We start from the raw sequence: 249,507 nt of genomic DNA, 5'->3' as shown, positions 1-249,507 counted from the left end.
TTGGTAGCCAGGTTCCCTTGCCCTCATGGAGAAGCAGCATGGCATAGTGGTTAGAGCCTTCTGGGAGACAGAAGGTCACGGGTGCTAATCCCGCCCCTGCCACTTGTCTGCTGTGTGACCTTGGGCGAGTCACTTAACTTCTCTGGGCCTCAGTCACCTCATCCGTAAAATAGGGATTGAGACTGTGAGCCCCACGTGGGACAGGGACTATGCCCAAACTGACTGGCTTGTATCTACCCCAGAGCTTAGTACAGTGCCTGGCACATAGTAAGCACTTGGCAAATACCATTACTGTTATTATTATTATTATTGTTAATATTATTAAGGAGGTGACAATCTAAAAGTAGTAGACATGATCCCAAGGAGTTTTACAATTTATAATTTACAATTTCTTACCCCTCCAAAGCGACTTTGGCACCATCCTACCTCCCCCATCCCCTCTTTCCCTTTCTTCGAAGGCCATATCATCCACCTCTACTGCCCAATCCCGATTCTAATAACAGTCATCTACGCCGACCCCCCCCCGCCCCCCGCCCACCTCCAACTTGTTGAACCACTGCGATCCCCTTCTTACATTCCCCCTCTCTCTTTCTCTATTCCTACATTGATCCTCGGGGACTTCAATATCCAACACAGGTGTTCCTGATGACCCTTCCGCTGCCCGCTTTCTGTCACTCAACTCCACTCACCTCCTGCTCCACTCCAGCTCACCCACTCAAAACCTTGGACACATGCTGGATCTCATCATCTCTCATCACTATGCCATCTCTACCCTCACCGACTCTGAAATCCCTCTATCCGACCACAACCTCCTCACCTGCCTTCTCTCCCACACACCTCCTCCCCGCAAATCTGGACTGTTCCCCCACAGAGACCGTTAATCTTTTGACCCCATCCAATTTTCTCAAGTCATCATGCCCATTTAAGACTCCATTTCCAAACTACCTCCCCTTAATGATCAAATTAATTCCTTCGACACCACCCTCTCTACTGAACTCAACTCACTCGCTCCCCTATCCCTTCGTGGGTCTTCTACCACTAACAGATAGCTCTGGATCACCTCCACAGTCTGCTTCCTTTACTCCTACGGAGTGCTGCTGGCAGAAATCTTAGCTAATTTATCAGGCTGATTTATTTTGTTAATGAGATGTACATCACCTTGATTCTATTTATTTGCTATTGTTTCAATGAGATGTTCATCCCTTTGATTCTATTTCTTGCTATTGTTTTTGTCTGTCCATCTCCCCCGATTAGACTGTAAACCCGTCATAGGGCAGGGACTGTCTCTATCTGTTACCGTTTTGTACATTCCAAGCACTTAGTACAGTGCTCTGCACATAGAAAGTGCTCAATGAATACTATTGAATGAATGAATGAATGAAGTTTATCCTTGAGTGTTCTAACTCAGCCATCCCGGTTCTCCTACTTGCCCTGCTCTGTGCCTCAATTACCTCATCTTTAAAATGGGGATTGGGACTGTGAGCCCCATGTGGGAAAGGGACTTTGTCCAGCCCAATGTGCTTCTTTCCACCCCAGCGCTTAGTACAGTGCCTGGCACATAGTAAGCGCTTAACAAATACCATAATTATAGCAAAACTATTTCTCCATCCTTTTTGACACCTATGCCCGTTGCCCTCACCAGTTGTTCCAGACATTCAACTCCTGTCACAAACACCCCCCGTACCTCCCCGCCTCCCCCCGTCTCTTGCCGCCAGTGACCTGGCAACCTACTTTGCTGAGAAAATTGACACTATCAGGCCTGATCTCCCTAAAATCCCCCCCTTCCTCTTCAGTCCCTCCTCCTGCCACTTCTTCAACTCTCCCATTTTCCCCAGCAGTATCTCAAGAAATCTCCTGCCTTCTCTCAAAATCCATCCCTTCGCACCTTATCAAAACACCCGCCCTAGCCCTCCTTACCTCCCTGACCACCCCATTCAACCGTTCACTCTACAGTGGCTTCTTCCCTACTGCCTTTAAACCTAAGAGAAACAGCGTGGCTTAGTGAAAAGAGCACGGGCTTGGGAGGTGGAGGTCATGGGTTCTAATCCCGCCTTTTCCACTGATCGGCCATGTGACTTTGGGCAAGTCACTTGACTGCTCTGTGCCTCAGTTCCCTCGTCTGTAAAATGGGGATTAAGACTGTGAGCTCCGCGTGGGACAATCTGATTACCTTGTATCTATAGCAGCGATAAGAACAGTGCTTGCCACATAGTAAGCGCTTAACAAATGCCATGGTCATCATCGTTATTATTATTAAACATGCCCACGTCTCCCCTACCCTAAAAAAATCCTCCCTTGACCCCAGACCTCACTCCAGTTATCATCCCATCTCCCTCTTACCACTCCTCTCCAGACTCCTTGAGTGAGTTGTCTACACCCTCTGTCTCAAGTTCCTCTCCCCCAATTCTCTCCTTGACCCCCTCCTATCTGGCTTCCGTCCACTTCACTCCACAGAAACTGTCCTCTCAAAGGTCAAAAATGATCTCCGTTTTGCAGTATCCAATGGCCTTTACTGCATCCTAATCCTCCTCGACCTCTCAGCTGCCTTCAGACACTCTCAACCCCCTTCTTCTCCTGGAAACGTTATCCAACCTTGGCTTCACTGACACTGTCCTCTCCTGGCTCTCCTCCTCTCTCTTTGGCCGCTCATAAATAACTATGGCAATTGTTAAAAACTTACCATGTGCTAGGCACTGTACAGAGCTCCTATCTTTCCACCCAAACTCTGACTCTCCCATCACTGTAGACAGCACCACCATCCTTCCCATATCACAAGCCTGTAACTTTGGCTCTCTCCTTGACTCCTCTCTCTCATTCAGCCCAGATATTCGATCCGTTACCAAATCCTGTCAGTCCCACCCTCACAACATCGCTAAAATCTGCCCTTTCCTCTTCATTAAAATTGCTACCACTTTAATACAATCACTCATCCTATCCCGCCTAGATTACTGCACCAGCCTGGTCGCTGACCTCCCACCTCCTGGCTCTCCCCACTCCAGTCCATACTTCACGCCTGCTGCCCGGATCATCTTTTTACAAAAACATTCAGGACGAGGCACCCCCCTCCTCAAAAATTTCCAGTGGTTGCCTGTCTACCTCCGTAACAACCGAAACCTCCTCACCACTGGCTTTAAAGCACGCTGTCATCTCGCCCCCTCCTACCTCACCTCGCTTCTCTCCTACAATCTAGCCCACATACTTCGCTTCTCTGGTGCTAACCTCACCTTGCCTCCATCTCGCCTGTCTCACCGCCAACCCCTGGCCCACATCCTGCCTCTGGGTTGGAACGCCCTCCCTCCTCAAATCCGACAGACAATTACTCTCCCCTCACCTTCAAAGCCTTATTGAAGGCACAGTTCCTCCAAGAGGCCTTCCGAGACTAAGCCCCACTTTTCCTCATCTTCCACTCCCTTCTGTGTTGTCCTAACTTGTGCCCTTTGTTCTTTCTCCCCCTCCACGCCCTACAGCACTTATGTATATATATGTAATTTTATTTATTTGTATTGATGTCTGTCTCCTCCCTGCCACTTCCTCCCCGCCCCAAACGCCACCCCCAACCCCCCACCCCACCCCAAGACTGTGAGCTCATTGTGGGCAGGGCTTGTCCCTGTTTATATTATATTGTTCTTTCCCAAGTGTTTTGTACAGTCCTCTGCACACAGGAAACGCTTAATAAATATGACTGACTGATTGAATGAATACTAAGCACTAGGGTAGATACACAGTAATTGGGTTGGACACAGGCCCTGTCCCACAAAGGGCTCACAGTCTGACTCCCTATTTTCCAGATGGGGGTGACTGCGACACTGAGAAGTGAAGTGACTTGCCCAAGGTCGCACAGCAGACAAGTGGCAGAGCGGAGATTAGAACCCAGGTCCTTCTGACTCCCAGGCCATGGAGCTCTATCCATTAACCCATGCTGCTTCTCAATCTCAGTTTCTTTCGCGGGCTCCTCCTCTGCCTCCCATCCTCTAACTGAACCCTCAAGGTTCCGTTCTGGGTCCACTTCTATTCTCATTCATTCAATCAATCATATTTATTGAATGCTTACTTTGTGCAGAGCACTGTATTAAACGCTTGGGAGACTACAATACAACAAAAACAGGCACATTCCTTGACCACAGCGAGTTTCCAGACTTGGGAGGGGGGAACCAACATTAATATAAATAAATAAATTACAGATACCTACATAAGTGCCGTAGGGCTGGGAAGGGGGAAGAACAAAGAGAGAAGAGGAAAGGGGCTTAATCAGGGAAGCCCTCTTGGAAGAGATGTGCTTTCTATAAGGCTTTGAATGGGAGGAGAGTAATTGTCGGATTTGAGGAGGGAGGGTGTTCTAGGCCAGAGGTGGGACACGGGCAATGGATTGGCGGCAAGACAGGCGAGATCGAGGCACAGTGTTATCGAGGTTAGCGTTAGAGGAGCAAAATGTGCGGGCTGGGTTCTCCATCTACCCCCACTGCCTTGGAGAACTCATTCGCTCCCATGGCTTCAACTACCACCTCTATGCGGATGATTCCCAAATCTACATCTCCAGCCCTGATCTCTCTCCCTCTCTGTAGTCTCACATTTCCTCCTGCCTTCAAGGTATCTCCACTTGGATGTCCAGCCGACACCTCAAATTTAACAGGTCCAAAGCAGAACTCCTTATCTTCCCACCCAAACTGGGTCATCCCTCTGATTTTCCCGTCACTGTAGCCGGCACCAACATCCTTTCTGTCCCACAAGCCCATAACCTTGGCGTTATCCTTGCCTCATCAACCCACATATTCAATTTATCACTAAATTCTGCCGGTTCAACCTTCACAGCCGCTAAAATCCACCCTTTCCTCTCCATTCAAATGGCTACCATGTTAATCCCAGCACCTATCCTATCCCGCCTTGATTATTGTACCAGCCTCCTTGCTGACCTCCCTACCTTCTGCCTCTCCCCACTCCAGTCCATACTTCACTCTCCTGCCCGGATCATTTGTCTATAAAAACGTTCAGTTCACGCTTGCCCACTCCTCCAGTGGTTGCTCACCCACCTCTGCATCAAACAGAAACCCCTTACCGCCGGCTTTAAAGAACTCAATCACCGTAATCCCTCCTATCTCACCTCACTGCTCTCCTACTACAACCCAGCCCGCACACTTCGCTCCTCTAATGCCAACCTACTCACTGAACCTCGACCTCGTCTATCTCGCTGCCTACCTCTTGCCCACATCCTGCCTCTGGCCTGGAACGCCCTCCCTCTTTATGCCTGACAGACAATTTCTCTTCCCCACTTCAAAGCCTCATTAAAGGCATATCTCCTCCAAGGGGCCTTCCCTGAGTAAGCCCTCATTTCCTCTTTTCCCATTCCCTTCTGCATCACCCTGATCTGCCCCCTTTTATTTACCCCTCAGTCCCACAGCACTTTTGTTACCCATCTGTAATCCATTCCTTTTTTTCAACATCTGTCTCCCCTTCCAGACTGTGAGCTCATTGCGGGCAGGAAATGTGTCTATCAACTCGGTTGTTCTGTACCCTCTGAACATTTAGTACGGTGCTCAGCACACAGTAAGCTCTGCTTGATAAATACAATTGATTGATTGTGCAGGGAAATACACTAAAATAAATTACAGATGAGAGAAAGAAGGAAAAGGGGATCTGTTGATGAGCTAGTGTCTAAGTAATAGGTTATGTCGGATATATACGTAAGTGCTATGAGAGATTGTGAGTACTTAAATCCTTAGATGGCTGTCAAGTGCTCATGTGCAATTGGGGGGATATGAGCTGAGGCAATTAGAAATTAATGCGAGAAGATATCCTGGAGGAGGTGTGAAGTAGGAAGGGCTTTGACAATGGGGAGAACTCTCCATGACCCCTCAATCCCAGCCCTCCAGTCAGTCCATCCCTGTCCCCTTCCTCACCCTCTCTCCAATCTCTCCCCACTCTCTGTGCCATCCCAACCTCCGCCCCCACCCCATCCCTAATGGCTGCACAAAGTCCACCTTCACCAACTCTGAGATCCCTCTCTCTGAGCACAGCCTTCTCATTTGCCTCCTCTCTCACTCTCCTTCTCCCCGGAAATCTGTACTACTCTCCCACTGAGACCTCTGCTCTTTCGACCCCATCCGTCTCTCTCAGTGCATCACACCCCACCTAGCCTCCCTACCCATTCTACCTGCTCTTGATGACCAAAGAGATTCTCTCAACTCTACCCTCTGTACTCAACTCTACTCACTCGCTCCCCCATCACTTCATCGCTCTCGCACCACTAACCCACAGCCCTGGATCACCTTAACTGCCCGCTTCCTTCATGCTTATGCTCGAGCCGCTGAACGCTGCTGGCGGAAATCTAAACACCGGCCTGACCTTGCGACTCTAAGTTTGTCCTTTCTTGCCTTAACCCTGCCCTCTCCGCTGCCCAGCAAAATTATTTCTCTTCCCTTATCGACACCCATGCTCATCACCCTCATCAATTGTTCCGGACATTTAACTCCCTCCTCAGGCCCTCTGTTCCTCCCCCTCCCCCATCCCTCACCCGCAACAATCTGGCCACCTTATTTCACTAGGAAAATTAACACCATCAGATCTGAGCTCCCCAAAATCACCCCTCCCCCTCCTCCATCCCCTCTCCTCTCCAACCCCTCTTCTACTTTCCCAACCTTCCCAGCAATATCTTCAGAGGAGATCTCCTCCTTCCTCTCAAGCACCACCTCCTCTTCATGCGCTTCAGACCCCATTCCCTCCCACCGTATAAAAACTCTCCCCTCTTCCCTCCTCCCCTCCTTAACTTCCATCTTTGACCGCTCACTCTCCAACGGCTTCTTCCCCTCTGCCTTCAAACATGCTCAAGTCTCCCCCAACCTAGAAAAACCCTCCCTTGACCCCACAGACCCCTCCAATTATCGCCCCATCTCCCTCCTACCCTTCCTTTCCAAACTCCTGGAGCGAGTCATCTATCATTGCTGCCTTGAATTCGTCTCCTCCAACTCTCTCCTGGACCTCCTCCAATCTGGCTTCAGTCCCCTCCACTCTTCTGAAACAGCCCTCTCAAAGGTCACCAGTGACCTCCTTCTTGCCAAATTCAATGGCTCCTACTCTATCCCAATCCACCTCGACCTCGGTGGCCTCTGACGCTGTCGACCATCCCCTTCTCTTCAACATGTTATCCTACCTCGGCTTCACTGACTCTGTCCTCTCCTGGTTCTCCTCTTATCTCTCTGGCCGTTCATTCCCGGTCTCCTTAGCGGGCTCCTCCTTCCCCTCCCATCCCCTAACTGTAGGGGTTCCTCAAAGGTCAGTTCTTGGTCCCCTTCTATTCTCCAGCTACACTCACTCCCTTGGTGAACTCATTCGCTCCCAAGGCTTCAACTCTCATCTCTACGTGGATGATACTCAAATTCGTATCTCCTCCCATGTTCTCTCTCCCTCCCTCCAGGCTCGCATTTCCTCCTGCCTTCAGGACATCTCCACTTGGATATCCTCCTGCCACCCAAAATGCAACATGTCCAAAACTGAGCTCCTTATCTTCCCTCCCAAGCCCTGTCCTCTCCCTGACTTTTCTGTCACTGTAGACGGCACTACCATCCTTCCCATCTCACAAGCCCGCAACCTTGGTGTCATCCTTGACTCCGCTCTCTCATTCAACCCTTACGTCCAATCCGTCACCAAAACCTGCTGGCCTCAGCTTTATAACATTGCCAAGATCGGCCCTTTCCTCTCCATTCTAGCTGCTACCATCTTAGTACAATTACTTATCCTATGCCGACTGGATTACTGCATCAGCATCTTTTTTGATCTCCCAACCTCCTGTCTCTCCCCACTTCAGTCCGATCTTCACTCTGCTGCCCGGATCATCTTTCTACAGAAACGTTCTGGGCATGTCACCCCCCTCCTCAAAAATCTCCAGTGGTTGCCCATCAACCTCCACAACAAGCAAAAGCTCATCACTATTGGCTTCAAAGCTCTCCATCACCTTGCCCCCTCCTATCTCACCTCTCTTTTCTCCTTCTACATCCCAGCCCACACACTCTGCTCCTCTGGTGCTAACCTTCTCAGTGTGCCTCGTTCTCACCTGTCTCACCATTGACTCCTGGCCCACGTCCTTCCTCTGGTTTGGAATGCCCCTCACTCCTCAAATCCGCCAATCACACTTCCCACCTTCTAAGCCCTACTGAAGGTTCACCTCCTCCTCACCTTCCCAGACCAAGGTCCCCTTTTCCTCTGCTCTCCCATCGCCCCAACTCTCTCCTTTTGCTCTACCACCGCCCCAACCACTCTACAGCACTTGTGTTTACATGTACATATCTATAATCCTATTTATTTATATTAATGCTTGTTTACTTGTTTTGATGTGTATATGTATCTCTAATTCTACTTATTTATATTGATGCTATTGATGCCTGTTTACTTCTTTTGATGTCTGTCCTCCCCCTTCTAGACTGTGAGTCCATTGTGGGCAGGGATTGTCTCTCTTTGTTGCTGCATTGTACTTTCCAAGCGCTTAGTACAGTACTCTGCACACAGTAAGCACTCAAGAAATCTGATTGAATGAATACATGAATGAAACCTTGTTATCCTGTCCCATCACCACCCCTCAGCCCCCTCCCCCAGCTCCGGTCCCCATCAACTCATTCCAATCCAGCCCCTTCCTACCCCTTTTGCCGTCCCCTTCCCCAATCCCCTCTGCAGAGTCTCAGCAATTGCTACCCTTAGAGCTCCCACTCTATCATAATAAAGCTTCCCTTCATCCTTATCCTGTTCCTGACCCAATTACTGCTACTCCTCACCATCACAGAAACCTGGCTCTGCCCAGATGACATGGTCTCCCCTGCTGCTCTCTCTAGAGAGGACCTCATCTTCACCCACTCCCCAACCTCACTTTCACACCATTCTATCTCCCACATCCCTCTCTTTCCCTTCCCTCGAAGCCCATGTCGTTCACCTCTACCACCCAGTCCAGATACTAGTCACCGTCATCTGCCAACTCCCAGGCCCCACCTCCAACCTGATGAACCATTGTGATCCCTTTCTCACATCCCTTCTCTCTTTCTCCTTCCCTACATTAATCCCTGGGGACTTCAATATCCACATAGATATTCCTGACGACCCTTCCGCTACCCGCTTTCTATCATTACTCAACTCCACTGACCTCCTACTCCACTCCAGCTCTCCCGCTTACTAACTTGGACACACACTTGGCCTCATCATCTCTAGGCACCATATAATCTCTACTCTCACCGATTCTGAAGCCCTCTATCTGACCACATCCTCCTCTCCTGCCTTCTCTCCCACACACCTCCCCACAAACCTGTGCTGTTCCCCGAAAGAGACCTCAGATCTTCTGACCCCATCCAATTTTCTCAGCTCATCATGCCCCATTTAGTCTCCAGACCCAAACTACCCTCCCTTGATGACCAAATTGATGCCCTCAACACCACCTTCTCTACTGAACTAAGTGCACTTACTCCCCTATCCCTCCGAGGGTCTTCTACCACTTATCTGCAGCTCTGGATCACCTCCCCAGTCTGTGGAATAGTGGGATAAGGTAGTAATAATAATGTTGGTATTTATTAAGCGCTTACTATGTGCCGAGCACTGTTCTAAGCGCTGGGGTAGACACAGGGGAATCAGGTTGTCCCACGTGGGGCTCACAGTCTTAATCCCCATTTTACAGATGAGGGAACTGAGGCACCGAGAAGTTAAGTGACTTGCCCACAGTCACACAGCCGACAAGTGGCAGAGCTGGGATTCGAACTCATGAGCCCTGACTCCAAAGCCCGTGCTCTTTCCACTGAGCCACGCTGCTTCTCCAGGAACAGTCTGTTTCCTTCGTTCTTCTGTATGAGCCACAGGGCACTGCTGGTGGAAATCTAGATATCAGGTCGACTTCATTCACGTCGAGTTCATCCTTGTGTGCTTTAACTCTGCCCTCTCCTCTGCCCAGTCAAAGTATTTCTCTGGTCTTATTGACACCCATGCCCATTGCCCTCACCAGTTGTTCCAGACATCTAACTCCCTCGTCAAACCCCCTGCCCCACAACCTCCCCCATCCCTTGCCCCTAAATGGCCTGGCTACTTACTATATTAGAAGAACTGAAACTGAAACTGAAATCAGGTGGGATCTTAAAATCTCCCTTACTCTTCTCCAGTCCCTCCTTCCTCCTGTCCCTTCTTCAACTCTCCCATCCTTCTCAGCAGTTATCTCATGAGCTCTCCTTCCTTCTCTCAAAATCCACGCCCTCCACCTGAACATCTGACCCCATCCCTTCACACCTTATCGAAACACTTGTCCTTTCCCTTCTTCCCTCCCTGATCATCATCTTTAATTGTTCACTCTCCAATGGCTTCTTCCCCACTGCTTTCAAACATGCCCATGTCTCCTCTATCTTAAAAAACCCTCCCTTGACACCATGGCTCCCTCCAGTTATTGCTCTATCTCCCTCCTACCATTCCTCTCCAAACTCCTGGAGCAAGTTGTCTACACCTGCTGTCTCATTCGATCGTATTTATTGAGCGCTTACTGTGTGCACAGCGCTGTACTAAGCGCACGGGGGAGTACAATATAACAATAACAATATAACACATTTCCTGTCCACAATGAGCTCAAATTCTTCTCCTCCAGTTCTCTCCATTAGCCCCTCCTATCTGGCTTCTATCCTCTTCACTCGAAATAAACCACTTTTTCAAAGGTCACAGATGATCTCCTTCTTGCCAAATCCAATGGCCTCTGCTCCATCCTAATCCTCCTCCACCTCTCAGCTGCCTTCGAGACTGTTAACCACCCCCTTCTCCTGGAGACATTATCCAACCTCTGCTTCACTGACAGTCCACTCCTTTTGAGAGAAGGCAGGAACTCTCCTCTTGAGATACTGCTGAGAATGGGAGAGTTAAAGAAGGGGCAGGGTTTATGGGTTTATTTTTCACTTGATAAAAACCTTCCTCCAATAAAAAATGATGAAATTATCATCTGGCTGAAGGAAGATTCCAGGATTCTTTACTCCTTTCTCTTTACTCTTTACTCCTTTCCCTTCCTCCACATTCCTCCCCTGCCTCTTCTCCTCCATCATCATTATCGTATCGTATTTGTGGAGCGCTTTCAATGCAAAGCACTATAGAAAGGTTGAGGGAATCTACTATGAAAAGTCATTGCCATAAGCAGTGTTATCAAGGGTCAGACCAGTGGTCCACCCAACTGATATTCTGCCTCCTGTACTTGAAATAAGATGTTAGAAGGAATTGTATGATAATTACTTTTCTAATAATGATAGTAGTAATCATAATAATAATCACCGTGATAAGCACTTACTGTGTGCCAAGCACTCTCTAAGGTCACCAGTGTGATCTTCTCCTAATCCTCTTCGACTTTTCAGCTGCTTCCGACACTGTGGACCACCCCCTTCTCCTGCAAACATTATCTGATTTTGACTTCACTGACACTTTCCTCTCCTGGTTCTCCTTCTACCTCTCTGGTTGCTTCTTTTCAGGCTCTATCACAGGCTCCTCCACTGCCCCCCTCCCTCTAACTGTGGGAGTCCCTCAGAGTTCAGTTCTGGGTCCCCTTCCATTCTCCATTGACACCCACTTCCTTGGAGAACTCATTCACTCCCAAGGCTTTAATTACCATCTCTACTTAAACTGTGAGTCCCATGTGGGACAGGGACTGTGTCCAACCTGATTAACTTGTATCTACCCCAGTGCTTAGAAACTGCTTGCCACACAGTAATTGCTTAATAAATGTCATTATTATTATTATCATTGTCATTATTTGGATGATTCCCAAATCTACCTCTCCTGACTTCTCCGTTTCTCTGCAGTCTCACATTTCTTCCTGCCTTCAGGCCATCTCTACTTGAACTTCTCACTGACACCACAAAATTAACAATTTAACATGTACAAAACTCCCAGCCAAATCCTGTCCTCCCCGCCCCTCCCATCACCATAGACAGCACCTCCATCCTCCCTGCCTTGCAAGCTTGAACCTTGGCATTATCCTTAACTCATCTCTCTCATTCAACCTGCGTGTTCAATCTGTCACAGAATCCTTTTGTTTTAACCTTCATAACATCGTTAAAATCCATCCTTTCCTCTCCATTCAAGCTGCTACCTCATTAATCCAAGTATTTACCCTAATCCCACCTTGATTACTGCATCAGCCTCCTTGTTCTCCTCCCTGACTCTTGTCTCTACCTGCAGGAGGAGGACGAGGAGGAGGCTGTGCCATTTCTAGAGGTTGATAGACTTGGTAGAATGCCCAGACAACCTCGGAAGTCAACAACTCATTTGTCATAAAAATCGCACCCCTGTCATAGCACTTCTCTCCATACTCCAGGCAATACTTCACTCTGCTGTCCAGATCATTTTTCTAAAAAAAGTTCAGTCTATGTTTCCCCACTTTTCAAGAACCTCCAGTGGCTGCCCATCCACCTCCGCATCAAACAGAAACTTCTTACCAATGGCTTTAAAGTACTCAATCACCTTGCCCCCTTCTATTTTACCTTGCTGATTTCCTACTCCAACCCAGCCCACACACTCTATTCCTCTAATGCCAACCTACTCACTCTACCTTGATCTCATCTATTTCACCAAGGACCCCTCATCCATCTTCTGCTTCTGGCTTGGAACTCTCCTCCTTCTTCATGTGTGACAGACTTTACTCTCCCCAGATTTGGAGCTCAGTAAATATAACAGATGGATTGAATCCTTCCCCTATTCTCAATAGTATTTTTTGAGCACTTAGTATGTGCAGAGCTCTATACTAAGTGCTTGGAATGTATAATTCAGCAACAGATAGAGACAATCCCTGCCCTTGATATTCACGCCACCCTCAGTCCTACAGAACTCACGTACATCTTGTCTTGTCTCATGCTGTCGAGTCGTCCCCCACTCCTAGCGACTCCAAAGACACATCACTCCCAGAGTGTCCCACTTCCAACTGCCATCTTTCTAGTAGTGTATCTACAGAGTTTTCTTAGTAAAAATACAAAAGCGGTTTACCATTGCCTCCTTCTGCAAAGTAAACTCGGGTCTCTGCCTTCAACTCTCTCCCTTGCCTCTGCTGCCCACAGGTGAGTTTTGACTTGTAGCAGATGGCCTTCCACTCGCTAGCCACTGGCCAGGCTAGGAATGGAAAGGGGAGGCCTCTGCTCGACTCTCCCCCCCGTAGACGAGACTGGTAGAGTACCGGAAACTCTCCAGGTGAGATCCTGAGTGGGGACTTATGTACAAACCTGTGATTTACTTTAATGTCTGTCTCTCCCTCTAGATTGTAAGCTCTTAGTGGGCAGGGGACATGTCTACCAACTCTTTTGTGTGGTACTCTTTCCCAAGTGCTTAATGCGGGAATCTGCACGCAGTAAGTGCTCGATAAATTTTCATTCATTCGTTCAATCGTATTTATTATTATTTATTAAGTGCTTACTGTACTTACTGAGTTCTTTCCGTGTGCAGAGCACTGTACTAAGCACTCGGCAGAGTGCAATACAACCATAAACAGGCAAATTCCCTGCCCACAACAAGCTTACAAGTCTTTAGAGGGAGAGATAGACATCAATACAAATAAATAAATGACAGATATGTACATAAGTGCTGTGGGACCCTGGAGGGAAAGGGAAGAACAAAGGGAGCAAGTCAGGGTGACACAGAAGGGAGTGGGAGGGAGTTTGAGAAGGGAGGGCGTTCCAGCCCAGAGGCAGGATGTGGTCAAGGGGTCAGCGGTGAGATATGTGAGATGGAGGCACAGAGAGAAGGTTAACATTGGAGGCGATAGAAGAGTAGAGAGTAGAAGCGTGTGGGTTCGGTTGTAGAAGGAGAGTAGTGAAGGTTAGCATTAGAGGCGCTAGAAGCGTGTGGGTTCGGTTGAAGAAGGAGAGTAGTGAGGTGAGATCGGAAGGGGCAAGGTGGTGGAGTGCTTAAAAACCAATGGTGAGGAGTTTTTGTTTGACGTAGAGGTGGAAGGGCAACCACTGGAGTTTTTTGAGGAGTGGGGTGACAAGTCCCCAACGTTTTTATAGAAAAATGATCTGAGCAGCAGAGTGAAGTGTGGACTGGAGTGGGGAGAGACAGGGGGCAGGGAAATCAGCAAGGAGGCTGATGCGGTAATCCGGGGGGTATTAATTGAGTACTGTAGTGAGTATGGGCTGGGGTAGATAGAAGATAATCAAGTCAGATACAGCTCCTTGCCCACATGAGGCTCACAGTCTAAACTGGAGATAGGCAGAAAACCTCATAGTTAGGGAAGGTCGGCTAATGAGAGCTGGTGAGAGGTCTAGTTTGCTGATGGATATTATTATTATATAATTATACTTATTAATAATAATAATAATGATACTTGTTAAGTGGTTACTATGTGCCAAGCATAGAACCTGTCCCACATGGGGTTCACACTCTTAATCCCCATTTTACAGATGAGGTAAAGAAGTTAATTCATTCACTCATGCATTCAATCGTATTTATTAAGCGCTTAATAAAGTGCTTGGCTGGAATGCCCTCTCTCCTCACATCCGCCAAACTAGCTCACTTCAAAGCCCTACTGAGAGCTCACCTCCTCCAGGAGGCTTTCCCAGACTGAGCCCTCCCTTTTCCTCTGCTCCTCCTCCCCTCCCCATCGCCCCTCCTCCCTTCCTCTCCTCTACCTCCCTCCCCACCCCACAGCACTTGTGTATATTTGTACATATTTATTATTCTATTTATTTTATTAATGATGTGTATATATCTATAATTTTATTTATTTTGATGTGAGGTGTGCAGAGCACTGTACTAAGCTTGGGAAAGTACAATACAGCAATAAAGAGTGATAATCCCTGCCCACAAGAAGCTCACAATCTGGAGAAAATTAAGTGACTTGCCCAAAGTCACCTAGCAGACACATGGCGAACCTGGGATTAGAACCCAGGTCTTTCTAATGACCAGGCTGGACTTGGATGTGATCTGCTTAATAATTATAATTACGGTATTTGTTAAGCGCTTACTATGTGCCTAGCGCTGTTCTAAGCGCTGGGCTAGATACAGGGTAATTAGATTGTCCCACATGGGACACATTTTTTAATCCCCATTTTTACAGATGAGGTAACTGAGGCCCAGAGAAGTTAAGCGACTTGCCCAAGATCACACAGCAGACAAGTGGCAGAGCCGGGATTAGAACCGCAACCTCTGACTCCCAACCCCGGGCTCTTTCCACGAAGCCACGCTGCTTCTCATGTTGACTAATGAAGGTTGAAGCAGCGCGCCCTAGTGCTAGAGCAACGTGGCCTAGTGGAGGGAGCCCCGGCCTGGGAGTCAGAAGGTCACGAGAAGTCACTTCATTTCTGTGAGCCTCAGTTGCCTCATCTGTATTATCTCTATCTAGAAAACACTCTGGGCATGTCACTCCCCTCCTCAAAAATCTCCAGTGGTTGCCTATCAACCTTCCCATGAAGCAAAACTCCTCACTCCTGGCTTCAAAGCTGTCCATCCATCCCCTGGCCCCCTCCTCCCTCACCTCCTTTCCCTCCTTCTCCAGCCCAGCCCGCACACTCCGCTCCTCTGCCACTGCTCACCTCCTCACCGGGCCTCCTTCTCGCCTGTCCCGCCGTCCACCCCTGGTCCACATCCCACCGCTGACCTGGAATGCCCGCCCTCCTCACGTCTGCCCAACTTGCTCACTTAGCCCCTTCAAAGCCCTCCTGAGAGCTCACCTCCTCCAGGAGGCCTTCCCAGACCGAGCCCCCCTTTTCCTCTGCTCCTCCTCCCCTCCCCATCGCCCCAACTCCCTCCCTCTGCTCTACCGCCCTCCCCGCCCCACAGCACTGGTGTATATTTGTACACATTTATTATTCTATTTATTTTATTAATGATGTGTCTATATTCTATAATTTTATTTATTTATTTTGATGGTATTGATGCCTACTTGTTTTGTTTTGTCGTCTGACAGAGGGGGACCCTTCTAGACTGTGAGCCTGTTGTTGGGCAGGGATTGTCTCTGTTGCCAAATTGAACTTTCCAAGAAGTTGGTACAGTGCTCTGCACACAGTAAGCGCTCAATAAAATGTAACTGAAGTAATGAATGAATGAATCTGTAAAATGGGGATTGAGACTGTGAACCCCATGTGGGACAGGGAATATGTCCAACCTGATTTGCTTGTATCCACCCCAGTGCTTAGTAGAGTGCCTGGCACATAGTAAGCGCTTAACAAATACCATCATTATTATTACCCTTTGGAGCACAGGTCTGGGACTCAGAAGGTCCTGGGTCTGCCACCTGTCCTCTGTGTGACCTTGGGCAAGTCACTTCACTTCTCTGTGCCTCAGTGACCTCATCTGTAAAATGGAGATTAATAAAAACAGTGAGCCCCACATGGGACATGGGTTGCCTCCAACCTGATCAGCTTGTTTCTACCCCAGTGCTTATTAATAATAATAATAATGATGATGATGGCATTTAAGTGCTTACTATGTGCCAGGCACTCTTCTAAGCACTGGGGCGGGGGAGGGGATACAAGGTAATCAGGTTATCCCACCAGGGGCTCACAGTCTTCATCACCATTTTATTCATTCATTCAAAAGTATTTACTAAGCGCTTACTCTGTGCAGAGCACTGTACTAAGTGCTGGGAATGTACAATTCGGCAACAGATAGAGACAATCCCTGCCCAATAATGGGCTCACAGTTTTACAGATGAGGTCACTGAGGCCCAGAAGAGGGAAGTGACTTGCCTAAAGCCACACAGCTGACAAGTGGCCGGGTCGGGATTAGAACCCGAGACCTCTGCCTCCCCACCCCGGGCTCTTTCTACCGCTGAACAAACAGCACAGCTATCGCTATTATTATTACGTGGCTCGGCCCGGGCTGGGGAGTCAGAGGTCGTGGGTTCGAATCCCAGCTCCGCCGCTTGTCAGCTGGGTGACTCTGGGCAAGCCACTTCACTTTTCCGGGCCTGTTCCCTCATCTGGAAAATGGGGCTGAATAATAATAACGTGGGTATTTGTTAAGCGCTTACTACGCGCAGAGTACTGTTCTAAGTTCTTCATCCCCATTTTCCAGATGAGGTCACCGAGGCCCAGAGAAGTGAAGTGACTTGCCCACAGTCACCCAGCCGACAAGGGGCAGAGCCGGGATTCGAACCTATGACCTCTGACTCCCAAGCCCGGGCTCTTTCATTCATTCAATAGTATTTATTGAGCGCTTACTATGTGCCGAGCACTGTACTAAGCGCTTGGGATGAACAAGTCGGCAACAGATAGAGACAGTCCCTGCTCTTTCCACGGAGTCACGCTGGAGAAGACTTGTCTAAGACTGGGAGCCTCCCGTGGGCCAACTTGATGACCTTGTTTCTCCCCCCAGCGCTTAGAACAGTGCTCGGCACATAGTAAGCGCTTCACAAATCCCACATTATTGTTTTTTTTTTATTGGAGAGGACGGGCAGAAGGCCAGGCAGAGAGGGGAGTGGCCCGAGGACTGCAGAGGCCGGGGAGGTTCTACAGGCCCCGCCCCGGATACGTGGCTGCCGGGGAAGGGAGGACAAGGAGGAGGGGAGGTGGAGGCAGGGGAAGGGCGAACTCCATTTCCCAGAAATTCCCAGTCCCGTCGTCGCTTCCGTTGTGCTGGAGGCCGCCGGGGCGGCGGCGCAGGCTGGCTGCGGTCGGACCTCAAACCGGGCGGAGAGCGGGGGCCCAGCCGAATGATAATGATGGTATTTCTTAAGCGCTTACTGTGTGCCAAGCACTGTCCTAAGCGCCCGGGGAGGTAGGGGGTGATCAGGTTGTCCCATGCGGGGGAATCACACTTTTAATCCCCAGGTTCCGGATGAGGAGGCCCAGATGTGAAGTGGCTGGGCCAAGATCGCACAGCTTCCCCTCTTCCAAGCCCTCCTGAGAGCTCACCTCCTCCAAGAGGCCTTCCCAGACTGAGCTCCCCCCTCTCCCTCAGCGCTGTGCTTATCTGTATATATTATTTATTACCCTAGTTATTTCGTTAATGAGGTGTATATCTCCGTGATTCTGTTTATCTTGATGATGTCTTGTTTTGTTTTTCTTTGCTGTGTTGTCTCCCCCGTTTAGACTGTGAGCCCGTTATGGGGCGGGGATTGTCTCTATCGGTTGCCGAATTGTACATTCCAAGCGCTTAGTCCAGTGTAAGCACTATGTGTATAGTGAGCGCTCAATAAATACTAGTGAATGGATGAATGAGCGGGGATTAGAACCCAGGTCCCCTGCCTCCCAAGCCCGGGCTCTTGCCACTGAGCCACGCTGCTTCTCGGGGTTAATGTTAACCCTTCCCTCCCGTAACAGCCAGAAGGACCGTCCCCTGGTGGGGTGGGGGCCGGGTGGCAGGATGACCCCAAATGACCCCCCGGAATTGCCCTCCTTCCCGACCCTCTTCCTCCCTCCGCAGATGTCGAGCGTGGAAGGGCCCCTGGGCCTGGGGGACGGAGACCTGCTGGACTTCTTGCTGGAGGAGGGCGGCCTGGAACCGTTCTCCGGGGACGGACCGGCCCCACGGCAGGACTGGAGCCCGCTGGACCCGGAGGTGAGGAAGGGGCCGGGCCTCGGCGTGCGGCTGAAGGAGACCTTGCCCGGCCCCGGGGCGGGTGCAACCGGTCCTGTCACTTTGCAGATCCTGAGTGACCAGGACGTGGAGGATTTCCTAAATTTGTTGCTGGGTTCCCCTGGGATTCCTTCCCACGTGAGCAGTGACAGCAGCTCCTCCGGCCCCACTTCCGGCAGTGGGAGGGCCTCCCCTACCCCTCTCCAGGGTCCGGGCAGCGTCCAGAGTGAACACAACTACTCCTTGAACGTGGGGCTACTAGCCCTGGAGGAGGGCAGCCCAGCGGCACTGGAGCCGGGTGAGGGCAGCCCCAGCCCGGGGCCCGCTGTGGATGACGTCTCCATCGATCTAGGTGAGCGTTTCAGGGTGAGACTGGAGGAGGAAGCTGAATCTGAGCTTCCCTTTCCCCATCGCCCCGTTCCCAATTCCCACAGGCGCGTGGGGCATTCCCGAAGGGTCAGGAGACGATGGGCTGAATCCGGGGCTCAGGGTGTCTCTGCTTGTGGAGGAGACTCCGCCGCAGGTAGGGCCCACCGTAGACTTCCCCCCGTTCCCAACCTCCTTGCCCTTTACCCCTGCAGTCCTGTTAGGGAATGGTGGTGGGATGGGCTGGGGGATGGGGATGCTTGTGTAGGAAGGGGCTGCTTCATCCCGTAACCATCCCAGATGGCTTTAGTAGACTCCCGGGTCTGGTCAGTGTCTCCTTCGTTGGAATTGGCAGAGAGGTCCTCCCGGCCAGGCTCGGATGGAGAGATCTGTTTTGCCTTTTTCCCCACTCCAAATCCCTCCCCTAACAGCCTGCCTCTCCCCGACTAATTCTGACCGAAGAGGAAAAACGGCTCCTGGAGAAGGAGGGGCTGACCCTGCCCGAGACTCTTCCCCTCACCAAGGTAAAACCCATTTTGCCCTCTCATACCGTTAAAGGAAGTCTCAGTGGGGATGGAAATGTCAGGAGGGGGAGAGAACATACTACTCAAACTCCCTGGGTCTAGATAACTGGAGAAGCAGAATGGCCTAAGGGATAGAGCACGGGCCTGGGAGTCTGAAGTCTGAGTTTGGGTTCTAATCCCAGCTCTGCCACTTCTCTGCTGCGTGTCCTTGGGAAAGTCACTTTGCTTTTCTGGGCTTCAGTTATCCTTAAAATGGGGATTAAGACTGTGAGCCCCATTGGGACAGGGACTTTGTCCAACCTGATTTACTTGTATCCATCCCAGGGCCGAGGGCAGTGCCTGGCACACAGTAAGCACCTAATAAATACCACAGTTATTATTAGATACCACCTCAACTCACCAGAACCACATGGAACATGGGGTATCCCTGTGATGCCCACAGTTGCAGTTTGAGAAATGGCTTCTGGAAAAAGAGGGCCTTGGCAGGGTGGGCTCTTGGGGGCAATGTGCCTGACCCATTATTGTCCCCCACCCCCCCAGATGGAAGAGCGGGCCCTGAAACACGTGCGGCGGAAGATTCGAAATAAACATTCAGCTCAGGAGAGCCGGAGGAAGAAGAGGGTGTACGTTGGAGGGTTGGAGAGTAGGTAAGGGGGAGCGGTCAGGGGGCTGGAGTGTGGGCTTTACAGGAACTCAAGAATGGGTACCCGAACCCTTTCTTCTCCTGCTCTCTGTATCCCTAATCTTCATTTTCCTGCCCTGGTAGGGTCTCGGTGTGCACAGCCCAGAACCAGGAACTGCAGAAGAAGGTCCAAATGCTCGAGAAACAGAACTTGTGAGTGATGCCACACAATCCCCTCTCCCCACCACCCCATTCTAAGAGCTTGCTCCTGAGGCCACTTCTGCAGCAAGCCTGTTCCTCTCCCACCTGGTACGGAGGCTCCCTAGACTCTGAACCAGAACTGAGGGTAAGGAAGTGGAAAGGTAACCTGTGCCCCGAGGGGCCAGGCTGACTCTGCTATCTCCGGGCTGTTAAGAAAAAAAAAAAAAAAAAAGTGGTATCTGTTAAGCGCTTACTATGTGCAAAGCACTGTTCAAAGTGCTGGGGGATACAAGGTGATCAGGTTGTCCCATGTGGGGCTCACAGTTTTCATCCCCATTTTACAGATGAGGTAACTGAGGCCCAGAGAAGTGAAGTGACTTGCCCAAAGTCACGCAGCTGGCAAGTGGTGGCGCCGGGATTAGAACCCACAACCTCTGACTCCCAAGCCCGGGCTCCTTCCACTGAGCCACGCTGCTTAAGGGTGGGAGGTTGTCTCCTGCTGTGTATCTTGCCCCCTCTCCCCTCCCCAGCTCCAGGCGGGGGCTCAGGCTACTCCTCCCTCTTCTTCCCTCTCAGGTCCCTGTTGGAACAGCTGAGGAAACTTCAAGCTCTGGTGACTCAGACGTCAACCAAAACCAGCAGTACCAGCACCTGTGTCCTGGTGAGCCGGGGTGTTCAATCCTCTCCTTACCTCCTCTCGGTCTCAAAACTGGAACCTCCTCCTGGACCGGGGTGGGGAGAGATGGGGCTGGCTATCAGCGTCCTCCTCTCTGTTATAAGGCCTGGACAGGGTGTCGCTGAGCCATTTTACCTCTTTTTTCCCTCCCCAGGTCCTCCTCTTCTCCTTCTGCCTCGTTCTCTTTCCCACCATCTACCCCCTGGGGACTGGAGTGCAGCAACAGGACTTCCGAGGAGGTGAGACCCGGTTTGGGTGCTGGCCGCCGGGGAAGCGCGGAGGCAGAGATCGACGACCGACGGTTAAAATGCCCGTCTCTGTCTTCGCAGTGTTATCGCGTCGGCTGCGCACGGTCCCGCCCGAGCCGGTCTCTCCTCAGGATGCCTCCGTGTCCCACCTGGATCCGCCAGCTCAGGAAAAAGAGGCAGTGTTCTTGGAGCGCATGTTAAATCGCTCAAGTGGCGAGCGTCCTGGGCCGATCGTGGACGACTCTCCCTCCGCCTCCCCCGGCAATTCATCCTCTGACCCTCCTGGCGGGGGTGTGGAGCAGAGAACCCCTCTGCCGCCCTGCCCCTCCCCTGGCGGGAACCCCTCCCGTCCTTCCTCCCCCGTAGGGGGGACCAAAGAGATGGCCTGGGCCGCTGTGGCAACTGCTGCCCCAAGCATCGTTCTGCAGACTTGGCACTCTGATGAGATGTGAGGAGTCTCGGAGGGCTGGTCTTCCTCCCTCCACCATTGGTAAACAGCATGAGCTGTCACCCTAAATCCCACTTATCCTTAACCGAGCATGTCCCCACCCTTCCCCATTCTTTTTAGATGGGGACACCCACCGGATTCATGGATTATTTTTCCCCTCCCATCCCCACCCCATCTTGCAATTCCTGGAAAATAAAAGGGAAAGTGTCTTAGCCTGGACCTTTCTCTTCTTTCCCAGTTGTCCCATCGGCACCCGGCCTGGTCCGGGCCGAGGGCTGGCGTCTGAGTCTGTTGGGGGCCAGAAAGGGGTGGAGAGCGCCCCTCCGCCTCCCCCCCACCGGGCGCGTGCGCGTGCACCCGACCCCCACCCCGACCTTGAGGCCTGGCAACTGATGAGAGGAAGGGGCTTTAAACCTGACCGTAGGCTCCTGTGTGGGTGAGGCATCTTGTTTATTCTGAACAGGCCCAGCTGTGGCTTCTTACCATCTCTGCATGATTTCCCATGAACAGTTGAAAATGGCAGTCCCAACACCAAACTTGCTGGGTTGGGGGGAGGCGGGGGGTGGGGAGGGTGGAGGAGGTAGGGCTCCAGCCCTCAAGATGGGGCTCCCACTTCCCTTCCCCGCCCCAAAGGGAGCGGGAAGAGAGCCCCCGCCACCAGCCTGGCATGACCCCTCACTGTCCCTGACCTTAGCCAGGCCAGTAGAGGGCTTGGGAGATATCATTCTATCCCAGAAGGTGCTTTCCACTGACTTTCCCCACCCCAGAAGACTCTTCTTTAACCAGGAACCCGACCCAGCCAACTGAGGATTCTTGGTGGTGGGGACCGAAGGGGGAGGAGGACCGTTGAGTTCAGTGATTGTTCTTGCCGTGGCTCAGGGTTGCAGGGGGAGGATCGTAGCAGGCTTTCAGTGCCAGCCCCCACGAACCCCAGCTAAAGGACCCGGAAGTAGAGGTGAGTTGAACCCACGGGGCTCCGGCCCCGGTCACGCCTCCTGGTCCATTGACAGTACAGGGTCCCGTCTGACAGCGAGCGTCGGGCCAGGCCCCTGGTCCTGACTCTGCTCTAGGGCAAGCTGCATTGCCCAGATGCTGAGGGGTCGCATGTAGGCAAGAGAACGGAAAACGCGGGTCCGGCAATAAGCCTCGGGGGTCTGGAAGGCCAGGCCCAGCCTTTCCCACACTGTGCGATAGCAGCCCTCTGCCGTCCGGAAACCCTCCTGGACCAGGCCCTAGGGAGAGGGGAGCAAAAATAGAGGGGAGTGCTGGGGAGGGTCTCGACTTCAGGTCAGAGGAGGGAGGAGTCGTGGAGGTGGAGCTTGGATTACCTCCTGGATCATGGTGGCCGCCAGGCCATAGACGACGCCCACCCAGACCTCATCGGACTGGACGCTGGAGGTGTCGGGGATGCCGTCTGGTCGCATCCCGTTCACAGCTCCCATGGACCCTCCGGCGAAGCCCAACACGTTCTGCTCAAATATGGTCTGCAGGGCGTGGTGCACGTGGAGAGTGGGGAAGACCTGCACCCGGAGAGAGGGAGAGGGGGCCCATGAGGCCAGATTCAAATAGATCCTGCACTTGGAGGAGCCGGTCATACTTGACTTACAAGACGAGCTGAACGTCCTACATTCTCCGCGGCCTCCCTCCCCTCCATCATTCCTCCCTCACCTCTGTATCCCCTTCCCCCAGTCCGCAAGCTCTCAGGAACCACTGGCCGGCACACTGGTCGGACATGATGCTGTGGGCGTGTGGCTGCGAGCTGCTGTCGTAGTTATAGTAGCGGCCTGGGTGGGAGGTGATTGGGAGGGAGGGTGGGTCAGAGAGGATGACCCCCTCGTTCCAGAGGGCACCTTGCCCCCAAACCTCCCTTTGAACCTCTGCTGCTCCCCGCCTCCCCCCGTGAGGCTTTCCCCTTTCACCATTCCACAGGAGCCTCTCGAAGGCCTCACGTCCACGACTCAGGATGGACGAGAATTTCTCCCTGACGGCTCCGGCCCCTTGCAGAGCAGCCATACGGACCATCACAGCTACGGCTGCCAGCCAGAGTCCTCCACAGTATGCGCTGATCAAGAAGAGGGGAACGAGGGTCACAGAGAACTCCCTTCTGCCCCGACCCTCCCTATGACTTGGCTACCCCTCTCCCTTAGCCTCCCCTCTTCACCCCCCCAGTACCTGGGCCCTGTGGTGACCCAGCCATCGTAGGTCTGGTCGGCGTAGCCCCCGTTCTCAATAAGCCCATCCTGGTCCTTGTCGAACTTCAGCTCTGATTCCATTACGGCCTGCGGGGGGGAAAGGGAGGAGCCAGGGGCAGTGGAGGGGTGTGGGTGGGGTGGGGTCCTTAGAGATGTAAGACCCAGGAGGGAGAAAGATACTCCATTTCCTCAATTCTCTCATCTTCCCCAGGACCCAGGAACCAGTGGTTGGACCCATAGGGTCCCAGGTGGTAGTTTCTGGCTGGGAGGGGATGACAGGAACGCCCTGATCTGACATGGGGGAGGCAGGCAAGGGTTCCGGACACCAGAGAAACCACCAGGTAGGCCGTGCCCCTTCTAGGCACTTTCCACCTCTATCTGTTAAGCCTACTCGGACAGCAGCGTAGAGAGAAATGACAGCATCAGTGAAATTCTATCCTCCCCACCCAAACCACGAATAGATAGATTTGGGCCGGGAGGGGTGGGGGTGGGGTGCAGGGGGGAGGGGAAGGAAGCAGAGCCTCAAGTTGGCAAGGGCTCTGTCACTGCCCCACACCCGCCTTCTGGACCAGAAGCCTCTAATTCTGCTACCGCTCAGATCTGACTGGTCTTCTACTGCTCAGACCATTCATGACCCCGAACCCGGTTTGATTCGGCCCCCAAATCGCAAGATACCTCTAGGTTTAAATCCCAAAAAGGGTTTCAGGCAGATGTAGCCAGACACACCAGGGTGGGGGAATCAACCCCCTCCTCCTCCAGCTGAGTGGCTGACCTGACAGACGGGCCACATGTCAGCCAAGAAGCCACGGTCCCCAGTCAGGTGATAGTCCCGATACACTTGCAGCACGAACTTCAAGTTGAGGTCCTTCCAGTCGGCCGTGTCGTGAATCAGGTAGGCATTGACCCGGGCCCACGGTTCGTCGTCTGCCCATGGGTGAATGGAGGTGGGGGTGAGGAGGAGGGTTCGATCCCTAGGGGGCCGCATTTGGGGGAGGGGGTTCTGGCTGTCGCCGATGGGGGGGAACGGGAGGTTGGAGGGAAGGCCCAAGGGTCTCCAGTGGCCCAAGGTAGTGAGAGTTTGACACCGGCAACCTCTCACTAGGGGGAGGATCCCACAATCCCCAGTGTCACAACGGGATCGGCGGCAGATCGGTGGCTGTTCTTAGGACCCCACTGCCTTGGGGGAGACGGCCAGCGGAGAGGAGCATCACTGCTCCCTGAGCTGTGGGGTAGAGGGGAGAAGGGGGTGCTGCTGCGTCAAGGTCAGAGACCTAATGAGGCATTTCTGGCATCCCCAAAGTTTGGGAAAGGGTGCCGGGGAAGCAGGGCTTTCCCAATATTCCAGGAATAGGAGGATCCCGAGGGGCCAGGGTTACCAGGGTCACCGACGTCATGTGGAATCACGTTTCTCCTCTTCACGGGTGCCACCTCTCCACTCATCAGGTATCGCCTTCGCGTCAGGTCCTCCCTTAGAGTTGCTAGAGCTGCGGGAGGGGCATGAGGAGAAACTGTGGGGCGGGGCTTGGGAGCCAGGGTTTAAGCGGGTGGGGAGTGGGGAGGGGAACGGCAAGCTCACCCATGTCGTACTGCAGACTGATCTCCAACTTGGGCCAGAGCATGATGAGGGCAAAGGAAGCATAGAAGTGGACATCGTAGGTGTTGTACATGCGGTACTCCTGGCCTGGGGACACGGACTATCAGCGAGGCTGGCCAGAACAGTCAGCGACCCCCGGGCTCTTTCCTCTCTCCTCTCCCTGAGATCCTCCAGCCCCTCAAGGTAGGAAAGGAGAAACTCCAGCAAGCCGAGCCCAGTCCCCTCTCCCTCCAGAGGCCTTTCCCTTGTTTTCCACAGTCGAATCTCCCTCTCCCTGCCTCTCCCCTCCCTGCCCCGCCACCCTCCCCACATCATTACCCTCAAGGTAAGCGAAGCGGCCATACTCCAGCAGGGTGGGGCGCATCTGGCTTAGGTTCTCCCCACCCCCTCCCAACTCCTCCTCCGGGGTCTCGGGTGGAACCTCCAGCCACACAGTGCCCCCATCAGCCAGGAAGTAGAGCTCGTTAAAAAGTGCCGACTTGTACCAGTGGGGCAGTTTGCTGGAAGGGGGGAGAGAGAGACAACGTATCAGGGAAGTAGGGAAAAGGAAAAGTTGTGGAAGGGGGAAGGGTAGAAGGAGCTGGGGGTGAAGTGGGTAGAGGTGATACTGGAGGGAGACGAGAAAAGCCCCAAGAGAGGGAGTCGGAGCAGGGGTTCAGGATGAAAGAGGGGAGCAATCCCCACCTTTTACCTCCGGGCCCTCATACCTGTCCTCTAAGATGGGGCTCTGCCAGGCCACGATGGCGTCCTCCCACCGCCCGTACTGGGTCAGCGCATGGTGGCACAGGGTGGGGGCTGCGGTCCCCCCTCGGCCAAAGTAGCGAGTGTATCTCCTGGGGCGGGAGGATTCTGTTACCCGTCATGGCCCTGGTCTTCGTAGAGCCCTACCCCACATCCTTTGCCCCCCGCCCCCCCGGGGTGGATTCGGTCTCCTCACCTGTAGTGAGTCCGACCCTTGGCCCCAAATACGATTTTGGGCATGTCCCAGGCCAGGGTGAACTCCAGGCGACCTTGCCCCTGCCCGGGTACCCGACACCCAGCGCACACAGCTGCTGCAGTCCCTTCACCTTTCCGGGTGGGAACGCTGCATCCTGCACAGGTGGAACAGTGAGAGGGGAGGCGGGGTGGTCACCGTGGAGTTGCCAGGGCGGACCACAATCCCACCACCAACCAGGACTTTCTTTTCCCTCCTTGCTGCAAAGGCTGGGGTCAGCCAGATTTCCAGGTGCAATGCAGGGCAGGGATGGGCAAGCCCCACATCCTGTCCAGGGGCCGGGGCCTACTGACTAGGGCAAATGTCTTGGCGTTTCCTGTGTACTAATGTCCCCGTTCTGTATCCTAACAAACTCCGGACCGGACTCAGACACAGCGGTCCTGGGATGGGGCCCAGGCCAGGCTGGATCTCAGTTGAAAATTTTCAGTGGAGGTAGGATGCTACTGCTTCCTCCGCCACTGGTGGCCGTGGGCAACCTGGCCCCACTCGGGGGGTAGGGGACTGTGACTTCCCCCACCTCTCTAGAGCATCAGAAGTGCAGGAGTGGAGCGGAAACCCCTGCCGCGTCCTCCCCGCCGGACAAGAAGTGAGAGCTAAGGATGGGGATGAGGGCAGGGGCCAGGCCGCCTCCTTTCCTTCCGCTCCCTACTCAGCCCCTGGTTTGGCTGTCCCACCCTGTTGGCCCTTCCCCTCACCAGGTGGGGAGTCCAGCTGCCCATCCTGAAGCAGATCCTGCCACAGCTGCTGCCCAGTGCCTTCAGGATCAAAGGCTGTGATGTGAGTCACCGTGGTGCCCACCTGTTGACAGGGAAGAGGTGGTGAAGCTTGAGCTTCCCAACTGGCCCTGACTTTCCACCACCCCAGTTCTGCCCTCTCCTTTACCTCTTGGTCCTCAACTCTGCCACTTTTCCTCTCTCCCTTTCCTTCCCCAAAGCTTTGATCTCTTCGACATCCACCCGCTCCTCGGCCCATGACCTCATCCCCCGCCCCAGTTCCTTCACTCCCTGGAGCTCCCTAACCCCCTGTTACCGTCTCCCGGGAAGCGATGGCAAGCGTATAGGGGTTGGGGGGGCTCGGATGATGCAGAAGGACGCCTTTCACAGTTGTCCCGCTCTGCTCCAGGCAGAATGGCTCATTCCAGAGGTTCCCCTCTGCATCGTCCCGACCTCCCAGCCCATTGCGGAGTGAAAACACGACAGACACATCCACGTCCTCATCCCCCACATTCTGCACTTCCCACACGAACACCCCAACTGGCAAACTGCTGTCCTGGGAGGAGACAAGAGGGTGGGGAAAAAGAGGGAGGCACATGTGGTTTCAGGAACACGCACACTTCCCTCGGAACAGGACGTGATCCGGCCCCCACCCCCTCCTGAGGGCTGTGCTCCTACTGCCGCTGGGTGGGGTGGGGAGGCAGGGCAGAGCCGGGAAGTTGGGGGGTTGGGGGGAGCAGCGAGGGGTCAGCCAGTACCTGGTAGTCATGAGGGAGGATGGGTGCGATCTGGCGACAGGTAAGCACAATAGCCTGGCCTGGAAGCTGGTAGACTGTCCAGGCCCGGGGGTAGAGAGCATGATAGAAGGCAAAGTGGCCACAGAAGCCCCAGTTCCACCCCTGCAGGACATTGGGCCGCTCCAGAGAGAGGACTTGCTGGTACACGGTCTGGCCCTCTCGCCGCAGGCACACCGTGAACTAGGGTGGGAGAGCACAAGGAGTGGTGGAGACGGAAAAAAAAAACATTAGATTGTAAGCACCTTGAGGGCAGGAACTGGGCCTCTTCCTTCTATTGGATGCTCCAAGGATCTAATAATAATTATGCTATTTGTTAAGCCTTTGCTCTGTGCCAAGCACTGTTCTAGGCATTGGGGTAGATATAAGGAAATCAGGTTGTCCCACTTGGGGCTCACAGCCTTAACCCCCATTTTACAGAGGCGGTAACCGAGGCTCAGAGAAGTTAAGTGACTTGCCCAAGGTCACACAGCAGACAAGTGGCGGAGGCAGGATCAGAACCCATGTCCTCTGATCCCCAAGCCCGTGCTCTTGCCACTAGGCCACGTTGCTTCTAACGCAGTGTTCTTTTTTTACTTAATGCCAGTAATGATGATGGAGAGAGAGACGGCTGGGATGTAGTGTCCTAACTCTCCTGTGGATGGAGGAAACCTCAAAAATTTATCTTCTATGGCCAGGCTCTCCTCTCTTGGGGCTAGGGATTTTCTTCAGTGAGGAAGACTCCAGGCTCTCTCTCTTGCCAGTTTCAATGATCCCGAGGCCCCATTATCTGGAAGCTCTTCTTGCTGTCTAAACCACATCCTCCAGCTGACCATAGGTTTAAGAGCACTATCTTTAGACAGTCTCTGGTCACAACAGACTCCTTCCCCATTAGAGTCCAGAGCAAGAATGTCTTTCTTTCCCCATAGTCTTACTGGGACTTTGACCATTACCGGAGGTCACTTTAACACATTCCACCCTGAATCTCGCCGAGCTCCCCCTCCTCTGACCACCCCCCCCCACAACTTTTTTCCTTGGAGGCATCCCGACTCTGGGCAGTCTCTGCTGTAAAGCCATCCCCCTTCCCGGCTCTAACCAGGACCACAGCCAGGCCTCCTCTGCTCACCGCCATTGCCTTTTCTCTCCATAAACTTGGTCAGGTGCTCCCAATTCATCTCAGCCCACGGCACCCCACCTGACAGTCATAAGCCAGGTCCAGTACCTTTCTGCAGAGGACCCGAATCCATCCAGCCTATGATTCCATTTACTTCTTTAAAGGCCTCCCAACATCCCTAGTCTCAACATAACATAATGAGGATTTTCAAAAATCCTTAGCTATGTTTACTCACCCCAAGTCTTTGCAAAGGAAGAGAGAGCCCGTTTTTGATCTGACAGAACATTCCCTCTATGAGTGGTCTTTAAAAACAACCACTTTTTTCTGGATAGAGGGGGGCAAATAGTGTCATCCCCGGGGGGACTGGTTTGATGCCACATTTCAAAAATTCCCAAAGAAGTGGGCAATGCTGACTCTCCCGTTGACATGGAGCTCTTCTGCCTGATGAAATGCCATTTAGGTGGGAGTAAACTGAGGGCTGCAGGAAGAACTCGTAAAGCTAAATGAGTGGGCAGAAAAGTGGCAGTTGAGCTTCAGCATGAGTAAGTGTGACGAAATGCACCTAGAGAAAAATCAAACTATAACCAGAGTATGACAGGCTCTTGGAGTCAATGTCTACCATTCCCTGAGACTGGTGGCCAATGTGCAGCAGCCCAAGAGGTCAACTGAATCCTAGGCAAAGTTGAATGATCGCATGACAAAAAGCAGTTTTGCCACTTACACAAAGCAATGTTCACCTGAGTCAGGACTTATCGTGTGTTGTTGTGGTCCCCGCATCTTAGGAAGGACACAACAGAGCTGAAGAAAGTTATGGAAAAAAGAGCACCCAGGCTGATCAGGGAGGTGGATCCATCTGAAGACTGAAAATCAGTGGTATTTACTGAACACTTATTGTGTGCAGAGAGCACTGGGGAGAGAATAGCGTAACAGAGTTGGTAGACCCGCTCCCTGCCTACAGTGAGTTTAGAGTCTAGAATAAGATATGGACGTATCTCCAATTTAGACTGCAAGCCCTGTGTGGGATAGACCGTATCCAACTGGATGATTATGTATGTACTCCAGTGCTTAGAGCAGTGCTTGACAAATAGTATGCGCTTAACAAATATCATGAAATAAGAAGGACTTGGAGGATTTAATTGAAGATTAATTTTGTAGTGAACAAGGTGAATATGGAATTGGTGTTTGCCATATCCCGCAATAACAATAATTGTGGAATTTTTTAAGTATTTGCTACAGGCCAAGCACTGGGGTAGATAAAAGATAATCAGGCCAGATAATCTGACGGGGGTACACAATCTAAGGGAGATGGAGAACAGGTATTTAATCTCCATTTTACAGAGGAGGAAGGTCAGGCACAGAGACATGATTTGCCTAAGGTCACACAGCAGGCATGAGGCAGAGCTGGAATTAGAACCCAGGTCTCCTGACTCCTAGTCCTGGGCTTTTTACTAGGTCATGCTGCTTCCCCAACACTGCTATCGAGGGGGTACCCGTTGAAACCTGAAAGTGATGGATTCAAAGCAAACATATCTTCACCCACTGAATGGGAAACATGAAGTCTGTTACCCCAGGAAGTTGTGTAAATGAAAATATCAATAGTCTTGGGAGGGGTTTGGATAAATCCAGGGATGGTAGGCCCATAATGGGCTCCTACACAGAAACTTAGGAATGTTAGCCGGCTGAAGAAAGGCTTAGGCAAATTCGTGGATAAAATGTGGATGTGTAAACGGGAAAAGAGAGAGGTGATACGGTGGTATATCTGTTACCACTTCATCCATGAATTCTGTTGCCACTGCTGAAGACAGAGTCCTGGGCCTGACAAACCATGGGTCTGATCCAGTATGGCAATGTTTAGGGTCTATTGTTCTTAAGCACATCAAGGTGGCAGGGAAGAAATCAAAATGAAGAAAAAAACAGTTTAAGAGAAGAGGGTAAAAAAAAAAAAATCATGCAGAGAGGAGGCTACAGGTGCAAGAACAGCTGAACTAGTGGTTTGAGATCAGGAAAGAGGAGAGTAGGACACCCCAAAACAGAGAAGAAAGCAAAATGAGGGGCAAGAAGTGCAGAGAGCGGGACAGAAAGTACAGGACGAAGATGAGCCAGAGGTGAGAAAGCTGAACCAGAAGAGACTGGTAGGGAGTAGGTGTAAAGGGCACCCAACACAAACCCTTAATCCTTCCAAACCCTAAAGGGAAGGGAGCAGACCCACTCATGCACATGAAGTATCAAAGGGAAAAAACAAACCCTAAAGGCTGAGGGGATAGGAATGGCAGGGAGTTCGCAAGGGAGGTCACAGAAACAAGAGGGGAAAAGCCAAGTGGTTCCACACCCCCCAGCTGAAACCCTGGAGAAATGAAAGACTGAAGGGCAGAGGGGCTGCAGAAGACAACTAAAGGGGAAGTAAGAGGGGGTCACACAAGAGCAGGGAAGGAGAGAATCCCAGGGGACAGAGAGTTTGAAGGGTAATGAGATACCTGCTGAAGCCTAAAAAGGTCACGGATGGATCCAAGCCAAAAATCCTGCCCGAGTTGGAAGTGTGGCTAAATGCAGTTTGGAATTCCAGCATTGGTTCTATGACCAATGGGGATGAAGGGTGTCCTAGGTGGCTGGATTTGCTCTGGTGTGAAATGCTAGGACCCAACAGCTTGGGGTCTAATACTGATGCTACTCGCCTACCACAGCCCAGCCCATGCACTTTGCTCCTCTAATGCCAACCTTCCCCCTGTGCCTCCATCTGATCTATCTCACCCCCAATCTCTCGCCCTGGTCCTGCCTCTGGCCTGGAACACCCTCAAATCTGACAATTACTCTCCCCCACTTCAAAGCCTTATTGAAAGCACATCTACTCCAAGAGACCTTCCCTAAGCCCCCCTTTCCTCTTCTCCCACTCCCATCTACGTCCCCCTAACTTGTTCCTTTGTTCTCCCCACCCCAGCCCCACAGAATTTATAAATAAAAAAAATAAATAAATGGTGGTATTTGTTAAGCGCTTACTATGTGCAAAGCAGTTCTAAGCGCTGGGGGATACAAGGTGATCAGGTCGTCCCATGTGGGGCTCATAGTTTTAATCCCCATTTTACAGATGAGGTAACTGAGGCACAGAGAAGTGAAGTGACTTGCCCATAGTCACACAGCTGGCAAGCGGCAGAGCCGGGATTAGAACCCACAACCTCTGACTCCCAAGCCCGGGCTCTTTCCTCTGAGCCACGCTGCTTCTCTATGTAAATTTATGTACATATCTGTTATTTATATAAACGTCTGCCTCCCCCGGGCCCCCCAGACTGTAAGCTTGTTGTGGGCAGGGGGTGTGTCTATTTATTGTTGTATCACACTCTCCCAAGCAGTGCAGTACTTTGAAGCAGCTCTGCATACAGTAAGCAGCGTGGAGAAGCAGCGTGGCTCAGTGGAAAGAGCATGGGCTTTGGAGTCAGGGCTCATGAGTTCGAATCCCAGCTCTGCCACTTGTCGGCTGTGTGACTGTGGGCAAGTCACTTAACTTCTCTGTGCCTCAGTTCCCTCATCTGTAAAATGGGGATTAAGACTGTGAGCCCCACGAGGGACAACCTGATTCCCCTATGTCTACCCCAGCGCTTAGAACAGTGCTCGGCACATAGTAAGCGCTTAACAAATACCAACATTATTATTAAGCACTCAATAAATCCGACTGAATAAAACGAATGAACGCCCAGCCTCCTAGCTAGACTTTACGCTCAATCTAAGGTCACACCTGTTCCTAGAGGTCCACATTAGCTTTGAATTTCCTGTTCTTTAGAGCTGTCCAAGAACTGACTCCCCTGAACTTCCTACTTGTGGCCTACACCCCAATTTAACCAACTTGCTTACTCATCATCTCCCATAAACAACTCTCCACCTGTAACTCATCACATACCATTCCCCCTGCCTGGAATACCTTTCCCCATCTTCATTAAATCACATTCCTCCCATTTCGATCTCTGCTCTGATCAAAATCGTGGGCTGGCCCTGTGCTTGGCCTGGCCTATACCATGCCTCTATATGTTCTTGCTTTCCATGCACTTCAGTAATAATAATAATAATGATGATGATGGTATCTGTTAAGCGCTTACTATGTGCCAAGCACTGTTCTAAGCGCTGGAATAGATAAAAGGTAATCAGGTGTCCCACATGGGGCTCACAGTCTTAATCCCCATTTTACAGATAAGGTAACTGAGGCACAAGGAACATAAGTGACTTGTCCAAGGTCACACAGCAGTCAGGAATAATCATGGCGTTTAGTGGCGGAGCCGAGATGAGAACTCATGTCCTACGACTCCCAAGGCCCTGCTCCTGCCACTAGGCCATACAGCTTCTGTACTGATTGCCTGTACATCATATACCTAGTCTAGGCCCCAAACCCCAGTGGGGCCAACCAACTTATAGGTTGCAGGAAGCTAATGAAGCAGGAAGCTACCAATGCTGCTCTTGCCAGGAGTTTCCACTTCCCCAGCTGGAGAAGACATCAAATTGGAGCGTGTGAGCTGGCCTACGCCTGACCCGCCCCGCCGCCCCCCCCAACCATCCAGTGGTTTAGCTTGATCCAGCCAAGTCTACTTCCCTTCCCTTCTCTCAGAATTATACTTCATCCCACTTCTCACAGGTGGGGTCATGCTGGGAAAGGATCCTATCTTAAGGCACTGGCAAGCCCTCATGTCTCTCCACAGGATGTTTATATCCCGAACCCTGACAAAATACCCACGGAAAGGTCAAGTAGATCACCTGCAGTATAAAGTAGGCAGCATGATACAAGTCCCCCAGGCTATCAGAAAAATAAACAAATCCACAGCCTACATTTGGGCTGGAGAGAAGCGATGAGCAAGTCCTTTATTCTGCCTCTAATTCGAGCCCCCTAGACGTAAGTTCCGACTTCCTTTCCCATGCCCCAAGGCCTTTATGTGGAGTTGGCTCCACTTTTGGATCCTGCTGCTCATGTGTGTAAAACATGACAGCTGAATCAGGGCTGTTCCCCGTGGCTGGGGTTAGGCTGCTGAGGAAACACATTTTGCAGGCACAGGCTCTCTTTCAAGAAGGAAGATCCAGAACTGTTTTTGTTGGTGCTGAGGATGAGGAGAGGGCTCCTCGCTGCCTGTAGTTTGGGTTTTGGGATTTTGTTTTATTTTTTTTCAAAGGAATAGAAGACCATCTCTGAGTAATCTCCAAATAGGTTTCTGTTGTTGGTATATATGTACATGCCCAGGCATAGATCCCACTTATATTTTAGATACAGAATCCTTCTTGGTAAACCATTGTCCATCCAGTTCCTCAATTAGGCTGTGTGGGCGTGATAAAGCTAGAGAAGGTCTAGATAAGATCACCAAAATGAGGCGGGGAAGGGGCAGCCTCCATTTGAGGACAGGCTGAAAAGAATAGGACTCTTCAGGTTAAAAAGAAGAGGGTTGAGTAAGGACACGACTGAAGTTTACCAAATCATGAAGAGGAGGACAGGACAACGAGGAATTGTGGTTCACCGAATCTCACACCATCAGAATGAGGGTGCACCCACTGAGCTTGAAGGAAACATTTCTTCACTTAGGGGGTGACCAGCATACGTGTGGCCACAGGAAGGTGGACAGGCCAAAAATGTCAGCAGACTCCAGAAAGATTTGGAAAAATTAAAGGAGGAGAAGGTCAATTAAGACGGATGTCCAAAAGGGTAACCATTAAGTGATTTCTCTAAATATTTTGGCGCAGATGTCGGAGGTCCTGGTCAGGATTTTGATGGACCATCGGTCTGCCCCAGGACGACACTGTGCCTGTTTTTTTTATCTTTTGCCATTTTCCCCACTGGATACTTCATATTCATGTTCAGAACTGTTGAAGCATACAGTCCTAAATTTAATTGTTTTTTTTCTTCTTAAATTCAGAGTCAAAGTCTAATCTTCACTTTCTGACTGGGAGAACTAAGCATAACGCTCCCCCTGGTCCTTCTTCTTTCCAACAGACCCTCACCTGGTCCGCCATGACTGTTCGGTGTTGGTACATCCCGGGATTCAGCTGCCAGCGACAGAACTGGCCTCTCCAGCCTCGGGTGATGGTGCCTCCTCCAATGCCCCCTAAGGGGCAACCTGGCAACAGAGCAAAAGGGCAAGATCTAGTGTGGCAATGGGGAGGTGTGGGAAAAGGCCAGCCATTGTTGGGACGAGCCCACCTCCAGCTTTTTGGTGTGCAAGAGAGAAGCCAGGTGGGTGTCCTCCCTAAAAGGGCTAGACCAGATAGCTACCCTGGGATCTCAGCTCCCCACAGAGGGAGGGGAAGGGGAAGGGCAGCTCACCGTAGATCTGTCGCAGGGGGACGCAGTTGAACATGTCAATAAAAGGAGCTTTCTTCTCCACTTGTGTCTTCTGGTACCACCATCGAAGATACCTGTGTGGGGTTGGGGGAAGGTGGGGAAACCAGAAGGAGAAATGAGACAAGAGGCAGAATTGGAAATTCAGTGACTAATGAGCCACCTAAAATGAGCAAAACAGTGATAAATGGGAGAAATTCATCATGCCAGCACCACCAACAGAAATTCTTGGGAGAAAAGATGGAGGCGATGTTGTAAGACAGGGAAAGAGGGAATTGGAAGAAATGAGTTTTTGATTGAGTAGACAGTGGATAAGGAGAGCGGGAGAGATGGAGCAAAAAAACACAAAAAAACAAAAAACAAGCCCACATCCAGCTGTATCCAACATCTCTGGAAAAGGAAACTCTACAATCTCCCCCTGACCTGAGGATTCTGGGACCTTAGAGGACTACTGGAAAGCAGGGAACAAGGAGCAAGAGCTTGTTAGGGTTGCACAGAGGACAATGAGAACGGAGGCTGGTGTGGAGGGGAGAAGGGTAGGGCAGCTTCTCTACTCACTGATTCTAGTCCCTAGCCTTGGGCTTTTCTCTGTACTGCAATTTCTTCTCTCTACATTCTTATTCATTTGCTCCCTGTCTGGCTCCCCCTCATTTTAGACTCTCTCTGGCTTCTCTCCTCTTCTCCCTTTAGCTCTTTCTAGCCTCCAGCTCCTTTCTTCTATCTGGCAGGTTCTCTTTTTAGCCCCAGTGTGCCTGGCCCCTCTCTGGCCTTCACGAGCTACCCAGGTTAGGATCCTCTGTAAATTTAATCAGGACTCGGCTCTGGGGTTCACCTTCGGCAATCACAGCCTCTAAACTACTCCAACCCATGTTCTCCCCTCGCCCCCTTCATCTCCCACTTCTACCCCTCTTTTTCTGAGCATTTCCCCATAAACTCTGCCACCTCCCCTTCACCTTGGGCCTCAAACTCTGGACTAGTCTCCCCACGCATCCAAGAAATGGTTTACGAACTCCAAAAGACCAAAGAGACCCACCCCCATTCTCTCCTGGCCCTTGGACCCTCTCACTCCTGGACTCTCCTCCAAGCCACTTCTTTCCCGCAATGGGACCAAGCAGAGAACCGCTCAGGGAAATGATCATTTGCCCCGGGCTCTCCCATCAAGGCCAGTCTAGATTTCTTTACTGAGGCAGAGCTCAGATGGGATGTGTCAGAAAAGAAGTAGTGTAGGGGACCAGTTTGGTCTCCTATACCTTTCAGGTTCAAAGCCTCGGAAGGATCACGCCGGGGTGGTTCGAGTTTGCCCCCCTCCATCCAAACTATTACCACATTAATACAATCACCACTCATCCCATCCTGCCTAGATTACTCCATCAGGCTCCTTGCTTCTAACTTCCCAACCTCCTCCCTCTCCCCACTTCAGTCCTTACTTAGTTCCACCGTTCAGATTGTCTTGCTAGAGAAACATTCAGGACGTCACCAGTCCCCTGCCAAAAATCTCCAGGAGTTGCCTATCCACCTATCAAATAAAAACTCCTCACCATTGGCTTTAAAGCATTCCATCACCTTGCCTCCTCCTACCTCACCTCGCTTCTCTCCTTCTACAACCCAGCCCACCAACTTGGCTCCTCTGGTGCTAACCTTCTCACTGTGCCTCGATCTCTCCTGCCTCACCGCCGACTCTCGGTCCACGTCCTGCCTCTGGCCTGGGACTCCCTTCCTCCTCAAATCTGACAATTACTCTCCCCACGCTTCAAAGCCTTATTGAAGGCAAATCTCCTCCGAAAGGCCTTCCCAGACTAAGCCCCACTTTTCCTCATCTCCCAGTCCCTTCTGTGTTGCCCTGACTTGCTCCCTTTGTTCTTCCCCCCGCCCCACAGCACTTGTATTTCTTGTATGTAGTGTATTTCTTTCTACCGATGTCTGTCTCCTCCCTGAGACCGCGAGCTCGTCGTGGGCAGGGATTGTCACTGTTTATTGTTGTCTTGAACTTTCCCAAGTGCTTAAATACAGTACTCTGCACACAGTAAGTGCTTAATAAGTATGAATGAATGAATTCATGAATGAATGAATATGGGCCTGGGTTATCCCTGGGCAACCCGGACTCTGTAGTATCCCAGGCTTTGCCTAGAAGCAGATCTGTAGTCCCAGATCAGCATCCGTGTTGCCCAATCAGCTGTACGCAGGCTAGATGAGGGACAGGGACCACGTCCAACCTGAGTATCTTATATCTAACCCAGTGCTGAGTACAATGTTAGGCACATACTAAGTGCTTAAATACCACTATTCTCATCATCATCAGTAAAGGCTGGAGGAACGACTTTTCTTCTCCCCTAACGTCAAATTCCCTACCCCTACCCACCCAATGCCATCTTCTCTCCCGTACAATACCTTCTTCCCCCACCTCCTCATCTATTCTGGTTGAGTGCCCCTTAAGCCTGACTCAGAGGTGACCTCAGGGTGAGTCTCTGGGACCCTCCCTTTCTTCCGCTGCCTCCATATCCACCTGTTCCTTCTGGCCCTGCAACATGCCTCTCCCTTCCTCTCCTATGGCCCTACAGTGCTGATCGGAGAGCAATGGGATAGAGTCAGGTTGGGGGAGGGCCCTACAAGTGCTGATCGGAGAGCAACGGGATAGAGTCAGGTTGGGGGAGGGCCCTACAAGTGCTGATCGGAGAGCAGTGGGATACAGTCAGGTGAGAGGACGGCATGGCAGCATTTGAGGATTCCAAGGTCTCTTCCCACTTCCCCTTCCCTGTGACCTGGCTGGGGGGAATGTCACACTAATGACCCTGGCACCAGCCTGGGTTGGGATTCCGAGGATGGCTGGAGGTTTAGAGGTCCAGCCCATAGACGTACAGCAGGGCCCCCTCCCCGCGGGACTTTTGACTTGCTCTGGAGGTTACGGGGTCTTGGGATGGCCTTCCCCAGAACCTTTCCTCCCTGAACTCATAAGGGTGCCTGGTGCAGTCACTTCACGTCCCCAGACTCCAGAGTCCCAGAAAGGGCTGGGTCAGAGCTTCGGGGGGTGGGGGTCGGAATGAAGGGACTGGCAGCTCTGCGGAAACCCCTAGTTGGAAGTGGGGGTCATGACTTGGAAGGATCCCCCCAGGCCCCCCACGACACACACACACACGTATCATGAGGCCTTCCTCTCACTGCTTCTCAACAGTAACCATCGGACCAAGGCTGCCAGTGTCATGGGCCCGCCTTCTCCCACCCCTGCCTTAGGAAGTTCAATCCCGTTCCGCACTCCATCTAGCACTTCCTATACGCTCTTATATTTATCTGTGAAGGGCTTGCTACGGGCCAAGCACTGGAGTGGATCCAACCAAATGGGGTGGGACGCGGCTCCGTCCCACGTGGGGTCACCTACGGTTGAGGTGACGGAGGCACCGAGAAGCGGAGCGATTTGGCCAAGGTCACCAAGCAGAGGGAGCGGCAGGGTGGATTTTAGAAACCATGACCTTCTGACTCCCAGGCCCCGCCGGGCCCACTCCGCCACGCTGCTTCCCAATGAGACAATTCCCCGGGCCCGAGAGGGGCCCAACCCAACCTGTGCAATGGCAGGGAAGGGCAAACTCCACAGGGACAGGGAACTCCGGGGGCAAGTGGGGAAGGGCGGAGTCCTCCAAGGGGCCCCGGTGCAGCTCCCGGCGGGCGGGCAGGCTCACCCGCTGGCCCACTGGGGCAAAGAGGGTGCCCGGCTGGTTCGCTGCTGCCCTCCCGACCCCGGGGCCAGAGAGACCTCCCCGGTCCCACTCACCGCAGGCCCATGCCAATGTGCTTCAGCATGTTGCTCAGGGAGACGTTGTTGGCCTGGAAGGGCTTTCTCTTCTCCACGAATTCGTGGGCCAGGCAGATGCGCCAACCGAACTGGGGCACCCCGCGGCCCAAGGCGGTGCCTTCGTAAGCTGCCATCATCTGCCCCTCGTCCTCCATGCTCGGACGGCCCAGGTCCTCGTGGTTCTGCAGCCCCCCGGGCCCCCGGGCCCCCGTTCGCTCGGAGCTGCGGGGCCCGGCGTGCGGGCCCTCCAAGGTCCGGACTGTCCTTCTCCCGACAGGTTGGCGGGCCTTCTCCTCCTTCCCCCGCCGGCCCACGACGCGGCCCCGGGGTCGGAGCGCGGCCGAGTGCCGGCCTCCAGGAAGAGAGCGGGCTATTGTTGCGGTGATCGTCCACGCCCCAGGCTCCCGGCCAGCTCACCGGGGCCGGGGAGGGAAGGAAGGGCCCGGCCTCCTCGTCATGGAATTACAGGGATTCTAGTGGCCGGCGGCAGGAGGGAGAGGGAGGAGGAGGAGGAGGAGGAGGGAGGCCTGCGGGGAGGGAGGAGCCCCGCAGGAGGCTCAGGTAGCCACAAGGAGCCCCGGGGGCCGGCGGACGACCCCGCAGGGCGGGCACCGAATCCCGGCCCACCCTTCCCCGCCCCCAATCAGCCCCGGCCGGCGGGCGGGGAGGGAAGGGGCGGCGCCAACGACCGCTCGGCCCCGGCGCCCAACTGTCACGCCGACCTCTTGCCCCCAGGGTGCGGCGGCAGGGCGGGCACGGTGGGCACGGTGCCCGCCCCCCTCCCTTCGGCCGCCCCCCGCCTCTGCGGAGCGTAAAGTCGGTGGGGACGGGCTGCCCGGAGCCCGACGGACGGTCCTGCTCCCTCCAGCTCCGAGGCTCCCCGAGGGCGGCCGAAGTTCCCCCGAGCGGGACCTCAGCATCGCCGAGTCCCTCCGAAGGCGCCCGAGCGAAGCCGAGGGCTTTCCGAGCGAAGCCGAGGGCTTTCCGAGCGCAGGAAGCGGGCGATTCCACCGCGCGCCGGCAGGGCGGGGGAGGCCTAGGCGCGTCTCCGCCTCGCTCCAGCCGGCCGGGGCGGCCGCCGCCAAGGGGACACCCCCTTCCCAGGCCGCGTTGGTTCGGCCTGACCCGCAGCTCCGAAGCCGAGCGGAGGTCGAAGGAGCCGCCGGGAGAGGGGGGGACCGGTCCTGGACCTCAGGTCTCCTTCTCCGGGAACTCCGGGGAGCGACCGGGGCGGTAAGGAAGGGGCTGGGGGTGCGGGGGGAAGGGTTTTTTTGTGTTTTTTTTTTACATCGTCCACGGTGGCCGAGTCTTGCTGCCCCCCACCGAGAGGAAGCCTCTGCCGAAGAGGCTGCCGGGAGTGAGCCAATGTGTGTGTGACCCTTGCCCCTCCTGCCCTCCAGTGCCAACCTCTCCCTTCTCCCCGCCATGATCGAGGTGGTGGCCTCGCTGAGCCGGGGGCCGGTGTTCCTGGCCGGGGAGGCGCTGGAGTGTGTCGTGACCGTCACCAACCCCCTGTCGCCCACAGCCACCTCGGCGTCCAGGTACCACCACCCCATGGGGGGAAGCGGGGGTCGTGGAACAACTAAACAAACCGGTATTACCCCTTGCCAGAGAGGTGGAAGGAGACATCCCCGGTGATGGGGGGAGATGGTGACCAGCCCTTAACTTTTTAGTTTCTAGTACTGCTTCGGACCCTTGACCCAATGTGGCTTAATAATGGCATTGGTTAAGCGCTGACTATGCGCAGAGCACCGTCTAAGCGCTGGGGAGGATACAAGGTGATCAGGTTGTTCCAGGTCACCCCCATTTAATCCCCATTTTCCCAGAGAAGTGAAGTGACTTGCCCAAAGTCACACAGCTGACAAGCGGCTGAGGCGGGATTTGAACCCATGCCCTCTGACTCCCAAGCCCCGGCTCTTGCCACTGAACCGCGCTGCTTCGCTTTTCTCGCGGGCCGTAGTCCCCCCGTCCCTCCAAGCCGACCAGATGTGTCCAGTTTGGGCCGGAGACAGAAGAGGGAGGAAGAGTGTGAAGGCAGAGTCCTTGGAGGGGCAGGGGCAGGGCCTTTAGGGAGTCCCAGGTGGCCTCGTTTGGTGGTACTCTTTAAGCGCTTACTATGTGTCCAACATTGTTCTCAGCGCCGGGGTAGGTACAGGTTTAATAAGGTCGGCCACCTCTATGTCTCCGTGACTATCCCCGCTCAATCCTCTTTGTCCGTGACTTCCCCCATGTACCCGCCGTCCAGCGAGGCCCTGGCCTGGGCCAGTGCTCAGATCCACTGCCAGTTCCATGCCAGCGAGAGTCGTGTGATATTACCTCCACCAGATTCCAGTCAGCCAGATGTCCAGCCCGAGAGCCAGACCGTGTTCCTGCCACACCGAGGTGGGAACCTCGGGAATCCAACTGACTCTAGGGGACGGGCTCAAACCGTGCCATATTTTTAGTGGCGGGGGAGGGAGAAAATTGGACCGAGTCCCCAGGGTGGGGGTGGATTTTCTGAGTAGCCCCTGAGGAACAGGCCTGGGGGCTAACAAGCAGGATCCAGAAGGGTGAAGGTGGGGCGTTAAGGCAGTGTTCCTGCCGCGCTGGGGGTGGAAGGAGGGAGATTCGGTTCCTATTCCAGCAAATGGCCGCTGTGGGGCCCGGTGGTCTGATCGACTCACGGGGCACAGATCTGGGGGTTCGAGAAGGCTTCAGAACCCTGAAATGGGGACTAACTTGTATCTGCCCCAGTGCTCAGAACACACAGTAAGCGCTCACAAATAATAATAATAAATTCAGTTCAGCTCATGCACGCCTTACTTTGATGGGAAGGTCGATGGGAAGTCTGGGGCGGATGGGAAGGTCGATGGGAAGTCTGGGGCGGATGGGAAGGTCGATGGGAAGTCTGGGGAGGCTTGCCTTGGGGCTCCAAACCAACTAGCCTACACCTCTCTTCTCCAGGTGAACGGGGTCAGTGTATTCTTTCCACCCCCCCAAAGATCTTATTCTGTGACCTGCGACTCGATCCTGGGGAGTCGAAGTCCTGTGAGTGATTTCTCTCCAATCTTTTGTGACCCCAATCTTCCTCTATTACCTCAGTGTGTCTGTCTCCCACCCCCCCACTTTCCATGACATCAGTTCTTCCCTTCTCCTATTCAAGTGACCTAGACCATCTGAATGACTCCTGGGACCCCTGTCCTTTCTGCTGAGAGCCCGCACCCCCTCCCAGGCCAGATTTTAAAGTCGGGAGATACACCTTGGGTGTCCTTGGTTCCCCCAGATGACCTGACTCCTTCCCTTACTTTCCAGATTCCTACACTGAAGTCCTTCCGGTGGATGGGCCACCTTCATTCCGGGGTCAGTCAGTCAAGTATGTCTACAAGCTGACCATCGGCTGTCAGAGGGTCAACAGCCCCATCACCTTGCTTAGGGTCCCGCTGAGGGTGCTAGTGCTGACTGGTGAGGGAGGTTGTGTGGGGTGAGGGGAAATCCGGAGAGACCAGGAGGTGGGATGGGATGGAATGGAGTGGGGTGGAGGATGGAGAATGGAAGCTCTGATTCAATGTGATGCAGAGGGCTATGGAAGTGTGTGTGTGTGTGTGTGTGTGTGTGTGTGTGTGGTGGCGGTGGAGCCTCTGTGAGTGAGTCGAGGTTGGATGCTTGGACCTCGACTTCCCCCCTCCAACCTATCCCCATACGCACACCGTATTCTTTTCTGTCTTCTTTCCCCACCCCCACATCGTGCCCCATGTGTCCAGGTCTGCAGGATGCCTGTTTTCCCCAGGATGAGGCAGTGGCCCCCTCCAGCCCATTCCTGGAGGAGGAAGAAAGCAGAAGGAAGGATTCCCAACTGGCGGAGTTGGCAGGAGAACTTCTCATGGCTGCCACATCGCGCCGTAACCTGCGTGAGCACCGCCCCCCACCCCAGCTTCCCTCCTCAAAACTCTTGCAGCTATACCTCACTGTCACCCTCGGCCCCACGGCTGACCTGTGAGCCTCTCCTCCTGTCTCTTTATAGCCTGAGAGCCCTTCCCTTTGCAACCCCTCTGAATCCCCACCCTGGGACTGTCACCTCAACTTCTCACCCCTCCTACAGTCCGCATGAACAGCACGCCAGGGACCTCCCCCTCCCCAACCACCACCCCCCTACACCTTCCTGCACCATCCTGATTCACCCAGAATTTCAGTCAAGGAACTTGTCACCACAGACTTTCCTTGCTCCCCTTCCCTTGTCTAGCCCTCACCCTTTCTGCGTCCTTTTGGTTTAGAGCCGGTGTGGTATTGGGAGGCCCCTTAGCTCACCAGTCCTCTAGAATCCTAACTGGCCCACCCTCAACTTCCCCCAGATTTGTACAATATCAGCGACGGCCATGGGAAGGTCGGGACATTTTGCATCTTCAAATCTGTGTACAGACTCGGGGAAGACATAGTGGGGACTCTGAGCCTGGAGGAGGGGGCTGTTGCCTGTCTACAGGTGAGGGGGAGAAAGGTCTCAGTCGGGGACGTCCGGGGCAGGGGCGGGTGCTGACGTTGGGACTGGTCACGTGTCGGCCCTCCGTCCTGCCGATGGGGAGGGGATAGTCTCAGATGGGGAGGACAAGAATGGAAAGCTCCCTGCCTCTTCCCCTCTCTTCCCTCCGTCCCAGTTCTCAGTGAGCTTGCAGACAGAGGAGAGTGTGCAGCCTGAGTACCAGAGGCGCCGGGGGAGCGGAGGCCCACCTGCCGTGTCCCACGTGACTCACGCCCGGCACCAGGAGTCCTGCCTGCACACAGCCAGGACCAGTTTCTGCCTTCCTATCCCACTCAGTTCCACGCCCGGCTTCTGCACTGCTATCGGTGAGCGGCCCCCACTAACCTCCCGGCTGCCCAGACAGACTTCTCCTTAATCCTTGAACTGCTGAACGCTCCCTCCTCCCCCGAGCGTTAGTTTCCGGGAGCTAGAGTGGCCAAGAAGCAGACCCCTCCTTCCCCCCCGAAACTTTGGGGGACGGCTCCGGGGGACCGTTTGGCCGAGGCTGGCCCTGACGCACACTGACCCTCACTCCCCAGCAACCCGGCTCTCCCAAACTGTCTGGACAACACACTCTCTGGCTTTTGGGAAGACCCAAAAGTCCCACATCCTCGCCCGTTGTTTGACGTGGGCTTCCCCTGCCCACTGTTTGCTTCTCTCCCCCTCCCGCCCCCTGATGTGCCATTTGTCCCACGTCTTCTGCAGTGTCCCTCAGGTGGCGGCTACACTTTGAATTTGTGACTTCGCGGGAGCCGGGTTTGGTTTTGCTGCCCCCGACAGAGTGGCCCGAGTCCAGGACTTGGATGGGGCCAGAGCAGGTGCCCGTGGACACCTTCAGCTGGGACCTGCCCATTAAGGTGCTGCCCACCAGCCCCGCCCAGGCCTCCTACGGCACCCCAGGCCCCAGCACCAACACCGTCACCATCTGAGAACGTGGCCCGTCCCAGACCTCGGGCTCCGACAGGACACTGGCCTCTCTGCTCCAACCCTTAGAGCTTTGGGGAACTCCGACCGGGGGTGGGTGTCGTGGTGACCTGGATGGTGTGGGGCGGGAGGCCGGGGATGGGGTGGGGGACACGCGCCCGAGAGGCCGATTGGAGACGTTCCGCCGAGTCGTTAACTTATTTATTAGAATAAAGTTGCAGCTGCTAGTGGTTTCCCTGAAGGTGGTGGCAGCGGCAGTGGTTGCGGCCAGGCTAGGCAGTCGGGCGGAGGTGGCGGTCAGTAGGGTCCCGCGGGGCTGAGGGAATCCCTGGCTCAGAGGTGCCGGCAGAGCCCCACTCAGGGTCAGGGGGGCCCCCGCTGCAGGGCAGTCGGGGATCGCTTTTCTGTACCAGGGTGATCCGGCAGGTCCCGGGGTCCCGCCGCACCTCACAATTGCCTGGAAAGTCGATGAGGTGCTGGGAGCTGGGGGGACCAAGGGGAGAGGTGAACAATTTGGGGCCCCCTCTCGCACCTCCACGCCCCTTGGCTACCTCGGGGACCCAAACGGGCCCTTTCTGGCCGCGGCCTTCCCCCTCCTTCGTGACCTTCTATTACTTGCGCCAACCAACAGCCCTGGTCCCTCTCCCCTGTCGTGCTTCTTCTTGCCCCACAGACATTCTTCCCCCTTCCCCTCCCGCCTGCTGTGTTCCTGTGGAGTCTCCCTGGCTCTCCTGGGTCTCAGTAGAGTTTCCTCACCCCTGCTGAGAACAGTGTGACCTAGTGGAAAGAGCCCGGGGTTTGGGATTTAGGAGACCTGGGTTCTCATCGACTCCTCTGCTTCCCTTGGGCAAGTCACAACCTCTCTGGCCCTCAGTTTCCTCATCTGTAAAATGAGGAGACAATCCCTAGTCTCCTTCCCCTTTCGAGCCCCACGTGGGATGGGGACCGTCTCCAAACTGGATCGTTTCTACCTCAGCACTTAGCGCAGTGCGTAGCCCTCAGTAAGCACTTAATGAGAACCACTATCATCATTTCCCCCTCCCGTGACACAGCAGCCCCTGATCATCCTTGCCCATCCCTGACTCTCAGGGTCACAGCAGTCCCCGGTCCCTTCACCTCCATCCCATCCCCCTTACCCGACACGAGAGCTCCCGGTCCCTGCCCGTGAATCACTCGCTAGTCACTGGTTACTCACGTATCGCAGCAGCCCACGCCGACGGGATGCAGACAGGTGCATTGGAAACAGTCGGTGCGGAGCCAAGACTCTCCCAGGGTGAAGCGCTTCCCCTCGTGGTGGCAGGGGGCTGGGCGAAGAGAGGAGGGGGCGAAACGGGATTAGGAGCTGGCCTCAGAATTGGTCTCCTTGCCCCTCCCTTCCGGTCATAGTCCTGCCCCTGCCTCTGTGTCCCAGTGGCAGAGAAACAGTTTGAACCCTGAGCCTTGCTGGCCACAGAAGAGAGGGTGAGAAGGAGCTGACTTCCTTCCCAGCCCTCCCTTTGGGTCCCAATTCTTTGACCATCGCTTTGGTAATGTTGGGTCTGAGGCGCTGAGGCCCTCAGTTCACCCTGCTCCCCCCTCCCCAACTCTGCTCATCCTCTCCCTCTTTACCTTGAGCTTGGAAATAGCACTTGCAGTGGACTCCCTGGAGCTGGAGGAAGCAGAAGACCGCCAGGCAGACTCCCCACCAGGTGCTCTGGGTCCCCCAGGCCCACCCAATCCCTTGCTTCCTTAAGGCCATTCCTGCACTCATCCTTCTCTGGCCCTCTCCTCCTCACCCTGACCTTTCTGTTGCTCCTCTTGACCCCCCAAATGCGTTTGCTCCTCTCGGTAGCTCTCCCTCTCAATCCCGTCTGTCTATGTGTCTGTGTCTCATGCGATCCCTGGGCCCACTGCTCCCTCAGGCTCTGATGTTTATAAAGTTAGGACCCTGGCCCCCCGCTGAGCTGAGCTGGAAAAGCTGTAACACCCGTTTCCTGATGTGAGGGGCATGAAAACAAGAGGTCCGGCTTTAACAAGCTGTGAGGAGCTGATTCATGTCCTGGGTCTGGCTCTGGAGGGGAGCACGGGGTGGGGGGTGGGGGGCAGGGGGGAGCTGGGGTGGGGGTGGGGGCAGGGGCTGAGCCCAGGCCAGGCGTTCCCCGAAGCACAGGGGTCAAGGTATGGGGGTAGGGGTCCGGGCTGATCCGGGGAGAAGGGAGGGAGCGCTGCTTCCTGACCCCCCCAAGAGCTGGGATCCTTGCCGGGACCGGAGGGAGGCGTTTCCTGGGCAGCCAACCCTGTGCCTGAGCCAAACCCAGAAACCTCATTATAGCACCACTGCCAGGGACCTCAGGAGGAGGAGCCAGTCCTGGCACCGGCACCAGGAAGTTTGAACCAGACCACAGCTCCCCTAAGCCCAGAAACGGATCCCCCTCCACGGTCCCCAGAGATAGTTCCCCCTCCCCCTCCCTCAGAGACAGATCTCCCCACGATCCCAGAGGCAGGTAAGCCTTCCTCATCCCAAGGAGGAAGGTTTCCCTGGTCTTGTAGAAGTGGGTCTACCCCCTCGTATCCCTCCAGACCCTGAGAGGGACAGACATTGTATTTGCCATCTTGTCTTTTGTGGGTTTTGAATCTGTGTGTGCTTAGGACTGGATGGTCGAGTCTGGCTGGGCAAACGGAATGGCAAGTTGAAAAAAAAGTCCCAGATTCTCCTTATGGTTGAACTGCAGTAAGGGTCTTGGCTTCGTTAGCCAGTTTAAGTTTGAGAGATTTGCTACTGGTCCTTTTTAGTCATAATTCAGAAGAGTAGGGTAGGAGAATGGTAGGTTGGGATCACATAGCTTCTCCCATCTTTCCCAGGAGTATCACTGGAGGACACCTCCTACCTCAAAATCTACCCTCCTCCACCTGCATCTCCAACCCCAACCCTTATCAAATCGCTTGCCTCCTCCTTCCCTCCCTGTCTGCTATCTTCAACTGTTCACTCCCCAATGACTTCTTCGCCACTGCTTTCAAATATGCTGCCACCTCATCCTAAAAACACCCTCCCTTCATGGTTCCCATCTCCCTCCTACCATTCCTCTCCAAACTCCTTGAACGAGGTGTCTACACCTGCTGCCTCCACTTCGTTTTCTCCACTTCTCTCCTTGACTCCCTCCCTCCCTCTGGATTCTGCCCCCTCTACTCCACCAAAACTGCCCTCTCAAAGGTCACCGATGATCTCTTTCTTGCCAGTTCCAATGTCCTCTATTCCATCCTAATCTTCCTCCACCGCTCGGCCGCTTTTGACACTGTGGACCACCCCCTTCTCCTGGAAACATTATCCACCTTTGGCTTCACTGACCCCCATCCTCTCCTTGTTCTCCTCTCTGGATGCTCATTCTCAGTCTCTTCTGTGGGCTCCTCTGCCTCACACCCCCTAACCATAGGAGTCCCTCAAGGCTCGGTTCTGGGTTCCCTTCTATTCTCCATCTACTTGGGTGTCCTACCAACACCTCAAACTTGAAATGTCCAAGACAGAACCATTCATCTACTCACCCTTCTTCTTTCTATGCGTCTCCTAACATGTGCTTGGAGCCCTTCCATCGATCCATCTCTTCAACTGACAATTGTCATCCTTGGGGATGGTAATTCTGCTCTTCCCTTTGCCCCCCCCCCCCCATCACTGACCTGCTTAAGTCTCTGAATACTGCCCTGAAGTCCACATAACCGGTAGGTGGTAGAGGGGAAAGAACTGAAAAGGCCTGAAACACTTCCTTGTCAACCAGGCCAGTGTACTGACATCAAGATATCTCAGGAGAAACTTCAGAAGCTCCCAGAGTACAAGTCCTATTAGGTTGGTACTTTGTGGCGTATTTCTCCTTTGAGGACTAGTCCCCAAAATAAGGTTTTTTGCAGGAAAATTTGCTTCAAAAGCATACTACCCGATACTATCATTTTCTGTGGGAGTTCAATCATATGTATTGAGTGCTTTGTGCAGAGTACTGTACTAAGCGCTTGGGAGAGTACAGATTAATAGACATATTCCCTGCACCCAGTGAGTTTACAGTCTATGGGGGAGAAAGACATTAATATAAATAAATAAATTACAGATATATAAGTGCTGTGGGCTTGGGAGGTGGGGATGAATGAAGGGAGCAAGTCAGGGTGATGCTTAAGGGAGAGGGAGAAGAGGAAAGGAGGGCTTAATCAGGGAAGGCCTTTTGGAAGTGTCCCTTCAATAAGACTTTGAAGGGGGAGAAAGTAAATATCTGTCAGATTTGAGGAGGGAGAATATTCCAGGCCAGAGACATGGGCGAGAGGTTGATGGTGAGATAGATGAGATTAAGGCACAGCGAGAAAGCACTAGAAGAATGAAGTGTGTGGACTGGGTTGTATTGGAGAGTACCAAGTTTAGGTAGAAGGGGGCAAGGTGATTGAGTCTTTAAAGCCAGTGGTGAGGCGTTTTTGTTTGATGGTTATGTGGATGGGCAACCACTGGAGTTTCTTGAAGAGTGGGGAAATGTGACCTGAACATTTTTGTAAAAAAAAAAAAAAGGTGTATGTGGGGGGTGGGGAAAGAGAGGGAAGGTCTGATAGTCTGTATTATCTATGTTCATATATACTCTAATTATCCCTGTTTTATGTATGCAGTGTTACTCCGTCATGGGTGGGGGGGACGGGGGTTGTCTTTTGTGTCAGAGTGGGTATGCATATGTAATGTTACTTTAAGTCATCGTGTGTGTGATGTCATTCTTAGTAGATTTATAATTGTACCCCACTGTGGGGTATCTTATTGTCCCTTTCTGTGTATGGTAAGTTGTTACTTCCATAATACCACTTTGTGGCTGTGCAAAGTCCCCATGTTCTGTAGACGATAGACGATACCAATGCAGAAGCAGTGTGGGTCAGTAGAAAGAGCCCTGGCTTGGGAGTCAGAGGTCATGGGTTCAAATCCCAGCTCTGCCACTTGTCAGCTGTGTGACTGTGGGCAAGTCACTTCACTTCTCTGGGCCTCAGTTACCTCATCTTTAAAATGGGGATTAACTGTGAGCCTCATGTGGGACAACTTGATTACCCTGTATCTACCCCAGCACTTAGAACAGTGCTCTGCACATAGTAAGCACTTAACAAAGACCAACATTATTATTATTATTAGAAGAGCCAGCAATCCCTCTAGTCCTCTGCATTTCCCAGGAGAACCCTCCCAGAATTGCTTTGGAGTGGGTTTTCCCTAGCACCCGGGATGAAATCCAAAGTGAAATACAGGGACGCAAGTACAACCAACCCCATCCTGCCTGAGGTGTGAGGAGACAAGACAGATGGACACTCAACAAAATGAACTGAAGAGGGCATCAGGCCTCTGTGCCGGAATACTGCTGCACTGAACACCTCCTTGTGTTGGGCACTGTACTATAACCATAATAATAACAACAATTACAAAAAACAATAATTATGGCCACGTCAGAGGGGCCCCATGGCTCAGGTTGTGGAGTCTCCTTGTAAATAGCGCAAGTCCTCCCAGCCAGCAAAACCTGCCTACCCATTGCCCTTGCTCCAATTTAGCATTGGAGTCTGAGACCCCCACATCCCCAGAGGAGAAAGACGCTTCATTTTTGCTGAGAGTCTCTACTGCCCTACAAACACCTCTCTCCACCACTCAATTTCCCCAGTCTTGTAGGCGGTATTCCTGGCACAGGAACAGTCACCTTAGATTTCTGTTTCCACATTTGGTTGCTCCAGATTCTGTTGCTGCTTCTTCCACATCCTGGGAGGCCCTTAACCTTTCCTTCCTATCCCCACTGACCGAGCTTCAGGTCTTGATCCCCACCCACTCCTGGTCATCCTATCTCTCTTCCTTCAGTCTTCTCAAGCAGTGGCCTCCTTGCCCAGCACCAGTGCCATGGGAAGCAGCGTGGCCTAGTGGAAAGAGGACAGGCCTGGGAATCAGAAGACCTGGGTTCAAATCCAGACTCTGGTACTTGTTTATTGAGTGACCTCGGGCAAATCGCTTAACTTATCTGTACCTCAGTTACTTCAACTGTAAAATGGGGATTAAATCTCTCACTCCATCCTATTGGGAGCCCCATGTGGGGTGGAGATTGTGCCTAGCACTAAAGTAACAAATACCGTGGCTCACTGGAAAGAGCACGGGCTTTGGAGTGAGAGGTCATGGGTTCGAACCCCGGCTCTGCCACTTGCCAGCTGTGTGACTTTGGGCAAGTCACTTAACTTCTTGGTGCCTCAGTTCCCTCATCTGTAAAATGGGGATTAAGACTGTGAGCCCCACGTGGGACAACCTGATTCCCCTGTGTCTACCCCAGCGCTTAGAACAGTGCTCGGCACATAGTAAGCGCTTAACAAATACCAACATTAAATACCATTACAAAAACCAACAAAAAAACTCTCAACAACTATCAAGTCCCTCCCCCGGCTTGACTTCCTCACCTACTTCAGACCTCTCATCTGCTGTCCCCAAATTCCAATTCCTCTCCTGAAACAACTCTTCTAATTCTGACTCTTCCCTCACTGAAATAGCCTTTCGGATCCCTTTTCCCAGAAGCTGGCCCTGATGAAGAAAGGTGGAAAGAGAGTATGCTGTCCTTCCACCTCCCCAGCAAGAATTCTTGACACACCAGTCCTCCGTCCACTCCATATGCGAAGTGGACCCTTTCTTATGAGAAGAAAAGATCAAAGGAGACAACCCCAACTAGGCAGCACTGGGCAGGATTCACGGTGGAAGAAAATGGCTCTCCCACTCCCAGCAAGTCTTTTGGACATAAAGCATCAACAACTGCAGTTGTGGGAGCCAAATAATGGTTTTGATTGAGCACTTACTCTATGCAGAGCACTGGGAAGAGTACAATACAGCAGAGTTGGTGGATACGTTCATAGCCCACAAGGAGCTTCCAGTCAAGGCAACGTTCGCAGCCCACAGAGAGCTTCCAGTCAAGGCAATTAGAGCAGTTCCCACCTGGTTGGCCAGCTGACCCTGGTCCCGGCCAACAGTCCAGGAAAGGGGGCATCATCCCTGGGAATATTGGCCTTCCTCTTTTCCCAGGTTTATCATCAACAACACAGATTGAGTGTCAGTTGATTATTGTTTGCCCCACACTGAACTAGACGTTTGGGAACCAAAAGGAGAAAAGACACCCTCTCTGCCCCCAAGCATCTGACCATCTAATAACTTGCTTTTCGGTGTAAGATGAGAGGTTTGAGGTCACAAGGAAGACTCAGCTCTGCCGGTTTGTTTTTCAAGAGGCAACATCATGCTCAAAATGAGCTAATCTGCGATAGCCGGTGCAGCACGACTTTAAGTTTCTAATGGAGTTGCGGGCCTTTCGGTAAGACTCGGAAAGTGGGATCAAGGAGTGACAGAGGCATAATCTGAAGAAAAGAGAAACCTCCGGCAATTAAATGGGGTCTGCGGACCTTAGAGAAGCAGCGTGGCTCAGTGGAAAGAGCACAAGCTTAGGAGTCAGGGGTCACGGGTTCTAATCCCAGCTCCGCCACCTGTCGGCTGTGTGACTTTGGTCAAGTCACTTGAGTTCTCAGTGCCTCAGTGGCCTCATCTGTAAAATGGGAATTAAGACAGTGAGCCTCACGTAGGTCAACCCGATGACCCTGTAACTACCCCAGTGCTTAGACCGATACTCGGCACGTAGTCAGCGCTTAACAAATACCATCGTTACTATTATTATGTGCACGTTGGGCTGAGGGGAGGAAGAGAGCGGCCGTGTTGTGCAGGGGGTGGAGGTGAGGCCTGTGGGTGAGGTGAGCTTCTGGATGGCCCGACGGATGGATCCCATCCCGGCTCTGCCGCTTGCCAGCTGTGTGACTTTGGGCAAGTCACTTAACTTCTCTGTGCCTGTTACCTCATCTGTAAAATGGGGATTAAAACTGTGAGCCCCACGTGGGACAACCTGATCACCTTGTTGCCCCCGGCGCTTAGAACAGTGCTTTGCACATAGTAAGCACTTAACAAATACCACCATTTATGGATGGATAGATGGGGAAGACGGGCAGGGCTCAATGGCCAGAGGGGTGGTGAAGGTGGCTGCTCTGGGGTTGTTCTGGAGAGTAGCGGTCACCAGGTGAATGGTGCTTAGAGAGGGGCAGTTGAGGGGCGGGGGTCCATGGTGCGCGCCCAGTTGCTTGGATGAGGGGAGGTCCGCAGTGCGTGCACGTGCTTAGTGTGGATGGGGGAGGAGGGGGTGTCCTCGGCATGTACCCAGTTGCCTGGATGTGGGGTGATTTGTGGCGCGCGCGCTTAGTGGGGATGAGGGGGGTGTCCTTGGCGTGTGCCCAGTTGCTTGGATGTGGGGTGGTCTGCAGCACGCGCGCTTAGTGGGGATGAGGGGGTTGTTCTTGGTGTGTGCCCAGTTGCTTAGATGTAGGGTGGTCTGCGGCGTGCGCGCTTAGTGGGGATGAGGGGGGTGTCCTTGGCGCGTGCCCAGTTGCTTAGATGTAGGGTGGTCCGCAACATGGGCGCTTAGTGGGGATGAGGGGGGTGTCCTCGGCGCGTGCCCAGTTGCTTGGATGAAGGGTGCTCCGCGGCGCGTGTGCTTAGTGGGGATGAGGGGGTGTCCTTGGCGCGTGCCCAGTTGCCTGGATGTGGGGTGGTCCGCGGCGCACGCGCTTAGGGGGGATGAGGGGGTTGTTCTTGGTGCGTGCCCAGTTGCTTGGATGTAGGGTGGTCTGCGGCGCACGCATTTAGTGGGGATGAGGGGGGTGTCCTTGGCGCGTGCCCAGTTGCTTGGATGTGGGGTGGTCTGCGGCGCGCGCATTTAGTGGGGATGGGGGGGGGTGTTCTTGGTGCGTGCCCAGTTGCTTGGATGTAGGGTGGTCTGTGGCGCACATGCTTAGTGGGGATGAGGGGATGGGGGGGGGTGTCCTCAGCGCGTGCCCAGTTGCTTGGATGTAGGGTGCTCTGCGGAGCGCGTGCTTAGTGGGGAGGAGGGGGGTGTCCTTGGCGCGTGCCCAGTTGCTTGGATGTGGGGTGGTCCGTGGCGCGCGCTTAGTGGGGATGAGGGGGGTGTCCTCGGCGCGTGCCCAGTTGCTTGGATGTGGGGCGGTCCGCGGCGCGCGCGCTTAGTGGGGATGGGGGGGGGGGTGTCCTTGGCGCGTGCCCAGTTGCTTGGATGTAGGGTGCACCGCGGCGCGCGCGCTTAGTGGGGAATGAGGGGAGTTCCGCGGCGCGCGCTCAGTGGTCTGGGGGGAGGGTGTGTCCTCGGCGCGCGCCCAGTTGCCTGGATGAGGGGAGGCGGCGCGCGCTCAGTTGTCTGGGGCGGGGGGTGTCCTCGGCGCGTGCCCAGTTGGCTGGATCAGGGGAGGTCCGCGGCGCGCGCGTTTAGTGTGGATGAGGGGAGGCGGCGCGCGCTCAGTTGTCTGGCGGAACGGGGTGGGGGGGTGGGGTGTCTTCGGCGCGTGCCCAGTTGCCTGGATGAGGGGAGGCGGCGCGCGCAGAGTTGTCTGGGGCGAGGGGGTGCCCTCGGCGCGTGCCCAGTTGTGGGGGGGGGGGGGTCCTCGGCGCGCGGCCAGTTGCCTGGATGAGGGGAGGTCCGCGGCGCGCGCGTTTAGTGTGGATGAGGGGAGGCGGCGCGCGCTCAGTTGTCTGGCGGAGCGGGGGGTGGGGGGTGTCCTCGGCGCGTGCCCAGTTGCCTGGCTGTAGGGGGGGGATCCGCGGCGCGCGCTCAGTGGTTGGGGGGGGGCAGTCCTCGGCGCGCGCCCAGCTGCCTGGATGCGGGGAGGTCCGCGGCGCGCGCTCGGTGACTTTGGTGGGGCGGGGGCGGGGGGGGGGGGGGGTTGGCAGGCTTGGTGCGCGTCCGGGGGCGGCAGCCGGGGGTTGGCGAGCGCCGGCCGGCCGGTCGGGGACAAGGAAAACATCCGCCGGAGGCCGGGCCGCGCTCCAGGCAGGCCGTGCAGGTGCGCGCCGGCTGAGGAAGTGAGCGCATCCCTCCGCCGCCCCGCCGCTCGCTGACTCATGCCCGGGGTGGGGGGGTGGGGGGGGCGGCCCGGGGCATGCCGGGAACTCGCCCGGAGGGGGCCCCGGAGCATGCCGGGAGCTGCCCCGACAGGCCCTCAGGACTGGCTGGGGGGGTGGGGGGGCGTTTGTGTGTAATAATAATGTTGGTATTTGTTAAGAGCTTACTATGTGCAGAGCACTGCTCTAAGCCCTGGGGGAGATCCAGGGTCATCAGGTTGTCCCAGGTGGGGCTCACAGTCTTCATCCCCCTTTTACAGAGGTGGTAACTGAGACCCAGAGAAGTGAAGTAATCATCATAATAATGTTGGTATTTGTTAAGCGCTTACTATGTGCAGAGCACTGCTCTAAGCCCTGGGGGAGATCCAGGGTCATCAGGTTGTCCCAGGTGGGGCTCACAGTCTTCATCCCCCTTTTACAGAGGTGGTAACTGAGACCCAGAGAAGTGAAGTAATCATCATAATAATGTTGGTATTTGTTAAGCGCTTACTATGTGCAGAGCACTGCTCTAAGCCCTGGGGGAGATCCAGGGTCATCAGGTTGTCCCCCGTGGGGCTCACAGTCTTCATCCCCATTTTACAGATGAGGTCACCGAGGCACAGAGAAGTCAAGTGACTCGCCCACAGTCACACAGCTGGCAAGTGGCAGAGCTGGGATTCGAACCCATGACCTCTGACTCTAAAGCCCCTGCTCTTTCCACTGAGCCCACGCTGCTTCTCTCAATAAATGGTGGTATTTGTTAAGCGCTTAGTATGTTACTATTATTAAGCGCTGGGGGGATACAAGGTGATCAGGTTGTCCCACGTGGGACTCACAGTTTTAATCCCCATTTTACAGATGAGGTAACTGAGGCACAGAGAAGTTAAGTGACTTGCCCACAGTCACACAGCTGGCAAACGGCAGAGCTGGGATACGAACCCATGAACTCTGACTCCCAAGCCCGGGGTCTTTCCACTGTGCCACGCTGCTTCTCTAGCACTGGGGTAGACACGGTAATCAGGTTGTCCCACTCGAGGCTCAGAGTCTTAATCCCCATTTTACAGATGAGGGAACTGAGGCACAGAGAAGTGAAGTGACTTGCCCACTGTCACACTGCTGGCAAGTGGCAGAGCCAGGATTCGAACCCATGACCTCTGACTCCCAAGCCTGGGCTCTTGCCACTGAGCCACGCTGCTCTCTAGTGTAGTGTTTATGTGAGGGTGTGTGTCCCTGAAACTGGGGAGGGGGGGTCCACTAAGCCCTCTTTTCCTCCCTTTCCCTCTGCTCCTCCCCCTCTTCCTTCCCCTCAGCACTGTACTCGTCTGCTCGACTGTATATATCTTCATTGCCCTATTTATTTTGTTAATGAGATGTACATCACCTTGATTCTATTTATTTGCTTTTGTTTTAAGGAGATGTCCATCCCCTTGATTCTATTTATTGCTGTTGTTTTTGTCTGTCTCCCCCGATTAATAATAATGATGTTATACGTTAAGCGCTTACTATGTGCAGAGCACTGTTCCAAGCGCTGGGGTAGACACAAGGGAATCAGGTTGTCCCACGTGGGACTCACAGTCTTAATCCCCGTTTTACAGATGAGATAACTGAGGCATAGAGAAGTTAAGTGACCTGCCCAAGGTCACACAGCAAACAAGTGGCAGAGCCGGGATCAGAACCCATAACCTCTGACTCCCAAGCCCGGGCTCTTTACACTGAGCCATGCTTGCAAGCGCTTAGTACAGTGTTCTGCACGTAGTAAGCGCTCCATAAATACGATTGAATGAATGAATGAATACAAGCAGATGAGGTTTGGACACCATCCCTGTCTCAGGTGGGGCTCACAGTCTCAATCCCCTTTTTACAGCTGAGAAAACTGAGGCACAGAGAAATGTGAATGGGGGTGTGTGGGTATTAGAGGGAGTTTGCATGTCAGTGAATGAGTGGTTGCATCTGTCTGTGTGTTGGAGTATACGTTGTGGAATAAGCAGCTGTGTGTGTCTGTTTTAGAGGGAGTGTGTACATCTGGGAATGGGGGGGCGGGGGTGTCCATGGGGAGTGTATATGTTTGAGAATGAGCGGGTGTGTGTCTGTGTGTACAACTGAACGCGTTTGTGAATGAGCCGGGAGTGCACATGTGTATACCTTGTATCTCCCCCAGCGCTTAGAACAGTGGTTGGCACTTAGTAAGTGCTTAACAAATACCATTATTATTATTATTATTATGTGTTAGAGGTAGTGTACACGTTTGTGAATGAGTGGGGTTCTATATGCATATGTTAGAGGAAGTGTACATGTTTGTGAATGAGTTGTGTGTATGTGTGTTAGTAGGAGGTGTATGTTAGGTAATGGGTGGGTGCGTAGGTCTGTGTCATATTTGTGAATGAGTGGTGTGATCTGTGTCTGTGTTAGAGGAAGCATACATGCTTGTGAATGAGGGGGATGGTGCGTGTCTGAGAGTGTACATGTTTGTGAACCAGTGGGGTGGTGTGTTATCTGTGTGTTAGAGGAGTGCACAAGTTTGTGAACCAATAAATCTCTGTGTGTGCCACTGTCTATGTGGGGTTGCCTGTCCGTGTAAGTGAGCGTGAATGAATGTTTGGGTGCTTGTCAGCGAGAGAGTCTGAGTGGTGTCTGTGTGAGTTGAAGCGTTTGAGTATTCATTCAGTTGTATTTATTGAGCACTTACTGTGTGCAGAACACTGTACTAAGCGCTTGGAATGTACAATTTATGTTTAGTATGCTAGTAACGTCTGACTCTCATGTTACACTCATTCATCCCGGAAGCGTGGACCAGGATGAATGGGTGTGTGTGAGTGAACATGTATCTGTGTCTGTATCACAGTGGACGAGTGTTAACGTGTACATGTCAAAATGAAAACAGTGCCAGGCGTTGCAAACATCAAGCTTGACAGCACAAAACAGTCTCTGTGATCGCACGACGTTGTCTGGGGCTGCAAATTCTGCGCTGACCCTTTCAGGCCCACATGTAACCACAGATGAGTAGAGTGTCTACGTCTACGTGTGTGTGCATGCCAGAAAAGGATTTGGGAGATGAGGTGAGGTGGGAAGTGAATGAGGGAGTTAATTGACTTGGGAATTGGGACTAATTGAAGGATGTTAAGAAGAGATAATTCCACGAGATTGACACGGGCATTCCAGTAACAGTCATAAAATAACTGTTTGGCGCCTAAATGTATTGCATATTTATGTCAGAGATGATGGAATTTTCTGAATAAAATGGCTGTTTATTCACAACTTTTGGTAATGTATGGAGTTTTTTTCTTTTCTAATATAATTAGAATTTATAATCAGATATGGAATTTGTAGTTGGCACTGGGCCAAGGTAAACATTATTTTAAAATCTAGAATTTAAAGCCACTCTTCCATTCAATTTAGAGAAGGAGCATGGCCTAGTGGAAAGAGTATGGGCCTGGGAGTCAGAGGACCTGGGTTCTAAGCCTGGCTCTACCAACTCCTTGCTGTGTGACCTTGGGCAAGTCACTTAACTTCTCTGTGCTGCAGTTTCCTCAACTGCAAAATGGGGAATCAATCCTCCTCCCTCCTACTTAGGCAGTGAGCCACATGGGGAACAGGGACTGTGTCCAACCTCGTAAACTTGTATTGATCCCAGCGCTTAGAATAGTGCTTGACACACGGTAACAACAAAACCGTAATTTAGCCCTATTCTCCATAATCTCTCTGCCTCCTCACATGGGGTGGCTCCCTGACAAGCATTTTAGCATTTTTTATGTACTACACTCCTCTTTCTCCATTGCTTGATGTTTCTCTATCCTTTGACTCCTTTGATTTATCTCCTTCTCAGTCATCTCTTTCACTCTAGTTCTTTCCGATCTCCACTTATAGTTTCACACTGGACCCCTTTGTTCTTCTCTCCTCCAATTTGAGCCAGCCCAATCCGCTTTATCCTCCACCTTCATTCCTGTTCTTCCTCCGCTGGGCACTTTGAGAGGAAAGCTTCACAATGACTTCCTTTACTATAAATTCTCCGACTTCCCTCAGTTCTACTCCGTTCCTTGCCAGAAAGTACTACTCCTCCCTTATTGACTCTCTAGCCTGCAACCTTCGCTGGCTCTTTTCCACCTTTGACTCTTTTAAAGCCTCCTCTTCTCCATTCTCTCTCCAAAGCTGTGCCGAGGGTTTGGAATTGCTGCACTTACCATGGGGGTGGAAAGGGTGCATTAATGCTTTACGTGCACTGGGGAAGCAACTTGGCCTAGTGGATAGAGCACAAGGCTGGAAATCAGAAGGATCTGCATTCTAATCCCAGCTCTGCGGCTTGTCTGCTGTGAGACCTTGATCTCGGTCATTTAACTTCTCTGTGCTTCAGTTACCTCATCTGTAAAATGGGGATTAAGACCGTGAGCCCCACGTGGGACAGGGATTGTGTCCAACCTGATGATCTTGTGTCTATCCTGGTATTTAGAACAGTGCTTGACAAATAGTAAGTGCTTAACAAATATCATTATTATCATTATATTATTATTAATAATAATAACGGTCCTGCTAGGGTAAGAAACTAAGCAATAGGAGAAAGACGTGAATAGTGTTGGAGTTGAGGGAAAGGAAGAAAAGGTGGAGCTTGCAGTTCCATCAACACACCTCCCTGCCTCGACCCATGGTCTATCACCACCATCTAGGAGGCCAAAGGAAGCAGGGAATTATGGAAGGATTGCCCGCTGAGGCAAAAAATATTAATGACGTGGCCCAGCCCTTGTTCTCTGCCCAAGACCTCCTCTTTAAAAAAAAAAAGCGAGACTACTAGACTTTTGCTCTTTCCCTCCCATAGAAACCTCTCTGGTTCACCTACTTCTTCTCTTCTACTATCTACTAGATTCTTCTCTTCCACCAATAAAGTAAAGCAAAATAAGACCAGTCCTGGTCAGGGTGATCTAAGTTGCTAGACTTTGATTTTTGAAATAGCTTTTCATCCTTCAAGGAAAATTTAGTTTGGCAGGACTCAATCAGTGGTATTTATTGAGTGCTTACTGTTTGCAGGACACTGTACTGAGTGCTTGGGAAAATACAGTCGGGTTGGTAGACACAATCCCCACCCACAAGGAACTTGTACGGGAGGGCTTTACAGCCTACGGGAATAAGACAGAGGGGAGAGAGATTGATCAAGGGGGAAAGGATGGGAATAGGGAGGAAATAGAGGGATCACCAGGATCAAAGAGGAATTAGGGAGGGTAGATTTAGGAGTTGACGTGATTTACTTGGGTGACCCCTAACAGATGTCCAAAATACCACTTGGAGATACACCTGACACATCACATGAGTTACGGAGGGAGGACCGCCGTTTTGCTGACGATCCCTGAATTTCTCTGACCTCCAGCATTTCTCCAGGTGTGAAAGGTTCCCGGCTCCCCAGTTGTCCCAGAGCCTTTCCGAGTTCTGTGGACCTCAGTGGCAATAGAGACTGTGTGCTGAGAAGAAAAATCCTAGACATAAAGCTGTCTGGTGCCATATCTCATCTGGGAATAAAACAGAGGATGGTAATCCTAGAAGGGGGTGGAAAGTGGACAAGGTTCTGAATCTGCAGTGTGCTAATTTCCTGCATTTCCTCTATAGGTGTGGTAGTAATAGTATTTCTGTAACCATTACTATGTGCAAAACACTGTACTAAGTGCTGGGAAAGAAATATATATATGATTCGATTTATCTTGATGATATTTACACCAGACTACTTGTTTTGTTCTGTTTTGTTTCGCATTCTGTCTCCCCTGATTAGACTGTGAGCCTGTTATTGGGCAGGGATTGTCTCTATCTGTTGCTGTACATTCCAAGCGCTTCGTTACAGTGCTCTGCACATCGTAAGTGCTCAACAAATACGATTGAATGAATGAATGAAATAGAAGCAGCATGGCTCAGTGGAAAGAGCACGGGCTTGGGAGTCAGAGGTCATGGGTTTGAATTTCAGCTCTGTTGCTTGTCAGCTGTGTGACTGAGGGCAAGTCACTTAACTTCTCTGTGCCTCAGTTACCTCATCTGTAAAATGGGGATTAAAACTGTGAGCCCCACGTGGGACAAGCTGATCACCTTGTATCTTCCCCAGCGCTTGGAACAGTGGTCTGCACAGAGTAAGCACTTAACAAATACCAACATTATTATTATTATTATAAGGTGCTGACAGGATCCCTGCCCCTGAAAGCACGCAAAATCTAAGAAAGAGAGGGGCGGTAGATGGGGGAGTAGATCGGCAGCAGACACATAAGAAGGGTGAACAGAAACAGAAAAGACAAAAATGATGATAATAAAAGGAGCAGCAGGATTACAGGCAGCTCCTCATAGCTCAGTTCATCAGTTACAGAGATCAGAGCTGTGGCTACAAGTTGAGACGGACTCCAGGGCTGAAACAGAGGACCATGGGGAAGGGGCATCACCTGTCCTTGCAGGGATGAGACAGTAAATGATTGAGTTGCCCAAGGACCTACAACCACAGTGGGTATCTTATGCCCCATGGTTGATCGTGTTGAAGAGCGACCAGTCCTTAAGGACTCTCTTGCCAGCAATGTAGAGCTATGAGATTCAGCAATCGTTTCCTACACTGGTTTTCTTCATGCAGGAGATGGTGCTGGTGGATCTTAAGGAGCTATATCACTGCATTAGCAATTTGTCCCCCTATCTTTGGGAGCATAAATTGGCCCTTTTCCCAGCTGTTGAGGAGGGAAAGGAGGTGGTTCCTCAGGGAAAGGGGCCCTGATCCCACATCCTCTCAACAGGAAATAAGTCTGGGCCCCCTGAAAGTCGGAAAATTCTGATGACTGTTTAATGGAGAGAACTGTTTCACTGACAGTGCGGTACTATGGACCAACAATAAGTCTGAAAAGACTGAGGAAAATCCTACACACATTTGAACATTTTCATCTGCAACACAGAACGTCTGTGAGTACCGTGTGGGACAGGGACTGTGTCCAAGCTGATTACCTGGTACCTCCCCTGGTGCCTAGTTCAGTGCTTGGCACCAAGTAAACATTCAACAAATACTACTATAGTCATCATACTATCTAAGTAGTAATAATACTAGTAGTAATGGTATTTTTTGAATATCTTCCGACTACAACACACCGTACTAAAACAAACACGTATTCCCTGCCCAGAAGGAATTTACAATCTGAGGTTGAAACGCACCTACCAAATAATTTGCAAATAGTGCAAATAGTAAGGAAAGCAAGGATCAGATGGGTTGTCAAACAAATCTTCAAGGTCATCAGAATAATTCGGAATAAATAATGGAATGTGGAAGTGAAGTATATCTTTATACCCTTCCTCAGCACTTATGTATTGTATGGATAAGTGCTGTGTGACTGTTAGGTTGAAATGACTTGGGGTGATGTGAATAAGAGCAGACCTCCTGGAGGAAGTGGGATTTTAGGAGGACTCCGAATATAGGGAGGACTGAAGTCTGGGCGGTTTTGAGGGGGAAGGATTTTCAGGCTACGAGAACAGCCTGAGCAACGGGTTGGAGGTAGGAGTCAAGAGCAGGGTGTGGTGAGAAGGTGAGTGTAGGAGGACCAGAGTGCAAGCCGGCGAGTAGCAGGTGAAGGGAGCAAATACTGTAAAAGTAAGCTAAACTTGATATTGATCTTACGACAGGATTAAGAACAGTGAAGTCCTAGAATCAATCAATCGATGGTATTTATCCAGCGCTTACTATGTGCAGACCATTGGATTAAGTGCTTAGGAGAGTTCAGCACAAGAGAGTCGCTAGACACAATACCAAGTGATTATTAAGCACTTAAGTGCTTACTGGGTGTAGAGCACTGCCCTAAATGCTGGGAAAGAGCATACAGGTGGGAATTAGACATGGACCCTGCCCCTCAAGGGGTTCCCAGTCTATGAATATAGGTTATGGGGTGTGGGGATGACTGGAGATGGACATGTTGGGAGCAATGAAACGATAAAACATTAAAACAGCATAAATGACAAGGACAAATATAGGTTAGTGAGGATACAGATATTAAGATAATTTACAGCTAGGGGAAATGGGAGAGTTTAAGGCTACGTACCCAACTGCTATAGGTTTGAGGATGGGTGAATATTAAGGGATACAAACCCGAGTGCCTAGGCAACACAGGAGGGAGGGTGAATAGGGGAACTGAGGGCTCAGTCAGGGAAGGCCTCTCAGAGGAGGTGTGATTTTAGTAGGATTTTGAAAGTGGGGAGAGCAGTTGTCTGTCAGACACGAACAGGGAGGGAGTTCCAGGCCAGAGGGCAGATGTAGGCTAGGAGTGGCTGGCGGGGTAGGTGAGATGGAAGTAGGATGGTGTTAGAAGAGCAAAGCGTTCAGGCTGGGTTGTGATAGATCACTGGTAAGGCTGATTGAGAACTTCAAAAGTGATGGTAGGGAGTTTCTGTTTGGTGCAGAGGTGGGTGGGCTCAGCACCGAAGCATAACTTTACAGGGTGGAGCCATTTTGGGTGTCTCTTGGGATTCCTCCCTAAACCCCTACTCTTTTCTTCCTTAATCCCCTCAACTTGATTCTTGCCTGGTCGTAGTTGTTAGCAGCAGCAGGATTTAATGAGTGTTCTCCTTGAGGTGCTGTACTATACTAATCTACGTTCAGAGACTGTGAACCCCTCGAGGGCCAGGGTCCATGTCTTATTCCCTCCTATATACCCTTTTCCAATGCTTAGTACAGTGTTTTTCACACTATACTATTACTACTAAGCATACAGAATTGAGAAATGATAGGTTCCCCATCCACAAGGACGTTACACGCTAATGGGGGAAACAAATGTAAAAGTATTCACAACTTAAGTTGTCAAAATAAATAATCGAGTACACATAGATACACGAGTGCTGGTGTTAGTGCTAAGTTCATAAGTGCCAGGGTAATTCTTAATTTATTTCCTCTTCTCTCCCTTTGTCTAGACCATAGCTCTCGCTCAGGCACCTTCTCCAGGAGGCCTTCCCAAACTGAACCTCCCCTTTCCTTCTGCTCTCCCTCCCCTTCCCTCCCCTTCTCCCACCCTCTGCTCTACCCCCTTCCCCTCCCCTCAGCACTGTGCTCATTTACATATATTATTTATTTTCCTATTTATTTTGTTAATGAGGTGTATATCTCCTTGATTCTGTTTATCTTGATGATGTTTGTTTGTTTTGTTCTGTTTTGCTTTGCTGTCTGTCTCCCCCATTTAGTCTGTGAGCCCGGCATTGTCTCGATCGGTGGCCAAATTGTACATTCCAAGAGCTTAGTACAGTGCTCTGCACATAGTAAGCGCTCAATAAATATGAATGAATGAATGAATAAATGTGTCTCTGACATTTAATGCATCTCCTGCTATTTCCTTTTTTACCTCTGAAATGTTGAAGAGTCTTTCTGTCCCTTGTCTCCAGTTCCAAGGATGCAGTGTAATCTTTATCTCTCTTTCTTATACATATCCAACCAATTTCCAAATCCCATAATTTCCCCATCTATCCTTTTCCCTCCTTCCCTGTTAGAGATGTTGATGTTTTGATGATCTCTCAACTTCTGACTGTCTTAACCATCTCCTTTTCTTTCCTCAAAGCTAACAACATTACTCTCTTATGGCTTCTGCTTTCTCCTCGATCCCCTTGTAAAATGTCCCATTATCTCACATGACATTGATTTTAACCATAATTTGCAGATCTGCTTTGATCTTACCTTTCCACCCTATACCCTCTTTTTTTTTTTTGCATCTGTGCCAGATACTTTACTAAGTGCTGGGGTAGAAACAAGATAATCAGGCTGGACACAGTCCCTGTCCCACCTAAGGCTCACAGTCTTAATTTCTCTAAGCCTCAGTCACCTCATCTGTAAAATGTGAACTAAGTGATTTGCTCAAGATCACGCAGCAGACAAAAGGCAGAACTGGGATTAGAACCCAGTTCTAATTAGACCTATGAGCGTTTCACTAGGCCATGCTTCTTCTCTTACTACTATTTTATTCCAGTATCTCTCAATCCAGCCCCATCTTCTCCCACTAGAATGTAGGCCTGGAACAGCTTCCGATGCCTATCATATCAAGAGTGCCTGCAAGGCAAATGTCCTGGCCAGCTTCCCCAGATCACCTTCCCTGAGGGCCGGTCTAACTCCAGATTATCACTGGCAGGTTGGAACAAGATGTGCCGTGAGGGCCTGGTACCTCTCCAGTAGAGCAATCTTAGGAAGCTGAGCCCAACAATAATAATAATAATCATTCAGGCCTGTATCACCCAGAGAACATTCGTGAACCTCACTGAACTGTCTCATTCATTCAATCGTATTTATTGAGCACTTATTGTGTGCAGAGCACTGTACTGAGCACTTAGGAGTGTACTTAGCCCTTTATTGTACTATCAACAAATAGACCCTTTCCCTGCCCTCAATGAGCTTACAGTCTAGAGATTGTAGAGAAACAAGTCTAGAGAATTTCCAAAATTTCCAGGCCCTCTCATCAGAACCAGTCTGGTTCCCCTTTCGCTTCTCCTCTTGACCCTCTTCCCTGAGCTGGATCAGCACCAACTTGGCCTCTGCAGAACAGGAGGAAGGTCTCATATCCTGGGGCTTTTGACTCTTTGAAAGACCCCATGTCTGATCCGCAACCTTTTTTAGATGGTATTTTTTTATATTTGTTAAATATTTACTATGTGCCAGGCACTGTACCAAACATCGGGGTAGATAGAAGCTAATCGTGTTGGACAAATCCATGTCCCACAGGGGCTCACAATCTTAATTACCATTTTATAAATGAGATAAATGAGGCAGAGAGTAATTAAGTGATTTGCCCAAGGTCATACGGCAGACAAGTGGTGGAGCCGAGATTAGAACCCAGATCCTCTGACTCCCGGGCTCGTGCCCTTTCTAATAGGCCATGCTGCTTATTGTCTTCAGATCCTTCTCATTCTCTGGGGGCTTGCCCAGCCTGAACCTCTGAAGAGTGGGGATCAGAACAGAACCACCTGCTGGGCACCCAAGACTTCTCCATGGGAGTGGCCCATTTCTTTCATAGGTTGTCTTCTTCCTCCACCTCCTTTGTCGGTTTCTTCACCCTTCCACTGGAATTCATACCCTTAATTCATCCCACCCTCAGCCCCATAGCACTGATGTACACATCCGTAATTTACTACTTTATATTAATGTTTGTCTCCCCCTCTGAACTGTTAGTTTTTTGAATGCAAGGGATCTTGTCTACCAACTCTGTTATATTGCAGTCTCCCAAGTGCTTGATACAATGTTTTGCCCACAGTAAGCACACAATAAATGATTGGTTGATTGATTGAGTGGCTCTCTGTCTCTCTGTATGTTTGGGAGCCCCTGAGGCAGGATAGGGATTGGCTCTGGTCTATAATATTACCGGTGGTATTTGTTAAGCGCTTACTATGTGCCAGGCACCGTATTAAGCTCTGGGGTGGATACAAGCAAATCAAGTTGGACACAGTCCCTGTCCCATTTGGGGCTCACAATCTAAATCCCCATTTTACAGATGAGGTACCTGAGGCACAGAGATGTGAAGTGACTTTCCCAAGGTCACTGGGCAGACAAGTGGTGGAGCCGGGGTGAGAACCCATGACCCTCTGACTCCCAGAACCGTGTTCTGTCCACTTCACCACGCTGTTTCTTGGTTCCATGGATGTGACTAACGCTCATGGATTTACCACTCAGTCAGATTTAACAAATAATCACTATTTCTGCCTCGGGGTTTTCCAAATTCCTCTCACCATGCACCTCTGGGCCACGCCAATGTAGTACTAAATGCTACAGTAGTGGTGACAGAATATCCTCTCACACAGGAACCAAGACTTTCTGGATGGGCCAAAGACAATGCAGCGAAATTGGTTTGGCATCTTCTCTTGAGCACTGGGCTTTTCTTTTCCTGGACTGTACCTTTGGCTGGAGCCCCGGAAGCAGGATGGCCATTGCTAGCCTTATTCAATGAGACATTCATTTGACTTTATGTTTGGCTGCTTTAGGTCTGTTTGTGCGTGGCTGAGCCTGGGCCTTCTCCTCCACATCCACCTCCTTGCCATTTTAGGACCCACCCCCCACCCTCCCTGAGCCCCAATCACCAGCACCTCGCCCCCCAGCTCCGATCCCTCAGTACCTTGCTTCCAGTTTCCTGCCTCTAGCTCTCTGCCCCCAGGCTCTGTCTTTGCAACTCCCTCCCCTCAGCATCCCACAGTCAGTTCCTCCCCCCTCAGCTCTCCGTCCCCAACTTCTTGCCCCCAGATCCCTGTCCCTGCTTTGATTTGGCTGGGGCACAGCTTCTGCATGACCCATATTTTCCCCTGTAAGGCTGCCTGCCCCAGCTCTGGCTCTCCTTCCGCCTGGGGCACCATGGTGCCAACACAAACAGGGAGGCCACAGGTTACCAGGACAACCAGAGCACAGGAAACCATAAAGCTGAGGGCTCCCTCAGGCACCACAGACAGACTATGCTACCCCAGTCATCCCCAGGGGACTGAACCATTCCTTTCCTCCACGCCCACCTAAACTGTATCCACTTACCCCTCAGGGGGCAGAAGAGGGAGCTTGATCAGTCTGATCAATGATCAGTTTAGGGAGGCCCAACAAGGGCCCAAGGATTAAGTATGTTAATAAGTAGGTTAGGGAGGCCCGCAAGGGGGCCTATGTGGGGGTCTGCAAATCTCTCTCTCTCTCTCTCTCTCTCTCTCTCTTTCTCTCACTCTCTCTCACTCACTCTCTCTCTCCCTCAATGCACTTTCCCTGCCCCTGCTGGAGCTTGGGTCCTCTGTTCCAGATTCTGATTTTTCCCATTTGTGTGATAGTAGTCCCCGGATGGATTCGAGAGGATTCCTCTCATCTTAACTGAGTCAGGCAGAGTGGGGTTACCACTACCAGGGCCCTGGCATTTGTTTGCTGTAACATGTCCCAGGCTGTACCTACCTCGAAGGACCTGACCACAGGCACCCCTCGTCTCTCGCTAAATGGCCCACTCTAGTGGGAATGCTAATCCGAACCAGTTGGCCATAAGGATATAAGAACATGCCCAGTGCCATTCCTGGGTCAGACCAATTGTCCCTTCTATCCAGAATTTTCTCTCCAAAGGTGGCAATAGGCAGCTGTGAAGCACTATGTGATAGATGCCCTTCATGACATCTAGCCTAATGGTTTGGGAAGAATCATCCAACGTCTCTCACCTTTACTCTGACATCCCTAACTCACCTGCTATCATCTATAAACCCCTCTCGTGAAATAGTGAAATAAATTGCTTCATAGCAGCCAGTTTTTTTAGATTATGGCCATATGGCTTAATAGATAATGAGGATGAGAAGAGGGACCTGGATAGGGCTTAATTGGTAATGAAAGAGGTGCCAAGGATTGAGCGATTACTTAGTTTTCACACTTAAACTGTATTATGACTTTGTATGGCACTGTTATTGTCGTTATTATTGATAATAGTATTGCCTGTTCAATTAAGAGCAGTTTATTTGAAAGAGCAGTCGATTAGTAAAGCATTATATGTGTTAGCCATTACATATTGAAACTAGATTTTATCTTCATTTTCATAATTGAAATGTGTAGCTCAGAGGTTCTGGGGCTCTGAACTGCCAAGGCTAGTGGTGCTGGGCTAAGCCATTCACTCATTCATTTATTCATTCATTCAATCATATTTATTGAGCGTTTACCATGTGCAAAGCACTGTACTAAGCATTTGGGAGAGTACAATATAACAATAAACAGCATTTGGGAGAGTACAATATAACAATAAACAGCGAGCCATGGCAGAGACCTGATAAAAGATAAGCACTGGGTGCAGTTGGACGCGTTACTTACTGCCTAGAAAGTTGCAGCAAACAACATCAAGACTTTTTAAGATTATGATATTTGTCCATCTAACATATTCATTCAATCAATCGTATTTATTGAGCTCTTACAGTGTGCAGAGCACTGTATTAAGTGCTTGGGAGAGTACAATACAAAAATAAACAGACACATTCCCTGCCCACAACAAAGCTTACAGTCTAGAGGTGCTGAGACAGACATTAATATCAATAAGTAAATTATAGATATGTATATAAGTGCTGTGGGGCTTGGGTAGGAAGAACAAAGTGAGCAAGTCAGGGTGACACAGAAGAGGGGGGGAGAAGAGAAAAGGTGGGGCTTAGTCAGGGAAGGCCTCTTGGAGGAGATGTGCCTTCAATAAAGCTTTGAAGTAGAGGAGAGTAATTGTCGGATTTGAGGAGGGAAGGCATTCCAGGCCAGAGACAGGATGTGGGCAAGAGGTCTGCAGCAAGTTAGACGAGCTCGAGGCACAGTGAGAAGGTTATCATTAGAAGAGCTAAGTGTGCGGGCTGGATTGTAGTAGGAGAGGAGCAGTGTGAGGTAGGAGTAGGCAACGTGATAGGGTGCTTTAAAGTCAAGGGTAAGGGGTTTTTGTTTGATGCGGAGGTGGATGGGCAACCACCGGAGTTTTTTTAGTAGTGGGGTGAAATGCGTCACCAAACTAACTCTCTTTCCCTCTTCAAAGCCCAAGAGCTCACCTCCTCCAGGAGGCCTTCCCAGACTTATCCCTCCCTTTCCCTCTGCTCCTCCTCCCCTCCCTATTGCCCCTACTCCCTCCCTCTGCTCTACCCCCTTCCCCTCCCCACAGCACTTGTGTATATTTGTATATATGATTTATTTCTCTATTTTATTAATGATGTGTGTATAGCTATGGTTCTATTTATCTATTTGGATGGCACTGATGCCTGACTACTTGTTTTGTTTTGTTGTCTGTCTCCCCCTTTAGACTGTGAGCCCATTGTTGGGCTGGGATTGTCTCTGTTGCCAAATTGCACATTCCCAGCACTTAGTACAGTGCTCTGCACACAGTAAGCGCTCAATAAATATGATTGAATGAATGAATGAGTGAACATTTTTGTAGAAAAATGATCCAGGCAGCAGAGTGAAGTATGGACTGGAGTGGGGAGAGGCAGGGAGGCCAGCAAGGAGGCTGATGCAGTAGTCCAGGCGGGATAGAATGAGTGATTGTTTTAACATGGCCTAGTGGAAAGAGCACAGGTCTGGGAGTCAGAAGGTCATGGGTTCCATTCCCTGCCCCACCACATTTCTGCTATATGACCTTGGGCAATTCACTTCACTTCTCTATGCCTCTGTTACCTCATCTGTATAGTGGGGATTGAGACTGTGAGCCCCATGTGAGACAGGGACTGTGTCCATCCCAATTTGCTTGTATCCACCCCAGCACTTAGTACAGTGTTTGGCATATAATAATAATAATAATGGTATTTATTAAGTGCTATGTGCCAGGCACTGTACTAAGCACTGGAGTGTATACAAGCAAATTGGGCTGGACACAGTCTGTCCCTCTTGGGGCTCACAGTCTCAATCCCCATTTTACAGATGAGGTAAATGAGGCACAGAGAAATGAAGTGACTTGTCCAAGGCCACACAGCAGACAAGTGATGGAGCCTGAATTAGAACCCATGACCTTCTTACTCCCAGGTCCATGCTCTATCCACTACACAAAGCATGTAGTAAGCACTTAACTAATACCATTATTGTTTTTATTATTATTAACGTAGTAGCAGTTTGGATGAAGAGGAAAGGGAAGATTTTAGCGATGTTGTGAAGTTGGGACCGGCAGGATTTAGTGATGGATTGAATATGTGGGTTAAATGAGAGAGAGGCGTCAAGGATAACACCAAGGATATGCCAAGTGTCAATTTTTTTAATAAAGTAGGTGGCCAGGTCACTATGGGCAAGGGATGGGGGGTTAGGGGAACAGGGGACCTGAGGAGAGAGCTAAATATCTGGAACTGGTGGTGGCGATGGGTGTCAATAAGGGTGGAGGAATAATTTTGCCAGGCAGAGGAGAGGGCACAGTTAAAGAAGCATACAAGAATAAACTTGAAGCGGACAAAGTCGACCTGATATTTAGATTTCCACCAGCAGCACTCTGCAGCTCATGCATGGGAGCCAAGGAGGCGGACTGTGCAGGTGATCCAGAGCTGTGGGTTAGTGGTACAAGATCAATGAGGGGATAGGGGAGCTAGTGAATTGAGTTCTGTAGAGAGACTGGAGACCAATTTGGTCATCAAGGGAAGGTGGTTTGGGTATGGAGACTTAAATGGGGCATTAAGACTTAAGAAAATTGGATGGGCTCTGTTAGGGAATAGTATAGATTTATGGGGAGGAGGTGTGTGGGAGAGGAGGCAAGTGAGGAGGTTGTGGTCAGATAGAGGGATTTCAGAGTTGGTGAGGGTAGAGATTGTGCAGTGGTTAGAGACGATGAGATTGAGTGTGTGTCCAAGCTCGTGAGTGGGTGAGGTGGGTGAGGAGGTCAGTGGAGTTGAGGAGTGATAGAAAACGGTCAGCAGAAGGGTAATCAGGAACATCGCTGTGGCTATTGAAGTCCCCAAGGATCAACGTGGTCATGGAGAAAGAGAAGGAATGTGAGAAAGGGATCAAAATGGTTAAAGAAGTTGGAGGTGGGACCTCGGGAGTGGTAGATGACAGTTACTAGAATCTGGAGTGGGCAATAGAGGCAGTTGGTATGGGCTTCAGTGTAAGGGAAAGAAAAACGATGGGGGAGGTGGAATGGTCCGAAAGCGGCTTTGGCGAGTGAGAAGGAAGCCGACACCTCCTCCTTTCCCAGTGAGTCTGCAGATATGGGAGAAGATGAGGCCTCCCCTGGAGAGAGCAGCAGGGGAAACTGTGTCGCTTGGGGAGGGCCAGCTGTCAGTGATAACAAGGAGGAGGAGCGACTGAGTCAAAAACAGGTCAAGGATGAAGGGAAACTTTCTCATGATGGGGTGGGGATTCCATAGTCCACACTTGGCTGAAGCTGTGGAGTGGGTAGTGCGGGAGGGGTGGAGAAGGTTTGGATGGGAGTGAGTTGACAGAGGGCGGCATGGGGGTAGGGGGACAAAGGATGGTCCCGGGACAGGATGAAAGGGATGGGAAGAGGAGGAGGAGTAGGGAAGGCGCAAGGGGAAGGGAGGAGTGGGGTGGTGGCAGAGGAGGTGTGGTGGGATGGGAGGACTGGTATGGACTGACAAGATGTGGGGGGATTGAAGGGTCGTGATGGGGTGGGTGAGGTAAAAGACAGCAATAACAGCTTAAACCGATGATACCCAGAGGAGATGGTTGAATTTTCCTTGGGTCATTGAGTGTGAAAAGGCCAGGGATTAGGAGTGCCCTGAGGAAATGGTTGAATCGCCCTTGGGGTTTTGAGAGTGAAGAGTCTAGTGTTTAGGGGAACCCTGAGGAGATGGTTGATTTGTCCGTGGGGCCTTGGTAGTGAAGAGGCTAGTGAATAGGAGTAAACAGTCTGGTTTGGTTGGAGTAGGTGTGAGGGCAGGTGACTTTTGATTTGTAATAAGGTGTGAATCTGTCATCTGGGGGTTAACCAGCCTCATGCTGAACTGACTGCAGAGAAAGAGGGAAGATGAAGAAAATGGTGGCTTCTCGGTTGCAGCAGATGGGGAACAAAATGTCCTATAATCCTGGCTGGTGGGCAGATGGTATTCAGTTACTCATTCAATCCTATTGATTGAGCACTTACTGTGTGCAGAGCACTGTACTAAGCGCTTGGGAAGTAAGCAGTGGTTACCCTAAACACTGGACTCTTCACTCTCAAGGTCCCAAGACCCCAGATCTCTTGCACCCCTGTCCATCCACTGATCTCATTCCAACAACCCGCAGCTCTGGGTCACCTCTATGGTGCCCTGCCTACGCTCTGTGCCCATGCTATGGAGCACTGTGGACAGAAATCCAGATATCAAGTCAACCTCATCCATCTGAAACATCCTCTCCTGTTAAACTGTGCCTCTGTCCAACAAGAATGTCGGGCTTCTCTTTCCTTATTGACACCTCTACTAACTGAACTCCTCCTCTTCCCTCCCAAAGCTTCTGCCCCAATTCCCCCAGTTGATTTTCTTATCACTGTTGGCAAACCACCATTTTTTCTGTCACACAAAAGCACCTCTGCTACTAACTGCGAGTCTCTCTGCTGACCACCCCCATTTCCAGACTCACTTCTCACCAGTCCATACTTCATTCATTCATTCAATCATTTATTGAGCACTTACTGTGTGCAGAGAATTGTACTAAGCACATGGAAAGTACAATTCAGTGACAAATAGAGACAATCCCTGCCCACAACGGGCTCACAGTCTAGAAAGGGGGAGACAGACGTCAAAATAAGTAAAGAGGCATCAGTAGCATCATTATAAATAAATAAAATTATAGATACAGTCACATCATTAATAAAAATAAATAAAATTATAACTATGTACATAGATGCACAAGTGCTGTACTGGGGAGTAGTGGGTAGAGCCAAGGAAGTGAGTTGGGGCGATGGGGAGGGGAAGCAGAGGAAAAGGGGGGCTTAGTCTGGGAAGGTCTCCTGGAGGAGGTGAGCCTTCAGAAGGGCTTTTAAGGGGGGAAGTGTGATTGGCAGATTTGAGGAGGGAAGGAGGGAGTCTCAATCCTCATTTTACAGATGAGGCCCAGAGAAGTCAAGTGACTGGCTCAAGGTCACAGGCAGACAAGTGGCAGAGCTGGGATTAGAACCCACAACCTTCAGACTCCCAGACCTGTGCTCTATCCACTAGACCATGCTGCTTCTCGGCCCCATTTGACCCCATCTCTTCTCAACTTTCCCCTTCTCTTGCCAAATTATCTCCTTTTTGCCAAATCAAGTAACCTCTACTCCATCCTAATCCTCCTTGACCTTTCAGCTGCCTTCGACACTGTCGAACACCCCCTTCTCCTGGAAACATTATCCAACCCCAGCTTCACTGACACTGTCCTCTCCTGGTTCTCCTCTATTTTTTCTCTGGCTGCTCATTCTCAGTCTCTTTTGTCGGCTTTTCCTCTGCCTCCCACCCCCTAACTGTGGGGGTTCCCTCAAGGTTCAGTTTGGGGTCCCTTTCTATTCTCCACCTACACCCAGTTCCTTGGAGAACTCATTTGCTCACATGGCTTCAACTACCACCTCTATGCAGCTGATTCCCAAATCTAAACCCCCAGTCCTGATTTTTCTCCCTCTCTGTGGTCTCGCATTTCCACCTGCCTTCAAGTCATCTCTACTTGGATGTCCTGACATCATCTCAAACTTAACATGTCTAAAATAATGATGATAATAATGGTATTTGTTAAGCACTTACTACATGCGAAGCACTGTTCTAAGCGCTGGGGGGTTACAAGGTGATCAGATTGTCCCACGTGTGGCTCACAGTCTTAATCCCCATTTTACAGATAAGTGAGGCACAGAGAAGTGAAGTGACTTGCCCAAAGTCACACAGCTAAGTGGCGGAGCCAGGTTTAGAACCCATGACCTCTGGCTCCCATGTCCGCTCTTTTTCCACTGAGCCACATTGCTTCTCTAAAACAAAACTCCTTGTCTTCCCACCCAAACCCTGTCCTCCCCCGACTTTCCCATTACTGTAGACAGCACCACCATCCTTCTTGTCCCACAAGCCAATAACCTTGGCATTATCCTTGACTCCTCTCTCTCTTTAAACCCACATATTCAATCCCGTTTGGCCTTCACAAATTTGCTAAAATCCACCCTTTCCCCTCATCCAAACTGCTCCTATGTTAATACAATCACTCATTCTACCCCTCCTTGATTACTCCTTGATTACTGTACCAGCCTCCTTGCTGACCTCCCAGTCTCCTGCCTCTCCTCACTCCAGTTCTACTTCATTCTGTTGCCTGGGTCATTTTTTGGCAGTTTAGCCAAGTTTCTCCTCCACTCGAGAACCTCCAGGGGTTATCCATCCACCTCGGCATCAAACAGAAACTGCTCACCACTGGCTTTAAAGCACTCAATCACCCAGCCCCCTCCTACTTAACCTTACTACTCTCCAATTACAACCCAGCCCATACACTTTGCTCCTCGAATGCCAACCTTGATCTGTACCTTGATCTTATCTATCTCGCAGCCGACCTCTCACCCACGTCCTGCCTCTGGCCTGGTATGCCCTTCCTTTTTATATCCAAGGGACAATTACTATCCCCACCTTCAAAGCCTTATTGAAGGTACATCTCCTCCAGGAGGCCTTCCCTGACTAAGCCTTCATTTCCTCTTTTCCCACTCCCTTCTGCGTCACCATGCCTTGCTCCCTTTATTCACCACCTGCCCCCACAGCTCCACAGCTTTTATGTGCATAGCCATAATTTATTTATTTATTCTAGTGCCTGTCTTCCCTACACTATGGGAAGGGAATGTGACTGTTGTATTGTTGTGTAAGGGCTTAGTAGAGTGCTCAGCACCCAGTAAGCCCTTTATAAATATGATTGATTGTTGTGATTTTAGAAGGGCTCTGAAGATGGGCAAAGTACTCATCTGCCAGAAAGGAAGAGGAGAAGGGTCCCAAGGAGAATAGGTGGGAACAAGGGGCCAGCCGTGAGAATGAGGCACATTGAGAAGGTTGGGGTTGACTGAGGGAACAAAATGTTCAGACTGTATTTGTAGTGGGAGAAGAGGGAGGATAAGTAATGGGTGAGGCCTTGTTGAGTTCCTTAAAGATTATAGAGAGGAGTTTCTCTGTTTGATGCAGAGATAAATGGGCAACCATTCAACGGTTTTGAAGAGTGAGGAGACATGCACAGAATAGTGTTTTAGAAAAACGATATGGGCAGCAGAATGAAGTATGGACTGGAGAGGTGGAAGCAGGGAAGTCAGCAAGGAGGCTGATGAAATAGTTGAGACTGGATAAGACAGATGCGTTGGACCAGCATGGTGGCAGTTTGGATGATAAAGAAGGATCGAATTCTGGAGATGTTGGGAAGATAAATCCAACAGGATTTTGCAACTGACTGATATGCAAGTTATGAAAGAGAGAGATGAATCAAGGTTGTGGACTCATGAGATGGGGGTGATGAGGTTATCAGTAGTATTGGGAAAGGCAGGAGGAAGAGAGGGTTTGGAATGAAGATGAGTTTGTATTTAGATATGTTGAGTTGTAGTGTCAGCAGAACATCCAAGCAGAGATGTCCCAAGAAGAAATGTGAGATTGCAGAGTTGGAGAATGGTAGGGGCTGGAGAGATAGATTGGGAGCTATATAATGATGGTAATTAAGCCATGGGAGTGGGTGCAAATCAAGAATAAAAGGGGAGAGATAACTGATGCCTGAATTTGTATAAATGGCATTCCACATCATGAGAGCACTAATGGAGGAAGTGTACTTTTGGAGGTGATCCACGGTTGGGAGTTGGTGGTGCAAGATCAAGAGAGGGCTAGGGATGCAAGGGAGCTGAGTTGAGGTGATTTGAAATAAGTGGAGGGGATCAAGAGACTGGTATTCTCAACCTCTCATTTCCCCACTCAATGTGCTCTCCCCTCTGCATCATTAGTGTACTTGGTCTGTACCCCTAAAGCACTCTGATATTCACCCCACCTCTAGCTCCACAGCACATATGTATCTATCTTTATACTCTGTTGCTTCCCTTATTTGTAATTTATTTTAGTAGCAGTCTCCACTGCTAGGCTGTAACCTTCTTGAGTGTTAAATTACAGTCCTAAGTGCTTAGTAAGTAAGCACTCAATAAATACCATTGATTGATTGGGAGAGGACAGTTTGGCAGGGAATAGGGGAGCAAGAGAGATGGTAAGGGAATGCTGTTGGAGAGAGGGATTTCAGAGTTGGTTCAAGACAAACTAAAGGAAAATTTCCTCACTCAAAGGGTGGATGGAAAACAAATGGGATTCACTTGCACACACAAAAAAAAATAAATGGTGATATTTGTTAAGTGCTTACTATGTGCAAAGCACTGTTCTAAGTGCTGGGGAATACAAGGTGATCAGATTGTCCCACGTGGGGCTCACAGTTTTAATCCCCATTTTATGGATGAGGTAACTGAGGCCCAGAAAAGTTAAGTGACTTGCCCAAAGTTACTTGGTCTGTACCAAAGCTGGCAAGTGGCGGAGCCTGGATTAGAACCCACGACCTCTGACTCCCAAACCCAGGCTCTTTCCACTGAGCCATCAGCTTTCCCCTAACAAAACGTGCAGGACAAAAAAAATCCAGAAAGGTCAAGTATGTTTAAATAGGTGTTTGAGCTCTGACTCAATAATAACATTACTTGTGGCCTGTGATCTGGTGTCTGATAGCCCCCCAAGCCCAAAAGGAGATTGATTTTGGTCTAGTCTGTAAGGTCAGATCTGGATCAGAGAGGGTTCAGGGTAACCTCAACTTCTTGGACTAAACTGGACCCAACTCTGTAGTGTTCTGGAATGCCCTGGGGAGCTGGCTTCTGAGTGAGCCCCTGCCCTGGGTGGTCACCATGTCAGGAATTAGGTCAGCCTTTGGGTTTTAGGGCTACAGTTCACAAGATGTTTGCCCCATGGTCAAGAACAGATTTTCCAAAAAGCCCTATAGACTCTAGTCTAAAGCAACAAATTTTGAAGGTGGAGGAGGGATGGTGGTAATTTTTCAAGGCAAAACAATTAAAAATCCTTTTATATAGTTATCCAAGGTACTTATGCATATTTCTTTCACTGCAATTTGCTCCCTACAGACTATATGATAACACTGCAACATAGTAAACAATGTAACAAAATCCAATGGCTCCTACTCTATCCTAATCCTCCTCAACCTCTCAGCTGCCTATGACACTGTCGACCATCCTCTCCTCCTCCATACAATATCTAACCTTTGCTTCACGGACTCCGTCCTCTCCTGGTTCTCGTCTTATCTCTCTGACCTTCACTCTGGTCTCCTTAATGGGCTCCTCCTCCCCCTCCCATCCCCTAACTGTAGGAGTCCCTCAAGGGTTAGTTCTTGGTCCCCTTCTGTTCTCCATCTATACTCACTCCCTTGGTGAATTCATTCACACCCATGACTTCAGCTATCATTTCTACGCAGATGGCACCCAAATCTACATCTCCTCCCCTGTTTTCTCCCCCTTCCTCTAGGCTCGTATCTTCTCCTGCCTTCAGGACATCTCCACCTGGATGTCCTCCCACCACCTAAAACTGAACTCAGTCCAAGACTGAGCTCCTTATCTTCCCTCCCAAACCCTGTCCTCTCCCTGACTTTCCTGTCACCGTGAATGGCACTATCATCCTTCCTATCTCACAAGCCCGCAACCTCGGTGTCATTCTTGACTCTGCTCTCTCATTCATCCCACACATCCAATCCTTCACCAAAATCTGCCGGACTCACCTTCACAACATTGCCAAGATCTGCCCTTTCCTCTCCGTCCAAACTGCTATATTATTGATACAATCTCTCATCATATCCTGACTGGACTACTGCATCAGCCTCTTTTCTGATCTCCCATCCTCATGTCTCTCCCCACTCCAGTCTATACTTAATTCCGCTGCCTGGATTATCTTTCTGAAGAAATGCTCTGGAAATGTCACTCCCCTCCTCACAAACCTCCAGCAGTTGCCTATCAACCTTCATATCAAGCAAAACTTCTCACTCTTAGCTTCAAAGTTCTCCATCACCTTGCCCCCTCCTGCCTCACCTCCTTTCTCTCCTACAGCCCAGCCCACACACTCTGCTCCTCTGACAGTAACCTCCTCACTGAGCCTTGTTCTCGCCTGTCCCGCCGTCAACTCCTTGCCCACGACCTGGAATGCCCTCCCTCCTCACTTCCACCCACCTAACTCTCTTCCCCTCTTCAAAGCCCTACTGAGAGCTCACCTCCTCCAGGAGGCCTTCCCACACTGAGCCCTCCCTTTCCTTCTGCTCCTCCTCCCTTCCCCTACTCCCACCTTCTGCTCTACCCCCTCCCCTCCCCACAGCACTTGTATATATTTGTACATATTTATTGCTCTATTTTATTAACGATACGCATTTATATGGTGTATTTATCTATTTTGATGGTATTGATGCCCATCTACAAGTTTTGTTTTGTTGTCTGTTTCCCTCTTATAGTCTATGAGCTAGGGATTGTATCTATCTGTTGTCGAACTGAACTTTCCAAGCACTTAATACAGTACCCTGCACAGAGTTAGTGTTCAATAAATACGATTGATTGAATGAATGAATGAATGTAGCAAGATTCCTTGAATGACCAGAGCAAATTAATCCCTGGATCAGTGAGGACAAGTACACAAGACAAAATGCTATATCTTTTATGAGAGCTGGAAAAAAGTTGAGCAGAGCTCAATATAAAAATGAGTTAAATAGCATTAAAGATATTATCACTTTGCGGAAAGGAAGGTGAGATGTTGGATAGTGTAAATTCTAAAGTAAGTTCATAATGTAATAAACACTGATTCTTTTTAGGAGTAATAATGATGGCATTTATTGAGTGCTTACTATATGCCAAGAACTGTTCTAAGCACTGAGGTGGGGGCGGGGGTGGTAATCAGGCAATCAGGTTGTCCCATATGGGGCTCATAGTCTTAATCCCTATTTTACAGATGAGGTAACTGAGACACAGAGAAGTTAAGTGCCTTGCCCAGAGTCACACATCTGACAAGTGGCAGAGCCTGGATTAGAACCCATGACCTGTGACTCCCAAGCCCGTGCTGCTTTCCAGGCAAGTAAGATCAAAATTCAACTCTGGAGAACCTTCTGTAGGAAGGGAAGAGTAATTCTTCAATTTACTGTAGGAAGGGAAAGATTATTCTTTCTAGGGCTGGCGAGCTGTTTCTGAGGGTCTCCCTCTGGCAGATTTTTCATTTAGACTGTGAGCCCGTTCTTGGGCAGGGATTATCTCTATCTATTGCCGAATTGTACATTCCAAGCACTTAGTACAGTTCTCTGCACATAGTAAGCGCTCAATAAATACTATTGAATGAATTAATTTTCCTCTTGGGAAAACAGAATGGATAAATAGGCATTTTGGCCCGGTTGATAGAGGGAAAGGATGAGGAAGGCAGTTGAATTATGTTGGTATTTTTTGTTAAGCGCTTACTATGTGCCGAGCACTGTTCTAAGCGCTGGGGTAGACACAGGGGAATCAGGTTGTCCCACGTGGGGCTCACAGTCAACCCCCATTTTACAGATGAGGGAACTGAGGCACAGAGAAGTTAAGTGACTTGCCCACAGTCACACAGCTGACAAGTGGCAGAACCGGGATTAGAACCCACGACCTCTGACTCCCAAGCCCGGGCTCTTTCCACTGAGCCACAAGTGAGAAGCAGAAATCCGAAAGAGAAAAGAAGCACCCCATTGCTGAGCAGGGCCTTGAACAATTGTCTAGATTGATAAGAAGCAGGGTCGATTTTAAGAAGCAGCGTGGCTCAGTGGAAAAAGCCCGGTCTTGGGAGTCAGAGGTCAAGGGTTCTAATCCCAGCTCTGCCTCTTGCCAGCTGTGTGACTTTGTGCAAGTCACTTAGCTTCTCTGTGCCTCAGTTACCTCATCTGTAAAATGGGGATTAAAACTGTGAGCCCCACGTGGGACAACCTGATCACCTTGTATCCCCCAGCGCTTAGAACAGTGCTTTGCACATAGTAAGCGCTTAGCAAATCCCACCATCATCATTTCTCTGAACTTGCACCCCAACTGTGCAAGTCGAAGGCTCTGGAGTCTGAGTTTGAATCTCTACCTTTATCCCAGCAGGTGTCGCTGTCTTCTCAGGGACCCTGCTCCCTGATACTTGTCCTGTCTAGTAGGGGGGATTCCTGGCTAGGGCAAGGAGCTAGAAGATATTGGAAGGAATTGGAGGGAATTGGGGGGAGGAAAGAGGGACAGAAGGGGCTAGAGAGCAACAGCACTGTTTTTACCTCCTGACCCAACTCATGAGCTGGTTTTGGTTCAGTTCCTGTGATATCATCAAGTTCTTTTCTTCCCTCCTTAGGCCATATCCAATAAATGGCAGGCGGAAGTTTCTTGTCATAATCTGCTATTATCAATAAATGATATTTATTTACACTATAGAACACTGCACTAAGAAACACTTGGGAGAGTACAAAGAATAGGTAAACATGATGCCTGCCCTCAAGGAGCTTAAAATCCAAGGGGAAGGCAAACATTAAAATATAACTCAGGTAGGGGAAGAATTAGAGAATAAGGACAAGCTCCTTGTGAGCAGAGAATATTTCTGTTTATTGTTATGTTGCACTCTCCCAAGTGCTTAGGACAGTGCTCTGCACACAATAAGCTGTAAGCCCGTCAAAGGGCAGGGACTGTCTCTATCTGTTACCGATTTGTACCTTCCAAGCGCTTAGTACAGTGCTCTGCACATAGTAAGTGCTCAATAAATACTATTGAATGAATGAATAAGCACTCAAAAAATAGGATTGATTGAATAACGGATGATATACACATAGGTACATATAGTCAGTGGGGGTGAGGTGAGTTCATTAATTCATTCATTCCATCATATTAACTGTACCGCACTGTACTAAATTCCGGGGAGAGTACAATATAACAATAAACAAACACCTTCCCTGCCCACAGTGAGCTTACAGTCTAGACCAACATTCACATAAATAAATAAATTACAGATATGTTCATAAGGCTGTGGAGCTGGGAGTGGGGGTGATGAATAAAGGGAGCAAGACAGGGTGAAACAGAAGGGAGTGGGTGAAGAAGAGGAAAGGAGGGCTTAGTCAGGGAAGGCCTCTTGGAGGAGATAAGACTTTGACTGAGAGGAGAGCAATTGTCTGATTTGAGGAAGGAAGGCGTTCAGGGTCAGAGGCAGAATAGACAAGAGCGAGGTACAGTGAGAAGGTTAAACATTAGAGGAGTGAAGTGAGTGAGCTGGGTTGTAGTAGGAGAGTAGTGAGATGAGTTAGGAGGGGGCAAGGTGGTTGAACCCTTTGAGGCCAATGGTGAGGAGTTTTTGTTTAATTTGGAGGAGGATGGGAGACCACCGGAGGTTCTTGAGGAGAGGGGAGACATGGACTGAACGTTTTTATAGAAAAATGATCCTGATAGCAGAGTGAAGTATGGACTGGAGTGGGGAGAGACAGGAGGTTGGGAGGTCAGCAAGGAGGCTGATACAGTAATCAAGGCGGGATAGGATAAGTGATTGGATTAATGTGGTAACAGTATAAATGGAGAGGAAAGGGTGGATTTTAGCAATGTTGTGAAGGTTGAACCAACATTATTTACTGATGGATTGAATATGTGGGTTGAATGAGAGAGAGAAGTCAAGGATAACGCCTACATTATGGGCTTGTGAGACCAGAAGGATGGTGGCACTATCTACTGCGATGGGAAAGTCTTGGGGAGGACAAGGTTTGGGTGGAAAGATAAGGAGGTGTGTTTTGGACATGTTAAGCTTGAATTGACAGGAGGACATTCAGGTAGAGATGACTTGAAGGCAGGAGGAAATGTGAGACTGGAGAGAGGGAGAGACTGGAAATGTAGATTTGGGTATCATCTGCATAGAGATAGTAGTTGAAGCCATGTGAGCAAATGAATTCTCAAAGGGAGTGGGTGTAGATGGAAAATAGAAGGGGACCTGAACTGAACTTTGAGGGATACCCACAGTTAGGGAGTGGGAGGCAGAGGATCGTGAAAGAGACAGAATGAGTGGCTAGAGAAATAAGAGGAGAATTAGGAGAGGACAGTGGCAGTGAAGCCGAGTGATACTAAAGTGCTTAGGATATATAGACTGAAGTGCATAGGTGGTTATTCCAGGATTGGCCTTGGCATTACCCTTGACTCATCTCTCTCATTCAACCTATATATTCAGTCTGTTACCAAATCCTGTCCATTCTGCCTTCACAACATTTCTAAAATGTACCCTTTCCTCTCCATCCAAACTGCGACTCTGTTAATCCAAGCATGTATCCTATCCTGTCTTGATTACCAGATCAGCCTCTTTGCTGACCTCCCTGTCTCCTTTCTGTCCCCACTCCAGTCCATGCTTTACTCAGCTGTTCAGATCATTTTTCTAAAAAAAAAAAAGGGTTCAGTCTATCTTTCCCCACTCTTGAAGAACTTCCAGTAACTGCCCACATATCAGCAACAAACAGAAACTCCTTGCCATTGATTTTAAAACAGTCCCCTTCTATTTTTCCTCACTCATTTTTTACCACAATCCAACACACTCACTTTGCTCCTCTACTGCCAGTCTACTCACTGTACCTCGATCTCATCTATCTGGCCTCCAACTTCTAACCCACATTCTACCTCTGGCCTGGAACTTCCTCCCTCGTTGTTTCTGATAGGCCATTACTCTCCTCACCTTCAAAGCCTTATTAAAATCACAACTCAACCAAGAGACCTTCCCTGACTAAGCCATTATTTCCCCTACTCCCTCTCCCATTTGTATCACTCTTGCACTTGGATACCCTTTAAGCATGTTATGCAATTATTTAATGGCATTTGTTAAGCGCTTACTATATGTTAAGCACTTTCTAAGTACTGGGATATATACAAGTTAATCAAGTTGGACACAGTCCCTGTCCCACATGGGACTCACAGTTTATGTAGGAGGGAGAACAGATACTTAATCTCCATTTTATAGTTGAGTAAACTGAGGCACAGAGGGGTTAAATGACTAACCCAAGTTCACCCATTAGACAAGTAGAGGGGTCAGGATTAGAACCCCAGTCTGACTCCAGGCCTATGCTATTTCCACTTGGGCCACACTGTTTCCCGTTCTGATATTCACTTTGGCCCTCAGCCCCACAGCACTTATTTAAATATCTGGAATTTATTTTTTAATGTTTATCTCCCACGCTTAGAGACTGTAAGCTCCTTGAGGGTAGGGAATGTGTCTACCAACTCTGTTACATTGTACTCTCCCAAGCACGTAGTCACTCAGTCAGTCAGTCAATTGCATTTATTTAGCACTTAGGGTTGTAATAGGAGAGTAGTGAGGTGAGGTAGGAGGTGATTGAGTGCTTTAAAGCCAATGATGAGGAATTTCGGTTTGATGCAGAGGTGGACTGCCAACCATTAGAGGTTCTAGAGGAGAGGGGAAACATGGACTTTGAATGTTTTTGTAGAAAAATGATCCAGGTAGCAGAGCTAAGTATGGACTGGAGTGGGGAGAGACAGGAGGCTGAGAGGTCAGCAAGGAGGCTGACACAATAATCAATGTGGGATAGGATGAGTGATTGGATTAACACTGTAACAGTTTGGATGGAGAGGAAAGGGCAGATTTTAGCCATGTTGTGAAGGCTGAACCAGCATTATTTACTGATGGATTGGATATGTGGGTTGAAAGAGAGAGGAGTCAAGGATAACACTACTCAGGGGCTTGTGAGACAGGAAGGATGGTGGTGCCATCTACAATAATGGGGAAGTCAGAGGGAGAAGAGGATTTGAGTAGAATGATAAGGAGTTCTGTTTTAGACATGTTAAGTTGAGGTGATGGGAGGACATCCAAGTAGAGATGTCTTTAAGACAGGAGGAAATGCAAGACTTCAGAGAGGGAGAGAGATTGGGGCTGGAGAGATGTAGATTTGGGTATCATATGCATAGAGGTAGTAGTTGAAGCCATGTGAGCCAATGAGTTCCCCAAGGGAATGGGTGTAGAAGGAGACTTGAAGGGGACCCAGAACTGAACCTTGAGGGACACCACACTTAATACTGTGCCCTACACACAGAAAGTGCTCAATAAATGTGCTTGATTGATTGAATGCTTTAAACTGAGGTTTGCCTCTTACAATTTTCCTAGTCCAGAGTTACCCCAAAATGAGTAAGTATAATATTAGCCTTCAGTGCCTGACCAGACCTTCATAGCTGTCAGAAGAAGAGAGAGAGTGACTGTGATTAAAAAGAAAGTATGGGTAAACTAAAAATCAGGACATTTTAAAGGTATCACTTTTGTTAACCACAGTAATAATAATGATAGTATTTGTTGAGCAATTATTGTGTGTCAAATACTGCTCAAAATACTAGGATAGATAATCAGGTTGTACACAGTCCCTGTCCCACATGGGGCTCAACAGTCTAAGTAGGAAAAAGTAAGATTTGATCCCCATTTTATAGATGAAGCATCTGAGGCACAGAAAAGTAAAGCAACTTGCCCAATGTCACACAGTAGCAGAGTTGAGATAAATACATTCAATAGTATTTATTGAGCGCTTACTATGTGCAGAGCACTGTACTAAGCGCTTGGGATGAACAAGTCGGCAACAGATAGAGACAGTCCCTGCCGTTTGACGGGCTTACAGTCTAATAAAGACCCAGGTCCTTTGACTCCCAGGCCCTCACTGTTTCCTGTAGGCTAAGCTACTTCCTTTCCCTTTCTTTTAGGATGTTAGCACCTACTAGACGTGCCCTGCACCCAACAGATGTTCAATAAATACTACAGATTAGAGAAGGTAATGTTTGCTCCATAAGGTGCAGGTAGTTCTTTCCTCAGCTTGCGCAGTTATGAAGACAACAAGAGGTTAAGTTAGGTTTCATGGCCAGAGATGGTTCTCTAAGGGATCAATCCCATCAATTTATTCACCTATACAAACTACCTTTTCCTTCCAGCCTTTAATCTGTTTTCTTAGCCCTGCACCCTCTAGCCTATACAGGTATCCTTGCCTAACATTGCCCTGGCTAACTTTGCTTTGTTGTTGTTTTTCTAACCTACAAAGGAACATACTAGATTCATATTTTGCAATATTCCATTACAACATTGTTTGGATACGGCACCCATGACTAAATTCAAGCAACACCCCTGTTTTTGGGTTGCAGCCCTTATTTTCAGGCTTGTAGTATTTGAATATTTCTCAGTCCTTCAATCAATCCATCAGTCAATCATGTTTATTGAGCACCAGTGGTGTGCAAAGCACTGTACTAAGCTCTTGGGAGAGTACAATATAACATAGTTGGTAGAATGTTCCCTTCCTGAGACAGGAAGCACAGTAGTGCAGTCTAGTGATGGGAAAGTTATGGGGAGGACAGGGTTTGGGTGGGAAAATAAGGAGTTCTTTTGGACATGTTAAGCTGAGGTGGTGGGAAGACATCCAATTAGAGATGTCTTGAAGGCAAGAGGAAATGTGAGACTGCAGAGAGGGAGACTGATCAGGGCTGGAGATGTAGACTTGGGTATCATCAACATAGAGGTGGTAGTTGAAGCCTGGGAGAAAATGAGTTCTCCAAGGGAGTGGGTATGGATGGAGAATAGAAGGGGGCCCAGAACTGAACCTGAGGGACCTCCACAGTTAGGGGGTGGGAGGCAGAGGAAGAGTCCATGAAAGAGACCAAGGATGAACAGCCAGAGAGACAGAAGGAGAGCCAGGAAAGGGCAGTGTCACTGAAGCTGAGGTTGGATAACATTTCCAGGAGAAAGGGATGATCTACAGAATCGAAGGCATCTGAAAGGTTTAGGAGGATTAGGATGGAGTAGAGGCTGTTGGATTTGGTGAGAGGAGATCACTGGTGACCTTTGCGAGGGTGGTTTTAGTGGAGTGAAGGGGAAGGAAGCCAGATTGGAGGGCGTCAAAGAGAGAATTGGAGGACAGGAATTTGAGAAAACGGGTGTAGACAACTCACTCAAGGAGTTGGGAGAGGATTGGTAAGAGGGTAGAATGCAAAGGAGAGATTGGGGCTAGTAAAGTAGATTTAAAAGACATCTACGCAGAAGTGGTAGCCAAAAGTATATGAAGAAATGAGTTTTATGAGAAAGCGAATGTAAAGTGAAAAGAGTAGTGGACCTACCTTAGAACCTTGTGAGACACCCATAGCTAGGGGATGAAAAACAAATAAGCCGAAATAGAGACAAATTCAGGGAAGTAGAGTGTTCCCAAGCTCTTACCTGCTCTGTGCTCCAGGGAGAGGTGGAAACTCAGCCCCATGGGGGTCAGTAACACCTCTAGCACTAACCAAACAATACTAGACTTGCTGTGAATCATCATTCGATCTTTGAATAGTATCACCAGCATCATATATAATTATCTTTCATATTCAAAGAAGACATCATTGATGGTGAAATTTGCCTTTGGTTAATTTGTGACTGAAAAAGCCATTGTGGGGCCCTAGGTACTGGTCACAAATTGCACCCACAAAGCCTGACCCTTGTTGTGCTGTCAAGTTAGAATTCTGCAATACTTGTCCTTGTCTTCTTGCCTCTTGGTCCTTATGAAACTTCTGTTCCATTAATAGCCACTCCTTCCTTGCTGGCAGTATGACATGCTGCTCTGGGGCACTTGACTCCCTATTTTCAACTGGGATGCAATATAATCCTGAGGCTTGGTTTTACAGCATCTGTAGGACATTTCCTCTGTTCTCCTTGTTTTCAGTTCCCTATTTCAGCTCATCATGCAGTAGTTGTATGGGTATCCAGTCCTCGCCAATATTCCTCATGGGTCCCACATACTGCAGCTGTGATACGGTGAATCAGTGTAGCTTCGATGTTAGGAGGCTGACTTCATTCTAATGCTGAATCATTTGTGATCCTGTCTGTCTCCCAAAGATGAATATAGTCTGTAAATGATGCTAATGGACTGCTCAAGGAGTAAAATATTCAAAGAGTCTCTAAATAATAATTATGGTATTTGTTAAGTGCTTACTATGTGCTGAGCACTGTTTTAAGCGCTGGGATAGATACAAGGTAATCAGGTTATGCTACATGGGGCTCACAGTCTTAATACCCATTTTACAGATGAGGCACAGATAAATTAAGTGGCTCGCCCAAGGTCATACAGCAGACAAGTGGCAGAGCCAGGATTAGAACCCATGTCCTCTGACTCCCAAACTCCTAATAATAATAATAATGTTGGTATTTGTTAAGCACTTACTATGTGCAGAGCAGTGTTCTAAGCGCTGGGGGATACAAGGTGATCAGGTTGTCTCATGTGGGGCTCACAGTCTTCATTCCCATTTTACAGATGAGGTAACTGAGGCACAGAGAAGTTAAGTGACTTGCCCATAGTCACATAGCTGACAAGTGGCAGAGCCGGGATTCAAACCCATGACCTCTGACTCCCAAGCCCGGGCTCTTTCTACTGAGCCACGGTGCTTCCCACACCTCCTCCCCATAAATCTGAACTATTCCCCCACAGAGACCCCTGATTTTTTTTACCCCATCCAATTTTCTCAACTCATCTTGCCCCACTTAGCCTCCACACCCCAACTACCATCTCTTGATGATCAAATTGACACCCTCAACACCACCCTCTCTACTGAACTCAAAGCACCCTCTCCCTTATCCTTTTGTCGATCTCGTACCACTAACCCACAGCCTTTGATCACCTACACAGTTTGCCACCTTCACTCTTGTACATAAGCCACAAAGCGCTGCTGGCAGAAATCTAAATATCAGGCCAACTTCATTCACTTCAAGTTTATCCTTACATGCTTTAACTCTGCCCTGTCCTCTGCCTAGCAAAATTACTTCTCCACCTTTATTGACACCTATGCTCATCTCCCTCACCAGTTGTTCTAGACATTCAACTTCCTCCTCAGGCCCCCGTCCCTCCCTGGCCCCCCCATCTCTTGCCCCAAATGACCTGGCCACCTACTCTATCAGGTGTGATCTCTTTAAAATCTCCCTTGCCCCTTTTCGATCCCTCCCCCCTCCCACTGCCTCTTCAATCTCCCATCTTTCCCAGTAATATCTTTAGAGGAGATCTCCTGCCTCATCTCAAAATCCACTACTTCCACCTGTGCATCCGACCCCATTCCTTCACACGTTATCTAAACACTTGCCCCCTCCCTTCTTCCTTCCCTAACAGTCGTCTTCAACTGTTTGAACTCCAATGACTTCTTCCCCACTCTTTTCATATCCATCTCTCCCCATCCTAAAAAAACCCTTCCTTGACCCTAAGGCTCCCTCCAGTTACCACCCCATCTCCCTCCTAACATTCCTCTCCATTCTCCTTGAGCAAGTTGCCTACATCTGCTGACTCAACTTCCTCTCCTCCAATTCCCTTCTTGATCCCCTCCAATCTGGCTTCCATCCCTTTCACTCCACAGAAACCACCCTCTCAGAGGTCACCACTTGATCTCCTTCTTGCCAAATCCAGGGGCCTCTACTCCATCCTAATCCTCTTTGACCTCTCAGTTGCCTTCAACACTGGCAACCACCCCTTATCCTGGAAACATTATCCAACCTTGGCTTCACTGACACTGTCCACTCCTGGTTCTCCTCATCACTCTGGCTGCTCAGTCTTCTTCATGGAATCCTCTTCTTCCTCCAACCCTCTAACTGTGGGGGTACCTCAAGGTTCACTTCTGGTCCCTTCTATTTTCCATCTACACCCACTCCCTTGGAGAACTCATTCACTTCCATGGCTTCAACTACCACCTCTATGTGGATGATACCCAAGTCCACATCTCCAGCCCTGATCTCTCTCCCTCTCTGCGGTCTTGCATTTCCTCCTGCCTTCAAGACATTTCTACTTGAATGTCCTCCCATCACCTCAAGCTTAACATGTCCAGAACAGAACTCCTCATCTTCCCACCCAAACCCTGTCTTCTCTGTGACTTCCCCGTCACTTTAGACAGCACCACCATCTTTCCTGTCTCACAGCCTGCAATCTTGGCATTATCCTTGACTCTTTCATTCAACATACATATTCAATTCATCACTAAATCATGTCAGTCCCACCTTCACAACATCATTAAAATCCACACTTTCCTCTCCATCCAAACTGCTACCACGTTAATACAATCACTCATCCTATCCCTCCAGGATTACTGCATCAGCCTCCTTGCTGACCTCCCCACCTCCTGCCTCTTCCCACTCCAGTCTAAACTTCACTCTGCTGCCCAGATCGTACTTTCCCAAGCATTTAGTACAGTGCTCTGCACACAGTAAGCACTCAATAAATACTATTGAAAGAAATAATGAAAGTGCTCATTCAGTCCATGTTTCCCCACCCTCAAAAAACTCCAGTGGTTGCCCATCCACCTCCATATCAAACAAAAGCTCCTCACTGTTGGCTTTAAAGCACTCAATCAACTTGCCTCCTCCTACCTCACCTCATTACTCTTCTACTACAATCCAGCCCACAAGCTTCTCTCCTCTATTGCTAACCTTCTCACTATGCTTCCATCTCACCTACCTTGCCACTAACCCCTTGCCCACGTCCTGTCCTGGAATGCCCTCCCTCTTCAAATCCAACAGACAATTACTCTCCCCCCGTTTAAAGCCTTATTGAAGACAAATCTCCTCGAACAGGCCTTCCCTATACCCTCCTTTCCTCTTCTCCCAATCCCTTCTGTGTCACCCTGACTTGCTCCCCTTATTCATCCCCTCTCCCAGCCCCACAGCACTTATGTACATACCTGTAATGTTTTTATTTATATTAATGTCTGCCTCCCCCAATCTAGACTATAAGCTTGTCATGGGCAAGGAATGTGGCCTCTTCTCATGCCCTTCTCACTGACTGAAACTCCCTCCACACATATATCCAACAGGCTACAGATCTCCCCCACTACAAAGCCCTTCTGATATCATATATCCAAGAGGTCCCCCCTGATTAATTTCTAATCTCCCCACTTTATATGCTTGACTCCCACACCAACACATGCACATCAGCACTTTCATTATTTCTTTCAATAGTATTTATTGAGTGCTTAGTGAGTGCAGAGCACTGTACTAAACGCTTGGGAAAGTACAATGTAACGATAAACAGACACATTCCCTGATCACATTGAGCTTACAGTCTAGAGGAGGAGACAGACATTACCTTAAATAAAAAAAGTTACAGATTTGTACATAAGTGCTGTGAGGCTGAGAGAGGAGGATGAATGAAGGGAGCAATTCAGGGTGACTCAAAAGGGAGAGGGATTAGAGAAAAAGAGGGCTTAGTCAGGGAAGTCCTCTTGGAGGAGATGTTCCTTCAATAAGGTTTTGAAAGGGGAGAGAGTAATTGTCTGTTGGATTTGAGGAAGGAGGACATTCCAGGCCAGAGGTGGGATGTGGGTGAGAGGTTGGTGGCAAGATAGATGGGATTGAGGTACAGTGAGAAGGTTAGCAATAGAGGAGTGTAGGGTGCAGGCTGGGTTGTAGTAGGAGAGTAGCAAGGTGAGGTAGGAAGGGGAAAGGCAATTGAGTGCCTTAAAGCCAATAATGAGGAGTTTTTGTTTGATAAGGTAGTTGATGGGCAACCATTTGGAGTTTCTTGAGGATTGGGGAAACATGGCCTGAATGTTTTTATAGAAAAATGATCCAGGCAGCAGAGTGAAATGTAGACTGGAGTGAGTAATCAATGATTGGATTAATATGGCAGCAGTTTAGATGGAGAGGAAAGGAGGGATTTTAGCAATGTTGTGGAGATGGAATTGACAGGATTTAGTGATGGATTGACTATGTGGGTTGAATGAAAGAGAGGAGTCATGGATAATGCCATGGTTATGGGTTGCAAGACAGGAAGGATGGTGATGCAGTCTACAGTGATGGGAAAGTCAGGGGGAATACAAGGTTTGAGTGGGAAGTTAAGTAGTTTTGTTTTAGACTTATTCAGTTTGAGGTGACAGCAGGATATCCAAGTAGATAGGACATCCTGTCTTGAAGGCAGGAGGAGATGTGAGACTGCAAAGAGGAAGAGAGGTCAGTACTGAAGATGTAGATTTGGGTATTATCCACATAGAGATGGAGAAGCTGCATGGTGTAGTGGATAGAGCATGGTCCTGGGAGTCAGAAGGTCATGGGTTCTAATCCTGACTTTGTCACCTATCTGCTCTGTGACACTGAACAAGTCACTTTACTTCTCTGTGCCTCAGTTACCTCATCCCTAAAATGGGGATTGAGAATGTGAGCTCCCTGTGTGACAGGGACTGTGTCCAACCCAATTTGCTTGTATGCACCTCAGCGCTTAGTACAGTGTCTGGCATATAGTAGTACTTAACAAATACCACAATCATTATTATTATTATATAATTAATAATAATAATAATTGAAGTCACATAAGCAAATGAGCTCTATAAGGGATTGGGTGTAGATGAAGACTAGAAAAAGACCCAGAACTGACCCTTGAGGGACACCCACAGGTAAGGGGAGGGAGGCAGCCCATGAAAGAGACTGAGAATGAATGGCCAAAGAAATAAGAGAACCAGGAGAGGGCAGTGTCAGTGAAGCCAAAGTTGGATAACATTTCCTGGAGAAGTGGGTGTTCGACAGTGGCGAAGGCAGCTGAGGGGTCAAGGAGGATTAGGATGAAGTAGAGGCCAATGGATTTGGCAAGAAGGAGATCTTTGGTGACCTTTGAGAGGAAGGTTTCTGTGGAGTGAAGGGGACAGAAGCCAGATAGGAGGGGGTCAAGGAGGGAATTGGAGGAGAGGAAGTTGAAACAGTGGGTGATATTGGCTTCGAAGGAAGGAAAGAAAGGGATGGGGGAGGTGGAATGGTGAGAAAGTGGCATTGGGGAGCAAGAAGGAAGTCAACACCTCTTCCTTTTCCAGTGAGTCTGGGGAGTGGGAGAAGATGAGACCCACTCTGGAGAGAGCAGCAAGGGAGGCTGTGTCATCTGGAAAGAGCCAGGTTTCAGTGATGGTGAGGAGGATTAGTGAATAGGCCAGGAACAGGTCAGTGCACATCCGCAGGCAACTAGCTCAAGGAATTTGGAGAGGAATGGTAGAAGGGAGATGGGATGGTAACTGGAGGGATCCGTAGGGTTAAGAGAGGGGAGATAGGGTCTGATGGGGGTAAGGAAAGGGGAGACATGGTCATGAAAATAGTGGGGAAGAAGCCACTGGAGTCCAAAGATGGTTGTTAGGGAGAGAAGAAGGGAGGGGGCAAGTGTTTTGATAAGGTGCAAAGGAATGGGGTTGGACACACAGGTGGAGGGAGTAGATTTTTGAGAGGAGGCAGGAGATCTCCTCTAGCGATACTACTGGAAAAGATGGGAGAGTTGAAGAAGGGACAGGAGCGGGGAAGGGCTAGGGGGGCAGGGGAGATTTTAAGGAGATCACAACTGATAGTGTCACTTTTCATTCATTCATTCATCCAGTCAACAGTATTTATTAAGCACTCACTGTGTACAGAACACTGTACTAAGTGCTTGGGAAAGTACAATACAACATAAACAAAATTTCTCAATAGAGTAGGTGGCCAGGTCATTGAGGGCAAGAGATGGGGGTAGCTAGGGGCAGGTGTTTGAGGAGGGAGTTAAACAAATGTGGACAAATAGGGGGCAATAGGCATGGGTTTCTAAGGATGGAGAAATTTTGCGGGGCAGAGGAAAGGGTAGAGTTAAAGCATGCAAGAATAAACTTCAAGTGGGCGAAGTCAGCCTGACAGCTAGATTTCCACTAGCAGCACTTTGCGGCTTGGGCACAAGAGCAAAGAAAGTGAACCGTGGAGGTGATCTGGGGCTGTGGGTTAATGTCACAAGATCGGCAAAAGGGTGGAAAGGGTGGTGTTGAGAGTGTCAATTTGGTTATCAAGGGAAGGTGGTTTGAGTATCAAGGGAAGGTAATTTGGGTATGGAGGCTAAAGAGGGCATAATTATTTGAGAAAATTAGATGGGGTCAAAAGATCAGAGGTCTTTGTGGGGGAACAGCATAGATTTATGGGGAGGAAGTGTGTGGGAAAGAAGGCAGGTGAGGAGGTTGTGGTCAGATAGAGGGATTTCAGATTTGGTGAGGTTAGAGATTGCTCTGTGGCTAGAGATGATGAGACCAAGTGTATGTCCAAGTTGGTGGGGAGAGGAGGGTTGGAGCAGGAGGTCAGTGGAGTTGAGGAGTGATAGAACGCAGATGGCAGAAGGGCCATCAGGAACATTTATGTGGATATTGAATTCCCCAGGGATCAATGTAGTGATGGAGAAAGAGAGAAGAAATGTGAGAAAGGGATCTAAATGACTAGAGAAGTTGGAAGTGGGACCTGGGGGGTGGTAGATGACAGCTACTAGAATCTGGAGTGGGGGGGTGGGTAGAGGCGGATGATATGGGCTTCGAAGGAAGGGAAAGAAAGGGATGGGGGAGGTGGAATGGTGAGAAAGTGGCACTGGGGAGCAAGAAGGAAATAATAATAATAATAATGTTGGTATTTGTTAAGCGCTTACTATGTGCCGAACACTGTTCTAAGCGCTGGGGTAGACAGAGGGGAATCAGGTTGTCCCACGTGGGGCTCACAGTCTTAATCCCCATTTTACAGATGAGGGAACTGAGGCGCAGAGAAGTGAAGTGACTTGCCCACAGTCACACAGCCGACAAGTGGCAGAGCTGGGATTCGAACTCATGAGCCCTGACTCCAAAGCCCGTGCTCTTTCCACTGAGCCACGCTGCAAATCAACACCTCCTCCTTTTCCAGTGAGTCTGGGGGAGTGGGAGAAGATGAGGCCCCCTCTGGAGAGAGCGGCAGGGGAGGCTGTGTCATCTGGAAAGAGCCAGGTTTCAGTGATGGTGAGAAGGATTAGTGTTTAGGCCAGGAACAGGTCAAGGATGAAGGGAACTTTCCCCATGTTGGAGTAAGGGTGTCACAGACCGCACTTGGTTGAGGCTTTTGGCATTGGAGGGAGGGGGAGGGAGAGGTTGTCTGGTTCAGTTTTGGTCATGATGAGTTTGAGGTGCAAGGGGTACATATAAGGTCCATGTGCTTTTAGGTGCATGTAGATATGTCCTGATGCAATTCTGCAGAGAAGGAGAGATACCAGGGATAGTGAGATGGATTTGGGAGACATCCACATAGAGATGGCAATTAGAAACCTGGAAGTAGATAAACTTCCCTGTTCTCCCTCCTACTTAGACTGTGAGCCCCATGTGGGTCAGGGATTGTATCCAAACTGATTAACTTATATGTACCTCAGAGCTTAGAACAGTGCTTAATACATAGTAAGCACTAAACAAATGCCAAGAAAAGGTGTGTTATATTATGACCCTACCCTCCATTCTCCCTGCCTTCCTCCCCTCCCCCTTCTAGATTGGTAACTCCTGGAGAGCAGGGTTATGGACTACTTGATCATACTCTCCCAAATGCTTAGTATAGTACAGTATAAATACCACAGATTGAGTTAAATTGTGTAGAGGGTGACCCAGAACAAAGCCTTGAGGGACATTCATATCAATCGACCGATCGCTCAATCGAGCACTTACTGTTCGCAGAACACTCATAGTTAGGAGGTGAAAGGAAAGGCTGGTGAAAGAGGCTGAGAAGGATCAACCAAAGAAGCAAGAGGAGAACCAGAATAACAATAATAATAATAATAATAATAACGATGGTATTTGTTAAGTGCTTTACTATGTGCCAGCACTGTTCTAAGCGCTGGGGTAGACACAAGGTTATCAGGTTGTCCCACGTGGGCCTCACAGTCTCAATCCCCATATTACAGATGAGGTAACTGAGGCACAAAGAAGTTAAGTGACTTGCCCAAAGTCACCCAGCTGACAAGTGGCAGAGCCAGGATTAGAACCCACGATCTCTAAGTTCCAAACCCATGCTCTTTCCACTGAGCCTTGCAGAAGAGAAATGTGGTAGAGAAACAAAGAATAGATATTTCCAGGAAAAAGGCACGGGCTTCAGTGACAGAAGCACCTGGAAGGTCAACTAGGATGAAGATGTTAGATTTGGCATCAGAGACCATTAGATTTGGAGAGAAAGAGGTCATTGATGACCTTGGAGAGAGCACTTTGAGTGGACGGGACAGAAGCCAGATGGTAGCGGGTTGAGGATGCTGCTGAAGAAGAAGTGGAAGCATGGGATGTGAACAACTAGTCCAAGGAGTTTGGACAAAAATGGTATGAGGGAGAGGAGACAATGGCTGGATGGTGCAGTGGGATTAGAAGAAAGTTTTTTTAAGGCAGGGGACATAAGGGTATGTTTGGAAACAGAGGGAAGTGTGGTGAGCCCTGAACAAGCTGCCTTATTAGTGACTGATTGTGATCCCATGAACCACAAGGAAGAGACTGGAGAAGATACTGATGGGCTCTATTTGAGGGCAGGGGATTGCTGGCCTAAGGGGGCGGAGCATGGAGGGAGGCATGGCCTTCTCTCCCTCTTCTACCAAGTAACAGACCTGAACCATCAATGACTGTCACATAGAGGCACAGCTGCGACGCCTAAGGCAGATAAAAGCTGGTCGTGTTAAATCGTGAGAAGACACAGAGGCTTGCAGAGAAAAGCACCTGAAGCAGAAGCAGCAGAGAGAAGCAAGCACTGAAGAAGCATGCCGAGAGCAGCAGGAGAGCAGCACTCGAAAGCAGCAGAAGGTAGTAGCACTTGGAAGTAGAAAGAAGAAGTGGCAGAATGGGTTTCTTTGACCAGCAGACTGGTATTGGACCCTTGGTGGAGTAAGTGAGTGGATGGATGTGTGTTTTGATGTCTGTCTCCCCCCTTCTAGACTGTGAGCCCGCTGTGGGCAGGGATTGCCTCTATTTGTTGCTGAATTGTACTTTCCAAGCGCTTAATACAGCACTCTGCACACAGCAAGTGCTCAATAAATACGATTGAATAAATGAATGAATGTGTCACTCCCTTGCATGTTAGTAAAACTAAATAAAAAAAACTTTCCACAGTAACACTGGTGATCAGAGATGTGGTTTTGAACTCTACTGAGGGTCCTCTGGTCCAGGAAGGTCCTGGTTGATATAAGCCTGGGGGGAGGCTTGCGACAGGAAGTAGCCATCAGAGAGTGAGCAGTTGAAGATGGCATTCAGGGAAGGAAGAAGGACTCATTATATCAGGGTTAGGCTACTGAATCAACCTTCTTGTTGGTCTCCCTGACTCAGGCCTCTCCCCACTTCAGTCCATACTCCACAATGCGCCTCCTGAATTGTTGCTGAGAAGACAACTTCTCGCTCTCCTCAAAATCTTCCCATGGTTGCCAATCTCCCTCCATAGGAAGAAAAGACTCCTTATTTTTGGCTTCAAGTTTCCCAGCTAGTTCTCCCCATCTTTCTTATTGGTTCTCCTCCCCTGCTACTTCCTAGCTTGTGCTAAATGGTCTTCCCAAGACCACATCCTAACTTGCCTGCCTGTTTGCTTCAGATTCCTTGCCCATACTGTTCCCCTGCCTGGGACTCCCTTCTTCTCACAGGTCTGCCAGATCTCACCTTCAAAGTCCTCCTAAAATCCCATCTTCAACAAGCCTTCCCTAATTAACCCTCAACACAACTAGTCGCATCAAGTCATCGGCCACCTCTGCCACTTACATAAATGTAAGCCCTAAGAGGTATTTTTCTCGACCCCTATCCATTAGGTTGGTCCTTCAAAGGTGGTCAGCCTGTGACCAAACCCAAACTCCCAGGGAAGACTAGTCCTTAGGGAGAACCTATCCTTTGGAGACTCCAGGGGTGCTCATCAGGCCAACCTCAGGGAATGTCAGGAATCACCAATTGTCATTCTAAAGTATGCTTTACTTAGCACAGATTGCAATGAATGAATGAATGATCCTCAGTAGGCCCTGTGTGAAGTGGCCAGACCTCCTCAGCACACTGGAGCTCTACCAACCCCCATTGGCAAGAGTGCCCCAAAACACTGTGGGCTCAGCTGTGAGTAGCCAGGGTTAATCTTTCCAGTAGGGAGAGGAGTCCCTGAGCCTTCCCTAGGGGAGGCCCCTCACTGAGCCCCCACTGTGGGCTACTTTTGTAAAATTCATCAACTTTATCACATCCTACTCCTTCATTGCCCACTGGTCAATCCTCATCTGTTTCCCCTCTGTCCCTCCTCCTTGGAAGGGAATCCTTTGCCTCCTTGGCCAGGGGTCCTCTTCTCCAAGGGGTTATCTATTCTGTACTTGATTGCTCCTCCCCCTTTGGAGGGAAGCCAAGCTCAGCTTCTAGCGCTCATAGGGAGGGGTCCTGCTTGATCTTGGGGTCTCAGTGCTTGATTCTGCTTCCCTCCATTTTGCCTCCTTCATTTTGGGAAGGAAGCAAAGCTGGGCCACTATTGCTCATGAGGAAGGGAGAATGCTTGGCCTTTGGGGCCCCCTTTGCCTGGTGCTTCATCTATTTTGGACTAGGTGTTAATGGTTCTGGTCACGTTCATTCATTCATTCATTCAATAGTATTTATTGAGCGCTTACTATGTGCAGAGCACTGTACTAAGCGCTTGGGATGAACAAGTCGGCAACAGATAGAGACAATCCCTGCTGTTTGATGGGCTTACAGTCTAATCGGGGGAGACGGACAGACAAGAACAATGGCACTAAACAGCGTCAAGGGGAAGAACATCTCGTAAAAACAATGGCAACTAAATAGAATCAAGGCGATGTACAATTCATTAACAAAATAAATAGGGTAACGTGATTCATATTGGCAGCCTGAGCAGCAAACCACTTCTCCACAATCCTTCTCTTTGCTTTGCTTGGTGTCTTATCTGACAATATTTAGTTATAACCTCCCTCAACATTTATGATTGTGTGTATGCACGATTGATCTTATACTCAATCAGTTTATTCTTATTTTTCTATTTGTAACTATTTTTATGTTTGCGTCCCCCCCATAATGTAAGCTCCTTGTGGGCAGGAGATGTGTCTCATGCACCTATTTTACTTTCCCAAGGGCTTAGTCAAAAAAATTCAGGCCAAATCTCCCATGCCTCAAGAACCTCCAATGGTTGTCCATCCATCTTCCATTCAAACAGGAACCCCTTACCATTGGCTTTAAAACACTCAGCCGCCTTGCCCGCTGCACCTTACCTCACTGATCTACTACAGCCCAGTCCACACACGTCACAACTCTAGTCTCAGCTTGCTCTCTGTGCCCTGATCTCATCTATTTCCCCTCTGACCTCTTTGGCACATCCTCCCTCTGGCCTGGAGCTCCCTCCCCAACCCAGATATGCCAGACCTCCACTTGCCCCACCTTCAAAGCCTTATTAAGGTCGCATCTCCTCCAAGAGGCCTCCCCTGCTTAAGTCCTCGTTTCCCCACTCCCTCTCCCTTCTGCCATCATCTATGGACTTGGATCTGTATATTTTGGGCACTTGATATTCATCCTACCCTTAGCCCACAGTACTTATGTAAATATCCATTATTTGTATTAATGTCTGACTCCCCCTCTAGTCAGTAAGCTTGTTATGGGCAGGGAACTTGTCTACTTACTCTGTTGTACTGTGCTCTCCCCATTGTGTTCTTCACACAGTAAGCACTCAATAAATAAAATTGATTGATACAGTGTACTGCAGCCAATGGGTAATAATCATACTAGTGTTTTTTTAGTGCTTACTATGTGCTAAGGCCTCTGGGGTAGATATGGGATAAAGAGGTCGGGCACAGTTCCTGTCCCATATGGGTCTCCCGATCTAAAGGGGAGAGAGACCAGGCAATGAATTCCCATTTTACAGATGAGGAAACTGAGGCACAGAGAGGTTAAGTGATTGCCCAAAGTTATACAGCAGGAAGTGGCAGAGGCAGGATTAGAACCCAAGTCCTCTAACTTCCAGCCCATGCTCTTTCCCCTGGGCTATGCTGCTTCTTGAGCTTACATTCTCTATTAGAAACACTGAAATTGGAATACATAAATTGATTGTTCAATTAAAATAAACATATGGACCCAAGTGCTGAGGATGGGTATAAATAAATACATAAGTGCAAGAGGTGGTGGCTGAGTTGATATGGCTTAGAATGTGGATAATTAGGAAAGTCCTGTTAAAAAAGTGGGATTTTTAGGAAGGTTCTGGAGTTGGGGGGGGCGGGGTGGGCAGAATTCATTCATTCATTCAATAGTATTTATTGAGCGCTTACTATGTGCAGAGCACTGTACTAAGCGCTTGGGATGAACAAGTCGGCAACAGATAGAGACAGTCCCTGCCGTTTGACGGGCTTACAGTCTAATCGGGAGAGACGGACAGACGAGAACAATGGCAATAAACAGCGTCAAGGGGAAGAACATCTCGTAAAAACCGATGGCAACTAAATAGAATCAAGGCGATGTACAATTCATTAACAAAATAAATAGGGTAACGAAAATATATACAGTTGAGCGGACGGGTACAGTGCTGTGGGGATGGGAAGGGAGAGGTGGAGGAGCAGAGGGAAAAGGGGAAAATGAGGCTTTAGCTGCGGAGAGGTAAAGGGGGGATGGCAGAGGGAGTAGAGGGGGAAGAGGAGCTCAGTCTGGGAACGCCTCTTGGAGGAGGTGATTTTTAAGTAGGGTTTTGAAGAGGGAAAGAGAATCAGTTTGGCGGAGGTGAGGAGGGAGGGCGTTCCGGGACCGCGGGAGGACGTGACCCAGGGGTCGACGGTGGGATAGGCGAGACCAAGGGACGGTGAGGAGGTGGGCGGCAGAGGAGCGGAGCGTGCGGGGTGGGCGGTAGAAAAAGAGAAGGGAGGAGAGGTAGGAAGGGGCAAGGTGATGGAGAGCCTCAAAGCCTAGAGTGAGGAGTTTTTGTTTGGAGCAGAGGTCGATAGGCAACCACTGGAGTTGTTTAAGAAGGGGAGTGACATGCCCAGATCGTTTCTGCAGGAAGATGAGCCAGCCAGCAGAGTGAAGAATAGACCGGAGTGGGGCGAGAGAGGAGGAAGGGAGGTCAGAGAGAAGGCTGACACAGTAGTCTAGCCGGGATATAACGAGAGCCCGTAATAGTAAGGTAGCCGTTTGGGTGGAGAGGAAAGGGCGGATCTTGGCGATATTGTAGAGGTGAAACCGGCAGGTCTTGGTAACGGATAGGATGTGTGGGATGAACGAGAGAGAGGAGTCAAGGATGACACCGAGATTGCGGGCCCGAGAGACGGGAAGGATGGTCGTGCCATCCACGGTGATAGAGAAGTCTGGGAGAGGACCGGGTTTGGGAGGGAAGATGAGGAGCTCAGTCTCGCTCATGTTGAGTTTTAGGTGGCGGGCCGACATCCAGGTGGAGACGTCCTGGAGGCGGGAGGAGATGCGAGCCCGAAGGGAGGGGGAGAGGACAGGGGCGGAGATGTAGATCTGCGTGTCATTTGCGTAGAGATGGTAGTCAAAGCCGTGAGAGCGAATGAGTTCACCGAGGGAGCGAGTGTAAATGGAGAACAGAAGAGGGCCAAGAACTGACCCTCGAGGAACTCCAACAGTTAAAGGATGGGAGGGGGAGGAGGCTCCAGCGAAGGAGACCGAGAATGACCGGCCAGAGAGGTAAGAGGAGAACCGGGAGAGGACAGAGTCCGTGAAGCCAAGGTGAGATAAGGTATGGAGGAGGAGGGGATGGTCGACAGTGTCAAAGGCAGCAGAGAGGTCAAGGAGGATCAGAATGGAGTAGGAGCCATTGGATTTGGCAAGAAGGAGGTCACGGGTGACCTTAGACAGGGCAGTCTCGGTAGAGTGGAGGGGACGGAAGCCAGATTGGAGGGGGTCTAGGAGAGAATGGGAGTTAAAGAATTCTAGGCATCGATTGTAGACGACTCGTTCTAGGATTTTGGAAAGGAAGGGTAGTAGGGTCTGGCTGATTTGCAGGAGTGATAGATGGAGGGAACAAGTTGAGCAAGGGATCTGAGGCGGGCAAGATGAGAACGAGGTACAGTTAGGACAGGGGCTTGGGAGGAGTGGAAAGTATCAGCTGGGAAGTCACGGGTGAGAAGAGCCAAATAATAAAGTGGAGAGACGGGGGCCTTGAGTCTTGAGGCTTTGCTTGATGTTGGAATTCGGGCAGCCATTGGAGGGTTTGGAGGAGAAGGGGTTACGATCTGCACAGCAGCATGGAGTACTGACTATAGTAAGCTGAGGCAGGGAGACCAGCAAGGAGGTTGTTGGCACCAGAATGGATGTGAATTATTTGAAAGCTCAAGCTTTGCTCTGCTGCGGCTCTTGCAACTGATCCATTCATTCATTCATTCAATAGTATTTATTGAGCGCTTAATATGTGCAGAGCACTGTACTAAGCGCTTGGAATGAACAAGTCAGCAACAGATAGAGACAGTCCCTGCCGTTTGACGGGCTTACAGTCTAATCGGGGGAGACGAACAGACAAGAACAATGGCAATAAACAGAGTCAAGGGGAAGAACATCTCGTAAAAACAATGGCAACTAAATAGAATCAAGGCGATGTACATTTCATTAACAAAATAAATAGGGTAATGAAAATATATATAGTCAAGCAGACGAGTACAGTGCTGAGGGGTGGGAAGGGAGAGGGGGAGGAGCGGAGGGAAATGGGGGGAAAAGAGGGTTAAGCTGCGGAGAGGTGAAGGGGGGGGTAGAGGGAGTAGAGGGAGAAGGGGAGCTCAGTCTGGGAAGGCCTCTTGGAGGAGGTGAGTTTTAAGTAGGGTTTTGAAGAGGGGAAGAGAAGAAGAGGGGAAGTGATCCAGACTTCACACTGACCTGGGAAGCATAAAGCACAGGGGTGGAAATCACCTCCCCATGAAGGCAGCTTTGTGAGGGCACGGGGACCCCCTGCACTGCACTGAAATGTATCATCTGTTCCTGCGGTGAGCACAGCAAGGGGCTGGGAAGGGTTTCAGGTGTAAGGGGTGGTTCCAAGTTAAGGGGCGTTGGACAGTTTCCTGCAGAAGGGGGAGGAACAATGATAACGATGGTATTTAAGCATTGGGGAAGAGATGGGTCACCTTGGGTGCTCATTTTAGCTATCTCCATTGTGCCACGCAATCCACTTCCTCAAATGGCACAAGAGCTCCAAGCCAACTTGCTTGGAGGATCCTCCCCTGAAAGAGACAGGATGGAGCCAAGAGGGTAGGCAAGACCTGTCTGAGGCCGGTACAGGTCGGGGTGAGAGACTGGTTGATGCATCTTCTCCCTCCAACTAGCGGATAGAGCTCAGGCCTGGGAGTCAGAAGGTCATGGGTTCTAATCCTGCTCTGCACCTTGTCTGCTTAGGAAAGTCACTTAGCTTCTCTGTGCCTAGTTACCTCACCTGTAGAATGGGGATTGAGAAGATGAGCCCCATTTGGGACAGGGACTGTGTCCAACCTGATTACCCTGTATCTATCCCAGTGTTTAGAATAGTGCTTGGCACATAGCAAGCGCTTAAGTACCATCATCATCATTATTATTATTGTTACTAAGGGAGAAGCCCTGAGAGACCTAACCTCAGCACTTGGGTCCATACGGGAAGCAGCGTGACTTAGTGGAAAGAGCACTCCACCACGTGTCAGCTGTGTGACTTTGGGCAAGCCACTTAGCCACTGACTCAGAGCCCCCACAGTTAGGGTCTGAGCTGAAAGAGCCAGCCCAACCCTCACGTGACCCAAACTGCTTAATCTATCCCTAGTGGAGTCACTCTAGATGCAGGAAGGAAAGGCAAAGAGGGGTAGAGGTCCCTGCCTGGAGTTATCTGTTCCCTGCCTAGCCGTTCGGAAGCTAAGAGCCGGCTGTGGCCTCCGGTGTTCATTTCCAGCCCCTGCCGCAGCTGGCACCTCCTGTCCCATTCTAATTTTTGCCCCTACATTGATCTGACCCAGCCTGTAACTCTACTGTATGTCGATTATGCCAAGTGTTTAGCCTTTATTAAAGGAATTCAAAGTGCCGATCCCAACACTAAGTATGATTAAATCTGTGGGAGGCTTTAGAAGTTAAAGCTTGTTCTGCTGACTTTGGTGGTGATTTTTCCATTTCTACAAAGAAATGATCCAATTTAGTTTGAACAACAGCCTTCTTTTCGGCACAACATATTGAGTAGCAGGCTAATTCCTTCTAAACACCTCTGCACACCTTCTTCAATTATTTTTATAAATTAATCTGCTTCCTTAAAAATGGATGCAAGACTCCTTAAAAACCCCAACTTTAGCAGCTGGTGGAGAGACCATAACTATGTCTATTTTGTCATCTTTCCAAAATACATTGTGTGGTCAAATATCACTGAGGCCCTCCTTGGACAATGATTTCACTGAGTGAGATGCAGTTAACTCACCGACACCTGCATCATCTATTTCTAAGTGAAGCTGTTTCAACAGTTTCTCAGGTGATCTCAGTAGTCCCTCTTTGTCCTTGAACAACTGACTAAGCGGGATTTTTTTTAACGGTATTTGAGAAGCACTTACTATGCGGCAGATACTGTACTGAGTGCTGGGCTAGATACAAGCTAATCAGGTTGATCGCAGTTCGTGTCCCATGTGGGACTCACAGTCAATCAGTCAGTATTTATTGAGCACTTATTTTGTGCAGAGCGCTGTATGAAGTACTTAGGAGCATATAATACAACAGAATTAACAGACACGTTCCCTGCCCACTGCCTAGAGGACTTGATACTTTACCTTCGGTCTAATGGGAAGGTGGAAATGGTTTGGTTTGGGGGTGGCTTTTTCACTGGTATGTCCTAATCCCCATTTTACAGATGAGGTAACTGAGGCACAGAGAAGTGAACTGACTTGTCCAAAGTCACCCAGTAGACAAGTGGCAGAAGTAGGATTAGAACTTTCTCTGAGATCCATTCATAAAAGTGACTCCTTAAGGTCAGCTCAAGCAGGGAAGAGAGGGGGAAGGATTTACTTAGCAGCAGCAGTCTTCTGGAGTGTGGCCAGAGGGTGGGACTTCAGCACTGGGTCAGTCTTCAAACAGCATAGGTTGCATCCTCAAGTGGTCTGTGTCATGGAGTGGCTCTAACTTGGGATATGTCTGTAGCTGGTGAAGGGCTAGAGAGAGAGGTGGTAGAGGCACTAAGGGCTTCAAGAGGAAGTTAAAGGTTTGGAAAATTAGGTCAGGGTTGTGAGGGTGGACTAGAATATTTGTTGAGTGGATGAAAGAGCTGAGTCACAGCAGGATAGAGTGAATCTGTAATTGCAGGTCAGCCCAGGCCCTGGATTTCCACCAGCTGTGTTCAACTACATGGGGCAGAGGAAAGAAGCTGTGGGAGTGATCCAGTGCTGGGTGAGGTTTCGGGGTGCAAGAGTTGATTGAGGATGTTGAGATTGGTGGAGAGGATAGATTTGAAGATAGGAATTTTTGCATCAGGACTATAAGCTCATTATGGGCAGGGAACATGTCTGCTAATTCTGTTGTACTCTTCCATACACTTCTGATGCTATTGATGCCTGTCTATTTGTTTTGCTGTCTTTCTCCCCATTCTAGACTGTGAGCCCATTGTTGGGTAGGGATTGTCTCTATCTGTTGCCAAATTGTACTTTTCAAGTGCTTAGCACAGTGCTCTGCACACAGTGAGCGCTCAATAAATGACTGAATGAATGACCTTAGTGCAGTGCTATGCACATAGTAAGCATTAAATAAATGTCATTGATTGGTCAAGGTAAAGAGGGTTGGCAGAGATGAGTCCAGGAGAGGGTGATAGCCTGAGTTAGGGAAAGTGGATACAGAGAGTGGAGTTCTTGGAAGTGAGGGGAGGACTGAGTTCATAGGAGAGGTGTAAGGGAAGGAAACATTTTAGAAGGATGTTGCTCTCAGGGACTTGCTACATTGATTCTCATAGGATATAAGATCCCCGTGATTGGTTGGTGTTGGTCCTAGGATAGGTAGTGATGGGCTAGACAGAATGGACTTTGTGGAATTACAGTCAGATGCAGGTGCTTTCTGAACTCTGAAAGTACCACCTGTATGACCATTCCACAGGTATAGAAAGGAAACCTACTGGAATAAATAGGACTTGCCAGTTGGAGGAAACAAGGACAAAGGGTAAAGTCATGGGACAATTTGCCAGTGATGTAGAGTTAAGCAATTTAGTGCTTGAACTGTACTAAGTACTTGGGAGAGTACTGTAATGTTATATCTTGTTATATCCCAGCTAGACTACTGTGTCAGCCTTCTCTCTGATCTCCCTTCCTCCTCTCTCGCCCCGCTCCAGTCTATTCTTCACTCCGCTGCCCGGCTCATCTTCCTGCAGAAACAATCTGGGCAAGTCACTCCCCTTCTTAAACACCTCCAGTGGTTGCCTATCAATCTCCACTCCAAACAAAAACTCCTCACTCTAGGCTTCAAGGCTCTCCAACACCTTGCCCCTTCCTACCTCTCCTCCCTTCTGTCTTTCTACTGCCCACCCCGCATGCTCCTCTCCTTTGCCGCCCACCTCCTCACCGTCCCTTGGTCTCACCTATCCCGCCGTCGACCCCTGGGACACATCCTCCCGTGGTCCTGGAACACCCTCCTTCCTCACCTCAGACAATCTAATTATCTTCCCCTCTTCAAATCCCTACTTAAAACTCACCTCCTCCAAGAGGCCTTCCCAGACTGAGCTCCCCCCTTTGTTTCTCTGCTCCCTCTACACCCTTCACCTCTCCACAGCTAAACCCTCTTCTCCCCCCTTTTCTCTCTCCTCCTCCTCCCCCTCTCCCCTCCCACCCCCTCAGCACTGTACTCATCCGCTCGACTGTATATATCTTTATCACCCTATTTATTTTGTTTATTTTGTTTAATGAGATGTACATCACCCTGATTCCATTTATTTGCCATTGTTTTTATGAGATGTTCTTCCCCTTGACTCTATTTATTGCCACTGTTCTTGTCTGCCTGTCTCCCCCGATTAGACTGTAAACCCGTCAAACAGCAGGGATTGTCTCATCTGTTGCCGACTTGTACATTCCAAGCGCTTAGTACAGTGCTCTGCACATAGTAAGTGCTCAATAAATACTATTGAATGAATGAATGAATGTTACTAGACATAATCCTTGCCCACCACAAGCTCGCAGCCTTGTGTTAGAGGCCGGCAATAAAATGAATTACAGATAGGGGAAACCACAGATTATAAGAATATGTACATCAGTGCTCTTGGGATGGTGGTGGGGGTGAAGATCAAATTGCCAGGTGGTATGAAAGTAATTACATATGCAACACAGATGGGAAGAATAGGATAGGACAATCATAAGTCAGGGAAGGCTTCCTGGTGGAGATATGGTTTTAGTAGGGCTTTGAAGAGGGGGAGAGTGGTGGCCTGTAGGATATGAAAGAGGGAGGTCATCTATTGGAGGTTTTTGAGGAGTGGGGAGATATGTGTAGAATGATTTCTCAGTACTTGGTGCATAATAAGCACTTAACAAGTACCGTCATCATCATTATTATTATTTCTCAGAAAAATGATCACAGCAGCAGAGTGAGAGGTTTCTGAGGAGTGGGGGTGACGTGTACAGAATGATTTCTCAGAAAAATGATCAGGGCAACAGAGTGGAACATGAACTGGAGATGGGAAAGTCTGGAGGAAAGAAAGTCAGCAAGGAGGCTGATGCAATAGTTTTGGTGGGCTATGGCAAAGTATTTGTACCAGAGCGGTGGCAGTTTGGATGGAGGTATGGAAGTCAGCAAGGAGGTGGATGCAATAGTCAAGGTGGGAGATGACAAATGCTTTGGATGAGTGCACTAGCAATTTGGATGGAGAGGAAGGGGCGGAATCTAGAGATGTTGGAAAGGTAGAACCAATGGGATTTGGTGACTGACTGAATATGCTGGTTGAAAGAGAGAGATATTAAGGATAATGGCAAGATGGTGGACTTATGAGACAGAGAGATTGGGGGTGTTCTCAATGATATTAGGAAGTCCGGGGAGAGCAGGGGGGTTAGGTGGGAAGATGAGGAGTTGTTTTGGACATGTTGAGTTTAAGGTGTTGTTGAGATATCCAAGGAGAGATGTTCTGAAGGCAGGAGGAAATGTGAGATTGCAGAGATTCCAGGACAGTTTGGAGGATTTGCTCTATGAAATGTTAATTAGGTGAAATCCTTCAAAATGATCCCATAAAGCAACGCTTTATAAAGCCTCTTGGCCAGCTTACTGCATAGTTTACATTACGAAGTCACCGGACCTTCCGAGCAGGGGCCAGTGCCAGGGAAGAGGGAGATGGGACTTTCCACGAAGCTCGGGAGGAAGGGACCCAGGCCAACCTCAGGCACACGTGAGGTTTCCTCTCTGTCCGGGCTCATTTTCCCGAACTCAGTCCATCAACCAATCGTGCTTATTGAATGCTATTGTGTGCGGAGCACTGTATTAAGTGCTTTGGTGGGTAAAAAGTTGGTAGACATGTACCCAACCCACAAGGAGCTCTGGAACAGGCAGTAAAATATGTTTTCCTCCACAACCCAGCTCATCTTCTTGGGATCAGGAAGGGTGGCTGCAGCCAGGGAAGGCGGAAAATGACTTTCCCTTCACTATACTGGTCTCCTTGCTGGCTTTGCTACTTCCAGGCTTTCCCCTCCATCCAAAGGGCCATATCACTGGTCCAAACATCCTGCCACAAATGTTGCATCAGCCTCCTTGCTGGCTTCCAGGCTTTTCCCCCCATCCACTTGTCACCTTTTAGACTCCAGAGTGAGCAGAAAAACATATTTTTCTCTGCTGTCCCAGCTCATTTTCCCAGGCTCTGGAGCAGCAGCTGCAGCAGGGGAAGCAGGAATAATAATGAAGATGATGATAACAGTAATAATGATTATCATTGTATTTTGTTAAACACTTGCTATGTGTCAAGGACTGTACTAACACTGGGATTATCAGATCCCACATGGGGCTCACAGTTAAAGTAGGAGGGAGAACAGGTTTTGAATCCCCATTTTGAAGATGACGGAACTGAAGCAGAGAGTAGTTAAATGACTTGCCCAAGTTCACACAGCAGGCAAGTGGATTAAGACTGTGAGTCCTATGTGGGACAGGGACTGTATCCAACCTAATCAGCTTGTATCTACCTAGTACAGTGTCTGGCACAGAGTAAGTGCATTAACAAATACTGTTTAAAGCAAAAACAAAAATGTGGAGGAAGTGGGATTAGAATTTAGGTCTTCTGACTCCAAAGTCCATGCTCTTTCCAATAGGCCATGCTACTTCTTAAACACAATTCCTTCCACTATGCCAGCTCATTAAAAAAAAAAATGGTATTTGCTAAGTGCTTACTAAGTTCCAGACAATCTACTGAGCTCTGATCATCAGGATGGACACAGTCCCAGTCCCACGTGGGGCTCACAGTCATAATCCCCATTTTACAGATGATGCAACTGAGGAATAGAGAAGTTAAGTGACCTAGGTCTTCTGACTCCCAGGCCCAGGGTCTTTCCACTAGGCCACATAGCTTCTCACCTGCTTCTTATTCTCTAGACTTTAAGCTCATTGTGGGAAGAGAATGTGTCTGTTATACTCTTATATTGTACACTCTCAAGTGCTTAGTACAGTGCTCTGCACACAGTAAGCACTCAATAAATATGATTATCCATGCTCCAGAGCAGACAGGCAAATGCCATTTCTTCTACTATACTGGCTCATTTTCCTGGGCTCCAAAGAGGTGACTTCAGCAGGGGAAGCAGGAAAGGCATTTCCCCCTGCTGTCCGGCTCATTTCCTCATGCTGATCCTGGTGGTGGTGCCATTTCTGCTGCTTTACCACTACTGCCATGCTTGGGATTGCCGGAGGGGAGGGAGCCAGGCTGGACTTTGCTGGTGGGGCAGAAAAAGCTTGGGAAGGTTTTCTTGCCCCAAGTCAGTCTCCCCACAGGGCAGGCGGAAGAGAAGGAACAAGAAGGCTTGGGCTTGTTTTCATTTTACTTTAAAAATTGGCAAAAAATAAATGTCCCAGGGCCAGCAGAGGTCTGAGGCAGGGGGAATGGGAGTGTTGTGGCCACTGCCTGGCCCAGCAGGACTGCTGCTCCTCCCCTGTTCTCTCCCCCTCCCTTCAGGCTCATATCTCCTCTTGCCTCCAGGATGTCTCCACCTGGATGTCTGCCTGCCACCTAAAACTCAACATGTCCAAAACTGAGCTCCTTATCTTCCCTCCCAAACCCTGTCCTCTTCCTGACTTCCGTCACTGTGGACGGTACGACCATCCTTCCCATCTCTCAAGCCTGCAACCTTGGTGTCATCCTTGACTCAGCTCTCTCATTCACCCCACACATCCAATCTGTCACCAGTGTCTGCCGGTCTCACCTTTACAATATCGCCAAGATCCGCCCTTTCCTCTCCATCCAAATGGCTATCATACTGGTACAATCTCTCATAATATTCCGGCTGCATTATTGTGTCAGCCTTCTCTCTGATCTCCCTTCCTTTTGTCTCTCCCCACTCCAGTCTATTCTTCATTCCACTGCCCGGATCATCTTCCTGCAGAAACGATCTGGGCATGTCACTCCCCTTCTTAAAAACTTCCAGTGGTTGCCTATCAACCTCTGCACGAAACAAAATCTCCTCACTTTGGGCTTCAAGGCTCTCCATCACCTTGCCCCCTCCTACCTCACCTCCCTTCTCTCTTTCTACTGCCCAACCCGCACGCTACGTTCCTCTGCCGCTCACCTCTTCACCGTCCCCCATTCACACCTATCCCACCATCGACCTCTGGCCCACGTCCTACCACTGTCCTGGAATGCCCTCCCTCCTCACCTCTGCCAAACTAAGTCTCTTGCCCTCTTCAAAGTCCTATTGAGAGCTCACCTCCTCCAAGAGGCCTTCCCAGACTGAATTACCCCTTTTCCCTCAGCTCCCTCTGCTCCCTCTCTGCTCCCCCTCCACCCTTTGCTCCCTCCCCTTCCCCCCTTCACCTCCCCTCAGCTAAGCCCCCTTCCCTCTGCTCCTCCCCCTCTCCCTTCTCCTCCCCTCAGCACTGTGCTCATTTGTATATATTTTTATTACCCTGTATATTTTGTTAATGAGATGTACATACCCTTGATTCTATTTATCATGATTATGTTGTTTTGTTTTTGTCCATCTGTCACCCTGATTAGACTGTGAGCCCATCATTGGGCAGGGATTGTTTCTATCTGTTGCTGAATTGTACATTCCAAACGCTTAGTACCGTGCTCTGCACATAAGTGCTCAGTAAATACTACTGAATGAATGAATGAGCAGGCATAAACTGGTGACAGATTACATGATACAACTGTGGTGAGAGGAGGTGGTGCCATGTTGGACTGTAGTTCAACCTTTCACCTCAGGATTGGTAGAACTGATAGGTGCCCAGACAAATTTATAAGCCAACCATATGCCTCTTGTGAAAATCACAGTTTGGTCGTGGAATCATTGCAGAGGATGGGAGAAGGGGATGGAGAATAGAAGGGGACCTAGAACTGAGCCTTGAGGGACTCCCGGAGTTAGAGGGCAAGGGGCGAAGGAGGAGCAAGTGAAAGAGACTGAGAAGGAGCATCTAGAGAGACAGAAGGAGGACCAGGAGAGAGAAGTGTCAGTGATTCCCCAAGAGAAGTGAGTGGTCCACACTGTTGAACCAGCTGAAATGTCTGAAAAGATAAGGATGGAGAAGTAGCCATTGGATTTGACAAGAAGCTTATTGGTGACTTTGGAGGGATTCAGTGGAGTGCAGGGGTTGGAAGTCAGATTGCAGGGTTCAAGGAGAGAGTTGGAGGAGAGAAAACAGTTGGGGTGGGCAATGGGCATGGAAGTCAATAAGGGAGGAGAAGCACTGTTGTTGGTAGAGGAGAAGGCGAAGTTATAGCAAGTGAGGTTGAATTTGACAAGGTGGATGAGGTCAGCCTGATGCCTGGCTTTTCTCTGGGACACTCCTCGGCATGAGCACAAGAGCGGGGGAAGTGTACTGTGGAGATGACCCAGGGCTGCAGGTTGGTGGTATGAGATGGTCAGAGGGACAGGGGGTCAAGGGAGTTGAGTTCAGTGGTGAGAGCAGAGTTGAGGACAGTGATATGTCCATTAAAAGGTTGTAGGTTGGGTAGGGAGTCTAAATGGGGTATGAGGGCTTGGGATAATTAGAGGAGGTAAAAAGATAGGAAATGTTTGTTGGGGAACAGGACAGTGTTGTGGGAAGCGGGTATGGAAGAGCAGGCAGGTTGAGAAGGTTGTGTTGGAAAAGTGGGATTTCAGAGTTAGTGAAGTTAGAGATTGTATGGTGACAGTTGAGGGAACATGACATTAATAATTGATATGATTACTTATATTAAGATATACTAATAATTTATAGGAAGATGGGATGTTAATGAAGCAAGTGGTGTTGTTTCAGGTTGGAAAGTCCCCTTTTCTTTAGCTCCCCCCACCCATCACCCAAACTCGCTCCCTTTGCTCTACATCCCTCCCCACCCCACAGCACTTGTGTGTATATGTACATATCTATAATTCTATTTATTTAGATTAATGCCTGTTTACTTGTTTTGGTGTGTATATATATCTATAATTCTATTTATTTATACTGATGCTATTGATGCCTGTTTGTTTTGATGTCTGTCTCCCCCCTTCTGAACTGTGAGCCTTTTGTGGGCAGGGATTGTCTCTCTTTGTTGCTGAATTGTACTTTCCAAGCACTTGGCAGTGTTCTGCACACAGTAAGCCCTCAAATAAATTATATTGAATGAATGAATTTCAAAAACCAATCTGGGATCAGGAAATTGAAATAAGCTTCTACTTCAAGACTGAGTAAAATGAGAGAATGTCATTGGACAAATTTTATCCTTTTGATAACGAATGATGTTGCTGGACAAACTTTACTCTCTTGGTCTGAAGCCCCAAACCTTTAGCTCAAAGGGAGAACTGGGGAGGGACTGCTCATAAAGTGGGGTTTTCAAAATGGGGAAATGGATTAGAGTGAGGGATGGGGTACATGTGGCTGTGACTACACAAGGGAGGTAGAGGGCAGAGAAGGAAACTGCAGGTAGAGGCAAACCTGGGGGAAGGAAGGTAGGAGTTTTTGGTGTTTACACTAGCTGTGGTGATTCCAGAATCCTAGGCACAATGAACAGTGGGAATAAAGGCCCTCATGCATGTGGGGATCCATATGAGGTATTTGTCTATCCAGACTTGCCAATAGGTACTTTCTGCTCTATGGGTCCCAAGTCCTATATTGGGAATTCCAGTAACAGAAGTGAAGAGAGGTGGACAGTTAACCTGGGGGAAAAAAAAGTCTCACTAGAGGTACCGATAGAAAGTCAGTGGATAATGAGTAGGTCTGAGGGTATGGGGAGGCTAGGGAAGTTGGGAATCAGAAGGATGTTAGGAGAAGTACAGAAGAGGGAGATCAGAGTGGTGGCAGGGATGTAGGTCCCAGGGACTTTTGGTGAGGCGGAACAGCTTTGGGGGACTTGGAATTCTGGGTGGGTATGAAGGGCATGGAATGGCAAAGGAGTGGGTGGGAGCTCTTTGGAGGATATATATATATATATATATGTGAAAATTATAGGACGTTGGGGCAGGTTCTTGGGAAGACAGGCTATACAGGCTCCAGGAGTGGGATTCTAGAGGTGGGTCATATGAAGAGTAACTTCTCCAGTGCCCTAGAGCCTGTTGTTTGTATTCTGTTCTGTTACCACAGATTGTACCCTTTCCCCCTACCAGTCATGTCATGATGTGTGCCACTGGGCACGGAGGGACCAGAGAAGAGAGTGAGGACATCTCAGAGCAAAGAATTACTACTGTAAAAGCCAACTAGCACACATCCTCTCTTAACTATTTGAGCCTGAGCAATGCTCCTTCAGAAAGACAAGGGGCCAGAAAAGGTGCACTACTTTATTTTTATGGACAAAGTATTTTCATGGATATATGCGAGAAAATCTCTCTCAGAAACTCCTTATGGGCAGTATGGTCTTCAGCCTGAAGGGCAACGCCATACTTGGGAAGAGAGACAATATGAGGAGGGGCTTTTGAGGGGGAGTCAGGGCAGTGTCCAGGATTTCTGACGAGACTAATCTACCAGGGCTCCTGTGGAGGCAGGTATAGTTTTAGCTCTTGGAGATATGGGGGTATTGGGAACTCTTGGGATAGAGCAGTGATGGGAGAACCCTCGAGGAGACTTAGGATCAGAAAGAGACTTTGGGGAGATGAAGGGATACTTAAGGCCTCCGGAGAGAGACATGAAGATGCCTGGGGAGAGAATTGGGCATTTGTCTATAGGAAGGTTGGATGGGGAGTGCTTGAGGAAACAGAAAACCGTGAGGGATTCTGAGGAAAACAGACACTTGAGGAACTTGGGGGTGTTGCAGATGAGGGACTTTGGGGGTGCTTTGCAAGGATTGGGGGCTCTTGGGCAAACGGGACTGTGGAGGACTCGTGGAGCGGCAAAACATTTGGAGAGGAGAATTTTGCGTGTGTAGGGTAGGGAGAATCTTGGGAAACAAAAAGTAAGGGAGCGGTGTTTCAAGGTTAGGAGTGGGGCTAAGGGGATGAGAGAAGGTTCTTTGGGGCGACCTGGGGAATCAGATGTAAGGGGGTTCCTTAGGGGCATAGGGAGGAAGGAGGAAAAATGCGGAACCTGGGGTGGGGGATCTAGGGAGACAGAAGGCTTAGAAGTTCCAGGAGGGCAGGCGGTAGCGTGGGAGTGAGAGGGCACAGATGCCAACCCCACGAGGGCAGTTGTCCCCACCAGTTTCGGGGCTGGACTCCCAGCGAAGCTCTGTCCTGAAAGTTTTGACTCAGGGCTTCCAAGCCCCAAAATGGTGGTTTTCTGACCCGCTGGCTCTTCGAAGCCTGCCCCCGCCAGTTTCCATCCCAGCTAAAAAATAAAATAAAAAATCTCTGCCCCCACCCCGCCACCCCCGCCCTCAAAAGGAAAAGCGGGAGCATATCCCGGGGGCTCCCTGCTTGGATCCGAAGGGAGAAATCCGAGTCGCTGGCTTGGGCCCCAGGGAGGGAAAGGGGTGGTCGGGGTCGAGGGCCGGAGTCGGGGGGGAGAGGGACGGCCGGCGCCGAGCTGAGGGAGGGTGGGGTCGAGGGAGAGGAGGGAGGAAGAGGAGGGAGGAGGGGGCCTGCTGGAAGAGGAGGGAGGGGCAGCCCAGAGAAGAGGGGCCGGAGAAGGGAGGCGCCGGGTTGGAGAGGAGGAGGAGGAGAAGGGGCGGGCGGCCTGTCCGTCTGTCCGTCCGTCCGCTGCCCGGCCGGGGAGGAGCCGCCTCGACCCCAGCGAGAGCCTCGCAGCCGAGGGCCGGGAACCCCGGAGCCCCCGCCGCCTGGCCCGCGAAGGAGAGCGACGCAGGCCGGACTGAGCCGGGAGCCCGGCCGGGCTGGATCGGGCCCACCGCCGCTCAGGACGGGGCCAGCGCCCCGGGGCCTCTTCCCTCCCCGCGCCCATCAACCCCGACCCCGATCGCCTGGGGCGGAGGGAGGCGGCCTTGCCAACCCCGGTGTGCCGGCAGCCCCATCTTGCAGCCCTCTGACCAAACCTTCCCCTCCCGCGCCCCCCGCCCCCAACCCTCTTGCAAGACACCTTTCCCCTCTCCCTTCCCCCTGGACTCCTCGCCCTCCTCTTCCAGACCCAGGCGTCTCGATCCAGCTCCCGTCCCTCGGTGGTAAGTGCCCCCAACCCCGTGCCCACCTCCGAGCCATCTTTCCGCAGCCCTGCCTTGTCCGCCCTCTCCTCCTCCCCACAACTCCAGATCCCTTTACCCCACCCCATTTGGCCACCTGACCCTGAGCTCCCGGCCCCTGTTGAGGGAACTCTTATCTCACCCTCCCCCCTCCGTCAGGGCAGGCCGAGGGCCCCAGGGTGCCCGAGGGGCCGTGGGGAGGCCGGCCTTTCCCCATGGCGCTGACCCCACGGCTGCCGCCGCTGCTGCTGCCCTTGCTGGTCGTGGTGGTTGGGGGAGGGCGGCCCCCTGGGACCCGGAATCTGACCCTGGCAGTGGTCCTGCCCGAGCACAACCTGAGTTACGCCTGGGCCTGGCCCCGGGTGGGCCCGGCGGTGGCTCTGGCGGTGGAGGCCCTGGGCCGCGCGCTGCCGGTGGACCTGCGCTTTATCAGCTCCGAACTGGACGGGGCCTGTTCCGAATACTCGGCCCCACTGGGTGCCGTGGACCTGAAACTGTACCACGACCCCGATCTGCTGCTGGGCCCCGGCTGCGTTTACCCGGCCGCCTCGGTCGCACGCTTTGCGTCTCACTGGCGGCTGCCGCTGCTGACCGCCGGAGCCGTGGCCTCTGGCTTCACGGCCAAGAGCGAACACTACCGCACGCTGGTTCGCACCGGACCCTCGGCCCCCAAACTGGGGGAATTTGTGGTGATGCTGCATGGACACTTCAACTGGAGTGCCCGGGCTGCCCTGCTCTACCTGGACGCCCGCACTGACGATCGACCTCACTACTTCACCATCGAGGGGGTCTTCGAGGCCCTGCAGGGCAGCAACCTCAGCGTGCAGCACCAGGTGTATGCCCGAGAGCCAGGTGGCCCTGAGCAGGCCACCCACTTCATCCGGGCCAACGGGCGCAGTGAGTGCAGCCCTGAGCCTCTGGGCCTCTGGGCCTTCCCAAGGAATATGTGAGCAGGAGAGGGAGAATGGGCATGATGAGGAGCATAGGTATTGTGGCAAGGTGGGGACCTCTAGGAGGTAGTGGGGCATTTTGAAGGGGTGAGAGCCTGAGGGGCATCGTTGGAGGGGGCCCGGGGCTGAGGTGCGGAGCGGAGGGACAACCTGGGAGGAAGGTTTGGCATGGAGGCAAGAGCTTCAGGGAAGATCAGGGCATCAGAGGAAGATGTGGAGATTGGAAAGGAAGAGACCCGGGCAATGTGGGCTGTTGTGGGAGCATGGCATCAGCCTGGGCTGTGGTGGGAATGTGGCATCGAGTGAGGTGGCTACCAGGAAGGACCTTAGAATCGCTGGGTGCCACATGAGGAAGTCTGAACGTGAGGAGCACTTGTTGGCTGTGCAGGTAGCGGGAGTGAGCCGGGGGAAGGGGAGGTAGAGTGTCGGGAAGAGAACAGTTTCGTTGTCTTGTGTCATGGGGTAGGGACTCTCCCCATATTGGGGCTAGAAGCCCGTTGGGAATCTAAAGAACGAGGCTGGGTGGGGAAGGTGGAGATGGCCCACTCTCAGGACAGGGACTGAGTTTGGAGGCAGGAAAGGTAGCCCCCCCGAGCCCAGCCCCTCTGGGAGCAGAGATGGGCCCTTCAGCAGATGAGTGTCTGGGGCTGTGGGGAGTTGGGGATACTTTGAAGAGGAGATGATGACAGTGAAAGGCTCAGGCTGCAGCCTCTGTGTGAGGCCCAAGGGATACTGGGCAGTCGGCTCCTTCCCTCCGAGAGCGGTTGTGGCTGAGATGAGAAGCCCGGAATTCCGGTCCCCAGGTCCCGGGGAAGATTTGGCAGGGGAGGAGGGGGAGGCAACTTGACTCCCCTATCCCCAGCAGTGACCAAGCTTGCTGTAGCCTGACCCGGAGATGGGAGGGATGGGAGAGGCTCCACAGAGCAGGAGGGCCAGTTTTGTGGGGTGAAGAGCTCCCCTGTTTGTGCCTCGTTCCCAGTCGTGTACATCTGCGGGCCCTTGGAGATGCTGCATGAGATCCTGCTCCAGGCTCAGAGAGAGAACCTGACCAATGGAGACTACGTCTTCTTCTACTTGGATGTTTTCGGGGAGAGCCTGCGGGCCAGTCCCACTCGCCCCCCTGGCCGGCCTTGGCAGGACAATCGTACCTGGGAGCAGGCCCAAGCCCTGAGAGAAGCCTTCCAGGTAACCTGTTCCCTGAGTGTGGGTGGGGAACTTCTCCTCCAAAATGGGCTTGTGAACCTGCACAAGTCCAGCCAGGCTGGGAAGTTGGATGGCATGGGGGGATACCCAAAAATGCAGAGCCAGCCTCAGCCATCACATTTAAGTCTGGCTAGGCTCAGGCTGTTGTTGCTGCTGAATTGGGAAGGAACTGGAGACCTGGAAGTGAGCTCAGGGCCAAACCGGTAGAGACCCAGCCTAGCCTCATTTCCGCCCCTAAATCTAACACCCAGGAACCCCGCCGGTACAACTTGGGGCTTGGTTGCTGAAGTCCACATCCGGAGCTCTTCCCCATATTTCCATGATGTTCAGGACTTTTGTGGGCAGAGAGGTGTGGTAGGCTCCCATAACCTTAGATTTGTCCATTTCCCCTGCTCCAGACCCTATCTGTTTCCCCAGAGTAGAACTGCCACCTGTCGAAGGCTCCATCTGGGCCCATTTTAAAGGTTTTTGTTTGGAGGGTCACTGATCATAGCTTCTCTCAAGCTCCACTCTTTCCTCCATTGCTTTTGTGATCTTTCTGTGGTTCTGGATGGAAACTTGTTTTTCTGTTATTCCCTCAATCACTGACTCTCATTCCCTGTCTCTTGCTATGTCCTTCTCTTTGTCTGTCACTGAATCTCTCCCATCATCTTTGTCTTCTGTCCTCTCCTCCACCGCCCTGAAAGCAAACCAGCCTTTTTCTCTCTCTTATCCCCTTTTCTCTCTCACCTGTCTCTATCGTACCCTGTTTTCTGTTTTTAAAGATTTAATGAGTGTTAATATTGGACTGGGTACGGCACACGTCTGGCACCAGAGCCAATCCCTACCCTGCCCTAGGGGAATCCTAACTGCTATGGGGGATAGAGAAGAGCAGACTGAAGGGGAGTAGGAAGACACACCCCAGAGAAAGCGGGGGACGGTACCATGCGGAAGACTGGAACTTGACCAGTTCATGCAACGGGGGATCCAGTGAAGTTGATCAGCACCTTCCAGTGCCTTTCAAGGGCACTTGTATCAGGCTGGCAGCAGGAGCTGTTCCAAGGTGTGCATTCTGGCAGGAGAAGGCAGCATCCTGGTGAGAAAGAAGGGAATGAAGGAGTCAGATGATCAGATTCCTTAGAGTTCTCTGAGGGAAGGAGCCTGCAGATAGGAGGATATGGAGAAAAGGCAAGGTCAGCCAGAGCACAGTTGAGAAGAGTGAGGACAGCCTCCAGGTGGGGTATAAACCCTGAGCGATAAAATGGGAAGGGCCAAGGAGTCAAACTTAACAGGAGGAGATGGGGACTGGAGGAGGATTTGAAAGGGAGATGGAGGAAGATTGAGAGGAGCCACTTTTGGAAGTGCACTTTTGAGAAGCAGCGTGGCTCAGTGGAAAGAGCGTGGGCTTTGGAGTCAGGGCTCATGAGTTCGAATCCCAGCTCTGCCACTTGTCGGCTGTGTGACTGTGGGCAAGTCACTTAACTTCTCTGTGCCTCAGTTCCCTCATCTGTAAAATGGGGATGAAGACTGTGAGCCCCACGTGGGACAACCTGATTCCCCTATGTCTACCCCAGCGCTTAGAACAGTGCTCGGCACATAGTAAGCGCTTAACAAATACCAACATTAATTTTGGAAGTGTAAGTTTGCTAGACAGACTAGAGGGAAAAGACCTTGCTGGGGTTGTTCAGAAGGAGAAGTCTCTGTACTGCCAGAGTTCCTTCCATTCCAACACCTCATTTCTCCCCCATTCCCACTCCACCTTACAGCGTGGAGGTCTCGCAGTGTGGTTTGATCAGGTCTGTTCTGCTGTTTCCAAAATTTGCCTCCCCATTCTGAGGCAGCTGCTCTACTCCTTGTTCTTCTCATCCTCATTGTTGCTTCTCTTGTCGTTTTTCAGGAAAGATCAGTCAATTGGTAGTATTTATTGAGCATCCACGGTGTGCAGGGAATTGTAATAAGAATTTGAGAGTAAAATAGATTGAGTAAAATGTGATCCCCACCCCCCAAGAAGTTTCCACTCTAATGGGAGAGAAGCACTCTAGAATAAATTACAGACGGGAGGAAGACAGAATAGGGAATATGTTCCCAGGCTAGTAACTAGTCTGGTACATAAGAAATATACAAAAGTGCTACAGAAGTTTATGAGGACTTAAGGATGTAGGGGGCACAGAAGCTCTGAAGTGGTAGTTGGAATTTAACCTAGAGAGATGGGAGATTCATCGGGAAAGGCCTCCTGGAGGAGATGGATGGGATTTCAGAAGGGCTCTGGAGTTGGGGACAGGGAATCCACATTTGAAGGGAGAGAGAGTTTCAGATTGTGGGGAGAACGTGAACAAGAGGTCAGGTACAGGAGACGAGATGTGTGCCCAGTAAACAGGCTGACTTGAGAGGAAGGAAGGCTGCAATCTAGGGAAAAGAGAGGGAATAAATAGGAGGGGAGGGAGCTAATTTGAGTGCCTTAGAGCCAATGGACAGAAGGTTCTGCTTGATATCTGGAGGGAATGGGTAACTTTCAGAGGTTTTTGAAGAGTGGGGAGATGCAGACAGGAGAGGCAGCAGATGTTTTCAGCTCATCTGAGGAGTTTGGACAGGAATGGGAGCATGGAGGTGATATGGAGCTGTGGGATCCAGAGCAAGTTTTGGGGTGGTTTTTTTTTTTTAGGATGGGGAAATATAGGTGCATTTTAAGACAGAGGGGTTGAAGTTGGCAGCTGGAGAAGGAAAAAGTGGGCACGAGGATTTTTAGAAGGCAAGAAGGGATTTGGTCAGTGACGTAGGTGGAGGGGGTAAATTTCCAAAACAGGCAGAAGAGCTTTTGAGAGGAGTCCAAGATTGATGACAGTGGATGTAGGGGTGGCAGGGAGTTGGGGAAGCGAGGGAGAGATTTCTTTGTTAAAAGAAGATGACAAGGTCATCAGGGGCAAGAGAAGGGCAAGGTTGGAGTAGTGGGGTTCCAAGAGGGAGTTAAAGGTCTGGAATAACTGATGGAGGTAATGTGCATGGGAGTTGATGATGTGCAGAAGAGAAGGCCATAGCCAGTAAGGATGTAGGCAAGGATTTAGGCAAGTAAACCCATGAAAGATGGACTTAAAACCTGATTTCTCAACTCAGTCAACCACAAGCTTCTCCCATCCTCTCACTAGCTCTGCTGGACTGGGCTGGGTTGGGTCACTGGCCCCTGAGATCCAGCCACTGCCCTGTTGCAGTTACTTGGGGTCCTGAGGCTGACCCAGTGCTAGGGGCATCAGTCCACTCCCTGTAGGAGAAAGGGGTGGGATTTCCTGACTACTTTCTGGAACAGAGATTAAGGAGATGGTAGGGAAGCATCAGAGAATAAGAGGCCCCCTAATCCGTAGTTGATTTGGATTACGATGTGGATGGTGTTGGTGGTAAGTAAAGTTACTTGGACTGCCAGGTCTTTTACCAACACTGTGACATCGCCAAGGCGATATAAAGTCTTGGAATTTCTGATGCTTCTTACACAGGGTATGAGGTTTGTGTCACCAGATTCTTCTGTTCTCTTAAGGCTTTGAAGGTGGGGACAGTGGTGGTCTGACTTGTAATAATAATTATGGTATTTGTTAAGCACTTATTATGGGCCAGGCACTGTATTGAGCACTGGGGTGGATACAAGCAAATCGGGTTAGATATAGTCTCTGTCCCACGTGAGACTCACAGTCTCGATCCCCATTTTACATATGAGGGACCTGAGACAGAGAGAAGTGAAGTCACTTGCCCAAGGTCACACAGTAGACATGTGGCAGAGCTGGGATTAGAACCCTTGACCTCCTGACCCCCAGGCCATGCTGCCGCTCATCATATATGGAGAGGGAGGGAATTCCAGGCCAGAGGGAGGACATGGAAAAGGGAGCAGCGATGAGATAGATGAGATGGAGGCACAGTGTTCTCAGAGCACTGTACTAGTGCTAGGGGAGCGAAGTGTGTGGGGTGAGTTGTAGTAGGAGACCAGTGAGGTAAAGTAAGAGGGGAGAAGCTTATTTCTGTGAGGTTTTTTTAAAGATATTAAGTGCCTGAGGTAGATACAAGGTTGGACACAGTCCCTATGCCACATAGGGCTCACCATCTTAATCCCCATTTTACAGATAGGCAACTGAGGCACAGCAAAGTTAAGTGACTTGCTCAAGGTCACAAAGCAGGCAAATGGCGGACCCGGGATTAGAATGTCCTCTGACTCCTAGGTCCGTGCTCTATCCGCTAGGTCATTCTGCTTCTGAGTGTTTTAAAACACTTCAGATTGAGTCCTTCAAACCTATGGTAAGGAGTTTCTGTTTGATGTGGAGGTGGTGGGCAAACACTGGAGGTTTTAGAGGAGTGGGGCAACATGGACTGACCTCTTTTGGAAAAATCAACCAGGCATCAGAGTGGAATATGGACTAGAGTGGACTATAGTAGTAGTCTGTGAGACTGGGCAAGAAGGAAGCCATTAATCTGGATTGCAAGAAGTCAAGAAGGGAGTTGAAGGAAATAGTGACTGTATACGACCCATTTGAGGAGTTTGGACAGAAAAGGGAGCAGGGAGGATGGAATAGAATAGGGGAATCAGGAGCAGTTTTGAAAGCAGAGAAAAAACAGTCATCAAAAAGTGAGCTGTTGAAGATGACAGTTACAAGGGGAAGAAATGTTTTTAGAAAGGGATGTGGAGTTAACAGAAGAGCTACAGGAGGTTGATTTTTTGAAAGCAGGTAGGAGATCTGTGGCGAGATGTCTGGGAAAGATGAGATGAGAGAGACGATTTAGCAGAGGGAGGGAGTTTGGTGGTTGAGGGAACTCTGGGAAACTCATGCCTGAGGGTTTCAATTTTGTCAGCAAAGAAATTGGTAAGGTTTTTGGAGCGAAGAGGAAGGAAGGGCCACCAGGGGTTTTAGGAAGGAGTTAAAGGCATGGAATAATTACTGGGGTCAATGAGCATGGGAGTCAATGAGGTAGGAAAGCGGAAGAGAACCCAGAGCTATATATAGAAAGTAAGGATGAATTTGAAGGGATCAGAGTCGGCCTTGTGCCTGGATTTCTATCAACAATGCTCCGTGGCACTATGCTGCATGTGAGCTTCACAAGCAGGCTGTGGAGATGACACAGGGCCGGAGGTTGGCAGTGTGAGATCAGTGGAGATGAACGATGAGAAGGAGTTGGGTTTCCTGGAGAGGGTGGAGTTGAGGGTATGGATTTGTATGTCAAGAGAAGGGAGGTTGAGTAGCTACTTGAGGGCAGGGATCATGTCTACCAACTATTGTATTAGTATGGTGCTTTGCCCATGTTAAGTGCTCAAGAACTACCATTGATTGAGACCAAATGGGGCATGATGGCCCATAAGTGGTGTGGGGGGAGTCTAGTGATCAGGAGGTCGCTGTTGGGGGAGAGAACAGTTTTTCAGGGGGGAGTGTAAGGAGAGAAGAGAGAAGGCAGGTGAACAGGTTGTGCTCAAAGAGTGGTAATTCAGAGTTGGTGAGATTAGAGCTGTCACGATAACTACTGACGACGAGATCCATTGCATGTCCAAGTTAGTGAATGGGTCAGGAGTGTTGGAGCAGGAGGTTTGCAGAATTGAGTAGTGAGAAGAAAGCAAGTAGATCAACAGGCATGTTCACACATTGGTTGAGTTAAGCCCTGTTGCTACTCTGGGAGTTAGGGGGACCAGTAAATAGGTTTCCTTGCTAAAAAAGGTAGTCCCAGGCCCCTGTACCCTTCTCTCCATCTGGCCTTAGAACCCAACCAGGAGTGTCCTCCCAGTGTTGCTTGCTGGACTCCTGGTTGTTTGCTGGACTCTTCCCCCCGACATCCTCCCCTCCCATCTGCCAGAGGGGTCTCCTTCCCCTTCCCTCTCCCTTCCTCCTGATGTGAGGAGCTGGTGGTTGCAGACGGTGTTGGTGATCACGTACCGAGAACCCCCGAACCCGGAGTACCAGGAGTTCCAGCGCCGCCTACTGCTACGGGCCCGGACTGACTTTGGTGTGGAGCTCACCCCTTCCCTGGTAAGGAGCAAAACCAGCTTTCAGGAGGCCCCTTTGACTGAGAGTTCAGGCTGCAGAAACGCTTCCCCTAGAGTGACCCCCCCACCACCAACCCTCACCGCTAGTCCCAAGCCCTGATCTCCTGGCCCCAGATCTCTTCTAATCCTCTCTACCTGCTCCTACCCCCAACTGGCCATCAGGTTCTGCCTTTCTGCTCTTCAGCTTCCCGTCCAACCACCCCCTCCCCCGACCACCACCATCTCCCACCAGGGAAGGCACAATGGCTCTAGACTCTCTTTTGACTTCAGACACTGTCTGTGATGGAGAATTGACAGGCCCTAAAGCAACCTCTCTGGCTTCCTGAAACCTCCTCAGTCCGAGATTGGGGATGGGTTTCAGGATGGCAGGGCCCTCAGAGGAGAGGTTTGGGGGTTCTCCCTGGTGAGAACAGGATCCCCTCAGATGAACCTGATTGCGGGCTGCTTCTACGATGGGATCCTGCTCTACGCGGAGGTCCTGAATGAAACACTGCAGGAAGGTGGCACGCGAGAAGATGGGCTCCGCATAGTGGAGAAGATGCAGGGCCGGAGATATCAGGGTAACATGTCCAAGAAAGGTGGAAGGGAGTGGGGAACTCTGAGAGGGTGGGTGGCCCATTTTTGAAAAGATTTCTAGGCAGAATGGGGCAATGGGCACCAGGGGAGCTCATCTTCCCACAGCCCCTAACTCTTCCCCTGTCCCCTCTTTCCCATCCACGCTCCTTTTCTTGCCTTTCTACCTCCTGTCCCTTCTCCTCTCCTGCTCTCTGTCCCCCTCCACTCACTGTGATTTCCATCACCTGGCATCCACCCCTTTACTGTCTTATCCCCAATCTCACTTCTCTATGTCCTCTACTTTACAATTTCCCTTTTCTTCTTCCCCTCATCTTGTCTTCCTGCCCCCTCTGTCCCTGGCACAGGTGTGACGGGAGTGGTTGTCATGGACAAGAACAATGATCGGGAGACAGACTTTGTCTTGTGGGCCATGGGTGACCTCGATTCCGGGGATTTCCAGGTGAGGAGGATCCATTGGAGACCTAGACGCATGGAAAGGTCTAAGCCTGGGCACGGGAACCTTTTTCCCTCTAGATCAACTCGGGTGACTCAGTGTCTAGGGCTCAAGGAGAGGTCAGTCAGGGTGGGGCTGGGTGAATATGGGGTGGGGGCAACTGGAGATGAAGTTTGTTGGGGGTTTTTATGGTATTTGTTAGGCACTTGCTATGTGCTAGGCACTGTAGATACAAGGTAATCAGGTTGGACAAAGTCCTTGACCCCCATGGGGCTCACGGTCTTCATTCCCATTTTACAGATGGGGTAACTGAAGCACAGAGGAAGTGAAATGACTTGTCCAAGGTCACACAGCAGACAAGTGGCAGAGTCGGGATTAGAACTTGGGTCCTTCTGATCCCCGGGCCCATGCTCTATCCACTGTGCCACACTTCTTTCACATCTGTGTCCTGTGGAAGAGCTTTGGGAATTCGTAGGGTTGGGGGAGGTACTATGAGACTGCTAGGGGCAGAAGAAAAGGAGAATTCTGAGAGGAGCTTGCAGGAATCTGGGAAGGGACAGGGGCAGGACCAATGCTGCTTCTCTCCTACAGCCAGCTGCTCACTATTCTGGGGCTGAGAAGCAGATCTGGTGGACCGGGCAGCCTATTCCATGGGTGAAGGGGGCACCCCCTTCCGACAACCCTCCCTGTGCCTTCGACTTGGACGACCCCTCCTGTGATAAAAGTGGGTGTGTGTGTGGGGGCCAGGCAAGGATGGGAGCATATCCTACTCCCTCCTCTTCCTCCACAGCCCCCAGCCCCAATCAAAGTCTCTTTCCCCTCTAATGTAAAAACTGCCCCACCCGCAGCTCTTGGCCTCTCTTCCTTGATCATAGCCTCCTCTCTGCTCCCGTCTGCCCTTCTGTCTGTCATTCTCCCACCTGACTTAACTCTCTGCCTTTCTCCTCCTCAGCCCCTTTCTCCACTCTGGCCATCGTGGCTCTGGGCACTGGACTTACCTTCATCATGTTTGGGGTCTCCAGCTTCCTCATTTTCCGGTGAGTGATTACTCTTTCCTATCATTGTCCCAGTCCCTGTCATGGCTTTCAGGACATCAGAGCTTCTAGGGAAACTTCCGCAGAGAACGCTTTGGCTCTCAGCCAAATCCCGCCCTTGTTCCCAGACTGGGACCAGATGGGACCAGATAATTTTTCAGATCACAGGATCCATTTTTTTTCAGCAATCAATTAGCCTAGAACTTCTCTTTTTTCACATGGTAAAATGATCTGCTGCTTTTACGCAGCTTGCCTGCAGGCTCCATTGGCAGAGTGGCTCGGCCCATGGACATTCCTTGCCCTAACCCCACATCATTCCTATTTGTTGGAAGCCTCGCCCATCCCCCACACCTGTAAGACAAACACCTCCATCCAGCCTCCACAACCACAGGGTTGAGGATGGGGCGGACCAGCCACGTGGCTCCATTGCCACAGCTTCAGCAGATTGCCCACCGTCATCATGCAATTTAAAGTTGAAATTGAAAACTTGTGCAAAATACATTCACTAAAATACTTTTTGCTTAATTTTTTCCAATTCAAAATCTCAGGCCATCTGTACTGTGTGCTACAGAGTCTTACAGCCTGTTAGATATGGTAAATTGAAGCTTCCTTCCTTCCTCTCCTGGACTAATGAACAACTCACCCTGGGTGGGTCTGTCCCAGCTTAGTTTTCATCATTTTGTTTTTGGCTTTTTTATGGTATTTGTCAGGTGCTTACAATGTGTCCTGCACTGTATTAAGTACCGGGATGGATACAAGCCAATCAGATGGGACACACTCCATGTCCCACAAGGGGCCTCACAGTTTTAATCCTCATTTTATAGATGAGATAACTGAGGCACGGAGAAGTTAAGTGACTTCCCAAGGTTCACACAGCAGACTAGTGGCAGACCTGGGATTAGAACCCTGTCCGTTAAGCCACGCTGTTTTTTTCTTCTCCTTCTCTTGCTCCTATCCTCTTTTCTTCTTATATATTTTTCATCTTTGTCTATGGAGTAAGCTCTCCTTCTTAACCTCCAGTGGCCTATGCAAGTTTGCAGTAAAGCATGGTCCTTGCCTGGGAGGGGTACCCATCCTCATTGGGTACCGAGCCAAAACAGCTGGTATGGTAATGAATGGCATCAAGAGATGCTGAGCATCTACTTTATAGTATGGAGACTAACAATGCAGTGAATTTGATACAGACAGGAAACTAAATTCTACCATTGTGTTCAATTTGAAATGTTAGATGAGGAGTTTATAGGTAGGTCCTGGAGACCTGGTCTCTTTAGACAGAGTTCTTTATTATTATTATTATTGTTATTATTATTATTATTACTATTAAAGTGTGGTATTTGTTATGGACTTCTTTGTGCCAAGCACTGCTCTAAGCTCTGGAGTAGATATAAGAAAATCAGGCTGGGTACAGTCCCTGTCCTACATGGAGTTCACAGTCTAAGTAGGAGGGAGAACAAGTACTTAATCCCCATTTTACCAATGTGGAAATTGAGGCACAGAAAGATGAAGTGACTTGCCCAGAGTCACACAGTAGACAAGTGGTGGGCTCAGGCTTAGAACCCAGGACCTCTGACTCCCAAGCCCTTGTTCTTTCCAGTAGGTCATCTTGCTTCGCTAGCCAACAACTAAGGCTCCCAGGGAAGAGTTAAGTCTCAGGAACTGGGAATAATCCTGAATTAACTGTTCTTGGGCAGCAAAGGAAAGAGAAGGGCCACGCAAGGGATCCAGAAAAGGGAAATCATTGGTGAGAACCCTACAAACTAAGTCCTCTGAGCCCTTACCTTAACCTCCTTTTCTACTCCTGCTCCCTTGCACTTCTCCAAGACTGGAAGATGGGAAAGTGGATTTAAGACCCACGGAAGTGGAGAGGGCAGGAAGATGGGGTAGTGTGGGTGGAAAGGACCAGCTCAACCCTCCCCTTCCCTGATCCTCTGCCATTCTCCCCATGCCTTCAGAAAGTCAGGGGTGAGGCCTTGAAGATTGGGCAGAGGTGTCTTGACTAGACAGACCCGCTAGCACTGTCTCCAAAACCCCTTCAGAGTAACCAACTTGAGGCAAGACAGCAAGACTCCATTCACATTCACCAGCCTGGACTAATGCCTAAAGTTCTTGGAGCAATTGCCAGCAGAGATCCTTGAGAGTGTCAGTTGGGGAGAATCCCCACCGTTCTTCTGAGGTGTCCCTAGAAGAGGTGGGGTTGGGCGAATCTGTGGACTCCATTCCAGGCATTGGAAATGCTTCCATGGGAGGGAGATCCCACCAACCACAGCATGGCCTACTCTCCTTTCTTGGCGTCCCTGGGCATCTGTAAGGCTGCCCTCCACAGTTCCTAAAAGCCAAGGGCACTCCTGCACCTCCTCATAAGTGGGGACGAGGCAACCCCATTTCAGCCTGGCTCTTGCCTCTGTGATTTTTGTGTTGCTACTGTCTGAACTTGCCTTGGAAGTCGATCTGTTAGACCTTCCTCCACCTCTCTTATTCTGCCTCCTGCAATTTGCCTCCTCAACCACAGAGTGTTGGGGACCGGACCAGGTGCATCACCCAAGTGCCACAACTTCAGATTTCCCACCATCGTGGGGAGGTGGGATGGCTGGTGAATCTGAGTGACCTTCTCTCCAGCTGGCCAAGCCTGTTCAGCCCATGCCTAGGTCTTCTCTCTCAGCATCTGCAATAACTCCAACTCCCCCCACCCCCCAAATTGTATCAGGCGTACTTTTCACATTCAGGAAAGTATACTTCGTTCTTCTCTAACTGGCTCTCATTCTGGTCATCTAACTTGCTCACATTCCCTGGCTTCCACAGACTTCCTCTGGATGTTCGTGGCTCTAGGGTAAAGGGAGTCTTCCCTTTGACTCAGCCAGGAGATACAGTGACTCAAAGCCCTCCATCCCACAGTATATACCATCTAATCTCTTCATTGGGTAAATGGTCAATATGTCGGTAGCGTGTAAGAATTAAAGTCCCTTTCCCCAGACAAGGAGATATTTGTTTCGATTCCAGATGTCAAGTCTCTCTCTGGAAACGCTGGGTATTCCCCAGTTTTAGAAGCCTCTTCCTTAAACTCCATTGATTTCTCCAGATGACGTGGGCCGGCAACCTGCTGTCCCTCTTGTCTGCCTGGCATTGGGTCTCTGTATTGTTCTTTCCTGACCATCAGACCTCTTGTTGACCGGGCCTTATGGACTGGCCCCTGAGCCTGGTTAGCTTCAGAGATCTTGGGGTAGGAGTGGAAAGGATCGGGATAGAGGCCTCTCTGCCCCAGAGCTCTCTTTGGAGATACCCAGTCTGGCTTTCAGGTGATCCCAGTTGGAGGGGGCAGAAGGATCTCTGTCAAACGGGTTTGGCTTTGAGTCTGTCAGGGTTTTGCATCAGTTGGGCATAGCTTATGGCTCAGTGCCAGACCAGGCTCCAGGTTGTGGATGAATTCACAACTATAATGCAGGGTGACTGGGGCCAAAGCAGACAGGTTTGCCTCCCGGGGCCAGGGAGAGGGCTGCCCCGCTCCTATACCCACATCCCAGCTTTCCAGCTGGGTGGAAATCTCCCCTACAAACGTTCCTCTCTCTTCAGGAAGCTGATGCTGGAGAAGGAGTTGGCCAGCATGCTGTGGCGGATCCGCTGGGAGGAGCTGCAGTTTGGCAATGCCGAGCGCTACCATAAGAGTGCTGGGAGCCGGATCACCCTCTCCCTGGTGAGTGAGCAGCCCTGTGAACTATCCGCCCAATGCAGCACTGCCTGTTCTACTCGCCAGCCAGCTGGGCAGCCTCGGTTCGGGAGGAGGCCTGCCTCCCAGGAGGATCATTGAGTGCTGGCCAGGCCTCATCTCTCCTGCATCCTCTTAGCCTCCTGTCCCCCGGGGCACTTCAGCAGGCTTCGGCACAGCTGCTCCTCCGAAACTGTGACTCTGCTCCCAGCACGGCCCTCCGCCTCTCCTCCAGACGAAGCCGCGCTCCCTGTACTGCTCCTCTTCTCTGCCCCTGTGGGAGCACCACTTCCAGGCCCAGCTCTGCTTGTGCTGCCCCTCCTCCTGCAGCTCTGACCTTTCCTGCCTGCTTTCCCTCTCTCTCTCTCTCTGCTGTAGCGGGGATCCAGTTACGGCTCACTTATGACAGCTCATGGGAAATACCAGATCTTTGCCAACACCGGTCACTTCAAGGTGAACATTTCATCTGTCCTGAGCTCTCATCCCAGTCCCTGGGGCCCCTCCCCTACTTCCTTTCACTAGAATGCATAAAATGGAGGGCCCAGGCCTCTCCGTTTGGCCCCTTTCCTCTCTGAGCTTCCCTCCTCTGCTCCCCTTTCTCCCACCCGGTTCCTAAGAGAACCCTAGCAGCCCCATTTCACTCTTGGGTCCTGCCTCTTCCCTCCCAGAAACCACTAGTCCTCCTTTCAGTGTTCCTTGTGAGTCCTGTGGCCTGGGACACTGCCCCCACCCCCAAAGAACTTCGCCTTCAGATCCCTTCCCCTGCCGTGCCCCTATCTGCCCTGGGGAGGGGTGGCCCCTTCCTGCTGTCTCCCATGACCCCCGATTCTCCCCCCAGGGAAACGTGGTGGCCATCAAACATGTAAATAAGAAGCGGATTGAGCTGACCAGACAGGTTCTATTTGAGCTCAAGCATGTATGTGACAAGAGGAGGGGGACAAGGTTGGAAGGAAAGGTGGTGGGCGTTAGGGGTGGGGGGGTCAGTGGGGGCTGACTTGGGAGCAAGGAGAGAAAGAGGCGAGGGTGTTTGAGGAAGGGGATGGGGGAAGGCAGGGTGGCTGACCAGGAAGCAGAGGTATCTGGGAAAGGGTCTGAGAAAGGAGTGGAGAGGCAAAGGGACTGGGCCCCCTTCCCTTGCTCCTTTCCCCCAGATGCGGGATGTCCAGTTCAACCATCTGACCCGCTTCATCGGGGCCTGCATCGACCCGCCCAACATCTGCATTGTTACCGAGTATTGTCCCCGAGGAAGCTTGCAGGTGAGAGGGGGAGGGAAAAGAGATTCTGCCTAGCAAGTCTGCTGGGACCTTAGGACTTGGTGGCTTCCTCACTCTGGGTCGGACTGGGCTGTGTATCCTTTTGCAGGACATCCTGGAAAATGACAGCATCAATTTGGACTGGATGTTCCGCTACTCCCTTATCAATGACCTCGTCAAGGTGAGCATTTGCCTGACTCAGGCTTCTCAGTGTCGCCTGCTGCTTTGGGACTGTAATCCTCACTGAGAAGGGAAGTGTGGTGACTCTCTCAAGGTCCCGCAGCAGGCAGGAAGCAGAGCTGGGATTAGAACCCAAGTCCTCTGACTCTGAGACCCCAGCCTCATTCCACTAGGCCAGGGTGCCCCATCTCTGAAAGATCTGGGGAAGCTGGGAGCTATAGGCAGGAAAGAGGTTGATATGCTCAGCCCTAGATGCCCAGTGCCTCAGCTGAGAGCAGCCCAAATCCATCCTCAAAGCAGCTCCAAAATTTAGCCAGCGGGATTCCTCCCAATCAGTCAGTCGATTAATCGATCATTTAGTCCTCCCCCGCCCTCCCCTTCTCCCCACTCCCACTTTAGCTGGGGCTAGAGTTGGGAGTGAAAAAGAAAGAGACCTTTCCTGGGGCCCCAGACAGAGGACCTGGCACAGTGTTTTGGTAGGGACCCTGAACCACACAGGGAGCCTTTGGGGGCCCAAGAGAAGCCGGTGGAACCGGAACACCAGGGGGACCTGGATCTTTGGAAGTCTGGTACCAACCCAGCCCCAGAACAGTTGCCTGTGAGGAAGCTCAGTCAGCCAACCAATGGTATGTATGTGCAGAGCACTGTACTAAGCGCTAGGGAGAGTACAATTGAGTTGGTAGGCATGATCCCTACTCTCAAGGAGGTGAGGATCTAGCGAGGAGCCTAGCCAAGTTGCTGTGGGCTAAGCTGGTCCCCCGCCTGCCCATTGTCTTTAGGGAGATAAGGGCGGTAGCCTCTGGGGTTGGGCCGGGAGCCCCTGGTGACCAGACCTGTGTTCGCACAGGGCATGGCTTTTCTCCACAACAGCATCATTGGCCACCACGGCAGCCTTAAATCCTCCAACTGTGTGGTGGACAGCCGCTTCGTGCTAAAGATCACCGACTACGGGTTGGCCAGCTTCCGCTCAGCAGGGGAGCCTGAGGACAGCCATGCTCTCTATGCCAGTGAGACCCCCTGGACATCCTGCCTTCTGTACCCAGGAGACTGCCCTCCACCTTGCCCAAGGATAGCCCACACTCTGAGGCTCTGAAATCACCTCCTTTTCCACCACCATCCCCTCCAAAGCCTGTCCTATCCTTCGTGTCCACACACTCCCCCCCTCCCCCCGACAGCCTGTGCCTCGTGCAGGGGCAGGGATGCATTTATGACGGGGCATGTGACTTGGGGCCCAATATGGTGGTCTTCTTTTAGGAGTGCAGTCCAGGACCCAGGCCACCCCCCACCCCACCCCATCCTGTTTCTGCAGAAAAGCTGTGGACTGCCCCAGAGCTTCTGTGCCCAGGACGCTTGCCGACCATGGGCATGCAGAAGGGAGACGTATACAGCTTTGGGATCATCCTTCAGGAGATTGCTCTACGCAACGGCCCCTTCTACGTGGAAGGCATGGACCTGAGTCCCAAGGGTGAGACTCCCTTTCCTGGCCCCCAGGCAAGATCCCAGCCTCATCCCAGCCCCTTCTCCCACCAGCAGGCATGATAGGGCAGGGATGGGCACTCTTTCTTCTCTATCCTGACAGAGACCTCCACCCAGGCCTTACTGTCCCAGGACAAACTACTCAGGGGACTTGCCACTGTGGGTTTCCTTTGTCCTGCAGGCAGTGGAGGCTTGGAACCGTATGCTGCTAGGGTCATGATCGATTAATCGATCAGTCAGTCAAGAGTAACCCTGCTGCCCCCGCCCCACCCCGCCCTTCCACGCCCCAGGATAACCAATCCCTTCTGCCTCCTGCCGCCCCTCCTCTCTGCTGCTGGTCTAGGGGTGTCCTGAGCCCCACAGCACTTATGTACATATCGGTGATTTAATTTATGTTAACGTCTTTCTCGCCCTCTACACTGTAAGTTCACTGTGGTCAGGGAATGTGTCTGTTATATTGCATTTATTGTACTTTCCCTAGTGCTTGGTAGAATGCTCTGCACACAGTAGGCGCTCAATAAATACAATTGACTGACTGTCCGAACTGGGAAGAGGCCCTAAAACCTGTCACCTGCCCTTTTAGTCAGCTGAAGGCTCCCACTCTCATGCTTTTCCCTTTCCACCCTGCCTCTCCAGCTCCTTTTCTGCACTTATCCCACTCTGCTTCCTCTGACTACCGCCACCAGTCCCACCCTGGGGGCTCGCTGTTTAGCGGTCCTGTCCAGATGGCTGGGAAGACAGTTGAGAAGAGTCTCCATGTGGCTTCCCCCACCCGTGCCGGCTTTGCCCTGCCCCCTCCTCCAGTTGTTGACATCCCCCAGCTAGCCTGCCCCTCCTGGTTCCCCTCACATTTCATGGGGCTCCAGGCCCAAATATGGCCCACCAGCTGCTCCAGTGTAATTGGATCCAGAGGCCTCCACAGGCGCCTCCCTCCATGATCCTTCCCCAGATGGCTGAGTTGGTCCTCCTCCCCCTCCCCCAGCTAGAGAAGAAGCCTATGGTCCGAAGGGGGAGAGTAATGGTTTGTGGGGATTCAGGAGGAGACTCCTCATCTCCTGTTTCTCACATAGCGGTCCCCTCCACACCAGCTGCTTCTTTCTGCATTCTGCCGTCTCGCTCTCCCATCCCACATCTCCTGCCTGCCTGGCATTGTTCCCTCTAGGCTGCTCTGCCCTCTTCTCCCCAGTAGCCCATTCTTCTTCCCTCCCCTCCACCCCACACCGTCCTTTGCCCTCTCCCTGCCTGAGGCAGCAAAGAAGGGAAACCACTCCTCTGCTGGAAGTGGGTTCAGTGCCCTTCCCAATCTGCCCAGGACCTAACAGCTCTTTCCCATGTTATAGCATTATAACGTACTCTCCCAAGTGCTTAGTACCATGCTCTGCACACAGTAAGTGCTGCTCTGCACACAGTAGGCGCTCAATAAATATGATTGACTGACTCCCCCTTCTCCCACTTTTCTGTCCTGCTCCTGTGATCCTTACATCTCCCCACATCTTTCCTCCTCCCATTTGCTCCCCCCTTTCTCTGTCCCCTCTGTGCCCGGCACCCCTGCATCTTCTCCATCTCCCACTTATCCTCCCTCCATCATTCCGCCCCCCCCATCCCACCCCCCCCCCTGCCAGAGATTGTGCAGAAAGTGCGACATGGCCAGCGTCCATACTTCCGGCCCAGCATCGATCGGGGGCAACTGAGCGAGGAGCTGGCTATGCTGATGGAACGCTGCTGGGCCCAGGACCCTGCTGAACGGCCTGACTTTAGCCAGATCAAGGGCTTCATCCGCCGCTTCAACAAGTGAGGGGGGTGGGGGTGCTCCCTGAATTGAAGACATGGGCCCCAACCCTGGAAGGGCTGGGATGGTCTAGTCCAGGGCTGGGGAGGTGGGGTTTGGTGTGGGGGATGCAGATCAGGTGGCTCAGCATCTCTCTGTCCATCTCTGGGCAGGGAGGGGGGCACCAGCATCCTGGATAACCTGTTGTTACGCATGGAGCAGTACGCCAATAACCTAGAGAAGTTGGTAGAGGAAAGGACGCAGGCCTACTTGGAGGAGAAGCGCAAAGCTGAAGCCCTGCTCTACCAGATTCTGCCCCAGTGAGTACCCCTCCTCATGCCTCTCTTATCCCTAAGTCCTCTCACCCAAGGTTGCGCCACGCAGTGCCCTGTTCTCCCCCGAAGTGGCCTCAGGCTGGGACCCGGGCCTTTCTCTTGTGGGTAACTCACTCAGACTTCCCCCTACCCCCCGGAATTTCCCTCCCTACATTCAGCTGACCCTCTGCCCTGTCCCTGCCCCAGCTCTGTGGCTGAGCAGCTGAAGCGGGGGGAGACAGTGCGGGCTGAGGCTTTTGATAGCGTCACCATCTACTTCAGTGACATCGTGGGCTTCACTGCCCTGTCTGCGGAGAGTACCCCCATGCAGGTGAGGCAGGGTGTGGGGGAGGGCCAGGGAGCGGGTGGTCAAGAAAGAGAGCATGTTGGGAAGGGAAAGCGTGGGCGGAAGCCTGGAGGGCTTGGAAGGTCTAATTATGTCGGGTTATGCTGGGAGAGGGGCAGGGGAGGGGGCCACAGAGACTTGGCCATTTCTTGGACTTGGCAGAGGTAAGGAGATCTTGAAATGAAGGACTGTCTCTGGGACAGGTGGTGACACTGTTGAATGACCTGTACACCTGCTTCGATGCCATCATTGACAACTTTGATGTGTACAAGGTGGGACAAGCCCTGCCTCCTGACGACCCTTCCTTCAAGCCCCTGCATCAGAGTCGTCCCAGTTGCTCATGACCTTGCCGCCTGTACCTTCCAAACCTCTTCCTGTCCTCCCAACCTTCTGTCCCTGTGACACCCACCTCTCCCATTTACCCTGTTCCTCTGAGACCAATTCTCCAAGCCTGTGCCTTCCCCCCCACCCCATCTCTGCTCCCTCTTCAGGTGGAGACAATCGGCGATGCCTACATGGTGGTGTCAGGGTTGCCTGGACGCAATGGCAAACGGCACGCACCTGAGATCGCTCGCATGGCCCTGGCCCTGCTGGAAGCTGTGGCTTCATTCCGGATCCGACACCGGCCCAATGACCAGCTGCGGCTGCGCATTGGTGTCCACACGGGTGAGGGTGTCCACGCGAGTGAGATCTTGGCCCTCTCCTGGGGACTTCCCCAGGCTAAGCCCGTTCCTCATCCATGGCCCTCTCCTGACCCAGCCTGAGTCACAGTTCAGCCCCGACCCTGCCCTGACCCCAGCCCCACCCAGCCCATACCCACTTCCTCTCCATCTAGTCTTGTGCCCCCTTTGGCAGGACCTGTGTGTGCTGGGGTTGTCGGCCTGAAGATGCCACGGTACTGTCTGTTTGGGGACACAGTGAACACTGCCTCACGCATGGAGTCCAACGGGCAGGGTGAGGCCTTTCCCCCCACCTCCCTGGGGTGAGACCACCCCCCTCACTGCCCCAAAGTCAGATCCCTTCCCCAAAACCTCAAGGTGAGCTCCTTTCTTCCTTCCTCATTCTCCAGCCCTCCAGGCCATTTGCGTGTGCTTCTATAGAGCTGTGGTCACTTCTAGTGGGGTAGTCTGTCCGAGGGCAGCCCGGGAGGTGTGCTGAAGGAAAAGGGTTATAAGTGGGTGGGGGGGGGGGGGGGGTCGGTGAAGGGAAAGGGCACTGGGGAGGGAAGGAGGAAAAGGGATCGGGAAGAGCTGCTGTCTGCCTTAGGTCCAAGCCCATCTTGCGACTGATTGTCTCGTCTCCCCCACTCCCCACTGCCCAACCCACAGAGACAGGAAATTCAAAACCGAGGTCAATCAGGCTTGGGCCAGGGCTGGCAACCCACTTAGTCCTTCTTTTTATAACAGTGTAGAGCCACAGCAAATGGCTCCCTTGCTTTGTCTTCCCTTCCAAATCCTCTTCTCTTCCTGACTTTCCCATCGTTATCAACAACATCCCCCGACTCCCAAGACTGCCACTTTGCCGACGTCTTTGATTCCTGCCTCATTTACAAACACCTAAGAGGTGAAGACCAAGCACAAAGCCGTGATTGGGGTAGACCAGTGGTCCATCCGGCCCAAGTCTCTGTTTCCTTCAGAGGCGACAGTATTCTTGGAGTCGTACCCTCAATTGTCCGCATAGACCTCCCTAAATTTCCCCTTTACATTCCTAACTTTCCCTCTCCTAAACCCAGTTAAGAACTGCTTGTCCCCAAATGCATCCAAACCCCTCTTGGATCTGCTGATATTTTTGGTTGCCCAGTTCCTTTGGCAGCAAATTCCATACTTTTCCAGCTCCTGGGTAAACAAAGGTTTCTTTTGGTTTGTTTTGAACTGACCACCTTCACTCCCCAGTGGGTACCCTCTTTCTTGCTGTTGTGGGTCTTGGGTTACTACGATTCTAGTTTCGCCCTGACCACCCACTTTGTGATTTTGTAAACTCCAATTCTGTCCTCTCTCAGCCTGCGTTTTTTTCTAGGCTGAGGAGCCCTATCTCTTTTAGTCTGTCCTCATCCAGAAGCTGCTCCATCCCCTGATCATCTTGGTTACTCTTCTCTGTCCCTTCGCCAGCTCTCTTATGTCCTTCCTAAGATGCGGAGACCAGACTGCACACAGAGTTCCAGGTGCGGATGTACCATGGTTTTAGTGGCAAAGCTCCACCTCGTGTTTTGTTTCCTATCCCTTCTCACCCGGTCACTCTAAATCCTGCTGGTTCCTCATCTACGGTATTTCACAGGTCCTCACCGTCCTTACTGCCACCATCCTGGTACGTGCTCTTATCACCTCCTGGCTGGATTCCTGTGCTGGTCTCCTTGCTAGTGTCCCCCTCAACACCTCACTCCACAGCCTCACCTCTTTTCGTTTTGTACTACATTCAACTAGCTGTTCATATCATCTTCTTAACCCATTCGAACCCCCTCCGATAGCCCCCCAATTTGCTCTGCACAAACTCCTGACCATCGCTTCAAAAATCTCCACTAGCTGGCTCCTTCTTACCCATCTGCTCTCCTGCTACGCCCCCAATCCACACTCTCCCTTCTTCCCAGGCAGACCTCGTTACTCTCCCTTGCCCTTCTCTGACTCATTGACCACACTTTTTTTCCCTTGCCTGGAATACCGTACCACCTCAGCTTCACCAAAACACTTCCCTCCCCTCCTTCAGAGTCTCCTGAAAAGGCGCCTCTTGCAGTAAGCATCCCCCCACATTTCCCTGGTCATGCCATTCTCTCCGCTCTCTCAGCACGCCTAGATCACTTTTTGTACTGATCTGTTTGTTAGCTGCATAGCCATTCATAATTGTTCTTTTTGCCTATGCTCACATTAACTGTCATCTTGTATATTATTTGTGCTTCTCTCCTCGAGGGCAGGGACCCGGACTTGGGTGCCCAGTCCAGTGCTCTGCCCAAAGGAAGTTAAATCAGGACTATTGCTGATGATCCCAGCAAGAGTGGGTGAAAGTTCTGCCTGGGAGGCCTGGACCCCCTCTAGGTTGTGAGCCTTATGAGGGACAAGGGACTGTGTTTGATCTCATTCTCTTAAATCTACCCCAAGCGCTTAGCAAAGAGCTCGGCACATAGTAGGTGCCTATTAAGTGCCATCATCTCCTCTGGTCCCATGAGGGGGTCAGTTCTGCTTGGGCAGAGCATGGGCCGCTCCTGGATGTGGCCCCAGGGCGTCACTCATGTGGACCGATCCGGTCTTGGGACCGGGTGGCAAAATGACAGCGTAGGGAAGTAACGTGGCCCAGTGGAAAGAGCATGGGTCTGGGAGTCAGAGGACATGGGTTCTAATCCCAGCTCCCCCATTTACCTGCTGTGTGACCTTGAGCAAGTCACTTAACTTGCCTCGGTTCCCTCATCTGCAAAATGGGGATTCAATACCTGTTCTTCCTCTCACTTAAACTTGGAGCCCCATATGGGACCTGATTATCTATCCCGGCGCTATCTAATCAGCACTTAACTATTATTATTATTATTGTCGTTATTGTTATCCAGGGACCTTGGGCTCTTTCCCACTGAGGTTGATGATCTCCAACTTCAGAGGGGACCCTTACACTCCCCCTTCCCCCTCCTCCAGCCCATGGTAACTTGGATGCTGCTCTTTCTATTCTAACCTTACCCATGCCTGCCCTTCTCCACCAGCCCTGAAGATCCATGTCTCCTCCACCACCAAAGATGCCTTGGATGATTTTGGCTGCTTCCAGTTAGCACTGCGTGGCGATGTGGAAATGAAGGTGTGGCCTGAGTTGGGGGAGAGGGAGGGCTGAGAGTCCGTCTCTCTCTCTTGGGCAGGTGGAAAGGGTCGCCCAGCTCACCCTTCTTCACCCGTCAGAGAGATCCCGGAGATAGGGGCCTCCTACAGGTGATGTTGATCTGACCTGCCCCTCCTTTTCTCTTTCAGGGAAAAGGGAAGATGCGGACGTATTGGCTCCTCGGAGAGCGGAAAGGTCTCCCTGGTCTTCTGTGATTCTCCCTCCAGGTTCTCCCCGCCCCACCCCCTTCCCGAACCTGCCAGCACCCTGGGCCTAAAGCAGCTACTGCCTCTGCCATCCATTCCCCTTGCAGAACCCAGGGGCGTGGACATACCAACCTGCCAATCCAGGGACACAGACCCATGGCCAATACCACAGATATACAGGGGCAGACCCAGTGCTTTCTCTCCTGGGTGGGGACCTACCTCCCTGTTTTGGGCTGTGTCCCCATTGGGCTGACACTTACAAGCCCTCTCCCTTTGCTCTCCCACCAGCCCCAATGCTTGATGGCTGTAAATATCTGTATCTAAACCCAGAATATTTTGTTCAAATATAAAATGATAAAAGCAGCTCTGTTGGGGAGTGGGTGTGGTGTCTCTGGCTCAGGAGGATTGCAGAATGGGTGGGGGCGAAGGGGGGCAGTTGAAGAACAGCTGGCGGCAAAGTTCTGTCCCTCGTCTGTCCTTCCACGAGGGCAGCACCTAGCTATCCGATGCTAAGAGAGGTGGGGGTCAGAGGAGCTTCAGGCAGGGCAAGGAGTTGGGTCCCGGACAGGGCAGGGCTGGAAGAGGGATGGAAGAAAGCAAGTGGTGGAATAAGCAGGGAAGATGCTAAATTTGAAGTGGGTGGAAGCTCAAACTCCGGTGAATGGTACAGCTAGAGCCCCAGGAGTGTGGCTGGAGCTGGACAAAATGGCACCAGGAAAGAGGAGGGAGTGAAAGGAGGTGCTTTTCTCTGGGAAAAGGAAGGGAAGAGTCTCTTTCTTGCTATCTGCTGCTGGCTTCCCTGATGCTAGGAAAAAATCTTGCTGTATAATTTCTCAGCCAGTATGGCCCCTTTCCCCAGAACTGACCTTCTGAGGTCCATGTCCTCCCCAACCCAACATATTGGCATTTTTGCTGGACTCGAGTCACATTGAGAGTATCACTCTGCAGCAGGGGAAAGTGTTTATTTTGATCCAACTCTTTCACTCTTTCTCAATCTGCTCTGCTCCCCCAAATCCTGGAGGATGGGGTGGGGGGTTTGTGTGTGTGTGTGTGTGTCTGTCTGTCACAGGGAGGGCACAGGGAGATTAGTTCTTGAGGATCTAGGGCAAGTGGTGACTCAGAGCCAGGGGCACAGGAGTGGTGAAGCTGCTGTTCCTCCGGAATGAGGGTTTCAACCCCTGGATGGTCCCGACTCCCTAAAGGAAACCCCATAGGTTCAGGATAGCGGTCCTTGAAGCAGAGTGTGCTCTCCCACCACCTTTCACCCCATGGAAATTAGGACAAAGGAACAAGCTTCTCTACTCCCTCTCACCTCCCCCAAGGCAGGAGAGAGGCCCTGCGATGACTGTGCCCCTCTGCAGCCCTATACACACCCTGATGTCCTTGGCCCGTTGAAACCAGTAGGTCTCTGGCTCCTCCAGCTGGTAATAGTGGGGCTAGAGAAAAATTCAAAGCCAGTGAACACTGTTAGCCCCAAACCTCCCCATTACTCCCACAGAGATGTGTATCCCTTTTGGAGGGGTGGAAAAACAATCTTACCTGTGAGGGAGTGGGGGACCGTAGCAAGGTGCCTGCCTGCTGATAGTCCCGGTGGGTAACCGACCTGTATTCTGGGGGCTCTGGTGCCTGGTACAATTCATCCTCAGATTTCTTTCTGCATATCCCCAAGAGAACCCCCCTCAGTCTCAGTCTCCCTCCAAGCCCTCCCCATTCTGAGGCCATCCCCTCTATTGGAGCCCAGTTCAACCCATCCTCACTGGAACTGGTGATAGAAGAGAAGTCCCAGCATTGCTTCTCGCTGGCCTGGGGGAAATGGAAAAAGGAAGAGTCAGGGCTAGAGCTCCCCAGGCCTTCAGGTTACAGGGGTTTGTCATACGAAGGAAGGAACATGAAATGTCCCCTTCATCTGCTTCTCTTTCCATGTAGCCCTGGTTCTGTTTCAGCATCCATCTCAACCCTTGTGGGCCCAGAGAGGAGGAGAGGTGGGGTGTTGCTCACCATGCATGGGCCTGCAGTCAAGCCTCGGGGGCTGGAAGGAGTCACGGTGGGTGGTGCTGGCGGACGTGGGGCAAAGTTGCATGCTCAGGAGCCCACGGTGGCCGTGTCGGAAGTAGAAGCCCTCGCTCTCGTCCCAGGGGCTCGGAACGTGGTCTAGTTCACTGGTGGCTCTCTGGCAGGGACCCCATTCCCCCCCCCCGACCCGCCCCCAACCACCTGGGGTGAGATCTTCCACCTCTCCTATGCATCAGAGGGGGCGAGGATCTCCTGGGGGTGAGGGTGGGGCTGAAGGAGAGGGGTTTAGTGAAGGCGGGGGGCGGGGCATGGAGAAGGATGAGGAGGGGAGGGGAAAAGGGGGAGAAAAGGGAGGGGGAGGAGGGGGTGGACGAGGAGGAGGAGGAGCAGGGGGAAAGGGGGAGGAGGAGCAGAGGGAGGAGGAAGGAAAGAAGGGGAAGAGGTAGAGGAGGAGGGAAAGGAGGGGGTGGATCAAGGGGAAGGGGGAGATGAGGGTAAAGAGGGGGTGGATCATGGGGAAACGGGGGAGGAGGAGGAAAAGGAGGAGGTGGACGAAAGGAGGAGCAGAGGGAGGAGGAAGGAAGGCGCTCAATAAATACTATTGAATGAATGAAAGAAGGAGGGAGAGGAGGAGAGAAAGGAGGGGGTGGACGAGAAGGAGGAGGAGCAGGGCGAAAAGGGAGGAGGAGCAGAGGGAGGAGGAAGAAAAGAAGGGGGAAGAGGGAGAGCAGAAGGGAAAGGAAGAGAAGGAGAGGAGGAGGGAAAGGAGAGCGTGGACGAGGAGGAGGAGGAGGAGGAGCGGGGGAAAGGGGAGGGAAAAGAGGGGAAGAGGGAGAGGAGGAGGGGGAAGTAGAGGGTTCGGGCAGTCACCTCCTCCTGCCAGTTATAGATCAAGCAGCGACCCCGGCGCTGGGGCTCCCACAGCGTCCCCGGGCTCGGTCCCGCCTCCCGGCCTTGCCGCAGGTCCGGGGCCCCGGGGTCCGGGGGTCGGGTGGGGTCCCGGGCCGGGCCGGTCCCGTCTTGCTTCGGGGGCGACGGCGAGGATGGCCGGGCGGCGACGAGCTGCTCCCCGGAGTCGGGCGGCGAGCCCGGGGACCTGCGGGCCGCGGCCGAGGACACTCAGGGTCTGGGCCTCGCCGGCCCCCACCGGCCCCCACCGGCCCCCACCGGCCCCCACCGGCCCGGGCCCCGCTCGGCCTCACCCGTTCTCGGCCAGTCCGGCCTCCATGTTGCCCTTCGTTGCCGCAGCGACCGTTGGAGGGCCGCCCTGGCCCCCGCCTCGAGCTCCAGGTGGACACTGGAGTTCAGGAAAGAGCGTGGGCGGGACTGTGGCTCAGTGGAAAGAGCTTGGGAGCCAGAGGTCGTCGGGTCTAATAATAATAATAATGTTGGTATTTGTTAAGCGCTTACTATGTGCCGAGCACTGTTCTAAGCGCTGGGGGAGATACAGGGTAATCAGGTTGTCCCACGTGAGGCTCGCAGTCTTCATCCCCATTTTACAGATGAGGTCACTGAGGCACCGAGATGTGAAGTGACTTGCCCAAAGCCACACAGCTGACAGGTGGCGGAGCCGGCATCAGAACCCATGCCCCCTGACTCCTAAACCCGTGCTCTTTCCACTGAGCCACTCTAATCCCACGCCAATCCCAGCTCCGCCACTGGTCAGCCGGGTGACTGTGGGTAAATCACTTCTCTGTGACTCAGTTACCTTACCTGTAGAATGGGGATTGACACCCGAGATAACCTGATTACCTGTATCTACCCCAGTGCTTACATAGTGCTTGGCACGAAGTAAGCACGTAACAAACACCATTATTACGTTCAGACTGTGAACCCGTTGTTGGGCGGGGATTCCCAGTGCTTACACAGTGCTTACACAGTGCTTGGCATGTAGTAAGCGCTTAACAAATAGTTATTACGTTTAGACTGTGAACCCGTTGTTGGGCAGGGATTCCCAGTGCTTACACAGTGCTTGGCACATAGTAAGTGCTTAACAAATGCCGTTATTACATTCAGACTGTTGGGCAGGGATTGTCTCTCTCTGTTGCCTAATTGTACACTCCAAGCGCTTAGTACAGTGCTCTGCACACAGTATTCATTCATTTATTCAATCGTATTTATTGAGCGCTTACTGTGTGCAGAGCACTGTACTAAGCGCTTGGAATATACAATTCGGCAACAGATAGAGACAATCCCTGCCCAACAACGGGCTTACAGTCTAAATGGGGGAGGCAGACAACAAAACAAAACAAGTAGTCAGGCATCAATACCATCAAGATAAATAGAAACATAAATACATAGTCATCATTAATAAAATAGAGTAATAAATAATATATATGAATATTCACAAGTGCTGTGGGGAAGGGAAGGGGTAAGAGCAGAGGGAGGGAGAAGGGGGAATGGGGAGGAGAGGAGGGGCAGAGGGAACGGGAGGGCTCAGTCTGGGAAGGCCTCCCAGAGGAAGTGAGCTGTAAGTAGGGCTTTGAAGAGGGGAAGAGTTAGTTGGGAGGAAGTGAGGAGGGAGGGCATTCCAGGTCAGTGGTAGGACGTGGGCCAGGGGTCGACGGCGGAACAGGCACCATGAGGAGGTTAGCGGCAGAGGAAGGGCGTGTACGGGGTGGGCTGTAGAAGGAGAGAAAGGAGGTGAGGTAGGAGGGGTCCAGGTGATGGAGAGCTTTGAAGCCAAGAGAGAGGAATTTTTGCTTGATGTGAAGGTTGATAGGCAACCACGGGAGGTTTTTGAGGAGGGGAGTGACATGCCCAGACCGTTTCTGTAGAAAGATAATCCGGGCAGCTGAATGAAGTATAAACTGGAGTGGGGAGAGACAGGAAGACAGGAGATCAGAAAGGAGGGTGATGCAATAATCCAGTGGGATATTATGAGAGCTTGTATCAGCAAAGTAGTAGTTTGGATGGAGAGGAAAGGGCAGATCTTGGCAATGTTGTGAAGGTGAGACCGTCAGGTTTTGGTGACGGATTGGATGTGTGGGGTGAATGAGAGAGCAGAGTCAAGGATGACACCAAGGTTGCGGGCCTGTGAGATGGGAAGGATGGTAGTGGAAGGATGGTAGTGCCATCCACAGTGATGGGAAAGTCAGGGAGAGGCCAGGGTTTGAGAGGGAAGATAAGGAGCTCAGTCTTGGACATGTTGAATTTTAGGTGGCAGCCGGACACCCAGGTGGAGATGTCCTGAAGGCAGGAGGAAATACGAGCCTGGAGGGAAGGGGAGAGAACAGGGGAGGAGATGTAGATTTGGGTATCATCTGTGTCAAGATGATAGTTGAAGCCTTGGGATCGAATGAGTTCACCGAGGGAGTGAGTATAGATGGAGAACAGAAGGGGGCCAAGAACTGACCTTTGAGGAACCCCTACAGTTCATTCAATAGTATTTATTGAGCGCTTACTATGTGCAGAGCACTGTACTAAGCGCTTGGGATGAACAAGTCGGCAACAGATAGAGACAGTCCCTGCCGTTTGACGGGCTTACAGTCTAATCGGGGGAGACGGACAGACAAGAACAATGGCACTAAACAGCGTCAAGGGGAAGAACATCTCGTAAAAACAATGGCAACTAAATAGAATCAAGGCGATGTACAATTCATTAACAAAATAAATAGGGTAACGAAAATATATACAGTTGAGCGGACGAGTACAGTGCTGTGGGGATGGGAAGGGAGAGGTGGAGGAGCAGAGGGAAAAGGGGAAAATGAGGCTTTAGCTGCGGAGAGGTAAAGGGGGGATGGCAGAGGGAGTAGAGGGGGAAGAGGAGCTCAGTCTGGGAACGCCTCTTGGAGGAGGTGATTTTTAAGTAGGGTTTTGAAGAGGGAAAGAGAATCAGTTTGGCGGAGGTGAGGAGGGAGGGCGTTCCAGGGCCGCGGGAGGACGTGACCCAGGGGTCGACGGCGGGATAGGCAAGACCGAGGGACGGTGAGGAGGTGGGCGGCAGAGGAGCGGAGCGTGCGGGGTGGGCGGTAGAAAGAGAGAAGGGAGGAGAGGTAGGAAGTGGCAAGGTGATGGAGAGCCTCGAAGCCTAGAGTGAGGAGTTTTTGTTTGGAGCGGAGGTCGATAGGCAACCACTGGAGTTGTTTAAGAAGGGGAGTGACATGCCCAGATCGTTTCTGCAGGAAGATGAGCCAGCCAGCGGAGTGAAGAATAGACCGGAGCGGGGCGAGAGAGGAGGAAGGGAGGTCAGAGAGAAGGCTGACACAGTAGTCTAGCCGGGATATAACGAGAGCCTGTAACAATAAGGTAGCCGTCTGGGTGGAGAGGAAAGGGCGGATCTTGGCGATATTGTAGAGGTGAAACCGGCAGGTCTTGGTAACGGATAGGATGTGTGGGGTGAACGAGAGGGACGAGTCAAGGATGACACCGAGATTGCGGGCCTGAGAGACGGGAAGGATGGTCGTGCCATCCACGGTGATAGAGAAGTCTGGGAGAGGACCGGGTTTGGGAGGGAAGATGAGGAGCTCAGACTTGCTCATGTTGAGTTTTAGGTGGCGGGCCGACATCCAGGTGGCGACGTCCTGGAGGCAGGAGGAGATGCGAGCCTGAAGGGAGGGGGAGAGGACAGGGGCGGAGATGTAGATCTGCGTGTCGTCTGCGTAGAGATGGTAGTCAAAGCCGTACCACTACACTGCAGTTAGTGGATGGGGGGCGAAGGAGGAGCCCGTGAAGGAGAATGAGAATGAACAGCCAGAGAGATAAGAGGAGAACCAGGAGAGGACAGAGTCCGTGAAGCCAAGGTAGGATAATGTGTTGAGAAGCAGGGGATGGTCAGCAGTGTCAAAGGCAGCTGAGAGGTCGAGGAGGATTAGGATAGAGTAGGAACCATTGGATTTGGCAAGAAGGAGGTCACTGGTGACCTTTGAGAGGGCAGGTTCGGTGGACTGGAGGGGACAGAAGCCAGATTGGAGGGGGTCCAGGAGAGAGTTAGAGTTAAAGAATTTAAGGCAGCGAGTGTAGATGACTCGTTCTAAGAGTTTGGAAAGGAAGGGTAGGAGGGAGATAGGACAATAACTAGAAGGGCAAGTGGGGTCAAGAGAAGGGTTTTTTTAGGATGGGGAGATGTGGGCATGTTTGAAGGCAGAGGGAAAGAAACTGTAGGAGAGTGAGTGATTAAAGATGGAAGTTAAGGAAGGGAGGAGAGAAGGGGAGATAGTTTTTATAAGATGAGCAGAAATGGGGTCCGAAGCACAGGTGGAGGGGTTGGCCCTTGTGAGGAGGAAGGGGTTCTCTGAGGATACAGCTGAGAAGGATGGGAAAGTAGAGGAGAGGGTTGAGAGCAGAGGGGATGGAGAAGGGGGAGGGGTGACTTTGGGGAGCTCAGACCTAATGGTGTTAATTTTTGTAATGAAGTAGGTGGCCCAATCATTGAGAGTGAGGGACGGAGGAGGGGGAGGAACAGGGAGGCTGAGAAAAGAGTTAAATGTCTGGAACAGTTGGCAGGGGTGAGAGGCATGGGCGTCAGCAAGGGAAGAAAAATAGTTTTGTCTGGCAAAGGAAAGGGCAGACTTAAGGCAGGAAAGGATAAATTTGAAGTGAACAAGGTTGGTTTTGTGCTTAGACTTTCGCTAGCAGAGTTCAGCAGCTCGAGCATAAGAGCAAAGGAGGCAGACAGTAGCAGTGACCCAGGGCTGTGGGTTAGTGGAGCGAGAGCGACGGAGGAAAAAGGGAGCAAGCGAGTTGAGTTGAGTAGAGAGGGTGGAGTTGACAGCAGTAATTTGATCATCAAGAGTGGGTGGAGAGGATAGGGAGGCAAGGTGGGGTGGGATTTGAGAGAGATGGATGGGGTCAAGAGAGTGGAGATCTCTGTGAGGGAGTAATACAGATTTACAGGGGAGTGTGAGAAAGGAGGCAGGTTAGAAGTTTATGGTCAGGGAGAGGGATTTCAGAGTTGGTGAGTGTGGAGATAGTGCAGCGATAAGAGATGATGAGATCGTGGGTGTGACCAAGTTGGTGAGTGGGTGAGGTGTGGTGGAGCAGGAGGTTGGTAGAGTCAAGGAGTGATAGAAGGTGGGCGGCAGAGGAGTCACCAAATAAATCCATGTGGATGTTGAAGTCTCCGAGGATCAGAGTGGGCAAGGAAAAGGAGAGAAGGAAGGTGAGAAAGCGGTCAAGGTGGTTAAAGAAGTTGGAGGTAGGACCAGGGAGGTGATCGATTACAGCTTCAAGAATCTGGAGGGGGTGGTATAAGGAGCTTCAAAGGAAGGGAAGGAGAGGGAAGGGGAAGCGGGGAGAGTGTGAAAACAGCATTGGGGTGCGAGAAGGAATCCGACGCCTCCTCCTCTCCCAGTGAGTCTGGGGGAGTGGGAGAAGGAGAGGCCTCCGCTGGAAAGAGCAGTAGAAGAGACCGTGTCCTCTGGGATGAGCCAGGTCTCCGTAAGGATGAGGCGGAGGAGAGAGCAGAAAAGGAACAGGACAAGATTGAAAGGGAGCTTACCTATAATGGAGTAGGGGTTCCATAGGCCACACTTGGCAGCATCTGTGGAAGGAGGGGAAAGATGGGAAAGGGTGCGGTGGGTTGGAGAGGTTTGGATGGCAATGAGGTGGCAATGGGTGGGGAGAAGGGGATGAGGGGTGGCGATGATACAGGAGAATTGGGATGCGATGAGGGTGGGAAAGAGAGAAGGGAAGGGGTTGGAAGGAAGGGGTTTGGCAGAGAACAGCGCAAGGGGAGGGGGATGAAGTTTGGCTCTGGTAAAGTGGGATTCTAGGGAGGGGGTGGGGAGGAGGAGGGGGTCGGAGGAAAATGAGGAAAAGAGCTGGGTGGGAGACGGGAAGGGGAAAGTGAGGATTGGGAAGGGCAGATGGCAGCAGGGGGATTGGAAGGTCATGGTGAGGTCACTGAGGTAAGTGACAGCACTGAGATCAGTTAACAATTAACATGACAATAATATGACACAATATAATATTAATAAGTGGGTGCCAGTGACAAGCAAGTGTCGACAGCAAGTCAGCTAACCTGGAGCCCCCATGGGTGGGCAGCACTCTGGTAAGGGGATAGGGCTCCAGCTTGGTCTGGATGAACTAAGGGACAGTAGTGACAAAGGAGGCCGTGTATCCTAGTGGAAAGAGCACAGACCTGGGAGTCAGAGGACCTGGGGTGAACTTGGGCAAATCTCAATCTCTCATTCATTCATTCATTCATTCATTCATTCATTCATTCATATTTGAGTGCTTACTTCGTGCAGAGCTCTGTATTAAGGACTCGATAGAGTACAATATAACAATAAACTGACACATTCCCTCCCCACAAAGTGCTTACAGTCTAGGGTGGAGACAGACATTAATATAAATAATTACAGGTATGTATATAAGTGCTGTGGGGCTGGGAGGGAGGATGAATAAAGGGAGCAAGTCAGACAGATGCAGAAGGGAGTGGGAGAAAAGGAGGGCTTAGTCAGGGAAGGCCTCTTCATTAAAGCTTTGAAGGGGGGAAGAATAATTGTCAGATTTGAGGAGGGAGGGCATTCCAAGCCAGTAGCAGGGCATGGGCAAGGGGTCACCGGCAAGAGAGACAAGATGGAGGTACAGTGAGAGGGTTGGCAGTAGAAGAGCCAAGTGAGCAGGCTGGGTTGTAGTAGGAGAGTAGTGAGGTGAGGTAGGAGGGGGTAAGGTGACTCCAATGGTGAGAAGTTTTTGTTTCATGCGGAGGTGGATGGGCAACCACTGGAGTTTCTCATGGAGCAGGGAAACATGTCCTGAGCACTTTTGTGGAAAAATGATTCAGTCGGGAGAGTGAAGTATAGACTGGAGTGGGGAGAGACAGGAGGCTGGGAGGTCAGAATGGAGGCCGATACATTAATCAAGGTGGGATAGGATAAATGACAGAATTAATGTGGTAGAAGTTTGGATGGAGAGAAAAGAGTGGATTTTAGCCACGTGGTACCGACAGGACTTGATGAGGGATTGAATGAGAAAGAGGAATCAAGGTTAACACCAAGGTTACAGGCTGATGAGACAAGAAGGATGGTGGTGCCAACTACAGTGGGAAAGTCATGGGAAGGACAGGGAAGATGAGTTCCTCTGAAGATGAGTTCAGTTTTGAACATGTTAAGCTTGAGGTGCTGGGAGGACATCCAAGTAGAGATGTTTTGAAGGCAGGAGGAAATGCAGAGAGTGAAAGAGATCAGGGATGTAGATGTAGATTTGGGTGTCACCTGCATAGAGGTGGTAGTTCATTCATTCATTCATTAGTACTTATTGAGCGCTTACTATGTGCAGAGCACTGTACTAAGCGCTTGGAATGTACAAATCAGTAACAGATAGAGACAGTCCCTGCCCTTTGACAGGCTTACAGTCTAATTGGGGAAACAGACAGACAAGAACAATAGCAATAAATAGGATCAAGGGGATGAACATCTCATTAAACCAATAGCAAATAAATAGAATCAAGGTGATGTACATCTCATTAACAAAATAAATAGGGTAATGAAGATATATACAGTTGAGCAGACGAGTACAGTGCTGAGGGAATGGGAAAGGAGACGGAGAGGAGCAGAGGGAAAGGGGGGAAAAGAGGGCTTAGCCGAGGAGAGGTGAAGGGGAGGTAGAGGGAGCAGAGGGAAAAGAGGAGCTCAGTCTGGGAAGGCCTCTTGGAAGAGGTGAGCTTTAAGTAGGGTTTTGAAGAGGGGAAGAGAATTAGTTTGGCGGAGGTGAGGAGGGAGGGCATTCCAGGACCACGGGAGGACGTGGCCCAGGGGTCGACGGCGGGATAGGCGAGAACGGGGGATGGTAAGGAGGTGGGCGGCAGAGGAGCGGAGCGTGCGGGGTGGGCAGTAGAAAGAGAGAAGGGAGGAGAGGTAGGAGGGGGCAAGGTGATGGAGAGCCTCGAAGCCTAGAGTGAGAAGTTTTGTGCGGAGGTTGATAGGCAACCACTGGAGGTTTTTAAGAAGGGGAGTGACATGCCCAGAGCATTTCTGCAGGAAGATAAGCCGGGCAGCGGAGTGAAGAATAGACTGGAGTGGGGAGAGAGAGGAGGAAGGGAAATCGGAGAGCAGGCTGACACAGTAATCCAGCCGGGATATTACGAGAGCCTGTAACAGTAAAATAGCCGTTTGGGTGGAGAGGAAAGGGCGGATCTTGGTGATATTATAAAGGTGAGACCGGCAGATTTTGGTAACAGATCGGATGTGTGGGGTGAACAAAAGAGCCGAGTCAAAGATGACACTGAAGTTGTGGGCCTGAGAGACGGAAAGGATGGTTGTACCATCCACGGTGATCGGGAAGTCAGGAAGAGGACAGGGCTTGGGAGGGAAGGTGAGGAGCTCAGTTTTGGTCATGTTGAGTTTTAGGTGGCGGGCAGACATCCAGGTAGAGACGTCTTGGAGGCAGGAGGAGATACGAGCCTGAAGGCGGGGGAGAGGACGGGGCGGAGATGTAGATCTGTGTGTCATCTGCATAGAGACGATAGTTGAAGCCGTGAGACCGAATGAGTTCACTGAGGGAGTGAGTGTATATGGAAAACAGAAGAGGGCGAAGAACTGACCTGTGAGGAACCCCAACAGTTAGAGGATGGGAGGGGGAGGAGGAGCATGCGAAGGAGACCCGAGAATGACCGGCCAGAGAGATAAGAGGAGAACCAGGAGAGGACGGAGTCCGTGAAGCCAAGGTGAAATAAGGTATGGAGGAGAAGGGGATGGTCAACAGTGTCAAAGGCAGCTAAGAGGTCAAGGAGGATTAGAATAGAGTAGGAGCCATTGGGTTTAGCAAGAAGGAGGTCATGGGTGACCTTAGAGATAGCAGTCTCGGTAGAGTGGAGGGGACGGAAGCCAGATTGGAGGGGGTCCAGGAGAGAATGGGAGTAAAGGAATTCTAAGCATCGAGTGTAGATGACTCGGTCTAGGATCTTGGAAAGGAAGGGTAATAGGGAGATAGGGCGGTAACTGGAAGGGGAAGTGGGGTCGAGAGAGGGTTTTTTTAGGATGGGGGAGACATGGGCATGTTTGAAGGCAGAGGGGAAGGAGTCATCGGAGAGTGAGTGGTTAAAGATAGAAGTTAAGGAGGGGAGGAGGGCAGGGGCGATGGTTTTTATAAGGTGAGCGGGAATGGGGTCCGAGGCACAGGTGGAGGGGGTGGCACTTGCGAGGAGGGAGGAGATCTCCTCTGAGGATACTGCAGGGAAGGATGGGAAAGTAGGGGAGAGGGTTGGGGGGGAGGGAGGCAGGAGGGGGAGGGGTGACTTTGGGGAGCTCAGACCTGATGTGTTAATTTTTGTGATGAAGTAGGTGGCCAGATCGTTGGGGGAGAGGGATGGGGGGAAGCCATGGGAGCGAAAGAGTTCTCCAAGGGAGTGGGTGTAGATGGACTTCCTTGTGACTCCTACCTAGACTGCAAGCCCCATGAGGGACAGCTATGAGGTCTGATCTGATGATCAATCAGGTCTATCTCAGAGCTCAGTACAGTGCCTGGCCCAGATAAACACTTAAATACCACAAAATTATTTTAATTTTCTGGCTCTTGCTGGGCCTTGGTGCAGCCAGGCTGGCTCCATGGAAGCAGCAAAGTGACTCATTCTGTGACCTCTTCCCAATCTCAGTGATCCATGGGACACTTCTACAGCAGCCATAACTGAACTTCTGTTGCTCCATGGGGAATGTGCACCGGGAAAGCTCTCCCTGGGCCTCCAGTGGATATAGAGCCCCTCCCAGATGGGAATTTAGAATAAGGGCTCAAAAATAGGTTGCTTTTAGCTGGGTGCTTCCCATGTCCAGCTCTGGCAAAAACCCAAAAGCAGCTGTGAAGGAAGAGAAACACCAGTGTGTAACTGTTTTCCTAAATTTCTGTCTCCTCTTTCTCTCCATACTCTTCCTTCCCCCTTTTCCTCCCTTCATCACAGATCTCACTCCTCATTGCTCTAGTGATCTCACGCTCAGAATGAAAAGTGGGTCACCCCTGGTGCTGTGCTGGATTGGCAAAAGGTTTCATAATTGGCACATCTTTTATGAACCTCAGGAGCAGTCATCTGCATAAGGCAATTCTGGGATTCCTGTGTCAAAAATTTAAAATGTTTGTAGCCTGTAGAGATTGAAAAGTTTCCTGTCAGTTTAGAAGTGTAGAAGTGTAGGTCTCTCTTTGCATCTTTAAAAATGGTAGCTCAGAATACACTGAAGAGCAACGGACCTGACAGCTCTGCTTTACTCTGATGGTGGGGTTTGACAAGTCTAACCATAGGATCTCTAACCATAACCATAGGATCTTAGAACCTCTCAGGACAACTAAACTCAATTGCTAGTTTCCAGAACCCACATCTGTTGGTATTAAAAGCTTCTGAGTGGTAATTTTTTTCCTACATCCTCATCTACTTGGGTCTGAAGCTACAATGACATTCAGGTAGTGCATAGATAAGCTCCTTGTGGGCAGGCAACATGTCCTCGAGCTGTTATATTGTACTCTCCCAAGCACACAGAAAGCACTCAACATTTTTTTATGGTACCATTGATTGATTGATGACCTATATTCCAGTCCGTTGAGGATTGTGGCTGGTATCTTGGCCCCACAGAAAAGTAGCATATCCCAATTAGTTTTCATCAACTGTGTCCCCTTTCTTCTTGAACATGGTGATTATGGTCTAATAAATCTTGTAAATAAATCTAATAAATCATGGGGCTCATAGTCTTAATCCCCATTTTACATATACAGTAACTGAGGCACAGAGAAGTTAAATGACATGCCCAAGGTCCCACAGCAGACACAGAACTGGGATTAGCAGCTACATCCTTTGATTCCCACCCCCTTGCTCTTTCCACTAGGTCATGCTAGTTCCCTGTATCAACCTCCTTGTGGACCTCCCTGCTTCCTGTCTCTCCATACTCCAGTCCATATTTCATCCTGCTACTCAAACCATTTTTCTGGGTAAAGAAAAAAGTTCCATCCATGTGTCCCCATTCCTCAGAAACTTCCAGTGGTTGTCCATCCAACTCCACACCAGAGACTCCTTACCATTGGTTTTGAGGCATTCAATCAGCTCTCCTCCTGCTACCTTACTACTGTAACCCAACCTGCACGCTCTACTCCTCTAATGACAACCTACTCTCTGTACCTCAATCTCATCTCTCTTCACTGATTCTTTGACTGCATCCTCTCTTGGGCCTGGAATTCCCTCTTCCTCCATGACAGGCCACCACTCTCCCCATCTTCAAAACCCTCCTAAAACCTATCTTCCTAGAAATCTTCCCTAAGCCCTCATTTCCCCTTTTCACCCTCCCCCTGCACTGACTATAAACCTGTTTAATGTTGGTATTTGTTAAGCACTTACTATGTGCAGAGCACTGTTCTAAGTGCTGGGGTAGATACAGGGTAATCAGGTTGTCCCACATGAGGCTCAGAGTCTTAATCCCCATTTTACAGATGAGGTAACTGAGGCACAGAGAAGTTAAGTGACTTGCCCAGAATTGCACGGCTGACAAGTGGCAGAGCCAGGATTCGAACCCATGACCTCTGACTTCCAAACCCATGCTCTTTCCATTTAGCCACATTGCTTCTCTGTTTACTCTTAAGCACTCTGATACTCACCCCCGGCCCCACAGCACTTTTTATCTACTATACACATCCTTTTATCTACTATTTCCTCAATCTGGAGCTTATTTTAATGTCTGTCTCCCCTGTAGATTGTAAGCTCCTTGAGGGCAGAGATCACCTCTACCAACTCTATTATACTGTACATTCCCAAATGCTCCACACACAGTACTCCACATGCAGTAAGTGCTCAATAAAAGCCATTGATTGCCTTGACAGTGCTTTTCCATCTTTGATGGCTGCTTACAGAGGTTACTTTCTCAAATAGGTAAAAACTAAATTCATGCCTTCACATTTTGGTCAGGTGTCCAGGCCTTGAAACGTTTCTTCAGAGGTTGAAGACATGGTTAGTCTACTGGAGCTTTTTGTCTGTGATGATTATCTTCTATCCCAGAGCCTGACGCAAAGTAAGTGCTCAATAAATACCACTTATGAGGGTGGGCCCATATTTATATTCTTTATGTGTCACAGGAGTTTGCACGGGGCCCATAAAACTTTAATGATGGGTAAAATCTAAAGTTCCTTGCTCCAATAGGACTGCTGCGATGTTTTCACAGAGAGTCTTAAAGGCATCTTTGTTTACTAGGAGGATACTTCGCCTTCTTGATGATTTGGATGCAGTGGTTTTTTGATGTATTGGTTGGGAAGCAGCATAGTACAGTAGATAGAGCAAGGAACGTTGGAGTCTGAAGGTCATGGATTCTAATCCCGGCTCTGCCACTTGGCTGCTGTGTGACCTTGGGCAAGTGACTTCACTGGACCTCAGTTACCTCATCAGTAAAATGGGGATTGAAACTGTGAGCCCCATGTGAGAAAGGGACTGTGTCCAATTCAATTTGCTTGTACCCACCCCCAGCACTTAGCAGAATGCCTGGCACATAGTAAGTGCTCAACAAATACCATAATAATAATATTGAAAGTTCAAGTTTGGAACAGAAGAGCTGATGGTCAGTGTAGCACTTAGCCCCTCTCAGTGCTGCCGTGACCTGGATGTTTTCAATGGTTTTAATGGCTGACAGCATAATCTATCAGTTTAGAACTGGGCTACATCTTTCTTGGGAAAGTATTTCTCTTTCTGGGGAGGTGAAAGATTTCACTGGGGATGGCAAACTGATTGATACATATCCAGGGCAGGGCCAAATTTTGCCCATTTAGCTTTCTGCTTCCATGGGGTCTAGTGAATTTTTTCCAGGTTAATAGCATCAGAACCTGCTACAGAAGATACATACAGCTCCTTGAGCCCTTTAATTAGCAACACCTAGCCAATCATACTCAAAATCAAATCTCAGGTCTGGATTACGAGCAAGATCCAGGAACTCAGTCAATTTACTTGAAGACTGCACGTGAAGACTATGGAGGACAGCAGGAAACTGAAGCAGCTAAGGTGTGGCCAATCAATCACTCAAACTGCTGAAATGAAAGGAGTACCTGAAAACTTTGGGGGGGGTGGGGGTGCAAAATAGGCCATTTAAAGACATCAAGAAGCACAGTCTCAAGTAATGGGCCTAGGAGCACACCACTGCAGATCAGACTGAGGAGCAGCAGTCAGGTGAGGTTCTGCTATCCTTGAGCAAGGCCTTTCTTTGCAAAGATCAGGATATGAAACAGGCCTGAAAATGGGAGCTAGGCTCTCTATAGGACAAACACATGAGTGCACAGAGTGCAGCAAGGAGAGGCCAACAGGCCCAATTAGCATCTCTCCACCAGAAGTCAGCTTCAAAAAATGAAGGTCAGCTCACTCAGGTGGCAACTGGGTCTCAGATCCGCAGCTTAGCTGCCCTTCATTTTCAAAGGAGACTACAGACGTGACATTGTTCTGATGGCACAGAGCCCTAGATGGGAATGGATGTTCAGGAGGGCAACCAGCACACAGTCCCTTCAAGTGCTCTGATGCTCCCGTTAGATGGAGACAGAGTCCTAGGCTGGGATGGACCAAGCCTCCACTCCAGGATGGTGTGGTCTATTCCATGTGCTCTGGGTGTCCCTCTTCTCACTCTGGATTTGGCTGGGTCCTTCCAAATCTTTCTCCCCTCCAATCTCATCTATAAAACTAGTTGGTAGCAATGTAGCCCTTTCTTGGGGAAGAGAAATCCTGTCAGAACTCTCCAGGGACTGCCGCCCTCTCCTTTCTGGCCCCACCATCTAGCCCCGGTAATATAGCCTCCTATAGCTGATGATCAACCCAACAACTCTACTGCAATCTTCCCATCCTTCATTTTTCCCTCTAATCCTGCTCCCTGGTTCCAACCCACCATGGTCCCCCCCATCCCCGGTTTGAGGGAAAGAGATCAGTGATGGACCATGGAAAGAGAAGAGTCCTGGTCTGGTGAATCACAGACTTGTGAGGGTTGGGGGTTTATTTGTGACTATAAATTTCTTCAGGTTTCTTTGCCCAGTTTCCACGGCTGGATTCAGCTGGGCCCATAGCTGGCTTGGGTCTTCTGGTACGGTCTCACCCCGGGGGCCATCCAAGTTGTCGGCCACCAAGCACATGCAGATGTAGGTGGTATACGGACTGGGCGCCGAGCTTCCCGTCGTTGATCACTGGAACCAAGGAAGGATGGGGAAACAATGGTCAGAGGGGGAGGAGAGGCAGCGACCGGGCAGAGGGTGGAATTAAGAAGGGTCAAGGCTAACCCATCCATCAATCATATTTGTGCATATTGAGTGCTTTCAATGTGCAGTATACTATACTAAGCACTTGGGAGCATCCAATACACCAGAGTTGGTAGACATGTTTCTTGCCCATGAGGGGCTTACTATCTAGAAGGGGAGACAGACATTAAAATAAATTACAGACACGTACATAAATGCTGTGGGGCTGAGGGTAGGGTTAATAAAGGAGCGAAATCCAAATGCAAGGGTGACAAAGAAGGGAGAGAAGGAGTAGGGGAAATGAGGGCTTAGTCAGGGAAGGCCGCTTGGAGGAGATGGGATTTTAATAAGACTTTGAAGGTAGGGAAAGTAACGGTCTGTCATATCTGAAGGGGAAGGGAGTTCCAGGCCAGAGGCAGGACGTGGGTATAGGCAGGGTTGGGTTAAGGCCTGGGTGATGGATTGGGGTTGCACAGAGAATCCCAAACTATGCATGCCCTTTTCCCCTTCCCCCCGGGGGTGGAATCCTCAGGGAACGGAAGAGTGGTTGGGAGAAGGTGGAGAAGTCACTCACCCAGGCGGTATCCGTCCCCCAGGCCCTCGGCTTTTGCTGTCTGCGTAGCCACAAGGAGCAGATGACCCAAGAGCTTAGGGGAAGAGGAGATTCAGAACCACTATCTGCCACCATGACCCTTCATCTTGGCCATCACTCTCGGACCCTCCAGCTGTTCACACCTGGACTTTCCCAACTTGCTCCTCTCACCTGTTTGTCTTCGATCTGGGCCTCGCTGATCCTGGGAATGATCTTCTTGGGAATCACTAGAAAGTGAACTGGAGCTTGAGGTGCCACGTCGCGGAAGGCCAGACACTAGAGGAGAGGAGAAGAGATGAGAAGAGGGCGCTTCACAGAAAGCTGAGGAAGGTGCAAGAGGAGACAAACATAGATCATTTTGCCCATCACCTTGCCTTGGGTAGAGCAGCCCTTCCTTCCAGTACTCCCAACCAGGAGGCTTTTTTTTTCTAATGGTATTTGTTAAGCACTTACTATGTGCCAGACACTGTTCTTAACACTGGGATAGATTAGAGGTAATTAGGTTGGACGCAGTCCCTGTCCCACATGGGGCTCATAGTCTTAATCCCCATTTTACAGATGAGGTAACTGAGGTCCAGAGAAGTTAAGTGTCTTGTCCAAGGTCACACAGCTGACAAGTGGCAGAGCCAGGATAGAAGTGGTGGAGCCGGGAGCCTTCTATGGAGACAACTGCTCAGATACCACTGGTTAAGAAAGGAAAAGGCATGTCCTTTCACCAACAAGACAGTTGTTTTTGCCATATAGTAGTGGTGAAGGGTTTGTTTTGGGGTTTTTTCTTTATATAGTATTTGTGAAGCCCAGGGTAGACACAAGATCATCAGGTTGGACACCGTCCAGGTCCTACATGGGCCTCACAGCTTTAATCCCAGATAAGTAACTGAGGCTCGGAGAAGTGAAGTGACTTGCCCAAGGTCACACAGCAGACACGTGGCAGACCTCAGGTCAGTCGGAACTCAGGTACCCTGACTCCCGGGCCTGTGCTCTTTCCATGAGGCCATGCTGTTTCTCCAGGGTGGATGGTTTGGTTAGCTGGTCCCCTTTAACTACCAGGACACGTTAGGAGGCAAATAGGAGGAATAGGATCTCTCTGAGATTTCAATGACAGCAGAGACCACCGTGCCCAAAGTCAGCTCAGAGTGACTTTGTAAGGACAGAGGAAGTTTTTTCCTTGTTTTTTCAAAAGCACCATCCCTCCTATCTACCCCCTTCCTTCATGTCCCCCTTTCTCTTCTGAAACTTCCAATGATTTCTCATTACCTTTTGCATCACCAAAAGATTAGCTTCAAGGTTCTCCATCAACTCTCCCCATCCCCATATCAGCTGTCTTCTCTCATTACCCTCCAGTTCACTCTCTTCGCTCCTCCCAAAGTGAGCGAATTATACATTGCTCTCAATTGGCCTGTCGCTGACCCCTCGCTCACGCTATTTCCACGGCCTGGAGCTCCTGTTCGATGAGAAGGTGAAGATCATAGCTCTCCCCAGATCCTACCTCCTCCAAGTCTTCCATGATACCTTGAATGCCATCAGCCCAGAAGCCATTTCTAGGCACATAATTATACCCTTCTTCAGCACATTTGGGTTTATGGGCATAATCAATTGTGCTGTCGATTCATCCTTTAACTGTTGGAGTTCCTCAAGGGTCAGTTCTTGGCCCTCTTCTGTTCTCCATTTACACTCACTCCCTTGGTGAACTCATTCGCTCTCACGGCTTTGACTACCATCTCTATGCAGATGACATGCAGATCTACATCTCTGCCCCTGTCCTCTCCCCCTCCCTTCAGGCTCGCATCTCCTCCCGCTTCCAGGATGTCTCCACCTGGATGTCGGCCCGCCACCTAAAACTCAACATGAGCAAGACTGAGCTCCTCATCTTCCCTCCCAAGCCCGGTCCTCTCCCAGACTTCCCTATCACCGTGGATGGCATGACCATCCTTCCCGTCTCTCAGGCCCGCAATCTCGGTGTCATCTTTGACTCGTCTCTCTCGTTCACCCCACACATCCTATCCGTTACCAAGACCTGCCGGTTTCACCTTTACAATATCGCCAAGATCTGCCCTTTCCTCTCCACCCAAATGGCTACCTTACGGCTACGGGCTCTTGTTATATCCCGGCTAGACTACTGTGTCAGCCTTCTCTCTGACCTCCCTTCCTCCTCTCTCGCCCCACTCCAGTCTATTCTTCACTCCGCTGCCCGGCTCATCTTCCTGCAGAAACGATCTGGGCATGTCACTCCCCTTCTTAAACACCTCCAGTGGTTGCCTATCAACCTCCGCTCCTAACAAAAACTCCTCACTCTAGGCTTCGAGGCTCTCCATCACCTTGCCCCTTCCTACCTCTCCTCCCTTCTCTCTTTCTACTGCTCACGCCGCACGCTCTGCTCCTCTGCCGCCCACCTCCTCACCGTCCCTCGGTCTCGCCTATCCCGCCGTCGACCCCCGGGCCACGTCCTCCCGCGGTCCCGGAACGCCCTCCCTCCCCACCTCTGCCAAACTGATTCTCTTCCCCTCTTCAAAACCCTACTTAAAACTCACCTCCTCCAAGAGGCCTTCCCAGACTGAGCTCCCCTTCTCCCTCTACTCCCTCTACCACCTCCCCTTCACCTCTCCGCAGCTAAACCCTCTTTTCCCCCCATTTCCCTCTGCTCCTCCCCCTCTCCCTTTCCATCCCCTCAGCACTGTACTCGTCCTCTCAACTGTATATATTTTCATCACCCTATTTATTTTGTTAATGAAATGTACATCGCCTTGATTCTATTTAGATGCCATTGTTTTTACGAGACGTTCTTCCCCTTGACTCTATTTATTGCCATTGTTCTTGTGTCTGTCTCCCCCGATTAGACTGTAAACCCGTCAAACGGCAGGGACGGTCTCTATCTGTTGCCAACTTGTTCATTCCAAGCGCTTAGTACAATGCTCTGCATATAGTAAGCGCTCAATACTATTGAATGAATGAATGAATTTTGATTACTCAACTTGTACATATTTCTATGTCTGCCTCTCCTGTTTATGTGCAAGCTTCTTGTAGGCAATGACTCACTTGTACTTTACCATGAAGTAGTAAGAGTATTTATTTAACTGCTTACTTTGTGAAGAGCATGGTACTAAACTCTGGAAGAGAATACACCGTTGGGAGTTAGACATGGCCCCTGGCTCTTGAGGGACTCAATCTAAGAGAATTTAGTAAAGTGCATCACACTCAGTGATTGCTGAAAAAGTACCATTATTATTAACAATAACAGTACTTATTAAACATTTACTATGTGCCAAGCTCTATGCTATGCACAGGAGAAGACACAAGATAACAAGTGTGGACGTAGTCCCTGTTTCTTTCAGGGCTCAGGGTCAAAGAGGAAGGAAGAACAGCCGTGGAAAGCAGCATGGCCTAGGAGTCAGAGGTCCTAGTTTCTAATACTAACCCCGCCATTTGCCTGCTTTGTGGCCTTGGAAAAATCAATTCACATCTCTGTGCCTCAGTTACCTTATCCGTAAAATGGGGACTAAGATTGTGAGCCCCTTACGGGACAGGGACTGTGTCCAACCTGAATTACCTTCTATAATAATAATAATGGTAGTATTTGTTAAGCACTTACTACGTGCCAAGCACTGTTCTAAGCGCTGGAGTAGATACAAGGTAGTCAGGGCAACGCACGTGGGGCTCACAGTCATAATCCCCATTTTGCAGATGAGGAGACTGAAGTACAAAGAAGTTAAGTGACTTACCCAAAGTCACACAGCTGATAAATGGCAGAGCCAGGATTAGAACTCACAACCTCTAATTCCCATGTCCGGACTCTTTCAACTAAGCCACACTGCTTGTATCTACCCCAGTGCTTAGAAAAGTGTGTGGCACATATTAAGCTCTTAACAAATACCATACTTTTGCCCCCTCTCCTCCTGAACTTCCATCTTTAGCCACTCACTCTCCAACGGCTTCTTCCCCTCTGCCTTCAAACAGGTCCATGTCTCCCCCATCCTAAAAAACTCCTCTCTTGACACTATGACCCCTTCCAGTGATCGTCCTATCTCCCTCCTACCCTTCCTTTCCAAACTCCTGGAGCGGGTCATCTATCATCACTGCCTCGAATTCCTCTCCTCCAACTCTCTCCTGGACCCCCTCTAATCTGGCTACCATCCCCTCCACTCCACCGAAACTGCCCTCTCAAAAGGTCACCAATGACCTCCTTCTTGCCAAATCCAATGGGTCCTACTCTATCCTAATCCTCCTTGACCTCTCCTGGTTCTCTGACACTGTCGACCATCCCCTTCTCCTCAACACATTATCCAACCTTGGCTTCACAGACTCCATCCTCTCCTGGTTCTCTTCTTATCTCTCTGGCCGTTCATTCTCGGTTTCCTTTACAGGCTCCTCCTCCCCCTCCCATCCCCTCATGGTAGGGGTTCCTCAGGGGTCAGTTTTTGGCCCCCTTCTGGTCTCCATCTATACTCACTCCCTTGGTGAACTCATTCGCTCCCATGGCTTCAACCATCATCTCGACACAGATGACACCCAAATCTATATCTCCTCCCCTGTTCTCTCTTCCTCCCTCCATGCTCGTATTTCCTCCTGCCTTCAGGACATCTCCATCTGGATGTCTGCCCGCCACCTAAAACTCAGTATGTCCAAGACCGAGCTCCTTATCTTCCCTCCCAAACCCTGTCCTCTTCCTGACTTCCCCATCACTGTGGATGGCACTTCACCTTCCCATCTCACAGGCCCGCAACCTTGTGTCATCCTTGACTCCGCTCTCTCATTCACCCCACACATCCAATCTGTCACCAACACCTGCCAGTCTCATCTTCACAACATCGTCAAGATCTGCCCTTTCCTTTCCATCCAAACGGCTACCATGCTGGTACATTTGGGAAGCAGCGTGGCTCAGTGGAAAGAGCCCGGGCTTGGGAGTCAGAGGACATGGGTTCGAATCCCAGCTCTGCCACTTGTCAGCTGTGTGACTGTGGGCAAGTCACTTAACTTCTCTGTGCCTCAGTTCCCTCATCTGTAAAATGGGGATTAAGACTGTGAGCCCCACGTGGGACAACCTGATTCCCCAATGTCTACCCCAGCGCTTAGAACAGTGCTCGGCACATAGTAAGCGCTTAACAAATACCAACATTATTATTATTATTAAAATGAGGCTCTGTGAGCCTCATGTGGGACAATCTCATTACCCTGTATTTACCCCAGCGCTTAGAACAGTGCTCTGCACATAGTAAGCGCTGAACAAATGCCAACATTAATTAATTAAATCTCTCATAATATCCACTGGACTATTGCATCAGCCTCCTCTCTGATCTCCCATCCTCCTGTCTCTCCCCGCTTCAGTCTATACTTCACTCCGCTGCCCGGATTATCTTTCTACAGAAACGGTCTAGGCATGTCACTTCCCTCCTCAAAAACCTCCAGTGGTTGCCTATCAACCTTCGCATCAAGCAAAAACTCCTCACGCTTGGCTTCAAAGCTCTCCATCACCTGGACCCCTCCTACCCACCTCCTTTCTCTCCTTCCACAGCCCACCCCGTATACGCCGTTCCTCTGCCGCTAAACTCCTCATGTTGCCTGTTCCGTCGTCGACCCCTGGCCCACGTCCTACGCCATCCTGGAATGCCCTCCCTCCTCACATCCACCAAACTAACTCTTTTACCCTCTTCAAAGTCCTACTGAGAGCTTACCTCTTCCAGGAGGCCTTCCCAGACTGAATCCTCCCTTTCCCTCTGCCCCTCCTCACAGCACTTGTGTATATTTGTATATATTTATTACTCTGCTTTATTAATGATATGTACATATCTATGATTCAATTTATCTATTTTGATGGTATTGATGCCTGACTACTTGTTTTGTTTTGTTGTCTGTCTCCCCATTTTAGACTGTGAGGCCGTTGTGGGGCAAGGATGGTCTCAAATTGTACATTCCAAGCACTTATTACAGTGCTCTGCACACAGTAAGTGCTCAGTAAATATGACAGTGAATGAAGTGGTGAAAAACCAAAAAAGCACAAAAGGTTCTACTATAACTATGACTATTACTACAGAACAATGCAACTTCAGACAGCTAGGTCAGCCTGCCTGATTGGCTTTCTCATTTATGATCAACCCTCCCTTCTATTCCCTAGACATTTCCATCTCCCTTAGATGTCCACCCAATCCCACTCCTCAAAAGTCTCCAATGCTTTGACTGTTGGCTTTAAAACATTCCCAGCAGTTCTCTCTTCTCCCCCTACAACTCAACTCACATTCTTCTTTCCTCTCAATCTTACCTACTCACTGTGCTTTGTTCTAATCTTTCCTGCCTCCAATCCCCCTCCTACCTGGAACTTCCCCGTCCTCTTAAAATCCTCCAAACCACAGCTCTCTCCATCTTCAGAGAACTTCTGAAATTCTACCTCCTCCAAGTGTTTCCTGATAAATTTTTCTTCTCCTCCTAACAATTCTTCAGCATTTTTGTGCCACCTCTGCAAAGCTCTCATAATTATCCACAGCACCTCTAAACAACTTAGTCTCCTATTAAGCACTTTATCAAAGTCTCTTATTTTGTGTCTGTCTCCCCTCTGTACTGTAAGCTTCCTTGAGGGCAGAGATTGTGTCTTCTAACTCTATGGTACTCTCCTAAGAACAGTGGGTGCTCCTTATATACGATTGATTGATTCCCACTCTCCTGGGTCTTTTGGCAGGCTGAGGCCTAAATCTGGTCCTGACTAGTGGTTGTGGTCTCTGGGAGAGTGACTGAGTGGGATGAGGAGTTCCTAAGGGTTTTCAAAAATCGTCCTGGAGGGAGGTTGAGTTGTGACCCTGGAAAAATGCAAGTAGGGCAAAACCAGAAACTCCTTAGAAGGAGCTTTAAACCAATCACCTTGCCTCCTCCTACCTTACCTCAATGATCTACTACAGCCTATCCCACACATTTCGCTCCTCTAATGTCACCATCATCACTGTGCCCCAATCTACCTTGTGGTCAAACCCTTTGCCATGTCCTCCCTCTGGTCTGGAACTCCCTCCCCCTCCACATATGCCAGAACACCACTCTACCCTCCTTCAAAGCATTACTAAGGTCATATCTTCTCCAGGAGGCCTTACCTGATTAAGCCATCTTTCCCCCTGACTCTTTCTCCTTTCTTGGTCTGTATGCTCTTGGATCCATACTCTTTGGGCACTTGGTATTCATTCCCACCTTTATGTTTACATCTGTAAACTATTTCTTTATATTAATGTCTGTCTCCCCCTAGTAAGCTAATAATAATAATAATAATGGTATTTGTTAAGCGCTTTACCATGTGCCAAGAACTATTCTAAGCACTGGGGTAGATAACAACCAGGTTGTCCCCCATGGGGCTCACAGTCTTAATCTCATTTGTCACACGGGGAAACTGAGGCCCAGAGAAGTTAAGTGACTTGCCCAAAGTCACATAGTTGACAAGTAGTGGAGCCAGGATTAGAACCTACAAACTCTGACTCCCAAGCCCGGGCTCTTTCCACTAAGCCCCGCTGTTTCTCAAGCTACTTGTGGGCAGGGTATGTCTATACGTCCACCAACCCTGCTGTATTATATTCTTCTAGGTGCTTAATATAGTGCTCTGCACACAGTAAGTGCCCAATAAATTCCACTGACTGATACGTGGGAGCACAGCTCCCTGTAGGGCCCCTCGTGAGCACTTCTGTGAACTAGTCTCCTATCAGTGATCATTGTACCAAGCATTTGGAAGAGTACAATACAATCGTGAAGAGCATACGTAAGCCAAGGACAAATTCGTGAGCAGGGTACATGTCTACTCTGTTGTACTCTCCCATGCCCTTAGTACAGTGCTTTACACAGTACCATTGACTGAATAGGGGACATGAAAGTTTAACCAGGGAAGACATCTTATGACTCTGAGCCAAATTCCTCCCACAAAGAATAACAATAATAATGAGGGTATTTGTTAAATGCTTACTATGTACTTAAGCATTGTTCTTAGCGCTGGGGTATTCATTCATTTAATAGTATTTATTGAGTGCTTACTATGTGCAGAGCACTGTACTAAGTGCTTGGAATGTACAATTCGGCAACAGATAGAGACCAATCCCTGCCAGTGATGGGCTCACAGTCTTAATTGGGGGAGACAGACAGAACAAAACAACATCATCAAGCTAAATCGAATCAAGAAGATATACACCTCATTAACAAAAGATAACACGGTAATCAGGTTGTCCCACCTGGGACTCACAGACTTAATCCCCATTTTACAGATGAGGTAACTGAGGCCCACAGAAGTGATTTGCCCAAAGAAGTCACACAGCTGACAAGTGGCAGAGCCGGGATTAGAACCCACGACTTCTGACTCCCAAGCCTCTCTCCACTGAGCCACGCTGGAGCAACTATGGCAGGAAGGGGGCTGAGAAAACAGGTTGGGGATATGCTGGGTCCAAATAATAATGTTGGTATTTGTTAAGCGCTTACTATGTGCAGAGCACTGTTCTAAGCGCGAGGGTAGATACAGGATAATCAGGTTGTCCCACGTGAGGCTCAGTCTTCATCCTCATTTTACAGATGAGGATACTGAGGCACAGAGAAGCTAAGCGACTTGCCCACAGTCACACAGCCGACAAGGGGCAGAGCTGGGATTCGAACCCATGACCTCTGACTCCCAAGCCCGGGCTCTTTCCACTGAGCCACGCTGGGGTTAATGGGGGAGAATGGAAAGGACCTCCTGACCTGCTCATCCTCATAGAGGATCTGGGCTGGGATGCTGCGGTCAATGATTCGGGAGAAGATGGTGGGGGCCGCTGCTTTCCCCGGGGCCGCTCGCTGAGCCCTCGAGACCTCATCCTCGCCGGGCCCCGCTGCAAAGCCGCGGATCTGGGGATCGAAAGGAGACATAATAATAATGTTGGTATTTGTTAAGCGCTATGTGCAGAGCACTGTTCTAAACGCTGGGGTAGACACAGAGTAATCAGGTTGTCCCACGTGAGGCTCACAGACTTAATCCCCATTTTACAGATGAAGTAACTGAGGCCCAGAGAAGTGAAGTGACTTGCCCACAGTCACACAGCTGACAAACGTCAGAGCCGACATTCGAACCCATGACTTCTGACTTCCAAGCCCCTGCTCTTTCCACTGAGCCACCCTGCTTTGTACCAGTGATGACTGAGCTCGTTGGGAGTGACCTCGCTCTGGTCCCATTTCTAGAGAGACGCTCTGGGCATGTCATTCCCCTCCTCAACAACCTCCAGTGGTTGCCTATTGACCTTTGCATGAAGCAAAACCTCCTCACTCTTGGCTTCAAAGCTGTCCATCCAACCCCTTGTGCCCTCCTGCTTCACCTCCCTCCTCTCCTCCTCCAGCCCAGCCCGCACGCTCCGCTCACCTCCTCCCCGGGCCTCCTTCTTGCCCGTCCCGCCGTCGACCCCTGGACCCCGTCCTACCGCTGTCCTGGAATGCCCTCCCTCCTCGCATAGAGAAGCAGCGTGGCTCAGGGGAAAGAGCCCGGGCTTGGGAGTCAGAGGTCATAGGTTCGAATCCCGGCTCTGCCACTTGTGAGCTGTGTGACTGTGGGCAAGTCATTTCATCCCCTTGATTCTATTTATTGCTATTGTTCTTGTCTGTCCGTCTCCCCCGATTAGATTGTAAGCCCGTCAAAGGGCAGGGACTGTCTCTGTTACCGATTTGTACATTCCAAGCACTTAGTACAGTGCTCTGCACATAGTAAGCACTCAATAAATACTGCTGAATGAATTTACCTTCTCTGTGCCTGTTACCTCATCTGTAAAATTGGGATTAACTGTGAGTCTCACGTGGGACAACCTGATTACCCTGTATCTCCCCCAGCGCTTAGAATAGTGCTCTGCACATAGTAAGCGCTTAACAAATACCAACATTATTATTATCCTTCCAACTACCTCTTTTCCAAGCCCTCCTGAGAGCTCACCTCCTCCAGGAGGCCTTCCCAGACTAAGCCCTTCCTTTTCCTCTGCTCCTCCTCCTCATTTTCCATACTCCCTCCCTCTGCTCTAACCCCCTTCCCCGCCCTGGTGTATATTTGTACATATTATTTTATTAATGATGTGTATATGATTCTATTTATCTATTTGGATAGTATTGATGCCTGCCCACTTGTTTTGTTGTCTGTCTCCCCCCCTTGTAGACTGTGAGCCCTCTGAGGGGCAGGGATGGTCCCTGTTGCCGAATTGCCCATTCCAAGCGCTTCGTCCAGTGCTCTGCACACAGTAAGCGCTCAATCAATACGATAGAAGGATTAAGAAGCCCGTCCGTGACTGGGCTGCTCCCGCCATGACCAACGAGGTCAATGTGCCACCTTATAATAATGTTGGTATTTGTTAAGCGCTTACTATGTGCAGAGCACTGTTCTAAGTGCTGGGGTATACAGGGTAATCAGGTTGTCCCACATGAGGCTCACAGTCTTCATCCCCATTTTACAGATGAGGTAACCGAGGCACAGAGAAGTTAATTGACTTGCCCAGTCACTCAGCTGTCAAGTGGCAGGGCTGGGATTCGAACTCATGACCCCTGACTCCAAAGCCCGTTCGAATCCCGGATCCACCACCTGTCACCTGTCACCACCTGTGGGCAGGTCACTTGACTTCTCTATGCCTCAGTGGCCTCATCTGTAAAATGGGGATGAAGACTGTGAGCCCCACATGGGACAACCTAATTACCCTGTATCTCCCCCAGCGCTTAGAACAGCGCTCTGCACATTGTAAGCGCTTAACAAATACCAACATTATTATTATGATTACTTCACTTCTCTGGGTCTCAGTTACCTCACCTGTAAAATGGGGATGAAGACTGTGAGCCCCACATGGGACAACCGAATTACCCTGTATCTCCCCCAGCGCTTAGAACAACGCTCTGCACATAGTAAGCGCTTAACAAATACCAACATTATTATTATGATTACTTCACTTCTCTGGGTCTCAGTTACCTCATCTGTAAAATGGGGATGAAGACTGTGAGCCCCACTTGGGACAACTGATTCCCCTGTCTCTCCCCCAGCGCTTAGAACAGTGCTCTGCACATAGTAAACGCTTAACAAATACCAACATTATTATTATTACTCCAGTACCCCACCATGGTCCCCGTCGCCCCCTCACCTGCCCCCCGAGGGCCGCCGGCCCCGCGCGCCACAGCCCCCGCGAGAGCAGGCCCGCCGCCGTCGCCATGGCCGCCCTCCGCCCGCCTCCCCTTTCTCGCCCCCCATTGGCTCCGCCCCGCGAGGGACGCCTCTCCTAATTGGCTCAAAGAACTGTCAATTCGCCAGGGCTCTCGGAACGGGACCGAAGCCCTCCGAGTCGAGGCCAACCAATCCGAAGGTCCGAAGGGCTGGGCGGGGGGCCGGAGGGAGTAGGGGAAGGAAGGGAGAAGAGCCTCATCGTCATCGCGCCCCGCGCGCTCATTTACCTAGCGGGCGGAGGGAGGAGGGGAAGGAAGGGAGAAGAGCCGCAACGACGTCACGCCCCGCGCGCTCATTTACCTAGCGGGCGGAGGGAGGAAGGGAAGGAAGGGAGAAGAGCCTCATCGTCATCGCGCCCCGCGCGCTCATTTACCTAGCGGGCGGAGGGAGGAGGGGAAGGAAGGGAGAAGAGCCGCAACGACGTCACGCCCCGCGCGCTCATTTACCTAGCGGGCGGAGGGAGGAAGGGAAGGAAGGGAGAAGAGCCTCATCGTCATCGCGCCCCGCGCGCTCATTTACCTAGCGGGCGGAGGGAGGAGGGGAAGGAAGGGAGAAGAGCCGCAACGACGTCACGCCCCGCGCGCTCATTTACCTAGCGGGCGGAGGGAGGAGGGGAAGGAAGGGAGAAAAACTGCAACGTCATCGTGCTCCGCGCACTGATTTAATAACAATAATAATGATGACGATGGCATTTTTTAAGCGCTTACTATGTGCAAAGCGTTGTTCTAAGCCCAGGGGAGGATACAAGGTGGTCGGGTTGTCCCACGTGGGGTTCACAGCCTGAATGCCCCTTTTATTCATTCATTCACTCAATATTCATTCATTCATTCAATAGTATTTATTCAATAAGCATTCAATAGTATTTATTCAATAATCATTCAATAGTATTAACTGAGCGCTTACTATGTGCAGAGCACTGTACTAAGTGCTTGGAATGGAGAATTCAGCAGCAGATAGAGACAATCCCTGCCCAATAATGATAATGTTGGTATTTGTTAAGCGCTTACTATGTGCCGAGCACTGTTCTAAGCGCTGGGGGAGATCCCGGGTCATCAGGGTGTCCCTCGTGAGGCTTACAGTCTTCATCCCCATTTTACAGATGAGGTAACAGGCACAGAGAAGTCAATGCCACTTGTCAGCTGTGTGACTGTGGGCAAGTCACTTAACTTCTCTGGGCCTCAGTTACCTCATCTGTAAAATGGGGATGAAGACTGTGAGCCCCACGTGGAACAACCTGATTCCCCTGTGTTTACCCCAGCGCTTAGAACAGTGCTCTGCACATAGTAAGCGCTTAACAAATACCAACATTACTATTATTATTATTAAGTGATTTGCCCACAGTCACACAGCTGACGAGTGGCCGAGGCGGGATTCGAACCCATGACCTCTGACTCCCAAGCCCGTGCTCTTTCCCCTGAGCCACCCTACTATGTGCAGAGCATTGTACTAAGCGCTTGGAAAGGGAGTGGGCATTCGGCAGCAGATAGAGACAATCCCTGCCCAATAACGGGCTCACAGTCTAAACGGGGGCGACAGCAAAGCAAAATAGAACAAAACAAGCAGTCTGGCGCAGACATCATCAAGATAAATAGAATCAGAGATATACACATCATTAACAAACTAGAGTAATAAATAATATATAAAAGTATGCACAGAGCTGAGGAGAGGGTAAGGGGGATGAGCAGAGGGTGGGAGGGGGGGAATAGGGAAGGGAGGAGGAGCAGAGGGAAAAGGGGAAGCTCAGTCTGGGAAGGCCTCCTGGAGGAGGCGAGCTCTCAGGAGGGCTTTGAAGGGGGGAAGAGAGGTAGTTTGGCAAATGTGAGGAGGGAGGACATTCCAGGTCAGAGGTAAGATGGGGGCCAGGGGTAGATGGCGGGAAGGAGAGAACGAGGCACCGTGAGGAGGTGAGCGGCAGAGGAGAGGAGTGTACGGGGAGGGCTGTATAATTTATTCATTCAATAGTATTTTTTGAGTGCTTACTATGTGAAGAGCACTGTACTAAACTCTTGGAATGTACAATTCGGCAACAGATAGAGACAATCCTTGCCCACTAATGGGCTCATGGTCTAAATGGGGGAGACAGACAGCAAAGCAAAACAGAACAAAACAAAACAATATCAAGATAAAATAGAATCAAGGTGATGTACACCTCATTAACAAAATAAATAGGGTAATAAATAATATATACAAATGAGCACCGTGCTGAAGGAAGGGGGAGGGAGAGCAGAGGGAAAGGGGGGCTCAGTCCGGGAAGGCCTCCTGGAGGAGGTGAGCTCTCAGGAGGGCTTTGAAGAGGGGAAGAGAGTTAGTTTGGCGGAGGTGAGTGGGATTAAAACTGAGCCCCACGTGGGACAACCTGATCACCCTGTATCTCCCCCAGCGCTTAGAACAGTGCTCTGCACATAGTAAGCACTTAACAAATACCAACATTATTATTATTATTACAACCTGATCCCCCTTGGATCCTCTCCAGCACTGAGAACAGTGCTCTGCACATAGTAAGCGCTTAAATACCAACATTATTATTATTCACTGCTCTAGGCCTCACCCCTTCTGTAAAAGGGGGATCAAGATTGGGAGCCTCACGGGGGACAGACTGATCCCCTTAGATCCTTCCCAGCGCTGAGAACAGTGCTCTGCACATAGTAAGTGCTTAACAAATACCAACATTATTATTATTATTATTCACTGCTCTGGGCCTCAGTTACCCCATCTGTAAAAGGGGGATTAAGACTGGGAGCCCCACGGGGGACAACCTGCTCACTCTGTATCTGCCCCAGCGCTTAGAACAGTGTTCTGCACATAGTAAGTGCTTAACAAATACCAACATTATTATTCGCCGCTCTGGGCTTCAGTTACCCCTTTTGTAAAAGGGGGATCAAGCCTGGGAGCCCCACGGGGGACAACCTGATCACCCTGTATCTCCCCCAGCACTTAAAACAGTGCTCTGCACATAGTAAGTGCTTAACAAATACCAACGTGATTATTCACCGCTCTGGGCCTCAGAGGGGGGATGAAGAAGACTGGGAGCCCCACGGGGGACAACCTGACCCCCTTGGATCCTCTCCAGCGCTGAGAACAGCGCTCTGCACATAGTAAGCGCTGAACAAATACCAACATTATTATTCACCGCTCTGGGCCTCAGAGGGGGGATGAAGACTGGGAGCCCCACGGGGGACAACCTGACCCCCTTGGATCCTCTCCAGCGCTGAGAACATAGTAAGTGCTGAACAAATACCAACATTATTATTCACCGCTCTGGGCTTCAGAGGGGGGATGAAGCCTGGGAGCCCCAGGGGGGACAACCTGACCCCCTTGAATCCTCCCCAGCGCTGACAACAGCGTTCTGCGCATAGGACGCGTTTAAGACACGCCGACAATATTATCCAGAGAGACGCTGGGCTGGAGGGCGGGGCGCCCTTGGTGACTTGGCGGGTTTGGCTTCAACTACCGGTTCCGGGGGCTGCGGCATTGGCCGTTTGGACGAGGAGGGGCGGGCGGAGGCCCAGCGCACATGGCCCGGCCTCCCTCCCTCCGCCGGTGACCTGTGACCCCCCCCCCCCAGGACCGGCGTTGCGGGCAGCGGGCCCGGCCACCGCCCCTGCACCATGGATTTCCCCCCGAGCCTGTTCCCCACCTTCGTGACCCCCGGGCCTCCCGTCCCGGCCGAGCCGCCGGTGCCGCCCCCCATCCCCGGCCGGGCCGACTGCATCCGACTGCAGCCCGCTTGGACGGCGGGCCCGGCGGTGAGTGTGTCGCAGAGAGTTGGCGCGGGGGGGGGGGGGAAGGGGGAGCCGTCCTGGCGCTAATGGACCCTCCGCCCCCAGGCCGACCCCCGGTTCGAGGCGTCGCACACAGCGACGGGGGACACGTGGCGGGCAGAGACTCCTCACCCCCTCCCCCTTCTGCTACCTGGCTCAGGTAAGGTCATCTAATAAGCTGTGTGACCGTGGGCAAGTCACTTTCCTTCTCTGTGTCTCAGTTACCTCATCTGGCAAATGGGGATTAAAACTGTGAGCCCCACCTGGGACAAACTGATCACCTTGTATCCCCCAGCGCTTAGAACAGTGCTTTGCACATAGTAAACGCTTAACAAATACCACCATTTATTTATTTTATGTACTAATAATAATGTTGGTATTCGTTAAGCGCTTACTATGTGCAGAGCGCTGTTCTAAGCACTGGGTAGATGCAGGGTCATCAGGTTGTCCCACGTGGGGCTCACCGTCCTCAGCCCCATTTTACAGATGAGGGAACTGAGAAGTGAAGTGACTTGCCCACAGTCACACAGTCACACACTCGTGACCTCCGACTCCCAAGCCGGGACTCTTTCCACTGAACCACGCTGCTTCCCATCTCTCCGAGCCACGCCTCGGTGGCTCCGCGAGAGGAGCCCGGGCTTGGCAGTCAGAGGTCGTGGGTTCGAAAGCCGGCTCTGCCACTTAATGTGGGTATTTGTTAAGCGCTTACTATGTGCAGAGCGCTGTTCTAAGCGCTGGGGAAGATACAGGGTCATCGGGTTCATTCATTCAATAGTATTTACTGAGCGCTTACTATGTGCAGAGGACTCTTCTAAGCGCTGGGGGAGATACAGGGTCACACAGCGTGGCTCAGTGGAAAGAGCATGGGCTTTGGAGTCGGAGGTCATGGGTTCAAATCCCGGCTCGGTCACTTGTCAGCTGTGTGACTTTGGGCAAGTCACTTAACTTCTCGGTGCCTCAGTTCCCTCATCTGTAAAATGGGGATTAAGACTGTGAGCCCCACGTGGGACAACCTGATTCCCCTGTGTCTACCCCAGTGCTTAGAACAGTGCTTGGCACATAGTAAGCGCTTAACAAATACCAACGTTATTATTATTATTAGGGTCATCGGGGTCATTCATTCATTCAGTAGTATTTATTGAGCGCTTACTGTGTGCAGATCACTGTACTAAGCACTTGGAATGGACAAATCGGTAACAGAAACAGTCCCTGCCCTTTGACGGGCTCACAGTCTAATCGGGGGAGACGGACAGACAAGAACAATAGCAATAAATAGAATTGGGTTGTCCCATTTGAGGCTCACAGTCTTCATCCCCATTTTACAGATGAGGTAACTGAGGCACAGAGAAGTGAAGTGACTTGCCCACCCACAGCTGACAAGTGGCAGATCTGGGATTCGAACCCATGACCCCTGATTCCGAAGCCCGTGCTCTTTCCACTGAGCCACACTTGTCCGCTGTGTGACTTTGGGCAAGTCACTTCACTTCTCCAGGCCTCGGTTCCCTCATCTGTAAAATGGGGGTGAAGACTGGCAACCCCCAGGTGGGACAACCTGATCACCTTGTATACCCCCACCGCTTAGAACAGTGCTCTGCACAGAGTAAGAGCTTAACAAATGCCATCATTATTATCATTTATTGAGAGCTTACTCTGTGCAGAGCTTGGGAGAGTGTCATGCAACAGAGCTAGTGGACACATTCCTCGCCCGCCATGAGCTTACGGTCTGGAGGAAGAGACAGATGATAAAACATATTATGGTAATTCAGTCGTATTTATTGAGCGCTCACTCCTTGCACAGTGAGGAGGTTAGCAGCAGAGGAGGAGCGGCGTGTGCGGGCTGGGCTGTAGAAACCTCACTTCTCGCCTGGCCCACGGCCTGCCTCTGACCTGGAATGTCCTCCCTCCTCACAGCCGCCAAACTAACTTTCTTCCCCTCTTCAAAGCCCTACTAAGAGCTCACCTCCTCCAAGAGGCCTTCCCAGACTGAGCCCTCCCTTTCCCTCTGCTCCTCCTCCCCTCCCCATTCCCCCTTCTCCCGCCCTCTGGTCTACCCCCTTCCCCTCCTCACAGCACTTGTGTATATTTGTACATATTTGTTTCTCTTGATTTTATTAATGATGTGTATATGTCTATAATTCTGTTTATCTATTCTGATGCCCGTTGACTTCTTTTTTGTGGTTTGTCTCCCCCCTCCAAGTCTGTGAGCCCGTTGTTGTGTAGAGATTGTCTCTGTGGCTGAATTGTACTTTCCAAGTGTTTAGTCCAGTTCCCTGCACACAGTAAGCGCTCAAAAAATACGATTGAATAAATGAATGAAAGCTGAGATAGGTGGGGTAAGAGGGGGCAAGGGGATGGACAGCTTTGAAGCCAATAGTGAGGAGTTTTTGCTTGATTTTATAATAATAATAATGTTGGTATTTGTTACGCGCTTAGTATGTGCCAAGCACCGTTCTAAGCACTGGGGTAGATACAGGGTAATCAGGTTGTCTCACGTGAGGCTCACAGTCTTAATCTCCATTTTACAGATGAGGTGACTGAGGCACCAAGAAGTCAAGTGACTTACCCAAAATCACACAGCTGACATGAAGATTGATAGGCAGCCACTGGAGATTTTTGAGGAGGGGGTTGGTGACATGCCCAGAGCATTTCTGTGGAAAGATAATCTGGGCAGCAGAGTGAATTACACACTGAAGCGGGGAGAGACAGGAGTTTGGGAGATCAGAAAGGATGCTGATGCAGTAATCCACCCAGGATAGGAAGAGAGATTGTACCGACAAGGTAGCGATTTGGATGGAAAGTAGACTCAGTGGGTTTGTGAAAAAATGATCCCTGCAGCAGTGTGAACTATGGACTGGAGTAGGTAGAGACAGGAGGCTGGGAGGTCAGCCTGGGGGTCCTCTCCATCTCTTCCATCCCCTTCAGTCTATTGCCATGTAGCTCAATTGTGTGGCGTTCTTGTGAGGACTGCAGCTCTGGATCCACCGGCCGTGTCCCAGGTTGAGGGAGGATGAGAAGCCATTTTGGCCAAAGATGTGTGTAGACATTTGTGAGGACCTGTCAGTATCGATGGGTGGGCCACGTCTCCTCTTCAACACATTCCGTGCCCTCCGTCTGCCCCCGTGACTCCCCGATCGGGCTCCCAGCCCTAGCCACCTTCACCCTCACCCCCAATACCCTGAAACTCCAGGTTCCCTCCCCTTCAGGATGGGATCCCGGTCTGACACCCCAAGATCTCCTTTTCCGGCGGCCTCTGAAGCGTCAGGCAGGGGTCGGAGCTGGGACCACGGTTGCAGTGGACTTTACAGAGCAGGTGAGTGGGTGGTGGTAAATACAGGAACCGGGTGAATGTTCAGGGATTTGAGGAGGGAGGTGTGGAGACACAGGCAGTTCATGTCCGATTCATTTTCACTCCTCCACCCCCTCCCCTACAGCTGGACAGATTTTTCTGGGATCATGGTGATGTGGCCTTCGGACCCTATGGGAAGCTGATGCAGGATGACTTCACGCTGGTACAGCTGGTGAGTGACCAGATTGGAGTCACGGGGGTAATCCTGGAGTGATGAGGCTGACTGTTGTATTCTGTACTTATATTGTACCCTCCCAAGCATTTAGTACAGTACTCTACGGACAGTCAATGCTCAGTAAATACCATTGATTGATTGACTGGCCTGCTCTCTGCAGAGGGGTCGCCAGAAAAGAAATACAGGCAGAGTGTGGCACCTGCTCCAAGATCTGAGTGATCACCAGCCTTGGGGGTAAGTGACTACAAGTCTTGGGGCTAGGAGAGGGGAGGTTCAGGGGCGAGTGTGGATGAGGTGGTTGTACGGGAGGAGTGGTACACTAATCTGCCCCCTACCCATCCACGCCAGGTGTCCCCGGGCCCACGTGACCCATCGGCAACGTCGATTTTCCCGCATGCTGAGGCCGATGCTGGAGAAAGACCTTGCTGGGGAGCTGCTGGGAAATCTGCTCCAGGAGGAGCTAGCAGGATGCTGGCGGCGATTGCTCTTTGATGAAACCCCCACCGGGGGGTCACTTGGCTGGTTTCCAGGACCTCGTGGTGGCCAACTGGTCTACCCTGCAGGGAGCACTGCAGATGAACTTTGTATCCTTCCTCTGAGTTGGGAACTGGGGCGGGCGGGGCGGGTAGCTTGCTGTTGCATCTGACCAGATGGTGTAGTTTTTTCAACTCTCGATTAGCTTTGGGACTCTTGAGAGAAAAGGTGGAAGGGTGTGTTGGGGCATTCATTCATTCAGTAGTAGAAGTAGAGAAGCAGCGTGGCTCAGTGGAAAGAGCACGGGCTTTGGAGTCAGAGGTCATGGGTTCGAATCCCTGCTCGGCCACTTGTCAGCTGTGTGACTTTGGGCGAGTCACTTAACTTCTCGGTGCCTCAGTTACCTCATCTGTAAAATGGGGATTAAGATTGTGAGCCCCAAGTGGGACAACCTGATTCCCCTGTGTCTACCTCCGCGCTTAGAACAGTGCTCGGCACATAGTAAGCGCTTAACAAATACCAACATTTTTATTTTTTTTTAGTATTTATTGAGCGCTTACTATGTGCAGAGCACTATACTAAGCGCTTGGAATGAACAAGTCGGCAACAGATAGAGACCGTCCCTGCTGTTTGACGGGCTTACGGTCTAATCGGGGGAGACGGACAGACAGGAACAATGGCAATAAATAGAGTCAAGGGGAAGAACATCTCGTAAAAACAAGGGCAACTAAATAGAATCAAGGCGATGTACATTTCATTAACAAAATAAATAGGGTGATGAAAATATATACAGTTGAGCAGACGAGTACAGTGCTGCGGGGATGGGAAGGGAGAGGGGGAGGAGCAGAGGGAAATGGGGGGAAAAGAGGGTTAAGCTGCGGAGAGGTGAAGGGGGGGTAGTAGAGGGAGTAGAGGGAGAAGGGGAGGTCAGTCTGGGAAGGCCTCTTGGAGGAGGTGAGTTTTAAGTGGGGTTTTGAAGAGGGGAAGAGAATTAGTTTGGCGGAGGTGGGGAGGGAGGGCGTTCTGGGACCGCGGGAGGACGCGGCCCGGGGGTCGACGGCGGGATAGGCGAGGCCGAGGGACGGTGAGAAGGTGGGCGGCAGAGGATTGGAGCGTGCGGGGTGGGCAGTAGAAAGAGAGAAGGGAGAGGTAGGAAGGGGCAAGGTGACGTAGAGCCTTGAAGCCTAGAGTGAGGAGTTTTTGTTTGGAGCGGAGGTTGATAGGCAACCACTGGAGGTGTTTAAGAAGGGGAGTGACATGCCCAGGTCGTTTCTGCAGGAAGGTGAGCCGGGCAGCAGAGTGAAGAATAGACTGGAGCGGGGCGAGAGAGGAGGAAGGGAGATCAGAGAGAAGGCTGACACAGTAGTCTAGCCGGGATATAACGAGAGCCCGTAGCAGTAAGGTAGCCGTTTGGGTGGAGAGGAAAGGGCGGATCTTGGCGATATTGTAAAGGTGAAACCGGCAGGTCTCGGTAACGGATAGGATGTGTGGGGTGAACGAAAGAGACGAGTCAAGGATGACATCAAGATTACGGGCCAGCGGAGATGATGGGGGATGGGGGATGCTGAGCATCGGCAGTGGCTGGGCAGTTAAAGATTGATTAGAAGTGACCTTTTGCCTGAACCGTGTCCTCAGATTTCCAGGACATCACACTGTCTTCGGCTGGAACCCCCCAGGCTCATGGAGCTCCAATCCGCGTTCGACTCCGCGGGCCTGTCCGGCAGGTGGTGACTGGGACCGTCCAGGGGGAAGGTGAGACCCAGCTCTTTCAATCCTTCCCTGTGGTCCCCTCCGATCTCCAGTGAATTCCCATGCCCCCAGCAGCTTTCCAATTGCCCTTTTTCCCCGTATTGCCAGTGCATTTTTGATTGCCCCCTTAGCCCTGGCAGCCGTGAGGTCCGATCACCATTGTGCCGTATGGAGGCTTCGCAGGATGGGGAAACTGACGCCCCTCCAGGTGCTGGCTACAGAGACGGAAGCCACATCCCTGGCCCTCAGGTGAGAGGCTGATGAGGGGGAGTGGGGAAGATGGGAGAACAACAGAACCTCGAGCTAGGAGAAGGTGTAAGGGAACAAACGTGAGGCTGAGCTGGGCTGGGACCGATTAGGTAATGCAGCAAGGAGGTACGAGTCTCAGGCCTTGACATAAGACTTCTTGTGTCTTTGATATTTGTTTGCTCTGGGTCCCTGCAGCCCTCACCTTCCTGGCGAACTGACCGTCTGCACCTGTGCAGGAGCTGTCTACCTGTGGAACCTGCAGAATGGGTAATCTGCTTTTCCAGACAGTCCGGTCACTGGTCCTCTCCCACCAATCATTGGTATTTGTTAAGCACTTAACTGTGTTGTGTAGAACACTGTACTAAGCACTCGGGCGAGTACAGGTTAACAGAGTTAGTAGACGTGGTCCCTGCTCACAGCGAACTCCTGATCTAGATCACACCCCTCGTAGATTCCTCCAACTTCCTCCCTTCTCCCCACTCAGGCTCCAGCGGGTCCGCAGAAGCACTGAGACCTTGGCTTTTCAAGACCCATCACCCTGGCGCTGGGCAGACTTCACTGCCCATCCGCGGGTGTTGACCATTGCTGACCGCACTGGAGTGGACACTGCAGACATCAGGGTAGGGTGAACCCCCTCGGACTGCTGGAAGGGGGTGATGTGGCCGGTCACCCGCTAGCATTCTTCCTGGTTTTGGTGTTGCCTCTTTTAAGCTGTGGGTCTCAGGCCAGGTAGGCACAGCGCTAACTCAGCTGACCGTGGGCCAGCTCAGGAGACTTTGGCGGAGTAGCTGGGAGTGCTGGCCCAAAGCAGAAGAACCCAGACCTCAGTTGCAGAGGGCTTTGCTGAAAACTTTGTGGCAGTTTTGCATATGTGACTTGTCCTGAGAGATCAAGTGTGTATGGATAACAGCAATCCCCTTATGCTTGCCATAACGAGGTCTAGGCCTATCCTGAGTTCCCCTTGGATGCAACTGTCCAAGCCCTTGTGGACCTGTGACCATGGGATCGGGCCGGCTTGACCACACTAGGATGAACCCTCCACCCACCATATCTATGTCTGTGCTTTCTGACCCCAGGTCCCCCTAAGTTGTGGCCAACACCTGTTCCGTGTGGGCGCAGAGGCTGCATGCCAGCAAGGAGAGCGGGTATTGCTGCTGCGGCACTTGGCACCCCACCTCCCCACGCTGCACCTTGTTCTGACGCAGGTGAGTTCCCCCTCCCCTCAGTGGCACTGACTGATCCCAAGTCAGTCAGTAAATCATATTTATTAAGTGCTTACTGTGGGGAGATCACTGCACTAAGCTCTTGGGAGAGCACGATATAACACACATTTCCTGTTTACAACGAGTATAAAGAGGGCGACGGATGTTAAATTATGGATTCATTCAGCGGTATTTATTGAGCGTTTGCTATGTGCAGAGCACTGTACTAAGCACTTGGAAAGTACAGTTGGGCAACAGATATGTAGATAAGTGCTGTGGGGCATGAATAGAGGGAGCAGATGCGGGCGACGCAGAAGGGAGTTGAAGAAAAGGAAGAGAGTTTAGTCAGGAAGGCCTCTTGGAGGAGATGTGCTTTCAGTAAGGTTTTGAAGGTGAGGAGAGTAATTGTCTGTCAAAGAGGTCATGGGTTTGAATCCCTGCTCTGCCACTTGTCAGCTGTGTGACTGGGCAAGTCACTTAACTTCTCGGTGCCTCAGTGACCTCATCTGTAAAATGGGGCTTAAGACTGTGAGCCTCATGTGGGACAACCTGATCACCCTGTATCTCCCCCAGCGCTTAGAACAGTGCTCTGCACATAGTAAGCGCTTAACAAATACCAACTTTATTATTTATATGAGGAGGGAGGATGTTCCAGGCCAGAGACAGGATGTGGATGAGAGGCTGATGGCGAGATAGACATCAAAGTACAGTGAGAAGGTTAGCATTAGAGGAGTAAAATGTGCAGACTGGGTTGTAGTAGGAGAGTAACGAGATGAGGTAGAAGGGGGCAAGGTGATTAGGTGTTTTAAAGGCAATGGTGAGGAGTTTATGTTTGATGTAGAGGTGAATGGAAAAGCAGTGAAGTCTCTTGAGGAGTGGGGAAACATGCCCTGTATGTTTTTGTAGATAAATGATCCAGGCTGAAGTATGGAACGGAGTGGGGAGAGACAGGAGGCTGGTACAATAATCAAGTATTAACATGGTAGCAGTTTGGATGGAGAGGAAAGGGTGGACTTTAGTGATGTTTTGAAGGTGAAACTGACAGGACTTAGTGATGGATTGAATTTGTGGGTTGAATGAGTGAGAGGAGTCGAGGATAACTCCAAGGTTATGGACTTGAGACAGGAAGGATGGCGTTGCCATCAGCAGTGATGGGAAAACTGGGGAGGACAGGGTTTGGATGGGAATATAAGGAGTCCTGTTTTAGACATGTTAAGTTTAAGGTGACGGGGGAAATCCAAGTAGAGATGTCTTGAAGGCAGAAGGAAATGCGAGACTGTAAAAAGGGAGAGAGATCAGGGCTGGAGATGTAGATTTGGGAATCATCTGCCTAGAGGTGATAGTTGAAGCCATGTGAGCAAATGAGTTCTCCCAAGGGAGTGGATGTAGGTGAAAAGTAGAAGAGGACTCAGAACCGCCTCCTGAGGGACACTCACTGTTAGGAGGTGGGAGGTAGAGGAGGAGTCCACGAAAGAGACTGAGATAGGAGAGATAGGAGGAGAACCAGGAGAGGACAGTGTCAGCGAATCTGAGATTGGATAATGTTTCCAGGAGAAGGGGGTGGTTAGCTGTGTCATTCACCCCACACATCCAATCCGTCAGCAAAACCCGACGGTCTCACCTTCACAGTATCGCCAAGATCCACCCTTTCCTCTCCATCCAAACTGCTACTATGCTGGTACAAGCTCTCATAACATCCCGACTGGATTATTGTGTCAGCCTCCTCTCAGATCTCCCTTCCTCCTGTCTCCCCACTCCAGTCTATTCTTCATTCCGCTGCCCGGATCATCTTCCTACAGAAATACTCTGGGCATGTCACTCTCCTCCTCAAGAACCTCCAGTGGTTGCCTATCAATCTCCACACGAAACAAAAACTCCTCACTCTTGGCTTCAAGGCTGTCCATCACCTTGCCCCCTCCTACCTTACCTCCCTTCTCTCTTTCTACTGCCCACCCCATACACTCCGCTCCTCTTCCGCTCACCTCCTTACTGTCCCCTGTTCGCGCCTATCCCGCTGTCGACCCCTGGCCCACGTCCTACCACTGTCCTGGAATGCCCTCCCTCACATCCACCAAACTCTCTTCCACTCTTCAAAGCCCTATTGAGAGCTCACCTCCTCCAGGAGGCCTTTCCAGACTGAGCCCCCCCTTTCCCTCTGCTCCCCCTCCCCTCCCACCCTCTGTTCTTCCCCCTTCCCCTCAGCACTGTGCTTATTTGTATATATTATTTATTACCCTATTTTGTTAATGAGGTGTATATCTCCTTGATTCTATTTATCTCGATGATGTTGTCTTGTTTTGTTCTGTTTTGCTTTGCTTTGCTGTTTGTCTCCCCGATTTAGACTGTGAGCTCGTCATTGAGCAGGGATTGTCTCTATCTGTTGCCGAATTGTACATTCCAAGCACATAGTACAGTGCTCTGCACATAGTAAGCGCTCAATAAATACTATTGAATGAATGAATGAAGGCAACAGAGAGGCCAAGGAGAATTAGGGTGGAATAGAGACCATTGGGTTTGGCAAGAATGAGATCATTGATCACCCTTGAGAGGGCGGTTTCTGTGGAGTGAAGGGAACAGAAGCCAGACTGGAGGTGAAGGAGAGTATTGGAGGAGTGGAACTTGAGACAGTGGGTACAGATAACTTGCTCAAGTTTGGAGAGGGAGATGGGGCAGTAACTGGAGGGAGCTATGGGGTCAAGGGAGAGTTTTTTAGGATAGGGGAGACAGTGGGCATGTTTTAAAGCAGTGGGGAAGAAGCCAATGGAGAGTGAACAGTTGAAGATGGCAGTTAGGGAGGGGGCAAGTATTTTGATAAGGTGTGAAGGAATGGGGTCGGATGCGCAGATGGAAGGGATGGATTTTGAGAGAAGGAAGATCGCCTCTAGAGATACTGCTGGGAATGATGGGAGTGTTGAAGAAGAGGGAAGACTGGGGAGGGGCAGGGAAGATTTTAGGGAGATCACACCTGATAGTGTCAATTTTCTCAATAAAGTAGGTGGCCAGGACATTAGAGGCAAGAGATGGGTAAAGCCAGGAGATGGGGGTTTGAGGAGGGAGTTAAACGTCTGGAACAACTTGTGAAGGCAATGGGCAGGTGTGTCAATAAGGATGAACAAACAATTTTGCCAAGCAGAGGAGAGGGCAGAATTAAAGCATGTATGGATAAACTTGAAGTGGACATAGGTGGCCTGATCTTTAGATTTCATCCAGAGCGTTCTGCAGCTTGGGCCCAAGAGCAAAAGAGGCAAACTGTGGAGGTGATCCAGGGCTGTGGATTAGTGCTACTGACCCACAAAGGATCGGCAAAGGAATAGGGGAGCGCGTGAGTTGAGTTCAGTAAAGAGGATCACATCAATTGTGTCATCAAAGGAAGGTAGTTTGGGCATGGAGACTAAATGGGGTATGGTTGGGATCAAAAGTTCGGAGGTCTTTGTGGGGGAACAGCACAGATTTGTGGGGAGGAGGTGTGAGGGAGAGAAGGCAGGTGAGGAGGTGTTGGTCAGATAGAGGGATTTCAGAGTTGGTGAGGGTAGATAGGGATTGTGTAGGGGCTGGATGATGAGATCGAAAGTGTGTCCAAGCTTTTGAGTCGGTGAGGTGGGGTGGAGCAGAAGATCAGTGGAGTTGAGGAGTGATAGAGGGCAGCAGAAGGGTTATTGGAACATTTCTGTGGATACTGAAGTCCCCAGTGATCAATATAGGAATGGAAAAAGAAGGAATGTGAGAAAGGGATCAGAATGGTTAGAGAAGTTGGAGGCGGGACCTGGGGGGAATTGGATGACAGGTACTGGAATCTGGAATGGGTGGTAGAGGTGGATGATATGAGCTTTGAAGGAAGGAAAAGAAAGGGATGGGGGAGGTGGAATGGTGCGGAAGCTGCATTGGGAAGCGAGAAGAAAGTCAACACCTCCTCCTTTTCCAGTTAGTCTGCTCTCTGGAGAAAGCAGGGGAGATTGTTGTCCTCTGGAGAGAGCCAGGTTTCAGTGATGGCGATGAGGAAAAGGAACTGGATCAGGAACCGGTCAAGGATAAAGGGAAGCTTCCCCATAGTGGAGCAGGGGTTCCACTAAGATGCACTTGTTTGCTATGGTGGGAGTGTTCTGGGGGAGGAGACAGTGTGACGAGTTGGGGGTTAGTGCAGGCGGAGGGGGATGATGGGTGGCACAGGGATGGGGTGGAGGGGAGGGGACAGCACAAGGGTGGGGAGGAGTTGGTGGAGTGGAAGGTGTGGTGAAAAGCTCCTTATCTTCCCTCCCAAGCCCTGTCCTCTTCCTGACTTCTCTGTCACTGTGGATGGTACGACCATCCTTCCCGTCTCTCAAACCCGCAACCTTGGTGTCATCCTTGACTCAGCTCTCTCATTCACCCCACACATCCAGTCCGTCACCGATGCCTGCCGCTCTCACCTTTACAATATCGCCAAGATCCTCCCTTTCCTCTCCATCCAAACGGCTGTCTTACTGGTACAGGCTCTCATAATATCCCGGCTGGATTGTCAGCCTTCTCTCTGATCTCCCTTCCTCCTGTCTCTCCCCGCTCCAGTCTATTCTTCGTCTTCCTGCAGAAACGCTCTGGGCATGTCACTCCCCTCCTTAAAATCCTCCAGTGGTTGCCTGTCAACCTCCGCACGAAACAAAAACTTCTCACTCTGGGCTTCAAGGCTCTCCATCATCTTGCCCCCTCCTACCTCTCCTCCCTTCTCTCTTTATACTGCCTACCCCGTAGGCTCCGCTCCTCTGCCGCCCACCTCCTCACCGTCCCCCATTCTTGCCTATCCCACCATCGACCCCTGGCCCACGTCCTCCCGCTGTCCTGGAATGCCCTCCCTCCTCACCTCAGCCAAATTAACTCTCTTCCCCTCTTCAAAGCCCTACTGAGAGCTCACCTCCTCCAAGAGGTCTTCCCAGACTGAGCTTCCCCTTTCCCTCTGCTGCCTCTCTGCCCCCCCCTTCACCTCCCCTCAGCTAAGCCCCTTCCCCCCCCCCCTTTCCCTCTGCTCCTCCCCCTCTCCCTTCCCCTCTCCTCAGCACTGTGCTCATCTGCTCATTTGTATATATTTTTATTTCCCTGTTTATTTTGTTAATGAGATGTACATCCCCTTGATTCTATTTATTGCTATTGTTTTTGTCTCCCCCATTAGACTGTAAGCCCATCAATGGGCAGGGATTGTCTCTATCTGTTGCCAAATTGTACATTCCAAACGCTTAGTACAATGCTCTGCACATAGTAAGCGCTCAATAAATACTATTGAATGAATGAATGAATGAATGAATGAAAAAGGGAAGACTGGGATGGGCGGGACAGGAGGTTTTGGGGGGTGGTCATGGTTGGGTCAGTGACGTTTAAGCCTGTAGTGGAGTTATTGACAGCAATAGATACTTAATCCCTGAGGAGATAGATTGTATGCAGGTCCTTGAGAGTGAAGAGTCCAATGTTTAAGAGAAAACTAGGGCTGGGTTGGTGTGAAAGTAGGGAAAAACTGGGGCTGAGTTGTGTGAGGCAGGTAGTTGATAATAAAAATGTAAAAATTTGGATCTTTGTCACCTTGGGGTTAGGCAGCACACCCAGGCCCAACCTCAGGGAAGGGGGATGAAGAAATGGCTGCCTTTCAGCCTCCGCAGATTGGGAACAAAACTTCCCCTCACCACCCCTCCCCTAGTGATCCTTGCCATGCCCTCTACCCCCTTACCTCACCTGGCCAAGGTCACCCTGTCTGTTTCACTCCTCTTCCTCCTAACTTTCTGGGCAAGCAGTTGACACTTCCCTATCTTCCCCAGTTCTCACTGTACCTGCTAGATGAACGTCTGCCCTTAGTGCCGATGGTTAAATGGGACCATGGACTCCCTTCTGCACCTCACCTGGCCCAGCTGCTGCCTCCTCAGAACACTAAGGGCCATCACCCTCTCCTTCTGGGAGGGTCTGGAGGAGAACTGCGGCTGCTGCAGATCTCAGGTGAGCCTAGCAAGGTATTGGAAGGACCGGGGGTGGGGGGCAGTGCAGGAGGACTAGATTGAAAGAGTGGCCGGAAGGAACTGGGGTACAGTTATGTGTCTGATTCCTCACTTTCCCTCTGTCCTAGGCAAAAGTGGTTCTCCCCCTCAGATCACTGGACCCCCACTGGCTCTCCCGTCGCTGGCTGATGCCCTCCCTGACTTCCCACCAGCCGAACCTCACAGTCACCATTTGCTGAAGGAGAGATTGCGGGCTCCAGCTACAGGTAGAAGTGGGCAGGGAGGGGGACCAGGTTGAGTTGGGGTGGGCATGGAGAGGGGACTGTGTAGTGGGGGAGACTAAGTGTTGTGTGCTCTGGGCCACTGAGGAGATGGGTGGAGACAGAGGAGTTGGGGACGTGGGACTTGGAGCCGCCAGGTGAAGGGAGACTCAGAGGTGGAGGTTGTCCCCCTCCTGCTAGAGTGGAGTGGGGTTCAGGGCTCCTGGGAGGATTGAGAGGGTAAGATTTGGAGCTTAAGGGAGTTAGGTTTTGGGGACATCTTGGAATTCGCTGGCTTATATCCCCCATTTCTCAGGCCTTGCTGCTGCCTCTGGCCTCCCTGGGCCTCCGTGCTCTTTGCTGATCTTCCAGCTCTCCGCTGCTGGCGATGTCTTCTATCATCGTCTGCTACACCGGTCAGAGGCCGACACCAGCAAGGGCACCGGGGAGGCCACCGGCCCTGGGCCAAACAGCGACTCTTCCGGAACCTGTGCCGTCGATCACGACTCAAGCCTGGGGACTGACCCTGACCCTGAGATCAAAGCTGCTTCCAACCCCTCTGCCCTTTCCGGGCAGGCCCCCTTCTCTGATGATGGGGACTCCCAAGCCGCTGACTGCTGGCAGCGTTGGCTGAGCACCCTCCTTCAAGGTGCCTCTCACCCTCCTCAGCCCCCTTGGGCCCCCCCAACTTTTGCCCGACGAAGGCTTCTTCCCCTGAAGCAGCGGGGAGCCTCAAGCTCAGTGGCAGCGGCGGCCCGTAGCGGGCTTCTTGTGGCCATGGCTGAGGGGCAGCTGCTGCACCCAAAGGATCTGGGCCTGGCTCCCACTCAGCACACCCCGGCCCCTGGACCCCTGCCCAGCGGTTGCAGCAATGACCTGAACGAACGTCTGGGAGCAGCCTGGGAGGGCGAGGGCCGAGCATGGTGGGAAGCTCGGCAGGCTGGGGCCCGCAAGGAGAGGGCTCAGCGGCTGCTGGAGCGGCGACGGCAAGCAAAACGAAGGCAACCCCGGCCCCGCCTCTCCAGCTCTTTCTCCTACTCTGTCTGCTCTTTCAGTGCCCGCTCTGACCTCTCAGACTACCACAGTCGTTCCCCCTTCACCGCCCACAGCAGCCCCGCCCACACTGCCCCCAGCAGCCCTGCCCACATGCCCCCCGGCAGCCCAGCCTACACCCTCAGCAGCCCCGCTGGCAGTACCCCTCGGCCGGCCTCCAGGAGCCTCTCCAAGGCCTCTAAAACCTCCTCCTCTTTGCCCTTCTCAGTGGGCCAGGTCCCGGGCCTCCCCCGGGAGCGCTTGCGAGTGCTCCAGAACTATCTGGCTGCCCTACCAGAGTCCCAGGCCCCATTTTCCGTCTCTCCTTCTCCCTACCCCAGCCTGGAGCCCAACACAGTCCTTTCCCAGGACCCTAGCGTCAGAACCCAGCCTCCTTCCTCCCTTTCCTCACAGCCCCAGAAGAAGAGATCCCGTATGGGCTTCTGAGTTGCAGTGGGGGCGGGTCTGAACATCTGCCTCTCCCAGGCAGCTGATAAGAGATGGTGTGTAAAAGAGAATGTGGACCAATAAATGGAAGGTGACTTGGGGATAAAGTGACTGACTGGAATAAGAAGAGTAAGCAGGTAGTGGAGAAATCAGGTCCCAGGCTGGGGCAGGGATTGAGGGGAGAGGCATGCAATCCCTAGATGCAGTAGGTGCTAAACCCTAGAGTTCTCCTCTTGAGATCATTTTCTAGGAGCCCAAAGGGTAAATGGGATGAGTCCTTCAAGGAAAGGGACTGATTTCCCTCCTTGTTCCTACTCATGCCAGCACCCAGTACAGGCAGTCTTCGGGTGCCTGTGATCAGCACTTTGGACCTTTCTGGACTGATAATGTTTCAACTTGACCACATACCAGTTTTGACTTCAACATTAGCTTTCTTTGTGGCACTATCTGTTTTACTGCCTTCAGTCTAATGCTTCATTGGAGGCAAGATGGACCCGGTGATCAGGTAATCAAGCTCCCAAATTGCCACAGCTGGGGGTTTGGGACCAGGCCAGCCGGGATAAGGAATGAAGCCTGAGAGGAGACCACCACTGCTCCTGCTCCTTCACTTGCTTGAGTGCCTCATGAATTGAAATTGAAGGGGAATTGGGTAGGGCCAGGGAAGAACCGCAGCCTGTCCCCACCCAGGCATACTGCCTCAGCCCAGCCCCATAGTTGTGATAGCCCTGGGGAAGGGGAGAAGTCAGATTGCCTGTGAAGCAAGTTTAAAGAAAAAAACTTTCAGGTTGGAAGGGAAGTGGCAAACAGGGAGTCAGAGGAAAGAGTGGCAGAAGCAAGAAGAGGTGAAGGAGAGGCTCTTGCAGGTTTCTTATCAGTCTTATTAGTCCACATGCAAGCCAGATAGGCCAGGGAAATTGTTGTCACTCAGCAGAGATTTTACACCTGTTGGCCTCAGCCCATCCCTCCCTGGGGCCCCTTCGCTCCCTCAGTGTAGAATCGCCATCAGTTTAGCTGGGCCCAAGTCGGTGACTCCTTTATTCCCTCTTCCTCCCACCCTTCTTGGGTGAGGTGGTGATGTTGTGGGTCCCTGGCAAGGAAAGAGGCAGAGCAGCTGAAGAGAGGGGTGAGGGGTAAGGGCTAAGGGGTGCTGTGGGGGGCTGAGGGGGGGTTGGTCAGCTGCCCCAGTAGGGCCATATAGGCCCTGCTGTCTCCCTCATGGCCAGTGAGAACAGCATTCCTCAGATTGGGCATCTCCACAAAAGGCAGGTAGTCAGCTCCTGATGACAAAACAAATGCAAGCGTGGGGGCAGGAATGGGGTTTCTCCTTCCGTAAGGGCCCAGGACCCAAAGGGGACCTGCTTCCAATCCGCCTTTGCTCCTCTCACCGTAGGGCCGGCCACCCTGACGCCGGTTCTCCTCTGTTTCAAAGAAGGTGTCGTGCTCTTCCCAGCGCCGGTCACAAGCCGCACACAGGAAGCTGGACTCAAAGAAGTTGCAGCGGCAGCCTTGGGGAGGGAGCACATAAGACTGGAGCTCTGATTTCTAAATATTCCTCCTTGGTACACCCTGGGGCTCTCTCACCCAGTGCATTCCAGGGGGCAGGGGGCAGTTTGTGGCCCCCACTGCATTGTTTCACCATAATCCAACTCCCAGCCTCTTTCCTCCCTGCTCAACTTTCCCTTGGCGCCCACCTCCGTGTTGACAACGGTGGGTCCTCATGGCACTGTGTTCCTCGTGGCTGTGTTTGCAGCGGCACATGGCCCGCCAGGCCGCCGGATCAAAGCCAGCACGTTTCCGCAGCCAGAACTCGCCCACTTCCTCGGGGCGGGATGGGATGAAGCAGAACATGAGGCAGCGGCATGGAGTCACCGTGCACGGCACCGAGATGTCTGCAAGAACAGGGTCAGGTGCTGGGCTGACAGCAGCAAGGCTGTCTCCTTGGAAGAGCTTGGTGAGGGGACACCCAGCCAAGTCAGAGTGGGAAGAAGCAAGACAGCCAGAGGGGTGTAGTCGGGATAGGGATTGGTAGAGAAACCAGAGCTAGTGTACTCTCCCCACAAACCCAGGAGTATCTGTTTCTCCCCCAGACCTGAGTGGATCTGGTGCTCCCTGAGTAGGTGTCCACAGAAGCACTTGGACTCATCCCCAATTCGGAAGCAATCCCACAGGTAGTGAGGGCAACGCCAGCCTATGTAGAGCCCTAGAAGAAGGGGGCGGAGGTTAAAGGAAAGGGTCATCCAGAGCCCCCATGGCTGACCCCTTCCGTGCCCTGGGGAGGGGCCCACCTGTCTGGATGGCCTTGAGGGCTGCATCTTTCTCCCACCGGAAAAGTTCGTTAACTCGGGCCCCAAACTGCTCCCGATGCATGGCCTGGGCTACTGACACCAGCTCTGCCCGCTCTGCAGGCACCACAGGCTGGGCTGTGTAACCTAAGAAGAAGGGTCTGTTCATATTGAGGAAGAGGAGCTGGGGCCTGAATCCTCCCCCCCAACCCATCCCCTTGGGACTTGGGCGTAGCTAGTAAGGGATTGGAGTATTGTGCCACGTGGTGGGAGAGCCCCAGGTCACCCCTCCGCCAGCCAGGGTGGCTTTCTGGGATCGGGATGATGTCCTGGAACCAAGGGGGGAGGGGGTCAATATCTGGGTTGGGGGAAGAGGGAGAAGTGGTAGTACGGGGGGTGAGTCTCTTTCCCGGCCTTTTGCCACGTTGGGGTTTCTGGCATTCCATCTGGGCATTGTGGTCATTAATGCCCATCCCCTCCCCCTCCTCTTCTGCCTCTTCCGGTAAAGCTGCGGAGACTCCACTGGCTCCTTCTTCTCCAAGAGTCCCGTCGGCTTCTTCCACGTCAGTGCTGTCTTCTGGGACCTTGGATGATGAAGGCTCATCGGTTTCCATCTGGTGAGGAGACAAGGGGCAAGGCAGTGGATTTGGGGCTTGGGGAAGAGGCAGCAAGAACCATGGTGGGAGGATTAGGCGGTTAGGAGTTGATCCAGGATGAGATGGGGGAAGCAGGGGACCAGGCTGGGGAATAGAAGAGTTGCCAGCCTCTGGTTATGAGGTGTGATATCTAAATGCAAGGAGATAACTGCTGAAGACAGACCAGCTTGGAGTGCACCCCAATGCAATCAGTACACCTGATTGAACACCTCCTGTATACAGAGCATTGCACCACAAGCTCGGGAAGAGTGTTATAGAATTAGTGGATATGGTCTTTGGCCTCGAGGAGTTTATAATCTAGATTGTGAATCCCTCAAAGCCCAGGGTCCATGTCTAATCCTAACCTGTATGCACTTCCCCAGCGTTTAATTCAGTGCTCTACACACAGAAGACACTTAAATACCATTCCTATTAGTGAGGGAGACAGACACTAAGATAATTGACAGAGAGGAGGAAGAAGGAAAAGGGGATATGTACATCAGTTAAGAGTTCAAGAGCTTGAAAGATATAGGGACATTGTATTTAAATTCTTCCGTGGTGTGGAAGAGCTAAAGTGACAGTAGGAGACACATAAACTGGGAAGACCATTTAATAGCAGAAGGCCTCTTGGAAAAGAGATTATATCAGAAGAGCACTGAAGATGTGTAAAGCTATATAGTCTTGAACACCAGCATTTAGTACAGTGGTCTGCACACAGTAAGTGCTCAATAAATATGATTGAATGAAGGGGAAGAGAGTTCTAGGCAAGTGGGGAGGACATGAAAAAGAGGTCAGCAGTGGGAGAGATAAGAATGAGCCACGGTGAGTAGGTTACTGTAAAAAGAACAAAGAGTGTGAGCTGGGGTGTAGAGGGAGAAGAATGAATAAATAGGATGAGACCTCACTGAGATGCTTTAAAGCTAGTGGTCAGAAGTTTCTGCTTGATGTGAAGAACAACAGACAAAAATTGGAAGTTTTTAAGAAATGGGGAGCTGTATGTAGAAAAAACTTGTGAAAAATGATCCAGGCAGCAGAGTGGAGTGTGGGCTGGAGACAAGATCAAAGAGGAGGTCAGTGCAATAGTCAAGCTGGGAGATGGCAAGTGCTTAGGCCAGCTTGCTGGCCATTTTGATGGAGAGAAAGTTGAGGTGGGACTCCCCAAGGAGCTTATGGGATTTGTTGGGTTGAATATAGGGTTTGAAAAGGAGGTTTCAAAGACAATGACAAGGTTGTGGGCATCAGAGAAAAGAAGGAAAGTGGTATCGTCAACTCAAATAAGGAGCAGCTTGGTTTTTTTTAGTTTGTTTTTTGTGAGAGGAAGCTTTGGGAGGATCTTGAATCAGAGGCAAGAACAGTAACAGCCAGGGGTGGCAAAGAACAGAACATAACAGCCCAGCAGGGATAGTCTTCAGGAATTCAAGGTGAAATCCATTCACTCATTCACTGAGCACTTTTTTGTGAGCTGGAGGAGGGAACATAGAATGAAAGTTCCCTCCTCCAGCTCACAAAAAAGTGCTGTGGACCTCGTACTTAGGAGAGAAATGGTTTTACCAAGAGGACTGCCCACTCAGGTGGATAACGGGCAGCCACAGAAGAGAAACTGCAGTAAAAAGAAAGTGAAACAGTCTTGGCCTCCTAACTCTTATATGCCTCCACCACTACCTCTGTTTTGAGAAGCAGCGTGGCTCAGTGGAAAGAGCATGGGCTTTGGAGTCAGGGCTCATGAGTTCGAATCCCAGCTCTGCCACTTGTCGGCTGTGTGACTGTGGGCGAGTCACTTAACTTCTCTGGGCCTCAGTTCCCTCATCTGTAAAATGGGGATTAAGACTGTGAGCCCCCCGTGGGACAACCTGATTTCCCTGTGTCTACCCCAGCGCTTAGAACAGTGCTCGGCACATAGTAAGCGCTTAACAAATACCAACATTATTAGGTCATGGGTTTGAATCCCGGCTCCGCCACTTGTCAGCTGTGTGACTGTGGGCAAGTCACTTAACTTCTCTGTTACCTCAGTTACCTCATCTGTAAAATGGGGATTAACTGTGAGCCTCACACGGGACAACCTGATTACCCTGTATCGAAGCAGCGTGGCGCAGTGGAAAGAGCACGGGCTTTGGAGTCAGGGCTCATGAGTTCGAATCCCAGCTCTGCCACTTGTCGGCTGTGTGACTGTGGGCAAGTCACTTAACTTCTCTGTGCCTCAGTTCCCTCATCTGTAAAATGGGGATTAAGACTGTGAGCCCCACGTGGGACAACCTGATTTCCCTATGTCTACCCCAGCGCTTAGAACAGTGCTCGGCACATAGTAAGCGCTTAACAAATACCAACATTATTATTATTACCCCCAGCGCTTAGAACAGTGCTCTGCACACAGTAAGTGCTTAACAAATACCAACATTATTATTATTGTTATAATTTTGCATGCATGCTTCACATTCACATCTTGTCTCAGACCAGGCAGATTTTTTTAACATTATTTGTTAAGTGCTTACTATGTGCCGGGCACTGTACTAATTGCTGTGGTAGACTCAGGATAATCAGGTTGGGCAGTCCCTGTCCCACATTGGGCTCAGTCTTAATCCTCATCTTAGAGATGAGGTAACTGAGGCAGAGAAGCTAATAAAATATTATTAATAATAATAATAATGACATGTGTTAAACGTTTCCTATGTACCAGGCACTCTGCTAAGCACTAGGATAAATACAAGCAAATTGGGTTTGGATGCAGTCCGTGTCCCACATGGGGTTTACAGTCTTAATTACCATTTTACAGATGAGGTAACAGGCACAGAGAAGTAACTTGTCCATGATCTCTCAGCAGACAAAATTCTTGGTGGGCTTCACTCCTCACTGCCCCCAGCCTACTGCTGAGAAGGACTCTGTACACCTGAGTCAGGCCCCCTTTATCTCCACTTGTGGAGGTAAAGGGTCCTGGGCTCCCTAATTCAGAGTTTGGGTGAGGGGCTATGCTTCTCAGAAGAGATTGATTCCTCCCAGAATTCAAGCTTGGCATGTGAGGGCTTCCCCAGGTGTTAACTGGGGCTTTTATGAATGTTCAGCACTTTGATGGGGGTCCGTCCTTAGTCTTTCTTCCCCTTTCCTGGCAAGACCATGGGCAGTACCTGTTTACACAGCTACGCTCACACCCATCCTCCAAGAAAACATTTTACAGGGAGCTGGAGATTGAATGAGGGAGTTGGGCAGATGCAAATTACATATATATAAAGTATGACTAAGAGTACAAATATCCCACTATTTAAAAACAAAACTGAATAAAGAAACAGAATAGATGTACAGATATACATAGGAATATGCAGGACAGCTGATGGGATGGCATGACCTAGAGAGGTCCTTAGAGGAGGTGTTTCTTTCAGAAGGGTTTTGAAAGGGAGGTGGAAAGATAGATTTAAAGAGTTCCAAGCAGGAGGAAAGAGAACTAAGAGGGAGGCAATTAGGAAGTTAGAGAACCAGGATGACCTAGTGGAAAGTGCATGGGCCTGGGAGTCAGAAGACCTGGTTCTAATTACAGCTCTGCTACTTGTCTGCTGTATGAACTTGGGCAAGTCATTTAACTTTGCTGTGCCTCAGTTACCTCATCTGTAAAATGGGGATTAAGACTGTAAGCCCTATGTGGGACAGGGACTGTGGCCAACATGATAATCTTGCTTCTACAGTGACTGGCACAGAGTAAGTGCTTACCAAATATCATAAAAAAGTTAGTTTAAAGGGAATAAAGGGATTTAGTGGGAGGAATCAGTAGAAAGGTGAGGTCTGACCCAGTAATTCATTCATTCGTTCATTCAGTTGTATTTATTGAGCTCTTTATTGTATGCACTAAGCGTATGGGAGAGTACAATGTAATAGAGTTGGTAAACACATTCCCTGTCCTTGAATTTACAGTCTAGAGGGGTAGACAGACATTAATATAAATCAATTATGGATATGTACATAAATACTCCAGGGCTGAGGAAGGGGTGAATAAAGGGTGCATATCCAAATGCTCTCACATATATATATTGCACTCCATAAACTAAGCATCTGTAAGGTCACTGAAGGCAGGAGCCAGGCCTTTTATCTCTATTGTACTCACTCAAATGCTTTAGTATAGTGCTCATCATACAGTAGCAATATTATTGAGTGACTGATTTTTCCCAAAACACTATTCAGAAAGCATCACTTCTCTCAAGAACCTCAAAATGGCTCTCCATTACTCTTCTCATCAAACAGAATTGCCTAACTGTTGGCTTCAAGGCTCCCTACCAGCTGTCTTTTGTCTACTTTCTGTCCTCCTCTCCTGCAAAACCCCAGCTCTCTCTCTTCATTCCTCCCAAATTAACCTAATTGACTTCACTCATTCATTCAGTCATATTTATTGAGCGCTTACTGTGTGCAGAGCACTGTACTAAGTGCTTGGAAAGTACAATTTGGCAACATATAGAGACAATCTCTACCCAACAATGGGCTCACAGTCTAGAAGGAGTGAGACAGACAACAAAACAAAACAAAAACAAGTAGACAGGCATCAATATCATCGATATAAATAGAATTATAGATATGTACACATCATTAATAAAATAAATAGAATAATAAATATGTACATATCTACAGAAGTGCTGTGGGGTGGGGAGGGGGGAGAGCAGAGGGAGGGAGTCAGGATGATGGGGAGGCGAAGAGGAACAGAGGAAAAGGGGGGCTCAGTATGGGAAGGCCTCCTGGAGGAGGTGAGCTTTCAGTAGGACTTTGAGGGGGGGAAGTGTGCTAGTCTGGCAGATGGGAGGAAGGAGGGCATTCCAGGCCAGAGGTAGGATGTGGGTCAGGGGTCGATTGTGGGACAGGTGAGAATGAGGCACGGTGAGGAGGTTAGTACCAGAGGAGTGGAGTGAGCGGGCTGGGCTGAGGAAGGAGAGATGGGAGGTGAGGTGGGGCAGGGGCAAGGTGATGGTGAGCTTTGAAGCCAAGAGTGAGGAGTTTTGCTTCATACGAAGGTTGATAGGCAACCACTGGAGATTTTTGAGGAGGGGGGTGTCATGCCCAGGGCATTTTGACACTCCTGTCTTCTACACTGTGCAGTAAATCTCTTGTTCAGTTCAAGACCGGTACTATGAAGGGAATGAAGTGGGAATAAAGGAATTCTGACTGGCATCACTGTGTCCCCTTCACCATATTTGCATCATTCAACACCTGGCACATCAAGCAGTCAGATCCAGAGGCCAAATCACAGCATCTGCTGAACTTGAGACTGATCACCTCAGACTCTAGAATGGGTGAGCCTGGGGAGCTTTCTGGAGGTCTGGCCCTTTGGAAGTGGGATGGACCATATCAGGACCTTATGAGGTCTTGACTGCAAGTGTGAGGTTAGTCTGACGTGGGGAAAAAAGAGCCCGTACTGAAGGCTTTTGTAGTCAGGGTGCAGAGCTGCTGGTAACATCTGACAGAGAAGCTTCATTTAGGGGTTTCAGTAATAATAATTGTGATACTTGTTAAGTGCTTACTACGTGCCTAGCATAGATTATCACATCCCACGTGGGGCTCCAAGTCTAAGTAGGAGAGAAGAACACGTTTTGAAACCCCATTTGTCAGATGGGGGAACTGAGGCACAGAGAAGGTAAGTGATTTGCCCAAGGTCACATGGTAGGTATGCGGCAGAGCTGGGATTAGAACCTTTGACTTCCAGGCCCGTGCTCTTTCCACTAGGATTCTAATGGGGGAGCCAGAAACAAAATAATTTACTGGTAGAAGCTGTATCGCCTAGCAGAAAGAGACTGGGCCTGAGAGTCAGAGGATCTGGATCCTAATCCCAGCTCTGCCACTTACCTCCTGTTTGAACCTGGGTCCTAGGTTATAATTCCAGTTCTCTCAGATTTCTGCTGTGTGACCTTGGGCAGATGGAGAAATGCAGGCAGAAAGAAGTTTTTGAAAGATGATCTTTGTAGAAGAGTGGAGAATAGACTGGAGAGGAGAGAGGCTGATAAAGTAAATCTAGCCTGGACCAGGGTGGTAGCTTTTTGAATGGAGAAGAAAGGATGGCTCAAGGAAACATTATGGAGAAAGTCCAGAACAGTATTTAACAAGAGAATGTGAGTGTTGCTGAAAACAGAAAGGAGTCAAGGATAATACCAATTCAAGAGAAGCAGCATGAGCTAGTGGATAGAGCATGGGCCTATGAGTCAGAAGGACCTGGGTTCTAATCCTGACTCTGCCACTTGCCTTTTGGGTGACCCTGGGCAAGTCACTTAACTCTCTGCACCTCAGTTACCATAAAAAATAGGGACTGGAAGTATAGAGTTGTTGTCAACTGTGATGAGAAGGATTTGGGAGAGACAATAAGGAGTTTAGTTTTTGACATATTGAGACAGTGGGATAAACCCATCTAATCTTCCCTGGGCTAGGAGGTGACACTGATGACATTGATTATCCCAGGACCTGGGACTTCCCAGTAGATGTGATCCAAAAGAAGAATCACTGTCTTCCAGGTGGGGGTCTAGTGATCCCACCTACGAACAAGTAAGATACTTGGGCTTTCAGGGCCCAGCTGGGGGCAGCTGGGGATCCTGCACTGGTCCCATAATGTGCACATTACCTCCCGATAATAATAAGAATGGCATTTATAAAGGGCTTATTTATGTGCCAAGCACTGTTCTAAGCCCTGGGTTAGATACAAGGTCATTAGGTTGTCCCATGTGGGGTTCACAATCTTCATCCTCATTTTACAGATGAGGTAACTGATGCACAGAGAAGTTAAATGATTTGCCCAAAGTCACATAGCTGATAAGTGGCGGGGCCAAGATTAGAACCCATGACCTCTGACTCCCAAGCCCACACTCTTTCCACTAAGCAGGGGAAGCAGTGTGGCTCAGTGGAAAGAGCCTGGGCTTCGGAGTCAAGAGGTCATGGGTTCGACTCCCGGCTCTGCCACTTGTCAGCTGTGTGACTATGGGCAACTTCTCTGTGCCTCAGTTACCTCATTTGTAAAATGGGGATTAACTATGAGCTTCATGAGGGACAACCTGATTACCCTGTATCTACCCCAGGGCTTAGAACAGTGCTCTGCACATAGTAAGCACTTAACAAATATCAACATTATTACTAAGCTGTGCTGGAGGGAGGGAGGATGGATGGGCACATACGTCTTGCTGAACTTTGGATCATCCCTCAGTATGGGAGCAGGTTTGTGGGTGACTAAATTTCAGGGAGCCGGTAGTTTACAGAATTATCCCAATATCATGCTGAAAATATAGAAGCAGATGGGTTTCCTTTCAGAGTATTATTTGGGGGTTACCAGCCCCACTATCACAAGTGACATTTTATTCTTTAGGAAATCAGCATAATCTTTTAGTTCAAGCAGCCCTTAATTGTTAAGTATAGTGTTTTCAAGATGTGTATGATTTCATGTTAGTTTATTAAGAGTTTACCTGAGAAAAGAAATGATCAATCTGGAATTTTGTGAAGCCAGAAATCCTAGGTATCAGTGATAGGAATATTCTGACATCAAGAACTCAAATCAGCTATTAGAATGGTGAATGCAGAATTTCAAATCCATTTGATTAACTAATGCAAATTTGGCTAGCTATATTAAAACCAGTTAGGTTTGGTAGAGAATAAATTAAATTTGGAGCAAATCATTTTTACCACAAGCCAGAGTAAATCTGATGTTCCTAAGTGTTAAATTGACCAAAGTGATTGAGGAATTTCTGATTTATATGGGGTAAAAAGAAGTGATTAAACGCGGATCTACATCTCCGCCCCTGTCCTCTCCCCCTCCCTCAGGCTCGCATCTCCTCCTGCCTCCGGGACGTCTCCACCTGGATGTCGGCCCGCCACCTAAAACTCAACATGAGCAAGACTGAGCTCCTCATCTTCCCTCCCAAACCCGGTCCGCTCCCAAACTTCTCTATCACCGTGGATGGCACGACCATCCTTCCCGTCCCGCAGGCCCGCAATCTCGGTGTCATCCTTGACTCGTCCCTCTCGTTCACCCCACACATCCTATCCGTTACCAAGACCTGCCGGTTTCACCTCTACAATATCGCCAAGATCCGCCCTTTCCTCTCCACCCAAACGGCTACCTTACTATTACGGGCTCTCGTTATATCCCGGCTAGACTACTGTGTCAGCCTTCTCTCTGACCTCCCTTCCTCCTCTCTCGCCCCGCTCTGGTCTATTTTTCACTCCGCTGCCCGGCTCATCTTCCTGCAGAAACGATCTGGGCATGTCACTCCCCTTCTTAAACAACTCCGGTGGTTGCCTATCGACCTCCGCTCCAAACAAAAACTCCTCACTCTAGGCTTCAAGGCTCTCCATCACCTTGCCCCTTCCTACCTCTCCTCCCTTCTCTCTTTCTACCGCCCACCCCGCACGCTCCGCTCCTCTGCCGCCCACCTCCTCACCGTCCCTCGGTCTCGCCTATCCCGCCGTCGACCCCTGGGTCACGTCCTCCTGCGGTCCTGGAACGCCCTCCCTCCTCACCTCCACCAAACTGATTCTCTTTCCCTCTTCAAAACCTTACTTAAAAATCACCTCCTCCAAGAGGCCTTCCCAGACTGAGCTCCTCTTCCCCCTCTACTCCCTCTGCCATCCCCCTTTACCTCTCCGCAGCTAAAGCCTCATTTTCCCCTTTTCCCTCTGCTCCTCCACCTCTCCCTTCCCATCCCCACAGCACTGTACTCGTCCGCTCAACTGTATATATTTTCGTTACCCTATTTATTTTGTTAATGAATTGTACATCGCCTTGATTCTATGTAGTTGCCATCGGTTTTTACGAGATGTTCTTCCCCTTGACGCTGTTTAGTGCCATTGTTCTTGTCTGTCCGTCTCCCCCGATTAGACTGTAAGCCCGTCAAACGGCAGGGACTGTCTCTATCTGTTGCCGACTTGTTCATTCCAAGCGCTTAGTACAGTGCTCTGCACATAGTAAGCGCTCAATAAACACTATTGAATGAATGAATGAATGAAATGAGAAAAGTATGGGTGTCTGCTTTACCTTTGTAATGTGTTTTCACAAACGTGGTGTCCTTCCCGTTGTTGCGACTTTGTAAATTGACTGTGTTTCTTTTTTTATAATGTCTTGTCACTATTTTCTATGAGAAGGAAGATGTTTTCATGACTGTTCACATTGTCCATAATGACGATTTTGGAGTAATGACAGAACGTGGCAGAGATCATGTCTACCTTCCCAATTTCTGGGATCCCCGGGGGGCCATCCCCAGCGTAGTGCTCTGTCTACTGAAGTTGCTCAACAAATACTATCGACCGGGTGACGAAGCCTGCTGCCAACTTAATCGATCAATCAATCAATCAGTGGTATTTTTGAGCTCTTACTGTAACCGCTTGGGACAGTACAATACAACAGAGTTGGTAGACACATCCCCGGCCCACAACGAGCTTAACAGTCTAGAAGGGGAGACCGTCATTGTTATGAATGGACAGAGAGTCCCTGCGCTGATCTGAGAGACCTGGACTGCCATATTTTCCCAAAGGCTGCAATTTGACTGAATATCCTTGATCTGCTCCTTGTTTCTCAGACTGCCTTCGCTCCAAGACTGTACCTGACTGTAATTTTGGCCTCTCCCAAAGTGCCTGGGACAGGGCTCTGGGTAGTGTAGGAGCTCAGCAAGCCATCCCAGCTCTGCCACTTGTCAGCTGTGTGACTGTGGGCAAGTCACTTGACTTCTCTGTGCTTCAGTTACCTCATCTGTAAAATGGGGATCAAGATTGTGAGCCTCATGTGGGACAACCTGATTACCCTGTATCTACCCCCGTGCTTAGAACAGTGCTCTGCACATAGTAAGCACTTAACAAATACCAACATTATTATCTTTGGTGGTGTTGACAATGATGACCTCTGCCTCATTTCCCCCTTCTATCTATCTCCTTGTCTGTTATTACAGAAGCAGTGTGGCTCAGTGGAAAGAGCACGGGCTTGGGAGTCAGGGGTCAGGGGTTCGAATCCCACCTCTGCCACTTGTCAGTCGTGCGACTGTGGGCAAGTCACTTAACTTCTCTGTGCCTCAGTTACCTCATCTGTAAAATGGGGATCAAGACATGTGGGACAACCTGATTACCCTGTATACCCCAGTGCTTAGAACAGTGCTCTGCACATAGTAAGCGCTTAGCAAATACCAACATTATTATTATCACTATTATTATTATTATCATTATTATTTCCCCCTTCCCCTGGGCCTGGTTTCTCACCTCGAGGGCAGTGGGTTCAAGGCAGCAGGGTCGGGGGTGGAATGACAGACGCTGTCCCGGGTCGAGGATGGATTAGACTGTGAGCCCGTCAATGGGCAGGGATTGTCTCTATCTGTGGCCGAACTGTACATTCCAAGCGCTTAGTACAGTGCTCGGCATATAGTAAGCGCTTAACAAATACCAACATTATTATTATTAGTAGTAGTAGTAAGCGCTCAATAAATACTATTAAATGAATGAGGGGAGGATGGGGCCGGGGGAAGGGCTCCCCATCTACCTACCTACCTACCTACCTACCTACCTACCTACCTACCTACCTACCTACCTACCTACCCACCCACCCTAGTGAAGCAGCGTGGCTCGGTGGTAAGAGCACGGGCTTGGGAGTCAGAGGTCATGAGTTCGGATCCCGGCTCTGCCATTTGTCAGCTGTGTGACCGTGGGCTAGTCACTTCTCTGGACCTACCTCATCTGTAAAACGGGGATGAAGACTGTGAGCCTCACGCGGGACAACCTGATGACCCTGGATCTCCCCCAGCGCTTAGAGCCGTGCTCGGCACATAGTAAGCGCTTAACAAAGACGGACGTTATCATGATTACCTTCAAGCCGGGGTTGGCAGGGCCGAAAGACCGAGAATTCACCGGGTCCACTGACGCTGGGGAAGAGAGGGTCGGCGGCGATGAGACGGCGGGAAGGTTTTCGGGAGGCAGGAGGGCTGCATCCCGCCGGGCCGGCTCGGGGGCAGGCGGCGGTCCTCGCTCCCACCCCGGGGGCTCCGTTGCTAGGACCGCTCCGTCTCCACGGCAACAGGGCGGGGGCCGGCTTGCGTCCGACCAATAGAATGGAGGCGGGGAGGGGAGCTGCGCCAATGGCCTGGGGCCCCGGGGTGGGGCGGCGCGTCTTCTGGACCAATGGGAGGGCGCCGGGCCGAGGGGTGACGTCAGGCGGCTGCCGCCGGCGGGCCCGGGCTGCGAGGGGCATCGCTCCGGCCCCGCCCCGGCCCCACCCCGGCCCCGCCCCCGCCCCCGGTCATGGGGCCCGGCGGCGGCCTCTCCCCTCTTCAGCACCGGGGACAGCCGCGGATGCCCCCCGTCCTGCTGCTGCTGCTCGTCCTTCTGGGGCGGGGGGCCGGTGAGTGCGGGGCGGGCCGGGGGGACCGGGGGCTGCCGGGGCCCCAGGGGCAGAGAGCGAGACGTTGGGGTCCCTCCTGGCCCCCCATCCCCCTGCGACCACCCTGTCTCCTTCCTCCCCGCAGGGGGTCTGTTGGTGACCGACTACTCCACCCGCACCCCCCGCAAGCTCAGTCCATTCCGCTCCTTCGCCAGCACGGAGCTCTTCCACTTTCACGTCCCCGAGGACACTGTCTTGGCCGTCTGGAACCTCATCACCTTCAAAGAGCAGGGGGGCACCTTCGGAGATCACTGCCCGGACCGCAGTGTCACCGTGTGAGTGAGCCCTGCCAGCCCCCCTCCCCGGTGGGCTTGGTGGGGGGAGGCCTCTCATGCCGCCCTGACCACCATCCCCCCCCCGCCCGGCCCCTGCCCCTGCCCCTGCCCCTTTCCAGAAACCCTGACCGGGCCTTGGTCGGTCTCTGCGGGGCCCGGGCCGCAGACCTGGGGCCTCTCGGGTTCAACAAGCCAAAAACCCCAACTGGAACGGGACCGGCCTTGGACCTGTCTCACATCCGTTCCCACCGTGCAGCCTCCCTGTGTCTTTCCTGGTTTAGGTTGCTTTGGGCTCACGTGGGTTGGACCTGGAGGCGGGAAAAAAGAGGGAGTAATCTGGCTCACCTTGGCTCTGCACCGGTCTGCCGATGCCCGTGAATTCCAGGGATTCAAAATCCCAGCAGTCGCGGGACCTGGCCGCTCCTGGGAGAAATCCCCTATCCGACGAGGTCTGATAGCCTCAGGAAGGGAAGCCCGGTGCTTCTCCTGGCCTTGCTAGGCCCCACTCAATCCGGGGAGGGAATTATGGCGAGCTGGGCTACCAACTTTTGCAGTCCTTGCAGGTTCTTGCAGGGTTATGGGATTTCTTGCCTCGGGCCAGTTCCCTCAACCCTTTTGGCCTTCTGCCACCTCCCATTTTCCTCCCTCCTGTGCTCCTGTACTCATTCCCATGCTCTCTAGTTCCCACCCCCGTAGTTCTCTGCTTTGCTGACCCCTTAGGTTCCTCCTCCCCCTACGCGCAGCTCCCACCTTTATCCCCTACTCTTTGGCAGATACTTCCGCTCGGGGGCACCCCCTGTCATCAACCCTCTCCAGACCCATTTTCCCCGGGACACGGCTGTGCCTGGGACCTTCGCGTTGACTCTGTCTTGGACATTTCCCAACCGGACCACTGGAGTCTTCAACATTAGCAGTCCACTGCCCGGAGACTGGTTCTTGGCTGCCCACTTACCCAAGGACCAGGGTCGGATTTCAGTTAAGGTGAGCCAGATTACTCCCTCCTTTTCCTCCTGCCCTTTTCTTTCCTTTCTCTCCCTTCCCACTCAATTTTCCTTTACTTCCCCTTCTCTCCTCTCCCTCCCTTCTCCTCCTTTCCATGGTCTGATGGGACCGGGGATGATGCGTATACCTCTGATGGTACCAGGGCTCTGGCTTCATCTAGCCCCAGTATGGTTGATGCTGGACTGCTGGGTGATTAGCGACAGAGACTTTTCTCCAGGAAAAAGCTGAGATGAGATCAGTTTTCCCAGTCTGCTGTAATCACCCTCTCTCTCACCCCTCATATCCACATGCACACGTATCTTCTCTCTTACTTCCCCCCCCACACTCCCCCCCCCCCAGACATCTTCTCTCTCTCATCCCATTTCCACTATCTTTTGCAGACCCAGACCCATGCACACGCTCTTTCTCTCATCACATATTCCCTCCCCACTAGCCCCAGATCCATAAAAAAACAGAAAGAGAGTTAATCAATCAATCAATCATATTTACTGAATGCTTAACTGTGTGCAAACCACTATACTAAGTGCTTGGGAGAGTAAAATGTAATTATATAAGAGAGTTGGCAGACATATTCCCTGCCCACAACGAGCCTCCAGTCTAGAGAGGGAGGCAAAGGGGTCTAACCCCATACTAGGATGGGATTATGGGAGATCCTGGAGAGACTCACTTCCTCACTACCAGGATTCTAATAGCCATCTCTTCCTAGCATGAGCTACCTAACCTCCTCTTATGACCCCAGAGTTGAAATCCTTGCTAGCTGGGGCAACCACCTACCTCAGAGCCCAGTCTATGTCGATGCAGGCAGAAGGAAGGAAGGAAGGGGCTGGGGCCTCTGGGCCTGACAGAAGCCAAAAAAACCCAAAAAAACCCCATTCCTCCCTGTAGACCTTCTTGCAGGACCTCGATAATAGTAGTCTGAAGGGATAGAGTTTTAAGGATCTCACTGGAGGCTAGTGAGGGCTTTCTTTCATAACACCTCAAGTCTGTTCTGCAGGGCAGGTGAATGTAGCTTCACCTCCGAGTAAGAAAACTACTTGTTTTCAACATCCAGGCGGAGGTTGCCAGGCACAGATGGGCTTTAAATGGATCCAATTCTCAAGAGCCCTCAGGGACAGGAAGAAGCTTCCAGGGTTTCCTTTAGGATGAGGGACAGGAGGTGCAGTTTAGGATTCAGGGTTAGAATTTGGGGTTAGAGTTCAAGTCACGTTTTCTGGGTTGGTTCAGATTTGCGATTGGTTTGGGGTTTTGGATCCCAGTGTCTCCCCTGTGCCATTGTCAGGGTCTCCATGATGAATGCCAGTACCTGTTCCAGCCCCAACTGATTGTCCAGCGCCTTCTGGGTGTGGCTGTGTTGGTGCCCGGGCTCCTGGTGGAGCAAAGTATCTCCCCTCACAACCGCTCTGCTCTTTACAAGTGAGTGCTTAACTTTGAGCCCAGCCTTACCGTGACCCCTTAGGCCAGGCCTGACCCCCACTGTTAATCCCGATACTGGTCCTGACCCTAAAACTATCCCCCTGACTCACTCCTCTGCCCCTTCCCAGTGCTGTGCCCATCTCTCATTCCTCTAAGCGCCCCCCGATTCCACCTCCAGACTCTTACACCTCTGTGCCCTCCCTCCCTCCCTTTTTCCATTCCTCCTTGCAGGATCTTCATTCCCAATTTCACCTCCAAGGTATCAGTGTGGTTGGTGAACTGCTGGGGGGGTCTGCGGGGGCGCTGTCCCCTGTCCCTGCGCCTGCGCCCCAAGGCCCCCCCACTCCACAACTCTAGCTCCTTGGACTGCCAGTCACGGACACCATGCCACCTGGAGTTCACCCTACCACTCTGGGATCACTGGCATTACGTGATGGTGGAGGCCCAGTTGCCTCTGTCTGTCCCTGTCCGCTTCCAGGTGACCGTCCGACTGGAAGGTGAGCTTTGATTTGGTCCCTTTCATTGTGGATTCCCCCGCCTTCAAGCCTCATTCCCCACCCTTCTCTCTCACTGTGATCCCATCTCCCTAATACTGGGTTTCAGAGGGGGTGTGGCGGGGTCTGGGGGCCCAGGAAAGGTGGAGGGGTCTGAGGCTGGGGTGGAGGGGATGGGGACTTGCGTGGTGGGGACTGGGAGTGGGGTAGAGAGGTGGGGGAGTCAGGGTCTCCAGTTGAGCTTCCTTCCCACCCCCTGCAGAGTGTTCCCAGCAAGGCCTGGCCCGGGCTCTGCCCGCTGGTGCTGCCATGAACATGCCACAGTCAGCAGCGGCTCGCCTGCCCCCACCAGAGCCACTGCCGTCAGGGGGTCCCGAGACAGGGAGCTTAGTGAGGCCACTGGATCTCTGCTGGCCAGTGAGGCCAACGCTACGCAACGAATTGGATACCTTCTCCGTCCACTTCTACATCTTCTTCGGCCCCAATGTCTCCTTGCCCCCAGAGCGCCCAGCTGTGTTTGCTCTGCGCCTGCTCCCCGTGCTGGACAGTGGGGCTGTTCTCAGTCTAGAGCTACGACTCAATGTGGTGAGAGGACCGGAAGGGGAGTGGGGGAGGCTGGGGCCTGGGGGCGGGACGGAGGGAGGGAGGGAAGGAGGGAGAGGGAGAAGCAGGAGGACTGAGAGGGGCAGCGTGGGGACTGGAGGGTTGGATCTGCTGGAAGCCGGTTTCACGGGCAGTAGAGTTGGAGGCGGTTGGGGCTGGCGGAAGTGTGGAGCTGGGGAGGGAAGACCTGGGGTTGAGTTGCCAGCTCAGAGTGGAGTATGGCTTTTGACTTCCTTTTGGCTCCTTTAGGCTTAAAGTGGTTGTTGCCAACCAAGGTTTAATCCAGAGCCAAGGGAAGACTCCAGTAGGGAAGACTCCAGCAGTGTGGGTTTGGGGAGCCCTCTAGGACTGTAAGCTCTTTGTGGGCAGGGAACATGTCAACTAACTCTGTTGTATTGGACTCTCCCAAGCCCTTAATACAGTGCTTTGCACCCAGTAAGTGCTTAATAAATTCCCTTGATTGATCGATCCAGGTGAAGGGGTCAGAGGCATAGAAGCACTGTCCCTAGCTGAAAGGGAGAGGTTTTAGTTTCTGATTACTAGCCCTTGATTGAGTTCCTCGGCTTAGATTATGGTTTTGATTTTACAAGGACAAGTTGTTATCCATGTTTAGAGAACTAGATAAGGTTCTTTAATAATAACCTTTCCCAGAAGCTGCCCCATTCCAGACAGCACATGCTTCAGCTACTTCTTAATGAGGGTTGACACCAGCCAGGGACTCAGGGACCATTCCCCGAGCTAAAACACAAGGGATCAGGGCTGGTCATGATGGCCAGGAGCCTTCAACAGGATGGCCAGGAGCCTTCAACAGGGCTTGGGCAAGGTGGGCAAAGCAAATCATCAGCAATGTGGCCTCAGGTTTCAGCTCAAACTCATCTGAGTTTCTGTCCAATCTTCTCTCTGATGCTGAGATCTGGGCCAACTGCAAGTTGTTCTGCCCTGCTTCTTGAGATGCCCTATCAGCACCACCTGCAAGCCAAACTGCACATCAAACATCAAGGAAAAAATTCTACCCGATTGAGCTCATCACCCAGCTCCTATTGACTACTAAGCTTTTATTTCCTTCCTGAAATGCTCAGTGTCCCAATCTCCTCCCTCTCTACTTCCAATGCCCTTGGTAGCTTTGTTGTTCGAGTGCAACAGATACAAATTTCTTGAAGGGTCCCCTTTACTTTCTCAATGTTCTCCTGTTGCCCACCCACAATTGCCCACCCACACTCTCCTCCTTTCCAGGTGTTTCCCAAGAGGAGTTTTTCACCTTTCACCCCTGCCTTGAAACCTCCCCAACATACTTCTTTAAAAATCTTGTTCCTGCCCTCCTCCCTCTTTTTACTGTCTCACTTTCCTCTGTCTCTGTCCATTCTGTCTTTAGACAAAACCAAGTCTCCTGTATGCAGAAAAATCCAGTCCTTGACCCCATCACACCCTCCAGCTTCTCTTAGTTCCTATTCCTGTTCAAACTCTTTAAATGAACAGTATTCACGTGCTGGTCTCACTCTAACCTCCTACAACCTAGATTTTGCTCTCCTCACTTGATTGTATAATGTTGCTCATCAATATCATCAGTAACCTTTTCCAGGTTCAATCTAACGGACTTTGATGTGTCCTAATCTTCCTCAATATAAGTTGGTTTTAATGTTGTTGTTATCTCCTTCCTCCTGGAAAATCTCTGTGGCTTTCATTTCACTGACATAGGTTCTCTTTCTACCTACCTTTCTGACTGCTCCTTTCTTTATGTTTGTTAAGAGCTTACTCAGTGACAGTTGCTAATCCCTATCCCTCATAGGGCTCACAGTCTTTTACAGATAAGGTAACTGAGGTACAGAGAAATTAAGTGATTTGCCCAAGGTCACACAGACTCTCTCTCTGCCCTTCTGACTCCCAGGTCCATACTCTATCCACTAGGACATGCTCCCTCTCAGGCTTCTTTTCAGGCTTTGTGTTTCCCTCTTCTACTTTAGCTGTGAGTAATAATAATAATAATGTTGGTATTTGTTAAGCGCTTACTATGTGCCGAGCACTGTTCTAAGCGCTGGGGTAGACACAGGGGAATCAGGTTGTCCCACATGGGGGTCACAGTCTTAATCCCCATTTTACAGATGAGGTAACTGAGGCACAGAGAAGTTAAGTGACTTGCCCAAAGTCACACAGCTGACAAGTGGCCAAGCCGGGATTCGAACCCATGAACTCTGACTCCAAAGCCCGTGTTCTTTCCACTGAGCCACGCTGCTTCCAGCGTCCAGTGTCCAGAAAGGTTCTGTTCTGAATCATTTGCTCATCTTGCAATACACTTGTTCTCTCAGGAAGCTCATTCACTCACGTGGTTTCAGTTACCTCTAGTGGTGCCATCTTCATAGGTGTTATGGAGGCCCTCTATCCCTTGGAATTGGCCCTGGAGAGGTGGAGCCTTTAGCGGCCCCACTTTTTGTCTCCTAAGAGGAAGCCATGATACCCAGTCCAGCTCTAGAACCTCCGGAGTTTCTCTTGTACCCATAGAGCTCTGCGACCTCCTCTCATCCCCAGTCCCGGAGCCAAGTTGGTTGCAGGGCTGGGGATGGGGGAGATGTCACCTCTCGGGTACTCTGAGGCTCAGTATGGGTTGCTGTGGTGACTGTCTAAACTATGAGGGATTGATCTGCATGGCTGCCGTACCACTCCTGTGCCCGCCCCCACCAATAAATTGCAGCTCTTCTGGACTGATGATGAAGCTGCTGCTGGATGGCTGGTGGTACGGCCACAGAGGATGAGCCCTCTCTTCCCTCCCTCTCCCCTCTCCCTCTTTCCTCCTCCTATTTCCCTTATCCCTTCTCTTCTCACCTCCCCATCTTTTCCCCCTGTTTCGTCATATATGATTTATTGAATTGCCTTTTCTTTTTATCATTTGTGCCTGTGCGCTTAGTCTTTTAAAAGTATTTGGCAATATGGGTCCACCACTACATCATAAACTCCCGAAGGTCAAGGACTGCATATTTTGTTGTATTTTCCAAGTGTCCGTACAGTGCTCTACATCCAGTAGGCCTGTGGTACAATGCGTTGCACACAGCAGGCAATCGATACAGTATTCTACACATAATGGGCACTCAGTAATTGCTGCAATAATGAGGCCTGAAACTCAGTGAGTTCACCAGCCAAAGGGGCACTGCTCATCCCAACACAACTTTGCTGGGTGGGTAAATGTGAGGAGGACGGGAGACAGGAGGAGCCCAAACAGCTGCTGTATGGAGGGACCACCAAAAGGCAAAGAATAAGAGTTGTTTTAAGGATCTGTGAGGAACAACCCTGGGGACTGTCAGAGATCACAGTGACAGGCAGGCCCAGTCAGCTTGGAAATTTGGGGGCTCTGGCCAGGCCAGGCATGTGAGGCAGAGTCTTAGTTGCACTCAGAGACCCTGCACAATGGCCAATGGCAGTGTGGCATCACCCTCCAATAGGAAGGGGAGCAAGTCAATTTTATTTTCCTAGCCAAGTGGTTCTTAGGTGCAAATTTGGTGGTGCAATCAGAATAAAATGGAAGGGAAATGTTCCTTGGAATTCATTTCCTCAGGAAGTAGTACAATCAAAAGCCTCAACAGGTTCGAGAAAGGTAAGGGGAAATCCATGATGGGTTACCAGCAGGACAATTAGGGACGGAGTGGGGAAAGTTAGGGGGGGATGTTGCATGGTCCATCCCTAACTGTGAGAATGCCATTGCCTGGTTCCTACCAGTAACTTGATTCTACAGTCGGAGATAAAGTCTTGAGCTGCATGGAATGTGGATCTAATTCAGGATCATCAGGTTCATTTTCTCATCAATCAGTCATATTTATTGAGCGCTTACTGTGTGCAGAGCACTGTACTAAGTGCTTGGGAGAGTACGCTGTAAAAGAGTTGGTAGATATGTTCCCTGCCCACATGATGTTCTTATATTTCAAATTGTTGTCCCTGCAGGGGGCAGGACACCATCAAACAGGTGAGAGTCAGTGGGGGAACACATCTGGGGAATCTATGGCGGGGAGGGCAGTTAGCTGTCTGTTGTCCAGGCCCTGCCCTTTTCTACTCCTAGACTCGCTGTCTGGCTTCCTGCCGTCAGTCAGTGCCTCCTTCAACGTGGCCCAGCTGCCCAATTAAACATGGTTGGGTTTCAGACGAAAATATTGAGAATGCTGGTTCCTGTAAAACCTGAATCCGTATTTGCCCAAGGGCAAGGACTGTGTGTCTTTGCTCCTTCTCTGGAAGGCCTTTCCTCCATCACCATAAGCACCCAGATTAGGGGTCTGCACACAGTGGGGAGAGGGGAATCTGAACAGCAGCCAGGCTATGGCGTCTCAACTTGACAAAGAGTAGGAGTCTTAGGGCCACGGAGCATCTTCTATCCCAGCTTTGACTCCTTTCTCCCCTTCTCCTCCAATATTCTGTACTCCCCCTCCTCCCTATCCATCTCTCCCCTTCTCTTTCTCTCCTTCTCATTCCTAACCCCATCTCTCCCCCAACTTCCCTCTTTTTCTTTCTGCCCCATTGCCTTAATCTCCCTCCCTTCTATCTTCCTTTCCCCTTTTCCCTTTTCTCTGCCCTTCTCCACCCTTTCTTCTTTGCTGTGTCCCCAGAGCTCACTTCAGGGAGAGAACATCACTGTGTTTGGCTGTCTGCACCATGAGGTGCCTCTGACCTCAGGAGACAACACCTCAGTCACCTGTTCGACAGGTGAGAGTCAGTGGGGGAACACATTTGGGGAATCTAGGCTGGGGACACTTAGCTGCCTGGTGTCCAGGCCCTGACCTTTTCTGCTCCTAGACTCGCTGTCTGGCTTCCTGCTGTCAGTCAATGCCTCCTCCAACGTGGCCCAGCTGCGGCTCCCATTCCCCCAGACAGGCAGCTGGTACCTGAGTCTGCGCTCCCTCTGCGCTTCTGGACCCAGGTGAGGGAGCTGAAGGGGCAGTGAGGGGGAGGGAGGGTGGGAAGGAGCATGAGGTGGTCGGGGAGGGGAGCAGGGATTCGGAGACTGAAAAGTGGGAGGGAAGAGCAGGTGTGGGGTGGGGGCTGGGCGAAGTGGTAGGGGAGAACAGTTGATGGATTGGTGGGGAGGATGGGGACTGGGGAGTTTGGTAACAGAGACCTGAAGGGAAGAGAGGGAGCTGGGCACAAGAAGAGAGCAGATGGAAAGAGTAAGGTCTGCTGGGGGCCATGGGGAGTCCTTTGGAAAGTATGGTTAATGGTCAGGCTACCCAACAGGTTTGAACACTGTCAGAATGTCACTGCCGAGGTCCATCTCCGGTCCTTCCTATCCCCCTGCATCAATGACTGTGGCCCCTATGGCCAGTGCAAACTTCTGCGGACAAACAACTACCTTTATGCAGCCTGCGAGTGCAAGGCTGGTGAGTAGGGGAGGGTGATGAGGTGGGGTGGAATTTATAGGGCAGCGAGGTGGGGATGGTGGGGTTATATTGGATCCAGAGGGTGAAGAAGTGAAGAGATGGGGTCTGGGAGTTGTAGAGTGGGACTCTAAACCCATTGTGGGCAGGGAATATGTCTACCAACTCTGTTGTATTCTCTCCCAAGTGCTTAGTACAGTGCGATGCGTACAGAAAGCACTCAACAAATACCACTGACTGAGTGATTGGGATTGGAGACTTGCCGAGCTGGGCTCCTAGGTTAAAGGATGGGGTGGAGGACTAGAGTGGAGAGGGGAAAAAGATAGGGAAACTCAGGGATGGACATCAGAATGTGTCTCTCTTTCATGGGTTCCCCGGAGTCTGTGCCCTGATGATACCCTGTGACAGGCTGTGCCCCATGTGGATGTGACCCTAGCAGCTACCCTTATGGCAGGGTCCTCCCCAAGACTATGCCCGGTTGCCTGCCACCCTGTGCCCTATTCCTTACCTCTATTCTTTCCCTCCCTGAAATTGTCCCTCTCTCCACAGGTTGGAGTGGTTGGGGCTGCACAGACAATGCTGAGGCCTTCAGCTATGGCTTCCAGTTGCTCTCCACACTGCTGCTCTGCCTAAGCAACCTTATGTTTGTCCCCCCTGTAGCTGTGGCTCTACGGAGCCGCTATCTCCTTGAAGCTGCTGTGTACATCTTCACCATGTTCTTTTCCACGGTAATGAGAGCTGACTATTGATTGGAGTGGGGGTGGGAGAGGCTGGCCTGGGGTTTGGGGCTGGCTATAGAATTGAAGGACTATGGACCCAGGAAGAGCTCTTCCCGACTATAAAATGGGGACGTTTAATTGCAGGCTTCCCTCACTTCCCTTTTCTTCCTTTCCTTCACTTTCCCTCCATGCCAAGCTGCCCTTTCTCCCTCTGTCAGGTGTTCCCCATCCAATGCTGTCATACCCTTGTGACCGTAATTCTGTCTATGTTTGCCCTTCATATGTGAAGATGATGCCAGTGAGGGTGAATTTTACCCATGGATTCAGGTCTGTCTGGCTGAAAAGGTCAATACAGGTTGACAGTTTCTTTCTCTGCTTCACGTATGAAGATCATCCTCTGTCGTGCGTGCTGTTACATTTGCGTGTTCAGCATCGGCACTAATTTTGATTTTCTCTCCTGGTGTCCCAATCTTCCTGAAACCTCTGCTTGTAGTGAGAGGCACGTGCCAGGCCGGTCTGTCTGTCTCTGTGGGCTCTCAGCAATCCATTTCTATGCCCAAATCATTTGAAGTCATGCTTCACTGTATTTTCAAAATATCTGTCTTACTACAGCAGCTAATTTGTTTTCCTATAAGCTTTCATTCTCCTCATAGATCAGAAAATCATGATCAATCATGAGCAATCTATTGCATCAGATTCCTGGATCCGGACAATAGGCCATCCTGGACTCGATTCTGTCCCTGACCATCACAGTAGAATCCTTAGAGGGATCATTTTTCAGCTGCCCACCGGGACATTTCCTGCTCATGGTTAGGGATGGATCATCTAAAACCCCTAACCTTTCCCTCACCTTTTCTAATTTACCCTCTGTCAGTCAATGGTACTATTGAGTGCTTATTGTGTGCAGAGCACTAGTCTAAGCACTTGGGAGAGTACATTATAAGAGTTGTGTTAATATAACCCATTAAGGACCTCTTATCCACAAATATATCCAAATTCTTCTAGAACCGACTGCTCTTTTTGCTCTTCACAACTTCTAATGGGAAGAAATGCTTCTGTTAGTTTATTTAGGACCTACCAGCAAGGTTCCCTGGGGGCCCCTCATCCTGGTATGGGATTTGGTGGGCAGCAACAACTCCAGGTTCACCCTGGCCACACTCTTCACGATTTTCTAAATTTTAATCTTATCTCCTGTCCTCCTTTGTCTGTCCAGAGCAAAGACTCTTGGCCTTTCCAGTTTGTCCTCAATCCAAAAGCTTCTCCACCCCCAATCATCTTGCTTGCTCCTCTCTGGACCTTGTCCAGCTCTAGACAGTCCTTCTTGAGATATATAGACCAGAATAGCTCCCAGAGTTTCAAACTAGGTTGCAATGAGAGCTGACATGCTCTCCAAGACCATTTTGCTGGTGATCTATTTAAAAATGAGTACTGTTCATTGATAATGCCGATGAACTTGATGTGGTGACTGGTAGGTCCTGGTCTGGCAGCCATAAAGATCATCGCCACTGAAGCATTCAGGCCAAACTTGATGCCACAAGTTTCTCGAAGGACACACTACACTTGTCCTCTAAATTTCATTTTCTATTTCTTAATCTAGTAGTACAGTTTTGGACAATGAGGCATAGAAAATATTTGGCTATTCTCAGGATCCGGGTTTTCTTCTTTTTCATTAGGTCTTCATTAGACATCGGCATGTCTTGTGAGTATATCAGCCCCAAAGAAGCTCCAGTCCTGGCCTGTTGAGTTGGAAGGTTTTCCCCAGAGGACTGGGATTATTTTCAGAACAGCAACCTGCAGGTTTCTTGTTCCATACCTATTTGGAATTAGATAAAACCGGCCAGTCCTGATGTTCTCAGTGGGTGATGGGAAAGATCAGATAGGCATCTTCAACTCTGATTTGGCTGGCAGTCACACCATCATGGTGAATTTCTCAGGGCAGCCAAACTTGTTTTGTAGCTGGCAGAGATTGGGTCAGCTGATGAGAGTAAGAGCTTTTGAATCTCTGTAAATGAAGTTTTGAAGTCACCTTTCTTCTCCTGTGCTTCTCCTCTATCTGATGTGCAGTTGCTGTAGCTTGTTGCAATCTAAAGTCAGGTTGTAACTCTGGGAACACTTGTTTCCAGTTTTTTTTTAGTGACTGTTCCAGAAGGACATTGGCTATGATCTTGTGAGGAATGGGGAGCAGGGATTTGCCACAAATTTCCACAGTCCACTTTCATTGATTGGCCTTTGACGTACCATCACTTTCGAGGCTGGATGTCCAGTTGTAGTACCTCGGTCAAAGTGCCCACTGCAATTTGGGGTAGGGTTTCTTTGGGGACTTCACATGAGTGCACCCCGGGATTGCCCAGTTTGTTTACTGCGACCATTCAATGAAGCATTCAGGGTTCAGCTGGCAGTCCAGAACCCTAAGGGCTGGCTACTGAGATTTGGAATAATGCCAAATGTCCCACTCCCTCCTGTAAAGTAATAACAATAATAATAATAATTGTGGGTGATACAAGACAATCAGGTCAGACACAGTCTGACTTTCCACAATTCCATATGTGATAACGAATCTCACAGTTGGAATTGGAATATTGCAAGTTCACAGGTCACACAGGCACTTTCTTTGGTTAACCAGTTAACCAGTATGTTAAAAGATTTCACCATCTCCTTGCCCAAACCCTTCCCGGTATTTGGTTGCTGATGTCATCTGGTGAGTGACGGACATTCCCCTCCCTGAGAACAAGATGAGAAGCAGTATCACCTGGGAATCAGAAGGATCTGGGTCCTTATCCTGGCTCTGCCACTCATCTGCTGTGAGATTCTTGGGCAAGTCACTTAACTTCTCTGTTCCTCAGTTACCCCATCTGTGAAATGGGGATTAAGACTGTGAGCCATTTGTGGGTCAGAGACTGTGTCCAATCTCATTTACTTATATCTACCCCAGGGTTTAGTACAGTGCCTGGCGTGTAGAGTAAGCACTTAATAAATCCCACAATTATTATCATTATTATTACTACATTATGAAATAGATGGCTAGATAAGAAGGACAGCCATCACATTGTTCCTCTATTCTTCCCCCAAGCATCTTGATGCCACTATCAGGGATCGAATCCTGGTCTGAGTGGACCTTGGGTCTGACCCAGTAATGAGTTTGTGTGTGGTCTTATTTTTTTTTAATATTCAGTAGCAAGGAACATATTAAACCATGAGGTCAGCAGAAATACAATGCATACTTAGGCCTTACTTTTAAAAGGTTTTAAAGTATTTGACCAAGAATAAAAGGTATATTAGGGTTGTCCCAGTCAAGCTGAGTTCTGGACATTTCCAAACTGTTCAACAAGGGACATTCCTGGGCTCGCTTGGGTTTGCTTTTTTTTTTTTTGGTGGGGGTCACTGTTATTGATTTTAAATGCTTTATTGAATGCTTTATTGGTCAAGGTTCCCAAAACTCTGTATACCCTTGGGAGAGAATTCTGGACTCCAGAACTGGGACCCCTGCAGTTCAGCTGGTCCAGGCCCTTGGAGGCAGGCTTCTAAGTCTTTCAGTAGAGGTCTCTCCACACCTTCCCTCAGCCCCTTGACTGCTCGTTTTTCTCCTAATAGTCCCTTCATATGTCCAACTGAAATTTCTCCTGCTTCATTAATTTAAATTCATTTTCTCTTATCTGGCTTTAGTATACATGAAGAACTGGAATGCACCCTCCTCATAAACCATCCTAAATCTGGTTACCGGTTAATAAAACCTAAATCTAGAGCTGGCTTGTGCAGCCCTATATATGGCACCTGACCACTGGGGCAGCTGGGCTCTCTGTCTTTTCCAGCCTCTACCTTATACTCTCAATGTTAGCCTTGTAACAAACTTCCCACTTTTGATTTTCTCACCTGGCCTTTTCTTTCAAGGTTTGACCTCCTGCAGCCCCCCAGAGAGAATGTTTTCATGTCCTGTACCAATCTGCTTCCTGCCTTCACTAGCAGTGTTGGGTACCATTCCAAATTCAGAGTTCAGCCCCGGACCTCCACAACACAATACATTGGTGCTAACTATGCAGATGGCACAGTTCTACAAAATTTGGCATCAGGTCCAATGAGCATAACAAACAAAATCCAAAGTGAAAATGCCAAGTTCTCCTTCCTTTAAACTTCTCCTAAACTAAAATTTCAACAGATTTTGAGATCAGTGCACATGTCATTCAGCCAGTGCCAGACATGCTGCAGTTTTCAGTCTGAGCCCTTGGCTGGCCTACCTAGGGGCCACTGTGAGCAGTCCCTTTCCTCAGCATTTGCCGACACAACCAAGGCATCTCGCCTGGGCCACTACCTCACTCTTTCCCCTAAGTCCTGTGTCCCCTAAGTGTCTGCTCTCGTGACTTGGTCTCAAATCCCTGGGGTCACCTGGGTGGGATAATGACTGCATTTTACAGACTGTAGATCGGCCCAGTGGATGGCCAGGTGCCCAAGCCTCTCCTTTGGTTGGCAGTTTTTGCTGGGACTTCTCTGAGCCCCATCCACGTCTTGTTAGCCCCATGCCCCACACAGCTGCTCCCCCCTCAAGAGGCAACCTACTCCTTAGGTCACTAAAAAAAACCTAGACCAAATGTTATTTTTAAGAAAGACCATTCTCTTCAGCATAGGTTTTAAAGAAAGCACTTATCTGTGCCATAGGTTTTAAAGAAACATTTGCTCATCTGTCACCTCCATATATTGAGGAAAAGCCTGTGCAGACCTCTGAGCAGGACATCCCCTCCTTGATTATAAAGCCTGGCAAGTATACCATCAGCTTGGGGGTTTTTACCATTCTTCATTCTCTTATTGCAGGGGTGATCTCCTCCAGAGTTGGAGTGAAGACCATATCCTCATCCTGGCAGGTTCACTAGGCTCCAGAGAGCCTTATTTTCAATGGTAGAAGGACTATTGAAATATTATTGCTCTTCCTGAAAAAATGTGTTCCTTGTCTGGGTTGAGGGTGGAGCCAGCTACCCTCTTCAGTCAGTCAGTCAGTCAGTGGTGCTCTAATAGTGTATGGAAGTACAGAGATTCTTCAGGGATGTATAGAAGTCCTTGGTTTGGCGGCGATCAGCATAGCATAGACCTGGATCTCCGCAGCCTTGACTTCTCATTTGTTGGGTAAACACCTTTGCTTGATGTGTAGGCAGCTTTCCGTAGGACCTTAGGGAACTGCAAGGTGATGATGATCTAGTGTCCCCTTTATGGCAAGGAATTCTGGGATCTGAGGTATTTTCATCAAACCAGCTGAGTGATGCTGCTAACTGGGCCCCCAGTCTTGGGGACAGCCTGATGGATATACTTATGGATACTTGGACCCATGGAATTCCTTGAGGGAGTGGGCTGACAGAATTTGATCATGGCAGAGGCCTGCGTTCAGATATCTAAGGGTTCGGGTTCTCCTTTCTGACACTCTGACTGCACAATTAGCGAGAGATTGGAGTGGAACAAACCAAGGTTGGTTCAGGGCTCGGAAATCACTTATTCTTCCATGGGTTCACCCATGCTGCCTTTTCCTTTGATGTGGGATAGTCTGGTGCTGTGAGAGAAATACTGACTGTTATGATGGTTAATGCAGCCCTGGCAATTGGGGTGGGTTCCCCAGCTTTCCTGTGTATGGAAAGGTGTGAGGGAGCCGAGGGCTTTAATTTTTTTGTTTTAATGGTATTTGTTAAGCGTTTACTATGTACCGGGCACTATTCTAAGCGCTGGGGTGGATACAAGCTAATCAGGTTGGACACGGTCCATGTCCCATGTGGGGCTTGCGGTCTTAATTCCTGTTTTACTGATGAGGTAACTGGGGCAAGCTGTTGGGGCTGCTGCCAGACTATGAATAACCACCAGAAAAAGCATAAAATGGGAAGCTGGGAACCCTACTCCTGTTCCAGTACGGTGATTGTCCCTCATCCTGGAATGAGGAGGCACTGTTTAGTACTGTCTCTTCTCTAGCACTGGGGAAGGCTAAGCATTCCAGCACACCGTTGAGCAGGAGGCTGGTGTCTCTGAGCTTTCCCACCCCTCAAGGCTGCTTCCCATGTTTTGGCATCACTGCCTCTTTGTGCCTAAAATTCTACGATGATCACTTTGTCAGCCGGGGTACAATTACTATGCATCTGTTTGGGTTCCTTAGGGCAACTTTCTCTCTCCTCATCTGTATCTGGCAATGTGTCCTGTGTCCTGATGATAGGGGGAAAGTTTTTGGTGTTGTGATGGGTACTTCACCCTAAACAATGGGGAAATCTGGCCACTGCTTGGTTGTGAAGCTAACGACTGTGAGCCAATGCTGGGCAGAGGGAAAGCCCATCCTCAGGGCCAGGAGGGCTGCCCTAAGTCTGACTTGCTCACAGAGTTAGCTCTACCATGCTCCTTTCTGGATGCTGCTGCTTTCCATGTCTGAGAGTGCCTGAATGGTTCGTACTGAATTGGGCATTTTTCCGCAGTTGGGAGTTTTCAATTGTCTTGCTTTGCAAGATTAGAGCCTGACAGTTAATGTGCCCTAGTGAGCCTACTTTGGAAAAGGCAGGGGAAATCTGGGCCTCTGGAACTTACAAACACACTTTGAGACACACTCAGGCAAGGAGATACACTCACCAAGATGGGCACACACATTGGTACGCAGGAACCCACAGCAGTGTACAAATACAGACCCCTGTTTTGTGTGTGTATATGCCCATCTCGGCTGCATTTCTTGCTTTCACCTTGAAATCTGGGGCCCTATGGGATAAGGTTTGGAACTGTAGATTTACTAAACCATCGGTCCTTCCATCCCTGTGATCCCCAATCCTTAGTAATAATGGTATTTATCGAGCTCCCCTTGGGTGCAATACACTGTATTAGGCACTCGGTAGACTTCTGATCTCTCGCCCCCCAGTTTTACCACGCTTGTGACCAGCCAGGCATCGTAGTGTTCTGCATTATGGAGTATGATGTGCTGCAGTTCTGTGACTTCCTTGGCTCCCTCATGTCTGTGTGGGTCACAGTTATCGCCATGGCTCGGCTGCAACCTGTGGTCAAGCAGGTGAGTCCTGAGCTGAGCTGACTTGTGTGCCCCAGTGTCTTGTTAGTTGGTCAGCCGGGGGTCCTCGATCCCCAGCCCCTCTCCACCCTTTTCCCTGAGTTCCTCCAGGTTTCCTGGAAGGTCCCCTTTTTGCTACCTGTTCCCCATACTCACTATCCCAGGACCGACTGTATATCCTTTCTTTTCCGGCTGAGGACCGAGACCTCCCTGAAGTGGTGGAGTGTAGGGGCTCTTCAGGGATTTGAGGGTGGTGGTGGGTGAGGCCAACGGATTGAATTGGTGAACTTTGTTGAGGCATCACCCCGTGCCTTCCTTCCTCCCCTCGTGCCCCAGTTGCTCAGTCCCTCTTTTCCAGATGCTGTACCTCCTGGGTGCAATGCTGCTTTCCATGGCCCTGCAGCTGGACCGCCATGGCCTCTGGAACCTGCTGGGCCCGAGCCTCTTTGCACTGGGGATCCTTGCTTCAGCTTGGGTAAGACTTGGGGGGGAGATGGGTGCTACTGCTGCGGCCGCCACCAGCCTATCGTCTTACCTGCCCCGTCGGGTTCTATTTCCTCTCCCCATCCCTGCTCCCATGTCCCGATCCCCGATCTGGACTCCACAGGGGAGGTCTGGGAGTGGCCTACTTTTAGATGCATTATCCTCTTCTGATTTCTTCACTTCTTGGTTTGGTTCGAAATGAGAATTGAAGCCACCCAGTGTGAGTCCCTCTGGTAGCTGGTCTCTGGGCCAGGAAGACCTAAGGTGACTCTACCTGTTTGTCTGGAACCGGCCAGGGCAGATCTGGGAAGCCATATTTTATGGTTCTGAGCCAAGCTGCCATCTTGCGACATCAGAGAAGTGTGGTTTTGACATAGGGACAGGACTGGACCGAGTGGAGTAGGTGAGGATGAGCCACCTATCAAGTCCCTCCTCAGCCTCTTAGGCTGTTCTGCTTCTCTAGAGGGCTTACTTACTCTAAGTTCTCCCCTCAGAGTTGCAGGGAATTAGAATGGGTAGAGATTTGATCTGGCTTCATCCCCCTCTCTGCTCTGCCAAATCCCAATCTCTCTCTGCCAGGTTCCAGCTGGAATCCACGTCCCTGAGTTTGAGCTCAAAAGCCTATGTCTGCCCTATGGCCTCATCCTCGGACGGCTTCTGTCTGGGTTTTCCAGGCTGGTTTTTTTTGTTTGTTTTGTTTTAAACGGTATCTGTTAAGCACTTATTATGTATGTGCCAGACTCTGTACTAAGTGTTGTACAAGCACTGTATAAGCTAATCAGGTCGGTCACAGTCCATGCCCCACATGAGGCTCGCAGTCTTCATCCCCGTTTTAGAGATGAGATGACTGAGGCCCCGAGAAGTGACGTGACTCGCCCCAGGTCACACAGCAGACAAGTGGTGAATCTGGGATTAGAACCTAGGTCCTCTGACTCCCAGGCCCGCGCTCCTCCCACTAGGCCATGCTGTGTCCCCTCCTCTCCCCAGATCCATGTTCCCCTTCTTCCCCGTGGTCCCATTTCCCCCTCCAGACCCCACGTCACTGTCTGCTCTGTGAAAACTCAATAGCACGTCTTCTTTTCTTCCCAGACGGTGCGCAGTGTCCATCGCCGGCACTGCTACCCGCCCACTTGGCAGCGGTGGGTCTTCTACTTGTGCCCAGGCAGCCTCATCGCAGGGGCCGCCGTGCTACTCTATGCCTTTGTGGAGACCGAGGAGAACTATTTTTACATTCACAGCATCTGGCACATGTTGATCGCAGGCAGCGTGGGCTTTCTGCTGCCACCTCGTGCTAAACCAGAGGGCAAAGTACCCCCTCTGACCCGACCACGGGGCTGTGGGTACCAGGTCTGCATCAACGAGCAGGAGGAACTAGGCCTGGTGGACCCAGGCACCGTTTCCATCAATAGTATCTGTGCTAGCTGACGGCCACAGGGTATGGACTTCAGGCAATCGGGAAAATGCCCTGGACTCTTGGGGACACCGGCTTCACAGCTACCCAAGGGCCCGGGCCTCAGATGCTCACCGGCATTGGCTTCAGAAACCCAGGGAAGCAGAATTCTCGGATTTCCCAGAGGACTGGATTTGAGAAGCCTGGGATCATGGATCTCACTGGGTCTTGGAGGACCCCCCAACCCCCACCCCAGACTGCCTGGAGGATAGGTCTGCATTTCAGGGGGTCGTGCCCAGGGGAATGGCTCCCTTTCCTGTCCCCTTCCTCCTCCAGGATTGGCATTAAGGGAGTGGGGCTGGTGGTTCATGGACTGAAAGGGCAGAGGTGGGAGAGACCTGGTTTTGGAGGCAGGTCTCCGGTGCCAGGGTCAGGGACAAAAGGGGGAACTTCCCTGGGCACCAGCCCCAGTGAATGGTATTTGCCGCTAATGAGTGTGTATGTTTTTGCCCATTACGTACTCCTAGAGAGGCTGGGTGCATATTGTGTGCCTCTCTGAGTTTGTGTGCCACTATCAATCTCTCTGAGTGTGTATGTGGGTGCTGCTGTCAACTAGAGAAGCAGCATGGCCTGGTGGACAGAGCACGGGCCCGGAAGTCAGAAGGACATGGGTTCTAATCCCAGCTCCCCTACTTGTCTGCTGTGTGACCTTGGGCAGGTCACTTAACTTCTCTGTGCCTCAGTTACCTCATCTGTAAAGTGGGGATGAAGATGGCGAACCCCATCTAGGACATTGGACTGCGTCCAACCCGATTAGCTTGTATCTCTCCCAGTGCTCAATACAGTGCCTGGCATGGAGTAAGCGCTTAACAAACACGATTAAAAAACAAAAAAAAAACAAAAAGAAGGAAAACCTTTTCAGAATGTACTGTATACCAATGGTCAGCTTCTTTCCGGGTGCACCTTCGGGGTGATCAGGTGACACTCTCAGGCCCTGGCTGCTTCTTGGCCTCTTGGGCCAGGAGTTGGGGAAGACAAAGTTGCTATCAGGAGAAATCTAGCTACCCTTGCTTTCTGGGGAGCAATTGTAGCGGAGGAGGGGTCCCAGCACCAAAAATGGGAAAAAGAGCCCTCCCCCAAGAATGGAGAATTCACCACTCAGGAAACTTGAGGGTGGGCCGGGAAGTTCGGGGAGCAGACCAACTTTGCTCTCACGCCGTTTTTAACTGGCTTGAAGACTCCAACTTGGCTTGCCCCACTCCCAGTTCACCACAGACTTAGTCAGTCGGTCCCTGGACTAAAACCCGGCATTAAGCATTGTTGAGGGAGGGCTGGATCTGGGCTGGGCCCTCAAGATGTCACAGCTGCTGATCCCATTCAGTGGCTACAACTCTCCCACCCTTCCCACGTCTTCCTGCTTCCCTCCCTCCTGTGTGTTCTGAGAGCAGGCAGCCGTCCACCATGCAGAACTCATTCCTGCTAGCACCCAGATATCCCTTCTCTTCTCCCAGCCCGTATTCACTCCCCACCCCACTGACCTGTGGTGGAACATACGATCCCACTTAAACCTGCACCCAGCCCACATACATACATGCACACATTTTAATTCAGCTCGTGGAGACAGATGCAGACCAAGCCTCTGGAAGAGGTTGGTATTGAGATCACACCACCAAGGATTTGGAGAGGAGACTGGCCAATCACCTGAGGCCTCCCTTCTTTCCCCTCAAATGCCTTATTTCCCAGAAGGCCCGAGACCCACCGAGAGCAGCTGTCCCCGGGGCAGGGAGGCATGGCACAAGATCTTCTATCCCTGCTCCAGCACACCTCTCCCAGATTTGGAGCCACAGATCCTGAATAAGGCTGCTCAACCCTAGGCCCGAGTTGGACCATCCTCCACAAGGGTCCTCCGTGCTGCCCTCTTGGCTTCCCTAGCCTCATCCTGTGACAGGGCTGGTAGAGGAGTGCGGATGGTCCACCGAGCCCCATGGGAGTGGGAGTTCGTCGGGATAGCCCACTGAGCCCTGTTCTGTCTCCTCCGCTCTGGATGGCGTCCAAGCTGCCGCTGGGCTATGCCCCATACCTTGGAATTTAATACCCTTCTGAAGGGCAGCAGTGGGAGGGTACAGCAGCGGTTCTGACGTGCTCCGCTCGGGAGGTCACCAGGAGCAGAGCTTGCCCAGCCGGGTGGTCGACGTCTCCTGAGAGAGGAGTGCCGGTGGTACAGTTGCTGGGAAACCCTCCAGAGCCCAGCCGGAGTCGGAGATGGGGGCTGGCAACAGCATCCTGAGCGGGCTGCTGCAGCAGCAGGTGACTGAGCAGGGTCTGGGCCATGGCCAAAGACCCAGCAGGCCCCGCCGTAGCCACAACCCCCAGCACATCCTCCTCAGGCCCACAGCAGAGCAGCACAGGACAGGTCCACGAATGGGTAGCTGCCTCCCCCTCAAAATCACTGAGCACCAGCCCGGTGGCCGGAGACAGGAGCCCGGAGCCAAAGGAGCTGTTGAGGGAGGAGGAGAGGAGCAGCACAGAGCCGCCGCTGTCCATGGCGGCTAGGAAGCTCCCCACGGGGGCTGCGGAAGGGGCGGAGGCATAGGCGAACTGGGCGGCCTCCAAGACTCGAGGGCAAGGTTCAGCATCAGGCCCTGCCTCCCCCAGCCTGCTCAGCATGTTCAGTAAAGGTGCCCCCGTGACTGGTTCTGGGGTTGTGAAGAGCGAACCCTGGCGCAGGGGCAAGCTCAGAGCAGGCTGGAGGCTGGGCAGGGCATCGGGCGGGGTCGTGAACAGAGATTTGCCAGCCAGAGTTGGTAGGTCTCTTGCCAAAGGACGGAGCAGCGCATCCCAGAACTGGTCGTCTTCCTCGGGCGCTCTGGCCGCCCTCTGCAGCACGGCCCCAAGCTGGGGGTTGACCATGCGGGAGCCAGGGCCAAGGGGAGTCCCATCAGGGTGGCAGAGCAGAGGGCAGAGTCCTTCGCCCCGACCACTAGCCACGAATTGCTCCAGCGCCCCTGCCAGCACGGCATCCACGGAGAAGCCGCCTTGTGCCATGGCAACGGGGCCTGTAAGCACCCGGGCCCAAGGCAGGTGGCCCAGCCTCCGATGGAGTAGGTGCAGGGCGTGCAGCGCAGTGGGCCGGCCGAGTCCGGGGGCCAGGGACAAAGCCGGGGGAGGAGTCAGAGAGACGGTGAGGCCGGAGCTGCCGTTGTGGAAGAGGCCCCAGAAAGCAGCACCTAGAGGCAACGGGGCCCGGTCACTAGTGGGAGGTGGTAAATGAGCAGGGTCTAAAGCCGGGGACGGGGCGGGGAGGGGGACCAGAGCTGGGCAAGAGGAATTAGGGGTGACTGCCGGGCGGTAGAAAGGGTGGGAATCCCAACTAGAGGGGGAGGCTTGGGGAACCAAATCAGGCCCAGTGGAAGGAAGGGTCAAGCTGGGCGGGGGCCTTATCTCTGGGACCAGGGCATAGCTGAAGGTGGATGGTCCCCCTCGGCCTGCTGGGGACCCGTGGTCTGTGCGGGTGGCTCGGGGGAAGGGGGAGGTCTCCCCCACTCCGCGAGGGTCGGAAGAGCTTGAGGATCGATGGAGTGCTTGGGGTGGGGGGACGGACGGACTGACCGAGACCCGTGACGTGGGGGTGGACCAGGCCCAAGCACAGCGCCGTCCCGATCCCCGCGTCCACCACGTTCCCGCCGGCGACGAGCAGGTCTCGGCCCACGCGGGAGCACGTGTCTGCGCGGAAGAGGTGGCGTTACCGGGGGGGATGGGGACGCCTTGGTCCCGGGGGTCGCGGGGGGGGGGGGGAGGGGGGGGCTGCAGACTGACCTGCCGGACTGATGACGGCGCCGCGGGGGTACACCCCGGCTCGGTGCTGGTGTCCGGGCCGGCCCGGCCGGCCGCTCCCATCCCGCTGTCCCGAGGCCGGCGGGCCCCGGGCCCGGAGTTGCCGCAGGGCCAGGGAAAGTGCCAGGGCCAGGAGGACGAGGGCGGCGAGGAGCCGAGACAACGAGTCGCCCCGGCCCCGGGCCGGGACCCTGCGGAGAGGGCTGGCTCAGGACGGGCGGCTGGACTCACTCCGGCGGGACTCCTCCGGCTGGGGTTGGGGGAGGACCCGAGTGGCTCGTTTTCCGGGGAGGCCACCGAGTCACGGACCCGTGGGGGAAGAGAAGGGGGAAGCGACCGAGGGGCCCCGTTCCAGTTCACCCCTCGGACCCCTCCCCTTCCCGGCTCTGGCGCCCTTGGTCCGGGACTCACCTGGGGAGCCTCCGCCGCCGGCGGGGACCGGACCAGAGCGGGGCTGCCCCGTCCTCCTCGGGCTCCGACCCGGATCCGGACCCGGACCCGGACTCGTCGAGCAGCAGTTGCTGATACCGCACGGACGGCGGGGCCCCGGAGGGCCCGGGGGGACCATCCACCTTCGAGTTCATGACTGCTGGCTCGCCCTGGAGAGCCCGCCCCCGTCCCCGCCCTAGTCCTTGCTCCGGGTTCCGCCCCTGAGACTTTATCTTCGCTCCTCCAGCCCAGTCCTCCGCCCTTTCCCCTGCTCAGCCGCCTCCCGTCCGACCAGGCTCCTGGACCGGGCTCGGTCCCTGTCCGAGCTTGGTCTCCGTCCCAGCCCGCTCCCGTCCAAGTCTGGTCCTTTTCCGACCCTGGCCCCTGTCTGAACCTGGTCCCTGTCCAAGACCCTGGCCCCTGTCTGAACCTGGTCCCTGTCCGAGCCTGGTCCTTGCCCGAGCCTGGTCCTTGCCCGAGCCTGGTCCCTGTCCGAACCCGCTCCCGTCCAAGCCTGGTCCTTGTCCGAGCCCGTTCCCGTCTGAGCCTGGTCCTTGTCCGAGCCTGGTCCTTGACGGAGCCTGGTCTTTGTCCGAGCCCGCTGCCGTCCAAGCCTGGTCCCTGTCCGAGCCTGGTCCTTGTCTGAGCCTGGGCCTTGTCCGAGCCTACTCCCGTCCGAGCCTGGGCCTTGTCCGAGCCTGGTCCTGAGCTGAGCCTGGGCCTTGTCCAAGCCCGCTCCCGTCCTAGCCTGGTCCTTATCCGAGCTTGCTCTCTTCCAAGCCGGCTCCTGGACCTAGCCCCCTGCTTGCACAAGCCCGCTCCCGTCAGAGCCCGCTCCTCCCTCAGCTCTTGCACCCACTTGCTCGGGAGTCTGCCCCCAGGCTCGAGATCCCTTCCATCCCCGAAGCCCCAATTGCCTCCATTTCAGTTTCGGTTTCGGGGTCAAGACAGTTAAAGTTCAGGTAAATTCCGAGGTAGGCTAGGAATGGAGCAAGAGTTTCGCCTGGGATCAGCGGGAGGGGTCAGGGACGGGAGAGTCGAGAGTTAGAGACAATTGGAAGATTCGCTCGGGGACGGTGAGTGGGAGCTGGGACGTAGCAGGACTGGACAGCAGATGGGTAAGAAGGAGACGGCTGAAGAGACGATGGTCGGGAGTTTGTTCAGAGGAGAAGCAATGGAGGCCTTTAAAAGGGTTTGAGGGAGGGAGTAATGAGTGCCGACGGGAGTTTAATGAGCAGCTAAAGGTAGGATAGATGCCTGGGTCAGGGGTGCCCTCTTTGGGTATATCAGTGTATGTATGTTTGTATGTCTGTGATCTGTTGAAGCTGGGACAGACTGGAGGTAGGGAGCCCAGTAAGGAGGCTGCTCCAGCCAATCTACCACGAGGCGCTTACCAGAGTGGTGACGTGGGGTGATTGTCAGGGGTGAGAGTAGCCCAGGCGTTTCAAACATTTGCCACCACCATCACCTAGCAGTGAGCAGTCCTTTAGCTCAGGCCCTGCAAACTGACGCCCCCTGCCCTTTGGTAGTGGGGCTCATCCAGCCCCTTCCAGAGGGGCGGAGACATCCCCATGCACCCTGCCGCCCTCCCCGCCTTGCCACCTTCTGCACAACATCCTCTCGCTACCATCGGCAGTGACAGGAGGGGTTCTGGCAGGGGGCGTCAGTTTGCAGGCCCTGAGCTAAAGGACTAGAGCAGCAGGGGGCAGTTTTCTGCTTTTCATTCATTCATTCATTCATTCATTCATTCATATTTATTGAGCGCTTACTATGTGCAGAGCACTGTACTAAGCGCTTGGAATGTACAAGTCGGCAACAAATATAGTCCCTGCCCTTTGACGGGCTTACAGTCTAATCGGGGGAGACAGGCAGACAAGAACAATGGCAATAAATAGAGTCAAGGGGAAGAACATCTCATAAAAACAATGGCAACTAAATAGAATCAGGGTGATGTACATCTCATTAAACAAAATAAACAAAATAAATAGGGTGATGAAGATATATACAGTTGAGTGGATGAGTACAGTGCTGAGGGGGTGGGACGGGAGAGGGGGAGGAGGAGAGGGAAAGGAGGGAGAAGAGGGTTTAGCTGCGGAGAGGTGAAGGGGGGTAGAGGGAGCAGAGGGAAAAAGGGGGGAGCTCAGTCTGGGAAGGCCTCTTGGAGGAGGTGAGCTTTAAGTAGGGATTTGAAGAGGGGAAGAGAATTATTGAAGAGAGGATTGTTGGAGGTGAGGAGGGAGGGCATTCCAGGACGTGGCACGGGGTCGACGGTGGGATAGGCGAGAACGAGGGACGGTGAGGAACTGGGCGGCAGAGGAGCGGAGCGTGCAGGGTGGGCAGTAGAAAGAGAGAAGGGAGGAGAGATAGGAAGGGGCAAGGTGATGGAGAGCCTTGAAGCCTAGAGTGAGGAGTTTTTGTTTTGAGCGGAGGTTGATAGGCAACCAGTGGAGCTGTTTAAGAAGGGGAGTGACATGCCCAGATCGTTTCTGCAGGAAGATGAGCCGGGCAGCAGAGTGATGAATAGACTGGAGCGGGGCAAGAGAGGAGGAAGGGAGATCAGAGAGAAGGCTGACACAGTAGTCTAGCAAGGATATAACAAGAACCTGTCGCAGTAAGGTAGCCGTTTGGGTGGAGAGAAAAGGGCGGATCTTGGCTTTTCCCGCCCCAGGGTGTCCCTCGGGAGCCACGCAGGCTCACTGCAGGACCACTGATGTCGTTGGTGCACTGCAGCCTGGCCCATGCTGTCCCCTCCTGTGTTCAGCCCCTAAGCCAAATGGAGGTGGAGAGGGGGAAACGTGCTCCTGGGCCTGCAAGGCATCTCTGAACCAGGATTCAGTGGGGTCAGCAGGTATGGACTGCAGAGCCCCCAGCCTGGGAGTTTCGTGGGCAGGGCGGGGACTCCTCTTGGTCTGGGGGCCTGCTTGCTCCTTGGACTTCCTTTCAGATTGACAAAGCTGATTTGCCTTTCTGGTCCGCTAAACGGTGCATCTGCTTTTTCCATATCAACACGGTCCAGACTTTCTAACCTCTCACCAATGAGCTGTGGGCAGAACAACAGAAAACCACTTTTCAGAGGAAGAACTATGGATGCTACCCTAAACTTGCCAATACTGGAGCATTCCAGGAACTGTGGCCTTATGGAAAGAGCATGGACCTGGGAGACAGAGGACCTGGATTCTAATCCCAGCTCTGTCACTTCCTTGATATGTGACCTTGGACAAGTAATTTCACTTCTCTGTGCCTCAGTTTCCTCAACTATAAAATCAATTGGTGGTATTTCCTGAGTGCATATTCATTCAATTAACTCAATTGTATTTATTGAGCGCTTACTGCATGCAAAGTACTTGGAGAAGCAGCAGGGCATAGTGGATAGAGCACCAGCCTGGAAGTCAGAATGTCATGGGTTCTAATGCCGGCTCCACCACTTGTCTGCTGTGTGACCTTGGGCAAGTCACTTCATTTCTCTGGGCCTCAGTTACCTCATCTGGAAAATGGAGATTGAGACTCTGAGCCCCACATGGGACAGGGACTGTGTCCAACCCGATTTGCTTATCCCCAGCGCTTAGTACAGAGCCTGGCACATAGTTAAGCCCTTAAGAGATACCATAATTATTATTATTACTAAGTGCTTGGGAGAGTACAAAACAACAATAAAGAGACACAGTCCCTGCCCACGAGTTTACAGTCTAGAGGGGGTTGCCAGACATTAATATAAATAAATAAATAACAGATTTGTACATAACTGCTGTGGGGCTGGGAGAGGAGGATGAAGAAAGGGAGTAAGGGCAATGCAGAAGGGAGTGGGAACAAAGGAAAGAGGGACTTATTCAGGCAAGCCTCTTGGAGGAAATGTGCCTTCAATAGGGCTTTGAAGCAGGGGAGAGTAATAGTCTGTCAGATTTGAGGAGGGAGGGCATCCCAACCTAAGGGCAGGATTTGGGCAAGGGGTTGGTGGTGAGTTAGGCGAGATCGAGGCACAGTAAGAGGGTTAGCATTACAGGAGTGAAGTGTGTGGGCTGGGTTGTAGTAGGAGAGTAACAAGGTTGGGGGAGGGGGCAAGATGGTGGAATGCTGTACAGCCAATGGTGAGGAGTTTTGTTTGATGTGGAGGTGGATGAGCAACCACTGGAAATTTCTGAGGAGTGGGATGAAATGTCCTGAACGTTTTTGTAGAAAAATCATCTGGGCAGCAGAGTGAAGTATGGACTGGAGTGGGGAGAGACAGGAGGCTGGGAGGTCAGCATGGAGGCTGAAGCTGCATGGTTTAGTGGAAAGAGCATGGGTTTGGGAGTCAGAGGTCATGGTTTCTAATCCCGGCTCTGCCCCTGGTCAGCTGTGTGACTTTGGGCAAGTCACTTAACTTCTCTGTGCCTCAGTTCACTCATCTGTAAAATGGGGATGAAGACTGTGAGACCCACGTGGGACAACCTGATTATTTTGTATCTACTCCAGAGCTTAGAACAGTGCTTGGCACATAGTAAGTGCTTAACAAATGCCATCATTATTATTATTATTATTCTCATCCTGGCTCCGCTGTTCACCTGCTATGTGACCTCGTCAAGTTGTTTCCCTTCTCTGGACCTCAATTTCCTGATCTGACAAATGGGGATTCAACACCTGTTCCCCATCCTTCCTGAACTGTGAACCCTGGGTGGTGGGGGAGCAGGGAGGCGACAGGGCAAATTTCAAGATCCAGTATTCATTAGTGGCTGGTGAGAGAGGAGGAGAGACAACTCATTAGAAAGGCTTTCCCCTTTCCCCTTGACAATGGTTATTTATATAATAATCTGACCCCAAAGTTGCCATTCATTAACAAACATATGTCCCCCCCCTTCTAGTCTGCGAGCCCCTTGTGGGGTAGGGATTGTCTCTATTTGTTGCCGACTCGTACTTTCCAAGTGCTCTGCACACAGTAAGCGCTCAATAAATACGATTGGATGAACGAATGAATGATTCAGGAATCCAGGTGGGATAGGATGAATGATTGTATTAATGTGGTAGCAGTTTGGATGGAGAGGATAGGGAGGATTTTAGGAATGTTTTGAAGGTGGAACCAACAGAATTTAGTGACAGATTGAATATTTGGGTTGAATGACAGGGAGGAGTCAAGAATAACCCCAAGGCTTGGCTTTTGAGACAGAAAGGATGATGGTGCCATCTAAAGTGATGGGAAAGTCATGGAGAGGACAGGGTTTGGATGGGAAGATAAGGAGTTCTGTTTTGGACTCGTTAAGTTTGAGGAGGACATCCAAGTAGAGATGTTTTGAAGAGGCAGGAGGAAATGAGACTGAAGGGAGGGTGAGAGTTCAAGGCTGGAGATGCAGATTTGGGTATCATCCACATAGAGATGCTAGTTGAAGCCAAGGGAGTGAAGTAGATGGAGAAAAGAAGGGGTCCCAGAAGTAAACCTTGAGGGGCCCCCACAGTTTGGGGTGGGAGGCAGAAGAGGAGCCCGCGAAGGAGACTGAGAATGAATGGCCAGAGAGATGAGAACCAGGGGAGGACAGTGTCAGTGAAGCCAAGTTTGAATAATTTTTCCAGGAGAAGTGGGTGGTCGACAGTGTCGAAGTTCAAGGAGGATTAGGAGGGAGTAGGGTTCATTGGATTTGGCAAGATGAAGATCATTGGGGGACCTTTGAGAGGGTGATTTCTGTGGAGTTAAGGGGATGGAAGCCAGGAGGTAATTGAAGGAGAGGAATTTGAGACAGCAGGTGTAGACAACTCTCTCAAGGAGTTTGGAAAGAAATGGTAAGAGGGAGATGGGGCAATAACTTGAGGGAGCCATGTCAAGGGAGGGTTTTTTTTTTAGGATAGGGGAGACGTGGACATGTTTGAAAGCAGAGGGGAAGAAGCCACTGGGGAGTGAACAGCTGAAAATAGTTTTAGAGAGGGAAGAAGGCAGGGGGCAAGTGTTTTGATAAGATGCGAAAGAAGGGATTGGATGTGCAGGTGGAGGGGGTGGATTTCGAGAGGAGGCAGGAGATCTCTAGAGGTACTGCTGGGAAATATGGGAAAGTTGAAGAAGGGGCAGTAGCGGGGAGGGACTGAGGAGGGGCAGGGGAGATTTAAGGGAGATCATGCCTGTTAGTGTCAATTTTCTTAAAGTAGATAGCCAAGTCACTGGGGGCAAGGGATGGTGTAGGCAAGGGGAAGAGGGCCTGAGGATGGAGTTAAATGTCTGTAACAACTGGTGAGGGTGATGGGCATTGGTGTCAATAAGCAGGGAGAAATAATTTTGCCAGACAGAGTAAAAGCATGCAAGGATAAACTTGAAGTGGATCAAGTCGGCCTGATATTTAGATTTCCATCACCACCACTCTGTGGCTCACATAAGAGCGAAGGAGGTGGATTGCACAGGTGATCCAGGGCTGTGGGTTAGTGGCTCAAGATTGATGAAGGGATAGGGGAGGGTGTGTGTTGAGTTCAGTAGAGAGAGTGATGTTGCAAACATCAATGTGATCATCAAGAGAAGGTAGTTTGGGTACAGAGGCTAAGTGGGGCATTATGAGTTGAGAAAATTGGATGGGGTCTAAAAATCAGAGGTCTCTGTGAAGGAATAGTACAGATTTACAGAGAGAAGGTGGGTGGGAGAGGAAGCAAGTCAGCTGTGGATGGATAGAGGGATTTCAGAGTTGGTGAGGGTAGAGATTTTGCAGTGGCAACAGATGATGAGATTGAATGTTGGTACCTCAATGCTTAGTACAGTTGTTTGGCACATAGCAAAAGCTTAACAAATATCATAATTATTTATTATTATTTCTTCATAGGACTAGGATAGCAAAGAGGACTGTTCAATGTCAAGAACCATGTACATTTTTGGGACTGTGGAGTGCCACAGAGATGTTGGAAAGTTGTGAGGAGTTGATAAATGGTCACCTTTTTCCACCTCTATCACCTCAGAAATAGCAGCCTAAAGGCCTTAGATGTTCACAGCTGTTTGTGAAGTATATGATGCCAAAACTGGTGCAGGATTTCATCCTTTCAAAGTCAGCATAAGAGAAACAAATTGAAATGCCAACAAGGCACCATCTTCCCACCCCCACCAATAAAACCACCATCCATCACACATATTCCTTATATCTCCCACTCCTATTCTCCTCACCTACCACCCTTACTTTTTCACAACTCCATTCCACTGTGGTCTATGTAACCTTGCTCCACTATGGACATATTCCTTTTCAGCCTTGACTGGTTACTGGTCCACTCACTCTTCTTCACCTCTACTGAGACTTGGATCTTGCCTGATGATTCTGTCTCCTCTGCTGCTCTCTCTCTCATGCGTGTGGGCTCATCTCCCACTCTCCCTGTTTCACGGAGAAAGGAGAAGGGAGTCACCCTGCTCCATGCCCCCACAAAGTTACTTTATCTCCATTTTGCCCCCCTCTTCTTCTGGAATCCTACATCATTTGTCTTTTCCACACTCTGCCCCTACTAGTTTCTCTTACCTACTGATCTTCCAGTACCATCTCTGCATAGCAGAGAAGCAGCGTGGCTCAGTGGAAAGAGCACGGGCTTTGGGGTCAGAGATCATGAGTTTGAATCCCGGCTCTGCCACTTGTCAGCTGTGTGACTGTGGGCAAGTCACTTAACTTCTCTGTGCCTCAGTTACCTCATCTGTAAAATGGGGATTAAGACTGTGAGCCCCACGTGGGACAACCTGATGACCCTGTGTCTACCCCAGTGCTTAGAACAGTGCTCTGCACATAGTAAGCGCTTAACAAATACCAACATTATTATAGCAGATTGATTTTGATACCTTTCTTACCTTTCTACTCTTGCTCTTTTTTCCCACTCTGATCCTAGGACATTTTAACCTCCATGATCCTTCTGACCTCCCATCCATTTCCATTTCACTTCTCAATTTTCACCTTTGCCTACTTCATCTACTAAATCTAGCCCTCCACCTCTGCTTTTAGATACTGTCCCCTCTCATCTCCTGAAAGAACTTGTTCCCACTCTTCCCCCACCACTTCATTGCTATCTTCAATGTCTCACTCTCTCGGCTCCTTCCCTTCTGCCCACTGTGCCCAAGTCTCCTCAATACTAAAAAAGCCCTCTCTCAATCTCACATCCTTATCCAGCTATCAGTCTTATCTCCCTTTTCCCATTTTTATCCAATTATTTGGAAGAAATGCATTGCTTACACGTGTTGCCTTATTTTTTATGGTATTGGTAAAGCACTGGGATAACTACATGATAATCAGACCATGTCATCTCCACGATCTCTCTTGACTGGCTTCCGCTGGATTTTCAACATTTTCACTCCACTGAGACTACATTCTGTAAATTCATTAATTACCCCTTTGTAGTCAAAACCAATGGACTCTATTCTGTCATAGTCCTTTTTGACCTCTCAGCTGCTTTTGACATTTTGGACCATTCCCTCCTCCTTGAAAAACTTTCAGACTTGGGTTTTGCTGACTCAGTATGAATCTGGTTCACCTCCTTACCATTCTAAATTTTGCCCCTCTGGCTCATTCCTTACTGATATACCACAAGGCTCTTTTATAGGTCTCCTACGCTTCTCACGGTGCCCTCACTCTCTCAGGGAGCTCAGGGAGCTATGTGAATAATTCCCAAATCTATCCTTAATCTAGACCTGCTTTCAGGGCCCCTACTCTGACCTCAGAACTAATATATCTAAAAGCAAACTACCCATCTTCCTTCTTAAATCTCCTCCTCCTTCTCCTCTCCAATCCCTTCCCCTGTCCCTTCTCCTCCTTTACCCTCCTCCTCCTTCTCCTTTTCCTCCTCCCTCTCCTCCTGCTCCTCCCTTTACCATCCCAAGTAAGAAACATTTCTTAGTTTCAGGCTCTTTTCAGAAGTGAGAGAAAAGGAGGCAGAACCAAGATTCAAATGGAGATATATTGTGGGTGGGTGGGTGTTGCAGGGACCGGGGGGGGGGGGGGGCGTGACAAGGGGGCAGGGAAAGAAACCAGGACAAGGAGGGAAATGAAACAAAGGTACAAAGACTCAGGCTAATGGGAATCCTCTGGTGGCAGGACCCAAGTGAAACAAGTCGGAAGAAATGAGATGAGAAGGCAAATCTAGAGAAAGCAAGTCCATTTGTCCAGTTTTTGACTGGTTGCCTAGTTGAGAGTGTATAGACTTACATAAGCTATGTTTTTTCCCTGGTATATAGATAATTTCTGTAATCCTCTCACCAGATACCTCATTCTGGCTAATATTACCGATTTTGGCCTACCTTTAGTTTATGAAGTAAAACTGGATATTTTTGGCAGTTTCCAGTTCGAGTTATTATGTAGCAAAGCAAGACAACACCTGTAGAGTTGTACACTGAACAACCAACCAACTGCCTTCAAACGCATTTAGGGTGATCACCTTTCCCTTGGAAGATTAATATTCTAGTATAATTATGAAATGTGATAAGAAATAAGATGTGAAGAAACTTTCACCTTCTTCATTTACTTCCTTTGTTTGGACAACTGTCAAAGACTGTAATAGCTCTTTGGATTCCAACCAAAAAGCTGTTCACAGAAGCAGCATGGCTTAGTGGATAGAGCATGGGAATCAGAAGGTAAAGGGTTCTAATCCTGGCTCCACCACATGTCTGCTGTGTGACCTTAGACAAGTCACATCACTTCTCTGGGCCTTAGTTACCTCATTTGTAAAATGGGGCTTTAGAGTATGAGCCCTAAGTGGGACAGGGACTGACTACCTGGTATCTACCCCAGCACTTAGAACAGTGCTTGGCACATAGTAAGTGCTTAACAAGTACCAAAATTATTATTATTATTGTTTGTTTTAAATTTCTTTTCAAACAGGTTTTCTTAGTAACTTGGTGTTGCCATACACAAACTTTCTTTTTTTCAAGTTTTGTGAAGAACTCCTTTGAGTCCTATCTCAAAGGACATAATTTCTGTAAATAGTATCCAATTTTTACCTGAAATGTTTTGAAATGAATTTGTACATTCTCCTCGGCCAAAGGTTCCAGGAGAAGTCATTATAATAATGTTGGTATTTGTTAAGCGCTTACTATGTGCCAAGCACTGTTCTAAGCGCTGGGGTAGACATAGGGGAATCAGGTTGTCCCACGTGGGGCTCACAGTCTTAATCCCCATTTTACAGATGAGGGAACTGAGGCACAGAGAAGTTAAGTGACTTGCCCACAGTCACACAGCCAACAAGTGGCAGAGCTGGGATTCGAACTCATGAGCCCTGACTCCAAAGCCCATGCTCTTTCCACTGAGCCACGCTGCTTCTCCAATTCTCATTATGTAATACCATAATGCAGTGAATGGAGATTTTTCCACTATCTGGTGAAGTAGCATGGTCTAGTGAAAGACGCATGGGTCTAGAACCCAGGGGACCTGTGTTCTAATCCTGACTTGGCCACTTGCCTACTGTGTGTGCAGGTCACAACTTCTCTGGTTCTCAATTTTCTTATCTGTTAAATAGGGATTCAATACCTGTTATAATTGTTCTCTAAACTCAGAGTTCCATATACCACATGGATTGAGTCAAACCTGATTAACTTGTATCCAACCCCAGTGTTTAGTACGGGGCTTGGCATATAGTAAGTGCTTAACAAGTAGTATAGTTATGCAGGACTCTGAGTTAGAGCACTCCTAGGACAAACGTCTTTTCCTTGGGACATCAGTGTTCTAGCTTATTTAAAAAGTGAGGTCAGAAAAAAAGATGAGAAGAGAGTCATATTATTCGTTCATATATTTTGGATGCAAATATGTGGTTATACATAAAGGAGGAACTCCCAGGAAATAAGAACTGTTCTAATGACATCATTAACCAGAATCAAGAACTGTGTAGAACAGCAGATAGTATAGAATTAACATCTAGATCAGCAAGCTCCTAAGGTCCTAGGATGGAAATCCATGGAAAATGTGAAGGAATAAATTCCAGGTAGAACACAATGTGGGAAGACACTATAGGAAACAGGGTTTCAGTACAGGAAACACACTCAGCACCCAGAACACCTCCGCATCACACAGATACAGCTTTAAAGGATTCAATCACCTTTCCTTCTCCTACTTATTTCCCCGATTTCCTACTACAACCCAGCCCTCACACTTTGCTCCTTTAAGGCCATGCTACTCACTGTACCTCAATCTTATCTATCTTGCCTCTGACCTGTCATTCACATCCTGTCTCTGGCCTGGCCACTTTTCCTCATTTCCCACTCCCTTCTGTGTCACCCTGACTTGCTCCCTTTGCTCTTTCCCCCTTCCAGCCCCACAGAACTTGTATGCATGTCTGTGGTTTTATTTATTCTGATGTCTGTCTCCTCTCTGCTAGACTGTAAGATCGTTGTGGATAGCGAATATGACTAGTGTTGTATTGTATTCTTCCAAGTGCTTAGTACAGTGCTCTGTACACAGTAAGCGCTCAATAAATATGACTGATTGATAAAACAATAAGATTGTCAGGGCAGGTGTTGCAAGTCCGCTCAACTGTATATATTGTCATTACCCTATTTATTTTGTTAATGAATTGTAGATCGCCTTGATTCTATTTAGTTGCCATTGTTTTTACGAGATGTTCTTCCCCTTGACTCTATTTATTGCCATTGTTCTTGTCTGTCCATCTCCCCCGATTAGACTGTAAGCCCGTCAAACGGCAGGGACTGTCTCTATCTGTTGCCGACTTGTTCATCCCAAGCGCTTAGTACAGTGCTCTGCACATAGTAAGCGCTCAATAAATACTATTGAATGAATGAATGAATGAACTTGGGTAGAGTTTTGGCATGCAAATAGATAGGGATGTATAAGGCAGGAAAGAAAATCAATGGAAAGTGACACTAGTTTTCAAGAAAATCCGGTGGACACAAAGTAAATATGGAGATAGCACAGTACTGGCAAGTCTTCCCAAACTTATTGACCCCACCCTCTTTGAACAAAATATAGAAAATCAGGGGCCCAGGACAAATCTCCTTCTAAGAAAAAATCTGGAACAAATCCTCACCAAAGCCATATGCTTCTAGTTGTAATAGCTTTGAAAGCCTTTAACAATTCTCCAACTGTTGGGAGTACCTATAGGTAGAGTGAGAAAGTCTCTTCAAATCTTGTTTCTGATCTCGCTGCGAAATCAAACTAGGTTTATAATTGCCTACTGGAATGTTATTTACCCTCATGGGGTTCTTGTGTGGGTAGCTGGCTAGTGTATATGTCTCCATGAACTGTCTTACTTAAGTAACTAGCAATTTCAAAGGGGAACCCTGGGGCAAAAAGACTTGGCAAATTGAAATCCAAAGTAGAAGCAATGCTCTTGTCCTGTCTTATTCATCAAGTCATCTCCAAACCATAGCGACTCCAAGGACATATCCCTCTCAGATTGCTCCACTGTCCAACTGCAATTGTTCTGGTACAGTTTCCATGGTAAAAATATGGAAGTGGATTACTATTGTCTTCGTCCGCACAGTAAACTTGAATCTCCACCCTCGACTTTCTCCCAAGCCGCTGCTGCCCAGGACAGGTGAGTTTTGACTTGTAGCAGATTGCCTTCCACTCGCTAGCCACTGCCCAAGCTACAAATGGAATGGGTATGCCTTGGCTTGACTCTCCCTCCTATAGCTGAAACTAGTAGTGTACTGGAAATTCTCCAGGTGCGATACTGAGACTGGGGAAGTTAAGCAGTAAAACTTACCAGAATGACTTGGCTCCCTGGTGAGAGAACTCGAGGGGTTTGCCATGGTATAGAAAGCTAACCCAGCATATGTGAGTTGACACAGAGTTATAAACACAGGATGTTTGGAATGAATAGGAGAAATTCAGGGGAACAGGACCCAGCTCTTCACCCCGTTGTGAATCTACCAGCCACATCTCTCAAACCTGGTTTATCTGCCTTCCTAATTTGCCTAGGACAGTAATTGCCTAGGGGAACACTGCTCACTTAGGTCTGTTCTAATGCAGGCTGCTAGTCATTTGCCAAGCCTCCATCTTCTGTCTCACTGCCACTGCCACTACCACTGGAACCTTTGGCCAAAGATCCTGGGTGAATTTACCTCAGAAGACACAGTGTGGTCTAGTGGATAGAGCACGGGCTGGGAGTCAGAAGGACTTGGACTCTAATCCCAGCTCCGCCACTTGTCTGCCATGTGGCATTGGGCCAGTCACTCAACTTCTCTGGGTCTCAGTTCATCTGTAAAATGGGAATGAATAGTGAGCCCCATGTGAGACTAGGACTGTGTCTAACCTGAATAGCTTTTATGATAATAATTAATAATGATGATACTTGTTAAGTACTTAATTTGTGACAAGCACAGTTCTAACTACTGGAGTAGATACAAGTTAATCAGGTTGGACGCAGTCTCTGTACCACAAAGGGCTCATAGTCTAAGTAGGTGGGATTAGGATTTAGTTCCCATTTTACAGCTGGGATAACTGAGACAAGAGAAGTCAAGTGACTTTCCCAAGGTCACACAGCAGTCATGTGGCAGAGCTGGGATTAGAACCCAGGTCCTCTGACTCCCAGGCCTTTGCCCTTTCCACTAGGCCAAGCTGCTTCACTAAGTACCAGCACTCAGCACAGTGCCTGGCACAGAGTAAGCACTTAACAAATACCATAAAAAAAGACAAAGTTAACACTGAATGAGGGACCTGGAGATAGGACACAAGAGGTTCTCCACATACCATGGTAATAACCCAGTCTGAGGAAGTTAACACAAAGTTATGGGGATGAAATGTAGAAGGTCAGCAGCTCAGCTGGTAGCTCAAAGTGAGGTGAACTGACCTGGAAATACTGAAGATAAAATCTGAGAGCCTTTATGGGTCAAATCACAGTAGCTTTTTCCATTTTTGGCAGTTGTCCAATGATTGGGGGTACCCTCAGAATCACTCCTCAGATCTGGTTTGTTATCTCAAATCCTAATTAAATATGAATATTAATTGCTTAGGGGAAGTTTGTTCACACTGGGAAGGGATTCAGAATGCCTTGCACTGTCACCCCATTATTGCAGAATATTTTCAACTTAACCTTTGGCCCAAGAGACTGCCTGAATGTAATTCTGGAGCAAGTCTGCATGAGCAGGGGTTCCTTGTGACAGCACTTCATAAATACAGCACTAACAAAGCACTTGAAAGTCTACCCAAACTTATTGAGCCCTTTGAATGAAATGTAGAAAACCAGGAGCCCAGAACAAAGCTGCTTCTATGGAGATCCTGGCCAAGAAGAAACCTAGAATTAACTAAGGAGAAACCATAAGCTTCGAGTTGCAAGAGCTTGGAGAAATCTTAACACTTCTCCAACTGATGGGAGTACATGCAGGCAGAATAAGAAAGTCTCTTCAAATTTGTTTCTTGATCTCGCTGCCAAATTAAGCTAGGTTCATAATCACCTAGTTTCCACTAGACATCCAGTGAAAATGTTGTTCATCCTAGCAGGGTTCTTATGCGGGTAGAGGGTTAGCCTATACAGCTCCATGAACTGAGGAGGCAAGTAATTGATTAGTGCACATTTTTTTAAGGTATTTGTTAAGCATTTACTTTGTGCCAGGCATTGTTCTAAGCGGTGGAGTTGTTACAAGGTAATCAAGTTGAACACTGTCCAAATCCCACAAGGGGCTCACAGTTTTAATCCCATGTTTTTATAGATGAGGGAACTGAGGCACAGAGAAGTTAAACGACTTGCCCAAGGTCGCACAGCAGACAAGTGGTGGAGCTGGGACTAGAACCCAGATCCTCTGACTCCCTGACCCTTGTTCTATCCACTGTGTTTCTTATTTAGAAGTTCTTGAAATTGGAACTTTCATCCATAGTCTATGTGGGATTTCACTTTGGATTCAGGAGATCGGTTTCAATTGGTGTGACTTGCCAGATAGTGGTCTCTGGTGGTGAGACTAAAGTCCTACTCCACACAACAAGGAAAGTATATAGAAGATGTAGGTCTACACAAAGTTACTGAGAAAAGCCTCTTGGAATGAAATGTAGAGGTTTAGAGATAGTAGACCAAGCTGCTTCTCATTCTGTTCTTTTAGCTAAGTGTGCTGGCAATTTATCAATCTAAAATAAAACATGAAAAGCTATTGCTTGGAATCAAAATAACGGTTAACAACTTTGAACAGTTCTCAAACCCAAGGGAGTAAACGGACGAGGTGAACACCTCTTCGAATTATCCTCCCACCTTGCCTCCTTAAAAGCTAGAAGGCCAGTGGCTTCAGGAAAAACTGATTCCCCAGGAGTTGTACAATGTAATATATTTGCAATAATAATAATAATAGTTTTTGTTAAGCACTAACGTGCCAAGGATTGTTCTAAGCACTGGGGCATATACAAGATCATCAGGCCCTCTAGGGGGCTCACAGTCCAACTAGGAGGGAGAACAGGGATTAAATTCCCATTTTGTTGATGAGGGAACTGAGGAACAGAGAAATTAAGTGAATTGCCCGAGGTCACACACACAACAGGTAGGGGACAGAGCCGGGATTAGAACCCAGGTATTCTGACTCCCAGGCACATGCTCTTTACAGTAGGCCCCACTGCTTCTCAGTGTACATTTCTCCTTTCACTGCATTTCTGAACTGAGAAGCAGCACAGCTTAGTGGAAAGAGCCTGGGCTTGGGAGTCAGAGGTTGTGGGTTCTAATCCCGGCTTTGCCACTTGTCAGCTGTGTGACCTTGGGCAAGTCATTTAACTTCTCTGTGCCTCAGTTCCCTCATCTGTTAAATGGGGATTTAGACTGTGAACCCCACGTGGGACAACCTGATTACCTTGTATCTACCCCAGTGCTTAGAATAGTGCTTGGCACATAGTAAACACTTAACAAACGCCATCATTATTATTATTATTATTATTATTACTTAAAACATGAACCTTCATCCAGAATGCATGTGGGATTTCTCTTCCGATTCAGGAGATAAATTTCAATTGGTGGCAACTTGCCAGAGAGTCATCTCTGGTGATGGGTCTCAAGTGCTTCTCTCCTCAACAAGAAAAATATATAGATGATGTAAAACAAACAGAGCTACTGAGAAAAGCTTTTTGGAACAAAATGTAGAAGATTAGAGACAATATATAAAGCTTTTCATCACATAATTTTTCCAACTAGTTGTACTGGCAATATACCAAACTAGAATAAAACGTGAAAGCTTTTGCTTGGGATCGAAATAACTGCTATAACTTGGGACATTTCTTCAAACTGAAGGGAGTAGACAAAGAAGGTGAACATCTTTTCAAATCGAATTCACAACTCCTGTCCTTAGCAAGCTAGATGCTAATGGCCTCAGGGACAACTGATCTCCCTAGGGGGTTACCTGACCAGTTAGCTTACCACTGTACATATCCCCTGTCACTGGGTTTCTGCGTTATATGGTTCTCAAATTGGAACCTTCAGCTAGAGTGTGTGGAATTTCACTTGTGATTCTGAAGACAAATTCCAGTCAGTGTGACTTGTCACAAAGCGACCTCTTGTGGTGTGATTCAAGCATTTCTCCACACAACGAGGGGAAAATAGAGACTCCGTAAGGTTACAAAATGAGTTTTGGGTTTTTTTTAATAGTATTAGTTAAATCAACCAACCAGTGATTTATAGCACTGTTTATAGAAAATAGCACTGTTTTAAGTGCTTGTACAATACAAAAGAATTGGCAGACATGTTCCCTGCCCATAATGAGCTCTCAGATTACTATGTGATCAGGCACTGTACTAAGAGCTGGGGTAGATAAAAGCTAAACAGGTAGGACACAGTCCCTATCCCACATAAGGCTCACAGCCTTAATCCCCATTTTACAGATGAGGTAATAGGGGACGAGAGAAGTTAAGTAATTTGTCCAAGGTCACACAGCAGATGAGTGGCAGAGCTGTGATTAAACCAACATCCTCTGACTCCCAGGCCTGTGCTCATCCCACTAGGAAACACTGTTCTCTCTCTCTCCCTCCCTCCCTTTCTCTTTCTTTCTTTTTTTCTCCATAACCAAGCATTTTGGTATTTTATATCATTTTCTTATGAATGACTGTGTTTAACACAAATGGCACCTTTTTTGCTCCTTGGCAGCAACTGATTGTTTTTTGAATTGATAACCCTCATTGATGAATTGATAACCCTCATTGTGAATTGATAATCCACATTTGCACCAGCTTCTTTGTAGGTAGTGTGGAGGTGGATATGGGCTTAATGCCAATTCCGACCAGGGACACTTTACAGAGCATTTTCCATCTGCCCTCCCCTTACACTCTACTCAACATGCTCAGAAGGCAGAATCAGGACTGGCATACCAAGCAGGAGCTTCATCAATATAAAGAGACATGTTTGTGGCCCAGAAGCTACGCTGAGTCATTTCTCAACAATTTTGGCTACCTCTCCTTCAGCGGGACACTGCCCCAGCTTTATAGATTGGAATCTATTTTATATAATAATAATAATGATATATCCCTGGGTCAGTACAGGGTGTTGCTAATCCTTTTTTCCTTCCCCCCAAGCCTCCCTTCCCACTTTTCTCTTTCTCCCATCCTCTTCCCTAGACCAAGTGCTTTGGGGTTTTGTTGGTGCCTCTCCCTGCAGTGTAAACAATCTGTCTTTCCCTGGATGTATTCCTTTATTCTTATTTATTTATTTTATTTGTTTAGTACTTACTATGTGCAAAGCACTGTTCTAAGCGCTGGGGGATACAACGTGATCAGGTTGTCCCACGTGGGGCTCACAGTCTTAATCCCCATTTTACAGATTAGGGAACTGAGGTACAGAGAAGTTAAGTGACTTGCCCACAGTCACACAGCTGACAAGTGGCAGATCTGAATTTGAACCCATGACCTCTGACTTCCAAGCCCGGGCTCTTTCCACTGAGCCATGCTTCCCCTCCAGGGTCCTCTATATTTCCCTTAAAGATCCCAGGGCTCATGTTCTTCTCCCCTCTCAGGGGAAGGATTCTTGCTCCTTTAGAGTCCAAGCTGCTGGACACCAAACCTCCAGGGATCCTGATCCTGCCTGTGTCCTTTGTCAGGCTAGGTTTCAAAGCACAAGCTCTCCTCATCTCCTGCTCTTCCAGACACACAGCTTGCTTACCCTCACTGCAAGATGGCCAAGGGCCTCCTTCATCCAATCCGTCCCCTCTACTTCTGCACCAATCCTTCTTTCTGAATGGTCCACTATGTCTCTGTATTTCCCTCAGGTAAGGGCAACCCGGAGTCTCTGTCCCGGTTTCTCCTCTCCTGAGCGTGGAGGCCTGTGGAACTGATTATCACATCCAGTACAAGTTTTACGGAAATAGACTGGAGAACTGGTTCAGTTCTCCTGATGTTGGTGACTCAGGGCCCCTCATACAATCTCTCTAATTTTTGGTTCCCTGATATTAATTTACGATTGATCTCATGAACCAGTCCTAGACCTTAATTGGGAAGGTTCCTCAATTTGAGGTCTCTGACCCTAGCAGGTCTGGGACTTGGCCTTTCCAGCAAGCAGCAGCATTAGTGTCTGAAGATGAGTCTGAAGGGACTGACCTTTAATGAAGTGGGTAGGCATGAGGGAAAAAGGGAAGTCGAAAATATTTTTAAACTGCTTTGTTTCCTCCTATCTATAATGCATTTAATCTCTCTCCCTGGATCTAAGCAACTAGTAAGCAACTAGAGCATAGGGATCATGCCTACTAACTTGTACTCTACCAAGTGCTTAGTACAGTGGCCTGCACATAGTAGAAGACCAGTAAATGTCACTGATTGATTGATGAAAGTACCTAAAGGCAGGGAACCAAGGCCTGATCTCCACGGAAGGGGAGTTTGCTACCAATGAACCCACCCATTCCCTAGTAAAAATAGTTTGTGAAGAATGCAATTAGGGAAACATCATTCTGGAATGCAGGTGTGTCTTCCAGCTGAAGTAAGCATCTGACTCTCCTACCGGACCTCAGAAGCATTGTGACTCAATGGCCAATCTGATCACAGATTTGGTCAGCCACTGTAATCTTCACATACCTGGTGGCAAGCAGCCTCTCCTGGACCAACAGGTACAGATGGGGGGATTGCTGGTGTCAAGATCAGAACAAAGGGGACAACTCAACCTCAAATCTGGAGACCGTGGGGGATTAGGTAATCCATCAATCAGTAGTATATTTCGAACATTTAAAATGTCCTGACATTGTGCTAGGCACTTGGTAAGAGTTCAGGACAGCAGCATTGATAAGAGTAGCTAAGGGCAGTTAGATAGTGGGAGAAAGGGAGAACCATTCAGCATTTGTACAGCAGCTAAGAGGGACTGAAACTCAACTTGGGCCACTCTTCCTGAGGAATTGAGGAGTGCAGACATATTGGAGAAGCAGCGTGGCTCAGTGGAAAGAGCATGGGCTTTGGAGTCAGGGCTCATGAGTTCGAATCCCAGCTCTGCCACTTGTCGGCTGTGTGACTGTGGGCAAGTCACTTAACTTCTCTGTGCTTCAGTTCCCTCATCTGTAAAATGGGGATTAAGACTGTGAGCCCCATGTGGGACAACCTGATTCCCCTATGTCTACCCCAGCGCTTAGAACAGTGTTCGGCACATAGTAAGCGCTTAACAAATACCAACATTATTATTATATGGACAGCACAGTGGGAGGGAACTTTGGGATGCGCACTTCAGACACAAGGAATCATTTCCATCCCAAATGGCCATAGGAGATTGCAAACTAGGAAATAATCTCCCATCACAGCACCCCCTTGCCTGGGCATTTGCGAAGGTATTTCTTGCTAGCCAGTCAGAATGGTGCTCTCAGGACTCTCCCTACCAGAAGAGAGTCTGGCTCAGCATCACCAATGGTCAATTGAACCAGTGGATCTCCAAATGGTCCAATAAGCTTAGCACCGGGCTCTGCTTGGACTCTCAGGCCTGCTCTGGGAATCCCCAAGATGGAGGTGAGAGGTCATTTTAGGAGGCTCTGGCAAATTTTTTCTAAAAGAGTACAGAGTTATGTGGGGCAGAAACTGGATAGTCATGGCAGTCGTGGGCTGTGGTGGAAGGTTTGGGGTTTTAATTCCTGAATTTGGCTTAAAAATGGCTTCAAGAAAAAAGGAAAAACCTTCCCAAAATTGGCAGGGTTCAAATCTGCACTGGGAAAAATGGATTTCAAGGTCTTCCTTTATTTAGCCAGGAATGCAATTTGAAAATACTTCTCACTCACTAATCATCCCATAGTTTATTTCTGTTTTCCAATTATCTTTCTCAAAATTCACTCTGGAATAGTCACTTACCATTCTCATGCCTTCTGGGTCTGGCCACTTCTCCCTAGTCTTTTCCCAACAAGGGTTGCTTTTTCTGCATCCTCTTTTCTGCTCTCAACTGGCCCAGCCTTAAATGACCTGCCCAGGTTGAGGTGCTGATGTCAACAATTGTTGCTATATTACTGATTTCGCTTATTATTGTTTATTGTCATCAGTGCTGCCACCCACCTCTCTGGCCTCACCAGCCGCTTGACTCTGAGTTTGATCAGGTCAACCCTTAATCAAGCCTACCTCTGACCCTGGTCATCGCCCGCTTATTAACACTATTGCATTGTATCATACTGTATCATGTTGCTATATTACCGATTTTGTTTGTTATTGTTTACTGTTGTCAGTGCTGCCACCCACCTCTCTGGCCTCACCATGTCCCCCCTGCCCCCCTCCCGCCCCTTCCAATCCTCCCCTTCCCCTTCCCCTCTCTCGCTCAGCTATTTCCCGCTCTCTCCTCTGCCTCCTCCCCCACTCCCCTCCCCCCGCCCTAGAACCCCACTTTACCGGCGCTACCCCTCTTCCCCCTCCCCCTACTCTCCCCCCCACCAAACCCCCTCCTCACCCCCTCCCCCCTTCTCTCTTCCCCACCCACGCCCCATCCCAGTCCTCCTGTCCCACCGCTACCCCTCATCCCCCTCTCCCCGTCCAGGGCCCCGCCACCTCCTTCCCATCCAAACCCTCCCCTCCCCCCGCCCCCTCCCCCCTCCTCCCCTTGCACCCACAGCTACTTTCAAGTGTGGCCTCTGGAACCCCCGCTCCATTACAGGTAAACTACCTTTCGTCCATGACCTTTTCCTCTCCTGCTCTCTCCTCCTCCTCGCCCTTTCAGAAACGTGGCTCTCTCCCGAAGACACGGTCTCCGCCGCTGCTCTCTCCAGCGGAGGCCTCTCCTTCTCCCATTCCCCCAGACTCACCGGTAAGGGAGGAGGCGTCGGCTTCCTCCTCTCACCCCATGGCCGTTTCTGCACTATCCCTCCTCCCCCCTCCCTCTCCTTCCCCTCCTTCGAAGCCCATATCATTCGCCTCTACCACCCCCTCCAGATACTTGTCGCTTGCCCTCCTGGTCCTACCTCCGACTTCTTCAACCACCTAGACCCCTTTCTCACCTTCCTTCTCTCCTTCTCTCTGCCCACTCTGATCCTCGGAGACTTTAACATCCATATGGATGTACCCGATCACTCCTCTCCCCCCTGCCTGCTATCCCTCCTCAACTCTGCCGACCTCCTGCTCCACCATACCGCGCCCACTCACCAACTCGGTCACACCCTCAATCTCGTCATCTCCTACTGCTGCACTATCTCCTCCCTCACCAACTCTGAAATCCCTCTCTCTGACGATAACCTCACTTGCCTCATCTCTCTCACTCCCTCCCCCTGCAAATCTTTGCTACTCCCTCCCCAGAGACCTCCGCTCTCTTGATCCCACCCGTCTTTCCAAAAGCATTTCTCCTCACCTTGCCGCCCTGTCCTCACTTCCCACTCTTGATGATCAGGTCTCCGCTCTCAATTCCACCCTCTCTACTCATCTCAACTCTCTCACCCCCCTTTCCCTCCGCCGCTCTCGCTCCACTAACCCCCAGCCCTGGATCACCTCCTCAGTCCGCCTCCTACGCTCCTATGCTCGAGCTGCTGAGCGCTGCTGGCGAAAGTCTAAGCACCTAGCCGACCTCCCACACTTCAAATTCATCCTTTCCTGCCTTAACTCTGCCCTCTCCTCCGCCACGCAAAACTTCTCCTCCCTCATCGACACCCATGCCCATCACTCCCGCCAATTGTTCCAGACCTTTAACTCTCTCCTTAGGCCCCCTGTTCCTCCCCCTCCCCCATCTCTCACCCCCAATGATCTGGCCACCTATTTCATCACAAAAATCAACACAATCAGGTCTGAGCTCCCCAAAGTCACCCCTCCCCCCTTCCCTCCCCCCCACCAACCCTCTCCCCTACTTTCCCATCCTTCCCTGCAGTATCCTCAGAGGAGGTCTCCTCCCTCCTCGCAAGTGCTACCCCCTCCACCTGCGCTTCGGACCCCATTCCCGCTCACCTTATAAAAAGCATTGCCCCTGCCCTTTTCCCTTCCTTAACTTCTATTTTTAACCCCTCAATCTCCAATGGCTCCTTCTCCTCTGCCTTCAAACATACCCACATCTCCCCCATCCTAAAAAAACCCACTCTCGACCCCATTTCCCCTTCCAGTTATCACCCTATCTCCCTACTACCCTTCCTTTCCAAAATCCTAGAACGAGTCGTCTACAATCGCTGCTTAGAATTCCTTAACTCCCATTCTCTCCTGGACCCCCTCCAATCTGGCTTCCGTCCCCTCCACTCTACCGAGACTGCTCTCTCTAAGGTCACCCATGACCTCCTTCTTGCCAAATCCAATGGCTCCTACTCCATTCTAATCCTCCTTGACCTCTCTGCTGCCTTTGACACTGTCAACCATCCCCTCCTCGTCCACATCTTATGTCACCTTGGCTTCACGGACTCCGTCCTCTCCTGGTTCTCCTCTTATCTCTCTGGCCGGTCATTCTCGGTCTCCTTCGCTGGCGCCTCTTCCCCCTCCCATCCTTTAACTGTTGGAGTTCCTCAAGGGTCAGTTCTTGACCCTCTTCTGTTCTCCATTTACACTCACCCCCTTGGTGAACTCATTCGCTGTCACGGCTTTGACTACCATCTCTATGCAGATGACACGCAGATCTACATCTCTGCCCCATCCTCTCCCCCTCCCTTCAGGCTCGCATCTCCTCCTGCCTCCGGGATGTCTCCACCTGGATGTTGGCCCGCCACCTAAAACTCAACATGAGCAAGACTGAGCTCCTCATCTTTCCTCCCAAACCCAGTCCCCTCCCAGACATCCCTATCACTGTGGATGGCACGACCATCCTTCCTGTCTCTCAGGCCCACAATCTCAGTGTCATCTTTGACTTGTCTCTCTCGTTCACCCCACACACCCTATCCGTTACCAAGACCTGCCGGTTTCACCTTTACAATATCGCCAAGATCCGCCCTTTCCTCTCCACCCAAATGGCTACCTTACTGCTACAGGCTCTTGTTATATCCCGGCTAGACTACTGCGTCAACCTTCTCTCTGATCTCCCTTCCTCCTCTCTTGCCCTGCTCCAGTCTATTCTTCCCTCTGCTGCCCGGCTCATCTTCCTGCAGAAACGATCTAGGCACATCAGTCCCCATCTTAAACACCTCCAGTGGTTGCCTATCAACCTCCGCTCCAAACAAAAACTCCTCACTCTAGGCTTTAAGGCTCTCCATCACCTTGCCCCTTCCTACCTCTCCCTTCTCTCTTTCTACTGCCCACCCCGCACGCTCCGCTCCTCTGCCGCCCACCTCCTCACCGTCCCTCGGTCTCGCCTATCCCGCCGTCGACCCCTGGGCCACGTCCTACCGCGGTCCTGGAATGCCCTCCCTCCTCACCTCTGCCAGGCAAATTCTCTTCCCCTCTTCAAAACCCTACTTAAAACTCACCTCCTCCAAGAGGCCTTCCCAGACTGAGCTCCCCTTCTCCCTCTACTCCCTCTACCGCCCCCCTTCACCTCTCTGCAGCTAAACCCTCTCTTCCCCCCATTTCCCTCTGCTCCTCCCCTTCTCCCCATCCCCTCAGCACTATACTCGTCTGCTCAACTGTATATATTTTCATTTATTTTGTTAATGCAATGTACATCGCCTTGATTCTATTTATTTGCCATTGTTTTTATGAGATGTTCTTCCCCTTGACTCTATTTATTGCCATTTGTCTTGTCTGCCTGTCTCCCCCGATTAGACCGTAAGCCCGTCAAATGGCAGGGACTGTCTCTATCTGTTGCCGACTTGTTCATTCCAAGCGCTTAGTATAGTGCTCTGCACATAGTAAGCGCTCAATAAATACTATTGAATGAATGAATGAACAAGAGCACTATTGAACCTGGTCACTATGGGCCTGAAATTCATTCTCCTCTCTCCTGAGAGGGCTGGGTGACCAAAGGTTGGGGGTTGGGGATCCAAAATTGAAGGGACAGTCTAGGATCAAAACCTGTTGGTTTTTCCTCAACCCCTCCAGAATTCACCCCTGCCTTTCCACCCAAACTGTCACCACCTTGATCCAGGCATTTGTTATATTTCATCTACTATTGACATCCTATTTACCTTATTGACACCCCATCTCCCTTATTGACACCAATGCCCATCACCCTTGTCAACTGTTCTGGACATTTAACTCCCTCCTCAGGCCCCTGTCCCTCCCCCCGATCCCTCACCTCCGATCTGGTCACCTACTTCCTTAGGAAAATGAACACCATCAGGTCTGAGCTCCCCAAAATCACCCCTCTCCCTGACCCCCTCTTCTACTTTCCCTTCCTTCCCTGCAGTATCTTCAAAGGAGATCTTCTCCCTCCTCTCAAGTGCCACCCCCTCTACAAGCATATCAGACCTCATTCCCTCCAAGCTTATAAAAACTCTCACCCCTTCCCTCAACTTCCATCCTCAACTGCTCACTCTCCAACAGCTTCTGCCTTCAAACATGCCCATGTCACCCCATCCTAAAAAAAAGCCAAACCCTCCCTTGACCCTACTGCTCCCTCCAGTTATAGCCCCATCTCCCTCCTACCCTCCTGGAGTGAGTCATCTACATTTGCTGCCTCAAATTCCTCTCCTACAACTCTCTCCTGCACCCCCTCCAATCTGACTTCCTTCCCCTCCACTCTACGAAAACCGCTCTCTCAAAGATCACCAAAGTTGCCAAATCCAATGGCTCCTACTTCACCCTCATCCTCCTTGACCTCTCAGCTGCCTTTGACATTATTGACCATCCCCTTCCACTCAATTTTTATCCAAACTTGACTTCACTGACTCCATCCTCTTCTGGTTCTCCTCATCTCTCTGGCTATTCATTCTCAGTCTCCTTCGTGGGGTCCTCCTCTCCCTCCCATCCTCTAATTGTAGGGGTTCCTCAAGGGTCAGTTCTTGGTCCCCTTCTATTCTCCACCTACACTCACTCCCTTGGTGAACTCATTCACTCCCACTGCTTCAACTGTCATCTCTAGGCAGATGATACCCAAAGCTATTTCCTCCAGTTCTCTCTCCTTCCAGGTTTGCATCTCCTCCTGCCTTCAGGACATCTCTACTTGGATGTCCTCCCGCCTCACCATGTCCAAGACAGAGCTCCTTATCTTCCCCCCAAAACCCTATCCTCTCCCTGACTTTCCCATCACTGTGGATGGCACTACCATCCTTCCTGTCTCACAAGCCTGCAACCTTGGCGTCATCCTTGACTCTGCTCTCTCATTCACCCCACATATCCAATCTGTCACAAATTCACGACAGTCTCACCTTCATAACATCGCCAAGATCTGCCCTTTCCATCTGCAACCATGTTAGTACAATCACTCAGTTTATCATGACTGGATTACCCCATCAGCACCTTTTTCGATCTCCCAAGCTCCTGTCTCTCCCCACTTCAGTCTATACTTCACTCTGCTACATGGATTATTTTTTTACAGAAATGACATACAGGGTATGTCACCGCCCTACTCAAAAATCTCCAGTGGCTGCCTATCAACCTCCGTATCAAGCAAAAACTCGTCACTATTGGCTTCAAAGCTCTCCATCATCTTGCACCCTCCTACCTCACCTCCCTTCTGTCCTATGACATCCCAGCCTGCAAACTCTGCTCCCCTGGTGCTAACCATCTCACTATGCCTCATTCTTGCCTGTCCAGCTGTCGACCCCTGGCCGTCTTACCCCTGGCCTGGAATACTCTCCCTCCTCAAATCCTCCAATCACTCTTCCCCCCCTTCAAAGCCCTACTGAAGGCTCACCTCCTCCAAGAGGCCTTCCCACACTAGCCCCCCCTTTCCTCGCTCTCCTTCCCTTCCGCGTCACCTTGACTCACTCCCTTTGCTCTTCTTCCCCTCTTCCTGTCCCACAGCACTTACGTATATATCTATAATTCTATTTATTCATTCATTCAATAGTATTTATTGAGCGCTTACTATGTGCAGAGCACTGTACTAAGTGCTTGGAATGAACAAGTCAAGTTATTTATTTATATTGAGCCTGTTTACTTGTTTTGATATCTGTCTCCCCCTTCTAGACTGTAAGGCTGGTGTGAGGAGAGAGTGCCTCTCTTTTTTGCTGAATTGCTTTTTCCAAGTGCTTAGTACAGTACTCTGCACATAGTAAGCACTCAATCAATTTGATGACTGAATGAATGAATGAAAACTACATCAGCCTTCTCACAAACCTCCCTGCCTCTACCATTCTCCCTAGTCCTCCAAAACATCTCCCCATTAAACCTAACCCTGACCAATGGTTTTAAGGCTCTTTTTAAAAAAATGGTATTTGTTACGTGCTTACTATTTTCCAGGCACTGTGCTAAGTACTGCGGTAGGTACAAAGTTGGACCCATTTAATATTCCACTTGCCGCTCACAGTCTTAATCCCCATTTTACATATAATAGGCACAGAGAGGTTAAGTGAGTTATCCAAGGTCACATAGAATTTGAGCCCAGTTCCTGACTCACAGACCCATGTTCTTTCCACTAGGTCATGCTGCTTCTCAATTAATTAGTTTCACCTAATTAGCTCTCTGCTCACTACACCCCAGCTTTCATGCTTCAATCCTTGCATGCCAACTTTCTTGTTGTGCCTTTTTCTCATCTCTCCTGCCACTGACCTCTGGCTTAGAATCCCCATCACTTTCAAATCTGACAGACTGCCAACTCAGTTAGAGTCTTTCAAAATCACATCTCCTCCATGTGGCTTTCCCTGATTGATTCTGAATCTTCTCAACACTCAACTTACCGCTTCTGAGTTACCTATGTACTAAATTACTCGCAACCTTCTCTAGTGATTACGCAGGTATCTTTATGCTCTTTCTCCTGCCTTTAACTTATTTTAGTCTCTTTCTCTCCTGCTAGATTGTACACTTTTTTGAGGGCAGGATTCATACCTACTAACCCTATCAGGCTCTCCCAAGCAGTCAGTTCACGTTCCGCATGCAATAATAATCTTTGCTGCCCAAAACAACCACTGCTGCCCAGCCACTATCTACAACATCCCAAGCCCGGGCCCAGTCAATGCTGGAACCAGCCTCAAATGAGTTGAACCTCTCACTGGCACAGCTAGGAACATTAAGGGACTTCCCAAACTCCTAAGTAGATGAGCCAACATATTCATTTACAGGCAAAACAAAGAAGATAAAGCATCTTATCATCATCAATAGTGCCTCCTGAAAGAAGAGCTGTACCCTTCAGCTTGTAAAATGATTAGGAG

General features: G+C 50.6%; 11 protein-coding genes and 1 non-coding gene across 21 annotated transcripts; 5 read left to right on the top strand and 7 right to left on the bottom strand.

Annotated features, from left to right (window-relative positions):
• Positions 1–13,047: 13,047 nt before the first annotated feature.
• Positions 13,048–13,185, bottom strand: LOC114810839. Its single transcript, XR_003758530.1, has one exon. It is a non-coding gene; the product is annotated as a small nucleolar RNA SNORA7 (small nucleolar RNA).
• A 4,323-nt stretch (positions 13,186–17,508) lies between these two features.
• CREB3 (cAMP responsive element binding protein 3) lies at positions 17,509–21,796 on the top strand. Its single transcript, XM_029061801.1, has 10 exons — positions 17,509–17,638; positions 18,340–18,474; positions 18,562–18,844; positions 18,927–19,015; positions 19,290–19,382; positions 19,923–20,029; positions 20,149–20,217; positions 20,782–20,866; positions 21,036–21,120; positions 21,211–21,796. Exons 1-10 carry the CDS (start codon positions 17,627–17,629, stop codon positions 21,579–21,581), a joined length of 1,329 nt encoding a protein of 442 aa, XP_028917634.1. The 5' UTR covers positions 17,509–17,626; the 3' UTR covers positions 21,582–21,796.
• A 212-nt stretch (positions 21,797–22,008) lies between these two features.
• Positions 22,009–39,994, bottom strand: GBA2 (glucosylceramidase beta 2). The gene is made up of 17 exons (XM_029060207.2): positions 39,022–39,994; positions 35,244–35,335; positions 34,922–35,037; positions 27,829–28,047; positions 27,387–27,626; positions 27,053–27,155; positions 26,301–26,454; positions 26,071–26,196; positions 25,682–25,863; positions 25,346–25,450; positions 25,146–25,253; positions 24,542–24,693; positions 23,750–23,856; positions 23,497–23,639; positions 23,246–23,361; positions 22,906–23,097; positions 22,009–22,809 (listed from the first exon to the last, which is right to left on the bottom strand). Exons 1-17 carry the CDS (start codon positions 39,195–39,197, stop codon positions 22,564–22,566), a joined length of 2,577 nt encoding a protein of 858 aa, XP_028916040.1. The 5' UTR covers positions 39,198–39,994; the 3' UTR covers positions 22,009–22,563.
• A 167-nt stretch (positions 39,995–40,161) lies between these two features.
• Positions 40,162–44,699, top strand: RGP1 (RGP1 homolog, RAB6A GEF complex partner 1). Its single transcript, XM_001518651.5, has 9 exons — positions 40,162–40,275; positions 40,443–40,583; positions 41,288–41,424; positions 41,986–42,069; positions 42,334–42,483; positions 42,783–42,929; positions 43,371–43,498; positions 43,671–43,860; positions 44,240–44,699. Exons 2-9 carry the CDS (start codon positions 40,468–40,470, stop codon positions 44,461–44,463), a joined length of 1,176 nt encoding a protein of 391 aa, XP_001518701.3. The 5' UTR covers positions 40,162–40,275; positions 40,443–40,467; the 3' UTR covers positions 44,464–44,699.
• Positions 44,700–44,706: 7 nt separating this feature from the next.
• LOC114810137 (microseminoprotein, prostate associated) lies at positions 44,707–46,507 on the bottom strand. Its single transcript, XM_029060208.2, has 3 exons — positions 46,067–46,507; positions 45,654–45,762; positions 44,707–44,941 (listed from the first exon to the last, which is right to left on the bottom strand). Exons 1-3 carry the CDS (start codon positions 46,206–46,208, stop codon positions 44,731–44,733), a joined length of 462 nt encoding a protein of 153 aa, XP_028916041.1. The 5' UTR covers positions 46,209–46,507; the 3' UTR covers positions 44,707–44,730.
• A 67,099-nt stretch (positions 46,508–113,606) lies between these two features.
• NPR2 (natriuretic peptide receptor 2) lies at positions 113,607–137,669 on the top strand. 7 transcript variants are annotated; one of them, XM_039911480.1, is made up of 24 exons: positions 113,607–114,989; positions 116,022–116,227; positions 122,101–122,214; positions 122,656–122,791; positions 123,152–123,246; positions 123,832–123,964; positions 124,193–124,277; positions 127,842–127,962; positions 128,353–128,427; positions 128,813–128,869; positions 129,126–129,230; positions 129,337–129,408; positions 130,255–130,414; positions 130,717–130,872; positions 132,506–132,674; positions 132,825–132,971; positions 133,173–133,296; positions 133,515–133,583; positions 133,803–133,977; positions 134,167–134,265; positions 135,352–135,472; positions 135,586–135,615; positions 136,991–137,082; positions 137,250–137,669. In XM_039911480.1, the coding sequence occupies exons 1-23, from the start codon at positions 114,308–114,310 to the stop codon at positions 137,034–137,036; spliced, it is 3,177 nt and encodes a 1,058-aa protein (XP_039767414.1). In that variant the 5' UTR covers positions 113,607–114,307; the 3' UTR covers positions 137,037–137,082; positions 137,250–137,669. The 7 variants fall into 7 exon arrangements, 5 of the variants coding, with proteins under 5 accessions (XP_039767414.1, XP_028916509.1, XP_039767415.1 ...); XM_029060676.2 differs by having other exon boundaries at positions 113,608–114,989; positions 128,813–128,890; XM_039911482.1 differs by having other exon boundaries at positions 114,698–115,038; positions 128,813–128,890.
• Positions 137,670–138,247: 578 nt separating this feature from the next.
• Positions 138,248–140,766, bottom strand: SPAG8 (sperm associated antigen 8). 3 transcript variants are annotated; one of them, XM_029060766.2, is made up of 8 exons: positions 140,730–140,766; positions 140,522–140,616; positions 140,190–140,415; positions 139,305–139,476; positions 139,064–139,109; positions 138,846–138,960; positions 138,680–138,742; positions 138,248–138,502 (listed from the first exon to the last, which is right to left on the bottom strand). In XM_029060766.2, exons 2-8 carry the CDS (start codon positions 140,545–140,547, stop codon positions 138,407–138,409), a joined length of 744 nt encoding a protein of 247 aa, XP_028916599.1. In that variant the 5' UTR covers positions 140,548–140,616; positions 140,730–140,766; the 3' UTR covers positions 138,248–138,406. The 3 variants fall into 3 exon arrangements, with proteins under 3 accessions (XP_028916599.1, XP_028916598.1, XP_028916600.1); XM_029060765.2 differs by lacking the exon at positions 140,730–140,766 and having other exon boundaries at positions 140,522–140,681; XM_029060767.2 differs by lacking the exons at positions 139,305–139,476; positions 140,730–140,766 and having other exon boundaries at positions 139,064–139,068; positions 140,522–140,684.
• Positions 140,767–154,157: 13,391 nt separating this feature from the next.
• HINT2 (histidine triad nucleotide binding protein 2) lies at positions 154,158–166,186 on the bottom strand. Its single transcript, XM_029061599.2, has 5 exons — positions 166,104–166,186; positions 163,708–163,851; positions 155,194–155,298; positions 155,005–155,077; positions 154,158–154,379 (listed from the first exon to the last, which is right to left on the bottom strand). The coding sequence occupies exons 1-5, from the start codon at positions 166,170–166,172 to the stop codon at positions 154,288–154,290; spliced, it is 483 nt and encodes a 160-aa protein (XP_028917432.1). The 5' UTR covers positions 166,173–166,186; the 3' UTR covers positions 154,158–154,287.
• A 3,499-nt stretch (positions 166,187–169,685) lies between these two features.
• Positions 169,686–184,936, top strand: TAF1C (TATA-box binding protein associated factor, RNA polymerase I subunit C). Its single transcript, XM_029061182.2, has 14 exons — positions 169,686–169,929; positions 170,011–170,104; positions 173,148–173,254; positions 173,376–173,462; positions 173,626–173,699; positions 173,814–174,049; positions 175,575–175,691; positions 175,820–175,937; positions 176,133–176,204; positions 176,422–176,557; positions 177,014–177,142; positions 182,917–183,091; positions 183,219–183,356; positions 183,667–184,936. Exons 1-14 carry the CDS (start codon positions 169,792–169,794, stop codon positions 184,827–184,829), a joined length of 2,784 nt encoding a protein of 927 aa, XP_028917015.1. The 5' UTR covers positions 169,686–169,791; the 3' UTR covers positions 184,830–184,936.
• A 750-nt stretch (positions 184,937–185,686) lies between these two features.
• Positions 185,687–198,813, bottom strand: FAM221B (family with sequence similarity 221 member B). The gene is made up of 7 exons (XM_029061183.1): positions 198,535–198,813; positions 187,503–187,725; positions 187,115–187,258; positions 186,919–187,029; positions 186,521–186,718; positions 186,215–186,334; positions 185,687–186,106 (listed from the first exon to the last, which is right to left on the bottom strand). Exons 2-7 carry the CDS (start codon positions 187,723–187,725, stop codon positions 185,967–185,969), a joined length of 936 nt encoding a protein of 311 aa, XP_028917016.1. The 5' UTR covers positions 198,535–198,813; the 3' UTR covers positions 185,687–185,966.
• Positions 198,814–198,979: 166 nt separating this feature from the next.
• TMEM8B (transmembrane protein 8B) lies at positions 198,980–218,709 on the top strand. 2 transcript variants are annotated; one of them, XM_029061453.1, is made up of 13 exons: positions 198,980–199,066; positions 199,191–199,380; positions 200,154–200,361; positions 201,662–201,795; positions 202,027–202,292; positions 202,552–202,874; positions 207,476–207,572; positions 207,663–207,786; positions 208,101–208,243; positions 208,790–208,968; positions 215,822–215,968; positions 216,302–216,440; positions 217,538–217,837. In XM_029061453.1, exons 1-13 carry the CDS (start codon positions 199,018–199,020, stop codon positions 217,741–217,743), a joined length of 2,205 nt encoding a protein of 734 aa, XP_028917286.1. In that variant the 5' UTR covers positions 198,980–199,017; the 3' UTR covers positions 217,744–217,837. The 2 variants fall into 2 exon arrangements, with proteins under 2 accessions (XP_028917286.1, XP_028917285.1); XM_029061452.2 differs by having other exon boundaries at positions 199,018–199,066; positions 216,324–216,440; positions 217,538–218,709.
• A 717-nt stretch (positions 218,710–219,426) lies between these two features.
• On the bottom strand, positions 219,427–222,256 carry GGT6 (gamma-glutamyltransferase 6). Its single transcript, XM_039911319.1, has 4 exons — positions 222,084–222,256; positions 221,655–221,881; positions 221,448–221,561; positions 219,427–221,065 (listed from the first exon to the last, which is right to left on the bottom strand). Exons 1-4 carry the CDS (start codon positions 222,254–222,256, stop codon positions 219,927–219,929), a joined length of 1,653 nt encoding a protein of 550 aa, XP_039767253.1. The 3' UTR covers positions 219,427–219,926.
• Positions 222,257–249,507: the final 27,251 nt, after the last annotated feature.

Source organism: Ornithorhynchus anatinus, chromosome 3, assembly GCF_004115215.2.
Source record: "Ornithorhynchus anatinus isolate Pmale09 chromosome 3, mOrnAna1.pri.v4, whole genome shotgun sequence".
Classification (NCBI taxonomy): Eukaryota; Metazoa; Chordata; class Mammalia; order Monotremata; family Ornithorhynchidae; genus Ornithorhynchus; species Ornithorhynchus anatinus.
Note: the sequence above shows the minus strand (reverse complement) of the source record. Positions and strands in the feature narration are given on the sequence as shown.

Bases quoted from the DNA above. Each gene is read 5' to 3' on its own strand.
- CREB3 (XM_029061801.1), top strand. The intron at 18,475-18,561 runs GTGAGGAAGGGG...GTCACTTTGCAG, and splicing joins GGAGCCCGCTGGACCCGGAG to ATCCTGAGTGACCAGGACGT. The intron at 20,867-21,035 runs GTGAGCCGGGGT...TTCCCTCCCCAG, and splicing joins GTACCAGCACCTGTGTCCTG to GTCCTCCTCTTCTCCTTCTG.
- GBA2 (XM_029060207.2), bottom strand. From the start codon at position 39,197: ATGGAGGACGAGGGGCAGATGATGGCAGCTTACGAAGGCACCGCCTTG. The intron at 25,864-26,070 runs GTATGAGGGCCC...CCCCCCTTCCAG, and splicing joins AGCCCCATCTTAGAGGACAG to CAAACTGCCCCACTGGTACA. The intron at 23,362-23,496 runs GTGAAAGGGGAA...CCTCCCACCCAG, and splicing joins CGAGAGGCTCCTGTGGAATG to GCCGCTACTATAACTACGAC.
- RGP1 (XM_001518651.5), top strand. From the start codon at position 40,468: ATGATCGAGGTGGTGGCCTCGCTGAGCCGGGGGCCGGTGTTCCTGGCC. The intron at 42,070-42,333 runs GTGAGTGATTTC...CTTACTTTCCAG, and splicing joins TCCTGGGGAGTCGAAGTCCT to ATTCCTACACTGAAGTCCTT. The intron at 43,499-43,670 runs GTGAGGGGGAGA...CCTCCGTCCCAG, and splicing joins GGGCTGTTGCCTGTCTACAG to TTCTCAGTGAGCTTGCAGAC.
- LOC114810137 (XM_029060208.2), bottom strand. From the start codon at position 46,208: ATGAGTGCAGGAATGGCCTTAAGGAAGCAAGGGATTGGGTGGGCCTGG. The intron at 45,763-46,066 runs GTAAAGAGGGAG...CTCTTCGCCCAG, and splicing joins GTGCTATTTCCAAGCTCAAG to CCCCCTGCCACCACGAGGGG. The intron at 44,942-45,653 runs GTGAGTAACCAG...TGGTCCCCCCAG, and splicing joins GGCGTGGGCTGCTGCGATAC to CTCCCAGCACCTCATCGACT.
- NPR2 (XM_029060676.2), top strand. From the start codon at position 114,308: ATGGCGCTGACCCCACGGCTGCCGCCGCTGCTGCTGCCCTTGCTGGTC. The intron at 116,228-122,100 runs GTAACCTGTTCC...TGGTGGTTGCAG, and splicing joins CCCTGAGAGAAGCCTTCCAG to ACGGTGTTGGTGATCACGTA. The intron at 128,891-129,125 runs GTATGTGACAAG...CCTTTCCCCCAG, and splicing joins TTCTATTTGAGCTCAAGCAT to ATGCGGGATGTCCAGTTCAA.
- SPAG8 (XM_029060766.2), bottom strand. From the start codon at position 140,547: ATGGAGGCCGGACTGGCCGAGAACGG. The intron at 140,416-140,521 runs GTGAGGCCGAGC...CGCGGCCCGCAG, and splicing joins GCCGGACTGGCCGAGAACGG to GTCCCCGGGCTCGCCGCCCG. The intron at 138,961-139,063 runs GTGAGGATGGGT...GGGGATATGCAG, and splicing joins CTCTTCTATCACCAGTTCCA to AAAGAAATCTGAGGATGAAT.
- HINT2 (XM_029061599.2), bottom strand. From the start codon at position 166,172: ATGGCGACGGCGGCGGGCCTGCTCTCGCGGGGGCTGTGGCGCGCGGGG. The intron at 155,299-163,707 runs GTCAGGAGGTCC...CCTCTCCTCTAG, and splicing joins TCCTCTATGAGGATGAGCAG to TGTCTGGCCTTCCGCGACGT. The intron at 155,078-155,193 runs GTGAGAGGAGCA...TCTTCCCCTAAG, and splicing joins CCCAGATCGAAGACAAACAG to CTCTTGGGTCATCTGCTCCT.
- TAF1C (XM_029061182.2), top strand. From the start codon at position 169,792: ATGGATTTCCCCCCGAGCCTGTTCCCCACCTTCGTGACCCCCGGGCCT. The intron at 174,050-175,574 runs GTATCCTTCCTC...CCGTGTCCTCAG, and splicing joins GAGCACTGCAGATGAACTTT to ATTTCCAGGACATCACACTG. The intron at 176,205-176,421 runs GTAATCTGCTTT...CTCCCCACTCAG, and splicing joins CTGTGGAACCTGCAGAATGG to GCTCCAGCGGGTCCGCAGAA.
- FAM221B (XM_029061183.1), bottom strand. From the start codon at position 187,725: ATGGAAACCGATGAGCCTTCATCATCCAAGGTCCCAGAAGACAGCACT. The intron at 187,259-187,502 runs GTACTACCACTT...CCTTCTTCTTAG, and splicing joins GGGAAAGAGACTCACCCCCC to GTTACACAGCCCAGCCTGTG. The intron at 187,030-187,114 runs GTGGGCCCCTCC...CCCTTCTTCTAG, and splicing joins CCTCAAGGCCATCCAGACAG to GGCTCTACATAGGCTGGCGT.
- TMEM8B (XM_029061452.2), top strand. From the start codon at position 199,018: ATGCCCCCCGTCCTGCTGCTGCTGCTCGTCCTTCTGGGGCGGGGGGCC. The intron at 200,362-201,661 runs GTGAGCCAGATT...TGCCATTGTCAG, and splicing joins AGGGTCGGATTTCAGTTAAG to GGTCTCCATGATGAATGCCA. The intron at 216,441-217,537 runs GTAAGACTTGGG...TTTTCTTCCCAG, and splicing joins GGATCCTTGCTTCAGCTTGG to ACGGTGCGCAGTGTCCATCG.
- GGT6 (XM_039911319.1), bottom strand. From the start codon at position 222,256: ATGAACTCGAAGGTGGATGGTCCCCCCGGGCCCTCCGGGGCCCCGCCG. The intron at 221,882-222,083 runs GTGAGTCCCGGA...CCGCCCGTCCTG, and splicing joins CGGCGGCGGAGGCTCCCCAG to AGCCAGCCCTCTCCGCAGGG. The intron at 221,562-221,654 runs GTCAGTCTGCAG...TCTTCCGCGCAG, and splicing joins CGCCGTCATCAGTCCGGCAG to ACACGTGCTCCCGCGTGGGC.